This window comes from Oryctolagus cuniculus, chromosome 7, assembly GCF_051225735.1.
Source record: "Oryctolagus cuniculus isolate XC-2025 breed Fujian yellow rabbit chromosome 7, ASM5122573v1, whole genome shotgun sequence".
Classification (NCBI taxonomy): Eukaryota; Metazoa; Chordata; class Mammalia; order Lagomorpha; family Leporidae; genus Oryctolagus; species Oryctolagus cuniculus.
Window position 1 is genome coordinate 158,341,729 of NC_142873.1, and position 280,894 is coordinate 158,622,622.

General features: G+C 55.2%; 5 protein-coding genes and 1 long non-coding RNA gene across 18 annotated transcripts in view; 3 read left to right on the forward strand and 3 right to left on the reverse strand.

Moving 5' to 3' along the window:
• The first annotated feature begins 30,503 nt into the window (after window positions 1-30,503).
• On the forward strand, window positions 30,504-73,062 carry CASZ1 (castor zinc finger 1). Its single transcript, XM_089301481.1, has 14 exons — window positions 30,504-30,733; window positions 31,233-31,271; window positions 56,994-57,482; window positions 60,606-61,440; window positions 62,533-62,601; window positions 64,080-64,170; window positions 64,661-64,825; window positions 65,672-65,844; window positions 66,108-66,940; window positions 69,105-69,240; window positions 69,440-69,503; window positions 70,718-70,872; window positions 70,986-71,108; window positions 72,193-73,062. The coding sequence occupies exons 1-14, from the start codon at window positions 30,685-30,687 to the stop codon at window positions 72,533-72,535; spliced, it is 3,564 nt and encodes a 1,187-aa protein (XP_089157607.1). The 5' UTR covers window positions 30,504-30,684; the 3' UTR covers window positions 72,536-73,062.
• Window positions 73,063-89,264: 16,202 nt separating this feature from the next.
• On the reverse strand, window positions 89,265-242,802 carry PEX14 (peroxisomal biogenesis factor 14). Of its 8 annotated transcripts, none has more exons than XM_051856878.2 (9): window positions 242,654-242,800; window positions 218,906-218,953; window positions 181,516-181,600; window positions 113,525-113,653; window positions 98,261-98,346; window positions 95,545-95,644; window positions 94,357-94,454; window positions 91,726-91,817; window positions 89,265-90,385 (listed from the first exon to the last, which is right to left on the reverse strand). In XM_051856878.2, the coding sequence occupies exons 1-9, from the start codon at window positions 242,687-242,689 to the stop codon at window positions 89,965-89,967; spliced, it is 1,095 nt and encodes a 364-aa protein (XP_051712838.1). In that variant the 5' UTR covers window positions 242,690-242,800; the 3' UTR covers window positions 89,265-89,964. The 8 variants fall into 8 exon arrangements, with proteins under 8 accessions (XP_051712838.1, XP_008264154.3, XP_089157609.1 ...); XM_008265932.4 differs by having other exon boundaries at window positions 95,545-95,647; XM_089301483.1 differs by lacking the exon at window positions 242,654-242,800 and adding an exon at window positions 222,499-222,609 and having other exon boundaries at window positions 95,545-95,647.
• Window positions 165,402-170,299, forward strand: LOC149125843 (uncharacterized). Its single transcript, XR_016211288.1, has 3 exons — window positions 165,402-167,971; window positions 168,197-168,467; window positions 170,176-170,299. It is a non-coding gene; the product is annotated as an uncharacterized LOC149125843 (long non-coding RNA).
• Window positions 242,803-247,611: 4,809 nt separating the features above from the next.
• On the forward strand, window positions 247,612-258,214 carry DFFA (DNA fragmentation factor subunit alpha). Of its 2 annotated transcripts, XR_007924115.3 has the most exons (7): window positions 247,612-247,749; window positions 249,657-249,818; window positions 251,309-251,451; window positions 256,242-256,431; window positions 256,588-256,739; window positions 257,372-257,634; window positions 257,710-258,214. XR_007924115.3 is itself a non-coding variant. In XM_051858104.3 (6 exons), exons 1-6 carry the CDS (start codon window positions 247,638-247,640, stop codon window positions 257,582-257,584), a joined length of 972 nt encoding a protein of 323 aa, XP_051714064.3. In that variant the 5' UTR covers window positions 247,612-247,637; the 3' UTR covers window positions 257,585-258,214. The 2 variants fall into 2 exon arrangements, 1 of the variants encoding a protein (XP_051714064.3); XM_051858104.3 differs by having other exon boundaries at window positions 257,372-258,214.
• Window positions 258,215-269,027: 10,813 nt separating this feature from the next.
• Window positions 269,028-270,191, reverse strand: CORT (cortistatin). The gene is given in 2 exon segments (NM_001204934.1): window positions 269,028-269,228; window positions 270,039-270,191. Coding segments are annotated over 2 exon segments (354 nt in total).
• Window positions 270,192-274,395: 4,204 nt separating this feature from the next.
• CENPS (centromere protein S) overlaps window positions 274,396-280,894 on the reverse strand; it is a 10,477-nt gene continuing 3,978 nt past the window's right edge. For 2 of the 5 annotated variants that reach the window (XR_016236720.1, XM_089336755.1), the window contains exons 4-5: window positions 277,096-277,162; window positions 274,396-274,996 (exon numbers count right to left, since the gene is read on the reverse strand). Coding sequence is in view for 2 of the 5 variants with exons in the window: in XM_089336755.1 (XP_089192881.1) it covers window positions 277,125-277,162 (38 nt within the window). In the remaining 3 variants the exon portion in view is untranslated. Of the gene's footprint in view, window positions 274,997-277,091; window positions 277,163-280,894 lie in introns of those variants that run through there. The other 3 variants (NM_001204933.1, XM_089336754.1, XM_089336753.1) reach the window with 3 other exon arrangements.

Genomic DNA, 280,894 nt, shown 5'->3' on the forward strand with positions numbered 1-280,894 from the left:
CCCCAAGGTCGCCCATCTGGGTGAGTGTGCGCAAGTCCTGGGCAGGGGGCAGCTCTGAGGCTCGTGCTGGGGGCTGGCGGGTTCTCTCTCTCAACTTCCGGCGCGCTCTCTGCCCCATTGCCTGAGCCCCCACCCCTGAAGGGTGCGTTGTTCCTGGGCTCCAGGGCCGATCTGTTGAGTTTCTGGACCCATTTTCGGGGGACTCTCTCCTCGTGCTGTTCTAGCTCCCAGCGTGCCTGGGACAGCTGACAGCTGGTAGGTGCCACCTGGCCCCCCTCAGTTTAATAGCTCAGGTTGCCTTATTTTGCTTTCTACCCTTTAAAACAGCCTTGTAAATAAGCAAACACTCGGTGCCAAGCACCTTCGGCACTTCGCCAGGCTGGTAAATATTTTAGTAGTGACTTGGTAACAGTTCTGTTCACTTTGATTTCCTCGGAAAGGTTCTTGGTGTGGGGAGGGGGCCGGGGCTCTGGGCAATGATTTGCTGGTTATTTATAGCGGGGCTCTGACCACGCGGCCTTTGCTCTGACCCCGTGGGTTGTACGCTGGGGTATTTTTAAAGCTGGAGTGGCGATAGCCTTACGCCCTGCTGGCAAAGGTGGGCAGCGCTCTGCCACCTTCTCCAACAGTGTCCCATGGAGAAAGGACGCAGAGGCCCTGGGTCACGGAAGCTAGTCTCGGCCCCTCCAAGACCCAGAAGGGAGCTGGGAGACCCCGGGCAGGTGCCAAGGGCTGGGTGTGAATGGAGTTGACCCCTGCGGATGTGGTTTGAACTTGGGAAGAACCTTTCCAGGTCAGGGCAGGAGGGCACCAGGGCTGGGTGTGTGAAGCCGGGCGGTGCTGAACTGGCTGAGAGCTGGCTGACGGTAGCCGGGATGCCGAGTCGGGGTGAGGGAGAAGCACAGGGATCGGAGGAGTTTCCTAAGCATCTGGTCCTGGAAGTCCATGCCATGGGAAAAGGAAGTGGGAGACAGGGCCAGGAGAGATTTGAGGGGAGAAGGGTCTTCCAGCCAGGGCTGCGGCTTTGGTGCCCTAGGATCGAGGCCTTCTCTCTAAATCACTGACGAGGGCACCTGCAGAGCATAGGGCCAAGAAAGCTGGTCCAGCCAGACCCAGCTTTGCTGTGTCCAGCAAGACACATATGCCCGAGGCGGGGCACCAGGGGACGGGGCGAGGCCGTGGGTGGGGGGAGGCGTCTGGCTTTAATTGTCTGCTCAGAGCACAGCCCTCACTCCTCTGTTTTATGGGTGGTTTTAATGTACAGGTGGGCTAGTTTTAAGGAGCCCTAAATCATGGCACAGTGAGAACAGATCCTTGCTCCCCGCCCCCAGTGCCCCCTAGGCTATGCGTGTGAGTGTCCACAGGGTAGGTGCCAGCAAAGCAGAAACAAGACCCTGATGGTCACTCAGCTAAGGATGGCTAAGTGGCCACCTCTTGGGCTGGGTGATACGGGCTCGGTGTTGCAATGAAGACCCTTCCTCTTGTCCCCCCTGGTGGGTGGGGCTTTCTCACCTGCAGCCTGGAGCCAGGGCACCCTCAGCTGACCAGCAACCTGGTGCCACGCCCAGCCGCCTGCCCTTCCTCCTCAGGGCTCCTGGCGCCATGATGCGCGCCTCCCGTCTGCACCCACGCACACCCCATTGGTGCTCAGCCGCCGTGGGCGCGAGTCAGGTGAGCGGCAGACAGAGCGGCGGACCCAGCTCATCTCCTTCCCGGCAGGCCTGGTGCCAGGGCCATGCTCTTCCCGGAAGGCTTCCAAGCTCCCCAGCGAGCCATCCTGTTGAGCCTGTTCTCGGGGTGCGGGGGCAGGCCGTTTTTGGGGGGAGAGTGTCTGCCCGATGCTGCCCTGGCGCCAGCTCTTCCTGGAGGCCCGTGGCGGGGTTGCCAGAGGGAGACAACTGGGCCGGGGCAGGAGATGGGAGTCGAGTGGGACGTGGCCATCGCCCACCATCACTGAGGCCTGCAGGAGCAGTCGGGGGCCCCTGGGCCAATCTGCATCGGTGCCCACCAGATGCGTGTTGCTTAGTGCCCCCTGTGTCCGGATTCCTCCGTGACTTCCTGCAAGATGGGGAGCCCTTCACTGTCCCCAGCACCGGGCTGGGGACCCTGTGGCTTCTCAGCCTTGTCCTGTTTGCCTCCTCAAGCCAGTTTTCAATGTCCTTGGGGTCTTGGGGGAGTCCCAGGATGAGGTCAGAAGGTAGAAGAGGTCTTTAAGTGCTCTGAGTGCTGGATCGTGCTGGCAGGGGCTCAGCCTAGGGTCCCAGTGCTGGGAAGGCTGAGCCCCGTGGGATCCTGTTATGCCCAGCCCCTGTGTGGGAGGGGAGGATGCTGGAGAGAGTCCTCGCCCACCCCTGGCCTTGAGTTTGGGACCACGTGACACCCAGAACCCTCGTGTGCTTCTCTCCTCTCTCAAACAAAATGCCCCTTCTCCTTCCGGCTTTTCCTTGGATCTTTGGGACGAGGGATGCCCATGAGTGCTTGCTCCTCCCTGCTCTCCTTAACACAGGGGTAAAGGAAGCGCTGTGGTTCTTTGCAGCTGGCCTCCTGGAGCTGCGGGGCCACTCAGGAGAGATGGTGGCCCTGACCACTGCCCCGCCCACTTCCGCGGGCCCCGTGTGCAGGGCTCTGCCCAGCTGCAGGACATGCCTGGGGGTCTTCCAAGATTTCTGGTGGTTAGGACGTGGTTTGGGACACTGGGTTTGAGTCTCAGTTCTGCTGTAGATTCCAGCGTCCTGCCAGTGTGCCCCTGGGGAGGCAGCAGGCTGATGGCTGAAGTAGTGGGGGCCTTGCCACACAGCTGGGGTCCTGGATTGAGTTCCCAGCTCCCTACTTTGGTCTGGCTCGGCCGCAGCCATCACAGGCATTTGGGGGTGAACTAGTAGATGGAGGCGCGCTCTCTCTCTCGCTCTCTCTCTCTTGCTTTGCCCTTCAAATAAATAGAAAAACATAAATAAATTTTAAGACATACAGAGCTAAGTGGAAAACCAATTTAAAATTGTTTCCATGGACTCCTATGTCATCTTAAGGACCGAATGACAGGCCGTGCCTCAGTTTCCCTCAGGGGAGCCTTCTTGACAGGCTCTGTGCAACCTTAAGGTAAAAGAGACAGTGTGAGGAGCAGGACGAGACACGGGGCGTGGCATCCGAGAGGACCCATAGGCCACCTGGGGCCGTCTGCTTGCCCACACCTGCTTCTGCTGCCCAACAGGTAGGGTCTGGCCGCAGAAAAGCAGCCGGCCACGGCCAGAAGGTTTGCTGGGCCTCAGGCCTCCCAGATCCTGCAGAGCAGGCCTTACTCTTCCTGGCTTCTAGGTCGGCCCCTAAGTGAGCAAGGGGGGCCTAGGAAGGGTGCTGACTGGCCAAGCGCCTGGAAGGTCACAGCGGACCGCTGTGGGACGAGCGCCGGGCGGGCCTGGGGCCTGGCGGCGAGGGGGACACGCTGGCAGGTAGCCCGCTGCCCTGTTTCTCCTTGATGCCTGCGTGGAGTGAGTCCTGGTTTCAGGCTCCCTACGAGCCAGGAGTCGAGGAGATCCTATGAAAATGATGATATGTGACAATCAGTCACAGCAATTAGTGTTTTGGTTAACAGGCCTTTTTTGTTTTCTCTCACCCAGACAGAATGTCACAAATAAATCCTCTCCTGCATTTGCATATTAATTGGATCGGAGACGTCAAGCATCTTTCATTAAAGAAAATGATCTGCATATTTGGAGACATAAAATAGTTATTTTGATGGGTTTTTTTTCCTAAGATCAGGGGGTGGGGGAGGAAGGTGATCGGAGCAGTAGAAATTGAGGTAGAGCGAAGGCAGAGCCGCTCAGCCCTGCTGTCGCGTTAACCCTGTGCAGCCTGCAGAGGGTGGGCCACGCTCAGGCAGAAAGATAATTAAGACGTAAATAAATCAAGGAGCCAGCCGAGGGGCCCCCGGGTGCTGGGCGGTCGCCCAGGACCCAGGAGTCCAGCTCGGCTCCTGTGTGCAAGGGACCCACACCAGAGTCAGGGTGAGGGGGCGGGCTGCCGGCCCCGCCCTTTGGAGCCAGCCACTGTCCTGCCCTGGCATAGCGCCCCGGGGCCGTGGGTAGCAGGCAGAGGTCTGGGAGCGCTTGGCTTGTCCTGCCCTGCCCTCCCTGTCCCCCGTCGCCATGCCCACTCTCTCCATCCTCTCTGACCTTGGGCTTCCCTGCGCCTTTCTCGTCCTTTGCCAGCCATCCTCTCTCTCCCCAGATGGAAAGTTTTCTGGGGGCAGCAGGAGCAGAGCCTACAGTCATTATCACATGCACTCGAAATAACCCAGAAAGCTGCAGGGCCCATATTAGGGCATGAGTCCCCGTGGAAAGCTGAGGGAATGTATGGTTTTTGATAGGCAAATGTGACCGCCCAGGTCATCCTGGTCCCCCCTCCTGCCTTATGCTCTAAGGCCTTGTCAGCTGCTTTAGCCACTTTGCTGGGCAGGCAGCAGGGACGGCCACTGGGAGACACTTCTGGGCTCCCCCAGGCAACGTACAGCTGGCTCCCCAGACTCTGCCTTCGCTCACCCCAAAGCCACCCTCCCTAGTACAGTGTCCCAGGTATAAAGGTGAGGACCAGGATGACTGCTGCCGCTTATTTCTTTTGTAAAGATGTATTTATTTATTTGAAAGTCAGAGTTACGAAGTGGGAGATATGGAGAGAGAGAGAGAGAGGCATCTTCCATCCGCTGGGTCACTCCCCAGATGGCCACAACAGTGGGGGCGGGGCCAGGCCGAAGTCAAGAGCAGCTTCATCCAGGTCTCCCATATGGGCTGCAGGGGCACAAGCACTTGGGCCATCTTCTGCTGCTTTTCCTAGGCCATTAGCAGGAGCAGGATCAGAAGTGGAGCAGCCAGGACTTGAACCAGAGCCCATATGGGATGCCAGCATAGCAGGCAGCAGCTTTACCCACTGTGCCACAATGCCAGCCTTTGCCGCTACTTTTTGCATACAGAAAATGTGTAGACACTTTGCCAAGAGCTTTGCACTCCTGGTCTCCCCAAATGCACACCATAACCCTTTTTGTTTTGTTTTGTTTTGTTTTTGTTTTTGTTTTTTTTTTTTGACAGGCAGACTGGACAGTGAGAGAGAGAGAGAGAGAAAGGTCTTCCTTTGCCGTTGGTTCACCCTCCAATGGCCGCCGTGGCTGGCGCGCTGTGGCCGGCACACTGCGCTGATCCGAAGGCAGGAGCCAGGTGCTTCTCCTGGTCTCCCATGGGGTGCAGGGCCCAAGCACTTGGGCCATCCTCCACTGCACTCCCTGGCCACAGCAGAGAGCTGGCCTGGAAGAGGGGCAACCGGGACAGAATCCGGCGCCCCGACTGGGACTAGAACCTAGTGTGCCGGCGCCGTAAGGCAGAGGATTAGCCTAGTGAGCCGCGGCGCCGGCCCTTTTTTTTTTTTCTTTGCCATTGGTTCACCCTCCAATGGCCGCGGCTGGCGTGCTGTGGCCAGCACACCGCGACACCACAACCCTCTTAAACAGGCATGTTCTATGCTAAGGGTATCCATGTAGCCGGGCCAGATGGCGTGCTCGAGCTTGCAGCCACAGCCAAGGTCTTTGCCCCCACCGTCTTTGGGTGATGCAGTGAGGACCAGTGGCAGTCTGGCCCCTGGTTTGTAGTAAATTGTCTCTCTGCCCCCAACCAGACAAGCTTTGCTTCGTCCTCCGGGGCTGGGAGCTGCCCCTGGTGGCTGCCATGGGTCTGTGAGTCCCAGAGGCACCTGTTCGAGGCCTGCACGGCTCACCTGTGCTTTTTGCATGCTGTTTGGCTTTGAGTTTTGAACTGCCCGGTTCCTCGGCTCTCCTACTGCTCACCGTGCCAGGCTCCTGGACTCGGGGGCCCTGGGCCTGGGGCAGGACCTGAGGCCTTGCGCCCTGGTTGAGCTGTGAGTCTGCCTGTCTGTACTCCACATTGACCCATGGACAGGCCATGCACGTGCGCCAGCCTGTCCTCATGGCCCTGGGCACACCTGGGCGTCCCAGGGAAACCTGTTGGTTTGGTGCTTCCTCCCAAGGCTCCCCTCTCCTGAGGACTCAGATTCTAAATGCCTGGGGTGTACACTTGGGCCTTCACCCTGGCCTTGGGTCCTTCCCAGCCGCTGTCTTCCACCAGCCACAGTGCGTCACAGCAGGACGTGGCTCCTGGGTCTTGAGGGAAGGCAGTGGGTACAGCTCTTAGCGCCAACCAAATCAGTGTGAACTTTGGCCTTGCTCAAGATCTTATGAGCTGTGCAACTCCGGCTGGGCCCCTCCCTTCTCTGAGCCTGTTTCTTCCTGTGTAAGAAAGGAGAAAGCCCCTGTGTGTGTGTGTGTGTGTGTGTGTGTGTCTCCCTCTCTCTGTAACTCTGCCTTTCAAGTAAAATAAATAAATCTCTTTAAGGAGGGGGGGGTGGATTGACGGCATTGTGGTGTAATGGGCCATATGCCAGCATCCCATGTGGGCACTGGTTCGAGTCCCAGCTGCTCCACTTCCAATCCAGCTCCCTGCTCATGTACCTGGGAAAGCAGTAGAAGATGGCCCAAGTCCTTGGGCCCCTGTTCCCATGTGGGAGACCAGGAAGAAGCTCCTGGCTCCTGGCTTCAGACCAGCCCCAGCCATTGCAGTCCTTTGGGAAGTGAACCAGTGGATGGAAGATTGATCTGTGTGTGTGTGTGTGTGTGTCTCCCTCTGTAACTCTGCCTTTCAAATGAAATAAATAAATTTTAAGAAAGGAAGCAAGAGGAGGAAGGAAGGAAGAGAGGGAGGGAGGGGCAGGCGGTGATTCCTCCTGCGTGCAGGGTCTGTGGGATGTTTGGCTCACCTGGATCAAGTGCCCAGCCACACTCGGGTCTGGGTGGGGTGGGCCAGCAGCTGTGCTGGCCTGCTTGGGTCTGCAGCCCGCTCCCCTGCAGGCCGGCACTCCGGAGGGGTCTCCTGAGCCGGGGGGTGGGGGCGGGGATGCCCAGAGCACCAGGGGTAAGCTTTGCCCGAGAGCTTATTCCTTTCCCGCCCTCGGGCCCTAGGTGACCTCAGCCACGCGTGCTGCTGGGCGGACAGGCACTGAGGGGGGCCTCGAGGCTCTCCAGTTTGGGGTTCTGGGGGAAGGAGCCCGAGGTGCCTTCTTGGGGAGCAGGTGGACAAGCTGAGCGTTTGATGCTGTCTGGGGGGAGTCGTGCGGCAGCCGTATCTGCTAAATGCCAAGAAGCCAAGTAGGTTTAATATGATTCTAGCTGCTGCTTTGATAAATCAAAATAATTAAAAATAATAAATTTGAGTCCTCAACCAACAGGCTGTGTGTGGGCTCAGGGCCTGGGCTGCTGAGCTGGGGCCGGGAAGGTGGGAGGGGGCAGTGGGTCGCGGGAAGAGCTGCCTTGGCGCGATCGGAGCCCAGCCTAGAGGTCAGCGCCGCGGACTGATCAAGGGAGCAGCATCTTTCGCCAGCAGGGCCACGCGCAAGCCTGGACTGAAGCCCCGGCTGGCCTGCCTCTGGCTCTGTGGCCGTGGGCCAGCCTCGGTTTCCTCGCCTGTCAAATGGGGTGACAGCTCTGGCTGTGTGAGGAGTCAGGGCTTGCCGGGTGAGAGGTACATGCTGCACAGCCTCGCCGCCCCGGGTGCAGGGGCCTCTCGGCGGTCCCTCTCGGCCCATCCCTGTCCTCGCTTTGGTGCTGGCCGTGTCCAAGGCAGCCAGACCTGCTCACAGGACTCTCCCTCCGCTGCCTGCTGTTGTCCCGACACTGGGTGGTTCTGTTACGCGGACAGTTTCTATTGATAGCTCCCTCCTGGTCCCAGAGTTGGGTCCGGAAGCAGCGTGCCCCCCAGGCTGGGACCCAGTTCCCTGGTTCAGCCAGGGGGCTGGCAGCCCTGACCCGGGAGGGTAGGAGCGGGCAAGGGTTTGCCACCCTCTGCCCCGCCCCCACCTCCATCCTCAGGAGCCGTATTTGGTGTCTGATCCGAAGTGTCTGAGCAGCTGGAAATCTGAACTGAGCCGAGCAGGGCCCGGTGGAGAGGGAGGGACAGGGCGTCTGTCTCTTTAAATGCACTTTGTGTCAGCGCGATAAGGAATTTGATGGCTTTATCAGAAATACCGAAGCTTTATTTAGCAGGGTGAGGCTCACACCACTCAGCTCCACACAGGCTGCTGATAAATAGCTAAAGAGAAAGGGAGAAACCCCCAACAGCTCACCGACACCCCGGCGTAGCAGGGAGGGAAGAGGGGCACGTGGGAAGCAGAGGCTGCGCTGGGAGTGTGGGCACCGGGGCGCAGATGGGTGCACTGGGAGCTGTAAGCAGAGGTTTTCTGGAAAGTGCTAACAGGCAGGCATAGATTTTTTTTTTCTGTTATTAGGTGAAAATCCGATGATGATTTTAATTCTTTCCATGAACGGGCTTGTTAAAGAGACAGGTCCTGCCCCGTGTCATCCTCGCTGGCCACCTTTGTCTCCTGCTCTCGTGCTCCCACCGACCCGCCCCTCCCAGTCTCTCTAGGGGACTCCTGAGGCCCAGCCTCCTCCATCCACCCTGCAGGTCCCCGTGACCTGTGGCTGCTGAGGTCAGGGCCGACCTGGAACTGCCCCTCATTGCAACTCCAGCGAAGAGCGGGGGCCACTCAGTGCAGCGTGGCCTGGGAAGCTGCAGGAGCAGCTGTGGCCTGGGAAAGCCCCTGAAGGGCCAAGCTCTGAGCTCTGAGCTCGGGACGAGGTCCCGGGCCAGGTCACGTGGGCAGGCGGCCGGAGCTGTGGCACGGCCCTGCCTACCTGCGGCATCCCAGGACTTTCCGTGCAACCTGCCCACTGGGCAGCTCTTGGAGAGCAGCCCCACCCCGTCTTGATTTCTCGTGCTTCTGGAAGGTCAGCACAGCAGCCAAACAGCATTTCCATGTGCCTCTTCCTCTTCCAGCCTCCTCGTCCACCCTCCCCGGGGAGCCCCTTCGCTGGCTCTGGCTTCCTGGGGAGCGCCCAAGCCAAGTGCAGCAGCCCTGGGGGTGCCTCTTGTCCACGCTTCTGCCTGGGGCCTCTGCTCCCCACGGGCCCTGGGATGCGAGCACTCGAGATCCCAGCCTCCGCCCTCATCCACACCTCTGTCCAGCTTGTTTGCATGACTTCCTCCAGAATCGGAGGCAGGTGTTGGCGCTCTGGGCTCACCCCAGAGCCACGTGCGTGGGGCACGGCTTGTGGGTCGTGGTGATGGAGAAGCGGGAGTTCCTGCCTCCTCTTCTGCCAGGCTGCACTTCTGCTGGCCCAGCTGTCAGTCACAGGTTCAGGACTGTGTCTGCTCTCGCAGACAGCAGCCACCTTTTGGTGACTGGCAGAGTTAGTTAAGGAGAGGTCTCTGCCCACGTAGGTGTCACCCAGGGTGGCCGAGGGGCCGTGAGCTGACCCCTCAAATAGGATGGACGTGGGGAAGCTGACAGATGCTTCAGGGGAGCCCAGGGTGAGGGTCAGTGGCTCTGCCTAGAGCAGCTGCCCTTGGAGCCGAGGAGGGGCCGAGGCAGAAGGGAGCGAGACCCACAGCCAGGCCGGCAGGCCACGGGCTAGCATGGCCAGTCTAGGAATTCCGTGGCTTTCCTTCGTGGAGCAGACGGAGGATTAGCCCACTGCTTGGGGAGGGGCAGGGCTGGGCTGGGCAGAGAACCAGGGCAGCGAGGAGGAGCACGTGGGGGGCTGGGCTGGCCAGGGCAGGGGCAGAGGGTGGAGGAAGCCGCAGAAAGGCTGAGCTCGGAGACAGACAGGAGGGATAAATGGAAGTGACAGGGTCAGGCCAGACCTTTGTCCTACAGCCTGATTAGAGAGTCTGCCCTGGATTTCTGAAACTTTGGGATGTTGTCGGACAAACTGGAGCTTAATTCTGTCAGAGCGCTGGGGAGATTAGAATTGACATCCTGGGAGCGCATTCCTGGCTGGGCACAAATCCAGCCCCCGCTGGGAAAAACCTGCGAGAGCATGGCCGGCCCGTGGTGGCGGCAGGGGTGCCCGTCAGCACCGGTGGCCGCTCCAGCCTTGTGGGTCGGAGCCAGGAGGAGCCTTCTAGAAGGCAGGCAGCGTCGCTGCAAGGCTCAGCGGCGGCTCAACAGGGCCGCTTCTGAACCCAACCCTGGCTTCAGGCCTTTTCTGAGCCGAGCCACGGCACAGAGCTGACCCTCGGTGTTTGCATCTGTGAAATGCAGCGAGACCCACAGAACTTTCTCCTCTTTTGAAGTCGTTGGCATAGCCGTGGGAGCGGCGCGTTGGACCGTTGTCCGCGCTCGGGGGCAGCCGAGCCAGGCTTGCGGGGGACGGTGGAAGCTGTTCTTGCGGAGTTCGGAGAAGCAGTGTAGGCAGGGAAGCCCGGGCAAGGGCGTGCTGCAGCTCAGCCTGTGGGGGGCCCTGTCCTGGATCACGTGGGCCATCCCATTGGCCAGCGCCTTGAGGAGCCTTGCGGTGTCCTTAGAATCAGATGGGCTTGTCGCTCGCTCGGGGTTCCCAGGAACGCCCCCCACCACGCCGCATTGAAGCAGGCCACCGGTGGCAGACACGGGCCCCGTCTTCTGCATCCTCCATGCGCAATAGCCGCCCTCGAACAGAGAGCTAGGGTCGGAGGCTGAGACTGACGGCCGCCGTCCCAAAGCAGGCTGTTCCCAGAAGAATGGAGCACCCCTCCCCGCTCCCCTCCTGATTCTAATGACTTCTAAATATTGGTAAATATTTTGGCTAACGCAGGCTCTCATGGTAGAGAGCAGAGCTGTCTGCAGTTCAGGACCTACAAATTATTTATTAAAGATCTGAGATGCGGCGCAATTATGTGGAAAGAACCCCAAAAATTAAATAAATAAGTAACAAAATAAATAAATAACAGCCCCACTGGCCTCTCGAAGGCTTGGGGAGCTGCACACATGATTGCCGGCTTGATGAAATCCCCCCGGATGTAATGAGCTGATTTTCTGCTGTTAATATTGCATCTGCTGATGAGGATTCGTTAGGATAATGGAACGAAGCTAAAATATAAATGACTCCCTGTCAAGAAGCAGCTTTTGTTTGTTGATCTCCTGACAGTTCCTGGGCCAAGGCAGGGGTTTCTGTGTGCACACGCATTCGGGAGCAGGCAGCGGGGCGGGGGTGAGAGCTCGGAGAACAGCCCCCCCCCCGCCGAGGGTCCGGCCCCCTGATGGCCCAGGCTCCCTGATGGCCCAGGCTTGCCCTCCCGGGAGCCCTGTGCCCCGGCACGGGATTGACACGGTCCCACCTGGACAAGGGCCGGTTGTATCAAGATGCTGGGCGGGGGCGGAGTTACGGGGGAGCACGGCAGAGGGGCGTGGCGGCTGGGCCTGTGCGTGGGGAGCCACATGGGAGAAAGAACTTTCTCTGTGCACTGGAGCTGGGGTGTGTGGGGATCTGGAGCCACAGGCCTCGAGCGCAGGTTCCCTAAGGGAGGCCCCATCGCCCAAGCCACGCTAGCCTTTCCCGAGGGTCTCTTCCCTCTGCGGTCACCAAGCACAGTTTTCGGCGGCCTGGGAACGCCCCCAGGCAGTAGTCCACCTCATCCTGGGTGACCAGAGGGAAAGAGGATCGTTTGAAGGACAAGGTTTCGCCTTCCCACCCCCGAGCGTGGCCTCTGAGGTTCATGCTGAGCTGCCACTTGGGCGCTTCTTCTCCCCAGCTGTTTATTTCTTCTTTTTTCTAAAATCACATCATTTTATTCTTTTTTAAATATTTATTTATTTGAAAAGCAGAGTTACAGAGAGGCAGAAGCAGAGGCAGAGAGAGAGTGGTCTCCCGTCTGCTGGTTCATTCCAAATGGCCGCAACAGCCGGAGCTGAGCCAATCCAGAGCCAGGAGCTTCTTCCAGGTCTCCCACGCAGGTGCAGGGCCCAAGGACTTGGGCCATCTTCCACTGCTTTTCCAGGCCATAGCAGAGAGCCGGATCGAAGTGGAGCAGCCAGGACAAACCGGAGTCCATATGGGATACCAGCACTGGGCGGCAGCTTTACCCGCTACACCACAGTGCTGGCCCCCTACGTAACCATTTTTAAAATTAGTTATTTGTTTTCACTTTATTTTTGTATTTTCACTGTGTTGAGATAGATACAGAGAGAGAGAGCGAGATCTTCTGCCCACTGGGTCACTCCCCAGATACCCATATCAGCCATGGCTGGGCCAAACTGTAGCCGGGGTCCTGGAGCTCAATAAAGGTTTCCCACGTGGGTGGCAGGGACCCAAGTCATTGGGCCATCACTGCTGCCTCCCAGGGTACTCATTAGCAGGAAGCTGGATTGGAAGCAAAGCTGGGACTTGAGCCCAGTCGCTCTGATATGGGACGTGGCCTCCCAAGCAGCGTGTTAGCCGCTAGGCCAAACTCCTGCCCCATAACCCCTGGAAAGTGTACAATGCAATGGCCCTAAGTCCGCTCACAGCATTGTGCAGCCATCACCAATACCCTGTTCCGGAATTTTTTATGACCCCAAACAGAAACCCTGTACCCATTAGCAGTCCCTCCCCACTGCCCCTGCCCCCGCACCCCCGGGCTCCTGACCGCCACCAGTCTGCTTTCTGTCTCCACGGATTCACCTGCTCCGGCTATTTCCTATAAATGGAATCATGCAATCCATAGCCTGTTGCGTCTGGCTTCTTTCACTCGGCATAATGTTTTCTAGGTGCATCCATGCCGTGGTGTGTAGCAGAACGTCATTCCTTTTGTAGCTGGATAATATTCCCAGGTCTGCATAGACCACAGGCTCATCCCTCCATCCGCGATGGGCAGTCGGGGTGTGTCCACCTGTGACCATCCCACACAAGTTTCTGTCTGGTTCCTGTTTTCCCTCTTTGCATTATATCCCTAGGAGTAGGAAAGACGGGGACCCTGGAAGCTGATCACAGCTTACCCCATGCCCATCATGGATCCTCACAATGGCCGCAGGAGTGGACGCTTCATGAAGGTTGGCAACACTGTCCCCTGGGTGTAGGGCAAATATCTAGCACACAGTAGGTGCTCAACAAATATTTGCTGAGGGACGTGCCTTTGAGGTAGAACTTCTTATCCCTGCACTTTGGAGGTGAGCAAGCCGACGCCCAGCAAGGCTCAGACCACACAGCACCATCTCTGCCCTGTGTTGTCTTCCCTGGGCCTGGCACTGTGGCCTGCACACAGTATGTGCTCAGTAAATACCTAAGGATCACTGTGGAGCAAGGATTTACCTGCAGAGGGGCTGGGGACGGGCCCGGAGCCAGTGTCGTCTCTCTGTGTGTCCACCTGTTCCGAGGAGGCGTGGCTCCTGCCCCTTTGAGTCCTGAGCTGACAGGCATCGGATTGGACACTGCCAAGCAACCCTGTAGCTCCTGGAAAAAAATCTTCGTGCTGACTCCCCTCGTGCAGCTGTCCAGCACCACTTCTCACCTTGACCTTGAGGGTCTCAGAGTTAATAAATAAATAATAATAACAATGAAACCAGGCCACAGGCTGGGTCTCAGGGGGACAGGGGAGGCCAGCTCTTCTCCTAGAGCCCTGAGACAATAAGGCAATGTCTTCCCTAAAAGTTGAAGTCCCTGGCCAGGCTTGGGGACCTCACAGGACAGCATCTGGCAAAGGGCGTGTAGGCCTGAGTGGGGAAGGTTCCAGATGGACAGGCAGTTGAGGGGCTCCGAAGCCAGCAACGAACCAGCCAAGGATGAAGGCGCCAAGCCAGGCACCTCCCTGCTTCTTGTGACAATTAAAAGTGTGTCTCGAGCCAGGGCCGGAGGGAGCAAGCTGGTAAACCCTATTCCTGCCCCCAAACCACCAGGTCCACCCTTTTGACCCTGCACAAAGGTTTCAGGATTCTGGCCGAATTCCAACCAAGACCATTTAGAGAAAGCCCAGCGCCAATCCAGAGTCCCATTCGGATGCCTGGTGCTGGACAGCACCGCTGTCCTTCCCCATCCCCCTCCCCACCCTGGGGTCTCGGGCTCCTTTCCCTAGGCCAAGACAAGCAGCCTGGGCTGCCTCCCTGTCTGGATCCGGCACCTGCTGGACTGGGCAAGCCCTGAGGCCCCCGCATTGTCCTGCTAACCACTGTGTAAAAGTTTCAGGCTCCCTTTGACCTTTCTGTGTTGCCTGGTTATGCCGGGGTGTCCCGCGGGCACACATCCCCCACGGCACAGCCACTGCCGGCAGACTGCTCGGCCCCTGCCTGCGGCCTGCCTCTCTCAGCCTCCTCCCCAGCAGAACTGTCTAGTCTCTTTCTTTCTTCCCCCTCTCTGTTTTCCTCTCTCTTCTCCTCTCTCTCCTCCCTCCCTCCCTCCCTCCCTCTCTCTCTCTCTCTCTCTTTTTTCATTCTTTTAACATGGTTTTCCTAAAAAGTTTTTTAATCAATCAAATTTGAGGCAGAAAATAGGTTTTGTCACGCCTGGTCCCGGGGTACTGTGACTCTCACTCGGGCTCCTGACAGCTCCTCACTGCAGGCAGGAGGCCAAACAGAAGAGTTCCCGGGGAAGGTGCCGGTTTCCATGACACTGCCCCTTGTTGTCTGTGCTGCCCCTCCTCAAGCTGCTGTGGACACGGCCCCAGCCCCTGTGAAAGGGCCCGGCCAGGGAGAGGGTGTGTGTGGGGACGGGGCTGGGGGCTGGGGGCAGGGGGAAGGAGACAGCATCGGGGCGGGGGGCGGGGGGCGGGTGAGTGGGCAGCCCTGACAGCTGCCCTGGGCCTCTATGGCCTGAGACGGGTGGGGAGCAGCAGGTAGGAGCTTCGGGGACAGGAGCCTGGCCTGGTGCTGCACCCTCAGCGGAGCCTCCCAGATAGGAAGCTGGGTAGCCGTGGGTGAGAGGTTCCAAGGCCAAGTCCCTGCCAGGCCGTGACTCCAGCCAAGGGGCCCCACAGACGGATGAAGTCTCTTCAGGTCCTGGTACGCCAGTCCCTGTGCCCCCCACCCTTTCCCTGGCCTCCCTCCCCGCACCGTGCCCATGGCAGCCCCTCCATCACCCTTAGCTTCCTTCCTGCCCCCCAACTTCAGCCCCCAGCCCCCCACCCGTGTTCCCCGCAGGCCCTTGGGGTCTTCCCTCTCTAGGCCACTTCCCTCTTCCTCCTTCCCCTCTCCGACTTTCACCCTCTCCTCTCTCCTACTCTTCTCACTCTCTTTTATAATTAATGATTAGTTTTAATTGGTTTGCTTAGGCAGCCTGACAGCAAATTAACGGAAGCCAGCCCAGGGCTGCCAGGCTGGGCGGTGGGGGGCACTGTGCTTCAGAACCAGGGCTGGGCGAGACTGACCGGCAGACTCACCTCTTGGCCAGTGAGCTCTGGGAGGGAGGGCCAGGCCCTACCTGTTCAGGTGCAGCAGCCAGTGGGAAGGAGGGAACCGGCCCTTGTCCACACGAGGGTCCAGGCCGGTCCACTTGCTCCTGGGATCTTGTCTTTGCAGAGTGAGGTCAGAGAGAAGGTGGTCAGAACTGCTGCCTTGAGTCTGGGCAGGGTTTGCTCCTGATACCCCATCCTCACTGTGCCATGGGCGATGGAGTTGGCAACTTGACACCTCCGGGGCCAAGATCCTGCCCTTTCACGTGGTCAGGAGGGAGGAGGCCACAGGGCTGATTGTCACTGTGATTTCGACTGCCTGCCAGCAGTCAGCCGCCGCAGCGCCGGCTCTGTTTCTGATTTGCCAGGCACTTCTGCACAGGACCGTCAACCTTTGTGTCCTGTGGCCTCAGTTGTCTGGTCAGAGTACTAAGGATTAAGAGCACTGGATGGACAGATGGGTGGATGTGTGGGTGGCTGGGTGGGCGGAGCATGGATGGGCAGGTGCAGGAGTGGATGGGGGGTGGGCAGATGGGCAGGTGGCATAGAGTGGGCGCACTGACATTTCTCAAGCACTTTCTGCCATGAACCACGAACACGCTCCTTTCTTAGCCTATAAGGGTTTCGCTTAATGGGTTTCACTGCAGAGGGCCTGCGGAGTGTGGGGCCCCTGTTCTTCTCTGGGGTTTCCAGCTCCTGTACCTCTTCCCTGGCCTTGCAGAATCCCCCCTCCAGCCTTAACTGCATAAGCTCTGATTCTGTCCCAGGCCCTGGGCATGCCAGCCACTCACTCGCACCCGCCAGGGATCAGGGACAGAGAGGGACAGAGACAGGGGCGGGGGGGCATGATGCCCAGGCAAGGAGAGACAAAGATGAACCATCGAGTAGTTTTAGGCCTCTACTGGGCTCCCAATGTCCCACATCCCAGCCAGAGACAACCTCCCTGCTCTCATCGGCCGGGCCACCTGCTCCGGCAGGCGAGGGACAGGACCCCGTCTGCACGCATGTCTGCCCCTCCCCCTCCGCACTCCAGCCCCGGCCAACTCCTGGAAAGTTTCCTCCCCGATTGTTGTGTGCGATCAGATCTGCAAGTTGCTCTCTAAGCTTCTTGTCACATTTTGACTTAATGAAGTGCAACTGCTGAGGGATTTGGGTTCAGCGCTCCGGTCTCCCGCGCTCCCTTGTTGTCAGAAAACAGGGGTGGTTGGGGACGGCAACACCGCGCTGCAAGTCGTTATCATTCCGGTCAGTCTGTTTAACACAAAATTAAACAAAGAACTAATTAGTGCCTCATGAATTAATAAATGCACAGTTGCCGGGGAGGAGGGAAGGGGAGGAAAAGGTGGTGGAAGGGAGATACTGGAGTTGTGGGGTTGGGGGGCTTTGGGGGGTGCAGGGGAAGCTGGCCGGGGCACCTTGAGAGAGCTCAGGCCGGAGAGCTTGGGGCGGACGGGACAGTGATGGTACCCCACCCTGTGACCGGGGCTGACCGTCTGGGACACAGGTTCTGCCAGCCGAGCCCACTCGGTGCTTCACGGGGGAGACCTGGGGCTCTGTGTGTCTGCCCCCTGTGGCCTGGCCCTGCTGCTGGCCCTACTTCATTGGCTCCTGTCTTTCTCCTTCCCTCTTCCACTCCCCTCTGCCCCCTAGGTGCCTGCCCCTTCCTCTCTGCTGCCCCCTATCTCCGTTGTCCACCTTGCTCTCAGCAAACCCACCCCAGCCTGCCATGGTCAGGATCCGATGGGGGCCCTCCCTCTAACCACCCGATGCCCTTCCAGAGCCCTGTGTCCTGCAGAGTGGGCTCCGACCTGGTGGGCACCTGCTGCCCCAGCAGCCCAGCACAGGTGTCCAACACTGGCAGAGGACTCAGCCCTCCTTAGGAGGGCACGTCAAGTGCAATTAGCGTTATCTGTCTAAATGTCCTGGGAACGGGAGAACGGGCACCGGGACTGGGTGGCGTTCCGAGAGCCCTGTGCAAGGTCACCTCATCTCCTGCAATCCCCCCAATCTGATTTGGGGATTACACAGCCTAAGGAAATTGCTGTTATTCCTCTTGCATCATTGATAAGCCACAAGTGAGGGAGAGGGGGGAAAAAAGCAAAGAGAAAACTCTCCCCGAGAAAGGGTGGGGTGGATTCCGAGGTGTGTGGGGTGGGGGCGGAGGGGCCAGGTCAGCAGGCAGAGAGCTCCTGGGGCCTCCTCTCTACCTATGGGGGCTGTTGCGTTGGAACCTGGCCCCCAGAACTCCCTCTCTGAGCTGGAAGGCCTGAACTGGCGAGCCGGGCTGAGTTGAGTGTTGGTTAAAGACCTCCTTGAGCCATTTTCCTTCCTCTTGTAGAGTCCAGGCAGGGGCTGCTCGGCTCATCCATGGGACCCCAGGGTGCAAGGTGCTGTCTGCAGCCTGTTCCTGTGGACCTGGGGCTTCCCATGCCTGGCCCTGGTCCACCCTCGCCCCTCTGCTGCCCACATGCTACAGTGAACAGCTTAGCAGCTATCATTTTTGTTTTCAGGGGGCAGGGGAAGAGAGCCGAGGAGCAGTAGCTGCTGTATTCTGTCCTTGTCCCCAGGGGTGCCACTGCAGCTCTGCGGGGAACATGTGCCCCCCCATGCCAGACCCCATCTCTGCCTCCCCAGAGCAGGGAGCGCAGTGAGCTTTGGCTGGGGTTGACTGAGAGCCATCCGTTTCCCCTGCAATCATCCTCTGCCACTTTCTGGATCTTTCCCAACTTTGGTTGTCATCAGAGCCCACTCAGCAAGTCTAGATTTCTGTCCCTGTGGCTGTCCCCGGAGCATCAGCCCCTCGGCCCCTAGGATGGTGAGAGCCCTTGGGGGCACAGGCAGGACAGAGGGCATACACACACCGTGGGGTCGGGAACTTCCTGCGTGGAAAGACTAACCGAGCTCCCTCTCTGTCTCCCCAGGATGAAGTGACGCCCCCCGCTGCTATTGAGACACCTCTAGGACCCCCTATAAAGGTAAGGCCCGCCTGAGTCATATCCACTGTTGGGGACCCCTCACCTGACACAGGGGTCACTTTGCTCTGATTCAGCCCTGCCGCAGGAGACATGGGGAGGTGGAGACAGCGAGTGGGGGCCACACTGCCCGCTGGGGGCCTGGCAGGAGACGCTGGATCTCCTTGGGAGCTTCCCTGCTTGGCCCTTCAGCTGGGAGTGCTGGGGCCACGTGGACCGCGGTCTGCGGGCAAGGGATGTGCTCGAGCCGCGAGGGCCATCGAAGCCTCCAGTCAACGCCGTCTGCCCGCCGTGGCAGCTGCTGCTGGCTCTTGCCACAGACGCCCTGTCTCGGGGTCTGCGTGGAGAGCCGTGAGGACTGGAAAGCCCTAGAACCTCAGGTCTGCCTGCCGTCCTCAGAGCTGCACCGCTCCAGTGGCCACCTCCTTCCTCCTGGAGAGGCCGGCTGGCACGCCCGGCTTTCCCCCAGGCCCGGGGCTCCCCTGGAGGCTGGGCTGCCCCGGCCTTCACAAGCTGTCTCAGTCCCCTGGTGGCACGAGGAACCACAGGGCCACCGGGCCTCGGGCCCCAGGCGGTGCCGTGTCAGAGGTGACCGGTGGAACGCCAGTGTTATGTAAATAGCGGGGCTGCCCGGCGGGCGAGCTGGCTGGCTGCAGCCATCCATCATCCCGCTCGGCAGGGCGGGGACAGACACGGCACCGTGCGCTTGGCTCCAAACCTGTTTGTTTTCCCTTTGTCTCTGGCGTTGCGGGCCCGGCTGCGGCCGGCTCCGGGTTTTGTCCTGCAGGCCCCCTCCCCCCCAACCCCGACCCCGGGAGGACGGGGGAAAGGGAGGAGGGTCGCCGGCTCCCACCGCGGCATCCCTTTCCGACTTCAAAGGCTCCCCAGCATTGTCTGCGCCGGCGGGCAGTGGCCCTGAAAACGTGATCAGAGGCGGCCCGGTGTAGGGCAGGCCCGGCCCGCGCCCTGCGCTCTTGCTGGGGCCCGTGGATTCCTCGCTTTGCAGCCAGCACCACCCTGGTTACAGCCTGCTCCGGGTCCTCTCCTTTGCCTTTCTGTCCCCCGGCGACGCCCCCGCGTGCTCCCTTCTGGCCACTCCTCTCTTCGGGGCGCTGAGAATCCTGGAGCCTCCTCGTATCCAGCACCTGGAAGGCTCCTTGGGGTGTTGGGATGCCGGGAGCTGGCACCCGTTCCCGGACAGCAGCTCCCCTCGTGGCGCTCCCTCTCTTGTCTTTTTCTCTGCCCTGTGTTGGGGATGAGGCGCTCTCTCTGCTTTCGTCCAGGTCCAGAGCCGATGCCTTCCCTCCCAGGCTTCCCAGTCCTGAAAGTCAGCCCAGGCTGCTTCTGTCTCCTCGGGTACGGCTGGGCAAACAGCAGCCCGCTTTTGTCAATAAAGTTTTATTGGAACACAGCCATGCTCATTCACTGGCATGTAGTCTGTGGCCGCTTTCGCCCTACAGTGGCAGGCTTGGGTGCCTACAAAGAAAAAGCCTCAAATATTTCCTACGTGGCCCTTTACAGAACAACGCCCTGGCCCCTGTCTTGAGGTTCTGGCTTCTGTGGGTTTGTCTCTCCCGCTCTCTCTCTCTTTCTCCCTCGTGATGAAACGTGCCTAACATGAAACCTACCTCTGCAACCTGCTTGTGCACTCCCCTGGCACTAAGCACATTTCCAGTGCTGTGCGGCCACCATCCTGCCCGGGGCTCCTGTCTGCAGTGGGATGGCTCTGAGGGCCCAGGCGTTTGTCAGGGCGCCCTGTGCTGGGGGCTGCTGGGGGGCTTGTCATCCCGGTCAGTTCGGGGACGGCCACCCCTCTTCTAGGGCCTCTGCCTCTGCTCAGCCCCAACTACCAGAAGTCCTAGCTCTTCTTCCTCTGCATCCCAGCATGCCGCTCCGCAAGCTCCCAGCACCCAGGAGCTTGGTTCCTCTCTCCTGTAGTCCACAGCAAAGCTCTTTAACCTCAGTGCCTCAGTTCCGTCTCTTATAAGCTGCATAGAATATCTACTTGAGGGGCGGCTGGGAGAAGTGAGTGAGCTGTTGGGGCTGAAGGTGGCTCGCCCAGGGCTTGGCAGGCAGGAAGTGCCCGGGTCTCCACGGTCGCTGAAGGAGGCAGCGGCCGCCCCTGGGTAGGTTCCGTGAAGGTCCACGCCTTCTGCTCAGGGGCCGGTGTGAGTCTGAGAAGGCGAGGCTCCTGGATTCCAGTGAGCACCATGGAATGAGTCGCAGGCTACGCCGTGAAGGCCCTGGGAAGAGGCACAGCCCCTCTCCTTGTCAGTTTCTCCATGTGCAAAACAAGAAAGAATCTTTCACTGAGCCTGGGCCCATTACAGGGCAAGGGTGGGAACAGGCTACAGTTCTGGCTGAGAAGACCCTGGAGGTCCACGCGGTGGACACTGACTGCTCTGTGTCAGGGACCAAGGCTGCTGTGCACGGCCCCACTGCTGTGGGTTAGCAGGAGCCAGGCTCCGAGGAAAGGCGGGAGGGAGGGGCGAGGAGAAGGGAGCCATGCAGAGGTCTGGGATGGGAGCTGTAGGCAGGGCTAAGGGCCACCCTCTCCTGCCGCTGCTGCTTTTTTCTTTCTTTTCTTAAGATTTATTTACACCGGGTTCTAGTCCTGTCGGGGGGCCAGATTCTGTCCCGGTTGCCCCTCTTCCAGTCCAGCTCTCTGCTGTGGCCCAGGAGTGCAGTGGAGGATGGCCCAAGTGCTTGGGCCCTGCACCCACATGGGAGACCAGGAGGAAGCACCTGGCTCCTGGCTGCAGATCAGTGTGGTGCGCCGGCTGCAGTGCGCTGGCCACAGCGGCCATTGGAGGGTGAACCAACGGTAAAGGAAGACCTTTCTCTCTGTCTTGCTCTCTCTCTCACTGTCCACTCTGCCTGTCAAAAAAAAAATTTTATTTACTTGTAGCAGAGTTACAGAGAGAGAAGGACACACACACACACACACATACACACACACACACACACACACAGATCTTCCATCCAGTGGTTCACTCCACAAATGCCCGCAATGACCAGGGCCTGCGCCAGGCCAAAGCCAGGAGGAGCCTGAGCTCCATCCGGGTCTTCCACGTAGGTAGCAGGGGCCCAGGTACGTGGATCTTCTGCTGATTTCCCAGGTGCATTAGTAAAGGGAGCTGGATAGGAAGTGGAGCAGCGCGAGCATGAACCAGGGCTCATACGGGATGCTGGCAGCGCAGGCTTAACCTACTTCGCCACGACGCCGGCCCCTGCCACGGCTTCAGCCGTAGTCTCTTGCACGGGCACCCCAGCCTTCTTCCCTCCAGCCTGCTCTCTGCATCCGCTAGCTTCTCCTGCTCTTTGCCTTTCCATCACCCAGACGCTGCCCCCCGCAATTCAGGGCTTGTGCGCTCTCTCCCTCTCCCTCGCTCTCTCTCCTTTTCATCTACTCGGAAGGCTTTACTTTACTTCCTTGTCACCCTAATTGATTGCATTAACCTTTCAGCGTATTGGATTTCCCCGGCATCGTGCAGAGAGCCCTGTGCAATATGCTTATAATCTGAGCCATAATGGACAGTTTGCAGTCAACAAGCCCCTTCTCCCATCGGCCCCGTTGACATCTCTCTTGCCCAGGCCACGGCCACTTCCCTGGCAGCCAGGGTGGGGCAGTGGAATGGTGCTGGCAGGAAGCAGGCACAAGCCAGCGATGGATTTCCCTGTGTCTCCTGTCCTGGCTCTGCCCGGGGCCCTGCATCCCCTTCTCCGAGCTCCCTGGCCCAGGTGCTTGCCCAGGGCTAGGGTTTCCTTTCTTTCTCTTTTCCTTCCTCCTTCCTTCCTCCTTTCTCCTTCCTTCCTTCCTTCCTTCCTTCCTTCCTTCCTTCCTTCCTTCCTTCCTTCCTTCCTTCCTTCCTTCCTTTTCTCTCTCTCTCTCTCTTTCTTTCTCTTTCTCTTCCTTCCTTTTCTTTTTAAGATTTACTTATTTATTTATTTGAAAGTCAGAGTTGTGGTGGGGGAGAAAGAGAGAAAGAGAGAGAGAGAGAGAGATCTTCCATCTGCTGCTTCACTCCCCAGATGGCCAACAGCCAGGGCTAGGCCAAGCCAAAGCCGGGAGCCAGGAGCTTCTTCCGGGTCTCCCACATGGGTGGCAGGGGCCCAGGCACTTGGGTCATCTTCTGCTCTCCCAGGCTCCTGAGCAGGGAGCTGGAGCAGCCGGAACCCGGCCCATAGGGGATACCGGTGTCACAGGTGGCGGCTTTACCCACTACGCCACAGCACCGCCTCCCACCCCAGCCTGGGTTTTATGAAGACGAGTGTGCCTTGTTCTTTTCATGGTTCTCCCTTGCTTGGGAGAAGGGAGGCGGCTGCTTCAAGGGGCACAGGGTGGCTAAGAGAGGTGTCGTCCGTCTCTGTCCTCAACTGCTCCTGAGCCAACGGGAGGCCTCCATAGCCCGCCTGGAGGCCAGGCCCACTGCCGGGAAGGCCAGGCTGTGTGATCCCAGGGGAGGGGTAAAGGGCATGTGCTGGAGAAAGGGGAGGGAAAAGGTGAAGACCCCGCCAGGGCTGGCCACGGGTGAGCAGGACAGCGGCGGTGGCCCCACACCTGCATCTGCTACCCTGCCCGGCACTAGTCTCAGGGCAGTGTGATCAGGGGCTTGCTAAGAGATATCTCAGAGTCTTGATTTCAGACCCCCTTCCCCGCATCACAGGAAGGGAGACATGACACGGGCCATACGGCCGTAAGCTGGGGGTGACCGACACGGAGACTGGTGGGACTGTGGGAGAAAACGAGATCTGGCTTCCGGGGTGAGCAGGCGTGGGCACCCTCGGGTCATGCTGCTGGATGGGCACCTGCTAGTTCAGCATCAGGCCACGGAGCCTGCCACGTGCCAACTGCCTGGTCCTGAGCTCAGCCCCAGGCCCGAGTCCTGGCCCCCGTGGGTCCTGGCCGAGCTGCCAGCCCTCGGCCCAGCAGCCTGATCAGCCGCATCTTCGCTCGGGACGGGATGGGCTGTCAGGTTGAATACATTAGTGTCAGGCTGGAAGAGCCGGACGGAAGCTCCCATTAGCCCAGTGGTCCTCTCCCTCTCCCCCGCCCTTTGCACGCTGTCTTCTCCTCCTGACCGCCCCCACCTCCTCCCATCACTCCATCACTCCGAAGGGCAAACTTTGGCAAGAGGGGGCCGGACCTAGGTCCTTCCCATCCTCTCCCAAGGATTTTGGGGGTGGGCAGAGGGCACAGCAGGGAGAAACCAAGCAGCGAATTAAAGTTTGTGATTGTCAGTGTCAGGAGAAGCTAAATAACCCTGTAACTAGTATGAAGGTGAATTCACGGTCTGCTGCACACGGAGAATATGAGTGTCTGGGAGACGGGAGGGTGTGCAGCCTGGGAGCCCGCCCGCCACGACGGGCAGCCTCCTCCCCAGGGACCCTGGGCGGGCAGGGGGCGGGAGGAGGGCCGGGAGCTCTCCATCCCTGCCAGGGAGAAGCCGCCCAGGAGCCCCGACCAGGCACTGGGGGCAGCTCAGCCGCCTGACCACCTGCGGACCTGCACCAGGGACCCAGGGGGGCGTTTGTAAGCACCAGCAGTGTGTGTTCCCAAACACCAGCTCAGGCCCCAGGGTGCCGAGCCACCAGCCCAGATCAGCACCGCTCCCTGCCAGGCTTGTGCGGTGCCCTCACAACAAATCTGTGTTCTCCCCCTACTTCTTCATAACCACGCCATCGAGATGAAATTCACCCTCTTAAGATGTACAGTCCCATGGCTTTGAGTCCATTAAAAGGTGTGCAACTCATGGCCGGCGCCGCGGCTCACTAGGCTAATCCTCTGCCTTGCGGCACCGGCACACCGGGTTCTAGTCCCGGTTGGGGTGCCGGATTCTGTCCTGGTTGCCTCTCTTCCAGGCCAGCTCTCTGCTGTGGCCCGGGAGTGCAGTGGAGGATGGCCCAAGTGCTTGGGCCCTGCACCCCATGGGAGACCAGGATAAGTACCTGGCTCCTGCCATCGGATCAGCGCGGTGCGCCGGCCGCAGCGGCCATTGGAGGGTGAACCAACGGCAAAGGAAGACCTTTCTCTCTGTCTCTCTCTCTCAATGTCCACTCTGCCTGTCAAAAAAAAATAATAAAGTGAAAAAAAAAAGGTGTGCAACTCTCGCCACTCTCTAATTTTACAGCTTTTTTTTTTTTATTTGAAAGACAGAGTTACAGAGGGAGGTAGAGACACACACAGAGAGAGGTCTTCCATCCACTGTTTCACTCCCCAAATGGCCACAATGGCTGGAGCTGAGACAATTCAAAGCCAAGAGCCAGGAGCTTCTTCTGTGTCTCCCACGTGGGTGCAGGGGCCCAAGCCCTTGGGCTATCCTCCGCTGCTTTCCCAGGCCATTAGCAGGGATCTGGATCAGTAGTGGAGTAGCCGGGACTCAAACTGGCATCCATATGGGATGCCAGTGCTACATGCTGGGGCTTTAATCTTCTGTGCCATGACACCGGCCCCCACAGCTTTTTCAGTCCCCTAGAAAGAAACCCCAGACTCATCACTCACTCTCCATGCCTGTACCCAGCCATTGGCGTAGGCAACCTTTGGAGGCTGAGAAGTGGAAGCCCAGAGAGGCTCAGTGACTCGGTGAGGGCTGCACAGCAGGCAGATGAGGCTAGAGCTGGAACCCACGTGGTGAGACTCCAGTGATCCGCCAGGCACTGCTCGGGGTCCTGCCCCCAAACCCCGCCATACACATGTGCAGGGTCACGTTTCTGACAGCTAGGGCCCAGGCGTGGATCCGCACCAGACAACATTCACCTCTGTTCTCTCCAGGTGTGCTTACATGCGCAAAACCCTCTAAGGACAGCCAAACTCCCCTCCCCTCAACTGGGCTCCCAGAGGGAAGCGTGGGAAGGAACTGGCAGCAACAGGCCAGCTGAAGTGGCCCATGAAAGCAAGGTGGTTTAGGGGCTTTAAGTGAGAGACCTCCCCCCGCCCCGCCCGTGGCACCTGTCCCTGATGGTGGAACTGAAGTCATGTGCCCAGAATATTCCAGAACAGCTCCCTTCCGCAGCTGGGCTGCAGGCTGGGCCAAGGCCACAGGGCCACAGGGGCGATCCCCACTAGCTCTGTGTCCTCTGCACACTTTTTGGGCCCCTTTCTCTCTCTCTCTCTCTCTCTTTTTTTTTTTTTTTTTTTTTTTTTTTTTTTTTTTTTTTTTTTTTTGACAGGCAGAATGGAAGTGAGAGAGAGAGACAGAGAGAAAGGTCTTCCTTTTGCCGTTGGTTCACCCTCCAATGGCCGCTGTGGCCAGCGCACCGCGTTGATCCGACAGCAGGAGCCAGGTGCTTCTCCTGGTCTCCCATGGGGTGCAGGGCCCAAGCACTTGGGCCATCCTCCACTGCACTCCTGGGCCACAGCAGAGAGCTGGACTGGAAGAGGAGCAACCGGGACAGAATCCAGCACCCTTACCAGGACTAGAACCCGGGGTGCCAGCGCCACAGGCGGAGGTTTAGCCTAGTGAGCCGAGGCGCCGGCCTCCCTTTCTCTTACCTTTGCTTCTGTCCTGCGTCTTCTCACCTTTTGTCCCTCCCCCCCACCTGCCTCTCTCTCCTCTCACACCCCACTTTCCCACCTCAAAACTTTTAAGAAGCAAAAGAGGCTTATGCGACCACACTCTGGAATTTACAAAATTTGAGAATTCACGTGAAGCTTTCTCCGCTCCTGGTAAGAGATAAATCCGGGGACAGAGACAAAGAGAGAGGTAGACAGAAGGCAGCATGAGTCTGTTGGATTTGGTTTGGGGTTTTTTTCCTCCTTCTCTCTCCCTACAAAGTGGAGGATCCGGCCGGGCCAGTTTGGATATTTATTAAGAAAAAGCCAAAGATAATTAACTTTTTTGTTTTTGTTTTGTTTGCGGGTGCCTCCCCTGCTGGCACTCCTGACTGCCTGGCAAATTAAACTGCTCCCTGCTCCCGGGCTCTGAGCTGCCGGCAAGTCTGCCGCTGGCTGCCCCGAATCGGCCGGGAGCCATCAGCTGCCCACCCAGCACCCCGCCTTGGGTTTCAGACCCCGGCTCACTTTATGCCACCACCGATGCCACCTCCCCAGGCCCTGCTGATCCCAAGAGCGCCCTTTAGAGCAGGGTAAGTCTAAGGCGGGGAGGTGGGAGAGGAGGGGCTGCTCTTTGGGGTTGTGGCCAGCGTTTCCCTAAAAGGAGATGGTGAAGGGATAGTGAGCCTCTCCCATGGGCAAGGGTCTTCTTTCTGGCCACTTCAGCGCTGTCGACGTCCTGGGAGAGTAAACAGAGCTGGAAGTGCAGGCAGAGGCCGGATTTGGGCCAAGTCGATCCTCAGCTCTTCTCCCAGGCAGCTGGCTGGTACACCGCCAGGACCCAGGGCCCCTGGGAAGGCCCCGGAGAACACCCTGGGCCACAGAACCAGCCCTTGGCGCCTGACTACCCTGAACTCCGTCAGTCCCGCTTCCACCTCCCACCCAGTGGAGTGGCTGGAGAGCCGGGGCTGGGGCGACACTGGCTCTCCTCAGGTCAGCTGCCCCAGAACTACAGAGCCCTGAGGCCACACTGTGACCTGAGCCCGAGCCAGTCTGCAGGTCAAGAGGGTGGCACCGAGTTAGAGACCTCCTGGTGGGATCCAGCCCAGCCAAAGTGAACAAGGCCAGGGTGGCCAGAGCTGCCCGGGCTTGGGGGTGTGGTCCGCCCCTCGCGTGCCAGGGCCCTCCCCTCTGTCCCCCAGCTTTGTCCCAGCCGGGCAGGTAGGCAGCGATTGCCAGGCCCTTCCAGGTGGGGCACCTGCTCCGGAGCTGGACACTCAGAAGAGGGCGTTTTTCAAGGATTTGCTGGCCCCCTTTTTTTTTCTCTGAAATATAAGGATGTGCAATTTTTTTGGTTTCAATTTAGCATTGGAGAATTTTATAATTTAGTAATTAAAATCTCTGATAGGCTTTAGAAATTGCGGCTAATTGAATTTAATGGGAAGATGATTTTCAATTTTATTTGATTACCGGGACCCCTGGCATCGGTATTTATGGGAAAAAAATGGGAAATGTGCTGTGTGGGCTAAGATGGCATAATTGAATTAGGGATAATCGGATTTCTCCGTCATGAATTTCACTATAATTTTCCTATAATTTTCCATTAGATATCTAGTTTACAAATATTCACAAAGAAATGAAGCTCTTTCGGAATGGAGATTGCTGGCTAACAGGATTACGGGGCCGAGCGTGCGGCTGTGCCAGCCCCTACACTGCCATAATGCAATCCCTGGGTCTGCCTTACACTTAGCCTGGCCTCAGCCCCTCGCCGCGCCACCCACTCTGCCGCGCCTTTCTGCCCTTTGTCTGCATCATCCTTGTTTGGCCCCTGCCCCGATACCCACTGGTCGGCGGCCCACGACCTCTCGGACCCTAACTGGCCGACGTGTCCATGCCCAGGCCACGGAGGGCCCTGCCCTCCTGCGCCCCCCATGGTTTCTGTCCACACTTGGTTCCTGCCCGGATCTCCCCGACACCCTCCCTCCATCGGCCTGGGAGCGCGCTCACACGCAAACACACGGACTCCCTCGCAGGTGCGAACATGCAGGTTCACATGCACACGCAGTCCTTTGGCCGAGGCTCCTGTGCCCTGGCCCAGTCGCCTCCGAGGGAACCAGTTTATTGGGATCCTGGGGTGGGGTGCAGGAACAAAAGGAGCTTTGTTCAAGTTTATGTGAAAGTTACAAATTCAAAATGAGAGCAGATAAAGCAGGAGATACCTGGTGTGTAAACAGGCTGGTGAGTGAGAAGGCCCCAGGCTCGGGAGGAGAGAGAATGAGAGGGCACGCTGGGGGTGCCAGGGGACGGGAGCCAGCCGTGCAGCTTAAACCCGCGGCGGGGGAGTGGGCACCTTCCTCCATGCTGCTGCAGGGTGCCTGGGTGGGTGGGATGGCTCCGGAGGTTTCTGTTCTGCTTTCTGCCTTGGGGGTGGGGTGTCTAGGAGGAGCTGGGCAAGGTGTGTCCATCTGCTGAGTCTCAGGCACGGATGTCCTCACTGAGCCTGGCCTCTGGGTCTCAGAGGCGTCACCGTATCAGGGTTGCCAAGGCAGAGAATGGGCCAAGAAACACCCGAGTTCTAGGCTGCTGATATGGGCATATACCCTGGGGGGGGGAGGGAGACCTCCACACTCAGCCTCTGGCACCTGCCCCCCGCCCACCAGGCCTCAGTTTCCTCCAGCCTGACACGCCAGTGGGCCTCAGGTTCTGAGCTTCTCCAACCTGTTCTCCACCACAGGCCCCTTGTTCTGGGGCAGAGCAGAGGCCTCCGGGCAGCCCCTCTTCCTCCCACGCTCCCTGTGCCTCCCCTCAGCTGTTCCTCACCTGCTTCGCCCCAGCGTCCTCCACGGCCCAGCCGGCTGGCTCTGCCCAGGGGACTGGGCCGGGGGACACGTTCCGGTTCCCCTCCCAGGCCCTGCACAGGGCTCGGGCCCTGACAACATCAGTAGAACCCAAAAGGACGTTCAGTGAGAGGCTCCCCAAAGATCACCTCTCCACCCCACATCTTCCTTCTACATCTTCTGCCCAGGTGGGGAGCAGAGGCTTCGGATGAAGTGTGGGATTGACAGCTACATCCGCAAGAGACAGAACCCTTGCTCCGGGCGGTCATGGGTGGCAGCACCCAGAGATCCCGAGTGGGGAGCAGAGCACGAGGCCCTGCCGGCTGCTCCCCTGGGCGGGCAGCTGTACTCCCAGGTGCAGCCTTTGGGCCACACGTGGCGCGGTTTGCTCACGGGGCTCTATTCCCGGATTCCGGGTTTAAGGGCTGAAGCTTTGCGGCTGCTGCTCCCACGGAAGGATGGGGATGGGCCTGAGGGGGGAGAGTTGTGTGACAGCGATGAGCGGGGGTCACCGTGGGCATCGGGGAAAGTGGCCAGATAGGACAGGGATGCGCCACTAAACCTGAGGCCACTTGGGGCTAAAGAGCCATCAGAAGAAAAAAACAGAAAGAAAAATAAAAGGAAAGTAGGAGAAAGAGTAGATTGTTAACTCCCTGACGTCTTTGCCCCAAGGCCTCCCTGGGCCCCTCCCTTTGCAAAATAGAAATATTGCAAAAATAGGCCACCGCCATTTTGCTGACTGCTGCCCAAAAGACCAAGGGGAGCCCGGGCCCTGGTCCCTGCCCTCATCATGGGGCCCCTCCTGAAACAGGAGTGCCGGTGGTAGGGACAGGGAGGGGGACAGCGGGGTGGGTCAAGAAGGGACAGAGGGAGCTGGGGACAGTGGGGAGCCAGGTCCTCCCTGAGCAAACGTGCCCGGGGCACTGCGTGCGCGGCCAGCCGTCTCCTTCCTTGAGCTTCTCCGAGCCCAGTGGGCAGCTCGGGCCACCAGCATTTCAGGAATATCTGCATACACGGCCGTCACGGGGCGTGTGGGACTGTGGGGGGGCCGTGGCCGGGACACCTGCCGCTTTCTCTGGGAGAAAAGGAGGAGCGCGGCGGGGACAGCGTGAGGGGTCCGGCCACGGGCTGGCCACGACCGGGGGTGTGGGGGGAGCAGGTGACCAGACCTTGGAGGGGGCGGTGTTCAGGGAGGGGGATGGCCCGAGCGACGGGCAGAGCCGGGGTGGTGGGCTCCGAGGAGAGGCTGCGTCCGGCCGCGGGGCGGGTGCGCGGCTGCGAGGCAGGGGCCGGGGCCCTGTGCCGCCGGGAGGCGCGCGGAGGGTGCGCAGAGCGCCGGGGCCCAGGTGCGGGGCGGACACCCCAGCGAGTGTCCCCGCGGGCCGGCGGCCCGACACCCCCGCCCCGCCCCGCCGCCTGCGACGCCTTTCTCCCTCGAGCTCAGAACAAAACGAGAGGATCCGGGTGTGGGGGGAGAACAAAACCCTCCTTCGGCTGCCCCAGGAGCCCCGAGTCGCGCGGACGGGCGCACGGGCACGCGCGGCCCCGAGACGCCTCGCACCTGCGCCCGCGCCCGCGCGCGGAAAAGTTTGCGCGGCCGCGCGGGGCGGCGGGTGTGGGGCGGGCGCGCGCGGCGGCGGCTGTCGGACCGCACGGCCGAGTGGAGCGTGCGAGCGCGCGTGCACGCGCCCCGCCCGCCTCCCCTCTCCGGTCCGCGCGCGCCCCTCTCCCGCCCGCCTCCCTCCTCTCCAAGTCCGAGGTCTGGGGAATCGCGGAGCCAATACGGCCGGCCGGCAGCCGGAGCCGGAGCGCTGAGGGCGCGCGCGTGCGCGCCGGCGCGGCCGAGCGCGAGCCCATTCACCTCAGCACCTCAGCGAGGCGGCGGCGGCGGCGCGCGGGCGGGCGGGCGGGCGGGCCGAGCTCTGATCTTTCACCTGCCGGGAGCCGGCGCGGGCCCGGCCGAGGAGGCGGCGCCGCGGCCGCCCTGCCAATCACCGCGGCGCCTGGCAGCGCCCGGGCCGCTCCCGCCCGCCCCGCTGCCTCCTGCCAAACTGTTAGCCTGAGTGTTACCGTCAGGAGCAATGACATCAGGGTTTTAAAACAACTTGTTATTCGGGGAGTAATCAGTTGCAATTAGGCATTAATTAAGTATTATGAAAGTTGATTATTTAAGTGAATTCGGCTTTCGACTCTCCGACTATGGTGAGTACCGGCGGCGGGGCGGGGGAGGGCCGGGGGGCCGCGGGGCGCTCGCGCGGCGACCCCGGCGGGGGCGCGGGGCGGGCCGGGGGCGCCCCTGGAGGCCTCCCGCGGGCCCCCCGGCCCGGTGCGCCCCCCGTCCCCCAGGCCGGGCCGGGGGGCGGCCGCGGCCGCCAAGAGTTTCTGTTTGAGTTGAATAAAGTCGGGAGCGGCGAGGAGCGTGAGAACGAGCGAGCGAGCGAGCGAGCGAGCGAGCGAGGCGCCCCGGGAAACTTTCGCCCGGCCGCCCTCGCCCTCGCCCTCGCCCGCCGCCCGCCGCCTCCGGGCCCTGCGCGGCCTCGCAGCCCCGGGCCGGGTCCGTCCTGCCGGGGCGGGGGTGGGGGGCGGCGGGGTGGGGGCCGGGGGCCCGCGAGAGACTAAACAGATTGTTGTTGTCTCCTCTCTCTCTCTCTCTCTCTCCCCCCCTCGCTCGCTCGCTCTCTTCCTGCGGCGTTCCTCGAAGAGTTTGGGACCAAGGAGAGGAGAATGGATCTTGGAACAGGTACGGGCCGGTGGGAACCCCGGGGAGGCTCTTTCACTTTTCTTTCGGTTCTTTTACGGAAGTTCTTATTTTTAGCCCAATGAGGTAGCGGCCGGGGCCGGGGCCGGGTCGGGGCCGGGGCGGCGGCGGCGGGGGTCGGGGTCGGGGCCGCGCGGGCCCGGGCCGCGGTGGCGTGTTCCCGGCTCGGGCCGGTGACTAACCCAGGCCTGTCATTGTGAGAGGGCCGGGGCCGGGGGCGCCCGCCGAGAGCGCCCAGGGGGTTTTTGAGGGTTTTTTTGTTGTCATTCTCCGTGTTTTGGGGCATGGCTCCGTGTGTTTTCTGGTGTGTGTGTGTGTGTGTGTGTGTGTGTGTGTGTCTCGGCCAGGATCTCCCTGTGTCTGGCTGTAGGGTGTGTGTTTTTATTTTTTTAGTGGGGGGTGGTTTAGTTTTTGAAAGCAGCGTCCTGTTGGGAAAGGTGGTTAGTCTGGTTTCGGGGCGACTGTCTCAAGGTAAAGGAATTTAATTTATTTGGGACAAGGCTGTGTCGGATGATCAAGCTGCTTATTACAGCTAATGAGTGTTTTTCACCTGAGAGCTGTGGGCTGAGGCGCTGTTATCAGTTCAAAGTGAGGGGCCCAGGACTCGTCTCCTCGTCTCCCCACGCTGGCGGTGGGGATGGGCCGCACTACTGAAAGTTAGGCAGGTGGGCCCGGGGCCTGCCTCGTGGTAGGACCAGGCCGGGCGCCCCACAGCTCGGTGCCGGCCGGGGGTGGTTTATCCTGGATTTGGGTGTTCCATTGGTTCTCGTCTAATCCTACTGTTCCTCTCCCCTTCCCGTGTGGGCTCCCAGCCTGAGTGAGGTTTGCCCCCCAAGTTCTCGGGGCTCTCGGTCGGCCTTCTCCACTGACCCCAGTCCCGGCAGGACCCCCATGTCCTACGTGGATAAAAGCAGCTGTCTCCTCCCTACATGTTTGAAAAGAATAAACAAGTTGATCTTTGATTGAGCCTGCTCTCGGAACCTTTCTGTTTCGTTTATAGGAGAGGTGGCAAGGGTGCTGTTAGGGCTGTTGTTTAGAGTAGGGCCAAGTTCACAGCATCGCCCCTGGGGACCCGGGAGCTGGCATTTGACCTTCTGAGTGCAGAGGGGAGTAGGCAGGAAGGCGGGGGACGGCTCTGGGGGACCCAAGGTGGGTGGCATGGAGGCCAGCTTCAAGCAGAGGCTGCGTGTTGCGGAGGAGGGGTCGTGGACCGGGGTCGTGGACCGTGTTTCACACTGTCCCACCAGGTGTGATCTTGACTGATGGGTGGTCTGGAGGGCCTCAGGACCTGTGTCCAGGAAGGGGGTGACGCCCCCTGCTGGGCAAAGTGTCGAAGGCATCTAAGGCCACCGCTGCCACCCTGCCCCTCCCTGCCTTGAACTCCCACAGAGAACCAGCCCGCCCCCACCTCCCATCAGGTGTCTCATCACCTCCCTTTCAGGCCCCACCCCCTTTCTTCAGAAACAGGGCCCCCACCCATCCCAGCCTAGGAGCAGGCCTTAGAGCTCCGGCACCGCCCCCTCTACCTGGCGCTGGCAGCCTCTGCTTGTGGGCGGGCACTTGGGCCCAGGCATTACTCAGCTGGCCGGCGGGCCCTCCTCATCTTCCTCCTGCTAGCCTGGTGCCAGCTGGAGGTGACGCCCATCCTCCTGCCGTCCCCCAGCCGGGCACTCCCTGTCGGCAGTGGGGGTACCACTCCAGAGCCCTTCTTCGGTGGGGGTCCCCTCTGGAGCAAGGGCCTCTGGGGCCTGCAGGAGATGGGTGACAGAGCCCCGTGTGGCCTTCCTCCTGAGTGTGAGGGACGCTTGCTTCGCCTAGCTCTCCAGGGACAGGCTCTGGAAACTTTTCCTAGAAGCCAGAAGGGCCCGTGAGGTCAGCCGGTCCCTCCTGCCGCTGGAGCTGGGCGCTCCCGCCGGGACCCAGGCCTGTGGCCGCTCTGGGAGAGGAGGCCCAAGGTGTCCTCGTTCAGTTTCCCGGAGGAGTCATCCGGTGATACTATCTCCACCTCTTCTTTGAACTTGGAAGTTTCACTTAATTAGTCTCAGAACTTCAGAAGAAAAGCACTTTTCCCCCACTTCACACAAAAAGGGAAGCAGATGGGGACTCGGATTCGCTCTGAGCCTGACTCTGCGCCTGCGCGCACTCATCTTCAGGACGCAGGTGCATCTCCTTTGGCCGTACAGGGGTCACTCCAGGGCCAAGCCAGGCCAGGCCAGGCCTCTGGCCTGCGAGGGTCTCTCTTCCTTTGGAGCCAGCACGGTTAGCTTCAGCTGAGGGCCTCTGTGGCACAGCACAAGGCTGGAGATGCAGGCCCCAAAGGGTTGCCAGCACCAGAAGCCCAACAGGCACCGGATCACGGGTTAACATCCTGCTGGCCCCAGTGCGCTGAGGTCCTGAGATGCTCCAGTCATAAGTAATTCAGCGGCTTCTCAGGAGGGGACAGCAGGACCTTGAGACCCTCAGGGGCCACGTGGACCCCTTTCCCCCCACCATAGTTCAGCCAAGGGCTGGATCAATCTGGACGTCTTTAGCAATAAAAAATGCCGATGTCGTCCTAATTCACCAGGCCCCGAGATGACAGCAAATTTACATTTTTTAATTAAACTAGCAGCCAGTTTTTATGAGAGGGGGTTGGGTTATGCAAATCAAATGGTTGTGTACGGAAGATTAGGAGAGTTTGGGAATAAATTCCACAAATGCTAATAAAAAAAAAAAAGGAGAGAGAGAGAGGGAGGGAGGGAAGGAAGAGAGGAGGACATAGTTCCATTAGGCCCTTTTAGAGTGATTTCCCTAGGGGAGGGAGCGGGGGCGGGGGAGGGGAGGAGGGAGGAGGCTTCAGAGCAGGTAAATCCATCCCGCAGTTGGGAAGCTCCCCAGGATTAGCCCGCCCCCCAAAGGCTGACTGCTAGGCCCCGAACATGACTGGAAGCGGGTGTGGAAATGGCTGGGACGACAGGAGAGCTTTGAGGAAGAACTTGTCCTTGATCGTGGGGATCTGGTTGTAATTGCCCCTTCTCCCCAGGGGGAGCTTGCGAGGAAGGGGAGGGGCCGTCCCAGGCTAGAGCGGCCCAGCTGATGATCCAGGGTAGACTGGGCCAGGTACGGGGCCAAAGGAGTAAGTGGGCAGGCTCAGAGGGACGCTCAGAGACCCCAGGGGCCGGGGCTGAGTGGCAGCAGCCATGCTGTGGAGAAATCGGTGCCCCGCAGAAACCTCACACCCCAGGTTTCTGTGGGGAGACCAGGAAGCTGAGCTGCGGAGCCGTGTTAGCCGGGTTCTCGGGGCGGAGCCTCCCAACAAGCACGCACTTTGAGGGTGCGCAAGAGAAACAAGGCTGCCGACTTCTTCCAGGTGGTGGTATTTGACCCAGGGCTTCCCCCTCTCCACCCCAGGGTCCTCTGTGTCAGGCCACCTCCAGACTCCCAGAACTACTTTGAGCCGCTGGTTCAAGGCCAGTGCTTTGCCGAGAGCAGAGGTTTCTAGGAACCTTGCTAGCTCTGGTTTCGCCCTCGACCCAGCATGCACTGGGAATTGAGAAGGGTCTTGAGCTGTTTCTGGAGGAAGTGGTCCCCTGCCGGGTTTGGGGTAGAGCAGCTTGCCCTCAATTTTCCTTCCTCCAGCCTATACTTGGCCAGATACACCCACTCAACCAGTCTAAGCCGGGGCCAGCCCCTGCAGTCAGGTTGGGCACCGGTTTTGCCAGTCTGCTGCTGTGGGGGTTAGGTGCACTGGTGCCATCTTGGCAGGAAGGAGCTGTCAGAGCTAAGGACAGAATGGGCCGTCTCGGAAACTGTGAGTTTCCTGGTACCATTCAAACAGAGGTTGGCTGGCCACCCGGCAGGGACATTTGGAGAGGCCTGGGCATCAGATGACCTTTAAGGTCTTTGACTCGCTGGCTCCCAACTTGATTTTGTTCCGTGCGGCCGTCTTGGAGGGAAGTGAACAAGGTGAAAAGTACACATGTGTGCTCCTCTGTGATAGAAGTGTTTGAGACAGGCAGCGCTGGGCTGTGAAGTGGCCCCCGAGCCGCTGGCTGTCAGATGTCAGAGCAAAACCCGGTGTGAGAGGCCCGGTGTAACCACCGTCTCTAACAGGAGGCAGGGCCAGCAAGGGCAGGCCTGGGCCCTGTGCCCCTGGTGGGGACCAGCCAGGGGACCCATCCACTCTCCTCTCCAAGAGGGACACGGGGCAGGGGGTGGGCAGGGTGAGACGTCTCTCTTGCCTTCCTCAGGGGTAATCCCCATCCCCCACAGCCAGGGCATTGGCCGAGTTGCAGCTTGCGTTTTTACGATGGAAAAATAAAATAAATGGAGGCACCTTTGGAGGGCTGAGTCACGGCAGCAGCATCTCCTCATTAAAGCCGCTGCCCCTGGCTCGAGTCCCTGCCCACTGCCCGGGCAGGGGATGGGGTGGGGCCGGGGAAGGCTCTTGGCCCAGCCTCCTCTCCTCCCTGGCCCCTGCCAGGTTAGCGGTGCGTTCCCAGCCTGCTCTGGCTGGCCCACCATTCTGAGAGGGCGCAGGCCAGTTCTCCACGCCGTCCCAGGCCTCCAGGCTTGTCCTTTCGCACTGTCCTCCCTGAGCTGGCTTTAAACCTTGACCACTCTGGCCGCCGTGCCCTCCATTGCCTCTTCCTCCTCCTCCCAGAAGGAAGGAGTGGCCCTATGCAGATGACCGCCGGGTGGTCGCTGGGGCAAGCAGCACCTGGCCGGGGTCGCTGGGCCGGGAGGAGCAGGAAGATCCTAGGGATGACGAGCAGGAAGAGGGTCGGTGGCCTGGGTACAGAGTCGCAGACGCTTCCCTGGGATGGCTTGTGAAAGGCTGCAACCTGGTGGCCCAGTGCCCAGCGCTCCGGCTCCCGGCCACCTCTGACCATCAGCAGGAAGGGCCCCGGGCAGGTGCTGAGGCTGCCGATCCAAGGGCAGCTCGCAGTGGCGCTGGGTAGAGAGCCTGCTCAGTGTCCCCAGGGTGGCAGGGTGTGCGCTCCTCTCTCTGGCCAGGGAGCTTTGGAAAGGAGTGGCCCTCTCCTCCACCTCCCACGCCTTCTAGACGACACCTGCCCTGTCCTCCTTCACCTTGTCCTCCTTACGCCTCTGAGAACAGAGCTCTGACCATTGTACAACCGCATTTTTCTGCCTTTTTCGCCCAGGCTACCCAGCTCCTGGAGCAGGCCCTTTCTGCTTACCTGTCTTGCCCTCCCCCTCCGCCCTCCTTCCAGCCTCACACCCAGTTGGCCCTGGAAAGAGATAAGAGATAAGAGGCTGGCCGGGGGCCTGCAGCTCTGAGGCTCTGGTTCTGCCCATGACTTTGGAGTACAGGGCAGCACTCGGGCTCGTGCGTCCTGGTCCCCAGGAAGCCATGGCCAGGGACTTTGTTTTCTTCTGCTGCCACTGCTCCTAATGGTGACCATTAGACATGACCATTAGCTGCTGTGTGGCATCTCCTCCCTGGGCTTGGAATAGGGCTGGGGCTCAGGCCTTCCCACTGTAAGTGCTGGTGGAATTGATTGATTGATGTGCTTCTTCTGAGTGGGGGCAGGAGAAAGGCAGGAAATGTTGGCCGGTTCTCTTGGGACCTGGGTTTTAGCTCCTGGAGAGCTTTCTAGAGGAGGAGAGCTTTCCAGGAAGGAGAGGGGCTGAGATGAGGCCTGACGTGACGGGGCAAAGGGACCCACGGATACAGACAGGAGCGGTGTGGCTGCATGGAGGTCCCACATGGCCATGGTTGGGGGCTGGGAGAGCCTGGAGTGTGAGGGCAGCCTGCTGCCAGGAGGGGGCTGGAGGGCAGTGGCCAGTGGGTGGTGTGGGCCTCTCAGGGCAGTGTGTCCATCCTCTCTGGCCCAGGACCCTTCCAGCTGGCAGACCCTGTATAGGGAGCCAGGCCAGAAAGAGCCCAAGTTGCAGGCTTTGGACCTCTGACTGTGGCGTGGTATTGGGCTGCTTCTGAGCTGGCTGTGGGACCTGTTGCTGGAACATCCCACACGCCTGCCCTCGGTCCCTCTGGCAGTTCTGGCCCCGTAGGCTCCGTCAGTGCCACACACGCTTGGCTGCTGAGACCACTTCCTAAAGCCAAGAGGGCCCTCCCTCGTCTCCTGGGCGGAGGCCAGGGTGCAGCCTGGCTTTGCAGGGAGGGGATGGAGGGAAATGGACAAATTCTGTGGCTCCAGATTCCCAGAGGGAACCTCCAGAGTTGGGCGTTAGCCTGTGCTGGCCTTTTCTTATCGAGCTTTCTCTGCAAATTAAGGGAGCACGTGTTGGCCGAGGACAGGAGGCTGGAGGAACCAGGCAGTGAGAAGCACGAGGCTAGCAGGGATGGACTCCTGGAAGTAGGGCTGCTCTCTGTGGCTGTGACCCTTACCTCCTTCCAGACTACTGACACCCCTGCAGCCCAGGCTTCATGGAAAGATGGACTAGACGCTCCACCGCCAGTAGGGGGCGCCGTGCAGCATCTGCCCCAGTCCTTGCAGGGACAGACAAGTGTAGTCCTGACCTGGTCCAGGCCTTCTGGCCATGGATGGGGGAGGGAAAGCCTACCCTCCCCAGCCCAGAGGTTCCTTGCCTGAGTTTGTTTTGCCAGGGTGACCTGTTTAATCATCTCATTTTCTGGTGGCCGTTTATTCCTCGTTTCCACGGTTACGGCCCCATTAAGGGGAGAAGCAATAAGGCAGCGAGTCAAACAGGTAATAAAAACATTAAAGCCCATGTGCGCAGAGGGAGGCTGGGCGGGGGAGGGGGCCCAATGAGGTGAGACGGTCCAGGGAGCGGCCGAGGTAAGAGGTGGCCCGCCTTGTCCTCTCAGGCCACAAGGGGACTGCTCCCCAAGTCCCAGCACTCCGCTTAGGCCGTCAGGGCCCTTGGTCCCCTGGGCAACAGGCTGTATGTTGGGAAGTAAGACAGGAAGGTGCAAGGTGAGCCGCAGAGTGACAAGAGCTCCTCCAGGGCCGGTCGTGGGCCCTCACCGGGTGGGGGTGGGAGATGGTTTCCGACATTGTTTTGAGCTCTAGAATTTTTTCTGCCAACTTTATCAGAAAGCATATTTGTGGTGAGTGCTGCTAACAGGGCCAGTCTGGTGAGTAAATATTCCTGATGCAGGCGGCCGGCGACCTTGAGAGGGAAGAGCACAGCCTGGGGGCCAAGGACAGGAGGGAGCGGAGGGCTAAGGCCACCCGGCCCCTGGGCGGGGTGGGGACCCTTTCCTGGGAAGGCCTCAGGGTTCTCAGGCTCCAGTGAGGAGGCGCTCAGGCTGGGTTGTGCGGCCAGCCCACTGGTGGACCGGCTGAGAGCCCTGGGTGTTGCCCACAGGGGAGGTGCCGGCCCTGTCTCCTACGGGCGCCTTTTCCTCTTGGCAACAAAGACGCTGAAACCCAAGGGTGAACGCCAACCTCCTTGTGACCCCCCTTGCCCTTCCTGGGGGTCCCCTGTCCTCTGCTCTGCCCTTGAGGTCGGCGAGCGGGGAGAGTAGGTGGGAGGGGCCAGCAGAATCGTGAGATGTCCCTGCACACGGCAAAAGTGGGGTCAGGTGGGAGTGGCAGGGCCTGGGCCGGAGAGACAGAGGCCGAGGCCAGCCCCGGGGCCTGCGCCAGATACTCTTTTACTCCCGTGCTATGATCCCTGCGAGCTCACAGAGGTCTCCATCTCCAGTTATTAATTTCAAAGTTCGTTTCTGACTTGAGAGGGGGGGCGAGAAAGAGAAGGCCTGGGAAATGGGGAAACCCTTTGGCTGGGAAATGTGTCTGGGGAACGGGCCTAGATGAGTTAATATTCCGATCAAACAATTAAAAATAGAAAATGCTCCCGCGGCACCAGCTGCGAAGGCTTTTCAGCAACTGTCACCAGCGGGTTCACGGGGCAGGTGGTGCTGGAGAGAAGTTTTTCCACAAACAGCAAATATCAGAGATTACCGGGTGCCCCCCACTTCCCTCCCAGGACCCAGGACAGGTGCTTAGGGGCTCCCAGTTCTCCCCAGGCGCCCCTCGGGCCCAGAGCCAGGGGCCTGTGCAGCCTCAGGGCTGCCCTTCGCCCCTCCAGGGCCCGGGCACAGCGGTGAAGTCATCGCCAGATGCCTTGGTAATTGTTTTAAGAATCTAACTTAAAATAAGATGAAAACTTACATTCCTGGGTGAGGAGTAATTTCCCATCTAATAGTAAATTAATGAACAGATTATACCGGGGGCCTGGCTGGGAGGCCGTGCTCATCCGATAAATCCAGGGGTCTCAGGCAACACAGCGCTAGACCTGGAGGCTCCGGAACCTAGCCCTCGAGCCAGGTCTGCTGCTGGGTTCCTCTTGGGCTCCAGCATGGCCCACTGGCTGGAGTGGGGAGGACATGTTCCCTGTCTGATGGGACCAGGGTTTCAAACCCCAGGTGGGAGAGCCCGGGCCTGACCTCCTGTGAGGTTGCGCCGCTTCACCTGAGACAGAGGGACCTCCAGAGCAGGTCCAGTTAAGAGTCCGGGCAGAGCCTCCAACAGTCCAGACTGTGCCTTCAGAAGCACATGACCCCGCCACAGGGAGACTGACTGCTGCACTCTGCCCAGGGCTGGGAAGACCCACATCCTGTGAATCCCACCAGTGCCAGGCAGATCAGACCGCTGGTCAGTCCCCTTTGGAGGCTGGAGGGTGGGTGCTCCACAGGGTCCCTCCCTCAGGCCCTGGAGAGTGTAGGTGCCTACTGAACCGCATGCGTCTCTATCCAGCGTGGGTGACAGAGCCGGCTCCACCTAGCGCCGCCCCACACTCACCAGGGCACTCAGAGCTGCGTTCAGCCGGGTGCCTGTGTGCTCCAGAGGGTGTGCCCACGCCTCCCTAGGCACAGCAGGGCACTGCCTGGAGACTGAGGGGGCTGCGGAGGGGCTTGCAGCTGTGACCCCACCCCTTTATTACTCAGCCCTCTGTGGGGGGAGGGTCACCGCAGGGGTGGGGCCTCCTGACAAGAGCCCCCCTCCAGGATTTTGCCCGGCACCCTCCTTCTAAAAGTCAGCAACCAGCACACCTAACATTCCTCCCCCCCCATCAGTCCCCTCGGAGAAAGACAAGGGCTGGTCCCCCCAGACGTGGGCATGCGGGAGGCCCAGAGGCGCTGCCCAGGTTGCTCCCAGATGCAGACGGACGTGGAGTGAGACCTGCCTCGCAGGAGAGCGGGCTTCCCTGAGGACGGTTCTCAATGGCCGGGCTGAGTGCTTCCTCACTGCCCACGTGCCCTTTGCACCCATGCACGTCCCGCCCGTGACCACTAGCGCATCCTCGGCCTTCTGTCCAGGAGCAAGTGTGCCCGCTGATGCCAAGGCCTCCTCTAAAGCGCCCATTACGGTTCATCTCCTGAGGAAGGGGTGCTCCCTGTGGCCTGCAGGGAAGGGTTGCCGGGGCTGGGTGTGGTCAGATGGATGCAGGCAGAGTGGACGCAAGGCACTTCCGGAAGCACGTCTAAATGAGCAGGCACGCTCCTGGGAGACAGGCTCGCCTATGCCTGTTTGTTGGATGTGTTCCTGTGAGCGGAGAATTTGCTGGAAGGGGAGGTGGGGACATTCCTCCCCCCCCACTGGGAGACCAATTCAGCTCAGCCCAGACACCAGGACCCCTCCTGCCCCCATTGATACCAGCGCCTCTCTTGGGAATGGCACAGGATGTAAAACTTGGCGCCTTGCAGATGGCTGCCCCAAGTGCGTGTCAGCCCGGGGGCTATACCGCTCCTGCCTGGGTCTCGGCTGGGGAGAAATCCAACAGAGGGCACAGCTTCTCAGTGTAGACCATGTCGTGGCATCAGAGATGGGGGACAGCCGCGTGTTCTCAGGAGGACTTGGGCTGCTGAGTGGCCTGCTGCAGCTCTCCAGGCTGGGGGAAGGAGTTATGGGGCACTAGGGCTGTGAGTTCCTAGTCTAAACAACCAGGGAAGCACGCTTAGAGAGAGAGCCAAGCCAGAGCCACAGACAGGGACGGGAAGGCGAGGTTCCACTGCTGGATGTCGGGTGGCGGCTGCAGTTCAAGCAGGCAGGTTGGTGAATTCCAGGCTGCGGGGATCCACACAGACCCTCCTGTGTTCTTCTCTTCCCGGGAGGGGAATGGACAGAGTGGACAGACAGGCCTGGAAAGCCCAGCCACTCCAAGCACGCCTTCGTGAGGTGTCCGCCCTGGTAGGACCACGAGGGGTTGCTGTCCCTGGCCTGCCGACAGGAAGGGTCACTTTGGGGCTCCTCAGGCCTTCCGATGGTACAAGAATGGAGCCTGTCCCTCATGGGCCCTCCGCGGGGCCGAGAGCCCAGAGAAGGAGACGGGGATGTTTTCTGTTTCCGGGTCCCTTGGGGGCCCAGGGGCAGATTGAGACAGGCTCCTTGCAGGGAAGGTGTTAACAAACAGCAGGTGATTAAACATGACAAGCGGTGACATTTCTGTTCAGGGTTCTCAGTCCCAGCAAAGCCAAGAATGAAGCTATAAACCCTGACATTTTGTGTTATGCACTGAGAGGTTTTTAATAGACCTCGCTCCTCTTCCCCAGTCAACTTCTCTCTCCCCGCCCGTGACTCCCCACTCCCCACTGTCCATACCCACGGCCCCACACCAACCTCCTGCCTCCCCTTGAGCCTGGCTTCCACGAGTTTGGAGGGTTCGCTCTTCCCCTCAGCCGCAGGCCCTCTGCACCCGCACTCCCAGGTGGGCGCTGGCCCCTACTTCTCTCCCTCTTTGATCTGACTGTTGCCCCCCAACCTTCCACCCCCACCTCCCCTCCGTCCCTTACTCTCACTTCCTTTTTTTGGGTTCTGATCTCACAGCCTCTCCCCGAGCTGCGGCTGTCCCAGTTGTCTGGGACAGCAGGTGGCTGTCCCTGTGTCCTCTTTGTGTCCGTAACATTTCCAGACAGACTTGGGAGCGGGTGTAGGGAGATCGTGGGACTTGGTGTGGGATTTTTTTCCCCCATCTTTTTTTTTTTTTCCAATCCCCTTTTCTCCTTTTTGGGATGGGGACAGGGGGTGGAGGGCGAGAGTAACACTTCAGCACAAACAGTTGCTGGGTTTGTTCAGAAAGGGATTGGCTGGTAACAGTTGTTCCTCTCACTGGGACAACTGGGCACTCTTTTGTTCTCTGGGCAGAGCCTTGTGAAGGGCATTTGGAGGTGAGCCTGGGGCTCAAGAGGGCAAGAGTCCTGGGGAGGGGCCCCCAGCCAGGGAGCCCTTGCCCTAGAACACTCAGGGTTCCCAGTGCTCGGGGGCGGGGCGGGGAGCAGGTATGGGTGCGGAAGTCAGGCACACCCCTGCATCCCAGCTCTAGTCCAATGAACTTGAGAGGCACTTCGTTTTTTGTAGCCGTTCTGTAAATATTTACTGGACACTGAGCAGCAGCGGTGGTCCCATCCGTCCCATGGATCTTGCAAGTCCGGTGAGGTAGAGGGGTCGTGAAACAAGTTACTACAGAAAGTACCAGGGCGTAGAGGAGCAGAGTGCATGAGAGGACAGAGCAAGCAGACAGCAGCCCCAGGGGGCTCTCCAAAGAAGCGTCATTGCCCGCCGGGCCGCTGCGGGATGTGTAGGAGGCGGGTGAGCCGAGCCCTGAGTCGGAGGAACAGCGAGTCCAGCACGGGAGCAGGAAGGGGGAGGCTGCAGCGGGCTAGCCTCTGTGCCGTGGCAGCTCTGCCCTGTGGTCTCTTGCTCTCCCACCCGCCCTTCTACCTTGACCCAGCTGGGCCACGCGTGGCCATGAGGCACACACTGGGACAGGCTCGGCCCTGCTCTAGTTCAGGGAGGGTGCGTCCCCACCCCTAGGCCCCCTCTGCTGGTGAGGGGCAGAAGAGAAGACGCGCGGTGGCTGGAGGAGCCTGGCGGGGCCTCTCACCTCCCGCCTGGCCTCCCCTCCTCTCCCTCTTGACCAGGGCCTCAGGGCTCAGCAGACCCGCAGCTGCCTGCCCTCTGCTCTCAGTGCTGTGTGAAACCCTTGCTGGCTCTCCCCGTTAGACTCTCAGCTCCCGGAGAGGGCCAGAGGGGCAGAGCCAGTGGTGTTCAGGACACAGCCGAGAAACCCAGCCAGACCAGGGGGACTTGAGTTAACCTACAGACCAAGACCAGCAAGAGTTGGCAGACTGACCCAGGAGTCCCTGGTGCCCATGAAGACAGGCCCCAGAGGGCCAGCCTCAGGTCCTCACCACCCTGAACTCCACTCGTACCCCAGCCTTGACCAGCCGTGGCCACGGGGCAGCCCTAGGCCCTCCCGGGCTTTCAAGAGCTGCTCTCCGCCTGCTCGGCCTTTGCCGACTGGCAGGCCTGGGCCACCCCGCCTCTGGCGGAGGTCAGGTTGCCTTCCTGTACCAAGAGTACCACGAAGGGTCCGGGACAGACTTCAGCCCTGGACTTCATAGGGGACCCTAACCCCCCTTTCCCTCCACTTCCACCCCAGCCCAGCCTTTCTGCCAGACGTGGACGGGCAGGGAGGTGCGCACACAGGAGAGGTATGGGGAGTCCCGGCGCCAGGGCTTGGCCTGCTGCCCCTGGAGATCCGGAGCCAGGTTTTACTGTAATCCCTACATCCTGTTGCGGATCCTTAATCAGCTGGAGCCCAGGTTGGGCTGGACCCTGTGGTGGCACTCGGGGCTGTAGCGTGGAAAATCTGAAGTGGAGCTTCCGGAGTTGGGGTTGGGGGTTGTGAGGGTGAGGCAGGTGGAGAGCCAGTGCAGGCACAGGATGTGGACAGAGCCAGGACTCCCCACCCACCCAACCCACACTGCGGGTGGAGAAGCAGCTGCTGCAGGCTGGGAACCAGGGCTCTGGGGCGGGGGTTGGGGGCCCACGTGGGGTCCCCAGAACGCCAGAGTCTGTGGGGGCTGCTTCATTGCTCCAGCAGGACTATCAGAGGGAAGCCTGGGTGACACTGGGGGCAGAGCTCTGTTTGACTGAGACCTGACAGTATTCCTGCCCTGCTGGGAGCTGTGCTCTGCAGAGGGCCCAGGGCACCTCTCTGACCTGGCGCTGGACGGCCAGAGGACTAGGCTGTGTCCAGAAAGCAGCAGGAACCCCTCAGGGGGAGGGGGGTCCCAGGGTCAGCCATTCCTTTCAGCAGCAGCTGCTGGCCCTGGTCCAGAGTACCACATCCCCCCTTGCCCCTTGACTCAGCTGGTGAATCTCAGGGAAGAGCTGAGGGGCCGAGGGGTGGACCCCACCTGGACCCCAGCTCCTCTCAGCCCAGGGAGCTGCGGTAGAGGAGGCTGAGGGGACACGCGCAGGCCGAAGATGGCCAGCAAGCAGAAGCCGGAGTGGGCTGGCTGGCAGCGGGTGGGCAGACGGGCGGCTGTCCTGCCAGGGGCCCGGGTTGGCTCTGCAGACAGCCTCTTTTCTATATGGAAATGAAGAATTTAGGCTAATGGAGCTCAACCATCTCTAATTTTGCGATGGCAGGAGGATTTTGATTGAAAGTAATTAAGCAAGCTAGCTGTAAAATTAATTAAAGCAAAAGGGGGGGATTTTTTATTGGATTGGATAGCGATATAGCGTCTGTCAGGCGGGGGACGGATGGGGGTGACCTGAATCCTCTGCCCTCCCCCTCCCACTCGGGACGTTTATGTCACTTTAATCTCCTTACAGCGGCTGCTGTGCATTTGTTTGAAATAATCAAGGAAATATGGTCAGAAATTGTCAGCTTTCAGATCTAATTTACCTGACGGCCCCTGCGCGAGCCGGCGCGGCCCAGGGAGTGCGTGTGCGTGAGCGGGTGGGGGAGCTGAGTGGGCACCGAGGACGCTGGCTCTCCTGCCCCTGGCCTGGCCCCAGGCGCCCTCCGGGGGGGAGGGGCATGGGCGCCTCCCTAGGCTTTGTCCCTTTCTGGAGCAGACCCCCCACCCCACCCACCTGCTGCCTCTTCCTCACACTGTAACCAGCTTTAGGGTTTAGGGAATATAGGATTAGGGAGGTGACTGTAATTCCTTATTCCAGATGGCTGACAAATGCTAAACCCCTCCGCCAGGGCCACAGTTTTAAAAATACTCCTAAATTAGTCCCCTCATGTCGTCGTTGGCCTTAGCAAGGGGATTGTGGAGATGGGCTATAGAGAGGGCGGGTGGCGTGTCGTCCACAGCGCCCTCTGCCACCTGCCGCCCTCTCCACCACCTCTCCTGGGCTCTTCTTCACCCGGGGCCCCCACGTCCTAGGCCCTTCCTCTAATCCCAGAACAGTTCTTGCCCTGGTTCCCCTTCGTCACGTGCTCACAAGGTTGGGGGAGGGGGTCTCTTGCCCACAATGTCCCATCCATGTTTGGTGGCTGACCGGGCCACAGAGCCAGCCTCCACTTGCCCTCCCGTCCTCCAGACCCTGTAGCAGGGGGTGCTGATCAGGGCTCTGTGGGGTCCTTGCCCAGGAAGACCAGCATGTGGCTCAAGCACTCCCCAGCAGGGAACCCGTGGTATCTGGGGCCTCGGGGCCCTGGAGCCATCTCCAAGACTCTGGGAAGTTCCCCTTGAACGTGGAATGTGCAGCCACGTGAGCTCCCGGGCCGTGCGTGAGCGACTGTGGCCCTCCCCAAAGCTCCAGAGCTCTCAGGCCTCGGGCCTTCTTTTCCAGCGCTGAAGTTCCGCGCAGATCTGCGACAGCCTCCATCCGCCCTGGTAGCTGTCCCTTCATCCCGAGGCTGCGTGGTCCCTGAGCGTGAGACCTGGCTCTCTGCTCACCCACCTTAGAGCATATGCGTTAGAAGGGCTGTGTCCCCACCCGCCCTCCTTAGTGCCACCTAGACTCTCCCTGCCTTGCTTCCAGCCCCTGAGGGCACCCCTGCCAACCTGGCTTTGGAGCCGGTGACTCAGTCCGCCTCCTTCAGCCCAGCTCCCCCGCCCACCTCTGAGGAGAGCAGCTGGAGGCTGGCGCAGCGTCGCCTGCCCCTTCTGAGTTCCCACTGCCCTGACCTTCCACTCTTCCCTCACCATGGTCAGTTTGTCTGTGGGGGTTGGAGCCCCAAGCAGCTGTGCCCAGGAGAGATGGGAAGAGATGCTACTGGCCTTAATGCAGGGCTCAGGACAAGCACCTCTGTCTTTGGGGCCCTGCACTCCCCTGCTGGCTGTGTCCACAGGGGCCTTGATGAGAGGCAGTGAGGTGACTGGGCACCAGGGGGACCTAACCAGAGCCAAAGTCCCTGCCCTTTGTGCCCATCTGCTGCCCAGGATCCAGTCCTCAGCCACAGGAGGTGAGAGTGGGCCTCCAGCCCAGCCCAGCCTTTCACCTCCACATGTGAATCCCACTGGCCCATGCCTCTAGAATGTGGAAGACCAGCCTGGGAGCCTGTGCCAGGGCCCAGGAGGGCTGCTCACCCGGGGCCAGGGGCTTGTTTCCCAGCTTGCTGCTGGCTCGAGGCTGCTGATGGCAGGCGCCCCGACAGAGGCAGGCCTGGGCAGGTTGGCACACTGAGGCACAGGGGCAGGTGGAGAGGCCTACTCACGGTTCTCCTGGTGTCTCTGAATTGGCCCTGTATCCTGGTAGGAGGAACCTGCGTGGTCCAGAGTGGGTAGGGCTGTGCTCTGCTGAGAAATCAGTTTTTGGAGCTAATCCTAGGTGGTGAGGAGAGACTTCTGGCCTACAGTGGTTCCCCTTGGAGAGGCAGGACAAGCAAGGCGGCTCGGCGGCCCGCAGGTCAACGCCAGCCCTGCAGAGCCCTGGTGTCCTAGGTTCGCCTTCCGCTGAGATACACGTGGTGGCTGCTGGGGGTTCCTGCTCTGCCTTCACCCTCAGCCTCCAAGGCTTTGAGGAAGAAGCACCAAGCGCTCTGACCTGTGTCTCTCTGCCCTCGCCTGAGGACAGCTGGCTTAACTGGCTTTGACCCACAGGCCCACCTCCTGTGGACCTCAGCCCCTGCAAGAGGAGGACCTCCCCTCTTGCCCACAATGTCCCATCCATGTTTGGTGGCTGACCGGGCCACAGACCAGCCTCCACTTGCCCTCCCTTGCCGCCCTCCACTGGGACCTGCCTGGCCCAGCCAATGGGTGCGTCCATTAGCCTCTGGTGCCCCTCTGCCCAGAGCCAAAGAGGAAGGCCTTTCCTCAAGTCCTTACTTATGCCTAAGAGATACCAGTGCTTCCAGAGAGTTATCGGGGCACCCTGGCCCCAGGAGCTGGGGGAGGAGGGAGAGAAGCCCACAGTGGCTAGGGGGTAGAGGGCAGCCCTAGGCATCATTCTACATGGTCTTACAATGCCCTCGGGGCTGGAGGAACCGAGACCTCCCCCAGCCAGATCTGTGCTGGAGTTGGCTGGCTGTGACCGAGGCAGGGCTCCCGGAAGTGCCCGGGGCCAAGCTGGGCTCCACCACGGCCCCTCCCAGCCTCAGGAGGCCTCGCCACCCCGGGCCCAGTGCGTTCCTGCCTGTAGGACCTTTTCGCCTGCCCACAGCATGCCCACCCTGCTGCCCTGGGCCCTTCATCCCTTCTCTGCAGCCTGGCCTCTTGGCTTCTCACCCTCAGGCCTGAAGTCTCCCTGGCCCAGCCCTGGCCCCATGCTCCGTCCCCCTGGCTTCATAGTCACATTTTGCTGCCAGCGCAGGGCACTGAAAAACTGCTGGCACTGCCAAAAACCCTGTGTGCGCTATGACTCCCCAAACATCCCTTTATTTTTATTGTTCTGTTAATTACTGTTTAAACTTTAATAAGTCACTTCGTCAGGAGGGGGGACCTGCCGTGAGCTTTTCTGTGCAAACACGGGCCGGGAGTGACTCGGGTGTAATATAACCCTTTATGCGATGTGGGAATGTTTAGATTGTAACAGAAACTTGTTATTTTAATGACAGTTGGGGGGGGATCTGCGCAGAGAAAAGGCGGAAGGGTGGGCGCTCTCCTCACATCCCCACAAGGGTTTGGGGGTAGCCTGGCCAAAACAGAGGGTCCAAGGACTGGGTGGCCCAGTGGTCAGGTGGAAGGGCCTGGACCTGGAGGCCTGGCAGGTGAGGACCCAAGAAGAAAGTTGGGCTTTGAGGGACTGAGCAGGCAGCAGGCACAGGACAGGCCTCTGTTTCCTGGCAGAGGCAGGCAGTGTGGCGCTGGCCTCTGTGCCAAAGTGCACGGCGACTCTGCCTATAGCCACCGCCGAGCAGCGTGGCAGGCTCCACGTGCCAGCCACGTCACCACGTCATCCCTTCAGCGTGCTGCGTGACAGATGAGGACATCGAGGCCTAGGGCAGAAGACTCCTGCGGCTCCTGAGAGGGGCCAGTCTCTAGTGTTGCTTTGTCCCACTCGGAAGTGGCTGAAGCCCAGTGCCCTGGTGTGAGCTCAGAGAGCTGGACGCTGTCCCACGGCAGCAGGGCAGGGAGGGGCTCAGGCAGGGCCCACCCTCGGGTGAGAGGAGCTAGAAGGTGAGGTCAGGGTCACCCAGGGTCTGGAGACTGGACCGTTTGCCGCCTTCCTCACAGGCCCACCTTCATCTCCAAGAAATTCCAGGGCTCAGCCCAGGTGGGGGTGATGGTGGCTGACGCCACTGGCCCTGCACCCAGAGGTGTTTCTGCCCCAGACCTGTTTCCAGAGTAGAGATCCTGGGGAGGGCGTCTTGCCCCCAGTGTCTGGGACTCCTGTCGAACCCTCAGGTCACCTTAGGGCCTTTTTCCCTTCTTGATCTTTGCTCCGTCCATCTTCTGTCCGTCCATCCACACAGGGGACTTGTGCTGGGTTCTGGTGACTGGGATGCAAAAATGAAGGAGCTCTGTGCTTGCCCTCTGGGACCCTCACCTGGTTAGGGTTATGGAAGGGGCATCAGGAGAGGGCCAGTCCCTGTCCAGGGCCAGCCTGGTCCAGCGTAGCCAAGGAGGGAGACCCTTGCTATCTGTCTGGGCTCCTGTCCCACTTCAGGCTGCTTCCCACTGAGGGCACAACCCGGAAGCTGCCCCGCTCTACCTCCCCCCACCGCCTCCTGCTGGCCAGGGCTGGAGGGCCAGGGCCCAGGTGTCCCAGGGCTGGAGGAAGAGCCCCCAGATGGTGGTGGCGGTGTGGGCCACGAATCGCTGAGGTTTTCCTTTTCCGAGCAGCGCGTTTCCCTAAATTGTCTTTGACTGCGTGCATGGGTAATGAAAGTTTATGCCCTTGTTAGAAGGACAGGCGGCCGGTTCCAGTTAGAACTGGGGCTGTCTCCTTGCCAGCCCCTCGGCCCCCTCCCCAGCAGGGGAGAGCGCGTGAGTGCAAATGTGTGTGTGTGTGTGTGTGTGTACGCACACCCCCCTCCCTGGTGAATAAGAAGGCTGTTAGGGGAAGGGAGAGGGGACGGAAAAAAAAAAAAAAAGAAAAAATTTCCATATTTGTGTAAGTTGCTTTAAAAGCATTTTATCATGTCATAAAAAAGGGAAAGTACTCTCAGAAATTGATCCTCTCCGCCAGCCCATTGGACAGAAGGACGTTGCGATGTTAATGGCCATCCTGCTCCAGGGTGGCTTATTAAAAAATTTATACATAAATGCTTAAAATTGCATAAATTATTTAAAAAAAACCAACAAAGTAAGCAATTTGAATTCCCTCTTTTCCTCCCCTTCGCTTGGTCCCCCCTTTTCCAGCCTGTCCGCAGGGCCCTCCCGGTCCCCAGACTCCCATCCCCTCCTCGCCGCTTCCCCCCCAGCCCCGTCCTCCACTTCCCGCCGCACCCCCGATGCCGTCTGCCCTGCCCTCCTCCGGGGTTTCCCTGCCTCACCCACAAATTAATGAAATGGCCAGCCCACCACCAAACACTCACGGGCACACGCACTAATAAAAACACCACTAATAATGCCCCAAATCGCGAAATTAAATATTAAGGCCAAAGGAGGCGGACGCGGAGCGGAGCGGCCGCCGCCGTAGCTGAAGTTGGAGCTGATGAGTGTGTCTCTCGCAGGCGTGGAATGTCACCCACACATCCTGGAGACCGGAGTGGGGAGTTTTATGATGGTTTCTCATTGATTTGTTTCCCCAGCGCAGCTGCCGACCTCTATTGAGGGACAAACATAATCAGCTCTGACGCAAATTAGATGGTTATTCGTTCTGAAAATTGACAGAAAAACAATAAAAAAGATGAAATGCTCCCAAATCAATAGATATAATGAAATTCAAATAATCCGAGAGATGAGGTCTCCATGGCAACTGATAATGTGGAAAAGAAAACAATTTAATAAAGGACAGACACACTTTGAAAACAGATTGGGCCCGGGGAGGGGGGCGGGCTGGCGGGCGGAGGGCTGGCGCGCGGGCTGGCGAGTGAAGGATCACTGTCCGTCCCAAGGACACCCGCCATAATTAAGCGAGGCTTTCGGCCCCAGAAAGTGCAGATTCAGGTTTTAATACACAAAATTATTTCAGGAGCAGTGAATCGGAAAGTCGTTTGTAATGACCTTCCTGAGAGGCCCGGGCGCGGGGCATGTTGGAGGCTGGGCGGCCGGGCCGGCTGAGTTATGGCATATTTGTGTTTTTATAGTGCGGAGGGGAGGGGGTGTTGGGAGGGGAGGGGGGGAGAAGGTTAAACAGTATTTACAGCTCAGTTGTTTTCAGAGAGGAAAGAGAAATAGAGTTCATGGGGAGATGCAGCGGGCAGGCGAGCGGGTGAGCACAGGCAAGCCGGGAGGGGAGGTGGGCCTGGGCAGGTCTCCACCCCCCACCCCCACCCCAGCCCTGCACCCAGCCGGCCGCCTCACCTGCGTCCACCCCGTGGACCTGGGGGAGGCCAGGAGCAGCTTCCTCTGTTCCCGTCCGTGGTGTGGCTCAGCTAGTGGGGCCTTCTAGGGCTGGGGGGGGGGGGGTGTCCAGGCCATGTGGATACCCAGCTGCACCCACTGGGGGAAAATGCTGGGGCAGTTCTGCGGCCACTTGGAGAAGGACACCCCGGACACCCGCCCTAGCGTCACAGCCTCTGCTTCTCTGCAGGGCGGCAGATCGCCCGTCTCGGGGGGGCCGCCCTTCTCCAGCCGGGCGCTGTGTCTGGGTGTGCTCAGCCTGGGGTGCAGCAGGGAGGACCTGAGAGGAGGACATGCCCAGCGCCGTGGCCTGCGACTCAGCCTCCCGGTCGTCTCTGGCCCCAGTTCCCGTGTAGAAGGGAGAAAAGCTCCGTCCCTTTTGGTTTCGGAGCCGGGGCCACCAAGAGGGACAGGAACCCAAGAGACCCCTTCCAAAGCCACCTGCCAAGCACGGCTGCTTAGGCAGTAAGAGCCGGCTGTGGGGGCCCTGGTCTCCCGCGGAGGCTCCCCCGCTCAGGACCTGCCTCCGTTTCTGGCTGTGTTGTGTTCTGTTACCACGGCCACACGCGGCATTGCAAGTTTGTGGTCCGCTCCACCTGTGCACGTGTGAATGCGCTATGACTGTACAGATGCAGCAGCACCCGAGTGTGTGCACGGACAGGCACGCAGTCTGCGTGCGTGTGCTCACTGTGTGTGTGTGTGTGTGTGTTTTAAATCTCCCCTGGGTGGTAACTCTCTCTCTTCTCCCCTTCCTGTTTGGCTGTGACCTGGGGGAGATTGATAGCCCGCCTGTGTGGTGGATGCTAACAGTTCCCCTGATTTATAGAGTTACTTACGCTAAGTGAGGCCACTTAGACGCGTCTGGATAGTAAACCTTTTAACTGGACTAAAAAATCATAATAAATAAATAAACAAGGGGGGCAGGCCAGGCCCCAGAGGCTGAGCCCCTCCTACTCCCCAGCTTGGAGCTGTTGAGGACCCCCAGTGAGCCACGACCATTCCTCCCCCCGCCTCCAGCACCCCACAAAAGCTCAGAGACCCTTCTGTTCTCACGTGGGGTGGGCCCTGGAGAGCAGGCTCTGTGGGGGGAAGGATCAGAGCTGCAGGAGCTGGGAGAAGCTGTTCAGAGGGGGCTGACTGTGTGGGCTGTGTAGGGCTGGGGGGGGCGTGTCCAGGAGGGGAGCAGAGGGGTGGAGGGTGGCTGAACACGTCCCTGATCACAGACCTGCTGCTCCTGCGGCACCTGCTTTTTACCACGGTGACGGCTCTTGTAATGACTTTTTAACGCCTGTTCCCTCGTCTGAGCCGAACAGGCTGCGACATAGGCATTGGGACTGCCTGTCTCGATAACATGGCAGCCTCAGGATTCTGGCTTGCAGAGGGTGCACAGAGTGTTGAATGGGCACAAGACAACACCCCCAACCTGGGGCCCAGAGCCCATCGAAGTCAAGTTCTTACAGGGTAGCACAGCCACCTCCCGAGACTCCAGGACAGCTGGCTCTAAGGCTGTGGGAGGCATGAGTGGGTTTAAGACTGTGACCTTGGACATCTGAGTCTGATGGGAGTTGGGCTCCAGCACTGACTACCAGTCTCGCTACCTCTGCTTTCTCATCTGGAAGTGGGATCGGGACAGTTGTTATGGGGCCGCTGGGCATTACCAAAGTGATACTGCAAGCTACACAGCCTGCTCCCCGGCACAGGAGGTACTCAGAGGGGCCGACGGCCATGGGCTGTGGACGCCATGAGCCAGGGCAACCGCCGGAGTGGCTTGGCAGTGCCCCGTGTTCCCCGAGCTGCCTGGCATCAGGCAAGCCAGGGCCCTGGCCTCCTATACTCCCACCCCAGGGGACTGGCTCCTGGCCCCTGCCTCCCCACCTCCTGATATACAGCGGGCATTAGGCCGCCCAAAGGGGATACTGCATCCTTAGGAAGAAATATGCCCTCATTTTTCTTAAACACCGTTTCCACTGAGTGAAATGTTTAGAAGGGACGCGCAGGGAGAACTTTATTTCCTACCAGGGAGTTCAGAGCCACCAGGCAGAGCCCATAAAGCACCCGGAGCCTGGTAGCTGACAGGCAGCCCGGCCCCGACACACATTACTCACGGCTGGGAGGGGCTGCCAGGCCTGCCCAGCCCCCTGGGACTGCCCCCCCCACCAGCCACCAGACAAGCAACGCCAAGACCCAGGGCCACGGGCAGTGGGCACCATGCCTCTCCTCCTCTTGAGCCCAGGCTGCCTCGGGAGAGGGCCCTGACCAGGTGAAGAAGGAGTGGTCCTTCCAGCCACCTCGCCCTTCCCCGCGCCGGAGCTCGGGGAGCTGAGGAGCCCAGGGGCCCAGCTGCAGCACCGGGAGCCCCCCCCCCCCCATACAGAACTGGCAGGAGCTCTGGCCTTCCCAGCCCTCAGAGCACTGATGAGATCCATGCCGTAACGGGCCCCTCTCCCGAGGCCCTCCCTTCATTCGATTTCTGAAGCTGGCTGATTTGAATATTTATAAATATCAGTAAATTATTTATTGTAGCAATCTGCTGCACCATTTTACCCATCGCAGTTAACACTTTAGGGGGCTTCGTGTTATGGGAACAGGAAGTGGGAGTGAGGAGGAAATCAGGCAGAGGTAGAGGGAGGCTCTGGTCAGGGAGGCCTAGGACCTTCTGGAATTCCCTCAGGACCATCACTGGGGACAGTGCGGAGCCCCGGCCCTCAGGGTAAGCTCAGGCCAGTGTGTGTGCAGCTCCAGGCTAAGTCTCCTTCCCTATCAAATGGGATGATGATAGACCATGCGCCCCTGGGTCGTTGTAAGCCATCCGTGAGATCATGGCCTAAAAAAGTGGAGAGTCCAACTGTGGCCTCGCCCCAACCTGAACAGATCCTGTGGGGGCATTATTGAGTCTGGAGCCCTGGTAGGAAAGGTTCAGTCTGGAGCAGGGGAAGGCTCAGGACCCCTCCTCAAGTGTCTTGCCTTTCCTTCCCCACTGCCTCTGCTGGGCTAGGTGGGGTTTCCTGGGCCTAGGATCGTGGGCCAGATGTGGCACCACATCCAACTCCTGTCCGCTCCCAGGGCTCCACTACCTTTTCCTCAGTCCTTGCTCACCAGGCCCTGCAGCCCTTCTGTGAGGAGGGCACTTGCCCAGGGCCAGAGCCAGGCGTGAGCTCATGACTCCCTGACCCCAGAGGCCAGGCCATAACCTGGTCCTATGCCACCTCCCAAGGTTCACCCTGGCCAGTGCAGAGCCACTGGGGCCAGAGGCTGGAGGCTGGGAGAGCCGCCAGCAGCAGAGTGGGCTCTCTGCCCATATCCAGGTCCCAGGCCTGGCCTGGCCCTCCTCGCCTGCCCCTCCCCTCCCTTTCACTCCTCTCCCCTCCCCTGCCTCAGCCCCACGTCTGCCTGTCCCTCCGTGAACAGAACGGGAGTCCCCTTGCCTTCCCACCCTCCAGCCCAAGCTCGCCTCCTGGGCAGTATTGTTCCCAGAGGAAGTGTCCAGTGTAAATAGAGCAGCGGGCAGGCTGGTGGCGGGAAGGAGATGAAAGGGGCAGTGACAGGGCCGGGGACGGATGGCTTCCTTCCATTGAGGGCTGGCCACAGCGTTTATATTTTAGGGAAGAAAGTCAGAGGAATGTTTACATGGATAGGAGTCTGGGGTCAGCCCATGGAGGGGTGGGGGGTGAGTGGGGGGCGTCTATAGGTCTCAGGGCTCTGATGGAGTAGCAAAGAGCAAGACCCCACAGACTGGGCCGGAAGGCGGGCAGGCAGGCAGCTCAGCCCTCAGCCTGTGTTTGCCCCCCTTCCTAGCCTCGCACGCGTTGGCACTTAGGAGCATGGTCCTGCCTCGGCTCCTGCCCGAGTCCCGGGCCCACGCGCCTCCTCCACTCCGCCCCTGGGACCAGCAGGCGAGTCAGAGGGAGGGCAACATCTGGAAGGCAGGTGGGCTGGGGCAGAGCAGCAGCTGGAGGGCAGGTGTAGGGGGAGTCAGCAGGAGCAAAGGGGCCTGGGGATGGGGGGGCCCTGGGTGCACAGCTGCATCACAGCTGGTGGGGGCCCAGGCAGGGACCAAGCCAGGCACACAGCCTGGATGGGGAGAGGGTGGACTGGGCTGGGAGGGCCTAAGTGCGGGGAGGCTCCAGGATGGGTGGGGGCAGGGGGGTCGGTTGTCACCACAGCAAGTGCAGCCCTGGAGCTTTGCTTCCCTCTTCCTTAGGATAAATATTTATAGATTCATTTGCCGTCTGCCATACACACTTGGCTGCTTACCTCCTGGTAAAAATAGTGCAGGCTCCCCCACTCCCGCCCTTCCCTTCCCCATCCAGGGTAGAGGACAAAGGGGACCAGGTGAGGCCTCCCCGGCTGCAGGCCTGTTGGAGGAAGCCTGGTGTCGTGGAGCCTGCTGGCCAACCTGAAGTCAAGTGAGGCAGTTGATGGTCAGGGCCCCGGGCCCCACTGGTGCCTGTGGACTCGGGTGTGGGCAACACAGACTTGGAGATGGGGACCAACAGGGCAGAGTGGACATCTAGCTTGGGCAAAGGTCCAGGGCCCTGAAATCAGGGCTGCAAGACTGAGAGAAGTGGGAGCGCTGAGCAGACCCTTCTCTGGCACTCGGCTGGGCTGGGCTGGAATCCTCTCGGATACATGAGCTGAGCACGGCTGTGTATACTGGCCGCTGGCTACAAGGTTGAGGCTCTGGTGGGAGCCCCTGGCCTGTTATCTGTGTACACAAGTGAAGTTCACTTGTGGGATGACCCCTGGGCACACAGGCTGTTTCTGCTGAGTCGGCCTCTCAGTGGGCTCCAGCTGTGTGGGTTTTCATGGTGTTGGTCTGTACGCCGAAGCCCTTGTGACTGTGGAGCTAGGGAGCAGAGCTGCTACCTCCACTTAGCCTTCTGACCTTTGTGGAACACAGAAGTTCAAGCAGCCCTCGCCCTGCTCTCTGGCACAGGGAGGCACAGAGTGCATGTGAGCGTAGACCCTGTCTGCCAAGGCCACCACCTGGCTCCGCTACAGGGTCTGCATTCAGTCGGAGCTCCTTAAAGGGGTGGATGAACAGGTCTGTACACAAGTATGGGCACTCTACGTGTTTGCCCAGCCTTTCTGGCCTTAATGCAGGTCCCAGGCTGACCACATGCCCCCCAGGACCCCCCAGGACCCTCGGGGCCCCAATCATTGACAGAGGCAGGCTAGGCAGCCACGGGGAAGGTGGCCCTCACTCAAGTAGCCGAATTAGGTTTCCGGCTGTTTGTGGCAGGCCATCATGTCCAGGGATTAAGGCGCTGTAACTGTAGCTTCTAGCTTTGCCCATACGGATCTGAGGACTCCCAACCTGTGCCAGCTGGGGCTCCACAGGGCTGGGAAGTGGGTTTCCCAGGAACAGCCAGGCCTTCCAGGACTGCAGGGGCCAGCTGAGGCCAAGGGCGAGAAGGAGAAGCAAAGTCCTCGCTCACACGTGGCCAGGGAGGGGCCGTGAAGGGCCAGGAATGGCTGAAGCAGCAGAGGGGGGGCTGGAAGCAAAGGAGACCTCTGCTGTCCCCACAGGCAGAGGGTGGAGTCACACCTGGCCTGGAGGGGGAGGACTGCCAGGGGATAAGATGTTCTGGTGGGGAAGGTGCCCCCAGTGCAGCCGTGATGGTCGAGCCAGAGGTTGGCACAGGCTGGCCCCAACTCTTGGCTGGCTCCTCCCCAGGGATGTGCAGGGAGACAGCATGTGCACAGCACTGTCACCTGTCACCTTTGCCCACAGCCCCCTCCCTTGCTGGTACTTCAGTTCCCCGTGTGTTGACGGGCCTAACACCCTTCAGAGCAGCCATTAGGGCCAAAACCAGCCTGGCAGGTGCTTCCAAGAACCCGGTGGTGGGAAGGAGACCGCCCCTCGTGTCCTAGCGTCCTCCCTTCCTTCCTTCACTCTGAAGCGTCACTGTGTGCCGCGCTCTGAGGACTGAGTGATTTGTGAGCTGGGCCCAGGCACTCACAGCCCCCTGGGGGAGGTCTCAGGGCAGCTGGATGGAGTCGGGAGGGGTCGGGGCTGCGGGGCTATGCAGGTGGGCATGCAGGCATCTGACCTCTGTGTCCCTCCACCCCTACAGCTGAAGGCACCCGGTGCACTGACCCGCCTGCAGGCAAGCCCGCAATGGCGGCCAAGCGCAAAGGCGGCTTGAAGCTCAACGCCATCTGCGCCAAGCTGAGCCGCCAGGTGGTGGTGGAGAAGGGAGCGGAGGCCAGCTCCCAGGCTGAGGGCAGCCCTCTGCGGCCCCGGGACAAAGAGCGCAGCGGCCCTGAGGCTGGGGTGGCCCGCGCGCCCCGCAGTGAAGAAGACAAGAGGCGGGCGGTGATTGAGAAGTGGGTCAACGGGGAGTACAGCGAAGAGCCAGCGCCCACCCCCCTGCTGGGGCGGATGGCCCGCGAGGGCCTGGAGCTGCCGCCCGAGGGTGTCTACATGGTCCAGCCCCGGGGCTGCAGTGACGAGGAAGACCACGCAGAAGAGGCCCCGAAGGACGGTGGCGTCCTGGAGGAGAAGGACGCGGAGGGGGCAGTCTCCAAGGATGATAGCGGCCCCAGCACCAAGCAGCCTTCAGGTGGGTGTCTGGCCAATGAGGGGAAGTGAGGGGCACAGCAGGACACAGACCTGAGGGGCAGGGGGAGACCCAGTAGCAAAGCAGTAGTGTGTCCAGGGAGCACGCCCACTTCCTCACCTGTTCCCAAATGCCGGCTCCTCATCCAAGTCCAGGGTAAGAAAGGAAGGGATGGAGGAGGCAGCTGCCCAAGAATGGAGCTGCCCAGCACACAGTGGGTCTTCAAGAAATAACGGATGGAGGGACAGGTGGTTGAATGGATAGACAGGGCTGGCTGGCTGGCTGGATGGATGGAGGGACAGACAATGAACACACAACCAGACAGGAGATACGGATAGAGAGGTGGGGGTGGGAGGGAGGCGCTTCACTTTGCACACACCCACAGAGAGGTGAGCCTCTAGGGGGCTGCAGTACCTGGCTGTGTCGGGGATGGGGTGGGGCACAGCAACAGGACACCCTGAGCTACAGAGCTCCTTCTCAGCAAGTACCGGGAGGTTTCTTGAGAGATCCGGAAGAGTCTCTGTTCTCCATTGCTCCACTTGATCTTTCCTGTGTCTCTGTCCTCCTGGGCCGTGAGGGTGGCCTGGCCCACCGCCCTGGCCGGGGCCCTCTGGCTGACCTCTCTCCCACAGGAGGGCTGAGGCCTGGCTCCTCGGGCATCTCCTTGTCCTTTGGACCCAGCAGCCTCTAGCCACTCCCCAGAGGAGGGTGGCCTGGGTTTCAGGCAGACGGGGGACGTCCTGGCGAGCACTGGCGCCCAGGCTCTGGGCCCTTGCGGCAGCCTCCACCTCCCTCCCAGGCTCGTGCCGGTGGCCCGCACCTCCCCTGCCCACTCCCCTATCCCCTTCCCCCTGCAGTGAGGGGCGCATCTCCTCCCTGTGCGGGGAGCCCTGCGCAGCCACATAATTATGCATATAAGATATAAACAGAGCTGTTTAATTATCCTTCGCCACATCAGTGACAGAGTAATTAACAAACATTGCAAGATCAATGAGGAAAAGTGTGACCTTCAGTTTCCTCTGATAGGAAAAGCCCTTGCCGCTGCCAGACACAAGGTGATCGTGCCGGGCCTGAGGAGAGGAGAGGGACAGGGACTAGGGCCACGCTGCTGTCCCTTCCACACCCGTCCACATCCGCACCCAGCCCCACTAGTGTTGAGGAGGTGGAGTGGGCCTCGCCTGCAGCCTCCTTCCCTGGGCTGGGGGGAGTGGAGGAGGCAAGGCTTGAACTGGCCATGGTCCCCTGGCCCAGGCCGTGGCCCTGGGCCCTAGGACAGCCTGGTGAGCATTACTGCCTATCTGCCCTGCTACCCTGGGGCTTCAGGAGTGCGGGGCCCCGAGCTGCCTCTGGGACCCCCACTTGGCCCCTTAGCTGCTTGAGACTGCCTGCCCTTCAGAGCCTCCGTTTCTCTGCCATATATAGTGAGACGCAGCTGCCTCCAGCTATTTTTAGCCCCTTTCCCGGCCCCTGAGCCACTGCATCCAGCAGCCACAGCCCACCACTCCCAGGCTGCCCCCCACCCTCCGGAGCTTGAGGTCAGGACAGCACCTGACCACTGGCCTCCCCGGGGAAACAGCTGTCTGTCGGTGCCTGGAGTTGCTCTGCTCAGCCCGGGTGCCAGGGGCTGCCTGTGGCAGTCCTCTCCTCACCCAGGGCCCCCCTCGCTCCCAGGAGCTTGGAGTTGTGCCTCCTACATGCTGTTGGGTTTGTTGTCCTGCTCAGGACCCACTGCAGATGTGCTGTGCGAAGCCCATACCTGGGGGCTTGGGTGGGACCTGGAGGAAACCCCTTTAACTCCTTCCCTTGCTGTTAATAGTCCCCAGCCTGAGGGCCTGGCGCTGAGTGTGCCCACACAGGCTGGCTTACACAGGTGGGGAGAGGGCGTGGAAACCCCGGGAGCCACGTGGGTCTCACTGTCCTATGTGTGCTCAGCCCTGAGCCAGTGTGGCGCACGGTAGGTGGTTAGCATGTGTTAGTGAAGGAGTGCACTCCTGTGCACGGGGAGTCACACGGTGGCGGTGGGGAGAGCTTGTATGTGGGAGAGGCACCGTAATGGCACTGCCTTCTGCCACGGTCCTGAGGCTCGTCTTGGGGAGCAGGGTGTGGGGTTTGCGGGGCTTGTGTGCGAGTATGTGTCTGTATAGTTAGGAACAGTATCTGGGGCCATGAGCCTGTGAAAATGTGTGTGTGTATGTAGCAATGTGTGAATGTGTGAGTATGAACATGTATGTTGAGGGTAAGGGTGTGTGTGCGTGTATGTGTGAGAGTGAGAAAAAAGAGCGAGAGAGAGACTGCAGGGAGGCTGGGTTCTCACTACACCTTGGATGGAGATGGGGGCAGGATGGGTGAGCCAGACTCGGGGGCACTGCCCTAGGCTTTAGGCCCAACCAGGGCTGGCCTCTCCCACTCTTCCCAGGTGACCCACTCTTGTGTGTGAGCCCAAGGGCTGGAAGATGACAGGGGAGTGTGAAGGATGATTAAATCGCTACTAGACTTGGGGCCCTACATGAGTCTTGGGGACCCTCTCCTGCAGAGTCTGGCCCACTCAGCTGCATTACTGGGGCCGTCAGCAGCCCAAGGAGGGCTTTCCCCTCACCCGCCAGGGCTCCGTGTGAGGGGCCAGGGAGAGTTCTCCAGCCAGGCCCACCCCGATCCCACCCGAGCATCTCCCTCAGCCCCTGGCTCCCTCCTGACTGCCCAGCCACTGCCCCTCATGGCTTCCTGTCCCCAGCCCTTCTCACTGCCCCCACCCCAGGATGCAGGTTGGGGTCTGACCTTACTTCCAGTAAGATGACTTCTCTTTCATATTAGGCCAAGGCGAGAGAGCGGAGACATTTATGAAACTTTGTTTAATGTACTGAAAAGCCATCGGCCAGAACATTTAGGAAATTGATTTTCCTGGCATTGATGAACTCGTTTTATTTTACCCCAGTATTAATTACTTTTTTTTAAAACAAATTAATTTAAGAGTCGTAAAACCTAACAAGTGAGCCAAATGTCCATAGATCATGTCCTGCTCCGCCCCTCCTGGAGCTAGCCCCCTCCACCTATGGGTGGGGGCCCGGTCCCTTCCTCCCCTGCTCCCTCCATGAGGTGACTCACCCCTCTCCTCACCACCCCCGACAGGAGAGGCCTCTTCACTGCGAGACTACGCGGCCTCCACCATGACCGAGTTCCTGGGCATGTTTGGCTATGACGACCAGAACACAAGGGACGAGCTGGCCAGGAAGATCAGCTTCGAGAAGCTGCACGCGGGCTCCACCCCTGAGGCCGCCACCTCCTCCATGCTGCCCACCTCCGAGGAGACCCTCAGCAAGCGGGCACGTTTCTCCAAGTACGAGGAGTACATTCGCAAGCTCAAGGCCGGCGAGCAACTCTCGTGGCCAGCCCACGGCGCCAAGGCTGAGGAACGGGCGGGCAAGGAGGTGGTGGGCCCACTGCCCGGCCTGCGGCTGCCCAGCAACACCGCACACCTGGAGACCAAGGCCACCATCCTGCCCCTGCCATCCCACAGCAGTGTCCAGATGCAGAGCCTGGTGGCCCGGGCCTCTAAGTACGACTTCTTCATCCAAAAACTGAAGACAGGCGAGAACCTGCGGCCCCAGAACGGGAGCACTTACAAGAAGCCATCCAAGTACGACCTGGAGAACGTCAAGTACCTGCACCTGTTCAAACCAGGAGAGGGCAGCCCTGACATGGGCGGGGCCATCGCCTTCAAGACAGGCAAGGTGGGGCGCCCTTCCAAGTACGACGTCCGGGGCATCCAGAAGCCGGGCCCCGCCAAGGTCCCGCCTACCCCCAGCCTGGCTCCTGCACCCCTGGCCAGTGGGCCCAGCACTCCCAGTGCCCCTGGCCCGGGGCCTGAGCCACCTGCCTCCCTGTCCTTCAACACTCCTGAGTACCTGAAGTCAACCTTCTCCAAAACAGACTCCATCACCACGGGGACCGTCTCCACTGTCAAGTAAGGTGCTCCCCACCCCCGCGGCCACCCAGATCCTGGGGTGGGCTAGGCGGGAGGCCCACTTCCCTACTGTGACACTGTCACTGGTGGGCATACACGCTGCTCACGCCCCATGCACACCTCTTGTGCACCCACCCGGGCGCATGCACACTCCCATTCATGCAGGTGCTTACATGTGCACACACCTACGTAACCACGAGGTGCCCTCACCTGGGGCTCACATGCACGCCAGGGGTGCTCACGTACCGTCCATGGCCCTACACAAGCCGCATCACGTGCTCACCATCCAGGGACTCGTGTGCGCACTCACCTGGCAGCAAGCCCATGCCGGCAGGCTTCCTGCACCGGGGCTGCAAGAGCCAAGTGCAGCCTTGTGGTGGGCTGAGAGAAGCCTGCCTTGGGGCGGGGCTTCTAGGGTCTGTGCTGGTGGCCTTTGCTCCCGGGCTCAAGGCCTAGACTCGGAGGGAGGCAAGAAGGGAAGATAGAGGGCTGGGTTGGGGGCACAGACAGCCTTTTTGCCTTGCCAGGGCCAGGGGAGTGCCTGGACGGTGTGCAGCTGACCACGTGGGACTGGGCATTACCCGAACCCTTCTCTTCACAGCACGTGTACAGGGCCTCTAGACCCTGGCGGCGGCTGTCAGCCTGAGGCAGATCCGGGCAGCCCCCTCTGGCAGGAGGCTGGAGGGGCCTTTTCCCATCTGCCCAGCTGCACTTGCTGGCCCCGCCCCTCCTCCCCTGCATTCCTCCTCCGGGGGTCTGGTACCTGCTGTCCAGCCAGCAGCCTCCTGATGTCCCTGCGTGCTGACAGCCCTTGCTGCCGAGGCGCTAAGCCAGGTGGACTCGAGGCCAGGCTGGGCCTGAGGTGGAGCCCGCGAGTCCCCCTCTGCGCTTGGGGCTGCCCTGGCCTTTGCAGAGCTGGGCCCATTGAACGCTGCCCGGTGCCGGCCACGGGGCTCCCTCTGTTCCACCCTGAGAGCCTTGGACACCACAGAGCCAGAGACCCAGGCAGGGCAGGGAGCTGCCCCAGCCACTCCTGGGGCACGAGGCCACCCCCGTCCGCTAATCGGCTGTGCCCTGTGTGTCTCTCACCAGGAACGGACTGCCCACAGATAAACCAGCTGTCACTGAAGATGTAAACATTTACCAGAAATATATTGCCAGGTAGGCCCCTCGGAGGACAGCGCCATGGAGGAAAGTTGGGGGATCCAGGGATGCACAGGAACAGTGAGACCATCACCAGCCCTCTGAGCGCCAGGGCCAGGGTGTCTGCCTCCGCCCCACCCCCACTCACTGTCCCTGACTCTCCCAAGGGTCTGCCCCATGTGCCTTCTCACGGGTGTGGTCCAAGCCACATAGTCCTTAAGCACCGTATACCCCAGGTAGGGCCAGGAGAGGGACTAGGCGGCAGGGTCTAGCCATAGGTGAGTGCAGGGCCCCCTCTCAACTGACCTGGGTCCCACCTCCACTTGGAGCCTTGGGTAGGGTGCAGGTTTCCCTGGAGCCTTCGGGGTGGAGAAGGGGTGTGAGCAGTTGTCCTTTTGACTGTGTGGCAGCCCAGTGGCTCCCCCAGAGAAGCCCTGACACCCCCTGGCCCCCAAGCCACCCCTTTCCAACCCAAAGGTAGCAGGATTGGCAGGTAAATAACCTTCGCCTCAACAAACTGCCCAGGCCAGGCCTCGTGCCAGTTCCTGGTGGGGCAGCACCACACCGGCGCTGACCTTCCAAGTTCCTCCTGTCCCTCCCAGCCCTCTCCTCCCTCATCCCTGTCTGCCTTTTCAGCTTTGCTCTGTTCCGTCTTCTCTTCATTATTATTATCGTCGTTATTAGTGCATCAGCAGATGGCCCCTTTGGCAGCTTTAGCTCAAATATTTATTTGCAAGCGGTTTCCCCCTTACGGGAGGGGTTTCTCTCCCTGCTGCGCTGTGTCGTCATCCTTGGTGGGGCTGGCCACCCGCACAAACCACGTTCTCCGCCGTCATCCCAGTGTGCTCTCCCCAGTTTGGCCGCCCAGGGCTGGTCATCACCAAGGCTGAGAACCACGTCCCGAGCAGCACGGGCCTGCAAATGGACTGGGGTTTTCTGGGAGGTGGGCAGAGACCGGGCAGTGCGGGCTCCTGGCTGCGGAGTTGGCTGGAGACTGAGCTCCCCGCTGCAGGAAGCCAAACAGATGCTAGGCTTTAAAAATTCATAACTCTGGACTGTTTCAAGTGTCGGGAAAAGCCCGGGACAGAGAGAGCCCTTTAACACCTCTCAGGAGCAGAGCCCTGGCTGGCCATGCCACAATCACCAGCACCTGGCCAGAGCTGGGTGGGCTGTGGGCCACATTTGGACTCTGGATCTCCTCGGCTGTCCCTGGCATGGCACAGGGCCCACCCCCCATGACTTCCTCCCCACCTGGCACTCATTCCCAGGTGGCGGCTGGCAGGTGTGGAGCCTACAGGCTAGGCCTGGACTGCCAGTGGGCCCAGTCACTTCCCAGGTCTCTGCACCCCTCCCCCAGCCCCACAGAGCCCTGCAAACCCAGCGGCACTTCTCTGGGGCATGGGCATGAAGAGGTGACTGCTCAGACCTGAGACCCTGGATGAGTGCCCCCTGGGGGACCCTGAGAAGGGCTTGACTGCACTCCTCCCTCCCTCCAGGTTCTCGGGCAGTCAGCACTGTGGCCACATCCACTGCGCCTACCAGTACCGCGAGCACTACCACTGCCTTGACCCCGAGTGCAACTACCAGGTAGAGGCCGCCCGGCCAGCTCTGCTTCCCCACCGTGCACGGCGTGCTGCAGGCCGTTTCTGGAAGTAGGGTGGGGGGGTGCTTGATCAAATTGAGGCTCAGAGAGATTGTCACTTATGTCTGAAGCCACCTGTGGCAAGCGTGGCACCCGTAGAGAGGTGGCACTCGGGCAGTCTACACCAGGCAGAGCTGCCACCCCTCGGAGCCCCTGCCTTCAGCATCTGGCCGGGGTCATCTTCTGCGCTCCTGGCCATGGCTGCTGGGAGCCTCAGGGAAGGGTTTGTGGTTCTCGAACCCTGGAAACTGCTCGCTCCAAGGGCCAGTGTGCTGGGAACTGGCCTTGGGCAGCCTCTGCTGCCACAACCCCCAGCAGGTTATTTATAGAGTGACCTGAGGGCACAGGGGCCACCACCCGGCCCAGGCGCACTTGGCACGGCGGGCGGGAGGGGCGGGGGCAGGCTCCTGCCAACTCGGCGTTGTCTCCTGGCAGAGGTTCACGAGCAAGCAGGACGTGATCCGGCACTACAACATGCACAAGAAGCGGGACAACTCCCTGCAGCACGGCTTCATGCGCTTCAGCCCGCTGGACGACTGCAGCGTCTACTACCACGGCTGCCACCTGAACGGAAAGAGCACCCACTACCACTGCATGCAGGTGCCTCTGCCCCCGGCAGCCGGCCAGCCGGCGGAGCGGCGGGGGCTCGCACGTGGGCCGTGTCTGGGGGGCCCAGGGCGGGGCCTTCCCCATGGCCATACTTGGTGTGGGTGAAATTCAGCGAGCTGTTTATACAGACCGACATTTTTCAGGCTTTACCACCAAGAGCAGCATTGCAGATGACTCCTGAGGAGGTTTTTGTTTAATTCTTTGTTTTAATGCCACACTGAGTCTGGGCTTTTTCAAGGTGTCAGGCCTAGGAGGAGCGACTTTGGGTTGCAGTAGCAGCCGCCGTGCCTCCCCCCGGTATTTGGCAGGGGTTGTTATGGCCTCTCTGAAACAACCTGGGCCACGGGGAGGGGGGCCCGCCCTCCGGGCTCTGAGATGGTGCAGGCGCTGGCACAGGCCGGCCTTCACGAGGGTTCAGATTCCACCGCTTTTTACTCAATATGGCAACATTGCCTGCCTGGCCCAGCGGCGGTGGGGTGGGAGGGCCCCGGGCCAAGGAATCATCCACTAAGGAAGTCCCCAGGCTAAAGGTGACCTCCAGGGTCCAGCCCCTGTCCAGCTGGAGGGTTTGGAGGTCGGGCCGCACTCTAGGACACCAAACCAGCTCATGCAGAGCACAGCTCCCTCGGCTGGGCTGCGCGTTCAGGGTCTGTGAGCAAAGCCCAGCCCTCAGCAGGCCTCTCCTGGGGAGCCCGGGTGGTGCTCTGAGTGGCCAGCCCCCAAGACCCCCAGGCTGAGGTGTGAAGCTCTCCCTTGGCCCCAGCTGCGTCCGATAGCTCTGACCTTGGCCCGGCGTGCCCGGCGTCCATTGCACTGACTGCGTTCTGGCCCCTGCAGGTGGGCTGTAACAAGGTGTACACCAGCACCTCAGACGTGATGACCCACGAGAACTTCCACAAGAAGAACACCCAGCTCATCAACGACGGCTTCCAGCGCTTCCGAGCCACCGAGGACTGTGGCTCAGCCGACTGCCAGTTCTACGGGCAGAAGACCACACACTTCCACTGCAGGTGAGCAGGGCCTGGCCGGCGCTGGGGGCTGGGGGCACCTCCTGGGCTGGAGGAGGAACAGAGGCAGGAAGCACGCTCACGGGACGGCTCAGGGCCCTGCCTCCTCCACAGGAGTAGGGACGAGGGGAGGGGGCTGCCCAGAGACCAGCCTGGGTCTTCCATCCCGGACACCGTCCCTCCCAGGGCCGTGGCGGGGGGACACAGGGCGGAGCCTCCGCTGGGTGCCCGGAGGCCCCGTGACAGGCTCACGATGTCCTGCCCAGGCGCCCCGGCTGTACTTTCACCTTCAAGAACAAGTGTGACATCGAGAAGCACAAGAGCTACCACATCAAGGACGATGCCTACGCTAAGGACGGCTTCAAGAAGTTCTACAAGTACGAGGAGTGCAAGTACGAGGGCTGCATGTACAGCAAGGCCACCAACCACTTCCACTGCATCCGCGCCGGCTGCGGCTTCACCTTCACCTCCACCAGCCAGATGACCTCGCACAAGCGCAAGCATGAGCGCCGGCACATCCGCTCCTCGGGCGTGCTGGGGCTGCCGCCCTCGCTGCTGGGCGCCAAGGACACGGAGCACGAGGAGTCCAGCAACGACGACCTGGTCGACTTTTCTGCCCTGAGCAGCAAGAACTCCAGCCTCAGCGCCTCCCCCACCAGCCAGCAGCCCGCCGCGCCCCTGGCCTCCGCGGCCGAGGCTGCGCCCGGCGCCACCAAGCCTCCCAACAGCAAGATCTCGGGGCTGCTGCCCCAGGGCTTGCCTGGCTCCATCCCCCTGGCCCTGGCCCTCTCCAACTCTGGCCTGCCCTCCGCAGCGCCCTACTTCCCTCTCCTGCCTGGCCGTGGCAGTGCCTCCCTGCCCGCCGGTGCTCCTGGCCTCCTGGGTGCCATGTCGTCGGGGGCCGCAGCCTCGGCCGCCCCTGACACACCTGCTCTGGTGGCCTCCGGAGCTGCAGACTCGGCCCCGGGGGCTGCCAGCTCTGTCCCAGTGCCCCCGGCCTCCATCATGGAGAGGATCTCTGCGAGCAAGGGCCTCATCTCACCCATGATGGCCAGACTGGCTGCGGCCGCCCTCAAGCCCTCTGCCACCTTTGACCCAGGTGAGCAGGCTGGGCCCCGCCCAGGAAGCACGTGCCTTCTGAACCCCAGTGGCCCCGGGGAGCAGAGCAGAGCAGGGGGCTGTTGGCAAAGGGTGTCTGTCTGGTCCCCACACCCAAGTCTCCTGTCCACCAGCACCCCCTCTTGGCTGGTCTCTGCCTCCATCCTGTTTGTTTTTCCTTTGGGGCCCCTTGTTCTGGTCTGCCTGCCCCCCAGGCAGCTCTCGCCTCTGTTCCCCATCGGTGAAGTGGGGGCAGTAAGGGGTGCCTGTGCATCCGGGGACAACTGCAGATCCCTCCCCGTCCTCCCACCTTCACATCACTGGTGAGGGCCTCCCAAGCCCCTGCTCGCCCTTCCCTAGGGCCTCTTCGGCTGACCCGGCAGGGCCAGGAGTCCAGCCCACGGCAGGGTGGCTGTGCCTTCCACCTGGACGCCTGTCGAGACCAAAGGCTGCTCCACGCTGTCCCCCCATAGAAGTGATACAAACCTGGTCTGCACAGTGCAGCCTGGCAGCCGCTAGCCACACACAGCTACTGAACACTTAAAGCCAGCCGGGTGCGACAGGGAAACTGGATCTTAGCTGTCATTAATTTGGTTTTAAATAGGAACACCTGGCCAGCAGTTGTGGGGGGGTGGGGGGAGCCAGTCACATCTCTGTATTCACCTGGGCTCCCGGGGTGGGGTGGGGGCAGTTCCTTCTCTCCCTCCCTCCTTCCTTTCCTGTATTTATTTATTTATTTATATTTTTATTTATTTATATTTTTATTTATTTATTTGGTGGCGGGGACTTTTTCTTTCCCCTCCCTCCCGTCTCTTTTTCCTGGACTGGGTAATCAGTATTGGTCAGATCATTGTGAGGAGGTCAGGTCCTGTCTGGGATGTGGCTTGTTTCATTCATTCACTCAACAACCACCGATGGGAGCAGCCTGCTGGGTCTCACTGGGAGCCAGGCACGAGCCAGCGGGACCACAGACAGAAGCTTGTGCTGTGGTGCTGACGGAGCTGCGGGGACGTCTGTCCCCAGGCACCCAGCTAGGAAGTGATGGAGATGTGGCCCAGAGTCTGGCCCCTGGGCCTGGATGCTCTGCCTGCTTGGAGACTGGGAACCAGCCAAGACCGAGGTCTCTGCAGCCCAGCCTGGCCTCTGCTGAGACCTCCCCGAGGGCAGCCAGTGCGGGGCAAGGGGACCTCGGCAGGTGACTTCTGGGAGCTGCTGGGGGTGGACCCCGGGGGCTACCAACTCTCAGGTCCCCAGTGGTCCCAGTGGGAGCAACCGGCCTGCATTCCCAGTAGGGGAGGGGTCCTGCCCAGGCCGCGGCTGGCCAGCAGGGCAGGGGCCCATTCCAGGCCACACTGGGCGCGACGGCCAGACTGTCAAGCGCTATCTTTTCCTCAGAAAACTCTCCTTCCCCCAAAAGAAAGGTCAAGGGGAGGGGGCCTTTTTCCTTTACTTTTTAATAAAATGCCACTTGCTGTCTGTGAAGCAGCGCTCTGTCAGCTGTAGCGCCTTGGGGCAAATTAATATTTCAGTCACTTGGGGATTGTGGGGGAAGGCTCGGCGGACACGTTCCTGTCAGCAACTTCTCTGCCCCTGCTCTGCTCTCCCTCGGACCCAGCCCGGCTGGCCGGCTGGCCTCTCGGCCCTGCCCTGGACAGCTTGACGGCCGAGGTCACACAGTTTGAACCGCCCTGATTGGCCGTCAGCTCCGATAGCCCTGACACAGCAGATGCCCTTCCCGGGCATGCTCAGTGCGGCGGGGCCGTCGCCCCGGCAACAGTGGGCCGGGGACCACGGAGGGGCCGCTCCCAGTCCAGAGCTGCCACTTTGCCTCAGCATTAACAGAGTCTTTAATAAAAGCCTAAGCGGCAGCCCCACAAATTGACTGTGACAGTTGGTGGAGAAAATGAAGGGCCCCCGCCCCCGCCCCAACCCCCTCCCCAGCCTCCCCCCCTTCTCCTCCAGGAGGCCCTGAGCCAGGACAACTTTGACATAATTTTGCAATAATTATCACTTGAAGAATCGCCACACAGGGGTACGCGTCGCAGGCAATCACGTCAGCGGGGGGATTCGCTGACCGCCAGTCAGGCCTCCCCGGCCCTGCTGCCGGGAGGGGGGACCGCGGTCTGTGCCCCTCTGACCCCCTCTCCCCTCCCCTCCCCCTGTAGGAAGCGGGCAGCAGGCCGCCCCCGCCAGGTTCCCCCCAGCCCAGGTGAAGCAGGAGCCCGGTGAGAACCCCGGCGCCCTGGGCCCCCACGAGGCCTCCCAGGACCGCAGTCGAGACCTGGCTGTGAAGGAGCCCAGGTGAGGCGAGGCCTGGCCCCCAGGAGGAGGCTCCCTGCACGACACCCTCTGAGCTGGACCCCGGAGGGGCGGCCAGGGCCCAGCCCGCCCAGCGAGGCAGGATGGGCGCCCGGGGCGGGCTGGGAGGGCCGGGCCCTCGGGGGGCTGTCCCATCCGCCGCCCATGGCTGAGCTAGAGCCCCCTGGTTTGTGTGTTCCAGTAATGAATCAAATGGCCACGCAGTCCCGGCAAATTCATCTCTTTTATCCTCGCTTATGAATAAGGTAAGAACATCCATCACTCGCCTCCCATTCCCCACCCAGAGAAATTAAAGCTGTGCTGGGGGCTTGGGGGGGAGGTGTTTGTTTTTTAATGTTTTCCCTCTAATAAGATGAGTTTGTACCATTTAAATTTTGAGGCCATTTTTCATCGGATATAATTTCAGAGCCACTGCTTACAAATTAATTTAATGAACTGGCTGCAGAAATATATCCCAGCCTCTGACACCTTTTTTTTCCCTTCAGATGGAGGGCTCCAGAAGCTTTTCCTGAGCCCTCTAACTTCTTCTCGCTCTTAGTTATTAATTTTATTTATTTATTTTATCTATTTTTTGTTTGTTTAAGGAGGGGTGGGGGCAGGGGAGCTAAAGTGGGAGCGGGTTGAGTAATGGTGTCGGACGCCTTCCGGAGAGGTCGCACTGGAATATTTATTTTAAATAATGCAGGGTCTCTGTAAATTATACATCATCTCAAATATATTTTTCCCCTTCACATGATAAATTTGACTACAGCAAGATTAATTTGGTTACCCTACACAAGTGACGGTTGTACAGGGAGCCAGGCCTGGGCCCGACCTCACGGGGCGGGGGTCCTGCCTGGGCACTTGGCGGGACAGCAGCCTCCGGCTGCCCCTGGCTGCCCTGCCGCCTCCGCTCCTGCCTGCTCTCTCGCTCTCAGCCCCTGCCCCCTGCCCCCTGCCCCCTGCACCCCCCACCCATGCCCGGGGCTCCCCTCCCACCCCGCTGCAGCCAGCCTGTCTTGATCTTCCCCGGGAGCCTCCCGCCCTGCTCCTCCTTTGTGTGTCTTCTCTTGTTCTCAAGGAGTTCCTGGGGTCCCCCCAGCCCTCCCCCTCCTCCTCCTTTTGAAAACCTTCTGGCAGGGAAGTAACCAGGGAGCCGCGAAGTCTGGGGCAAGAGGGCTGCAGCGCACCCCGAGTCGCGGCCCCGGCCTGAGTGATGGACCCCGGCAGCGCGGGTTTGTGTGCAGGAGCCCGAGGAGGCCTTGCACCCCCACCCCCAGGCCACGGCCGCGGCCACTCAGAGATGCCCTTCTGGAGCCACAGCCAAGGGCCGTGGGGCCGCATTCTCGGCTCCCAGCACCACAGGGCTGAGGTCGGTCCCAAGAGGACTGAGTGGCCCAGCGCTGCCGCGCCTCCCCAGGCAGGCGTGCGCGTGGCCCCAGCCCCCGGCCCTGCCCCACATCAGCTCCTGTCCCCGCAGATGTCTCAGGGCAACCCCGGCCTCGGCAGCCTGTTGAACATCAAGACGGAAGCGGAGGGCAGCCCCGCGGCGGAGCCCTCGCCCTTCCTGGGCAAGGCCGTGAAGGCCCTGGCGCAGGAGAAGCTGTCAGAGCCCTGGAAGGTGTACCTGCGCAGGTGAGGGGCCGGCCTGGGGGTCGGGCGGGGAGAGCCCCGCGGCCCACGGTGCCCGCCCCTCCTGGTGGCCAGCGCCCCCGGCTGCGTTCTCACCGACCGGCTGCTCTGGCTAGGTTTGGTACCAAGGACTTCTGCGACGCCCAGTGCGACTTCCTCCACAAGGCTCACTTCCACTGCGTGGTGGAGGAGTGCGGCGCTCTCTTCAGCACCCTGGACGGGGCTATCAAGCATGCGAAGTGAGTAGTGAGTGGGGGTCCTCAGGGACCCGTCTGCCGCCCAGGCTGCCCTGGGGCTGGGTGTGGTGGGAGCTGGGGCTGCCCAGGCCCCTAGTGCCCTGCCAGGCAGGGCCCAGGGACGCCTCCCCGTGAGTGGACAAAGGGCGGGTCTCGCAGCCTCCCACCATGCCCTCAAGCCGGCGTCTCAGGCCCCTGCCCAGGTCCCACCCGGCTGCGGGTCCAGGTGGAGCCGTGAGCCAGAGCAGGCTGGGGGTGGGCGCCCTAGGTGAAGGCCTTTCCAAGCTGCGCTGTCACATCTTTGGCTTCTCTTTCACCTGAAAAGAGTGCGGTTAACTTGTAAGCCCCCCCTTGGCAGTAAAAAACGCAAGCCCAACCGCCTGCTGACACTTGAACTCAGAACTTTACTCTCACGAGTGCTGAGAGTCCTTCCCAGCCTCAGAGCAGGTTCTAGCAGGAAGGGCCTCCATGCGGCAGGGCTTGCCGCTACACACAGACACACACAGAGATACAGACAGGGATACAGACATGCACAGACACACACGCAGAGACACAAACACACACAGACATATACACAGACACACAAACACACACAGACATATACACAGACACACACAGAGATACAGAGATACAGAGACACAAACACACACAGACATAGAGATACACAGACACATATACACAGACACACACAGAGATACACAGACACACACAGACACAAACACACACAGACACACAGTAGAAGGCCCAGCCAGCAGCCCACGTTCACACCCAGAGGCAGAGTAGCGTGCCCTCAAGTGATTCCCGTGAGGCCCGCCCCTGGGCCCCTGGGCTTGTGCTGGGGCATGGGAGGCGTGGCCAGGGCAGGGCCGGCCTGCTCAGGGTCCCCTTGGCTTGCACCTGGGCCCCTGGGCTTGTGCTGGGGCGTGGGAGGCGCAGCCAGGGCAGGGCCGGCCTGCTCAGGGTCCCCTTGGGTTGCACCTGGGCCCCTGGGCTTGTGCTGGGGCGTGGGAGGTGTGGCCAGGGCAGGGCCAGCCTGCTCAGGGTCCCCTTGGCTTGCACCTGAGACGCCGTCTTCTGCCCCTCACAGCTTCCACTTCCGGACAGAGGGAGGAGCAGCAAAGGGCAACGCGGAGGCCCCCTTCCCGGCCTCAGCTGCTGAGACCAAACCTCCCTTGGCCCCTTCGCCCCCTCCGGCACCTCCGGTCAGCACGGCCCCGGTGTCCTCCCTGGAGGGGCCCGCTCCCAGCCCGGCCTCGGTGCCCTCCACCCCCACCCTGCTTGCCTGGAAGCAGCTGGCTTCCACCATACCCCAGATGCCTCAGATTCCAGCGTCAGTGCCTCACCTGCCCGCGTCGCCCTTGGCAACGACTTCTCTAGAGAACGCCAAGCCCCAGGTCAAACCCGGATTCCTCCAGTTCCAGGAGAAGTGAGTCCCTTGATGAGCCGGGAGCCCGCGTCCCCCGTGCGTGTCGGGAGTAGGTGCTAGTGAGGGCAGCCAAGGGCCTGCTGCTCACCCCGCAGTTAGCGCGGCTGCCACAAGCTTCCCAGGGACACAGCCGTTGGGTGATGTCCTTCTAGCCAAAGATGCTGCCGCTCACAGCTCACTGCCGGTTCCCCGAGCAGGCCGGCGGGGTCCAGGCAGCGGCGGCGGTAGCCGCTGTTCCCACTGGGCTGGTGGTGATCCTGCAAGGACCGGCGTGGGTGGTCCTCAGGGCCCTGGCTCCCTGTAGGCCTCCTGTTGGCCTCCTTCTGTGGCCGAGTCTGCAGAGCACGAAAGTCACAGGTGGGGACGCGGGGGCCAGGCGCCCCCCAGGCCCGCGCCCACGGCACAGGGCTCTGCGCTCTGAGGGCTGGAAGAGACCTTCCTCACTGGATGGTGGTGGCTCCTTGCGGCGAGAACGGTGACTCTGTATGTGTGCGGCTTCCTGTTCTCAATAAAAGTAATAAATTGGATTATTTATACCGCCTGAGTGGCAGCTGTCCTCCTCTCTGAGCACCTGGGGCCGGGCCCACAGCGGGAAGGGGACCAGCGCACCTCTCGGTCCCTCCCCCACGTCCCTCCCTCCTTCTCCACCCCCACATGGTAGCCCCCTTAGTGTCCTGGCCCTCACTGTACTTCCGCTGGGGGGAGGGGTGGGGCTGGTCTGCAGTGCTGCCAAAGGCTGGAGCCCCGAGTTCCCCCCGCACCCCTCGGCGGCCTTGGGAGGGGCTGCGGGCCCTGCCAGCATCCCAGGCGGGCCGGCCGTAAGGGGTTGGCCCAGCACTGCTCCCCACGCCTCGGGTCTGGTTCTCTGCGGGGGTGAGTGCCACAGGCCCCAGCCGACCCTGAGAGCAGCAGCAGGAGCTGATACCAGGCACATATTCCCACCTGCTAAGCCTCCCGATAGGGCCCACCCATCTGCAGTGTGCCAGTCAGCCCCATCCAAGGCAGTGCTGTGCCGTGCCAGCCAGGCCCTCCCTGGCACCCTGCCAGGACTGGCAGCACCATCTCTTACTTTCATATCCAAGAAGTTATTGCAGCCATCCTTATCTGTAATCCTGAGGTGTGGCCGTGGAAACTACATGTCCCAGCATGCAATGCTCTGTGCACCTGGGATGCCGCAATCTCTGGGCACCATGCGGAGCACCTGAAAGAGGCCAGAAGGCATGCTGGGATGTGTAGTGTCCTCTGACTGAATCGTCCTGTTGAGCAGGAGAGCAGCCTCTTGATTGCACCACTGGGGCCGGGGAGTGACCCCAGCACGAGCAGAGTCAGGGCCCCGGGGGGCGGGCCTGGGAAAGCCAATGACCTTCTGGGCTGTGGTTTCCTTCCAGCGATCCGTGCCTTGCCACCGACTGCAAGTACGCCAACAAGTTCCACTTCCACTGTCTCTTTGGGAACTGCAAGTACGTGTGTAAGACCTCCGGCAAGGCCGAATCCCACTGCCTCGACCACATCAACCCCAACAACAACCTAGTGAACGTGCGAGACCAGTTTGCTTACTACTCCCTGCAGTGTCTCTGCCCCAACCAGGTCAGTAGGACGGGGGGCTGGGCTGGGAGCGAGGGGTGGCGCGGGGCCCAGGGCGAGCTCCCCGGCAGAGCCTCCACCGTTGACACCTTTTTAAGTTAGTCGCCACCCAGTCTGGAAAGGATGCTATCTGCCCCTGGACCCCGGAGGCCCCCAGGTAGCGTTCTGATGGTGCCGCAGTGGTGAGGTCTGTCATTTCATTCCCAGCCCCCTGTGGCAGCTGAGTGCCGGGCAGCCACTGTGCACTTGGTGGCATCTTCTCCCATTCTGAAACTAGCCATGTTCCCCTTCCCCCAGAGGTCTAGAATTTTAAAATAGGACCATTGAACAGAATCACAGCCAGGACTGACCACGCCCAGGCAAGAGGAGTAGATGGGGTTCACCCTTGATGGCCTACTGGCAGAGCTAACCGGGGCTGCCTGAGATGGAACTGGAGCTTGATGGGGGCAGAGAGAGGAGTGCTGGGATAGATGAGTGATGTCTGCCCAGGTCTGTCTGGGTGTATTACAGAGAGGAGTGCTGGGATAGATCAGTGATGTCTACCCAGGTCTGTCTGGGCCTATTACAGAGAGGAGTGCTGGGATAGATGAGTGATGTCTGCCCAGGTCTGTCTGGGTGTATTACAGAGAGGAGTGCTGGGATAGATGAGTGATGTCTGCCCCAGTCTGTCTGGGCATATTACAGAGAGGAGTGCTGGGATAGATGAGTGATGTCTGCCCAGGTCTGTCTGGGTGTATTACAGAGAGGAGTGCTGGGATAGATGAGTGATGTCTGCCCAGGTCTGTCTGGGTGTATTACAGAGAGGAGTGCTGGGATAGATCAGTGATGTCTACCCAGGTCTGTCTGGGCCTATTACAGAGAGGAGTGCTGGGATAGATGAGTGATGTCTGCCCCAGTCTGTCTGGGCATATTACAGAGAGGAGTGCTGGGACAGATCAGTGATGTCTGCCCAGGTCTGTCTGGGCATATTACAGAGAGGAGTGCTGGGATAGATGAGTGATGTCTGCCCAGGTCTGTCTGGGTGTATTACAGAGAGGAGTGCTGGGATAGATGAGTGACGTCTGCCCAGGTCTGTCTGGGTGTATTACAGAGAGGAGTGCTGGGATAGATCAGTGATGTCTACCCAGGTCTGTCTGGGCCTATTACAGAGAGGAGTGCTGGGATAGATGAGTGATGTCTGCCCAGGTCTGTCTGGGCCTATTACAGAGAGGAGTGCTGGGATAGATGAGTGATGTCTGCCCCAGTCTGTCTGGGCATATTACAGAGAGGAGTGCTGGGATAGATGAGTGATGTCTGCCCAGGTCTGTCTGGGCGTATTACAGAGAGGAGTGCTGGGATAGATGAGTGATGTCTGCCCAGGTCTGTCTGGGTGTATTACAGAGAGGAGTGCTGGGACAGATCAGTGATGTCTGCCCAGGTCTGTCTGGGCTTATTACAGAGAGGAGTGCTGGGATAGATGAGTGATGTCTGCCCAGGTCTGTCTGGGCATATTACAGAGAGGAGTGCTGGGACAGATCAGTGATGTCTGCCCAGGTCTGTCTGGGCCTATTACAGAGAGGAGTGCTGGGATAGATGAGTGATGTCTGCCCCAGTCTGTCTGGGTGTATTACAGAGAGGAGTGCTGGGATAGATGAGTGATGTCTGCCCAGGTCTGTCTGGGCATATTACAGAGAGGAGTGCTGGGATAGATCAGTGATGTCTACCCAGGTCTGTCTGGGTGTATTACAGAGAGGAGTGCTGGGATAGATGAGTGATGTCTGCCCAGGTCTGTCTGGGTGTATTACAGAGAGGAGTGCTGGGATAGATGAGTGATGTCTGCCCAGGTCTGTCTGGGTGTATTACAGAGAGGAGTGCTGGGATAGATCAGTGATGTCTGCCCAGGTCTGGGCATATTACAGAGAGGAGTGCTGGGATAGATCAGTGATGTCTACCCAGGTCTGTCTGGGCCTATTACAGAGAGGAGTGCTGGGATAGATGAGTGATGTCTGCCCAGGTCTGTCTGGGTGTATTACAGAGAGGAGTGCTGGGATAGATGAGTGATGTCTGCCTAGGTACTAAAAGGGATCAGTGATTTCTGGTCTGGGTGTGGGATTAGAGAGGGATTGCCAGGGTACCAGGTAAGATGTTTTGATAAAGGAAGAAGGGGACATGGTGCACGTGAGCGTGTGCAAGATCTTTCTTGACACAATTTTGATTCCTGATTCTGAGCTTGGGAGAACACATGTGCAGGGTCTGGGGCAGCCCTGAGGCCTGGGTGCCAGGAGCTCTCAGCGGCCGCCCCGTCCTAACGAGGGCACCCCCCCCCGGCCTCCCCCCAGCACTGCGAGTTCCGGATGCGCGGGCACTACCACTGCCTGCGGACGGGCTGCTACTTTGTGACCAACATCACCACCAAGCTGCCCTGGCACATCAAGAAGCACGAGAAAGCCGAGCGGCGGGCAGCCAACGGGTTCAAATACTTCACCAAGCGGGAGGAGTGCGGCCGGCTAGGTAGGAAGGCGGGCGGGCGGCAGGACCTGGCGCTGGCGCCTGAGGCCCTCCTGTCCCGGTACCCACCCCCTGCCTCCCACATCAGGCTCCATAGCTTGTTAACGATGTCACAGGCCAGGCATTGTCCAGCTTGTCCAAGTCCAAACCCAAACAGCCCAGGAGGAAGGGCGAGGGCGACCTGGGGGAGTCCCCCACCCCCGCGTGACCCAGGGCCTCGTCCTCAGTGTGGGCTGAGTGCCGTCCCCTTCCTTTTCGGGAGACTTGCGGCCGGGTCTTCACGCTTGATCTTAGCCGAAAGGCCGAGGAGCGGTTACAGCCCGGGTCCTTGCCCTGGGCTCTCTGGGACTTGAATTCTGAGGTGTTGGTTCATCCATTCAGTCAACACGTCTGTGTCCTGGGCTCTGTTCTACTGCAGGGGGTGACAGCGGCAGTGACGGCTAAGATTTTGCGGCGTTTCGAGCTCCTGTCTATGCTGGGGTCTGGTGGGCTCGGCTACGCCTTCTGCGCGTGGGCTGGAGGTTGCTAGGGACGCTTGCAGGGAGGGGACTGCAGAACCAGCCACGTGCTTATGGGCCAGAGGCAAAGAAGCCCCCTAGGAACAGGCCGGAAGCAGGAGGGCGGCTGAGAGCCCGCAGGCCCTCCTCGGCGCCTGGGTTGCAGGAAGAGCCTGGGGTGGCCTGGTGCTCGCGCGGCAGGGCCGTGGGGGAGCTGGGTAGGGGCCACTGGCTGCTGCGGTCTGGCTCTTTCCCGGGGAAGGCAGAGACTCTCCAAGTCAGCTGCCAGACAAGGAGGGAAACTTTCCCTTCACGTTTTAATCCAAAGAGGACTCACGGCCAGGGAGAGCTGGTGACCGTGACAACAGGTGTCCACACTCGGGGCCTCTGCTGTTCCTGGCTCGGTTTACAGATGTCAGGGTGTTCTGCAGTCGCTCCTATTTACTCAAACTTTGGGTGTTTTGGTAGTAGCTGAGGCCAAACAAAGCTGGGGGGCTGAGGGATGCTAGGAGACACCTGGCCAACTCAGGTGCCATGGCAACGGGCAGGCCTTCACCTGCCCTTGGCCGATCCTGTTTCAGTCCCCCCTCCCCGCTCTGTTTGTGCTCAGCCCAGAGCAAGAGAGCAAGGCAGAGGGGGTTGGGAGGCAGGCGGAAGGCCGGCAGGCCTGCTGCCAGCCATCACAACAGGGTCTGCCAGAGGAGGTGGCTGACCTGGTGGACTGGGAGCTGTGGGCCCCTCCATGTCCAGGGCAGAGACAGGACCAGCCCACCTGCCACTCCCCCCCGCCCATGTGAGGAGCCAGGGTGGAGCCCAGGGCTTGCACAGCCTGGAAGAGGGCTGCTCTAGGAACCCTCCTCCCTCCCACGGGAAGGCCGCCTCGCCTCGGGGTTCTGGAAGGGCCCTGTCCCGGCTGCCGTCTGCCCCGCTGGCCACAGGTCCCCCACGCCCAGGAGGGGGCCCGACACACAGTGGGGCCGTGAGACTCAGGCTGGCCGGGCTGTGTCCAGCTGGCCACAGGTCCCCCACGCCCAGGAGGGGCCGACACACAGTGGGGCCGGGAGACTCAGGCTGGCCGGGCTGTGTCCACAGGCTGCAAGTACAACCAGGTCAACAGTCACTTCCACTGCATCCGGGAGGGCTGCCAGTTCTCCTTCCTCCTCAAGCACCAGATGACCTCGCACGCCCGGAAGCACATGCGCAGGATGCTGGGGAAGAACTTCGACCGCGTGCCCCCCTCGCAGGTGGGCGGCCTCCCCCGCTCGCCCGTGCCCTGCCCCCCCGTATCCAGGCAGCTCCCGTAGCAACCCCCGTTTCTTTCCAGGGCCCCCCAAGCCTGCTGGACACTGAGACGGATGAGTACATGGAGTACACCGGCTGCAGCCCGGGCGCCATGTCCTCCGAGTCGTCCACCATGGATCGGAGCTGCTCCAGTACCCCCGTGGGCAACGAGAGTACCGCGGCAGGTGAGCAGCGGGCAGCGCCGGGCCCGGCCAGCCCTGAGCCCCAGGCCAGCCCTGCCGGCTCTGTCTGGGACAGGGCTCATGGCCCAGGCCGCTGCCAAGGAGGACAGGCTGGTGTGCAGTGGACCAGCAGGTCGGTGGGTCTCCAGTCCTTGAGGCCACCTCCCCGGCACTCTGCCCTCCGCTTCAGGTTCCAGGACAGGCCCTGGCCTTGTCCCCACTGACAGCTACAGGGCAAAGCAGCGCAGCCCCCAGCCAGGGGGCAGGCGAGTGGGGGCCCAGCCTTGCTCAGGCCCCCGCTCCTGGCCTCCAGCTCGGTCCCGGGGCCCCGGAGCGGCTCGTGCCCACCGGGCGCTGCTGCAGGCACTGCCCAGCACACCTGGCCGCCCCCCTGAGCTCCCCCACCCTGCCTCCGAGGCCTCTCTCTCCTCCCGCCCCTCCTGCCCCCACTTCTTATCACATTCTGTCTGCTCATCTGTCCACATATGTTCATGTCATACTTGCTTCTGCCATTGGGTTTCTCATTTTGGTTCTTTTTGTTTGTTCTTTTTTTTGGTTTTCTTTTTTTTTTTTTTTTTTTCTGCTTTTTCCACCCTCTCCAGGCTGCGCGGCTCCTCCTCCTCCTCCTCTTCCTCCTCCTGCTGCCGCTGGTGACGAGGCTGCCCGCGGGGCTCCATCCTCAGCGGCTGTGCTCCGGCCGCCCCCTCCCTCCCTCCCCTGCCTCTTCTCTCCGTCCTGTCTCTCATACTCTCTGCTCAGTGCCACTCTCGGAGCCAGCCGGGGCCTGGCCCACCCCGTCAGCAGCCCGCCCAGCTTCCCGCCCGTCACTGCCACTCCAACTCCAACTCCAGTCAAAAGCGATGTCCCCCTAGTGCAGGACGCTGCAGGTAATTCACACACGCCCTTCCTTCCACCGTGCCTGTCACCCCCGACCGACCCTTGCTGTCGGGCGGGGCTCCCTGCACCCACCAAGCGTCCCTGAGACCAGAGAGCCAGGTCCTTGTCCAGAGGACAGGTCCTGGCGGCTCCCGCTCAGCCCCGGCCAGAGATCTGCCCCGGCTCCGCGACGCTGCCGAGCCCAGAGTGGCCACGCCGTGCCCTCCAGACTTCTGCTGGCTGCCCGGCACTGGTCGCGGGGAAGTCCCTCCCTCCTCGGCCTGGGCAGGGCACAGCCTATCCCTTCTGCTCCCAGGAGCTCACCTGGGACCTGGCACCAGGGGGAGACATGTTCTTGGGAAGGTTTGCTGGTGCCAGGGCCTGAACCCCGCCCCCCAGGAGCTGAGCCCGGAGAGGAACCCGCTGCCGTCTCAAGCCCCAGAGGGCTCCAGGCCTCTCCCTTCTGGGCACAGCCTGCACTGCGGCTCTGTCCCTCTGGGTTCACTCTGAGCACAGGCGCTGTGCCAGGCCCGGGGTTAAGCGGTGAGCAGGGCAGAAGGTCCCCGCCCCGGGACCTCAGCCGGACACAGCCCCGTGACCTCTGACCCAAGCACTTGCTCACGGCCCTGGATGTCTGGGCCCCTGCCCCTTGCCTGGGCACCCACACCCCATCGCAGTCCTGGGTTCTCTTCCTGTGCCGAGGGTGGGTGACTGGGCCCGTTGCCCCCATGGGAGTGCAGCCATTGTGGGGGCAGAGGGGCAGCTCTGTGGGCATCGGTGCCTGGAGGAGGTGCCCCACCCACTCCAGGTGCAGCTGGGCCTGAGACTCTTTTGGGTGGGGGGGAGGCAGGAGCAGCTGTCCCTTTCCCACCCCCAGCCCGTGCAGCTGTAGTCCTGCCAGGGCATGCAGAAGGGGGGAAAGACCCCTGGCAGCTGAGTCCAGGAACGTGGCCTGGGGCCGTGGTGGGCACGGGTGGGCGCCACCCCTCCGCCGAGCCGCCGGGGTCCCTGCCAGGCAGGAGGCTCAGAGCGGAGCGGGCGCAGCGCCTTCCTGCTGCCCAGCTCCCAGAGGTACCTCAGGCAGACCCCCAAGGAGACCTGAGAGGACCCCTGGTATCAGACGGGCCCTGCCCGCCCGGGGCGCTGGCACCTCTGTGCCGCGGCGCAGGTCCCGGGCGGATGCCAGCCTTCGTTTTCGTTAGAAGTCGGTTTGATGGGTCCTGGCCTGGGGCCAACTCGGGTAATTACACCCGGCCCAGCCGACAGTCCCCCCGCTGCTCCAATTAGCGCGGCCGCGGCCTCGCTGCCCCCCCAGACTGGCCCGGAAGCAGCCGGCGTGCCCCCAGAGCCTGGGGAGGCAGGGACGCCTGGCCGAGCCTCCGTGGCTGTTGGCGGGAAGCGGAGGCCCTGGGCGGCGCCCCGCACTGACCTCGCCGCCCTCCCCAGGGAACACCATCTCCATGCCGGCCGCCTCGGGCGCCAAGAAGCGGTTCTGGATCATCGAGGACATGTCGCCCTTCGGCAAGCGGCGGAAGACGGCGGCCTCGCGCAAGATGCTGGACGAGGGCATGATGCTGGACGGCTTCCGGCGCTTCGACCTGTACGAGGACTGCAAGGACGCGGCCTGCCAGTTCTCGCTCAAGGTCACCCACTACCACTGCACGCGCGAGAACTGCGGCTACAAGTTCTGCGGGCGCACGCACATGTACAAGCACGCGCAGCACCACGACCGCGTGGACAACCTGGTGCTGGACGACTTCAAGCGCTTCAAGGCGTCGCTGCGCTGCCACTTCGCCGACTGCCCGTTCTCGGGCAGCAGCACGCACTTCCACTGCCTGCGCTGCCGCTTCCGCTGCACCGACAGCACCAAGGTCACGGCGCACCGCAAGCACCACGGCAAGCAGGACGTGATCAGCGCCGCCGGCTTCCGCCAGTTCAGCTCGAGCGCCGACTGCGCCGCGGCCGAGTGCAAGTACAAGCTCAAGTGCTCGCACTTCCACTGCACCTTCCCCGGCTGCCGCCACACCGTGGTGGGCATGTCGCAGATGGACTCGCACAAGCGCCGGCACGACAAGCAGGAGCGCGGCGAGCCCGGCGCCGACGGCCCCGCGCCCGGCGCGCCCGGCGGCCTGGACGGCGCGCTCTCGCTGGCCGCCGAGCCGGGCTCGCTGCTCTTCCTGCAGACGGCGGCCGCCGGCCTGGGGCTGGCGCTGGGCGACGCGGGCGACCCCGGCCCGGCCGCCGCGGCCCCCGGCCCCGCCGCCCCCGGCCCCGCCGCCGCCCCGGGCCCCGCCGCCGCCCCCGGCCCCGCCGCCGGCCCCGGCCCCGGGGAGTCCTCGCAGGAGGACGAGGAGGAGGAGCTGGCGCTGCCCGAGGAGGAGGCCGAGGACGACGACGACGACGACGAGGACGACGACGACGACGACGAGGACGACGACGATGAGGACGAGGACGACGAGGAGCTGCGCACCGACTCGGAGGAGTCGCTGCCGGAGGCGGGGGCCGGGCCGGGGGCCGGGGCCGGGGCCGGGGCGGGCGCGCGGACCCCGGCGCTCGCGGCCCTGGGCGGCCCCGGCCCCGCGCCCCCCGCCGCCGCCGCCGCCGCCGCCTCCTCGCCCTAGCGGCGCCCCCCGCCCCGGCCGGGCCGCGCGTGCCCCCAGGCCCGGCTCGGGCTCCTGCCTCCTGCTCCTCCCGTTGTCACTGATTTTTTAGAGAAATGCTATTTATACGGAAGCTTCCTCTGTGCAGATCCGCGTGCGCCCGGCCGCCCCGCCGGTGCTTCCGGACCCCGAGTCCGCTCAGGACAGAGGCGGGGACGCTCCGGTGCTGCGGGGGGACGCGGGCTGCCCGCCGGCCCCGCCCTGGCTGGAGCCCGGGGGTCTTCTTCAGGGAAACAGAAGGTGCTCTCGTCCGGGGAGGGCTGGGGGCGCGCCCGCGGGGTCCTCCTCGCTCAGGGCTGGGACGGCGCGTGGCGGGCGGGCACCTGCAGCCCCCTCCCCGCACCCCGTGCGGCCTCCCCTCCCCCGCCCGGGGCGCGGACCCCCGGGATCTCTCCTGGACGCAGCGGCGAGCCCAGCTCGGCGCCGCCAGGCCCCGGCCTCCGCCCCAGGGACCCGCGCGGGGCCGCGTGCGGCCGGACAGGACGCGCCTGCTGGGCGTCAGCGCCGCGGGGGGACACACACACCCCAGAAAGCTGTACAGTATTTTTCCTGCAAAGGTTATTATTCTACGTAGAACAAAAAGGAAAAATCTCTGTGACGAGCAGAGGGGCGAGCGCGGCCGGCCAGGCCTGCGGCCGGAGGGCGCCGAGGCCCCGCCCCCAGGCCTTAGCCCCGGGCGGCGTCCACGCCCGCGGATCGGCTGCGGGGCCGCCTTCTCACTTGAATTTTCTAGACGAGACAAGGACTTCTGCTGATGCAAGCGCGTAGCTCATTTACCAGGGCGCTTTCTCTTGGTTATGCGTGTGGCTTTATAGGGCTTTTTTTTCCTCTCCCAGTTTGTTTTATTATTGTTTTGGGGACGCTTCTCCGTTCCCGCAGCCCCTCCGCCGGGGGTCCCTTCCCTGGACACGCCCCCTCGCCGGAGGCCCACCAGCCAATCAGGCTAGGCCTGGGTGGGGGTCCCCGGCACAGGCCCACCCGGGCGGGGTGGGGCGTTCACTTTCTTTTCTTTCTGTTTGTCCTCGGCTGCCCAAGGCCAGAGAGCCAGGACCCGGCGCGGGCGGGGCGGCCAGACCAGGGCGCCCGCTCCACGCGGCCCCACGCCGCGCCCTGCGGGGCCCTGGAGCTGGCCGCCCCGCGCGCGCGGACCCTGCCTCTGCGGAAGGAGCTCTGTCAAGGAAAAAAAAAAACCCACCAACATCTTTCAATGTAGCAAAATCAGAGGCAAAGCGCGGCGGCGAGCCCGGCCTTTCGTGTTGCACATAGGACTACAAGCCATTGCTAGCTCATCTTGAATTTTAACGTGTAGGTTTGTTTCCTTTCCGTGGGAAAACGATGCTTGATCCACCGACGCTCTTTTTAATGTTTTATAACTATGTATGTGTATATGTATAAATATAAAGTACCATGTCTGCACAGCCGTGTGTATATATCTATATGTATATACATATATAGAGATGTGCAGAGGGGCTGAGACAGCGCGGGCGTGGAAGCGGGCAGCGTGCTCTGATTACTTGAATCTGGTCTCCTCGGCACCTGGTTATTAAGAACTGAATATTTTTCCACTTGAATTTAGTGCTATTAGAAATTTAATATATGTGTTTTATTTATTTGATTTTTTTTTGCATGACTGATGCAAGGTTTGACATTTTCACTCAATAAAAACTGGAAAAAAAATCTATCAAGGTATCTTATTTTTAAAATCACCCCCAAGCTGCTGGCTGGCACCCAGCTGGGTGGGGGCGGCACAGACCCCGACCCGACCCGACCGGACCCGGGGCAGGTGGGCTCCCTGTGCCAGCAGGGGAGCGGGGACCGGCCAGCTTTGCTCTGGCCACCGGGTCGGGTTCTGCCAGGCTTCGGGGACAGAGGGCGGGGGCTCAGGCCCTGCCCTGCGGAGCAGTGGTCTCTCCTCCAGACCAGCCTGAAGCGAGCCACCCAGAGCCGTGCAGCCCCCCAGGCAGGGCCTCTGCAGGACCCCCAGGCGGCCCCCCCAGCCGTGGCTTCTGGGCTGGCACTTGGCGGGCCATCTTCTGCCCCCTCCCGCGGCTCCTTCCTCCTTCCTGCAGGGGCCTGCCTGGACGGGGACGGCGCGTACCCGGATCCCACCCGGATGCTGGCGTGGCTCCTGCCTGCAGCGTTCGGTGGCAGAGCCGGAGGAGGCTACTTCCTGTGTCTGTAGCCACGGAGCCAAAGCCTGGGCTACGAGGCCCTGTGGCACCGCGCAGGGTCCCCCTCGGGAGTGTGACGGGGCTGAGCAGAGCGCTGGCCGCTGCCTGGGGACCGAGGGGCCGCCCAGCTGCCCCGCCTGCAGCTACAGCCCAGGGAGTCCCTCCGCACGCACTGGCCAGGCCCGCTCCAGCCATGGGGGGCGTCACGCCCACCTGCCAGGTGAGCAGATGGCTGGACGGAGGGTCCAGGGGCAGGCGGGCGCTGGTCAGGACAGCGCCGCGGCAGGAGCGGTTCCCGCCCAGGCTCCCGGCTCCCAGAGGCTCCTGGAACGCGGCCCACGAGCTATTTACATAAATATGTTTGTAACAGACGCGAAGATACAGGCTTTTTTCTGTCTTATTAAAAATGTTCAAGTTGGAACTTGCTTATTGTCGGTGGATATCTCGATTCTGTTAAATAAAACAGTGACTAATTTATGGGATAAAACACAAGTTCAACAAATGAAAACCATTACTGGGGCTTCGCAGGCACTGGTGGGCCGAGCGGCCTTCCCGGGGGGCCTGGGGGAGGCAGGCAGCCAAGTCCCAGGCTCAGCCTGCGGCCGGGCGGGGCGGCCACAGGGCTCCCCCTGGGTGCGAGTGTGGCGGCCAGGGCCGCAGGAGGGGCAGCTTCTGGACGCCTGGGGCTGGAGAGGGAGCACGGGGCCTGGGGGGAGTCTGCGGACCGCCCCGTGTCTTCTGGGCTGGAGTGACCACGTGCCAGCCTCTGACCCAGAGCACCCGACCCTGAGCCCAGCCTTGGGCAGCGGCGGGCGCTGCGTCTCAGAAGTGCCCCGGGGAAGAGGCTGCTGGGCCCAGAGGGCAGGAAAGCGCCCACCCGAGACCACAGTCCACACGCGTACTAGGGACAGGGCCGGGGACTGGGGAAGTGCGGCTGCCCCAAGTCCTCCACAGGGCCCGAATGCTGGCCTAGGCCACCCTTGCTGGGAGGCGCTGCGGGACAGGAAGCAGCTCCCAGGAGCCCAGAGCCGGCCCAGCAGATGGCGGCCGGGCAGCCGACCCCAGCCGCGTGGGCTCCCAAGGCCGGATGTGGCGCCGTGGGGGGGAGACGCGGCTGTGCCTCACTTCGCCACAGTGCACGGAGCCCGACGCGGCTCTTCCCAGGACCACGGCTCCCCAGGCCGATCCCCTCCCACTGCGCTGGGCCCTGTTAGCAGCCACAGCTCCTACTCGCACCCGTGGGCACAGGGGCTGCGCTGAGGTGGGCCGTGGGTTGGCAGGGGGATCCCTGCATCTCCGACTTAACTGGATTTTTTTTAAGATTTTATTTATTTGAGAGGCAGAGTTACAGAGAGAGAAGAAGAAACAGAGAGAGAGATCTTCCATCCACCGGGTCACTCCCCAAATGGTCACAACAGCCGGAGCTGAGCTGATCCAAAGCCAGGAGCCAGGAGCTGCTTCTGGGTCTCCCACGTGGGCGCAGGGGTCCTAGCACTTGGGCCGTCTCCACTGCTTTCCCAGGCGCATTGGCAGGGAGCTGGATCAGAAGAGGAGCAGCCGGGACACGAACCAGCAGCCATGCAGGATGCTGGCACCCCAGGTGGAGGCTTAACCTATTACGCCACAGCACCAGCCCCATTAACCAGATTTTCCGTTTCGGGTGCTTCTATCAATCAAGGGGAAGAGACACAGCCCCATCAGGCCTAGCTGAGGAGCCCCTCACCAGACACCACTGCCCGTTGTTGTTGTTGTTGTTGTTGTTGTTGTTGACAGGCAGAGTGGACAGTGAGAGAGAGACAGAGAGAAAGGTCTTCCTTTGCTGTTGGTTCACCCTCCAATGGCCGCCGCGGCCGGCGCGCTGCAGCCGGCGCACCGCACTGATCCGATGGCAGGAGCCAGGAGCCAGGTGCTTTTCCTGGTCTCCCATGGGGTGCAGGGCCCAAGCACTTGGGCCATCCTCCACTGCACTCCCTGGCCACAGCAGAGAGCTGGCCTGGAAGAGGGGCAACCGGGACAGAATCCGGCACCCCGACCGGGACTAGAACCCGGTGTGCCGGCGCCGCAAGGCGGAGGACTAGCCTAGTGAGCCGCGGCGCCGGCCGTGCCCGTTGTTTTTTAAAACGATTTATTTGAAAGGCAAAGTGAGAGACAGAGAACCCTCCAGCCATTGGTCAACTCCCCCAGGGCTGGGACAGGCTGCTCCAGGAGTCAGGATCGCCATCATCTCGCACGTGGGTGGCAGGACGTGGGTGGCAGGACGCGGCCGTCCCCACCCTCTGCTGCCTCCCGCGCATGTCAGCAGCCTCCCAGGCAGCGGCCCAGCCTGCCGGCCCAGCCCCCGTCACTCGTCACGAGGAGGAGGCCTCCGCCTCTGGACACTAACCACCATCTCCAGCGGAAGGGGACTTCAGGCTCCTCCGCGGAAGGACTCTGAAGGCTTGTCCAGCCTCGGGGAGCCGCCGTCGCTCGCTGGCCGCGACGTCAGACTCGCCTGTGGGCTGCTGTGGAGCCAGGGGCGGGCGGGGCCGCGGGGGCAGCGCGAGTGTGCTAGTGTGGCGGGTGGGTACGGGCCCCTGGGAGAAGCAGGCCAGGCGGGGCCGTGTGGCAGGCCCGGTCACCGCTGGGGGCGCCGGCGCCCCACCTCGAGTGCGCTGCTTCAGGCCCGGCTGCTCCGCTTCCGATCCAGCTCCCTGTTGGTTCGTCCGGGAGGGCAGCAGAAGACAGCCCAGGTGCGTGAGCCCGGCACCCACGTGAAGACCGGGAGGAAGCTCCTGGCTCCGGCGCTGGCTCTGCGGGGGCCACTTGGGGAGTGAACCCGCGGGTGGAAGCTGTCTCCCCCTCAGTCCGCCTTTCAAGCAAACAAGTGAGCAAGAAATCAGGAAAGCAGGCCACACCCACACGCACTCGGCAGGCCTCAGCTGCCGCTCCCAGGGGCTCCTGCCTGGCCCGGGAGGAGGGCTAGGACCCCGGAGGCTGGGCCCACCCCAGCCCCCATCAGCCGCGTCTGCCCCGTGCAGGGCTCCAACCCCGTTCCAGGCGTGCCTTGCAGACAGCAGTGTAGACAGGCGGAGGAGCAAACCCCGAGGGGGTCAGAGCTGGGCCTCGGCTCCTGCCTCAGAGTGGGGTGGGGGCCGGGCAGTCACGGGGGGGAGGGGTCTGGAGCCAGGGCCTCGGCTCCCTCGGCCTTCCGGGAAACCCCGTGTCCACATGGGCGCAAAAGCCAGCGGGCGGCTCAGCACAGCCCTGCGCAGGAGCGCACGAGGAGAGGGGAGCGGGCGAGGCGGGCCTGCGTCCTCCCGAACGTGCGGCGCGGACTCCCACCACGGGAAAAGAGAAAACCAACACTTCTGGACACACACGCGGCAGCCCTTCCCCTGACCCGGAATGCGCCCCTTCCTCGGCCGGGTGTGTGTGTGCATGTGTGTGTGTGCCGGGTGTGTGTGTGCCAGGTGTGTGTGCGTGTCCAGGTGTGCATGTGTGCGCGTATGTGTGTATCCCAGTAAGGCGCCCGGGCCACCTGGCCTGCTCCAGGGGCACCACGAAGGCCCAGGGCGGGCCCCCCGCCCCAGCCCCAGCCCGGGAACCAGCGGGTCACGTGGGCCAGCCCTGCAGGGAGAGGTCGGGACAGCCAGCCCGGGGCCTCCGAGCCCTGGGCTGGCTCCTTCCTGAGACACTTTATAAAAATACATTGTAATTGAGTTTAATAATCTACTCCCTTCCAGAGAGGCCTGACAGGCGCTGCCTGCTGCTCACTTCTGCCCCATTCCAAATATTTTTACCTTATTTGGATGAAATGCATTATTTTCCTAATGAAAGCCTTTTTTCAAAGGCTGCCTGCCCTCGGCCAGCAGCTGACTTTATTAGGCAGCGCGCACGCCGTTTTGGGGAGGGGTTTTCTCTCCCTGAAATCGCGCCAGGCTCTCGGTCCGCAAAAGCCCGACTCGGCGCACAGAACCCGCGGGGGCGCAAGGCCTGGGTCCCGGGGTCCCGTGCCCTCTCTGCGCCTGAGCCCCAGGCACCTGTGCGTCTACTCCCCGCTCCCCGGCCCCCACCCAGGGCTCCCTCCTGCTGGCACCAGCTCTGGAGGGAGGGGCGGGGAGGCCGCGCCCTGCCGGTGGTCGGGGTGGGGGGCAGTCCCTCCGACCCAGGGCGCCTGCCCTCTGGGGTCTCTCCGGCCCCACAGAGGAAGGTCCTGTGACAAGCTGCAGATGACGCCAGTCCCCAGCGCGGCCATGGCTGCCCAGTCCCGAGTGCTCGGATCCAGGGAGCTCTCGGTCACCGGCCTCCTAGCAGGGACAAGGCTCAGTCGCCTGCGGCCCGTGCTGGCCCATCTCGGGCCTGTCCCCTGGGAACTGACACCCCTGGCTTCCCCAGGACGGCAGCAGGCAGGGGACAAGGGGAGGCACGTGCAGCCTCTGCTTCCCCAGAACACGTGGGCGGAAAGCGCAAGAGGCCGGTGCCGAGAGGGAGCCGCAGCCGGAAGCCGCACCCCTCCCCCGCTGGCCAAACGGGGCACACGGTGGGAGGGCGCCCGCGGCCGCGGCCACGGCCATGGCAGGGCTCCTGGGAAGGGGCTTCTGGCTCCGGTTTGCTGGTTTTAGCTGAGGGCTCTGTGAAGGTTAGAGGGAAAGAGCGAGGGCGAGGAGCCGGGGGCAGAGAGGAGACACGGGCTCTCCCGGGGAACGCTCATCCATTTAAGGCAGGCAGCTCGTCCCCGGCTGCAGGTCTATATACAGTAACAGGAGGTCCCCGCTCCTGCAGGCACACACCCAGGCCCGGCCAAGGACCACTCTGGCTCTGGGTGAGCAGCCGGCGGCAGCTGGCTGGGGGCAGGGCATGGAGCCGCCCAGCAGGCCGTCCTGCAGGGGCTGCCAGGGGCTCTGCCCTCCCCACGCCCCCAGGCCCCTGCCCAGGGTTAACCTGGAGGAGCCTCAGTTGTCACCCAGTCGGGCAGGGGTGGGGAAGGGCGAGCAGACAGGGAGCAACAGGCGGCGGTTAAATAGCGGTGGCTCATTTATTACAGTTACGCACAGTCGTGCCTTAGATCCTGAAATCCATACATGATCACAGATGAACATGTGTTCTGGCAGGGGGCAGGCGAGGCTGGTGGTCAGGAGGGGCCTGTGCCTGGCCCCGCGGGGGTACAGATGCACACCCCAGGGCAGGAGCGGCCGGGAATTCCACTCGTCTGGAAGGAGAGCGGGCATGGCCGGCGGGCTGGGGACAGGTGCCCGAAGACGGCAGGCCTCGGTGGGGTCTGGAGCCCTGGCAGGCCCCCACCCAGCAAGGGAGCTAGGGAGCGGCCTCTGGGCAACAGCGAGAAGCAGCCACGGCCAGGCCCAGGGGACAGAGGGCGCAGAGGCCGCAGGGGCCGTGGTGCCCCGCTGGAGAGGCAGGGAGGAGACGAGCTCTTGCCATGCAGGTGTCTCGTTAGCCAGGGCGCTCGGCAGACGCGTCCTGGACAAGGACAAGGTCAAGGCGTGCGTCCGGGAGGGGCTGGGCAGGGGCTGGGGTTCGGGCGGGGAGGTGCCGGGGGACGAACACGACCGCCCACCGCCACAGCTCGGGACAGCTCTGCCCCTACCTCGGCTCAAGGCCGCCTCCCCGAGCCAGGGAAGGCGGGGCAGGAGCCACGCGCCCGCCGCCGGACGCCGGCCCGCAGGGGCCACGAGGGCCACGGGGCGGCCGGCGGAGCCTAGTCGCGCTCGTGCTCGTTGCTGGCGCCCTCGGGCCGCCGCAGCTTCTCCACCTGCTCGGTGATCTGCCCGTCGCCGCCCCGGCGGTCCTCCCTCTGCACCCCCAGGCAGTCCTCCTCGTCCGCGTGGCCCACGTCGTCCTGCTCGTCCTCCTCGCCCTGCACCTCCATCCTCACCTGGCCCTTCACGTCCACCCGCTCGCCGTCCTCCTGCGGGCCCAGCAGGCGGTAGGCGGCCGTGGAGCCCTCGGGGCTGTGGCTCTCCTTCCCTGGGGAGGGCGACGTGGACTCGTTGCTGACGGGCGAGATGTCGCTGCTGCTGTGGTGGTTCACGGCCGCGGGGCTGGACGGGGCCGGCGACTGGACCGGGATCTGCCAGGACGGGATCTTCGGGGCCGACGGGGAGGGCGGGAACTGTCTCCTGGCGGAGGGCGGACCAGGGGAGCAGAGATTGGTGACGGCGTCCAGGGCCTGTGGGCTCAGGGATGGTGGGTGGCCACACCACGGCCACCTGACAGGCGCCCTGCGCAGAGCCCTCCCCGTCCTCCTCGCTGGCTGGGGTTCCTTCAGGAACCAGAGGGGCCCGTGCCGGCCACAGGCAGCCCCGCTATATCCAGGCAGCCTCCTGGCCACCCTGCCCCAGGTGAGGCCCCCTGTGTTGGAAGCCGCGGGACAGCAGGGCCAAGGGAGGGAGCACACAGGAGCCCCCAGAGGCTGGGGTGGGAAGCTGGGACTCATGGCCTCGGCTCTAACTTGCCTATGGCCTGAGCAAAACATGGCAGTGGGGACCCCGGCCACTGGCCGGGGCGTCAGAGACGTCAGAATCAGAAAGGTGACGTCAGTGTAGTTTGCTAGAAAACCTCGGGGCCCAGCACTGACCACAGGGAGGGGCCAGCCCTCCCTCCCACGGCCGTGTTCCCTTCCTGGGCCCTGGGCCAGCCCAGAGCAAAGCCAACTCCAGGAGTGCCCTGGGAGGTCAGGTGTGCTTGGCCAGGGCCCAGTGATGAGGCTGTACGACAGGGAGGCCCGGCCCGCCTGAGCTCAGACCTGAGGGCCTCAGAACCAGCCTCCTCCCTCAGACCTGCTCCGCGGGCGCGCGCTGAGGCCTTCCCGCCTCAGTGCCATGAACGTGCTCGGTGTGACCGATGGCTGCTCTGTCCCCAGCCGCCAGGCTAGAGATGGCGAGGGCTTCCCTAGACGACACCCTCGACCCCCAGCTCAGCCACACCTCACACGAGAACAAGTTCTTCACCCAGGGAGGCTGGGAAATGGGGTCACCTGGCTGTGGCCACAAGACCCCCCACTCCAATCCATTCCTGATGCCCTCACACAGCTCCCAAGGGTCCCAGGCCCAACAGGGACACGGGGGCGCCCTGAGGACTGCCTTCCCGGGGGGTGGGGGTGCACTCTGGGGACTCTGCACTCAGCTCTCAAACCGTGACGTCCCGGTCACCCCGCGTGCAGGGCTGCACCGGTCACAACGTGCTGTCACTGCGGGGCAGCTGTGGGACACCAAGGACACGGGGGGGAGACAGCGTCTTCACACGCAGTGGGCACAAGACCCGGCCCCGCCCCGGGGACCCTCTCTGTGGCACGGCTGTCCCCAGAGGCGTCGGGGCTCAGGAAGGAGGGGCCTCCGCGAGGGGCCCCCGCTGCAGAAGCGGCCTCACTGGGAGTCCTGCGTCCAAGGCCTCCCTCGGGCAGACGCGCCCGCCCAGCCCTGCCAGGCCAAGCCCAGCCCGAGCCAGCCTTCTCGCCTACCGATTTAAAAGCAGCCCTTTCAAGGAGTTGATTTCCGACTTGAGCTCGTTGATGTTCTGCGACTCCAGGATCCAGTTGGTGGACGTGGTGGCCTGAAAGGCAAGCGCAGGGAGACGCGGGTCAGCACGGCGCCCAGGCGGCCCCGGCAGGAGCAGCGCCGGCTCGCTGCTGAGATGACGCCCTCGGGGCAAACGTCGGTCTCAGTGGTGCCCATCACGCCTGCATCTAGGTGACATTATGGGTGTGTCAATAAGACATCAAAGGTGCCCCGCGGGAGGGGAGGGGCCCAGACTTTGGGATCTGCTCCAGATCCACACACGTGGCTCCCTGTCCATCCACCTCCATGTTTGAAACATGCGGCACGCACCCATTGCCGAGTCAGCTCGGCCTCCCTCCTCAGCGCCTCGGCCCCCAGAAGCCACTGCACCAAGGGGCTACCTCGAGGGTGGGGCGGGGAGCGGCAGCCTCCTTGACCTTGGCACCTGGCACTACCTCGGAGCCTCAGGGTGGCCGAGGCATCCGAGCAGCTGCCCATCCCATCCCTGAAGCCGGGATGCGCGCAGCCACGCATCTTCCAGCTCCGGCTCCCCCATCTGCCCCCGCAAGGGCCACTGCCCGCAGAGCTGCCTGTAGGCTCCGCCCCCGTCACCCAGCTCCTCCTCTGGGCTGACTGGACGCTCAGCAGGGCGGTCGTGCAGGGGGCTTCAGTGGCCGCCGCAGAGGCCGGGCGGCCATCTCTCTCCGACGGCGCCAGCCTCCCCCTCACGCCTCTCCCCTCCCACCCTGCCGCTGGATCCCAAGTGGGCCGCAGAGCACAACACCTGACTTGCGGGGGACAGAGGGAGGCTCCGGTGACTGCTGGCGGGGCCACTGCGGCTGGCAAGTGCACGGCTGGCCGCCAGGGCTCTCGCTCCCCTGGCGCCGCCGCCCCAGGGTCTGCGGCACACCTGATGTGGGGAGCTGCCCCGGCGAGCAGCCGGCCGGGTGCGCCTTTGCACGGAGAAGCCCCTTGCAGGCCCACACAGAAGCCGGGCAGCCGCCGCCCGCACACACGTCCCCTCGGGGTCCCCTCTCCAGACCACCAGACAGCAAGGACCCCGGAGCCGCTGCTCTGGCTTCTCTGGGACAGGGAAGCCGCAGCCCATTAACAAGGGAGCAGTTTCCACTCACCGGCCTGCCGAGGACTCGGATTTCCAAACGCATATGGTGCCAGATGCCGGGATTTAGAAATAAAATCTGACATCTGGGGCTTTTTAGCCAGGCTCTTTAAAAAACAGTTGTAGAAAACTCGCAGCCTTCAGTTTTATGTAGGTTTTTTAATTACTTAAAGCTCTTCTTTTTAAATTTTTTACAGTGCTCCAGTAGAAGTTTGGAAGCCAGATATAAAAACTCACATTACAGCTGAGAAAACACAGCTCTGGCTCCCTGGATTTATGGAGTAACCGAAGTCCTCGCACACATGGGTTTCGACGCCAGGCCAGGGAGCCCCGCTTCAGCACACAGAGGGCTGGGGGAGGGGCAGGAGTCCCCCAGAGCAGAGACCGCGCTCGGCCGCCCTCGGCCACAGGCACAGCACCAGCCCCGCCCCTTCCTACTCCAACATGTGGTCTTAATCTGAAGGCTCGAGGCCTGGAAACGGTTTTCCAATTTCCGGAATGGCTTTTGGCCACAGGCGGGCTGCAGATACAGAAGATAACAGAGGCCTGTGGGCTGCTTTACGGCCTGCGCCCCGCTGGGCGCACCCGGTGGCTGCGGGCCTGCCTCTGTGGAGGGGGGGGGGGGGGCGGGCGGACATCAGGAGGAGACGCCTGGGACCTTCTCCCGAGAGCGCCCCAGCTGCCCCTGGAAGAGCTGCGTGGGGAGGTCCTCTGGAGCGTGGCGTGTGTGGGAGCAGCACCTGCTGGCCACAGAGCCAAGGGAGAAGTGTCCAGGGGAGGGGGAGGCCCTGGGGCATAATGGAGCCATGGACCACTCTCTCCCAGGCCTAGCCCAAGGCAGTGCCGGGGCGGCCCCTGCCACACACCCACAGACCCCAGCACCAGCAACCCTGGGAGCAAGCTGCAGCCAGGTGCCGTGACAAGTTACCAAGCACGGTGAAGCAGGTGCCGCATGGCTCCGTTTTACAGATGAAAACGGCTCAGGAGGCCGAGTCCACCCGTGCTCACAACCCCAGTGGTCCACGCCCAGACTCTCACACTGCCACGACCGCTTCGGGTCTGGGCGGTGAGGCACAGAAGCCGCCCAGGTGGGCCTGGGGCTCGAACTCCTGGAGGCGCTCAACTGCAACACTGGGTTCGGAGAACCTGCCCACAGCAAGGCAGCGAGGCCCAGGGCAAGTCGGAGCACACTTCTCCCCTTGGCCCTCGGCAGGGCTGTGACCTGCAACCAAACTTGGAGGTGGAAGCCACCCCACGTCCACACCGACGGCTGTGGGCATGTGGCTGCCACAAGAGGTCCACGGGCAGGAGGAGACAGAGACAGGCAGGGCGGCCTCAGCGGTCAGCGCGCCACCTGCAGGGGGTGGACAAGCGGACAAGCGGAGGGCAGGGGGCTGGCCGTGGCCGAGCGGGGGGAGGAGCGGTGCAGGCGGCAGGTGGCAGGCGGCAGGGGGACGGGGTCAGGGCCAAGTACCTTGGCGGCGGCCAGTTCGTGCGCGAGCTCCTGGACCTTCTGCTGCTGCTGGATCAGCAGCTCCTGGACGGAGGCGAGTGTCGTCTGCAGCTGGGTCACTGGGAGGAGAGCAGGCGTGCCTGTCACACGGGGCCCTGCAGAGCCCTCCCCGCGCGCCACACACCTCTGAGCTGCCCAGCTTCCTGCCACGTGCGATTCATCTGCAGACGCCCCCACGGCGCGGTGCAGACAATTTATCTGCGCCCTGGGTAATCCACCTGCACTGTCTCTAACCTCCAGTATTTCTACTTTATCTTTCTATTGTGGAGTTGTCCGTGGTCAACAGTATATCCGTCCAGAACCTCTCCCCTCTAATTATATCTGCTCATGATTTGCTCGGCTCCCCCAGCCCCTGGAACAGGGGCATCACTCACGGCAGAGGCCGCACCGTGTCCTTGCGGACCGCGGAGAGCCTCTGACCCTAGACGGAGCGGCGGCCACGGCAAACCCCGCCTCCTCGCTGAGCCCACCCCAGGGCTGCCGCTGAGCTCCCCGTCGCCACGGGAGCCTGCCAGGGGCAAATGCCAGGGATTTCTGAGGGCTTCGCAAAGGTGCCCCAGAGAGACCCAGACTTCTGCCTGGGACGGGCGGCTTCTCTTGCTCGCCTGGGGTTCTCAGATCCAGAGCCTCCGCCTAGTAAACAGGTTTATAAGGGAGAAAAGCCACCTCCGGCGCGACAGGTCCCAGCTAATCTGGGCCATCACGGGGCACTGGGTAATGAAGGCGAGCCCGCTGGAGTCGCTAACAGAGGAGGTGCCCGGGGTCCCGGGAGCCACAGTAATTACAGACTCTCTTGACCCTGTGCTGGATTCTTCGAGGGAAGGGGGAAAGTCGCCGAAAACCCCCCTGAAAACCTCATAGAAGCAGAAATTAAAAATGAACTTTACAGCCCTTAGAAAGGCTGTCATTTTATTCCCCTTATTAATATTCTGAGGTTGGGAGCCTTTCCGTAAAAACATAATTAATTGAGGCCGCGCCGACAGTAAACAAGCAATTTCAAATTAAACCGAAATGACGGCGGCTTCATTTGCAAATGTGAACAGATTCTCAGAGCAGATAAATGAAGTCACCACATAAAGTGGAGACGGAGGGAGAGGGGCCGTGCGGAGGAGCTCTGAGGGGTGACTTGATGGAGTCATTAATCTTTACCTGTCTGGGCCACGCTGCCACTCAGCTCCGAGAGACTCGCCTCCATCCTGCCCAGCTGCTTCCGGTCCTCCCGGCCGCCCAGGATGAGGGGGAGCAGGTACTGCTGCGAGAGGCGGCCCGGTGAGTCCTCGCCCCTCCCGCCCGCTCGCCGTCCGCCCGGCTTCGGAGCCCTCAGCCAGCGCGCGGCGCGCAGGATAACGTCAGGAGCTCCGTCCGCAAAGGGCCACGGAGCAGGGGACGTCGCCTCTGCCCAGGGACACCAGACCTGCCTGGCTCCGGCTTGCGTTTGCTTTACGCCGGCTCTAACACTTTGGTAACAGAAACAGCGTCAATCCTGCTCTAGAGGCGTACGGTGAACATGTGGCAGGAGCACCAGAAGCCGGCACTGCCGCCGGCCCCCAGGGAGGAAGCTGCAGCCTGTCAGGGCATCTTCGACACTTTGAACACTGTGAGTGACTCACTCACTCAGGGGGAAAAAATGAATGAAATTAAGTAAACCAAATTCCTTGAGAACCGAGCGCTCCATCAGCCAGAGACACCGGCCCGGGGCTCTTCCGCCGGGCGATGGCTTCAGGCGGGGAGTCCAGGGCGGCTGGGAGACGTCGCCCAAGTCTTTCCGAAGTCTCCAAACAACCTCCTCCCAGGCAGTCAAAAGCAGCCCAGTTCCTCCAGCGCTGAAATTCAGGCCACAGGGGAGAGGGCTGCGCAGGCCCCAAAGAAACTGGAACTGGGGAGAAGCGAGCCGAGACTGCAGGGCCACCCCCGCCCCGGCCCTGCCTGTCCCGGGACATTTAGGAAGCAGTCAGGCTGCCCTGCTGGGAGGTAAGGTGTGAAGGGTGGAGCCTAGAGACCACGCCGGGTTCACCTGCAACAGGTGGCGCCAGGTGAGCACAGGGCAGCCGGGCTGGTGCTCATGGGAGGTGTGGGGGGGAGGCTGTTACCCATCAGGTGCACAGAGCACTTCCCACTGAGCCCGGCGTGAGTTCCCACCCAGAACTCATCTGACACCAGCCTGAGCCGCGCGCCTCAGGCAGAAAATCTCCCCAACATGATCTTCACCACATTCTCATCCGTGGAGCCAGAAATGACAAGGGAGGCGCCGGATACTGCCCCAGCCTCACCCTTTATGTATTTACAGAACAAGACAACAGCTTCTTACTGCCCCCACCCTTTTTTTAAAATTTAAAGAAACTCTTAGCCCGTGTTTTAGAAACGTTCTCACCGGCGCCGCAGCTCACTAGGCTAATCCTCTGCCTTGCGGCGCCGGCACACCAGGTTCTAGTCCCGGTCGGGGCACCGGATTCTGTCCCGGTTGCCCCTCTTCCAGGCCAGCTCTCTGCTGTGGCCCGGGAGTGCAGTGGAGGATGGCCCAAGTGCAGTGCTTGGGCCCTGCACCCCATGGGAGACCAGGAGAAGCACCTGGCTCCTGCCATCGGATCAGCGCGGTGCACCAGCCACAGTGCGCCGGCCACGGTGGCCATTGGAGGGTGAACCAACGGCAAAGGAAGACCTTTCTCTCTTTCTCTCTCTCACTGTGCACTCTGCCTGTCAAAAAAAAAAAAAAAAAAAAAAAAAAAACTATCTCGTACTCTCGGACCGTATTTCAGTGTCTCTTTCCTAAAGCGGGCAGGGTGCAGGCTGGGTGCAAACAGCCCGCTCAGGGCCCACACCTAGGGAAGCGCCGCCCCCGACTCCGCGGCAGCAGCACGCTGACCACGTGCGGCACCCGTGGGGCGTTCCACGTCACGTCCTGCCCTTCCCGGGGCTTTGCAGAGGCCGAGCACGCACAAGGCAGGGAGGCATCGATGCAGAGGGAAAAGTCCCGGGCCCCGGGACATTTTGCTTCTGGATTTCTGACTGGAAATTTCCAACTCCAAGAATAGATGAAAAAGTTACATTGTGCTATAATTCTGTCATTAACTTTTGTATTAGGTCAAAAATTAAGAATCCCAGAGGGCACTGTGTAAACCTGTTCCCCGTGCTCCAAGTCACAGCGGCCGTCTGTGTGCTCACTCAGGCCCAAATAAGGGGTGAAGGAGTCGGAGCCGGCGGCCTCGGACGGCAGAGGGACTCTCCAGGTCAGAGGACGGCCAGACGGCCCTGCCCTCCAGGAAAGACCTGTTTCTGCAGGTCACCGTCGGACCTTGTACCCCGGCCTCGGGGAAGGGCACCCTCACTTGGGGCCTGCAGTTCTGTGCTACGCACTGAAGCCTGGGGTGCTGAGGGCTGACTCACAAAGGCTGGGGAACCTAGTGTACAAAGACACAACACGACCTACAGCAGACGGAGGGAGGTCTCATCAACCAATCACCGGGGCTCCTCCAACACGGCTCCAAACACGCATCGGCAGACACAGTGCTTCCCCTGGGCCCGGGGCAGCAGAGGAGCTGGGCTCCGTGTGTGCCCCGGACCCTCTGCTGGCCACGTGCGGGGCATCATTCTAAGGACCTGCCGTGGGCTCCTGATGGACATGCCTTGTGATCACCTGGGAGGAGAGGGTCTGCAACCGCCAGGCTCCCCTACTGGAAGGGAGGGGGCCGAGAGCTGGGGCCTGACGGCTGCCCCCCAAGTGCACAGACATCAGCAGTCCCCACCTCCACCACAGCCTGCCGTCCACCGCGGAGCTCCAGAGCGAGCGTCAGGTCCGCGCCTCCGCACAGGTGAACCAAGGACTGGGAGGAGCACGGCACCTGCCGCCGCCAGGAGGACGACTTACCTTGTAGAGCTGGTGAAAGCCAAACGCGATTCCCGCCATGATGATGGCCAAGGCACCGTAATCTCGCCATCGGGAGCCCACGGGGCCTAGGGTGGGAAAACGCAGTTAGGAGAGGCACATGGCGACCGTCCCCCAGGGGACAGGCAAGCACGTGCCCCAGCAGGACACTCCCCCCACCAAGGGATGGGCAGGAGGGACACAGAGCTGCAGGAAGACAGCACGCAGCCGTCAGGGACATCCGTTCAGCTCTGTCCTCGCCTCACTCCAGGCCTTTGAACAGGTGCTCCGCTGGACACAAGCGCCAGCCAGCACCTGGCGCCGGCTGTGTGCTGCTGGGTGCAGGTGTCCAGCAGTGTGTGAGGCCCCCGGGCATGGGGAGGGAACCCTTACCCCTGCAGCATGGTGTCTACACCCAAGGAACAAAAGGCCTACCAAGGATGCCATGAGCACGTTCAGGTGTGCGCACGGGCACAGGCCCCGTTCAGACGGGGACAAACACGTTCAGGTGTGCACACGGGCACGGGCCCTGTACAGACGGGGACAAACACGTTCAGGTGTGCGCACGGGCACAGGCCCCGTACAGACGGGGACAAACACGTTCAGGTGTGCACACGGGCACGGGCCCCGTACAGATGGGGACAAACACGTTCAGGTGTGTGCACGGCATGGGCCCCGTTCAGACGGGGAGAAACACGAGCCACACAGACCAGGAGCAGGGGCGGTGGGAGACCAGATCTCCCTGCCCTGCTCACCTGGAGCCAGGGGAAGGTGACACAGCCTACAGGGAGCTGAGCAAGGCAACTTGGGAGAGTGAGAAAGCCACCAGAAGGAGACACGAGAGAGGTGGGTGACAGGAGAGCAGTGGGGTCAGCAGGGCCTTGGCGGAGGTGGGGGTCAAGCTGCAGTCCCAGAGCAGGGGAGGAGCGAGTCCCAGAGAGCGGGCGGCCAGTGTGGGCCTTGCTAGAGAGCCACAGGACAGGGCGCCCAGGAGGATGCAGGGGCCTCACACGCTGTGCAGGGCTACAGGGAGGCGTGGAGCCATGGATATCATCTCACAAGCAGTGGGGACTCGCTGGAGGAGCTGAACCAAGGAGGGCCACAGACACTAATTCAGGTGAGCAACCTCAGGTGGCCCCGGGGCAAGCCAGAAGTGGGAGAGGCGGAGCTTCCTGCAAGGGCCCACCAAGCACAAAGTGGGGCTGGGGTGGGAGGGGAGTTAGGGGCTATCTCAGAACAGCGTCTGCTGCTGCATGGAGGACCTGAAGCGGGGCGCTCCCTTACTGTGCCCGACTCATCGATCAGAGCTGATCACAGGCGTGTACCTATGGGAGAAAACACGGTGCGCACTGGGACCAGTACGATCTGTGGCTTCAGGCATCTGCTGGGGGCCTTGCGAGGTGTCCCCTGAGGATAAGGGGAGGCCGCTGTCCACAGGCGCTGCCAGTCCTGGATGGAATTCCAGCCACACAGGGGACAGGAGAGCTTCCTACTTCACACTCTCTGCCACGTTTAGTTCACAAAATGCTTCAGTGTCCATAATCCAATCCCATCTGGGGGGGGGGGGGGGCATTCTCTCCACTGTGTCCCCATGGAGCTGCAACCTCCAAGCCAGCCCTCGAGGGATCTGCTGTTGGGAGGAGCATGGGCCACCATTCCCAGAATGTGTGGGACACAGAGGCTGGCCATGGAGGGAGACCACAGTGCCAACGGGAGGTTGCCGCGGCTGTGAGCAGACGCTGGGCTCTGGGGCGAATCCGGCAGATGGGCGAAGGAGCGGCAGCCAGCCGGCAGCTTTCAGGAGATTCACAACGTGGCTGGGCAAAGCTTACGGACACCTGCCCGGTCCTGCCTACACCTTGCACCTGTGCCTGTGAGCTCTCAGAGGGATCTGTCACCTCGTGGGGTCTCAGGACCCCAGGACAGGGCAGGAGTTGCTCTGCAGCCTCAGTGGCAAGACCTGGACACACAGGAGGAGGCCTCGCCCAGCCCAGGGGCTCCACCACGGATCTGTTATCAACACAGGCCTCTCCCTCAGCCCAATGCCCATGTCTGGTGCATGTTGTTTTTTTAAGATTTTTTTATTTAGTTAGTTATTTGAAAGGCAGAGATACAGAGAAAGAAAGAGGGAAAGAGAACCCACTGGTTCACCCCCAAAATGGTCACAATTGGGGGGCCGGGCCAGGCTCAAGTCAGGAGAATGGAACACCATCTGGGTCTCCCACATGGGTGGTGGGGACCCAAGCACTTGGGCCATATTCTGCTGCTTCCCCAGGCACATTGCACATTAGCAGGAAGCTAGATTGGAAGTGGAGCAGCCACATGGGATGCCAGTGTTGCAGGCAGTGGTCTAACCCACTGTGCCACAACGCCGGCCCCTGGTGTACACTTCTGAACAGGTGATACACACACAGTTAAAACAGTGAGTCCCCTCAACAAGGATTCCTCCAGCCCCGAGAGCCGCGTGTCTCCCAGGGAGCCGTGTGCATGCGTAAGGGAAGCCGGGTGTGCCTCACTTCTCTGCTCCGTTCCCTCTTCCACCTCTGACCCACAGCTGGACACGCAGCTCGCTCCCAGCACCCTGGTCCACGGCAGTGCACGGGTCACCTCCCATCCGGTACAAGGATGTCTGTGGGGGGTCAGAGGTGCGTGGGCCCTGCTGAGAGGCCCACCAGTCTGTCCCCAGCACCCCTCCACCACGCCCGCAGTGCGCAGAGGCGCCAGCTCTCAGCCGAGCCGCCGTCCGGAGACGGTGCTGCACTGTAGTTCCTATCTGGCCGGGTCTCCCTCTGAGCGAGGCCTGGGCGCCTTTTCATCCACACCCCCTCGGGGTACTGTGTGTTCTCCACTTTGCCACTTGCTTTCTTTTCCCTGGCACTTCAGAGAGACGCTTCATATGGCAGGGATACTGCAGCTTTGGTCTGGGATACAAATCACAAACAGCTCCTCCAGCAGATCCTGCTTTGAGGCGTGCAGCCGTCCTGTGTTCATACGAGTGCACCACTCCCCTCTCGTGGGTTCTGAGGTCTGTACGGCGGTGAGCAGACATCCCCCCGCCCTTCCCGGGCTGTGCAGTGACAGGTGGCATCCCCATTTCGGGGAGCGAGCTGCCCCCACACAGCGCCTCTCGGGGGCCCTGAGACCACTGAGGAAGATGCTCTTGCACCCTGATCCTCGAGACCTGGGGCCCCTCAGTCCTGGGCAGGCCTCTGTCTCCCCTCTGAGTCAGATGCGCAGGTTCACTCGCCAGGAGGAAAAGGAGAAGGAACGAAGTCCTCCTGGGAGGTGGTCATGCTGGGGGGCTGGGATCCACAGAGGGCGCCTTCAAAACCAGGCATGCCACACGACATGCTCTCACTGTTGCTTCTCGAATACACACTAGACACGGTGCAAGCAAGCAGCTGTAGTGGCCTAGAGACCTGACCACAAGCCCAGGTCTGCTGGACTCTCTGAAGCTTCAGGGCGCAATGTCTGCCTGGGGTCCTCGGAGCTGCCGGGGCTCGGCGGGGGCTGGCAGTTTGGGGTCCAGGAACCACGGCCCTCCTGCAGGTGCCCCCCTCTCCAGGGCGCTGCCCTCAAGACCGAGAAACACCTGTGGTTCCTGCCAGCTCACCCTTCACCCCTCACGGCTCCTCCATTCCTGCCAGGCTCCCGTTAAGAACATTTTATTGCCCCTGGTTTTCATTATTAATGAAAAGGGACCAGAATGATCTTTCCTAAAGTTCAGAGAGTCTATAAAGACAAGAAGCTGAAATGCCATTTTACTCGTTGAGGAGCTGTGCGGTGCGAGCCTGTCTTGTGGCAAAATGAAAAAGGAAGAGAACGCAGATGGAGAAACTCCCGTCCCTGCGAGGCTGGCAGAGGCAGGGCCAGGGCTACTGTGAGGCGCCTGGCACGATCCAGGCCCGCTCAGCCCGGACCACCCTGCATTCAGACCCTGCCCGTCAAGCCCAGCACAGGACCCACAGGGGACGGAAGGCAGGGCCTCAGGAACAGCAGCCGCTCCCCGCCCCCCGCCCCCCTAATTACAAACACGCGAGCAGAGCGCCAGGCCAGTCTCTGCTGCTCCAGCTGAGGGGAAGAAATGGAAGGAGTGAGCTTTTAAAAGCTGCAGAGCCAAGAGTCTGCGAGTGCAGTCTGCGAGTGGGTGCTGCCCTGCCCTGCCCTGCGGAGGAGGCAGGCGCGGGGCGAGCAGGCGTGGCCCAGGGTCGAGCCCCGCCCAAGGCCACCCCACCAGCCACGTGGCTCCAGGGTCATTTTCTCTGCCTGTCCAGCAAGGACCACCAGGTCGGCAGTGGCAGCTCTCACACTGGATCTCCTCCAGGAGCCCCCCACACTGCCCCGCCGGCCGCCAGTGTGCTCTGCAACCCCACATCCCTGGTGTCTGCAGCACGAGGTGACCCCGGCGATGACCACCCCACAGCACCCGGCATTTCTGCAGCCAACCCCTCCCTGGCCACGGCTAAGTTCAGAGGACACACTGTGGTCAGGAGGGGGCACAGAGCTCTCTGGAACTCCCCAGCTTCCTGCACCTTGCAAGGACTCCAGGAACCACCAGATGCTGACGGTCCAAAGCCCAGGCCGCAGGGGAATCCAGGGTGGACAGAGGCTGTGTCAGCAGCAGGAGGGCTGCATCCCACAGCCCCTCGACTCTTCACTGGACACCAACCAAAGCAACACGGCCAATCTCTAACTATGTCTGTTCGACCGAGAGCTGTTCACCCAGCAGGTGACCACCGACCCCACCGAGCATGGGAGCCCGGTGCACATCACAGCCCCGCGGGCTTGAGACCACCCAGTCAGGGACTCGTGGCCGTGGGAATCCCACGCTGCAGTGACGGCCCCTCTGCAGAACAGGGCGGACGGGCCGCAGGGGATCACCCTGCTGGGACAACGTGCACTCCAGTGACGTGCTGGCTGACAAGAGGGACATGATAATCATGTCCCTGGGGACACTGGCAGCCCAGGCACAGCGCGAGACACTGCAGAAACGGGGCAAGCAGTTGTGGCCGCCTCCACCTTTGTTGAGGTTGGAGCCAGGACTCCACACGGCGGCGTATCCAGCCACTCAAATCCGTCCGTCAGCTTTGCTCAGAAGCCACCCTGGAAACTCAATGACAGACAGGCCCACTCACAGGGAGGCCCTGGAATAATCCCAGTCCACCAAATCAGTGCTTGCAACAGCCTGCAGTTGCTGGGACAAAGGCACAGAGAGACTGGTGACCAGCTGAAGGGACACAGCTGAGGGACTGGCCACGATGTGGATGGCTGGCAGCGGTCAGAGAGACAAACAACCCAGACGGCAGCATCTAGGAACAGAAGCACCTGGGTAGGCTGTCCAGCAAAGGCACCACGGCAGTCTGGGCAGCCATGTCCATCTGTCCATGTGTACCGTGTAAAAGACAATCTCTCCACTCCCTGTGGCTGCAATGCTGTCAGCTGTGTCGCCTGTAGGCAGGCAGGCACTGAGAGGCCTACCTATAGTCCCCGTGCACAGACTAAGACAATGGGCTCTCATCAAGCTGTGAGGAAGAGTCCAGAAGTAGACCCATGCTTATATGGTCAACTGCTTTTTGCCAAAGAGGCCAAAGAACTCTATGGGGAAAGGGTAATCTTTGCAGCAATGGCACTGCAACAACTGGGTATCTACGGGGGAAATAAAATCAATCTTGAACCTCACCTTCACTGTACCAGAAATTCACTCAAAACGGATCAAACACCCAAATAAAAACCACAAACTATAAATTTCCATAATAAAACACAGAGTCAAATTTTTGGGGTAGGTAAAACAATCTTAAAATACAAAAATCACGAACCACAAAAAGAAAAAATTGATCGAATGGACGTTACCATAATTTATAATTTTTGCTTTTCCAAAAGCACTGTCAAGAACATGAAAAGGCAAGCTGAAGGCTGGGAGAAAATATCCACCACAAATCTGAGAAAGGACTTCTAGCTAGAATATATAAAGAGTTCTGACAACGCAAAAAGAAAATTCACAAAGATACATGAATGGCCAAGGAGCATATGACAATCAGGCTTCACAGCATTAGTCATTAGGGAAAGGCCAATTAAAATGACAAGACGGTTCCAGTACACGCACAATAGAGTGGCTTATCTTAAAAACCAAGAAGTTAGTGAGGATATGGAGTGACTGAACCCACACACTGCTGGCCAACCATTTCTGCAACACCTAGACGTGACTGAGCCATTCCAGCCTAGGTATTTACCCGAGAGAACTGAAAGCAGATGTGCACACAAAGGCTGCGACGGGACGTTCATAGCAGCTTGACTCAGAACAGCCCCAAACTGGAAACAACCCAAACTCCTGTCAACCCAACAGCAGGTCAAACTGTGATGCAGGCACTCCTCTCCTTGCAATGGGTGAAATCCTCTGATAAACCCACCTCAGCTGAAAGTATCGGCAAGTTGAAACCGCAGTTAACACCCCAACCTCCCCCACACAATAGCCTCGCCTTGTCTGCCTTAAGCGGGCTCAGCCACACTGGCCTACGGCTGGGCAGAGTCTTCTAATACGCAGCCCATTTTATAACAAAGTGTGGAATATCTCCTGCACACACACAGAGGGGCATTGTGTAAGCACAGCAGGATAAGGAAACTAAACACAAAATCCACACGAAGCTGGCAGCACAGCACACCGCACAGCATCCACTGTCTCCCAAGACCGCGGGCTGCCTGGGCGCTGGCCTCGGTGCCACCACACGCCATCACCAGAGATGATGGAACACACCCTCCTAGCCCAGGAAGAACCAAGTTCAAAGTCTGAGGCATGGTTCCTACTGACTGCAGCACTTCTGCAGTACTGTAGTCAAACATCCGTTGAGCCATCGTTAGTCAGGGGCCGTCTGTGGGTTCACACATGGAGCGACAGAGTTAGCCAGCTACAGCAAGCTGGCCAACACCCAGCCTGTTTTTATACAGCCATGAGCTAAGAACGCTCATTACATTTTAAAGGATACAGTGAGGGAAAGGGAGAGAGCAGGAGAAGGTGACAGACATGCAGTTAGCAAAGTCTAAACTATGTCCTACCTAGCCTTCAAAGACAAAGTCTGCAGGCTCCTGGAATACAATTCAGTAATAAAAAACACTGAAACACACCTCCGTGCACAGTGGATGGTGGCTCAGCACTTGGGCCTGCCACCCATGACCTGGATGGAATTCCTGGCTCCTGGCTTCCACCTGACCTAGACCTAGCTTTCTGCGGCCATCTGGGGAGTGAACCAGTGGGTAAGAGGTCTTTCTCTGAGATCTCTCTCTGTTACTCTGCCTTTTAAATACAAAATAACTCTTCTGGCCAGCGCCATGACTCAATAGGCTAATCCTCTGCCTGTGGCGCCGGCACCCTGGGGTTCTAGTCCCGGTCGGGGCGCTGGATTCTGTCCCGGTTGCTCCTCTTCCAGGCCAGCTCTCTGCTGTGGCCCGGGAAGGCAGTGGAGGATGGCCCAAGTCCTTGGGCCCTGCACCCGCATGGGAGACCAGGAGAAGCACCTGCTCCTGCCATCGGATCAGCGCGGTGCGCCGGCCGCAGCGCGCTGGCCGCGGTGGCCATTGGAGGGTGAACCAACGGCAAAGGAAGACCTTTCTCTCTGTCTCTCTCTCACTGTCCACTCTGCCTGTCAAAAAAAAAAAAAAAAAAAAAAAAAAAAAGTTCGGAAAAGCACTCTCTGAACTGTGCATTTGAAGTGGGCAAATTTTACAATCTGTAAGATATGGCCGGCGCCGTGGCTCAATAGGCTAATCCTCCACCTTGCGGCGCTGGCACACCGGGTTCTAGTCCCGGTTGGGGCGCCGGATTCTGTCCCGGTCGCCCCTCTTCCAGGCCAGCTCTCTGCTATGGCCAGGGAGTGCAGTGGAGGATGGCCCAGGTGCTTGGGCCCTGCACCCCATGGGAGACCAGGAAAAGCACCTGGCTCCTGGCTCCTGCCAGGATCAGCGCGGTGCGCCGGCTGCAGCGGCGGCCATTGGAGGGTGAACCAACGGCAAAAGGAAGACCTTTCTCTCTGTCTCTCTCTCTCACTGTCCACTCTGCCTGTCAAAAAAAAAAAAAAAAAAAAAAAAAAACAATATGTAAGATACACTTCAGTAGCTTTGTGTTAAGTGATTTTTTAAGAGGAGGAGTCTACAAACAGACTAATCGTATGTGGCTAAGTGATTTTTCATAGACAAGTAACTCAATGTGGATAGTGTCGACAGGACAACCTTCTGCCAGCATAACTGGACACCCACGTGGAGAAAGGTCAACTTTCACTGTCCCCTCACACCACACAGAGACTCAACCAAACATAAAACCAGCGCGGCACAGCTTCCTTCTAGAAGAAAACATGGGGTACAGGCCTCCCACACAGGTGGCAGGGACCCAAACTTGAGCCATCACTGTGCCTCCCAGGGTGCACAGCAGAGGAAGCTGGAACTGGAAGTGGAGCCCGGACTTGAACCCAGACACTGACAACATCTGCGACATCGGCAACAACTGCCCACCTGGATTTAAAATTTTTGCACCAAAATACATTTACTTTTTATTCCATTTTCCATAAACTTTTTGAAATATCATTGTGTTTGCTAATATAAAAAATATAACATTTATGTTATAAAGAATAATAAAATTAGCAACCTTAAACTGGCCTAATTTAGCGACTGAAGCTGGCCCAGTGTTCCTCCCCAACCTGGAGGTGACCAATCCTGACTCAGAGTTACTCCAACTTGAGATGTCCATGCGACAGGAAAAGCGGGGAGCAGCCCGCCTAGAACAAGGACTGCGTGTCGCAGCCTCCCTCGCCAACACGGAGCTCTGGCAATGGGCACAGATGGAGGTGACGCAGGCAATTTCCAGGAGGTGTTCTCTGAAGGCGGCCTGCCCTCCCCCCTTTCCCTCTCCCCCTCCCACTTGCTGGACAGCAGGTAGGACCACCCACGGGCAGCACAGTCAGACTCCCACCTAACACCGACAAACAGCCCCTGGCTGGCTTGAGCAGCCGGAGGAACGGGTGGCTTCCCTCACTTCCCGGACTACTTGCTTTCACCGAAAGCCCCAGATGGCGTGGCCTCGGCACACAGCAGGCATACCACAAAGCAACCGAGTGGCAGGACACTCGCCCCTCAGAGGCTGATGCAGCTGAACCAGTGGCAAGGACCAAAGAACACCCTCAGAACTGGAGAAGTGCTTCCTTCAGCTACAAATCAGTAAGGTTTGGGGAGCACAAGGTGAGATGTGTGCACTAAACTGGCACAGAGAGACAGCAGTGGGTGGGGAAAGTGGGGGCGAGTCTCCTGCCGGCGTCCACACACGCTTCTGGTGAGCCACCTCCAGGCCACTCCCACGCAGGCCATCCCTGGCCCCAGGCCCTGGCCCGCCCCAGCTCGCAGCACTGTCCTTTCCTGCCCTGGTGCAGCCATGGCTTACTGATCCTGACAGCTCCAGGTCTGCCCCTCTGGAAAACCTGGCCCCACACTAGCATTTGGGGAGCTTCCTTTGTTCCAAATTCTGAAAGCTCTCAGCATGCCCCCAAGCGAGAGGGCACGGGTCCACTTCCATGTGCTTCCCCAAGCCCGGGGCCTTCCTCTCTGTGAACAGCAGCCTCCTGCTGGCAAAGCCTGTCCCCCGGGCCTTCTGCAGCTGCCCAGCGGCCCCGCCTCCTGACTCAGGGCAGCTCTCCCAAGAAAAGGCCTATCAACAAGCAGTTTCAGAACACGTGCTCCGTCCGCGCCTCGGGCCCTGAGATTAAAGACGAGAAAAGGGGCCGGTGCGGTGGCGCAGCAGGTTAAGCCACAGCCTGCAGCGCCAGCATCCCACATGGATGCCAGTTCAAGGCCCAGCTGCTCCACTTCCAATTCAGCTCCCCGCTAATGTGCCTGGGGAAGCAGTGGAGGGTGTCCAAGTGCTTGGATCCCTGCACCCATGTGGGAGATCCAGAAGAAGCTCCTGGCTCCTGGCTTCCGCCTGGTCCAGCCTTGGCTGTTGCAGCCATTTGGAGAGTGAACTACTGGATGGAAGGCCTCCCCCCTCTCCAACTCTGCCTTTCAAATAAATAAAATAAATCTTTAAAAAAAAGTAGCCTCAGGACTCAGTTTAACAGGGAAGACACTGAACACTTAAGCACAGAGTGGGATGGAGTGGAGAAGCCTCCATCCTGTTAGAACAGGCGGCCTGGGGGAGGCGACGGCTGACTCCTAACTCGAAGAACAGCGAAGAGCTGCAGAGAAGAGGGGGAGGGCACCACCAGCTGAGCACAGGGACAACTGCCGAGGCGGCACGCTCCAGGTGTGATCCCACTTCTCCATGCAGCACCTGCCCACATGATACAAACGACTTTATTATCGGTCTAAGAGAAATAAGGTCAAATAGGTAAAACGGTCTCAAAGACAACCAGATGGCACATTTCAGAGTCAGGTGTCACTGTGCTGTCCCACGCTGGAGGGCACCCGACTCCCTCCTGGCCCTCACTCTGACACTGGGCTCCGTGCCCCTGTCTCTCAGGACAAGCCCATCAGAGTTTCACGTGCATAAGCTTTGACCATAGCCTGGATGCTCCCATCCACCCGGTGTGATCACTGAACCAATCGCCCCCAGACACAGCTGAACTAACCCTGCACCCCTCGGGGCCACCATCCTCCCCGAGGGGGCCCACTGGCACCGCTGAGCTTGCTGAGCTGCCCTTCCAACAAGATGGGGGCAGAGGGACAGCCCCCAGGCCTCATCAGCCCTTCCAGCCCAGGGCCTCGCACAGAGCCTGGCACTCAGTAGGCGGTTCCTATAAATGCCTGGCAGGAAGACACCTGGGGCCAAGGACACGTTACTAAACAGAGCTGCAAAGCAACAAAGCTCTCCAGAACACCGGTGGATTCTCACGCCAGGCGACACCAAGCTTCCCTGGGTGCCACCTCCCACTGCTTGCACAAAGACTCCCTGGCTTCTGGAGCCCACACTGATTTTTCTCTTTTCTGCATTCCTGTGGGATTTTTCTGTGTAATTAATTTTGGCATTAAATCACAACGTCTTTTATTATTGTCTTCTTCTAAAGAATTTATCTTACCTTCCCAAAGAACTTGTCAGATTCTTAAAGCTCATCTACTGAATCCCTCACATGACACAGCACTGAGCATACAGTAGGTGCTTAATAAACACTGAGGGACTGAGCTGCCATTCTGGCTGGTCCGCACGTTCTCTTTGCCAACACCGGCATTGACTATCGCCCCAAGGTCAACCACATTCAGCAAAGAACAGAGCTGCCGGGAGAGCACCAGGCTCGCGGAGTGGTCTTGGAAAAACCACTCCATGCCGGGACGTGAGCATCTGCGGCTGGGCCCTGGAACCCCGATGTCTGGGAGAGGGCGCAGGGCTGGAACGTCCTGACAGAGCCCAGCAATAGGAGGCCGAGGCTGCTGGAGATGGAGGTGTAAACGCAGCAGCAGAGACACCCGTGAACGGAGGCTATAAATCCCTCGCAGACGCAGACAATGCCTTGGTGATAAGCATGCAGGTTGCACACCCAGTTCAGAAACTCCCCTGAGTTTGCTTGTAATTAAGGGGGTTAGAAAGGTAAAAAAAATATATAAACCCAATTAATCATTTAAATATTTAAAGTCAGGTTTTTTCCTCACTCCAGGATTAGTATATTTCATAACGCCAGCAGCCGACAGCCCTGGTTTTGACTGGGGTTCATTTTAGAGCGTGTTTAAACTAGTCAGATTGAGTGATGCTTCCAGCAACTAATCGCATGTCAAATAAAAGATATTTTATGTAATAAATTACCGCTACAAGTAATTCAAATGTCATTTATCAGTTTTATTATCAGTCAGGCAAAGTCTTGTTTCTCTATATTAATCAAAATCAAGCTTTTTTTTTTTTTTTTTTTTGAGCAGTTTTGACACCTCTTGGCAAAAGTACAGAAGTGAAAAGTAGCGTCAACCCCAGAGCAGAAAAGCAGCGAAGGTAACAGTGCGAGAAGAACGAAGCTCAGGGGTGACAATCAGAACCCCAGGGACTTCCAATGACCCTAGTCACCACTTTTATGCAGGTGGCAACGCAGGAAAAAGCCCGTCTCGGAGGCCTATTTGATTTTTAGGGCTAGGAGACCGAGGATGCAGCCCTCCCGGAGTGCTCTGGACTTGAGGATGATGTAAATGACTGCCCTGCCCCTTCCACCTCATCCTGATGACTCTCCCCAAGTCTAAGGAAGCAGGCAGACGCACGACGCTTTAGGCCTACACTGTGACCAACCAGGACAATTTGTTCTGAGCGAGAAGTTTCCAAGTAGCCGAGAGACCTGCTTGGTATTAAGCATGGGAGGAAACAGCTGGAACAGAACAGATGTGCATCTTAGGAAATTCTGCACCCCAGCTGCCACTGCCTATCCTCAACAAATCCCATTAAACGGTTGGGCCCAGGGATACAACTGGAGAAAAAGAGTGGTGCCTTGGCCGAGCACACAGGAAAAGAAAACATGTGAGGCACGGTCGGAGCCCAAAGCAAGCAGAGGATTGAGAGACGGCTGGCCAGAGAGAAAGGTGTGTCACACTATCCCGACCCAGGAGCCCCAACCCAAGGTCGGCCACTGCAGCTGCGCTCACGGGTCTCAATGGCCATGGTGCCAGCAGTTCAGGCAGACGGGGCCCTGCAGCGCATGCTCCCTAGCTGCACCCGTTGGCTTTTTCCAGAAAGCCCAGAGAAGGAGATCCCTAAAGGAGATCTGCATACACGAAGCAGATCCCTGGTTACCAGCAGCAATGGGGAAGGGAAGGCTGGCTCTGCCTGCCATCATGGCCATCCGCCTACAAATGGAAATGATGGTGGAGCCAGAGAGAGGAGGCGCTCCAGACCCTGGGTTTAGATCACGTCATTTTACACACACCTTCAAGGGCAGGTGCTGGAGCACAGTGAAAGCCACACAGTTTGTGATGCCAGGGCCAGCATCCCATTTTGGAGTGCCAGTGTTAGTCCCAGCTCCTCTGCTTCCAATCCAGCTCCCTGCTAAGGTACTTGGGAAGGCAGCGGATGATGGCCAACTACTTGAGCTCCTGTCACCCATGTGGGAGACTTTTTAAAAAAAAAAAAAAAAAAAAAAAAAGATTTATTTATTTATTTGAAAAGCAGAGTTACAGAGAGGGAGGGAGAGAGAGAGAAAGAAGTCTCCATCCACTGGTTCACTCCACAAATGGCCCCAACAGCCGGGGCTGGGCCAGGCCAAAGTCAGGAGCCAGGAGCTTCTTCCGGGTCTGATGTGGGAGTCTTTGATGGAGCTCCAGGCTCCTGGCTTTGGCCTGGCCCAGCCCTGGCTGTTGTGAGCACTTGGGAAGCCAACCAGCAGATGGAAGATCTTTCTCTCAGTCTCTCCCTCGCTGTCACTCTGCCTTTCAAATAAATAAATAAATCTTAAAAGAAAAAAAAATTCTGAGATAATTAAAATGAAGAAAACTATAGGAAAGGTATTTTGAAAAACAACATATGTGATGCTGAGTTTCATTAAAGAAATGAAATTGGGGGGCTGGAGTTGTGGCACAAGAGGCTAAGCTATCACCAGCATCTCAGGCACAGGTTCCTGTCCCGACTGCTCCACTTCCCATTCAGCTTCCTGCTGATGAGCCAGGGAAGCAGTGGAAGACGGCCCAAGTGCCTGGGCCTCTGCTACCCACGTGGGAGACTCAGATGGAGGCCCAGGCTCCTGGTTTCCATCTGGCCCAGCCCTGGCTGTTGCGGCCATCTGGGGAGTGAGCCAGCGGAGGGAAACTTTCTCTCACTCTCTTGTTCTCCCTCTCTCACTGTTGTCTCTGCCTTTCAAGTAAGAAAATAAATAAATATTTAATTTTTTTAAAAAAGGAAAAGAAATAAAGCTATTTTCCAAAGCTTTTGAGTTGATTTTAACTAATCTTTTTATACTTTGTCAAAGAGATTTAAAGGGGTTCTGGCTTTATTTTGGAGGTACACATTTATTACCAGCTTGAAGAAACTTTTTTTTAAAACATTTATATGTTTATTTTAAAGTCAGTTACAGAGAGAGAGAGAGAGAGAGAGAGAGAGGGAGGGAGTGCGTGCTTCCATCTGCTGTTTCATTCTTGAGATGGCCACAATAGCTAGGACTGGGCCAGGCTGAAGCCAGGAGCCAGGAGCTTCAGCCAGGTCTCTCACGTGGGTGCAGCACTTGTGCCATCCTCTGCTGCTTTCTCAGGCCATTGGCAGGGAGCTGGATCAGAAGTGGAGCAGCCGGGACAAGAGGAACTGGCGCCCATGTGGGATGCTGGTGTCGCAGTCGGCAGCTTGCCACAACGCCGCCCCCGGAAGAACCTTCACTCCTACAGTAACTTTCACTCACAAACAACAAAACCCCTTGCAGCCGTGATGTCACGTAACGGGTGAGAGCAGCACTCACAAAGGATCTTTACATTTTCATCTGAACTCTAACACACCGCCTCTATGTGAGTGCACACACGGCACAGCCAGGCCGAGGGAGGGAGGGCTGCCCTCAATCTACAGACATTAACTTTACAAAGTGAAATTAGGAGACAAATTATTTCAGTGAGCAAATGAGACCACCACACCCAGGACCCACGGTGAAACTGGTGAGACAGCAGCATTCAAAAGCGCTGGTACGGCTGGCGCCGCAGCTCACTGGGCTAATCCTCCGCCTGTGGCACCAGCACCCCGGGTTCTAGTCCCAGACGGGGTGCCGGATTCTGTCCCGGTTGCTCCTCTTCCAGTCCAGCTCTCTGCTGTGGCCTGGGAAGGCAGTGGAGGATGGCCCAGGTCCTTGGGCCCTGCACCCACATGGGAGACCAGGAGGCAGCACCTGGCTCCTGGCTTCGGATCGGCGCAGCGTGCTGGCTGCAATGCGCTGGCCGTAGCAGCCACTTGGAGGGTGAACCAACAGAAAAAGGAAGACCTTTCTCTCTGTCTCTCTCTCTCTCACTGTCTAACTCTGCCTGTCAAAAAATAAATAAATAAAAAGTGCTGGTACAAGAAAAATGGAAACAGAACCAATAAACAGTCCTACAGTTTCTTGTATACAACCCAAAACACTTGAAACGACAAATAAACTTATTTTTCTCCGTCCCTTTTCTTAATCCTGCGTCACATACTTCAAAGTTCATCCAGAAAAGGCTTTGGGTATGTCACATCCTTTTGGAAAAAGCCAAGAACCTTCCATGACTCCCAATGTGTCCAGCCTGCGGAGTCGGGGAGAGGTAAACCGGAGCCCTCTGGCCAGGGTGCTGACCGCGGTCACGGCCGAAGCAGGGGCCGCGGCGGCGACTTACTGTATGGCTGCGCAGCGAGCGGAGGGGGCTGCACCGGAACCACATGTGTGGCTGGCCCCAAGGACGAAGGCTCTTCGGCAGCAGTGCCGGACTGCTGGAAAGCCAAATTGATCTCTTCATCCGTCAGCCCTGGGGAGAAGAACAGGTAGTCGCAGGTGAGCATCTCTGGCCAGTGTGCACGGCGGCACGCAACGCTTCTTGGAGGAAGGACCCTTCCTGCCACACGGCGCCTGGCATCTAGCAAGCCGCCTCCCCGATTTTGGATTCTCCGGAACCTCTCTCAGTTGCAATTTAACCTTAAGCGACAGAATATTAGCCTCAACACTGCTTCCAAATGTGGCTCATTCAATTTCCTTAATTTATCCTTGAGTTTATTGCTGCCTTTGAAGTCGCTCCGTACTGCAATTCTCCATTCTTCCCCCGAAAACAGATACCATCAACTGCAAATGTGGCTCATTTTAATCTGTAATGGTGTTAAAAAAAGAGGGGGAAAAACTAACAATAATGCATGAAAACAGACAGGGAAACAAAAAACTAATTATTGGGTGAGACGACTAATTAGTCTAGATCGTTTCCGAAGACGGGAATAATTTGCTTTATTTTATGACAAATGCAGAAATAAAAAGAAAAATCAGGACTGACTGTGATTAGTATGAATGGGATACAGAATGTAAAGAAGAAAATAAAACGAGAAAACAGATCAAAACAAGGCCAGGCCCAAACTTTCAGATGATTAGTACTCTAGCCTATCACAGCCCGCCGACATCGCCCTCGGCTGGTTTTGCTCCCCCTCCCTTTCTTTAACCCTCCCGACACACAAACCACACCAGGCAATAGCGTGGAGGAATGCAAGGCGAGCGACACACCCGTGAAGACCGCATTCCCAGCACGCACACGGGGGACAGTGACTCTCGGCCAAGGGTGAGGGCACCGACCCACCCGAAGAACAGGCACCCAGTGAGGGCCAGGCCATGAGAAAAACTTGCCCAAGGACCACCTGGGGGCTACAGGGAAAGCTGTAAAACAGGGAAGCGCTGCCGCTGCTGAGAGTGGGAGAGGCCGGGGGGAGGTCACTTAGTTTGCAAAAGACCACTTGGGCAGCCCACGCCGTTCCAGGAAGCCCAATATCCAGTCGATCCGCAGCACGGAGCTTTTAAACTAGAGCCGAGGGCTCTTCCACATCTGGTCGGCGGCCTCCATTAGAGGCCCGCAGCCTGGTATACTGCCCCTGGGGGTGGATGAAGCACGAGGAGGTTCCGAGGATCAGCATCTTCCGAAGCCCGGGGCCTCGCGCTCTGCGCCGAGAGGCTAATAGATGGTGCGCATTAGTGCTTCCCGGCGCAGCTCTGCCCTGCACCGGACCGGCGCGCGGGCGGACGGCAGCCATCCCTCAAATCTTCACACCCCACCGCAACTGGGCAAGGGAGAGTGCCTGAACTGTTCAGTGGCCCTGGCCCCTTGGCTCTGAGCCGAGCTGAGCAGCTGAGGTCTGTCCATTTGAAGCTGCAGCTCTTCCCCTCCTCATACCGCGGGGCGAGCCAGTGGACGGCCAGGCCACACGCCGGGAAGTCTGAGCGCACTGGGCGCTCAGCAGGCTGGTGTGTGTGGGCGGGGGGAGGTGGACAGATGAGAAAGCTTCTAAGGTTCCAAGAATACTGCTTACTGGCACTTACTGCCTCCGGACACACAAGCTGAAGTTTAGCAGAGTGGGGCTGGACAGGGCACACTCCTGCAAAGGACCGCTTTTCCCATCATTTCTCCTCCCAAGGAGAACAGGCACAGGACAGACGGACAAGCCGGGGGGAAGCCGTGGACACCGCTCTCTGGAGTCTGTGCCCGAGTGGTGGCTGCCGGTCACTTTCCTACTAAATGGGAAGAGCACCCTTCCGGAGTGCCAGCAGGGAAGACAGTGTCTCAACCAGTTCCTGGTCAGCCGCGGGAGGGGACAGCAGCATCTGCGACATCAGCACAGCCTGATGGTCACTGGCACACTGCGGAATTCTAGAAACCTGGTGGTTCGTGTGCCTTGTCAGCCGCTGGCTGCAAATGAGGATAATTTTCCCAAAAGGAGCGTTCAGTTGCATTCTCATTTTCCCTTTTGGCTCTTTCAAATATAAACAAGTACGATAATGTTTAACGCTGGGGAAATATACAGTAAGTTACAGGCTGTGCCGCAGCCCTGCGAGCTGGCGCTGGTTAAAGGGACAGGACTCCCTGCCCGTTGTTCTGCCCTCTGGCCCTGAGCTTTCACGAAGCCTGCTTTCCTAATAAAACATGTTCCTTGCATCGCCGCAGCAGCCACCAGCGAGGACACAGCCTAAAGAGCATCGGCACTTCCTTCCGAGTCTGGTTTTTCTGCAACCTTATCATCGGATGCTTCACATTTACACCAGCTGGAATGCTGACATCCCTGTTCTCTGGGAGTCGGGAGGATTTTGATTCAGTTACAATAAGTGAATCATTTTTCTTTGTTTAAAAAAAAAGTAAGCATTGTAACAATCTCACTGGGCAATATAATTTCAGAGCTGGACCATTATCCCAGTCATTGCCCTCATTTAACATGTAAAAAACCAAGATCCAAGGAGGGTGAAACCAGGGCCCAAATCACAGCTTGAGAGAAGGGCAGCCAGTGATTCCCTTCTCTGGCCTAGTGACATTCCACCACCCCACAGCATTATGTGACATCGAGTGGCAGATTCAGAATCACGTCTTGGCCGGTGCCGCAGCTCACTAGGTTAATCCTCCGCCTTGCGGCGCCGGCACACCGGGTTCTAGTCCCGGTCAGGGCGCCGGATTCTGTCCTGGTTGCCCCTCTTCCAGGCCAGCTCTCTGCTGTGGCCAGGGAGTGCAGTGGAGGATGGCCCAAGTGCTTGGGCTCTGCACCCCATGGGAGACCAGGAGAAGTACCTGGCTCCTGCCATCGGATCAGTGCGGTACGCTGGCCGCAGTGCACCGGCCACAGTGCACCAGCCGCGGCGGCCATTGGAGGATGAACCAACGGCAAAGGAAGACCTTTCTCTCTGTCTCTCACTGTCCACTCTGCCTGTCAAAAAAAAAAAGAAAAAAAAAAAAAAGAATCACGTCTTACGTCTTCAGCCTTGCAAAAGAGCCGCAGAGAAGGACTGAACGTTCCTCTCCCATCTCCCACCTGCACCTGTAGGAGCTGAGGAACAGGACCCAGCGGCTACATTGAAATGACACACAAACTCAACCCTGAGCTCCTATCAGACAACCTTTTGAACAATCCCAGGGTGACAAAGGTAGAGTGTCCCCACTTGCAGCTCATTCTATTATCCTAACCCCAATCAAATCTGAACACCTCCTAGGACTGGTGCCGGCACTTTCCTGAGCGTCCCCAGGTCAGGACTCAACCGACACATCCGGGCCTCAGGGAGCCGGGGTAGAGTCACCACCCACCGCCCCCCAGTTGAGAGCTGGCGATCTCACCTACACAGTCATTGGCTCCTGGTGCTGAGGATTCCCTGCCATGGGCCCCACGCATAAGACATCCAAGGGCCCTGGTCCACCCACCCCCACAGAGATAAACAGAGTAGATCTCAGCTTGAGACCTTGCAGAATCTAAAAGGTTAAGAGGAATAATAAAGGAAACTGCCAATTGTAAGTGAATTATATTTGGCTCTGAAAGCTGAGGCCAGGCTATATTATAAAAGGCATCTCTTTGCGTTGTTTACCATCACCCTGACTAATGCAGACCCTTTTTTTTTTGTTTTAAATAATCTCATGCAAATTAGACACACACACTTCCTTCCAGTTGATTGCTATCTGTGAGGAATAATCTAACCGCAGAGGGACTGACAGTGGCTGTGCAGAGCAAGAGATGGGAGTGAAGGGCTTCCCGTCCGGTGGCCTGCAAACCTCCTCCCTCCCCGTAGGCTTCAGGCTACACTTGGAAGGACCAGTCCGTGCTATGAAGCTGGGGCATCAATCGGCATCCACGACACCACCAGCACTTAGCGTGCGGATGTTTTCTTTCAGGAACTGCCCCTCCGCCACTGGCGATTTTCAAGTCCCCAGCTCTCCCACCCCCACCCTCAGTCTACAGCACTGATGATTAAAATATATTATTGATAAAGAATAGCACTAAGAAAGTCCTGCTCAGTTATCCCATCCACTCACTAGCTTTAGTCAAGAGGAGGCAGAGAAAGAGCCTTGTCCAAGGAAACTTGTCCGAGGTGGCAGCGGGCCGTGGACCGACAGAGGCAGAGGCCACCCCACCTGTTAGTACCGCTGCTGCTGGAAGCTCTTGGCTCACACTTCCAGTTCCCTAGAATCTACCGGCAAAGCCTCGGAACACACCCCTTCCCAGGAGGGCTGCGCTGCCCCTCTAAAGAGGCCGCCAGCGTTTCTTTTCCCACACTTTCTGCAGGGAGGGTCTCCAGCCTCCTACTGATGAACAAAGCCGGGCTTTATGGCTGCAGCGCTGGAACTCAGTGGCTTCAGGATGGCCACACTTTTATCCCCCAGGAGATAAACAGGCTTGTTTTCTTTTTCTAAAGGTTTCTGTTAAAAACACAAACAAAACCAAACCTATTGACTCTAGGAGCCGCACCTACCTAACTGGCCTCGAGCACGGAGTCCCAGGGCCATTCCCATGACTCACCGTCTTTTGGTGAGATTGGCTGTGCACGGGCTTCTCAGAATAAGTGACCTCAACCCTGCCCCACCCCCCCCCTCCCCGTGACCACTGGGCACTGCTGTGGGTCCGGCCCTACGCAGGTGAAGCAGAAAGACGCATGGCGGAAGACAGCAGTGCCCTTCTTTGCATTGTTCATGTCAAACCACAACCAGGACACAGGGTTAGGAACAGTCTGAAAACGCACAGGGTAACGCATGCCCCAGGGTACCTTCCAACAGAGGCTGAGTTTTATAATAAAAATGCAGAGCCTGGTGGGGCTGAAGGGCACAGGGCCAGAGGCTGGCGGCAAAGGGCAGGGGCTAAGGGGCCAGGAACCTGGACCCTCTTCTTCCCCAGCCACACGCGGTCCTATTTCTGGGACCTGGACAATTCACCTGGGACTCTCGGAGACTGAGCGGGGGTCACCTCTCTCAGAACACAAGTAGTTATCTGGCCCAGCACACTCTGGGAGGAGATGAGGCAGAGAAGACAGCTGGCTAAAAATACTTCCCAAAGTACAAGAAAAATCAGCTCTCTCAGAAGAGGCTCCGGGAGGGGAAGGGGAAAAAGTATTTTTATTTTATTTTATTAACATTTTGTTGGAAGAGTAGAGTACAATAAGGACTCTCAGAGCCTCTAAAAGTCGTTGGATGACCTGTAGACCCCTATTTCCCAGTGCCTTGTATAAAATTGAATTTTTTAAACATAAATTACACGTAATGACGACACTGTAAAAACTAACAGTAATGGAAAGCTGTGCTGTATTTCATTAGCCTGTATTATTCCGTGCCACCTGATCCAGCCGGGCCTTGTTTATGAGTTAGTGTGTTAGCAGATGCCGATGGAAGCATTTGCTTCGACCTTGCTCTTCTCATTGGGGCATGAAATTACGACGGCAGCACCTTGATATTACAGCCATAAATACAGTAAACTGCAAATTTAAGCCAACGGCTCCTATTGTCTCTGAACATAAAGCTGATCGGTATTTATTTAAAAGGAGAACAAAAAAAATATTATATATCACCTTGTTTATGGGGCCTCCCCCACCCACTTTCTCATCCCCTCCCCCAGCCCCCCAACCTGTCCAATTCACTTGGTTAAAATATTAAGCAAATAAGCCAAATGCCCTCTTCTCCACTGATTAACTATTCCCAAGCAGAAAAACAGTATTTGATAAAACTAGTTCCAAATACCATTACCCTGAATGAAAGAGTTTTTATAAAAACTGATCTGATGGTCAGGAGGGGGCTGGCTCCCACCATCTTACTATTGATATGTAAATTCAAGAGCAGGGCAGAGACCCTCCCTTCTCCGGAAGAGAGGAGAGGAAAGTTCCAACAACAGGAGAGAAAGTTGCTGATGTGTCCTCTCCATATCCTTCTAAAATCGTTAGTAGAAATGCTATTTCACAAAGCAGCAAAACACAGCCTCCTGCCACCTAAGGGAAGAGAAAGAAAGATACCTGACCAAGAGTGTAATTCTCACCTCAACACCTGAAAACGCGCCAACCCCTCCTTCATCCCAGTGAACCACAGAGACATATATCCTTTAAATGTGGAAGAAAAATAAACACAAGGACTAAAGGACACAGGATATCACCCAGCCATGTCGCCTCGCGTAAGTCACCAAGCAAAAAGCCGGTGCAAAATGCGCTTCACGGCTGCTCTGACCGCGGAACCCGGCAGGCCTGCTGCGCGTGAAGTCCGGGAGAGAAGGCAGCTCTGTCTTCCCAAAGTCAGCGGAGGAGGGCTCGCCTCTCAGGGAGGCGGAAGGGGGTGCAAAACCTCGGCCGCGTCGAAGTTTGGGGTGTCAGGGAGGTGGTGGTGGAACCAGGACAGCAGCAGGCAAGCTCTGAAGTCTACCGGCAACGCATGCAGGAGAATCACCTCGGTGGTGAAGTTGATGCAAGTTTTGGGAGTTTTATTCCAAAGCAGACAGGCTGGGGTCCTAGGGGCTGGTGCCCAACAGTACTGAAGACATGGCCAGACTGACCAAGATCAAAAGTCTCTGCACATTCACTTCCAACAGGGCATTCCACCAGGCACACGGGCTCCCTCGGAGCCCTAAATTACATCAGCCCCACCAGGCAGTGAGCTTAGCTCCTTCCGCGTAAGGAGCAAACTTTCCTGTAAGATTTATCGAGCTTCTCTGGGGAGCAGTATAACTGGTGAACAAGACCGAAGCGAGCTGCCCCTCTGTGTAGCACAAATTGAGATCTCTTATATGAAAGACTGGGAGGTTTCCAATCAGCATCCACGCCTATTTTTAGATCTATATAGCCTAAACGTTTTCTTTTACTTCCTCTCTGCTAAATTAGACGCACAAACAAAGAGGAGTTATTTTGGATATCTGATCATCAATTCCACAGGAACAGATGCTGCGGCCACTGTCACCGCCAGCAGTCTCAACTCAGCAGGTCTTTGGCAACACACCGAGAGGTCAGCCCTCTCACAGCACACGGAGCAAGTCCATGGAAGCGTGACTGTGTCCTATAGACTTCGGGATGGCAATCAGGAACCGCTGCTACGTACAAGCCAAAGGCCAGCTAAGTCCAATGCGTGCCTGTACGTGTGGAGACGCCAGACAGACAGGCACACGTCTAATAATACTTAAATCTTGCTTCTGTTTCAGCAGAGGCAGCAAAGGTTGCTTGTTTAAACACACACCACACGCGCGCGCACACACACGTCTCTGATAATCAAAGAAATTCAGAACTAGAGGAAAAGTTGTAGTTTATCTAGTATATCCCCCGATCTTTTCCTCTCATTTTTTAGAAGATTTATTTTTATTTATTTGAAAGACAGAGTTACAGAAAGAGGTAGAGACAGAGAGACAGGTCTTCCATCTGCTGGTTCACTCCCCAAATGGTCACAACAGCCAGAGTGGTGCTGACCTGAAGCCAGGAGCTTCCTCCAGGTCTCCCACATGAGTGCAGGGGCCCAAGGACTTGGGCCATCTTCCACTGCTTTCCCAGGCCATAGCAGAGAGCTGGATCAGAAGTGGAGCAGCCGGGACTAGAACTGGTGCCCATATGGGATTCCAGCGCTTCAGACCAGGGTGTTAACCCACTGTACCACAGCGCCAGACCCATCCTTTCATTTTATAGATCAAGAAAAATGGACAGAACGAGGGCCAGATTTGCCTCCTGCCCAGGCAAGACCCAGAGGCAGCAGCGTTGCACTCTGGGGCTCCCGGTGTCCTGCCAGGGGTGCACCTGCTCCCCTGGGCCACCTGACACAGCCAGCGCAATTTCAATCGCCCCAGCCTCCAGCAAAAAAAGAAAAGCAAGGATACACACGTGGAACATGGCAGGGAACTAGGTGCCAGGGACACGGAACGTGCTACACACACCTCTGTAGACACACATATACACGGAGTTGTGTGCAAAGGCATGAAACAGGTGACACAGGTTCTAAATGGATGGGGAACCAGTAGCTGTGCAGGCAGACGTCTCACTGCACATCCTCCTTAGGGATTTTGCTCCACGTGAATCCCTTTCTGATTCAAAAGGAAAAAATTAAATTTATCTTTAACAAGAAAATATTTGCAGGGAGGAAAAAAAAAAAAAAACCTTGAATCTGGCAAAATCACTTCAAGGGTTATCCCCAATTTCCAGAACAGAAAAAGCAGAGCAGAAAGAGATGAGGAGGCACACGCAGGCGCTAGCGTTTGACCGCATCCACGATTTCTGATTTTTGCTTAACTCATTGTAGTGGCAACCACAGCAGCCAAATACAAGGTAGGTTCTCTCTCTCTCTCTCTTTTTTTTTTTAATGTGTTTTTAAAAGGCAGACACCTGTTCTACTTTGACACATCCTGGCTGCCCAAATGTTTCTTTCGGCTCCAAATATTGACTTCACCCATGGAAATGTTTCCGTCACTGCAACAAAACAAACATTTGCTCTGGGCTGAGAGGGATGGCCGCCATCTCCTGTGTGCCTCCAGACAGCCTGATGTGAGAAACACGAACTCCACAGCCGGACCCGGTGAGGAGGACACCCGGTCACCAGAGTGCAGGCAGCAGGCACATCCCTGCTCGCTCAGTCGAGCACTGGGCTCTTTCACGTTGTAAACGCGTGATCAGAAGGGTTATTTCACATTCAACTTGCTCTCTAAATTGCTATCAAGCTATCAGATTCTTTTTTAAGTCCTCATATTAGTTTGATTATAACACATACAAAATGCTGTCTTATAGGTCAATACATAAAATCATGCCCTCACCATCAATCTGTGTAGCTCAAGTGCATCCGGTAATAGATGCTTTTGTCAACATGATGTAATTATACAGTACTCAACCAAATCCGAAAATAGGTGCTTATTTTGCTTGGCAATGTGGGACAGCTAGGATCTCAGCTTCCCTACCTGTTAAATGGGAGTCTCCCTAAAATTTCTTATCCCCTACACAGCAGACTCATAGAATGGCAGATGTTCTAAACAGCACTCTGGCCTCAGAATCAGCCCTTAAGGCATTCGGATCTGGCTAAAAAGCCCATTAAGAGCATTTCAGGCATGGAAAGCCAAGACACTCTGGCAAAAAAAAAAAAAAAAAAAAAAAAACCTAAATGAAAGATCCCTGTGAGTGAGATCCCAGCAAAAAGAACGGGCCATCAAAGAAGGAGGTACCTTTCTCTGAAGGGAGGAGAGAACTTACACTTTGACTATGGCCTTGTCTAAATAAGATGGGGTTGGTGAACTCAAGAGGCTTCCAGAGCCTTGGCAGCTCATGACAAGAGCCTCGGGTGATTGCTGACATCATAAATAAGAGTGTCAATTGTTAAATCAACAACAGGAGTCACTGTGCACTTACTCCCCATGTAGGATCTCTGTCCTTAATGTGTTGTACTATGTGAATTAACGGTAAAACTAGTCTTCAAGCAGACTTTATACTTTGTGTTTCTGTGTGGGTGCAAACTGTTGAAATCTTTACTTAGTATATACTAAATTGATCTTCTGTATATAAAGATAATTGAAAATTAATCTTGATGAAGAATGGGATGGGAGAGGGAGTGGGAGATGGGATGGTTGCGGGTGGGAGGGTGGTTATCAGGGGGAAAAGCTGCTATAATCCAAAAGTTGTACTTTGGAAATTTATATTTATTAAATAAAAGTTAAAAAAATTTCTTATCCTCGATTTCTCATGTTGGATAGGTATTTCATTTATTCCTCTGCCTCTCTCCCTCTCTACAAACACACACACACACACACACACACACACACACACACAATTTGTACATACATGGGTACTTCAAAATTCTGCGGAAAAATTCATGCTATGAACAAACTATGCATCAGTTATGGTCACATGACTATCCCTACGCCTTCCCCTAGCCTCATCGGGTACCTAAACCAACGGAGCCACCCAATCTTGGGCTGTGAACTCCCAAAATCGTAACCCAAAACAATCCTCCTTCCTTCTAAGAAGCTCCTCTCAGGTATCTTAGCTCAAGTGACAGAAAGATGACTGACGTTCCTCATACTATCAAAACAAAATACACATGGCCATCTCTTGGTATTTATGGGAAATTCACTCCAGGACCCTCGCAGACACCAAAATCCACAGGCACTCAAGTTTCTTACACAAAAGGATATAGTATTTGCATATAATCTAAAGCACAGCCCCCTGTATGCTTTAAATCTTCTTTAAATTACTTATAACTCCCAATACAATGCAAATTCTACATAGGGAGTTGTTCCAGAATAACATTTAGGGAATAGTGACAAGGAAAAAAGTCTGTACACATTCACAGATGTATTTTTCAAAAAATGTTTCCTGGACAGAGTGGTTAGTTGACTCCATGGATCCGGCATGCGCCGACGCAGGGGCCAGCTGTGTATGTATCTACTTCATAATACGAACAGCTCATCAGGGAGCAGCGCTGCGGCATGGCAGGTAAGGCTGCTGTCTGCAACACCTGCACCCGCTATGAGCATCAGTTTCTGTCTTTGCTGCTCTGCTTCCAATCCAGCTCCTTGCAGATGTGCCTGGGAGGGCAGGGGAGGATGGTCCAAGTGCTCAGGCCCCTGCACCCATGTGGGAGACCTGGAGGAAGCTCCTGGCTTCTGGCTTCAGCCTGGTTCAGCCCCAGCCACTGCAGCCACTTGGGGAGTGAACCACCTGATGGAAGATCTCCCTGTCTCTTTCTTTCTTCCAATCTCTTTCTCTCTCTCTCTCTCTCTCTCTCTCTGGAATTCTGCCATTCAGAATAATAAAGAAATAAATCTTTTTTTAAAAAGACTTATGTAGAAAGATGGTTCATCACCATATTTTTAACAGCAAAGAGATTAAACAATGTAAATATCTAAAGAGTAATGATTAGGCAAATTATGATATATTTCAAAAATGTGATATTCAAATGTTCACATTCATAGGAACAATTTCTGATGATATAGGAAAATGCTTTTGATAAGACATAAAAGACAGATGCTGTATTCATAGCATGATCTCAATTACATTTTTTAAAAAGACAAAAGGAAGCAACAGAGTTGCAGCATTTTTAACTTGATCTGAATTCAACTCATGTATGAGCTGAAGGAGAAGGAACCACACTGCAGTGGGGCAGGGCCCACCGCCTCACTCCACAAGGGCCGCGTCTTCCTGGGGCAGGAAGGGCCCACCGCCTCACTCCACAAGGGCCGCGTCTTCCTGGGGCAGGAAGGGCCCACCGCCTCACTCCACAAGGGCCGCGTCTTTCTGGGGCAGGAAAGGCCCACAGCCTCACTCCACGAGGGCCGCGTCTTCCTGGGGCAGGAAGGGCCCACCGCCTCACTCCACACGTGCCGCGTCTTTCTGGGGCAGGAAAGGCCCACAGCCTCACTCCACACGTACTGCATCTTCATGGGGAAGGGCCCACCGCCTCACTCCACGAGGGCCGCGTCTTTCTGGGGAAGGGCCCACCACCTCACTCCACACGTGCCGCGTCTTCATGGGGCAGGAAGGGCCCACCGCCTCACTCCACATGTACTGCATCTTCATGGGGAAGGGCCCACAGCCTCACTCCTACAGGGCCTTGTACTCTGAGCGCCTGGCCCAGGTGATCTTCTCTGTGCAGCCTGGCACCCATGTGCAAAGATGACCATACTGTCCAGTGTTAAACCAAAGATTGGTTTCAATGTGAAGGAAATGTGATCATATTAAACTTACTAAGATTCATGAGGTATCTTTCTAAGGGCTTTTCATAAACTTTTTTTAAATAATATATATTTTTAAATTTTATTTATTTAAAAGGCAGAGTTAGAGAGGGAGGGAGGGACAGAGAGAGAGGTCTTCCAACTGCTAGTTTACTCCCCAAGTGGCCACAATGGCCAGGTCCAAGCCAGGAACTTAATCTGGGTCTCCTAAGTGGGTATCAGGAGCCCAAACACTTGGGCCACTCTCTGTTGCTTTTCCCAGGCCATTAGCAGGGAGCTGGATCAGAAGTGGAGCAGCTGGGACTCGAACTGGCCCCCATATGGGATGTCAGCATCGCCACTTCACCTGCTACACTATGACAGCCCCGGAAATACTATTTTTATAAAAGGTATTTTTGGGGAAAGCACTGTGGCACAGCAGGTTAAGCCACCAACTGCAGCACCAGCATCCCATATGGGCACCAGTTCGAGTCCTGACTGCTCCACTTCTGATCCAGCTCCCTGCTAATGCATCTGGACAAAGAGCAGAAGATGGCCCCAGTACGTGGGCTCCTGCCACCCATGTAGGAGACCAAGATGAAGCTCCCAGCTCCTGGCTTTGGCCTGGCCTAGCCTTGGCTGTTGTGGTCATCTGGGAAGTGAACCAGTAGATAGAAGATCTTTTTCTTTCTCTGTAACTTTGTCTTTCAAATAAAATAAATCTTTAAAATAGTCTAATCTTGACAAACTGATTTTAGTGCATTATTTAGCCCACTTACATTTAATATAAACACTGAAACGCTGAGGTTTATATACCTCATCTTACAATTTGTTTACTTTTTGACCCATTTAATCCACTCTTTTCTTTCTTTTTAACTCAGTTTTTCCTTCTATTTGCTTGTAGTCAAGGTGGCTTCTGAAAGGTTTCTCCATGGCAACGTCACTCTTTTTGTAATTATTAAGCAGCTTGCAGGAGATACTATGTTACTTGTCTTCAAACTCTCACCCTCTAATTCCAGCCCACATCAGATCTTGTCTGCAACAATAATTACCAGGCATCTGCCTAATGGGGGATCTCAAACTGCTAAGGGTAAAAGGGGTCCTAGCCTAAAAAGTCTGAGAATCATTGATCTAGCTATCACAGTATAGCCTTGGCTTACCACAGCTTCACATCAGTGAGAAACCACCATTTCCCCAACGAGCTCTAGCGCTTAGAACTTTCTCTCCAACTCTCCTACTGCGTAAGAGCAAGCATTTTCATTCCAACGCATGTCAAAACCCATAAGAGAAACCTTATTTCTTTTACAGCCAGCATTCACTTGTATGTGTCCTTTCTTCATTCTTCCTTACACTTCTGTGTCTCCACGTAGGATCATCTTCTTTCTGCTTGAAAACTCCTTTAGTGGGGCCAGTGCTGTGCTGTGGCGGGCAAAGCCTCCACCTGCAGTGCCCACATCCCATATGAGCACCAGTTCCAGTCTCGCCTGCTCCACTTCCAATCCAGCTCTCTGCGATGGCCTAGGAAAGCAGTGGAAGATGGTCCAAGTCCTTGGGCCCCTGCACCTGTGTGGGAGACCTGGAAGAAGCTCCTGGCTTTGGACTGGTACAGCTCTGGCCATTGTGGCCAAATGGGGAGTGAACCAGCGGATGGAAGACCTCTCAATTACGTACTCTCTCTCTCTGTCTGTCTGTCTGTCTCTCTCTCCTTCTCTGTGTAACTCTTTTAAATAATTGTTTTTTTTAAATTTAAAAAACCACATTCTATTGTGAAATAACCTCAGACTTACAGGAAAGTTATAAGAATAATAAAAATATTCCCCTTTCACTTAGAGTCTTTAAATATTAAACTCATCACATTTATTATTCCCTATCCATCTGCATAATTATTTTCTATGAACTAAGACTAAGCTACAGACACGCTGCCTCTTTCCTCCTAAGTATTTCAGTACACCTGAGGTGTGTTGTGGGGTGAATGAGTGGGAGGAGTGCATGTTCACACACAGCTCAGCTGAGCCTATTGAGTCTGTATCTGTAGCTCACACCTCTCTGAACTTGCCTCCTAGTGTCCATCTGCCCCAAGCACGTCTATGTCAAACTCAGCACGCCTACACACTGGCTCCCACTCTTGCTCCTCCAAGCTGTTCCAATCCCAGTTACTGGCAACTCCAAACCTCCCAGTTATACAAGGCCCTAAACCTTGGACGTTTCCTTAATTTCCAGTTCTCCTTCATATCCCAGATCTGACACATCAGGATATTCTCTTGGAGTCACTTTAAAAAACATCCAGTGCTCTGAGAACACAACACCACTTCCTGTCTCTCACTTCTACCCTTGCTCTCCTCACTGTTCACTCTTAACACAGCAGCCAGGCTGCTCCTACCAAAGCTTAAATTAGTCTCTGATGACCTCTCAATTTAGCCAAAGTAAAACTAAAGTCTTCACTGGGATCAACACACCCTATTCGACCTCACTTCCTGTGAATGCTGTGACCCTGCCTCTCACTACCATCCTTGCCTACACACTGGCCTCCCTTCTGTTCCTAGAATTTGCCACCCATGCTGCCGCTTCAGGCACAAGTTGTTCCCTTTTCCTAGAACTCTTTCTCCCCAGAAATCTTGTATGGCTTGCTTCCTCATTTTCTTGAAGTTTTTGCTCAAAATGTCACCTTACGGGGGCCTTTCCAGAACATTCTGTTTAAAACTGCAAGCTCCCAAGAACTTTCTGTTGCTCTTACTCTACTTACATTATGTTTGCATCTCACTCTATTGTTGTCACCCTCCTTCTCTGCCATTTGAGGACAAGCTCATTAAAAACAGGAATTCTGGAGGTAGGCATCCCATTTGGGCACTGATTTGAGTCCTGGCTGTTCTACTTCTGATCCAGCTTCCTGCTAACATGTCCGGGAAAGCAGCGGAAGATGGCCCAAGTGCTTGGGCCCCTGCGCCCATGTGGGAGACCCGGAAGAAGCTCCTGGCTCCTGGCTTCAGCCTGGCCCAGTCCTGGTCATTGTGGCCATTTGGCGATTGAGCCAGCAGATGAAGACTTCTCTCTTTTTTGTCTCTTCCTCTCTTGCTGTAACTCTTTCAAATGAATAAATAAATGTTTTCAAAAAAGCAGACAGGAACTTTGGCCATTTTAGTCACTGTTCTTTTCCCTATGGCTAGAACACTCTGGTTCTATTTGTACCTAGTAGGTGTTGAATAAAAACATGTGGAAACAATAAATAAATAGAAACTGAACATATATTAGCAGATAAAGTACTGCTGTTCAGGTTTAGAGAAAGCCAGTGGGGTCGCAGAAAGAATCCAGATCCCACCTTCATCTCCTCCTTGCCCCGAAAACACTGCTTTAGAATCTTCAGGGCTCCCCAGAGATAGGAGTAAAAACTGTACTGAAGCAAACCACTTTGTTCCTCAGCCCCTGCCATATCTTGTACTCTGAGACACACATGTCTTCTGCCCATGGTGCTCCACTCACCAGAGTAGCCTTCTCCTGGCCCCACGCAGCACTGTCCATTGTCCTGGGCTAGCCTGTCCACCAGCTTCCTCCTGGCCCCACGCAGCACTGTCCATTGTCCTGGGCTAGCCTGTCCACCAGCTTCCTCCTGGCCCCACGCAGCACTGTCCATTGTCCTGGGCTAGCCTGTCCACCAGCTTCCTCCTGGCCCCACGCAGCACTGTCCGTTGTCCTGGGCTAGCCTGTCCACCAGCTTCCTCCTGGCCCCACGCAGCACTGTCCATTGTCCTGAGCTAGCCTGTCCACCAGCTTCCTCCTGGCCCCACGCAGCACTGTCCGTTGTCCTGGGCTAGCCTGTCCACCAGCTTCCTCCGACTCCCCCCAGATACAGGCACTTTTCAACAGCGACTGACACCCATGGGACAATCCTCTGGCCACCAGACTGTTTGTAGCTTTCATTTTGTTTGGTTTTTCCAGGATTTTTACTGCTGTTAAACTTCTACTGGCTGTCTGATTCATCACTATATCCCTAAAACACTGATAAGTTCCTAGTGGACCTTCACTGAATACTCATTCAGTGTGCAAACAAATGCACTCGATGGACTGTAAGACTTTCTTTCGTTTTGTAAGATTTATTTATTTATTTGAAAGTCAGAATTACACAGAGAGAGAAGGAGAGGCAGAGAGACAGAGAAACAGAGAGAAAGAGAAGTCTTCCATCTGATGGTTCACTCCCTAGTTGGCTGCAATGGCTGGAGCTGCGCTGATCTGAAGCCAGAAGCCAGGAGCTTTTTTTGGGTCTCCCACGTGGGTGCAGGGGCCCAAGGACTTGGGCCATCTTTTACTGTTTTCCCAGGGCACAGCAGAGAGCTGGATCAGAAGAGCAGCAGCAAGAATATGAACTGGCACCCTTATGGGATGCCAGCACTGCAGGCGGCAGCTTTACCTACTATGCCACAGTGCCAGCCCCTGGAAGACTTTTAATAACTGTAGGATATACTTGCATCATTCAGTGACAATTCCTCTTCTCTTAAAAAAAATATCTATCATAAGACATAACCATTGTCGCCATTAACATTTAAAAAAATTTTTTAAACTTCTAGCCCATGTAATAAGGCAGGAAATATGTATTTTAATAAACTGGGGCCAGCGCTGTGGCATAGCAGGTAAAGCCGCTGCCTGAAGTGCATGCATCCCATACGGGTGACAGTTTGAGACCCAGTTACTCCACTTCTGACCCAGCTCTCTGCTATGGCCTGGAAAAGCAGGGGTAGATGGCCCAAGTGCTTGGACGCCTCCACCTGCATGAGAGACCTGGAAGAAGCTCCAGGCTCCTGCCTTTGGATCAGCCCAGCTTCAGCTATTGTGGCCATTTGGAGAGTGAACCAGTGGATGGAAGCTCTCTCTCTCTCTCTCTCTCTCTCTCTCTGCCTCTCTGTAACTCTGCTTTTAAAATAAATAAATAGTCCAGGGGAAAAAAATAACCAATGTTTAAAAAAAAAAAAAAAAGAAAGGAAGCCTAGCTCCCCTCCAGACCTCTCTGGCTAGAGGTCTCTGACTTAAATAAATCTTGCTTTAAAAATAAAAATCAGTAATTTCCTATGCACCAGCAGTTAGTAACTAAAAAAAAAAAAAAAAAAAAAAAAAAAAAAAAAAAAAATTCCTTTCACAGTAGTCATCAGAAATACAAAATTACTATGATAATCATTCTTTAAGTTTAATTTTTAAATTTTTATTCAAAAGGCAGAGACACAGCGATCTTCCATCTGTGGTCTGCTCCTTACGTATGGGTTTCTTCTGAATCTCTAGGAATTGGTGACTGAATGGGTGCAAAGAGTGAAGAAAGGGAGGGTGCGGGCTTGTGGCTCAGGAGTGGTGTGGAGGCTGACAGGTAAGAGTAGAGGGGCTGGGGATGGCTCCGTGGCGCAGTGGGTAAAGCTGCCGCCTGCGACGCCGGCATCCTCTAGGAGTGGCCCGTTCAAGACCTGGCTGCTCCACTTCCTATCCAGTTCCCTGCTGATGCACCAGGAAAGAAGCAGAAGTTGGCCCGAGCACCTGGGCCCCTGCATCCACACGGGAAACCCAGAAGAATCTCCTGGCTCCTGTCAGAAGGCAGAGAGACAGATGGAGAGAGAGCGTCCAACTGCTGGCTCACTCCTCACCTGCCTGTAACAGCCACGTGCCTGTAACAGCTGGAACTCCATCTGGGTTTCTCACGTGGGTAGCCACGTACTCGAGCCATCATCTCCTGCCTCCCACGGTCTGCATTAGCAGGAAGCTGGGTTGGAAACAGAGTTACCGGGGACTCAAACCAGGCACTCCAATATGGGATGCAGGCCCCTCAAGTGGAGACTTACCTGCTGTGCCAAACACCCACCCCATGATAACCTTAGAGAAAGTCAGATAAAGAAGCTTTGCAAAGAGAAAGGAGACTAAAATTTATGGGGAAGATTTTCTACATTAATTTCTAGGTTTCCAAAAAGTCCCCATTAGTTTTAATTTTCTCAAATGTTCTTTGAGCTTATCTGGAAGAATAGGCATGAAAGAATAACTAGGGATGGGGGCCAGCACTGGGGCGCAGTGAGTGAAGCCACTGCCTGTGACACCAGCACCTCAATGTGCAGTTCGTGCTCCAGCTGCTCTGCTTCCAATCCAGCTCCTTGCTAATGCGTCCAGGAAAAGCAGCAGAGCACCGAGCACCCCTGACACCCACAGGAGACTGGACAAAGCTCCTGGCTTTGGTCTGGCCTCGTCCAGGCTGTTGAGGTCATCTGGGTGAGTGAACCAGCAGATTGCAAGAGCTCTCTGTCTCTCCCTCTTTCTGTAACTCTTTCAAATAAATAAATAAATCTGGAAAAAAAAAAAAAAAAACAGTAACTCTAGATACTTGGTAGTCCACTCCTGAATATTTATACAAACTGCTTTATAGTTTTAAAAAGTGGTTCCTCGAGGCCAGCATTGTGACGTGTAGGTTAAGCAGCTGGCTGCAGTGTCAGCATCCCATATGGGCGCTGGTTCAAGTTCTGGCTGCTCCACTTCCGATCCAACTCCCTGCTGATGGCCTGGGAAAAGCAGCACAGTGTGGCCCAAAGGTTTGGGCCTCTGCATTCATGTGGGAGACCTGGATGGAGCTCCTGGCTGCTGGTTTCAGCCTGGCCCAGCCCCTGCCGATGCAGTCATCTGGGGAGTGAACCAGGGGATGAACGATCTCTCTCTCCCCCACGAACTCCAACTTTCAAATAAATAAAATAAACGTTAAAAAAAAAAGTGGTTCCTCTAGGGATTACAATATGCATCCTTAACTTATCAGAGTCTACTCTGAATTAATATTATAACCATATTACATATTAAGAACCTTAACATATTATATGCGTAACATTACATGTATTAATACACTAATAAATTTCATTAGCAACCTTAATAATTCTACTTACATTCCCTTCTTATTGTAATACGTTTGTTATATATAAACATATACAAGCTTACTTCAAAGGTTCATGGAAAATGTAATTTTAAAGATTTATTTATTTACTTTGAAAAAGTTAGAGGAAGAGAGAGAGAGGGAGGGGGAGGGGAGAGGGAAGGGAGAGGAAGGGGGAGGGGAAGGGGGTGAGGGAGAGGGAGAGGGAGAGGGAATCTTCCATCTGCTGGTTCACTCCCCAGATAGCCGCAATGGCCAGCAATGGCCAGCAATGGCCCAGGCCAAATACAGAAGCCAAGAGCTTCATCCAGGCCTTCCACATAGGTAGCCAGAACCCAAACATGTGGGCCATCTTCTGCTGCTGCTCCAGGCCATTAGCAGGGAGCTGGGCTGGATGTGTGGCAGCTGGGACATGAACCAGAGCCCATGTGGGATGCCAGCATCACAAGCAGACGCTCTACCTTCCAAGCCACAACCCTGGCCCTGAAAGTGGAATTAAAGAATATAGGAACAGTGCTTGGTACAGGCTGGGACACCCACGTCCCACATCAGAACGCCTGGGTGTAAGACCCAGCTCTGCCCCTACTTACACCTTTCTGTAAGCACCCTGGGGAACAGCAGGCGATGCATGAAATACTTGGGTCCCGGCCACCCAGACGAGAGGTCTGGATTGATTTCCAGGCTCCTGGCTTCAGCCTGGCCCAGCCCTGGCTGTTGTAGACATTTGGGGACTGAGCCAGCAGATGGAAGATCTCTCTCTTTCAAATATAAATAGAGAGAGAGAGAGAGACTGACTGCATTGTAATGATTTGTGAAAAAAAATTTTAAAAATAAAAAACTTTATTTCTGAACTTAATTTCCATCAAGTTCAGGATACTTTTTTAAGCAATGCTATCAGTCATTTAGTTTGTCTCTGAAGTATTGAGGGTCTAGGAATTTAATCAAGTCAACACAGTCTTTTTATATGATAAAAGTGAAGTAAAACAGGTGCCCTTTAAGGATTTTTTAAGATTAGGAAACGAACAGAAGTCAGAAGGAGCCTAGTCAGGACCACACGACCAATGTCTAATGATTCCTCTTTGGAAATTCTCACATAATTTTTTTTTTTTTTTTGACAGGCAGAGTTAGACAGTAAGAGAGAGAGACAGAGAGAAAGGTTTTCCTTCAGTTGGTTCACCCCCCAAATGGCCACTACGGCCGGTGCGCTGCGCCGATCCAAAGCCACGAACCAGGTGTTTCTCCTGGTCTCCCATGGGGTGCAGGGCCCAAGCACCTGGGCCATCCTCGACTGCACTCCCTGGCCACAGCACAGAGCTGGCCTGGAAGAGGGGCAACCGGGACAGAATCCGGAGCCCCAACCGGGACTAGAACCCGGGGTGCTGGCGCCACAGGCAGAGGATTAGCCTAGTGAGCCTCGGCGCCGGCCGACATAATTGCTTTTTAGAAAAAGATTTATTTACTTATTGGAAATTCAGAGCTACCGAGAGAGACAGAGACAGGCAGAGAGAAGGAGTGTCTTCCATCTGCTGGTTCACTCCCTGGATATCCCTTCCAGGAGCCAGGAGATTCCTCCATGTCTCCCACAGGGTGGCAGGGACTCAAGCACGGAGGCCATCTTCCGCTGCCTTCCGCAGGTACATCAGCAGGACACAGGGGACACCGGCACTGCAGGCAGCAGCTGTACCGCCATACCACGACGCCAGCCCTGCCGGCCCCGTCGCATAACTGCTCTTGCTGGATGGAAGGAAGGAGCCAGCAACACCGTCCTGCTGAAGCTTCCTGGACATCCATCCTCTAAAGCTTTGTCTAACTTTCTCAGCACGCTCTCACAGTAAGCAGATGATTATCATTCTTTGGCCTTCCAGAAAGCCTAGAAGCAAAATGCCCAGACTACGCCCCCACCACCCAAAAAAACAAAACAAAACAAAAAACAAAAAAAACCACGTTGCCGTGACATTTGCTCTTGACCGTTGCTTGTGCTGTCTTCAGGATAGTGCGTGTAAAGCCGTGTCTCGTCTCCTGTTAGGATTCTCCAAAGAAATGCTTCGTAATCTTAATCCCATGTACTTACAATTTCCATTGAGAGCTCTGCTCTTGTCATCAGCTGATCTGGACACCACAGTTTTGGCAACCACAGAACAGAAAACCTGCTCAACTTCTAATTTTTCTGTCAGAATTATGGAAGCAGAACCAATTGAGCTGCCTATGCTGTTGGCTACTATTTCTGCTGTTACTTGTTGGTTCTCTCCAGTTAGGGCGTGAACAAGATTAATATTTTTTCCACAAATTAATATGAACAATCTGCCACTGTAGGCTTTGCCCTCAACATTTCTCATTCCTTCTTAAAACAGGTTATTCATTTGCAAATTGAATGATTTATTTGGAATACTGTCCCCATAATCTTTTCTTTTTTCTTTCTTTTTTTCCCCCCCAAAGAAATTGTTTATTTAATAAGTACAAATTTTATAAGTACAACTTTCAGAATATAGTAATTCTTCCCATCATATCTTCCCTCCCACCCCATCCCTTCCTCCCTCTCCCATTCCTAGTCCTATTTTCCATTATGATTCATTTTCAATTAACGTTATACACAGAAGACCAATTCTATATACATAAAGATTTCAACAATTTGCATATATACACACACAAAAAACTGTTTGAGAACTAGTTTTACCATTAATTCTCATAATACAACTTACTGAGGACAGAAGTCCTGCATAGGAAGTGCACACTGACTCCTGTTGTTAATTTAACAATTAACACTCTTATGTATGATGTCAGTGATCACCCGAGGCTCTCAATATGAGCTGCCAAGGCGATGGAAGCCTTTTGAATCCACAATCCTCATCAGTATTTAGACAAGGTCATAAGCAAATTGGAAGTTCTCTCCCCCTTCAGAGAAAAGTGCAACCTTCTTTGATGGCCACTTCTTTCCACTGGGGTCTCTCTCAGAGAGATCCTTCATGTAGGATTTTTTTTTTTTTTTTTTTTTTTTTTTTTTTTGGCCACAGTGTCCTAGCTTTACATGTCTGAAATGCTCTCGTGGGCTTTTCAGCCAGATCAGAATGCCTTAAGGGCTGATTCTGAGGTCAGAGTGCTGTTTAACTCAATTGTCATTCTATGAGTCTGCTGTGTGGACTGCTTCTCATGTTGAAACATTCTCTACTTTTTAATTCTATTATTATTACCAGAGATTTGATCTTATTTACAGGATCCTTTTAACACTTAATCCTATCTATATGATCACTTCAACACTTAATACGGTCAGTCTAACAAGATGGCATTTTTACCACCCAGCTTAATGGGATTTGGGGTCCCATGGCAAGTTTTTAAACTGTACCCTAGAAGAAGGTCTGCAGGAATGTATGCAGCACTGTTACAAACTTCCTCCTCCCTCTCTTATTCCCACTCTTATTTTTTACTGAGATCTATTTTCAATTGACTTTATACATATATGACTAACTCTATGTTGAGTTCAACAAATAGTATGAAGGAGAAAAAAAAAACTATTCCTCGACAGTCAAAACGAGCGCTGTTCAAGTTATTGCTTCTCCAAGTGTCTACTTCACTTCTACAGATTTCCTTTTAAGTACTCTTAGTTGTCACAGATCAGGGCGAACATATTGTATTTGTCCCTTTAGGACTGGCTTATTTTACTAAGTATGATGTTTTCCAGATTCATCCATTTTGTTGTAAATGACTGGATTTCATTTTTTTTACTGCTGTATAGTATTCCATGGTGTACATATCCCATAATTTCTTTATCCAGTCTTCAGTTGATGAGCATTTAGATTTAGTATCTTAGCTATTGTGAATTGAGCTGCAATAAACATGGGAGTGCAGATAACTCTTTTATTTGCTGATTTCATTTCCCTTGAGTAAATTCCCAAGAGTGGGATGGCTGGGTCATATGGTAGGTCTATATCTCCAAACTGTCTTCCATAGTGGTTTTACATCTTACATCCCCAGCAACAGTGGATTAGGGTACCTTTTTCCCCACATCCTCATCAACATTTGTTGCTTGTTGATTTCTGTACAAAAGCCATTCTAACTGGGGTAACATGAAACCTCATTGTGGTTTTGATTTGCATTTCTCTGATGGCTAGTGATCCTGAACATTTTTTCATGTGTCTGTTGGCCATCTGAATTTCCTCTTTTGAAAAATATCTGTTTAAGTCCTTTGCCCATTTCTTAACTGGGTTGTTTGTTTTGTTGTTGTGGAGTTTCTTGATCTCTTTATATATTCTGGTTATTAATCCTTTATCAGTTGCATAGTTTGCAAATAATTTCTCCCGTTCTGTCGGTTGCCTCTTCACTTCCCTGAGTGTTTTCTTTTCCAGCACAGAAGCGTCTCAATTTGATGTAATCCCATTTGTTAATTTTGGCTTTGATTCTCTGTATATTTGGGGTCTTTTCCAAGCATTCTTTGCCTCTGTCGAGATCTTGCAGGGTTTCCCTAATGTTCTCTAATAAAGTCATAGATTTAGGTCTTTAATCCATTTTGAATAGATTTTTGTGTAAGGTGTGAGGTAGGGGTCTTGCTTCATACTTCTGCATGTGGAAATCCAATTTTCCCAGCACCACTTGTTGAAGAGACTGCCCTTGTTTCAGGGATTGGTTTTAGCTCCTTGATCAAATTTAAGTTGGTTGTAGATGCTTGGATTGATTTTTGGTGTTTCTGTTCTGTTCCACTAGTCTATCCATCTGTTTTTGTACCATTACCAGGCTGTTCTGAATACAACTGCCTTGTAGTATGTCTTGAAATCTGGTATTATGATGCCCCAGCATTATTTTTGTTGTATAAGATTGCTTTAGCTATTCGAGGTCGCCTCTGTTTCCATATGAATTTCAGCATTTTTCATAGATCTGAGAACAATGTCATTGGTATTTTGATTGGCATCACGTTGAATCTATAAATTGCTTTCAGAAAAAATGGACATTTTGATTATATTGATTCTTCCAATCCATGAACATGGAAGATTTTTCCATTTTTTGGTATCTTCTTCTATTTCTTTCTTTAATGTTTTGTAATTCCCATTGTGGATATCTTTGACATCCTTGATTAAATTTCTTCCAAGGTATTTGATTTTTTTTGTAGTTATTGTGAGTGGAACTGATCTTAGACATTCTTTCTCAGCCATGGCATTGTCTGTGTATACAAAGGCTGTTGTTTTTTGTGTATTGATTTTGTATTATTTCATTAAAAAGGCCTTCTAATCCTTTCTCTTTCCACGCCTTCAGGAACTCCTAGAACCTGTATGTTGGGTCATTTGATAGTATTCTGTAGATTACCAACAGTGTTTTTTAGTTTTCTAATTTCTTCTCCTTGTGTTTGGTCTGACTATAATTTCCCAGTCTGTTCTCCCCACCAGACTCAGGAGTCTCCGCTTGGCTGGTTGCTGGGCGTGGACACGAGCGGGCACAGCTGTTACATATGTCCAAAATGGTGCCTGCTCTCTATCAGCCTGTTACAGGATGCGCTGCAGGGTTCTCAGGGGAGAGATGACATGCCCACCTTTGCTTTTCTCCCTAGTTGGGTGGGCACGCTCTCCCATGGAGCTCCAGGCCAGGCTCCCTCTAGGCTCTTCCTGCACTTCTCACCAGTGGCTTGTGCTGCTTCCGTCTGGCCTCCCCTCACTCGCCAATGCTGGTGCAGAGGCTCTCGGTTGCTGGGGTCCTGAGTTGTGTATGTCCTCGCCCTGCACGTAGGCCCACTGTGTCCCTCCAATTTGCGTAGCGTTTCCTCTGCTGTTGTCTCCCTAACTCTTCCCTGAGACTGCACTGTTTCCACTTTTTTAAGCGATCTTCTCCTGAACTGGAGCAGCACGCTCCCTCCCTACTCTGCCATCTTGATCCCCAAACCCTCCATCAGGCATCAACAGCTTCACCATTCTTCCACCTAAGAACCACCATCAATCTGATGTTTGTTCCTGCTTCAACTTTAGCAGAATTCATCTTTCTCTGATGGGGCTCTCTTCAAACTAGATCCTGTTCAAACAACGTCATAACAAGTTTGAGTTTATTTGGGTGCAAAAATTTTTGAAATCCATTAATAGTTTTTCCATAATATGCATTTTTCATAAACACTGTGAAGACCTCCTGTATATGTGTGTATTATAAATATAGCAGCATATTGCTCTTGCTTTAGTCAACTAACTTTTAAGAACAGAAAACAGTATTTTATATTTACTCACTTTTCAGACCCAATGCTTTTTATTTCTGAGGGTCCACATTTCCATCTGCTATTATTGTTCCCTTCCATATGAAGACCTTATGTTGACAGTTATTAACGAATGCCTGCTGTGACAACTTCTCTCAGCTTTTACCTTGGAGTGTCTTTATTTCTTCATCTTCTCTGTATGCAGGATTCTAGGTTGAGTCTTTTCTTGCAGCATCTTGAAGACGTCCTTCCAATGTCTAGTGGGCTATAATGGTGTCTGAGAATAGTCAGGCTTAATTCTTATTTATTTATTTATTTATTTTGACAGGCTGAGTGGACAATGAGAGAGACAGAGAGAAAGGTCTTCCTTTTCTGTTGGTTCACCCTCCAATGGCTGCCGCTGCTGGCACACTGTGGCTGGCGCACCGCGCTGATCCAAAAGCAGGATCCAGGTGCTTCTCCTGGTCTCCCATTGGGTGCAGGGCCCAAGCACTTGGGCCATCCTCCACTGCCTTCCTGGGCCACAGCAGAGAGCTGGACTGGAAGAGGGGCAACCAGGACAGAATCTGGCGCCCCGACTGGGACTAGAACCCAGGGTACCGGCGCCGCAAAGCGGAGGATTAGCCTATTGAGCCACAGCGCCGGCCGTCAGAATTAATTCTGATCATTGTTCCTTTTTTCTTTATCTTTGGTACTCATCAGTTTGACTAAGATTGTGGAGGCTTTGGTTCAATTTTTAAAAATATTTTCCCTCCTCTATGTACTTCCATTTGATGATTTCTACTGACCTATCTTCAAGTTCATGGGTTCTTTCTTCTCTTATACCCATCTGCCGCTAATCCTATCCAGTAAAATTCCAGAGTCAGGTTTTGTTTTCAGTTCTAAGATATCCACTTAGTTCTTTTTTTACAACATCTGTATCTCCACTGTAACTTTCCTTCTCTTCATTCTTTTATCCATTTCTCTCACAAATTATTTTAAAGTTCTTGTTTGTATGAATTTTTTTCTATTGATTCACTTTTCACACTGGTAGGGGTGAGAGGTTCCTGTTTTTTCTCCTTTCTAGCAATTTATTTCATACTGGACATTGTGGAAGATAATTTGTAGAAACTCTAGATTCTGTTTATCTGAAGAACGTTTAGTCTAGTAGGCAGTTAAATCACGGGCAGATCACTTTGATTTGGTACAGGTTTGGTCTTAGTTACTTCTTTTTTGCCCTTAATCTCAGCAAAAAATGTCATAGCCCTGGGAAATGGTATTTGGCCCTAAGAAGTGGCCTTTTAGGGGTTTCAAAGGAAGTCAAAGGTATTTTATCAAGCTCCCTCTAACTTAAAAAAAATTTCACACTCCAAATTCTGGCTCCCATCCGGTACAGCAGGTAGCTCAGCAGGAGATCGTTGCTGGAATCCACAGCACTTTCCCACACGAGGCACGTCAGGAGCTAGCCTGGCATGTAAGGAGCGGGCCTGCGCAGTCTGGATTACCCTCTGCATCGCCCTTTCCTCTCTTGAATTTCCATCCTCGAGGTCCAGCCAACCTCAAACCAGCACCACATGGCTTTCCGCCCAAGTTCCATTGCTAGCACCTGACAGCTGGGGAATGCCTCAGAGAAAAGCCATATAAAGGTGCTCTCCCAGGTTGGCTCTTTAGTTCAGGACTCAAATCCATTCCAGCTTCTGCTTGCCTTTGGTGGCTCTCCAGTGCCTTCGGACGATGTTTTTAAAATATTCTGTCTGAAATTTATATTTGTTATTGGTGGGAATGTTCTTCTGATGCAAGGTGCTCCGTCATCACTGAAAGCCAGAACTCCCAACTCAGAATGTCTGTGAAAAAGAAGGGTGAAGCGAGCCTTGTTCTTGCACGCATTTAAACTGATAACAAAGACACAGCAACTAAAACACTGTGGCTCTTGTGTGGGTGGTAAAGGTCAAAGACAGAACAGCTATCCCTGGAAGAGACCTTGCAACATGAAGACCTAACGTCACAAAGGAAGTGCAGCAAACCAGTGCGCAAAGAAATGATTTACTTATCGAAGAACCGTCTTGGAAAAAGTAACGTTTGAAAGAATTTTCACTTTATACTCTTCATAAATTTGAGGATTAAAAAGTTAAATATAAAAACACAAACCATAAAAACTAAAATAAAATATGAATGAATAACTTATCATTAGTTCAGTGTTTATGGACAGATATTTAATCTTTCTCCTGAGTTTCTTCCTCAACTGCAAAAAAGATAATAAAAAAATCTACCTCATAGGGTTTTTGTGATTAAATAAAATAAGGGCACTTAGCTTGTTGCCTGACACATAATCGGCCCTCAATAAATGTTAGCTGGTATTGTAATTATTATTATTTAATAATTACGGGGAAGAAATCTCTTGCCATAAACATAATAGAGGAAATATCTGAAGATTGATAGATATGATTATGTGGAAATAATCAGTTTTATATATTAAAAATATAAAAGGCAAAGAACAATGGGGAAAATGTTTGCAAACATGACAAAGAATTAATATTCTTAATATATAAAGGGCATTTAAAAATCAATAAGCACTAATATCCCAGTAAAAATAAAGAGGAAAAAGAACTGAACAAATATATCTAAGAAATAAACATATTTTTTAAAAGTCCGGTTGTGTTACTAATCAAAGTAATGCAGATGAAAACAATCTGAGAATGCTGCTCTTTGGTGACCACACACAGGCTGTACACTGAGACAGGGACTCAGGCCGGCTCCATGTTGTCGCAGGTCACACCACCGCCTGTGACGCCCACATCCCAGCTCCCTGCTAATGGCCTCAGAAAAACAGCAGAAGACGGCCCAATGCTTCGGCCCCTGCCACCCAAGTGGGAGACCTGGATGAAGCTCCTGGCTTCTGGCTCCAGCCTGGCCCAATCCTAGCCATTGTGGCCATTTGGGGAGTGAACCAGCAGATGGAAGATCTGTCTCTCTCCATGTAACTCTTTCAAATACATAAATCTTTTAAAAAAAGAATAATAATAAATAAATGAAACCTCAGTCCAGGAGCAGGAACTGGAATGCCTTGTTTGGAAAGTCAACGCTACGAACCCAGTCTTAAACAATCGCGCTTTCCGAGTCAATACACCCTCACTTCTGGAATCTGTTTTGAGGGAGTGTCGGACAGTGCTAGTCATCATTTGTTCTAATTCCTTTAAATAAAAAACAAGAAAGAAAGAAAAGATATAAAGCACTCATCTCAAGAAGCTAGAAGAACATCAGAAAAATCCAAACAAAGTAGACAGAAGGAATTCTGCAGAAGAGTGTTTTAAATTTTCCAAGTGGCCAATTTTTCTTGCAAGCGTCTCATTGTAAATTTTAGTTTTATTGCTTCATGGTCAGAGAAGGGGGGCTGTAAGATTTCCACTGTTAGGACTTTTGAAAATTTTCTTGGTAGTTAATTTACATAACTTTTAATAAATAGACCATGTATTGAAAACCTGAGTACTACCTGTGTTATATTACAAAATTCTATTTATATGTAAAACCAGGGTTTTTTAAAAAAAGGATTTATGTATGCATCTGAACGTCAGAGGTACAGAGAGAGAGACAGAGGACAGAGAGATCTTCCATCTGCGGGTTCTCCCCCTGGGGATGGGTTGATCCGAAGCCAGAAGCTTCCTCCCGGTCTCCCACACAGGTGCAGGGGCCCAAGGAGTTGGGCCATAATCTGCTGCTTTCCCAGGCGCATTAGCAGGGAGCTGGATCAGAAGTGGAGCAGCCAGGACTCAAACCAGAGCTCAGATGGGATGCCGGCACTGTAGACAGCGGCCTAACCCACTGCGCTACAGTGCCGGCCCCTAACACTAGCTTATTATACAAGTCAATTATCTCACAGTATTTATTTTACTGCTGACTTTTAAATTCTGAAGTGTATTCATACCTTCAACTGGGTGATTTTAAATTCTTCTTTATTTCTAATAGCTTTCACTTTACATACTTTGATATAACTTTATTTATTTATTTTTAATTTATCTGAAAGGCAAAGAGACAGATCTTCCATCGCTGATTAACTTTCCAAATGCCCCCACCAGCCAGGGTTGGGCCAGGCCAAGGTCAGGACTCTCAGCCTCCACCTGGGTCTCCCTGCAGGCGGCAAAGACTCGAGCACTTGGGCTGTCATCCGTTGCCCCCCAGGGTGCACATTAGGACACTGGATAGGAACTGCAAAAGCTGGGTGCAAAAGTATGGGTGCAGGGGTCCCTAGCAGGCTTCAGCCACTGTGACAAATGGTTCAAAATCTAAGTCTTTAAGTTGTGGTGAAATAAACATAACATAAAATGTACCATCTTAACCATCTTTGAGCACACAGTTCAGGGGTAGTAAGCACATTCACACCGTGGGGCGACCGTCAGCATCACCCATCTCCAGAACTCTGCTCCCCTGGCCAAACCGAATTCTGTACCCATTGAACAATTAATTGTCCCCCTGCTCCCACGCCTTGGCAAACGCCATTCTACTTTCTTTGAAAGCACCTTTTCATCAACACAGAAAAGTTTAGACATACTGGGAGAGAAAAATCACCAGAGCAGAAAGCTACATTCTGAAGTTGAAAACAACATACGGTCCACAATGATTTTTGAAATTTCTTCTAAACAGTTGTCCACTTAGATATGGCAGCTCAGATACACACACATCTGATTTGCTTGCTTTCAGATTTATTTATCTGAAAGGCAGAATTACAGAGGGAGGGAGATACAGGGAGAGACAGAGACAGATCCTCCGTCTGCTGGTCCGCTCCCCAGATGGCCGCAACGACAGGGCTGAGCCCTACAGAAGCAGAGCCTCCTCCAGGTCTCCTGGCCCCTTCTGATGGATTTTCCTCATCCTATATTTACGTGTTACAAAGGAATCATACCCACGAACTTTCCCAGTAATGTCTTAGGGTCACTGTTTTAAATAATGGACATGAAAGGATTGCCAGACATTGAGGGAAGCCTCGAAGATGGATAACAGAGTATCCCTGAAAGCACAACAAAGAGAAACTTAGAAGAAACAGAAATTACATCAGGAACACAAGAAAAATCAAAATAACAATAATCCCAGAGAAATAAGGTGGTGCATCCATGAAACAAGAACACGGTGTTGGGAAAATGGGAACACACATAAAAACTAAACACTCCTGCAAATCAAAAATCAGCAGACAATTTTTAGACTATCAGAAGAAGCCATAAAGTAGGGCAAACACGGGAAAAAGGAAAGCAAAGATTTCTCCTTAAATTCTGGAGGGTCAACAGAGGACATCATCACCGACTCACAGGGGTTCCAGGAAAACAGAACACGGAACACAAAGGAGAGGAAATTGTTAAGGAAATAATTCAAGAACATACCCCCCCCCCAACAATCTGCAACACATGGTCAATGAAAACGCAAACAAAAACAAACCCCTGTGATGCACATCACTGTGTACTGAGGAGGAGAAGCAAGGCTTCCAGAACGAACACACACCAGGGGTCAGGACTCAGATCGGCCTGACTTCACGGCACATCACTGGAAGGTACAAGACAATGGACCACGCTCGCATTTCCAATAAAAAGATCATTTCCAGTCCAGAGTCTAAACCCAGCTAACCAAAGGAAAATAGACAGTTTTAGGTGTGCTATATATAAATTACTTTACTTCCCACCAACCCCTTCCTAGGAAGCTACTGGGGATTCCGTTCCACCATCTTAAGAGATGCAATCCAAGAAAGAACCCGAGGAAACCCAAAACAGGAATGGGCCCCAAGACAGAGACGAAAGGGCTCCCAGGGTCCCGGCGGGAGGCTGGCAGCTCTGCAGCAGCTCTGCAGAGCACAGAGTCTGGATGGGAGCCAGAGGGCAGAGGGCCCCAGGAATCACACCAAGAAAACAGAGGCTCCTGATGAGGGGAACCTCAGAGCTTTCCAGAGCTCCAGGCTCAGTTGATGACAAGTAAACAGCTAAGCAGTCGGCCTCTACCCCCACAATACAGCCCATCATAAATGCTATGAAAAAAAGATTTTACAAAAAAAAGTACAACTACCACACGCCTCCTTTATTATAAACAGTATTTATGGTCTTAGTAAAGATGCATAGTTTTAGTACTATAGTGCTGAGAGTCTGATATGGTGTTTAGTATTTAATGCATTGGCTACTAGTAAAATAAACTAGTTCTCTACACTCTACTTCAATTTTTCCAAATACCATCAAATCCATGGTGACTGAGCACATGAACACAAAACCTCACTAATGGCTCTTTCTGCTACCTGCCACATGTAAGAACGGCTCACAGAATCTAGCCTAATACACACAGCTGACTGAAGTCATACTAATAACACAATGATTCAGTATTATTTACTGCATTTTACCAGATTAAGGGATCACAGGACAATTATATAGCTATTTCCACAGCAATGAAGGGCATTTGATATAACTGTATCTATTTTAATGAAAAACTCTTAATAAGAAGACACATATACTTCCTGAATATGACTTACGACTTGGAGTGTGTGAGAGAAAGAATGGGTAGATAGAATACCCATACCAGTGTGTTACTGTCACTCTCCAAAATCAGCCCCATTTTTTGTTATTAAAAGTCTATTAAAGTGTATTATTTAAAGCCAAGAACAGAGCAAGTATGTTCACAAACACCAGCTTTATTTGTCACTGTTCTGGACGTAATACCAGCTAAAGCAACTGGCAAGGAATAGAAGTCATAAACAACAGAAAAGAAGAGGTAAAAATATTACTGCCAGACAGTGCCCAGAAAACTGGAAGAGTTAACTGACAGTAAGCAATAGAAACATCTCGCTAAGTGCCTACATTCAAAAGCAGTATGTAAAAACTGCCCTCAGAGTGGGGGCAGGTGTTTGGCACAGCAGTTAAGACGCCACTTTGGGGACCGGCGCTGTGGTGTAGCAGGTTATGCGGCCACCTGCAGTGCCGGCATCCCAGATGGGTGCCCAGTTCAAGACCCGGGTGCTCGACTTCCGATCCAGCTCAGTTCGATGGCCTGGGAAAGCAGCAGACGATGGCCCAAGTCCTTGGGCCCCTCCACCCACGTGGGAGACCTGGGAGAAGCTCCTGGCTCCTGGCTTCTGATCAGCGCAGCTCCAGCCGATGTGGCCAACTGGGAAGTAAACCAGCGGATGGAAGACCTCTCTCTTTCTCCCTCTCTCCCTCTCTCTCTCCCTCTCTGTAACTCTTTCAAATAAATAAATAAATCTTTTAAAAATGATGCCATTTGTGGCCAGCGCCGCGGCTCACTAGGCTAATCCTCCACCTTGCGGCGCCAGCACACCAGGTTCTAGTCCCGCTCAGGGCGCTGGATTCTGTCCTGGTTGCCCCTCTTCCAGGCCAGCTCTCTGCTATGGCCCAGAAGTGCAGTGGAGGATGGCCCAAGTGCTTGGGCCCTGCACCCCATGGGAGACCAGGAGAAGCACCTGGCTCCTGCCTTCAGATCAGCGCAGTGTGCCGGCCACAGCGGCCATTGGAGTGTGAACCAACGGTAAAGGAAGACCTTTCTCTCTGTCTCTCTCTCTCACTGTCCACTCTGCCTGTCAAAAAAAAAAAAAGATGCCATTTGGGATGCTGGCAACCCTGGCTCCCACATCAGAGTGCATGGCTCTGCTCCTGACTCCAGCCTCCTGCTAATGCGTACTCTGGGAGGCAGCAGTAGTGGCTCAAGTACTTAAGTCTCTGCCACACACAGGGAAACCTGGATGGAGTTCCCAGCCCCAGCTATTGTTGGGCATCTGGGGGATGAACCAGTGGATGGAAGATCTTGCTCTTCTGTTTCTTTTTGCCTGTCAAATAAATAAATAAAAATAAAAATAAAAATAACTGGTTGGAAGACATAATGAAAGAACAGAGTTCATTAAAATTAGTAAAAACAGGCGCCAGCGCCATGGCTCACTTGGCTAATCCTCCGCCTGCAGCGCCGGCATCCCGTAAGGGCGCCGGGTTCTAGTCCTGGTTGCCCCTCTTCCAGTCCAGCTCTCTGCTGTGGCCTGTGAAGGCAATGGAGGATGGCCCAAGTGCTTGGGCCCTGCACCCCATGGGAGACCAGGAGAAGCACCTGGCTCCTGGCTTCGGATCAGTGCAGCATGCCGGCCACAGCGGCCATTTGGGGGTGAACCAACAGAAAAGGAAGACCTTTCTCTCTGTCTCTCTCTCTCACTGTCCACTCTGCCTGTCAAAAAAAAAAAAAAAAAAAAAAAAAAAAGAGAGAGAGTAGTAAAAATGAATGTGCAAGGTCCAAAGATACTGAGGGACGTGAAAAAAAATGAAGCTAAGGGACAGATATTTGGAACAGCAGTTAAGCTGCCACTCCGGACACCCGAATCCTGTATCGGAGTCCGTGGGTTCAACTCCCAGCTGGGCTTCCAATCCCGCTTCCTGCTGGCATGTGCCCTGGGAAGAGCAGGTGGTGGCTCGAGTATTTGGGTCAATGCCACACACATGGGAAACCTCGACTGAATTCCCGTCTCCCAGCTTCAGCCCGGCAGGTGTTGTGGGCATTTGGGGAGTGAATTAGCAGACAGGAGATTCCTATCTGTCTGTGTTTCTCTGCCTTTCAAATAAACAAAAATAAGTAAAATTTTAAAGGTTCTCTTTTTTAAAAAGTTGAAGGCAGGGGCTGGTGCTGTGGTGCAATGGGTTAATCCTCCGCCTGCGGCGCCAGCATCCCATATGGGCGCCAGTTCTAGTCCCAGCTGCCCCTCTTTCACTCCAGCTCTCTGCTGTGGCCTGGGAAAGTAGTGGAGGACGGCCCAAGTGCTTGGGCCCCTGCACCTGCATGGGAGACTGGAAGGAAGCACCTGGCTCCTGGCTTCGGATTGGCGCAGCTCCGGCTGTTGGGGCCATCTGGGGAGTGAACCAACGGAAGGAAGACCTTTTTCTCTGTCTCTCCCTCTCACTGTCTATAGCTCCACCTCTCAAATAAATAAAATCTTTAAAAAAAGAAAAAGTTGTGGCTAATCCTCTGCCTGTGGCAACGGCACCCCGGGTCCTAGTCCCGGTTGGGGCACCAGGTACTAGTCTCGGTTGCTCCTCTTCCAGTCCAGCTCTCTGCTGTGGCCCGGGAGGGCAGCGGAGGATGGGCCAGGTGCTTAGGTCCCTGCACCCGCATGGGAGACGGGGAGGAAGTACCCGGCTCCTGGCTTTGGCCTGGGAAAGCAGTAGAAGATGGCCCAAGTCCTCCACTGCCTTCCTGGGCCACAGCAGAGAGCTGTACTGGAAGAGGAGTAGCTGGGACTAGAACCCTGTGCCCATATGGGATGCCGGCACCGCAGGCGCAGGATTAAACAAGTGAGCCACGGCGCCGGCCCCAATAAAAATTTTTTAAAAATTGTTTTTAGTAGAGACAAATCTCAAACTGATAGAATTTATTTGTATCACATATTCCAGACATGAAATGTGGCATATAAAATTATAAATCAACTTTAAAGCATTAATCATCTAATCCTAAGAAGTTGTAAAATATATAAATAGTCAATTTACAGAACTGGAAATTAAAATGGCGCTTAAGTTCAAAAGAGAAATTCAAATTAAAACAAGACTAACAGGATTTCTGCTTCCAACTAAGATGAAGTAGCTTGTAAAAACCCAACAGTACTGCTGAAAACCACGAGAACAAGACTCAACCGAGCAAACTGAAGGCGCAAACTGGGGAGCTGCCAAAGTAACCAGACTTCAAAGTCCCAGGTCTAAGGAGGGAACTGCTGGGAAGTGAGTGACGCCCTGCGTGGCGCTCAGAGGCACAGCTCCCACCCTTCTCCACAAGGACCACAGCAACGCACAGGCCAAACATCCTGACCCCAACGCAGGGTGCCCCAAACATCCTGACCCCAACGCAGGGTGCCCCAAACATCCTTACCCCAACGCAGGGTGCCCCAAACATCCTAACCCCAACGCAGGGTGCTCCAAACATCCTGACCCCAACGCAGGGTGCCCCAAACATCCTTATCCCAACGCAGGGTGCCCCAAACATCCTGACCCCAACGCAGGGTGCTCCAAACATCCTGACCCCAACGCAGGGTGCTCCAAACATCCTGACCCCAACGCAGGGAGCCCCAAACATCCTGACCCCAACGCAGGGTGCCCCAAACATCCTTATCCCAACGCAGGGTGCCCCAAACATCCTTACCCCAACGCAGGGTGCCCCAAACATCCTTACCCCAACGCAGGGTGCTCCAAACATCCTGACCCCAACGCAGGGTGCCCCAAACATCCTGACCCCAACGCAGGGTGCCCCAAACATCCTTATCCCAACGCAGGGTGCCCCAAACATCCTTACCCCAACGCAGGGTGCTCCAAACATCCTTACCCCAACGCAGGGTGCTCCAAACATCCTGACCCCAACGCAGGGTGCCCCAAACATCCTTATCCCAACGCAGGGTGCTCCAAACATCCTTACCCCAACGCAGGGTGCCCCAAACATCCTTATCCCAACGCAGGGTGCCCCAAACATCCTGACCCCAACGCAGGGTGCCCCAAACATCCTTATCCCAACGCAGGGTGCCCCAAACATCCTGACCCCAACGCAGGGTGCTCCAAACATCCTGACCCCAACGCAGGGAGCCCCAAACATCCTGACCCCAACGCAGGGTGCCCCAAACATCCTTATCCCAACGCAGGGTGCCCCAAACATCCTAACCCCAACGCAGGGTGCCCCAAACATCCTGACCCCAACGCAGGGTGCCCCAAACATCCTTATCCCAACGCAGGGTGCCCCAACATCCTGACCCCAACGCAGGGTGCCCCAAACATCCTGACCCCAACGCAGGGTGCTCCAAAGTCCTGCCTTGTTGAGCTCCCCAGGGATGCTACAAGCAGAAACATCCAACCCTGACCCAGGCAATGGGTCACGTTCAAAACGCAGGAGCACTGAGGGCACTGTGTGGAATTCCTCCAGGCAAACGTGTACACAGGTGTATACGAAACGTAAATAAATGCCACATTTACATATCATTATGTATATGAAAATGCTCCGAAATTTTAAAAAAATCTGAAACACTTCTTACCCCATTTTGGATAAGGGATACTTAGCCTGTACAAACAGACAGACATCTAAATAAACAAATGGAGTTCACAGAGCAGACGGAACTTGAAGGAGTGAAGGTCCTTGGGAAAAGGAGGTGGAGAGAGAGGAGTATAGATCTGTGTTTTCCACTAGAAGCAACAGCAAAATTCTGAAACTGAATAAAGCAAGAATCTAGGAGCAAAGCAGCCAGTAACTTAAGAGAGATTTTGTTCACCTCACAGCACCAGGTGGACGAAAAGCATGGCTCACCCACCAAGGAGAAGGGGGCTTAGTTAACACTTTTAAGTTTTCAGCTGGGATTCTGGGAGGGCTACCCCTGGGGTCAACCAGAGGGAGGACAAGACTTAACAAAACAACTCTGCAACCTGACTGGCTCCGACCTTGTTGGTTAAGGTCATATGGTCCTACCCTACCCAAGCACAAAGTAAATTTCAAAACAAAAGACTATCTTTTGGGGCCAGTGCTGTGGCTCAGCGGGTTAAAGTCCCAGTCTGCAGTACCAGCATCCCATATGGGTGCCCGTTCAAGTCCCAGCTGCTCCAATTCCAATCCAGCTCCCTGCTAATAGCCTGGGAAAAGCAGCAGAAGATGGCCCGATGCTTGGGCCCCACCACCCACAAGAAGATCTGGATGAAGCTCCTTGCTTCAGCCTGGCCCAGCCCTAGTCACTGTGACCTGGGACTGAATCAGTGGATAGAGATCCCTCTGGCCTCCCTCTCTTTGTATAACTCTGACTTTTAAATAAATAAATAAGTCTTAAAAAAAAAAAAAAAAGAATAAATTAGTATGTTCAAGAAAAGAGGTGCTGTGGTATAGTGGGTAAAGTCGCTGCCTGCAATGCCAGCATCCCATATGGGCACCGGTTCAAGTCCTGCCTACTCCATTTCCAATCCAGCTCTCTGCTATGGCCTGGGAAAGCAGTAGAAGATGGCCCAAGTCCTTGGTCCCCTGCACCCACATGGGAGACCCAGAGGAAGTTCCTGGCTCCTGGCTTCAGATCAGTGTAGCTCCGGCCATTGAGGCCATCTGGGGAGTGAACCAGTGGTTGGAAGACCTCTCTCTCTCTCTCTCTCTCTCTGCCTCTGCCTCTGCTTCTCTGTGGCAGTACCTTTCAAATATGTAAATAAATCTTAAAAAAAGAAGAAAAGAGGTGGCAAACATAAGTTTATTAGAAAACTAAATTTAAAGGGGAAATAAATGCTAATTCTGTAATTATAAAATGCAGTAACTGGGATAAACAGTTTAACAGCAAACTGGACATAGAAGAAAGGATGAGTGAACTAGAAGGTATGTCAGTAGAGAAATGAGGGGGACAATGCAAACCAGAGCGCAGAAGACATGAGGGACCCGCATGGTGGTTCAGCAGGTGAGCACGTTAAAGTTCGAGTGCTGGCTGACCCACTTCCAATCCAGCTCCCTGTTAATGCTCCTAGGAAAGCAGAGGAATATGATTTCAGTCTTGGGCCCCTGTCACACACACATATGGGAGATCAGAATGGGGTTCCTGGCTCCTGGCTCCAGCCTGGCCCACGTCTGGCTGTTGCAGCCATTTGAGGAGTGAACCAGCAGATGGAAGATGGATCATTTGATCAACCTACCTCTCTCTGACTCTGCCTTTCAAATAAACCTTTTTTTTTTTTTTTTTTTTTTTTGACAGTCAGAGTGGACAGTGAAAGAGAGAGACAGAGAGAAAGGTCTTCCTTTTCTGTTGGTTCACCCCCAAATGGCCGCTGCGGCCGGCATGCTGCGCTGATCCAAAGCCAGGAGCCAGGTGCTTCTCCTGGTCTCCCATGGGGTGCAGGGCCCAAGCACTTGGGCCATCCTCCACTGCACTCCCTGGCCACAGCAGAGAGCTGGCCTGGAAGAGGGGCAACCGGGACAGAATCCGGCGCCCCGACCGGGACTAGAACCTGGTGTGCCGGCGCCGCTAGGCGGAGGATTAGCCTAGTGAGCCGCGGCGCCGGCCTCCTTTCAAATAAATTTTATAAATCAATCTTTAAGGGGCCGGCGCTGTGGCTTAGCAAATGAAGCCACTGCCTGCAGTGCCAGCATCCCATATGGGCGCCGGTTTGAGTCCCAGCTGCTCCACTTCCAATCCAGCTCTCTGCCATGGCCTGGGAAAGCAGGAGAAAATGGCCCAAGTCCTCGGGCCCCTGCACCCGCATGGGAGACCCAGAGAAGGCTCCTGGCTCCTGGCTTCGGATCGGCGCAGCTCCAGCCGTTGCGGCCAACTGGGGAGTGAACCAGAGGATGGAAGACTTCTCTCTCTCTGCCTCTCCTTCTCTCTCTCTGTGTAACTCTGACTTTCAAGTAAATAAATAAATCTTTAAAAAAAAAAAAAAAGTTGAGAGACTAACCTTAAAAGCAGCCAGAAAGGATAAAGAAGTATTCCCTTTCAATGATCGATAACCAGACCAACAGACGACAAAGGAAGCCAGAAAATAATGAAATGACATCTCTAAAATGTTGGAAGAAAGTAACTGTCAATCTAGGATACTGCACTAGCAGGATTAGAAAGTCATCATTTGGTAATCCTCACAATAATTATTATGAATATTCAGCAACTGTCGTAATGATTCAGTTAAAAATCATTAACAGATGCTCAAAATAATGGGTAAAAAGTTGATGAAAATGGGACACTTACACAGTCTTACAGTACCTGCTCAAAAGGAATTAATTACAAAGGAAGAAAAATAACACTTTACAGTGCAGAAACCTAGAAAACTCCACCTCAACCAACAAATCAAAATGAAAACAACCAGCAGTGGAACAAATCGATGTCCTGTGCCTACTGATGCGATGCGGAGGAAGACAGCACGGGAACAGGGCTGACATGACTAAAGCAGGGCTCCGAGACGCACGGAGTGAATCTGATCATGAGGAAACAACAAAATCAGTACAAAATGAGGTGCCGTGTACAAAGCTGGCGACAGCCTACAAAAATGTCAAGGCCACAAAAGACACAGAAAGACTGAGGTACAGCGTCCCACGTCAAGGGAGGCTAAAGAGATATGACAACCACACACAACTCGGGATCACACATTGTGTAGAAAAAATCTTTCTTTTTTTTTTTTTTTTGCCATAAAGTACATTATTTGAGTAGCTTTGTATCCATTTCACAAATAAATTTTGTGTGAAATTTTCATTTTCAGAAAAATAAAACCAGAGAAATCATGACGAGCAGTTTCCACTACATGGCATCCTAGGAAAACTCGTCAGACAAAAGGAAAATGATCCCAGATGGAAAGACAGAAATTCAGGAAGGTGTGAGAGTGAGGGATGGGACCAGGGCTGTGGCACAGTCAGTAAAGCCACCACCTGCCACGCCAGCATCACATGTGGGCACTGGTTCCTATCCCAGCTGTTCCACTTCCCATCCAGCTCCCTGCTAATGGTCTGGGAAAGCAATGGAAGATGATCCAAGTGCGTGGGCCCCTACCACTCACATGGAAGACCCAGTTGAAGGTCCTGGCTCCTGGCTTCAGCCTGGCCCAGCCCCAGCTGTTGTGGCCATCTGGGGAGTGAACCAGCAAATAGAAGATCTCTCTCTATCTTTCTCTCTCTCTCTCTCTCTCTGTAACTCATTTAAATAAATAAGTAAATCTTTAAAAAAAATTAGGGAAAAATAAGCATAAATGAATAGTGGCCATATAAAGTAATCACAATGTTTTTCTGGGCTTAGAACCTATGCGCTACTAGTAACCTGCAGAAATCCCACTATGACACACGAGGCTGAAGAGGGTGCAGGGAACTACCACGTTCTAGCTAGTGCTCATCACAGAGGCAACAGCAAACCAGAGACGTGTGCTGTGTTCCCTAAGCAGTGCTTCCCAAGCATGGCAGAACCCTTTTCACTCTTGGAAAGTAGTAAGAATTCTGAAGAACGTTTAAGAAATATTTACTTATTCAAAAGGCAGAGTTACAGAGAGAAGGAGAGACAGGACGGAATCACCCATCTGCTGGTTCACTCGCCAGTGGCCACACAGCAGGGACTGGGCCAGGCCGAAGCCAGGAGCCAGGGGCTTCTCCTGGATCTTCCATGTGGGTGCAGGGGCCCAAGCACCTTAGACATCACCCACTGATTTTCCAAGCACATTAGTAGGGAGCTGTGGGGAGCAACTGGGAGCAACTCGGACTAGACTAAGTTACTGGAATTAAGACTTATTCTATGCATCTGCTTTCCCACAATATGGCGCTGAGAAGGGAAACAGCTTCTACACAGCTGCCTCCAGTTCAACCAATAAACTGTAGGACCTGCTCCTGATTGGAGGAGAGCAGTGTACTCGGCGTGTGGGTAGCAGAGTTGGGATTGGTGGAAGAGGACTATAAAGGAGGAGAGAGACAACATGCTCGAGGAACATCTAAGGGGAACATCTGAGGGAACACCTGTGCAGCCCCCGAGAGAGCCGGCCGGCGGTGTGCCGCTCCCCTGTGGAAGTGGGGAAAGTGGCAGGGGGAACCGCCCTTCCACGGAGGTGGAAGGGTCGGTAGCCAACCCGGGAAGAACCAGCAGCAAACCCGGGGAGGGCCGAGCAGACGAAAGAACAGCGCAGGGTCCTGTGTCGTTCCTCCACGAAGAGGGGGAGCGACATAATGGTGCCGTGACTCGGATATGAAGCCTAGGCAGGGTCTTGTGTCGTTCCTCCACGAAGAGGGGGAGCGACAGGGAGCTGGGTCAGAAGTGGGGCAGTCAGGATACGAGCTGGCATCCCTGAAGATCTTTTGATAGTGAGGATTGCATATACTGACACTCCGCATATCAGAAATCAACTAAGAACTAAAAATGCTAGCTCACGGGGCTGGTGTTGTGCTCTAGTGGGTTAGGTGGCTGACTGCAACACCAGCATCTCATATGGGCTCCAGTTTGTGTCCTGGTTGCTCCACTACAATTCCACGCCATGATGGTGGATTAGGAAGGTGGCAGAAGATGGCCCTAGTGCTTGGATCCCTGCCATCCACTTGGGAGACCAGGAGGAAGTTCCTGGCTTCAGCCTGGCCCAGGCATGGCCATTGTGGCCATTTGGGAAATAGACCAGAGGATGGAAGATCCCCCCTCCCTCCCTCCCTCTCTCTCTTCCCCTTCCTTCCATCCTCCCTCCCTCCCCACCCCACCTCTATAAGTCTGACTTTCAAAAATAAATAAATATTTTTAAAAATAAAGAGGGGCAGCACTGTGGCGTAGCAGGTAAAGCTGCCGCCTGCAGTGCTGGCATCCCATATGGGCACTACTGGTTTGAGTCCCGGCTGCTATACTTCCAATCCAGCTCCCTGCCATGGCCTGGGAAAGCAGCAGCGGATGGCCCAAGTGCTGGGGCCCTGCACCCACGTGGGAGACCCGGAAGAAGCTCCAGCTCCTTGCTCCCGATCAGCTCAGCTCTGGCCACTGACTCTGGGGAGTGAACCAGTGGATGGAAGATCTCTTTCCCTCTCTCTCTCTGCCTCTCTGTAACTCTTTCAAATGAATAAATAAATCAAAATAAACAAATAAAGCACAGCCAATAATCTCAGCACTGATTTCATCAGTCCTCAGAGATTGGGGGGTGTGCTGGGGGAGTGACCGGTGAGTGAGCAGTGCTCACAAGAAGTCTACACAGCAGGAAGCTGTCCGCCTCACACTGTTGGACACAGACTCTCCAAAATTTCACTTTCATTTGAAAGCTCAATGTTCATTGTTGACAAAAGCACCAGCAGCTGTTCTTGAAATGCCAGCTTCCTCCGCTCATTTCCAAGAAAACGTAGCACACTGCAGCCCGGGCGGCCAGCGTCTCAGGCGTCCGTCCCTGTAGCACACTGCAGCCCGGGCGGCCAGCGTCTCAGGCGTCCGTCCCTGTAGCACACTGCAGCCCGGGCGGCCAGCGTCTCAGGCGTCCGTCCCTGTAACACACTGCAGCCCGAGGGGACCAGGGTCTCAGGCGTCCGTCCCTGTAGCACACTGCAGCCCGGGCGGCCAGCGTCTCAGGCGTCCGTCCCTGTAGCACCGCAGCCCGGGGGGACCAGGGTCTCAGGCGTCCGTCCCTGTAACACTGCAGCCCGGGGGACCAGGGTCTCAGGCGTCCGTCCCTGTAGCACACTGCAGCCCGGGGGACCAGGGTCTCAGGCGTCCGTCCCTGTAACACACTGCAGCCCAGGCGGCCAGCGTCTCAGGCGTCCGTCCTGTGAAGATGGCGCCGTGAGGGAAGCGCAGCTCGTTCCACTGTCCCTCGCGCCCACCCTGCTCTGGCCTGCGGCGCGCTTGTTCCGTCACGGAGAATATTAAAGACGTATACTCAAGTCACAAGAATTAATAAAGTTAATAATTTTTACTTTTCATCAAGGACAATCTGAAGCGAAACGGGCTTTTACTGTTTTCCCAGCAAGTCCTCAGCAGGGAGGAAGACGGCGAGGGGCCGGCTGCACGGCTCGCCTGCTCCTGCACCATCACTGCAAATGTCACCGCCGTGCGGAGCGCAGATAATCTGCCTCCTGAGTATGAGAATTATTGTGATCTTACAGAACCCTGAAAGGGCCCTGGTAGCCCCCAAGGCTCCACAGACCTCACTTGGGTAGCTACTCATCTAGTCCATGACAAAAAGTACTGATTCAGTAAGATAAATGTCTATAATAATATTAGCTTATAATTTTACAACTATTTATATCCCAGGACACAATAAATAACAACCATATCAAACAAATGAACCAAGTTTTTCACTGTGAGAAAAAAGAGATACAAATGTAAAAATGAGACAGAAGTAAGGAAAACGGTCATGTTGAAGCAGACTGGATGTATACTGAGTATGCACACATCCGTCAGTGGGTGAACATAAACAAAACTGTGTGTGGTCCTGTGTGCCGCTCATCTTGTCCACGTCCTGGCTTCCAAGTCATTCCCACTAAAGAAGCCTTGAGAAAATGTCTGATTCCAGGGCTGGGACACAAACAACACAAGGTGCATCAGACATTTTTACCAGAAAGCAAGGGACCTAGGAGTCAACCTGAACACACACCCGCAGACCACGTCTGGAACAATGTGGCATTAGAGAGAGACAGGATAGGGGCAACACTGTGGAACAGTACGTAAAGCCGCCGCCTGCAATGCTAGCATCCCATCTGGGCACCAGTTGGCGTCCGAGCTGCTCCACTTCTGATCCAGCTCCCTACTAGCGGTCTGTGAAAGGCAGCAGAGGATGGCCCACATGCTTGGGTCCCTGCTACCCACCTGCAAGACCTGGAAGAGGCTCCTGGCTCCTGGCTTCAGCCTGGCCCAGCCCCAGCTGTTGTGGCCATCTGGGAAGTGAACCAGTAGATGGAAGACCTCTCTGTCTCTCCCTCTCTCTCTGTAACTCTGCCTTTCAAATAAATAAATAAATCTTTTAAAAAGAGAGAGGGAGGATAATAATGAACACCACCACTCTGAATTAAAAGGTATTTAATTATTCTCAAAGTGAGAAAGAAGAGGAGGCATGAGAAAGCTCTTCACAGAAGACTACTGGATAATCAACATAAGAGAAATAATCAGAAAACCACAATTTTTAAATTTCTGAATACTCAATTCAAGGAAAGATCTCCTTGGATACTAAAATCTTGTCTGAAAGGTTGTTAAGCAAGGTATCTCAGGGCCGGTGCCATGTGGCACAGTAGATTAATCCTCTGTCTGTGGCACCGGCATCCCATATGGGTACTGCTTTGAGTCCCAGCTGCTCCTCTTCCAATCCAGCTCTCTGCTATGGCTGGGAAGGCAGTACAAGATGGCCTAAGTCCTTGGGCCCCTGCACCCGCATGGGAGACTGGGAAGAAGCTCCTGGCTCCTGGCTTCAGATCGGCGCAGCTCCAGCCATTGCAGCCATCTGGGGAGTGAAACAATGGAAGGAATACCTTTGTCTCTGTCTCTCCCTCCATCTGTAACTCTGCCTCACAAATAAATAAATACAATCTTAAAAAAAAAAAAAAAGAAAGGAAGAAAAACTTATCAGATTACTTATTAATTCAGTGGGACAAATGTACCTTTGCAAAGATCTGGTGGTCACCTTATTAACCAAGTGATCAAGTTAATATCAGAACTAGGAAGACTCTGCCACTCCTCCCATCTAATGTGATGCCTTAAGCAAGCATGCATTACTTATCAAGCATTCCCACTTAATCTCATCAAGCAGCACCAATGAGTCAAACCCAGGATTAAGACAGTCAATGAAACAACTGATCTTGGCCGGCACCGCGACTCACTAGGCTAATCCTCCACCTTGCGGCGCCAGCACACCAGGTTCTAGTCCCTGTCGGGGCGCCAGATTCTGTCCCGGTTGCCCCTCTTCCAGGCCAGCTCTCTGCTGTGGCCAGGGAGTGCAGTGGAGGATGGCCCAAGTCCTTGGGCCCTGCACCCCATGGGAGACCAGGAGAAGTACCTGGCTCCTGGCTTCGGATCAGCGCGGTGCGCCGGCCGCAGCGGCCATTGGAGGGTGAACCAATGGCAAAGGAAGACCTTTCTCTCTGTCTCTCTCTCTCACTGTCCACTCTGCCTGTCAAAAAAAAGAAAAGAAAAAGAAACAACGGATTTGAGCTCTTCAAAGAAAAGGAGAAAGAAATGTCAAGAGGATGGCTCTAGGTTAAACACACAGCTGTGGGGCCTGCATGGTGATGCAGCAAATTAAGCCCTGCGTGCAATGCAGGCATCCTTCACCAAGCACAGGTTCAAGTCCCAGCTGCTCTACTTCCAATCCAGCTCCCTGCTAATATGCCTGGGGAAGTACAGAAGCCACCCAGGAGAGACCTGGAGAGAGCCCCAGGCTAGTGGCTGAAGCCCTGATCAGTCCTGGTCACTGCAGCCCTCTGGGGAGTAAACAATCAGACAGACAGATCACCGATAGAAGTCTTTGTCCATCTGCCTTTCAAATAAATAAATAAGCAAACCTTTTAAAAATGGGGAGTGGGAAACAGAGTTGTGAAATGAATGGCATGAGCCCTGTCCACTGGATACCAGTCACAAAAGAAATTTGGGGACAACTGGAAAAATTTGAATATGAACTATATACCAGATGATTTTAACGAAATTAGTGTTTGTTGTCTTCAGTGTGAAAATGTGGTATGGTTATGTGGGAGAATGCCCTTAACTAAAAAGACTCCAGTGTACGCTGAAGTAATCGGAGCTGAAGGGTCAGAGTACCTCCACGTTCTTTTTAAATGGCCAGAAAGAGACCATGTGTGTGCATTTATGCATGCGTGTGCGTTTATGCACATGTGTGCGCAGAGCTGAGAAACAGATACAGCAAACATGGAAAAAACATTAACCCTAAGAAACTGGATAAAGGGGAGTGTTCATGTGATAGTCAGTTTTTCTAGACCGATCAGTGCCAACAAACGGAGGAAAACACCAGGTTAGAAAGACTGAAGCAAGTGGGGTCGATTCAACAGTTCACAACAAGAGACAGCTTCCAGCCAGAGCAGGGGCGAGCTGAAGCAGAGCTGGGCCCCCCACCTGGTGGCAACACAGTAAGCCAGAGGAGGTGAGGCTGCGGCCCCGACCCACCCCGGCCTGTCTGTGCAGGCCCGAGGCTGCTGCTGGCGGAGCGCCTCCGAGAGGACTCTAGTTGTACAGAACGATCACATCTCATGCCTCATGGGGTTCATGCTTTATCACTTCTGTGGCCAACAAGCTGTCTTCTACTCCAGCATTAGCACCGTGTGTGAGGAGGGCGGAGAGGTGCTGGCACAGGGCAGCGCCTGACTGCGGAGCCCCAGCCACTGCTCAGCCCTCCTGGGAGCCAGGGCTTGGCTTCACACAGGGGTCGGTCACTGCCCTCTGTGCCAAGTGACTGGGGGGTGTTCCCGCTGCCTTCCAGCTCTTCCACTTGAAAAAGTAAAAATAATGTTGGCTTTCTCCTCTAAGATTAGACAGTTAGGAGCATGTCAAACAATTCTTTCCAAAGAACAAACACTGGCCAAACAGGTGAGAAAGAGTGGTCTGGCGAGCAACGGCCTCCAACAGCGCAGCGACAGGAGAGCTGTCTTACCTCCCAGGCCCTTCAGGTCTAAACCACGGCTTTGCCAAGAAGGAACAAGTAGGACTACACCCATTTGGCCTCCTTGAGCACTCTTTTTTTTCCCCTAAAGATTTATTTATTTATTTGAAAGGTAGAGTTACAGAGAGAGAGAGAGAGAGATCTTTCAACTACTGGTTCACTCCACAGATGGCCCCACCTGCTGGGGCTGGGCCAGGCCAAAGCTGGGAGCTAGGAGTCTCCTCCAGGTCTCCCATGTGCCTGCAGGGGCCCAAGAACTTGTGCCATCCTCCGTTGCCTTCCCAGGCGCATCAGCAGGGAGCTGGAACAAAGCGGAGCAGCTGGGACTCGAACCAGGGCCCACACGGGATTCTGGCAATGCAGACAGCAGCTTTACCTACTACGCCACAGCATCAGCTCCTGGGCACTCATTTTTAATAAATGCTATTCTGGAAGGCCTAGTGGAAACAGCAACAAAGTCACATAACATTGGAAAGGGAAAATGTTATTTCCACATAATATGCTACCAAGAACACCTGAGAGAAGCAATAAAAACAATTAGGACTATTAAAAGAATACAATAAGGTAATTTTAAAAGCACAGAAATCAATAGCTTTCCTAAATATTAGTAAAGATCAGTTAGAAAATATAATGGAAATAAAGATCACAAAGCAACAACGGTAAGTTTAAAAATACTTAGAATTAAAGGAAATGTTTAGGAACTATGCAAGAACTATGTAAAGTCATCATTGAGGAATATATTTTACTTGAACGATACACCACATTCATGAGTAGAAAGATTGCATGCTGCAAAGATGTCAATTCTTTCCCAAGCAATTTCTACGCTGAATGTAATTATAATCAAAATTCCAAGGAGATTTTATGTTTTGATTGGCAGTGGGGGGGGGGGGGGATCAAGAATGAGAAGAGGAGACGGATAAAGTGACTCTGAACAGCCTTCAGAAGTACACAAGGGCCAGAAAAGCCAGGAATGTTCTAAGAAAGAACAATAACAAAAGAATACAATTTATGATAACAAATAAAAGCAGCAACAAATCTATAATAATATAAACATGGCAGCATAGGCATACACAACAGACAAGTGTATCAATGAATGAGAACAGATTGTCCCTGGTCACCCATCGGTATATTTAAGAATTAAGTAAATAAAAAAGGTGACATGCCAAGTGAGTGGGTGGAGAAATAAAATGGAACGAATCAGGCTGGTTGCCAGGAAAACCTCAAGTTAGATTCCCTGCTGCTCAACTAACAACAAAACAAACCCAGAAAAGATGACCAAAAATCGTAAAAGAAAAAAGAAGGCAAATCTTTCCAGCTCTTAAAGCGGGGAAAGGGCTTTCTATGCTAAGCTGGCAGAAGAAACTGTAAACTCAACAGGGGAAGCTTCAAACCGTGACCCGGGATGACCTTTCTGAAGGACAATGGAAACAAGTCCATTTTCCTTAACCCGGGATTAGCAACTCGAAGGTTTGCACCCTAAAAAGGTAATCACCAAAGTAATACCTGTTTCTCAAGAATACCGATATAAATTCTCAGCAGAGCACTAAGCGGTTATTAAAAGTGATGACAGAAATCTGTATTTATGGATGCAAGTTATGTCCAAGACACAGTATTAAGTGAGAGGCAGAGAGAAAAAAAAAAAAAAACAGAAGCAGCAAAACCCAGGGTGCTCTACCAGATGACTTCCAAGCAAGATGCAGCCGTCACAGGCCGAGAGGTGGAGGGGCTCGCTCCCACCAAGTCACAGATGCTTCCCAATACCTCAGTCTCCCAGTCTATAAAATGGGGATAAAACACGCCAGTGCCATGATCACCCCATCACCCCCTCTGCTGTCCCGAGGGTGCCCTGAGGACTAATTAGCTTGTATTTATGAAGTTGCTGTACGGTTGTTACAGAAAATTTTCCATCAGGCTCATCAGCTCTTTAAGTTCTTAAGCAAAACTAAAGAAGTTTTGATGAAATGCCCCAAAGACACGCAGGCCTGATAATAACGCAGCTGTAGAAGAAACACCCTGGCAACCTTCTCCCTAACCCCCCATCAGGCGCAGGGCTCGGCGGCAAGGCCGAGTGAGAGTTTCATCAGCGCTCCCCCAGGATGAGGTCAGCGCACAGACGGCCCTGGCCCTCCCAGGGGATGATCATCACTGTCACAGGGTCCCCAGGGCTCCCTATTAGTACAATAGAAACCCTTCATGCTCTCAGACCCACGGGGGCTGTGCGCCTAAAAAGAACACGCGTGTGTAGACAACCCCTGCCCCAAGTCCCTGATGAGGGGTACAGGGACAGATGTGCAGCTCCCCCGGCCACATGTCAGCCTATCCTGTGGAATTCTGATCCCGGGATCCACGGCCAGGAATCTCCAGGATGAAAAGGGGCGCGCACCAGCAAAATCGTAAGCTCCAGCCCAGAACACAGAAAGATAAGGGGCAGATAGGACACTGTGAACCCCTCCTGATCCACTGAAGTCCAAACACTATGTCAGGGCAGAGAAGGGACCCTACCAAGGGTGGCGAGCGCTGGCAGGAGACGCTGCCCAGGGAAGGCTGTGGCAGCAGCCTCAAAGCTGCCCCCTTGCCAGGGAGAGCGTGGATTGTGGACTCCGGCTCCTGGGGGCCAGCCCCGCAAAGCCGAGCCACACACATGCTGCAGAATTCCAGCTTCCTCCTCCCCATGTCTCGTCCTGTCTCTCAAATCTATTTCTGCGGGTCCCAGAGGGCCAGAATGAAGCAAGTTCTCCCAGTATGATGCAACCCGGCCACAGGTGAGGCCCGGACTCTTCGGAAAACCTAATGAACGGGCAGCAGCAGCTCGTGTGCTTCTTGACAGCACACAGGTGCTGATAAATAGCGACCTCCAGGGTATTCTGGGTAAACACAGCACGACAGCCCCTCACCCTCGCAGGCGCGCACACGGCACACACTCACACCCACACCCACACCTTGCCGAGTCTGCTCTCGCACCTCGAAAACAAATTATTTAACCCTTCTCTTCCCCGAGGATTACAGCCCTGATTCCAAACACATAGCTCCCTGGCTGTCTCTCACATGTGCAGAACGTTCTGATAGGTTAAATGCTGCCATTTAATTACCGTAATGAGAGGTGCTTTTTTTGGGTTTCTGCAAACACTAATTTTTCCCTCTCGTTTTACTGAAAAGCATTCACACGTTCTTCTCCCTCGTTTCCCTCGCCCTTCCCCCACGACCAGTGTGGGGAAGGAGGAGGGATCCTGGGGTCAACACGCTAAAGAGCTACCAGAGGCTAACGGACAACACCACTATCCAAGCCATTCAGTTTAAATGTTTCAATTTCAGATTTTAATTAATAATAAACAGAAAGGAGAGGTAAAGTCCACTCAAGTAGAAGACAGTGACTATACCAGAAAGAAATGGTTTGTAAGAGACATGGGGGAGGGGAGCAGGCACTGTAGTGTAAGGGGACAAGTCGCAGCCCGGGACACCTGCGTCCCACAGTGGAGTGCCTGGTTTGGACCGCAGTGCTCTGCTCCTGACCCAGGTTTCTGCTGCTGCGCTGGGGAAGGAGTGGATGGTGCTGACTCAAGTACTTGAGCTCCTGCCACCCGCGTGGGAGATTCAGGTGAAGTTCCTGGCTCCTGGCTTCAGCCAGCAGATGGGAGATATTCTCTCTCTCTCTCTCTCTCTCTCTCTCTGCCTTTCAAATAAATAAATGAATTAATCTTTAAGAGAGCGAACGAACGAGAGACACAGCAGGTGCTTGGATGAGGTGTGAGTGTCCCCAGGGCTTCAGTGTTGAAATGCAATGCCCCGTAAGGCCTGAATGAGCGTGGACAGTCAGCCCGGCTGTGGTGTTCAGGTGCAGGGCCTCCAGGTGATCGGGATGAGACACGACCGAATCCTGGTGCCTTTATAAGGAGAGGGAGAGAGGACAGGCAGGCAGGCAGACACACACACACACACACACACAAAGACACACACCCGCCCGCACGCACACCCGCCCGCCCACGCGCTCCCCTTCTCCTGCCAAGTGACATTTCAGGCCACCTCAGGACTCTTGTAGCAAGAAGGCCATCACCAGATGTGGCCCTAGACCCTGCACGCTAGCATGAGCCAAAACAAACCTATTTATAAAGTAGCCTGCCTCTGAGGCCAGCGGGCAGGTGCAATGGGCTAAGCCATCTGTGGCATCAGTCATCCCACGTGGGCACTGGTTTGGGTCCTGGCTGCTCCACCTAATGACCCAGCTCCTTGCTAATGTGCCTGGGAGAGCAGTGGAAAATGGTCCAAGTCCCTGGACCCCAGCCACCCATGTGGGAGACCTGGAGGCAGCTCCTGGCTTCGGCCTGGCCCAGTCCAGGTTGTTGTGGCTATTTGGGGAGTTGAACCAGCAGATGGAGGATCTCTCTCTCTCTCTCTCCCTCTCTCCCCTCTGCCTTTAATTTAAAAAAAAAAAATTTAAAAACAAATAAATAAAGTGGCCTGCCTCAGGTATTTGGTCAGAGTAACCAAAGAAACAGGTTAACATAGTAGGGCTACTGTGAATTGTGGCTAAAACCACCTTTCCCCAGAGAAGGTGGACAAAAGTGGACTGACAGGATGGCCACGGAGAAGAAACATGTGTAGACACACTTTACACAGAGTGTATGTAGGGTAAGCTTTCAAAACTGCAGATCTCAGCTCTCCACCAAAGCAAGTCCACCCTCTGCCCCAGGCACTGGGTCTGGACTGAGCTGTGTGAGCTGAACAAGAGCCGTGCCCTCAGACCTCCAAACTCTGGCTGGACCAGCAGCAGAGGAGCGAAGAGGCGACAGCCGCTCCTCTGCGCACCGCTGCGAGTGGCCTGGCGCTAGCAGCATGAAGCTCACGGATCACGTTGAGCTCTGGAACCCCCCAGGAAGTCAGTTAATGGACTGATCATCGTTTTCATCCTAATTCTTCTTGGAGCTCTGATCTTTCAGGCTTTTCCTCAGCTCCACACATCGTCTACACTTCGAACTCCGTCAATTTAAGAGTAAAGGTACCAGGAAGCCTCCCTACTACCAGGAAACCAAGGCAAAACCAAGGCAAAACCAAACAAGGTACTAACACCACTGTGCCATGAACAAACTGTTCGGGTCAGATGGGGAATCCGATGAATTATTGCAAGTTCAGCAAAACACACAGACATCGCACAGGACAGCTAGGGAGGAACAAGCAAACGGCGGATGACACGGCGGGGGACACCCTCTGGAGGCCAAGGTTTCAAGGGCAGGCCGAGTGGCAGCCCCCCAGGACCATGGTCGGAGTCAGTGGGACCCGCTCTTCCTGGCAGGAGGGGGGACCTCGCCTGGAAGCAGAAAGACTTGGCTTATCACTGCGAAATCATCTCCGGATAAAATGACACTTGCTTCACGAAGGCCATCTTCTCTCTTCAGAGAGACTCAAGTTTCAGTGAATCCACTTCACAGCATCAGTGAGAAGACAGCAAGCCGCACAGTCACCTGGGGAGGGAGCAGCTCTGGAAGCCAGATGCCAGAGACCCCACATCTCTGCAGCGCCTCCGCCCCTGCACGCCCGCAGCGCCTCCGCCCCTGCACGCCCGCAGCGCCTCCACCCCTGCACGCCCGCAGCGCCTCCGCCCCTGCACGCCCGCAGCGCCTCCGTCCCTGCATGTCTTCAGCGCCTCCACCCCTGCATGTCCGCAGCGCCTCCGCCCCTGCATGCCTGCAGCACCTCCGTCCCTGCACGCCCGCAGCGCCTCCGCCCCTGCATGCCCGCAGCACCTCCGCCCCTGCATGTCCGCAGCGCCTCCACTCCTGCATGCCCGCAGCGCCTCCGCCCCTGCGTGTCCGCAGCGCCTCCGCCCCTGCCCGCAGCGCCTCCACCCCTGCATGTCTGCAGTGCCTCCACCCCTGGGTGCCCACAATGCCTCCACCCCTGTGTGTCCACAGCACCTCCACCCTGTATGCCCGGAGCGCCTCCACCCCTGCATGTCCGCAGCGCCTCCACCCCTGCGTGCCCGCAGCGCCTCCACCCCTGCATGCCCACCCACCACAGGGCTGGGTGCCCAGGACTTCCTCCCTCCCACTGCCTCGGGCCCTGCAGGCTAGAGCCCTTTCCTTTTCCTTTTTTTTTTTTTTTTTTTTTTAAGATCTATTTTATCCACTTGAAAGGCAGAGTTACAGAGAGGGGAGGGGAGAGAGAGAGCGCGCACGTGAGCGATCTCCATGTGTTGGTTCACTTCTCAAATGGCCGCCAACAGTCAGGGCTGGGCCACACGGAAGCCAGAAGCCAGGAGGAGCTTCCTCTAGGTCTCCCGAGTGGGTGCAGGGCCCAAGCACTTGCACCATCCTCTGCTGCTTTTCCCAGACCCATTAGCAGGGAGTCGGATGGGAAGTAGAGCAGTCAGAACACAAACTGCCAATCTGAAATGCTGGTGTCGCAGCCAGGGGCTTTACCTACTGCACCCCAATGCCGGCGCCCATCCCTAGTTATTCTTTCTCATGTATTCTCCCAGATACGCTTGAGGAACATCTGAGAAAATTAAAACTAATTGGTTTAAGACTTTTTTATTTGAAAAGTAGAGTACAGAGAGGCAAAGGTAGGGCGAGAGACAGGTCTTTCATCCACTGGTTCACTCCCCAAATGGCCCCAACAGCCAAACTAGGCCGATACGAAGCCAGGAGCCAGGAGCATCTTTTGAGTCTCCCACATGGGTGCAGGGCCCAGGAACTTGGGTCATCTTCTACTGCTATCCCAGGCCATTAGCAGAGAGCTGAATCAGAAGTCCAGCAGCCAGGACTCGAACCGGCACCCATATGGGATGCCAGCACAGCAGGCGGTGGCTTTACCCACTTCGCCACAGGGCTGGCCCCTAATTGAGGCTTTTATTGGAATTGTTAAACCTAGAAATTAATGTAGAAAATCTTCCCCATAAATTTCAGTCTCCTTTCTCTTTGCAAAGCTTCTTTATCTGACTTTCTCTAAGGTTATCATGGGGTGGGTGTTTGGCACAGCAGGTAAGTCTCCACTTGAGGGGCCTGCATCCCATATTGGAGTGCCTGGTTTGAGTCCCCGGTAACTCTGTTTCCAACCCAGCTTCCTGCTAATGCAGACCGTGGGAGGCAGGAGATGATGGCTCAAGTACGAGGCCACCCACGTGAGAAACCCAGATGGAGTTCCAGCTGTTACAGGCACGTGGCTGTTACAGGCACGTGAGGAGTGAGCCAGCAGTTGGACGCTTGCTCTCCATCTGTCTCTGCCTTCTGACAGGAGCCAGGAGATTCTTCTGGGTTTCCCGTGAGGATGCAGGGGCCCAGGCGCTCGGGCCAAACTTCTGCTTCTTTCCTGGTGCATCAGCAGGGAACTGGATAGGAAGTGGAGCAGCCAGGTCTTGAACAGGCACTCCTAGAGGATGCCGGCGTCGCAGGCGGCAGCTTTACCCACTCTGCCACGGAGCCATCCCCAGCCCCTCTACTCTTACCTGTCAGCCTCCACACCACTCCTGAGCCACAGGCCCGCACCCTCCCTTTCTCCACACCATTCAGACACCAATTCTAGAGACTGGATTTCCTCCTCCCTCTCCCCAAGCCTCTTCTCCATTCCCACAGCAACTGCCCTAGTCCATCAAGCAGTTCCTAGTGCTAACCACCGCCCACTGCCTTCAGAGGGGGCATTCTGACGAGGACAGGGTACTACTGCACGGCACCTAAAATGCCTCAGTGGTCTCTCCCTGACCACACAACGAAATCCTAACCCTTGAGTTAGGACCTTAGCCTGAGTCTCCTGCCTCCCAGACTAGCTTCCCACCACCACCTCTGCAGCGACTGGATCGCCACTCCACCTGAAACCCTGCAGACAACTGACGCCCCCGGAGGGCTCCTATCAGGGCGGCCTCCCCCGGACACACTGGCCTCCACACGTACACCTAGGGCAGCACAGCAGTGTTTTATTATCCACACCTGTGTTTACATATCAAAATCTTATTCTTGTATTTGTTGTGCTTAGCACAAACACTGGGGCATGGAGGAAATGGGTATTTAATAAATGATTAGTCAATGAATGGATGGTTTCTCCACTGAATCACACTGCTTCTAAGTGCAAAAGAGTCTGGGAAGTGGCAATTTACAGTCAGATATCTACAGACACATAGACCATGCTCAGAGCCACATGAAAAGCAGAATCAAATCAGAGCAAACGATTCTGGAAAGCAGGTAACTGTAAAGCGTGTGTCTCACTTAAATACGCTCTATGGCTTTCTGGTCGTTAGACTAACATTACATTGTTAGACCAACATTAAAATCAGTTTGCATCATTGATACCACAATGGTTAGAAAGGAAGCGCAGCTATAGAGAATTAAAGAAAAACTGGTTTAGGAAGAAACTTTTGCGATGAGTCATTCACAAATGAATAGCTGAGGACTAGCTACACCTGTAGACTCTTGGTTCACCAAGAAATCCCTTTAAACAAATAACTACCTTTCCCCCAAACAAACAGAGTAATTATGGGGAAGGCTTGTTAGTGTTCAGGCAGTGAACAAGACACCCACTCCTGTCCTAGCACGGCCTCTGGGCAGTCTCCGCGCTGGCCGGCCGAGTGCCGGGGCAGGGCTCCCTCACGCACCCGCCTCCGGCGCTCTACTAGCTAATGGACGTGAGCGCCGCGTCCTGCAGGTTCAGCTCCTGAGAACAGATCTTAAAGGTGAGGCACAGCAGCGCCGGAGAAAGTCGATTTAATTTGTTTAGCATCATAAAAGGGACATTTCCACATGGACAGCAAGGACATGAATATCATGTGTGTATGGCAGAATTATAAACGCATTTTTGGCAAAATTCAATAAAGCTGATTCTACTGCATAAGGTCAGCAATTTGCTATAAAAAATGATATGATTGCAATTTTTAATATAACCCATGCATTTGCTGCAGGATGCTCTCGGAGACTGTGTAATGTCACCATCGACCTCTCCACAGGCGCAGGGATCGCCCTGTCTACCCTTCATGTCCTGATAAAAGCGTCCTGCAGAACACCACTCAACAGAGCCAAGCGCTCCGAGCCCAACACGCCCTCTTCACAAGCCCAGGGACGAGCTCTGCCTTGGAGCCCCAGCAAGGCCACACGAAGACTCGGCAACGACGGCCAGCTGACATCAAATGAGTCCTCCACTGCGATGGTCAGTGCAATCCACGCACATGAAAGGTATGGACGAAATAAGTGACCTCAGCGGTCAGTCTAGATTTCATTGCTAAAATGTGGTGCATCAAGCAGAGGGCCCTGGTCCACGCGAGCCGTCTACACGCTGAAATCCAACCCAGTGATGACAGAGGCACGCGGCCTCCTTCCCTAAGCCTCCGTGCTGATGTGTTCACTTTTTGGGGAAAGAGTTTACCACGAAGATTAAATGACCAAATGTATGTGAGAATGCTTTTAAACCATAAAGTAAAATACATATGCCAGTGGTTATTATGCAGCGTGTACTGTATCAGCTCAGGTCTGCTTATAAATCACAATAACTGTGTTACCAGTGGCTTCTACCATCTCATCACGAAGTTCTCCGAGGCCGTGGACCATTTATAATCTCTGGTGCATTTAGCACGGCACACGGCTGACACCAGACCATGCCTGGTGAATACAGCTGAACTCGGTCAGGGATCACACGAGAAAACTCAGACTGGGAAATAGGAAACTCCTACGGATGTCTTTCATTCCTCTTAATCAACTTATTTCATTATCGGAGAGAGAGAAAGAGAAAGGTGAGAGACAGAGACAAAGTATCTCCCATCTGACGGCTCACTCCCCACATGTGTACAACAGCCAGGGCTGGGCCAGGCCAAAGCCAGGAGCCGAGAAATCAATACGGTCTCTCCTGTGGGTGGCAGAGACCAAAGTACGAGGGCCTATCCTGCTACCTCCCAGGGTGCACATTAGTGAGAAACTTGGAGAAAGGCTGGGACTTGAACCCAAGGATTCCCACATGGGATGCAGGCACCCCAAAGAGGGTCTTTGCTGCTGGGCCAAATGCCCGTCCCCGGCGTTTTCTCTTCCACAGCATCTTCAGATGGAAGCTGTAAAATACCACTCATTTTCCACCACAACCACAGTCCCACCATGGGTTCCTGAATCAAATCAAACTCCTTTCCTGCCTTAGAGTCTCGGAGCCTGCCATCCCCACTGGCCAAGCGCTCTTGTTCTTCACAGAACCGTTGGCATTGTGGTATCAGCAACCCTCCCAGTGCAGGCCTGCCCCCCCCCCCCGCATGCTCCTGCAGCTCGCCTCTCCGTCATCAGTTTTCTTATTTGTTCACATATCGGGGGGGGGGGGGGGGGGTGTCGGTCCTGTCTCCACCCCAGACCTCTATCTGTTCTACTCACTACTATATCCATGGTGCCAGTAAAATACATGTACTCAATAAATACTTGTGGGGCTGGCGCTGTGGTATAGTGGGTAAAGCCACTGCCTGCAGTGCCGGCATCCCATATGGGCACCGGCTTGAGTCCCGGCTGCCCCACTTCCAATCCAGCTCTCTGCCATGGCCTGGAAAAGCAGTAGAAGATGGCCCAACTCCTTGGGCCCCTACACCTGCGTGGGAGATCCAGAAGAAGCTCCTGGCTCCTGGCTTCAGATCAGCTCAGCTCCGGCCATTGCAGCCAGTTGGGGAGTGAACCAGCGGATGGAAGACCTTTCTCTCTCCCTCCCTCCTTCCCTCCCTCTCTCTCTCTCTCTCTCCTCTCTCTGTTTAACTCCAACTTTCACATAGATAAATAAATCTTTTAAAGTAAATAAATACATACTTGTAGGATTGTATGGATGCTAGAAGTCTTTCAAAATTAGCTGCTAAGATCTTCAAAAGCACAGTGCGCGTTTCTGTTGCTCCCGTTATTCCTGCTTCTCTCATTTCTATTTCAGGCTTTGTCTCCTCGTTTCAAGGCTATTTAAAAGAGGGCCTTTGATTGGGAAAAAAATGTAAGTAAATATCACAAATGGAGAATATCGTGGAGCTCCATATTTGTTCTCTTCCAATTACACCCTGTGCAAATTATCTCTGCTTGTAAGTTAAACCGATTTTCTAACTGCCTCTTCTTCAAATTCAACCTGTGCTCTTTCGGCCAAGACCCCAAATTTTGCAATTAGAATATTTAATTCACAATTCCGTTTGTGACTCACAAAACTGGAAAGGTTGACTTTGTTCTTTAGCGTCCATGTTTACCACTGTCAGGGGTAGAACGCTTTTCTTATCGGTTAAGAGTACAGATACAGCTTGAAGCCAAAAACAGAGTGGAAAAGGGTCCCATTCCTACACACTTTAGGTTTCACTGAAAAGATGACATTTACGTGGTTGTGATATTTAATTTATCATGGAAGGTCATGTTTTTTTTTCTGCTGAAATACCATGATATGGTAAACTTCAACTTTATGAACGAAAGCCTTTGCGATCACTTAACAAATCGAAAATCTACACAAAATTTAAAGACCACCATATTACCAGAGACAATCTACTCAGCAATCTAATTACAGAAAGATTACTTTAAAGGGCTTTAAAACTAAAAAGAATAATTAACAGTAAGAGACTAAAGCCTTCCCACGTCCTCCTGTCTGGTACAGGGCAGCGCTCTGAGAAGACCCGCTCCTGACAGCATGATTTAGAAACCAAACACAGGTCTGCTCAAAGACAGAGGGAAGTTACTAGAGGTGCTTGTTCTCAACACGACTGAAATGCAAGCCCACCTCCTCCTCATTCTAATACTGGAGACCGCCAGTGAATGGCCTAGACTTATTTCAAAAATGCAAAGAAGATAAAGCTGTTGACTAGCAAACCTAATAGGCCTATACCGTCTTATATTCAGATATATCATCCATATGCATATATATAATGCAGATACTGGAATACACACTTGCATACCAGCAAATGCTTTTTCTTTTTTTAATAAGGCATGGGCTCAAAATGTTGACTCTAACAATGGATTGGTAAATTAATGATATCATCCAAAGTCATTTTTAAATCTTTCTAATTACAGTCCAATCAACATAAAATATTTTTTCATTAGAGACTGCCTTATGTTATACCTTCTGTTGTTTCAAAAATCCCTGCTTCCAATATTTTCCAACAGTTCTGATAAACCCATGTATCATGCAGTACCTTTTGTGAAAACTTGTCTATCCTTAGCATATAAACTTCCTTAAAGAAACTCCCACCCTACAACCAATAAGAAGAACAAGTTTCCTTAAAAGCATCTTAGAGGGGCTGGCACTGTGGTGTAGCAGGTGAAGCCACCTCCTGTGGTGCCAGCATCGCATCCCATATGGCCGCTGGTTCGAGTCCTGGCTGCTCCTCTTCCGATCCAGCTCTCTGCTGTGGCCTGGGAAAGCAGCAGAAGATGGCCCAAGTGCTTGGGCCCCTGAAACTGTGTGGGAGACCAGGAAGAAGCTCCTGGCTTTGGATCGGCTCAGCTTCAGCCGTTCACGGCCATTTGGGGAGTAAACCAGTGAATGGAAAATCTCAATCTCTCTCTCTCTCTCTGCATCTGCCTCTTTGTAACTTTGCCTATCAAATAAATAAATCTTAAAAAGAGAAAAGTCACCTTAGAAAGCTAGTGGTGATACAGAATATATCCATATTTGCCTCTTACACAATCTGGAGCTCTAGTACCATAGCTTTTGCTAACCATTAAGGTCTAGCTCATCTCAAAAAACAAAGCTGGTTAACCGTACAGTACCTTTCCCTCATATATACACATAATTTGCTCTTTTTTTTTTTTGATAGGCAGAGTTAGACAGTGAGAGAGACAGAGACAGAGAGAAAGGTCTTTTTTCGTTGGTTCACCCCCGAAGTGGTCGCTACGGCCAGCACTGTGCTGATCTGAAGGCAGGAGCCAGGCGCTTCCTCCTGGTCTCCCATGTGGGTGCAGGGCCCAAGGACCTGGGCCATCCTCCACTGCACTCCCAGGCCGCAGCAGAGAGCTGGACTGGAAGAGGAGCAACCAGGACAGAATCTGGTGCCCCAACTGGGACTAGAACCTGGGGTGCTGGCTGCGCAGTCAGAGGATTAGCCTAGTGAGCCCCAGCGCTGGCCCATAATTTGCTCTTTGTGAAATGAAATGCATCTCCCATTCTGTGGGCTGTCTAAACAGCTCTGAAAATCCTTAGTTTAAGGCTTCAGAAGAAAGAGGCTAGTCAGCGGGCACAACAGTTCAAAGTCACCACTTGGGATGCCTGGATCCCATATCAGAGAGCCCGAGCTCAAGTCCTGGCTCCACTTTCAGTTCCAGCTTCCTGCTAACGGCATACCCTGGAGGCAGCAGGTGATGGCCTCAAGTACTTGGGTTCTTGCCACCCATATGGGAGACCTGGACGTAGTGCCAGGCTCCTGGCCCAGCCCTAGCTGTTACAGGCATTTGAGGAGTGAATCAATACATGGAAGGTGTCTCTTCTCCATCCCTGCCTTTCAAAAGATAAAAATGGAGGCTGGCGCTGTGGCATATCGGGCTAAGCCTCCACCTGCAGCACCAGTATCCCACATGGGTGCTGGTTCATGTCCCAGCTGCTCCTCTTCCACCAGCTCTCTGCTATGGCCTGGGAAAGCAGAAGATGGCCACATCCTTGGTCCCCTGCACCTGCGCGGGAGACCCGGAAGAAGCTCCTGGCTCCAGATTGGCCCAGCCAGCAGCTGCAGCCATTTGGGGAGTGAACCAATGGATGGAAGACCTTTCTTTCTCTCCCCCCACCCCCAAATAAATAAAATCTTTAAAAATACAAAATAATTTTTAAGAGACTTGTCGTATAAACGTGCCTATACTCTGCTTTGGGACAAACGTGCTGTATTATTCATGCATCTTCTTCCTCTATGGTTCCAGCACCCACTCCCACTTCTACCCCGTGTGTCTTCCTCCAGTGCAGGGACTGGAGTGCTAGAAGTTCCATTTCCCAGACTCCTTGGCAGCTAGAGCTCTGGACAGCAAGTGAGTCCCCCTCTTTAGGGGTACTCACAGGTGGCTTACAAAGTAAAAAGGGGGCAAAGAGCTGTCCTTTGCTGCTTTTGGTCACTGCACACATAGCAGATATTGGAAACACTCGGGTTTCTGACTGCAGTGTCCAGAGTCCACCCTCACGGCAGTTTTAACAGAGGTGGAAGCCAAGTTCATACTCCAACGTCCTGTGATTGACTTTGTGAACACAGAAGACACCAGCAGCGGTGGCAGCAGTGGCAACTTCCTGGTCCCTGTGTCAGAGCTAACGGGAAGTGCTCTGGGACTCACCAGCTCCAGTGGCAGCCTCCCCACACCCCGCCCCACCCCCCAAGTGCCTGATCCAGGCTGAGGCAGCAGCCCCTGGCAAGTTAGCTTCCCAGAGTTCTGGAACTCACTCCTGGAGGCCTGGTCATGGTTACTCCTCTAGCCCTTTCGAGTATGCTGTAACCTCCTTAACCACCCGTATTAAATCCTTCTTCTACTCAAAATTCCTAGAAGTTTCTGTTGCGTGGATTTCTGCGACACCATCAGGTTTATCTTTGTAACATGACATCGCAGTGCACTGACTGCCACAGAGCCCCATCACTGCAAGAGCCCCAGCGGACACTGCAGATCTCCACGTACACATCTTCCCTGTGTCGGCTCGCCACGATCTAAAGTGTGCGGGACTCACTCTTCTCACTGTGAGGGTGTGAGCTGATACAGGGCCTGTGTGAGGACACGAAGTGATGATGCAGGCCTTGGGATGTGTGTGCGGCAACTTTGACAGTCGGTCTGATAACCAACACCTCGGGCTAAAGGGTCACTCCGCCCTGAGGGAAGCAGAGCGAGAGACTCCGGCACGCTCTTCACAGCGGCGTGAATGCGAGACCACGGGCAAAAGGGCACTTCTTCTTGTTCCCTGAAAAGCCTCCCCTCTAGAGGACGCACCTGATCAGCACTGCTGTCGACCAAGCTCGGATTGTAGTGCAAGGCTCTCTGCTACACACTTCCAACTATTTTCACGTAATTCCTACAAGACTCTTTCACAGTCAATACTACCATTGACTCCATTTTACAGTTAAAGAAACCAAGATGTGTGAGGCCAAGTATTTTCTGCGGGACTGCACAACTCAAAAGTGGTGAGGCTGGGTCTGGGACCCCAAAATCTGTGCTCCAGGGTCTTCCAGGCGCTTGTATTCCAATATGACCCATTCTTTGGTCACTCTGAAGACTGTTTCTAAAGCTATGTGGGGTCAGTACTGGGAAACCTCGCCCCTTCCCATTCCATGGACCCAAAGCGCAGTGCTCACACGTGACTGCCAGTGACATCAAATGGCACAACCACTTTCAAAACAGAACACAACTTTCCTTAGAAGTTAAATACACATGGGGCCGGCGCCGTGGCGCAGTGGGTTCATCCTCCGCCTGCGGCGCCAGCATCCCATATGGGCGCCAGTTTGAGGCCTGGCTGCCCCTCTTCCAATCCAGCTCTCTGCTGTGGCCTGGGAAAGCAGTAGAGGATGGCCCGTGTCCTTGGGTCCCTGTACCCACATGGGAGACCGGGAAGAAGCACCTGGCTCCTGGCTTTGGATCAGCACAGCTCCGGCTGTTGCAGCCATCTGAGGAATGAACCAGCAGAGGAAAGACCTTTCTATCTCTCCCTCTCACTGTCTGTAACTCTACCTCTCAAATAAATAAATAAAATCTTTAAAAAAAAAAAAAGTTAAAACACACCTCCCATAGGACCCAGCCATTCGCCCACGAGGTATCTGCCTTGAGGGAAGGGATTACACACACAGACTTACACAGGCAGCTTTGTCTTTAATATCCCCAAAGCGGAGCCACCCAAGTGTCCAGCAGCGGGCGAGTAGTAACCTGCTACCACTGGACTCGGGAGTCACAGGAACACATCTGACGCACAGCAATGCTCTCTGCAACGACCCACAGCAAACTGCTCGGAGCGGCATCCTCGGGGAAGGAAGTCGGAGCAGGGACGGGACGGGACGGGACGGGACGGGGTGGGAGGCGCGTTCCTCACTGTGCACCCTCTTGACGAACTTTTAAAACGATGGGGATACCCTACCTTGTCAAAAAGTTTTAAAGGTCATTTCAGTAAGACTGAGATACATGAAATGTCACTTTTGTCACTTTGCTTTTCTTCGTAGTGTCGCTGCAGGCGCACAAGTTTATGAAAAGAATCACTCTTCATTTTCAGGAAAAACATCAACGTTACCAGGTGAATCCCGAAGAGCTGCCCTCCCCCAGGCTCCTCCGCTGCGTCACCCCATCGTAGGGTGCAGGGCAGGAAATGAGTTAGCTCGGGTTTCTTGGGGGAGCAAGTGCTGTGGGCTTCCCCCCGAATGAGGAAGCCGTGGTTGTCCACGCCACGGCACTCAGCTCCCTAGCCGAGGGTGTCCACGCCACAGCACTTGGCAGCCCTAGCCGAGTGTGTCCAAGCCACAGCACCCAGCTCCCTAGCCGAGTATGTCCAAGCCACAGCACCCAGCTCCCTAGCCAAGTGTGTCTATACCACAGCAATCAGCTCCCTAGCCGAGTGTGTCTACGCCACGGCACTTGGCTGCCCTAGCCGAGTGTGTCTAGGCCATGGCACTGGCGGCCTTAGCCGAGTGTGTCTACGCCACGGCACTTGGCTGCCCTAGCCGAGTGTGTCTACGCCACGGCACTCAGCTCCCTAGCCAAGTGTGTCTAGGCCATGGCATTGGCGGCCTTAGCTGAGTGTGTCTACGCCATGGCATTGGCGGCCTTAGCTGAGTGTGTCTACGCTACGGCACTTGGCTCCCTAGCTGAGTGTGTCTACGCCACGGCACTTGGCTGCCCTAGCCGAGTGTGTCTACGCCATGGCACTTGGCTGCCCTAGCCGAGTGTGTCTACGCCACGGCACTTGGCTGCCCTAGCTGCTGAGGTCTCGCTGGATGCTGAGAGAAATCTGTGGAGTTCAAGACAAGTTTGGATAACAAGGGGAGCAGGAAACTTGATGGGGGGGAACCAGTCAGCGTGATGAATGGGCTGGTCCGGAACAGCAGGTGACGGATATGCAGATGCAAGACTGGCAGGGAGGGAAGACGGTCCGCGCACAACAGATGGATGGAGATACTCAATCATCCTCAGGCACGAGCCTGCGGCTGCCACACGGCCCTGTCTGTTCCGGCCGCGGCTCCTTGCTCACCTGCAGGGTGCCTCCCCTACCCGACCCTGCCCCAGACCCACGCCAGGGCGTGGCTGCGCGTGGGAGGAGCAGGAAGTGGGGAGATCGATGCCACAGTGCCACAGGCTGGACTCCCGGGACTACTGCTAGTGGACACCGCTCCCTGTGCCTTCTGCGTCTCTCTCCTGAGGAAGGCTCGTACTGCCAGGAGGCTTGTTTGCTCAGGACAGAGGGACACGTCCACAACACGGGATCTTCCTGCTCACCCGACCTGCTGCCCACTGTCCTCCCTTTTCCTCTCCCTCTCCACGCCCAATGCGAGAGAACCTAGATCAAGCCAGTGGCTCAAGCTCGTGACCCACGTGGAACTCCTCAGGCAGGACCTGTTCCCTCCACGCCTAACAAAGAGGTAAGAAGCAAGAAGAGAAATCCTTCCACTTCTGGCCTTTCTCAGAATGGCCACGGCTTTTAAAACGTCTATGTTGCGCCAGGTTCAGTTGCTCTGGCAGACAGAGGCATGCATCTAAGTCTCGAGCCCATAATCCATGTCTCATTAACGAAGACTCAGAAGGGCTAGGAGCCCCTCGCGGAGCCACCAGCAGTCCTGCCAGCTCCGCCGCGGGAGCTGCCGCCGCCGAGGAAACCGGCCGCAGTCACGCAGGGCCGGGAGCTGGCACCAACTCTGCCCCCTGCCCCCAGGCTATCGGCTGGACCCCAGCTCCAGGAACAAAAGCTTTGGAAAAAGACTTCTGGCATCACTAAGACATACTCAGGAATTAATTATAAAGTAAAGCTGAAGGAGAAAATTAATTTTAGAAACACAAGAGGTTACATTTTTTTTTCCTGGAGATGGGGGAGGAAACACAGTTATTTTGGTTTGCATCCTGGGGGCACAAGCTGGGAGCTGTCCAGTCGATAACCTGGCTATCAGAACAAGGTTTGTAATTAAAAGGTCAGTGACCTGGAAAGTCAGGGCCCCACTCCCAGAGCTTCTCAGTAATGATGGAGCTATTAAATTAAGACTGTTATGAAATCAATGCTAAAAAAGCTTTCATGGTAACGAGATTCCATTCAAGGACATGCAAACTACCTCATGAAATGGACGTAAATGATAAAAAAAAAAAAAAAAAAAAAAAGAAGGTAATGAAAGAGAGCTCAGTTGAAGTCTGTGCAGGATTCACTCCCCCTGGAAGCACCGCAGCGAGAGGAGCCCTTCACCTCCACCCACTGCCAAGGCTGAGGCTGGCAGGTCCCTTCCTCACGGTCACCGCCAGCAAGCAGGCAGCTCTGCTGCCAGGGCTTCCGCTTCCAGGAACAGAAGAGGGTGAGATCTGGTGTCACCTTTTAGAACGAGAAAGTCGTTCCCAAAGTGTGCTTCATTTGTTTAGTTTCCCTGCCCACCTCCACCCCCCGGGACTATTTATTCCATGAGAAAAAGGCCCTTTGCTTGACGTACGTGAGAAGGGCAAAGTGGGCCGAAGTGCCAGGCAACGCCAACCCTCCCTCTGTGCAGGAGTCTACAGAAAAGCTTGGGATGCGCCCCTGCTTCCCACGCGCTTGCTTCTCGACAGGTGTGTCGGAGAAGTGCACGGCCGACACCGTCCCCTCCCCGGCCTCCGGTGAGCCGGGGTCACTTTGACGCATCGCACTCAGCCTGCCGAACATGCTAGGAAGCAGACGGCCTCCTGCGTTTCGTGGCTGACGGTGTCAAATCAACAACACTAGTGACAACGGCGTCCAAGCCTCTAACTTCCAGACTGATTCTGTCGCTGTTTCTAAGTTCCTCTCAAGCCCTGGACTGCAGCCTGTGTGAAGCCCAGTCATGATGCCTGCCTGGCAAGAACTGCGTCTATATATAGACCAGTTCCGTGAGGCTCACGCCCCACACACAGTCCAATTACCGTCATGTGTGGCTGACTCCGCAGTTGACCTGTCATCTGCAGAACCCAGTGGTTGAAGGAAAACAAAAGCATTTATTCTGGGACTCTGAAGGTGAACAGCTGCTTTCTCTTTCATCCAAAAAATTCCCGATTAAAGGAAGAAATGTTGTAAATTACACAAAACGGCAGTACAAACTTCAAAGAAAATGATAAATGATTCTAATAACTTCATGTTTCTCATTAATGACTCCATCTTCAGACTTTAAAGCATCCAAGAGATCTCCAAACAAAAAATAAAAAGCCCAAGCAGGGGAAAACTTGCAACCCAGCGCTATCCCATCCCTGTCCCGTTCACTCCCTCTTGCCTTCCGTGGTTCCAAGGCCCCCTACCCTTTATCTGCACCCCCCATCAGAGAGCACCATGCTTAACCTGTCAGCCAAAGAGGCAGGATGCAGCCCAGCCCCCAGGCTGTGGTTTCACAACAAAACAAACTCAGCTGATGAGTCTGAAGTCACCCTCATTTTCCACTGAGCTGACATGCACTACAGGGACCTCAATTTCTATATTAAATATTAAATAATATTAAAAGAAAAACAAAATTGGATTTGCCTTCTCAGGAAAGAGATGTTTATTAAAAAAAAGAAGAAGAAGAAGAAGAAGAAGAAGAAGAAGAAGAAAAGTTGAGATTATAATTCAAGTCGGTGCTCTGCTGTAATTCCCTAAAGTGACATCTGCTAGGAAGCCAAGACTACAGGGGCTGAGTGCCCTCCCAGAGCCAGTCCTGCAAACCCAGTGCCACAACACGCCTGCAGGAACGGCAGGCTGGGGACGCCAGAGCCCTGGTCCCTCCCACCCGACGGCCAGTGAGCCAACTCTCTTTCCTTCCCAACCACTGTCAGGAACAGGGTAGACGCTCCTCTCCTCCCCACCAGAGACCGTGCCAAGCTCTGCTGATCGTGTAAGCCTGACCCAAGGAACAGCCGGAAATTAAAAAAGTGAAGTTTAAATCCGCGAAGGGGCTTTTCTTCCCCAGACACCGATCAAACCTTGGAATTCTCTGCCCAGAAAAGGTCCTGCCAGAACTTCCCCTACTGGGATTCAACTCGGAAATGGATAATTACTGACTGAAGCAGCATTTCAGAGGATAATGGAGACGGGTGATTAACTTTAGTGATTCTGGGTTTAAGTACAGGGGTAAACTCCGCGGGTCTCCTTAGAGGAAGAGGTTAGGGCAGCCTCTCGGGGATCTGGACGCCTGAACTCCAGCCCAGATCAGAGGTGAGAGGAACTACAGCCACGTGGCCAACACACACTCCTCTTCAGGTCCCCGCTCACACGCCTTCTCTTAGAGACCTCCGACACTCCCTCTTTCACACTGCGTCCCCCACACTCTCTGCTTTTCTCCACCATGGCCTTTGCCCTTGGCAAACTACATACTTCACCTCCCCATCTGTTCCCTGCCTGCCTCCCCACAGCGGAAGTGAAGCACTTTGAGGGCAGGGATTTTGTCTGTTCTCCTCCTGGCTAAATCACCAGTGTGGGGAACGGGGGCATGGCATGGGGTGGACACTCGCTCTTGGATGAATCAATTAATCCACCGATTGGTGATTTTTTTTTTTAAGAACAAATAATAATTGGACAAAACAGTTTCCTCTCTAAAGTAATTATGAGCCAAGTAACTCAAAAGAAGTATTATTGGGTCCGGAGTTTCTCTCGCTCTTTTTTTCCTTCCCTCTCCCAGTCAGGGATTTATTAAAATTAAACAGATTAGATGGAGCTCCTGATACTAAACTGCTCAGCAAAGCCTGCGGTGGGGAAGTGCCGAGCAAACACCAGAGACATTTGTCTCTAAATTGCTCTAAATACCTTCTGCAAATGAAATTCTAACCCAGCTGTGTTTGAGAGAAGATGAGGACTAACTGGTCATTGTCGGTAGAGGAGGCGATCAGGCAGTTCTAACACTGCACAATATACTGGGGCTGAGGATCTCTCGGCAACCATAGATTTTGTCTCAGGTTACCCCGGGTAATCAGCTCGGCTTTTAGGCTCAGCTTTCCCCTGCTTCAATGCTTTGATGAGAGAGCTGAAATCCCTAAGCTTTTATGATTAATTACTCCCCATAGGTACACATATTTCAAGGAAAAACTCTTTTATGGCATAATGCTTGCAGAGTGGAGAAGCCAGCCAACACACTCCAAATTTTAATAATCTCCTAATGATGGGGGGGGGGGCTGATGAGAACAGTGCAGTAGCACAGGCTCAGCACCCCTCACCAGCTCTGTCACAGGGACCAGCCTTGGGGCTGCAGCCCAGCAGCTGCCCATCAATGAAATGTTTGCGCTTATTCTGCCCAAACCTGTGAGTGTGGCCCTGGGACACGTTAGGTAAAGTGACCAACCCGACTGCTGGCTTCCCTTCAGTGGCCGTCTGCGCTGAGCAGCCCACCAATCATTCCGACTGAACACAACTAGGAGCTCAAAACCAAGAGCTATGAGGCCCACGTTCCAGCTCCTAAAGGAAAGACTTTTGTTTTTGGGGCAAGAAAACTCACCCCCATCCCACTCCTCTGCCACGTAAGGGCCTTTATTCAACTTGGTAGATTTCTAGAAAATTAAATGTACACAGAATGGAAAGTAAGCCTTCTTTTTTGGTTACTTGCTTGTTTTCATTTTACAAAAAAGAAAAATACCCTAAATTCCAACAGAACCAGAATAGATTCTGTCTGCTTCAGACAATATTGAATTTGTCAGGATCCAATTTTATCCCTGCTTACAGAAATACCATGAACTCCGTAATTTACCACTTCAATCCGTGGATCGACTGACCCCAGGCTTGACCTTAGGCTGACCTTGTTGGGCCATCTCGCTTCCCCCTCCGTTTCCCTCTTCCTCATTCTTCACTGTAGCAGCTGCCCACCCACTGGAGAGCCAGCCACTCCGCAGCCAGGTCCTCAACAGGAGCACAAGCCCTCTGGAGATGCAGCCAACGGGCTGACTCTGCGCCGAACACTGCCTGTGCCGCATGCCGGCCAGGCCCTCGGCCTTCTAGAGGGCACTTTACACAGGCCCTGTAGTACCTCTGCTCCACTGTGGCGAGAGAACCTGCCTTCCTCACTGGGTGGCTGCCCCGCACAGAGGACAGCTATGAGGACGCTGGGCGCCCTCAGCGCCTGCCTTCTACACCACGGGTGTCCACCTAGCCCGCCCCCGTCCCTTTCCGCAGACCACTCCGCGTGGCCGCAGGAACCCGTACCTTTCTTCTTAAGGAACGCTCTCCTGGTGGCGAGTGGGCTCTGGCGGACCCGGGAATTCTGCAGGAACTTCACTGCTGTGGCGATCTGGTGGGGAAGGAAAAGCAGAGAAAGGTAATTTTCCATCAAAGTCCTCTAAGGGTCTCTGTTCAGGTCAACCTTTCTTTCTGAAACGTCGAGGTCTCCGTACTAGGAGACACGTGGCTTCCTGGGGGCCTTGCTGGGGGAGTCTGCCCACCCAGTCCCTTGGCCAGCCTCTCAGACCTGCACCGGCCCACACCGGCCCTCCTGTGCAGGCTGAGTCTTCACAGCCCTCGGCAGCTCAGCCGAGCTCACCCACATCACTCCAGGTGCACGAGGGCCTGTTTCCCGCCTCCACCTGTCTAAACACTCCCTCTCCACGCCCCCACACCAGCACGGCCCTTTCACGGCCTACTCCGATGGAGAAGCGTGCAGCACAGACTGGAGACATAATGATGCTATCTTCTGATATTCAGGCTGCCTGCACAGAGCCCGGCAAAGCACCGTGCGGGTGCCAGTGGAGGGTTGGAGAGCGACAGACCACACAGCCGTTCTCACAGCCCTCTCCGGCAGGAGAGCCGAATTCCTTAGTCTTCCAAGGGGCAAAATTCTGGGTTTCCACGGCTAAAAGCTGATGGATTACCTACCTACCTGTGATAGTGAGTCTTACTTAATGAAATCTGATTTACTAACGACCCAAGCAAAGGGTGGCAGGAAAACCGGGCACCCCCGGCACCCCGTTCACACATGCTCCATCCCAGACACAGAGCCCACGCGAGGCCAACGCCAACCTGCTCCCAGGTAGGAAGAGGGGCCTTTCCGAAGGACTGGCACTTTCCACCTCAGGGAAAGTCAACAGGTACTTCGATTCACTCCTAAGTTGGTGAAAGAAAAAAATCTCTAAGGGGCCAGACGTAAGGAAGTTTTCTCAGATCCTTCAAACTAAAGGTAACAGCTGTGCAGAGATTCAAACAGAAAGTACTGCGACCAGAAATAAAATTCAAGTTGCAAAGTGCCTCCTTCCCCACATTTCACATGAATTCAATCCTGAGACCAGACAGACTTCTCTGGAACAGAAACAAACAGCTAGAGAAACTCCCTGATGCGCTTCCCTGTAACCCCTCCGTGGGAGGCTGAGCCCGGCACGCTCCTTAAAGGAGGAGCTCGTGTCCCCACTTTTCAGAGCTGGGCCCGTCACCCTCAGACCCACCAGTATTCCTGGAGAGCCAAGCACAGCCCACCCGGCCCCCGCCCTGGGTTATAATCTACGCTCCAACACTGCAAGCAGCACCCACCACGACCAGGAAAACACTTGAGGGTCTAGAAGCCCAAAACTGCACACTCACCCCTTCCGCCCCACCCAGATCTCCTCAGGTTGGCACCCAAAATCCAGCAAACATCTACAACACTGGTGTGTTTTACTGAAGGGATGGGACAGGGAAAAAGAGGGGGAAAAAAAGGAAAGGAAAGGGAGTTGGGAAAAGGAGGAAAAGGAGGGAGATGAAGGCAATAGGACAAGAGGAGGTATAACGGAAGTGGGGGCATTAAAAAAAGAAAGGAAGAAGTGGGTGAGAAGGGAAGAGAAAAACGAAAGGAGAGGCCCATGCCCTACAAAGAGAGCGGTGGACAGGCACGCACCACAGGGCCACAGGTAGCGTGGGGTCAACGCCAAGCTGCACGGCTCAGATGGCTCGGGGATAACTGCTCCTCACCTGGAGGAACATGCACCTCCAACACACAGGAAAATGAAAATTACGGTATTCCTGTCATGCAGCACGGGTACCAGGTGTCAGGGCAGTGTGGATGAACAGGTCTTGGGCAGAAGGTGCTAACAGCACAGCTCCTAGCACTTACTTACAGAAACAGAAACCTGTCCTTCCTCCTTCCAAAATTTTCCATGCAGAGAAAGAAAACAGAATCCTACCACTAAAACGCACAGGTTTCACCTTGTGTTTTTAATATAGTCCTTGGTATATGCATTTCTGGTCAGAGAGCAAAGTTCTGATGGGTTTAATGGTGCACTCAATGCAGTGCTTGGCGCATTCCATCAATTTTTTTTTTTTAAAAATTGCATCTCTTATTTCTTTAAATACATTAATCAGCCTAGTGTAGGCAAAACGGATCCATCGGACAATGCAATAAACATGAATTATCATCTATCCAACACGCATAATGGCTTAAAAATACATAATAGCAGGTGTAGTTTAAATGATTAGTTATTACACCTGTGGTGGGTCTGATTCAATTGGGAAAAATCATCTTTAATAGGTTAAAAGGTTTAGATCACCATGCTTTCCTTAAAGTGGCTGCAGAGAGGGGATGATGGAGTGCTCTGTCATTAGTAATTCATTTAAGGAAAACGTGGGGGATATAGCAAAGAACAGCACAAACGAGCGAATCCAATTTAAACATCAGGTAAAGTAGAAAACACCTTTTAAAAAAGCAAGATAAATGAATTTGGAAGGGAGATGAAATTGACGTATTTATTTTAACGGGAATTTGACAAAGTCCCGGCACACTACAAACTTGGAAAAATATGAACAATTTCTTTTAAAGTTTCCATTCACTAATTTCAAGTCATAAAAAATAATACTACCAAACATCTACATAAAGCATTTTTGGGGCTTGTTTATGCTCCTCTTGATCTTTGTCTGAAAACGCAGGCGACAGGCAAATCACATATTTAACAGCACCGACAGCAAAAATATAAAGCACCCGAACTAACAGCCTCCACGGAAGGCGCCAGATAAGATGCCAAGAAGCAGCTCCGAGCAGGCGTGACCACAGCACCTCCCCCCACCCCCATGACGACTCCGGCTACTTTTACTCCTCCCCTCCCGCCCCCTTGAGGACTGGCGCTGCCTGTGGCAGGGGGGATAGCGGCTGTCCAATCCAGAGTTTCGTAGCCTTACGATTCACACATCGATGAGAAAAGGTTCCCCCAAACTCCTCAGCCACAGTGCAAAGATCTTCACACACTAAGCAGCTGGCGGGGTGCTCCGTCTGTGCCTCCCCGGCCTCCGTTGGACACTTTGCATTCAACTGACTTTCCTCTGCAGAGGCCCGACACACACAACACGCTTTTGTTGGACTCGATGATGGGGTGCCTGCGGCCTGTCCTGTGTTATCGTTTGATTTTCTAATTAGAAGATGAATGTGGCTATTCATGGATTATATTTAGTGCCCAACTAAATTACATAAATTCAGGCCAAATCTTCCGCCTCAATGTCAAAGATGTAAAACGGAGGCAGGAACTTTATTGCACATGTTGTGGGAGTGCAGCAAGCCAGGGAAAATTCTGGCACGGAGCTCCCGACGCCGCTGTCGAAGCCATTTGCTATTGAGTCCATGGCAAACACGGAACCGGCCTTCCTCTCCCTCCTCTCGCGCTGAGTCCTTAACAAGTGCACCTGGAGTCACCAGCAGCTAAAGAAGAACTCAGAGGAAAACGGAGGCCAAGTTTCTCACCTCCCCCAGTGCCTCTGACCCTACCTCCCAGTCCCCTACCCCCAAAGAAAAATAAAAGAACTCTCCCACCGCCAGCGCCACAGTTTCAGGGTAAAAATTCCGTCACTTTCACTGCTCATCACTTGAGGCCAGAGGTAAAGCTGAGGCGCAGCGGAGCGAACGCTTGCCTCTGCAACCTTGGGACAATGGTTACACTGGAGTCAGGGCCAGCAACTTGGAGAAAAGGAGGTTTGAGACTAACCTAGATGATTGGCCAACTGAGAGAGATCTGTGTTGAGACCAGGATGTGTAACCGTATAAATCACCAGCATACGGTACTCAGGGGTTACCCGCTAGGAGGCACGTGCTGTGCGATGCGTCATGCAGGGGGAGTGATCCTGGTGAGAACGGGGGTTCCTGCAGCCGGCACTGAGGAGGCGCCTCCTCTGTGCTCTCCGCCGTCCTACAAAGACCTGCGCGTTGTCATCTGCAGAACGCACACCTTCTTCTCTGCACGAGGGGGACGACAGAACGGAGGCTGCCTAACGACGACCCTGGGGCTTGAGGGAGCCGTGGCACTTCACACCTGGCATGTAAACCTGCTGCACTGTCTCCAGCGACACTTACCTGGAACGCCACCAATTCCAGTACTCCTGTGTACTACACACATCTATCTCCTAAAATGTGAGCATTCATTAGCCATTTTAAAATATTAAAAATATTCAAAAATTAATGACATTAACAACCACAGCCAAGTCCTTCTTAACCTAGAGAGATCACAACTAAAAAGCGAAGGAAAGTGACCAATACGCGGCCTGAAACCGCTCCCAGCACCTCCCTGCTCACGTGCACTGCTCAGAAGATTAAACTGCCTGTGAAAGGTTCCTGTGCTCGTACTTTAAAGTGGATACCCAGAATCCTGTTAACACGCGCTAGACCAAAGCCAACCGGAGTTTTAACAAGGACTGGCTTTAAAAGCCAGGCCCTGCTGAGATTGAGAGAGCCCTCTTCAAACAGAAATGCAGCATTTTAGTAAGAAATCAGTACTCTGTCAGGAGTTCCTTGACAAATACGGTCATTGGTGGCACAAGGAAATAGTTGCAAAGCAGCTGTTAATCAGAGAAACACATCGTAGAACGCTGATGCTAGCACTCGTGAAAAAAATGCAAGGGGCTAATTATGAAGCTATATATCTCACTAAAGAGGCCGCGCTCCCTCAGATTCCAGGCAGAGCGCTCTCAGATCCAGGGTCCTAGGACAGCATAATTTTGAATCCTGGCTTTCTGCATCCAGACTCCTATCTGAACTCCCGTTCGGAGCCCTGGGTTCTCCCTTCCTTCTCAATTCTGTCTGCAATCCTGCTAGCTAGGGCACAGGCTGCGGGGCGGGAAGAAAGCAGAGGGAACCACAGCCACGTTCCAGGATGCTGCCAAACGCATCCACAAGGTGACAGATCCCAAAAGCCAGGACAGAAGAGGAGTCTGTGAGCATGCGAGAGAAAGGGCACATCAGAAGCAGCACCCCAAGTCTGTCGGGCGCACACACGTGTGTGCGCCTCAGCGGGGGAGAGCTGCCTCCGGCTGCCAGGACGGAAAGAAAGAACAAAAAGCAGCAGTAGTCGCAGAAGACAGAGAGCACTGTGGGAAACCTCGGGGGAGAAAAGGCGCTTCCAGGCCGCTGCCTGTGCTTGTGAGGTGCGGCTCAGGGAGCCCAGGGGTCTCCAGCCAGGTAAGAGGGGAAAGTGAACACGCAGAGGAAACAGCATCCTCCACAAGGACGAGGAGGAGGAGGCGCCCCGAAACCAGACTGGCGGGAGCGGGGGGAGGGGTGCCACTGCACACTCGCAGCGAAACCACTGGAATGGCAAGAGGGGAATAACCTTGAGGTGGACAAGCCACTCTGGAGCCCACACGCAGAGCCAAAGCGCCCCCTAGCCGGAGCCCGCGGAGGCGCAGGCCGGAGGCGGCCGCTCCGCTAACTCGCACAGCCCAAATTAAGTGTTTTCACTCAGGGAAAATGAAATGTTTTGCAAGATGAAACAGAATGAAAATTGAGGTTTTAGGTAATTACTAGTTGGCATTTACATATCACGGGCTGGTTCAACACCTATTCATTTTCCTCTTTTATTTTCAATTTTTTAAAATTGCTCATTAAAAATGAACAGATGACAGTGACAGGATTTTTTTTGTACTTTCTCCCCTCTCTGAGGGTTACAAAATCAAGAAGTACTTTTACCCCATTTATCTACAATTAACACCACACACACACACACACACACACACACAGAGTATGTTTCATTTACATTAACAGGGGGGGGGGGGGTCAACAAAAGCCAGGAAGTTCAAAAATAAAGACAGGGACTTGCACTTCAGCTGGCCTCCACACCTGGGTACGCTGTGTCCTAGCAAGTGTCCGGCACCCAGGGAGTTAAAGGAAGGAGCCTCTCGCAACTTGGAATTTCCTGGTTTTGCCATTGTGTCCTTCCCATTGTTAATCTGGGTTACAACCCTCCACTCATTAAGCTGTGGGCCCTAATTTCCTTTGTTTTACTTTCCTCTGTCCTTTTGTTTTTCACATTAAAGAAACAAAATACCCTGGTAGAAGTGCACAAGAGTTGACATGATAGAACACAATATATTTTTTAAGGTCTATTGTGTAAATCCGTATTTAGGGAATTTTTAAAGCATACATTATTGACCCCAATCTCTCTTAAAACACTTGATATATGTAGTAAAAAACCTTTATGAAAGTGGTAACTTCACAAACGCAGAATCTACCTATCAAAGTGAATGTCTGCCGTTTAGAATGTTTTCCTTAGCCTTACTTAAAAACACTGCACGAACTGCCCACCAGAATGCCACTGTTTTGCTATTTTATTTCTTCCAGAAACGTCTGTGGAAGTAAAAGGCGCCTTGAAACACCGCTGTACTGTTTCATATCACGCGGCAGTGGTCTAGGGACGTGAGGGTGACTTCCGGGAGGCTCTCAAGTCCGGCTCTCAGTACTTGGGTGCCAGCTCCCAGCCCAGAGAAGCAGAGTCGCGGATGCTGCGGGCGGGCAGCCGCCTGTAACTGCGCCACCGAACGCCGTGGCGAGCACGCGCCGCGGAGGAAATGAAAACCCTGCTCTGGGTTGGGGAGATCAAAGCTGCTTTTCAGGAAAGGTTGAGAAGGAAAAGGATTTTGCTCCTTCGGGGAGAAAGAAAGCAAATTTAAATGCCTTGTCCCCATGCACCCCCACCTGAATTTAGATAGCAGCCCCTCTAATTTTTGATGCAGCCAACAAAGCAGTTACCCAAAGAGGGGAGAAAAAAAGGATGACATTTGCCTTTTCCTTGGCTTTGAAATGGAACTGGCAGCAAACTGTTTGAAGTCCTGTTTAGAGAAGCAGCTGTAATAGCCTCCGTACTGAAAAGAGGAGGAAAATGCCATTATACACGGATCACGGTAGCAGTGACCTCGGCAGAGAAGGCAAACGAGCCGGCTGCAAGGCAGAGAGGGCCGGCTGGCATGCCAGGGACAGAAGTCAACGGCGTCGGTGCCAGAGTCGAGTGGCGAGACTGGGTGCTTGGTCCCAGGGGGCAGCAAGGAAAGGCAAGCAGCTTGATTTCTTAACACGGTCTCTTAACAGAGAGCCCCTGACTGCTCCTCCTTCCAGGTTCCCTTGATTTTATATTTTCAATATTTCTCTAATTTCTCTGCACTGTTAGAGAGGAAGCAGAGAGCACCCGCGCTTCGTGTTGTAAAATTAATGAAGGTGTCAAGCTGTTGAGTTGAATCACTCCAAAGGAATGTAATGACTCAGTGTCCAAGACGCTCCCCAGGAGAAGTGTGAGCTCACCCAGTGACGGTGACGGTGACTCCAGCACACGGGCCCCAGGACCTTCCCGATGGCACACAGCCTGTATTTCCTAGGGTCTTTCTCTCCTCCACTGGCTGAATTTCATGCCTCCTGACAATTACTCCTCGACTCCAGCACCTTCAGACGTTCAGCAGATGTGTCCGGGCCAGATGGGGACTGGGGAAGCTCTTCCCAGTTTTGCACCATTGAGCCAGGCAGCGATTAGGAAGAGCATGAAGAAGGCGTGTTTTGTGGAGTTGCAACCTCAAGCGTCAAGGTCATCACTGGGGTCAGATACCCATTGGTGTCCACCAGGTAGTACAGGGCAGGGTCTCCTCATGAGGGCCTGCACCTTCGACTCTGAGGCAAGAGGAGGGTAAGCTTTGGCCCCCCATCGCCCCACGGGAAGCACAAACAACCCTGTGGGGAGTCATTAAGAACATTCCATAGGAACATGGGACAAAGCCTAAATGTTAACAAACACATTTCAAAACAAAAAGAGAACCAGTCATGGCTTTGAATAGTTCAAATCAAAAGACAGCAAGAAAAGAATTTGTAATGACAAATGTGGACAGCAAAAGGTCACCTTCAGATCCACTGGGAAGCAGAAGAAAGTAAGCAACTGAGACCTGCTAACACCTGAAGGCCAAGTCCCAGCTGCTGCTGCTGGCCTGGGTTACCTCAGGGCCTAAGGGGAAGAATCAAAGTGTAAGTTCCAAAAGTACGATTCATAACAGAGTAAGCGGAGAGGCTTAAAAATCTTAATTTTGGGGCCGGCACTGTGGCTCAGAGGGTTAACACCCTGACCTGAAGCCCCAGCATCCCATATGGGCGCCGGTTCTAGCCCCGGCTGCTCCTCTTCCAATCCAGCTCTCTGCTGTGACCTGGGAGAGCAATAGAGGATGGCCCAAGTCCTTGGGTCCCTGCACCCATGTGGGAGACCCGGAAGAAGCTCCTGGCTTCTGGCTTCAGATCTGAACAGTTCCAGCCGTTGCAGCCAATTGGAGAGTGGACCATCGGATGGAAGACCTCTCTCTTTCTCTCTCTCTGTGTAACTCTCTCAAGTAAAAAATTTAAAAAAAATTTTTTTTTAAATCTTAAAATTTACAGTGAGATAATAGGGACTGGAAGCTACTATTATTATTCAAAGGGCCAAATACAATCAGCTCCTCTCAGAGGAGTCACCCACCTCCCCAAGCCCACAAGGCCCGGCGTGGACGGGAACCGGCCCTCCACTGGGACAGTATGGTCGGTGGCAGTGAGTGGAGTAGCACACGTCTGCCGCACCAGGTTCCGTTTTCTAAGTACAGGTTACCTACACAGGCCACCTCTGCTGCTGGCTTCAGGAGTAACTTGTCCACACAAAGTGTGCGACGCAGAGAAGCAGACAAGCCATGTCTCTGCTGCTCACGAGGAAAGCATCCTAGGTTTTTCAACATCTTCAGAGTAAATGACTATGCCCACTGTCAGATCTGTACCCACAAACCATGGCTTCAGATGCTAGGTGCAAATCTGAAAAAGAAATTCAGTCAAGAGGTTCTCAGCCCTGCAACTCCTCTGAGAAATCTCAACACGGACATTTTCGGCTCAGCAAGGGAGTTCACTGCACACAGATGGACTCCAATGGCAGGCAGCTCTCATGACTCCGAACCATTCTCGGACTTCTCACTGGACACCATAAACGTCCTCCCAAGTAACAACAGCAGCTCCCAATAAGCAAGCAGGTAAAGCTGCCACCTGCAGTGCCTGCATCCCACATGGGCGCTGGTTCTAGTCCCGGCTGCTCCATTTCCGATCCAGCTCTCTGCTATGGCCTGGGAAGACAGCAGAAGATGGCCCATGTCCTTGGGTCCCTGCACCACATGGGAGACCTAAAAGCAGCTCCTGGCTCCCAGCTTTGGATAGGCCTAGCTCTGGCCATTTTGGCCATTTGGGGAGTGAACCAGCAGATGGAAGACTGATCTCTCTCTCTCTCTCTGTCTCCACCTCTGCCTCTCTGTAACTCTGCCTTTCAAATAAATAAATAAATATTAAAAAAAGAAAAGAAAAAGCAAAGGATCCAATAAAGGTGCACTATGTTCCAGTGCCATCTTGGACATGAGCCACTGCGTCTCCCATGGCACGAACTAGGGGAGGAGGGACCCGATGCCATCCACCTGATGCTCTCTCCAACCCTGGCAACCCAGGAGATGCCACATGAGTGTGCAAATTGTCTACAATTAAAATTTACACATTCTCACTATTAAGCAAAATCAGTCGTATTGAGCATCTCTCTTTTTCTCTAAATCAGTGGTAACTCATTTCAAAAGCCAGCTGTCGGGGAGTCAGAGAGAAGCTTCCTTCCTGTCACCTGAAACATATGGGCTACCAGCTCGCTCTGCAGCCTTCCCGGTTCTCCACACCCTGCTCAGAGGGTGCGAGACCTGGAGACCACAGAACCCCTCACCCCAGCGCAGCCTGAGCACCCCTGCTTTCTGCTCATTTTCCTTTCTCTCTGTCTTCCTGCCTGTTTAAACACATGGACACGGAGTTATTAACTTTTACAGGAAAGACAAATAAAATAATGTTGAAGCAAAAACGCAGTGATGTCAGGCTGCGGCTAGCACCATTCATCTGTGGGAATCTGATTAGCGCTGGAGTGGCAGAGCTACCTGGAAAAGTGCTCACAATCAAATAAAAAAATGATACCAAAACATTAACCTGATGGCTAAAAACTCCACATTTAAACAGTTAAAGTAATAAAGGAGCTTTTATTGAGTATTTTTTATATTTCATTATGCCCCAAATTGACGAGGACTCCCGGATACATTTTCTAGACTTTTGGTTCCTCAAATCAAATGCTCTCTTAGACTTTTTTTTTTTTTTAACTAAAAGGAAACAGCATTTCTTGTAAATTTGAATGAAGGGATTAAAGCTGCTTCTGCAATATCAATAGCAGCCCTGAGCGCAAACATGAACAAACACAGCCACAAACAGAAGGCGTTTTTGGTTTATGCACTTTTATTCTGAACCTGCTCAAAAGCCAGCAGGGAAGTTTTCTCTGTTTTGTTTTTAATCTTACACAAACACCAGTATTTCCTCTTATACACATTCTGCTCAAAGCTGGCAGGGAACAGAACTGACAGTGAGGCAGGACTGCGAGGGGGCTGGGACACAAGAAACCGGTGAACCAGACAACGGCAACAGGCACCCCCACGTGCCCGCCCTGTAGAGTAAGGGGCTGCCTGACGGTCTTCAGGAGACCCCAGCCATGCCATCTTATAACTTCCAAGTGATTCCAAGAAGCAGCCTGTGATAACTGGGCTGGGGATAGGGGCTTGGGTCAAGGAGGACCAAGGACAAGATCAAGGACAAGACTCAATTTTTCCAGAGTTCAGCTCTACAAGCTCATACTCAATTTAAAAAAAAAAGGGGGGGGAGAAAACCAACAGCAATCGGTGTTGCCAAGAAATATATTACCAATTCCACATATCGTACACACAGCAGAGTTTCACTCACACTGCTTACCACATATTTTATATACAAGCTTAGTTAGCTAGTGTCCAGATCATAAAGACTCAAAGCTGCAAATGAGAGAGACGAGCTAGCTAAGACAGGGACACTGACAGAACAGAGAGGTGAAAGCAAAAAAACCTACTGGCGAATGTCAAGAGAGGAAAACACGTTATGAAAAGCAAACAAAAAATTCAAAAAGCTTGTTAGTGTGGGGACATTTAGCGTCATTGGAATCATTCAGAGTAGGAGTAAATATACAACACGGCTACATCTCAACAGGCTTTGAAGACAGGGCTACACTTAGCACGCAACATAAACATTTACATCTAGAATGATGACACTGAGTCATCAGGATGAAATTATATTCCAGAGACTTTGCCTAATAAAGCAAGAAAGTATATAATCCATTTTTTATAATCCTCAAAAAGTTTAAAGTGTCTGTTTTGTCTGTTTTCGTACAGCTCTCGATGGCCATCCAGAAAATGTGGCTATCCAGAATGACTCCAGGAGGGTGCCAGAGATGGTGGCTTCCGGAACTGAACAAAAATAGCTTTGATTCAGGTTGGATTAAGAAGCAGGAAGCCGAAGATTAAATAATGAATAGTTGCTGAGTATTCACAGGGTCCTCACAGTACACTAGGCACTTATAAAATCACACAGACCAAGTGAAGACATTGCTTTTGTTGTCACAATCTAAAACAAGGAAAGAGGCCAAGAGCAACCTTGGGTCGCCTAGTCCCACCCATGACCGAGGACTCGCCTCTTCACAACCTTGTGAGGATCCGGAGGCTCCACACGAACGCTTACAGCAAACAGGGACCTCACTCCCTTCAGGGCGCCATCAACTCATTTTCAGGAGTCATTCTTTAAACCAACTTGAAATCCACTTTCTTGGGCCAGCACTGTGGTACAGCAGGTAAAGCCATCACCTGCAGTGCCAGCAGCCCATATGGGCATGGTTCGAGTCCCGGCTGTTCTACTTCCGATCCAGCTCTCTGCTATGGCCTGGGAAAGCAGTGGAAGACAGCTCCTGCATCTGTGTGGCAGATGGGGGAAAAGCTCCTGGTTCCTGGCTTTGGATCAGCCCAGCTCCCGCTACCGTAGCCACTTGGAAAGCGAACCAGCGGATGAAGATCTCTCTCTCTGCCTCTGCCTCTCTGTAACTCGGCCTTTCAAATAAAAAAATAAATCTATTTAAAAAGAAGAAGAAGAAGAGAAAAGAAAAAAGGACATTCATTTTCCTGACCCTTCTATCCATTGGCCCTAGTTCTCGGTAGAAGAACAATACTTACTCATCTGTTTTTTGAAACAAAGCTGGGTGAGGAATTAGGATAGACCTCTGTCACTCGGCCATGGTTGCTACAAATGCATTTCCCTTGCTCTGCCCAGTAACTCAATGAAAACTCTGGTCTCGCTATGTAAGTTTCATGAATTCTCTCTTCGCTTGGGAAGGGCAGCCTTGCCCTTTCTAGGAGAGCCAAGGCTACACCTGTAATGTCAGAACGCATTAGCAATAATAAAGGCCACAGTAATGCAAGAGACGACTTCATACACACGTCATTCCAGGATGGCTAAATTCAATCAAATATGGCAGCGCTTCCTACAACGCTTTGATCACTGGGGCCAGTGTATGTGACGTGGGCCCACTTACTGGAAGCCGCTGGAAACAGAAAGTGAGCGCTCTGCTTTGAGATTGTAATGGACAGGGTTTTTACTATCCCATAAGTGGTTTGGCATCCTTCTTTCCCAGGAATTAGCTAGAAATTCATTTAACATCTAAAGACTACAAATGAAACTTCAGAAGGTTTAAAGTACATAAAGAGAAGAGGAAAGGGGGATGGGACCCTCTTACCTGCGGCTTAAATATGTGATTCTCGTGGACAGAGAAACTCCCATAGGTGGTAACCACGAATCAAAGCCAAAGGTGGCCCAGCCTTAATTCAGCGCAGCTACCGATTTCTTAGTAACTTTCAGAGTCACTTACCTTTCCTGTTTCTACTTCCTCGTCTGTAAAATGGCACTAAGACTGCTTAGAGACTCAACAAAGTGTTACAAGGAATAATTAGTTAGCATTTATACAATACTTTTCATCTTCAAAGTGGGATTATTAGACCATAAAGTAGAGTAGATGTGGTTTGAAAATCTTTTAAAACTCGAAAATAAAGCATGCAAGCAAATTCTGCGGAGCAAAATGGCTACACATCATCTCACAGCAGCCAGAGAGCTTCGGCTGCCACAACCCCCTCTCTGTCCCACGCTGTACTCGCACGTGGAAAAGTGGGAGGAGGTGCAGAGAGAAAAAGGACAAAGAAACAGAGGAAACAGATGCCAGAAAAACGTGAAAAAGAAAGGAGATGCAAAGGGAGAAGGGGCAAGGGGAAGCAGCAAGAATGAAGGGAGAAAAGGCAAACCTTCCCCACTAGAAAAGGAGAGAGGAAGAGAGGGAGATGCAAAACACGTCACGAAGGGAGCAATTTTCCCAATTTCAAAGAAAAAAGGTTAAAAGTAAGAGAAGTTAATTTAGAGAGAGAGAGAGAGAGAGGAAGACAAAGAACAGAGGATAGAAAAAGAGAACACAAAGCTTTCAAGAGTATGTCTGCAAGCCAGAGAGGGGAAGAGATCATTAGCAAGTCCGTAGCGCGTCTATGGTGCTACTGTGTGGATCAATTCATTTAAGGCAGCCCTGTACATTTACAGAAGAGTACCTCTGATATAATAAAGGCTCATAAACACGCAGAAATTGGGTTAGACCCGTTTCGAATTCCTGCCAAACAATGGTTCAGAAAAATGAAGCTCTATTTTAATTAGCTGGGTTCATGAGTGATTCGATAACAGCAGATGCCGTCTGGACGCTTTCAGCTTGATGGGCCCCACATCCATGAACTTAGAGTGGTTTTGATGCGATTAGGTTCTTTCTTTCTGCTCCAACATGCCAGGCCCAAAGACCGGAGCCTACGTGCAGCCCTCATACACTGCTGTATTTATCTACACGTTAATATTTCAGATCATGAAGAGGAGGAAAATGACCCGGTAAGACAGAGAAGTAGTTTTTAGAAGTCATTTGGTAGGTAGCAGAGGATATGCTTACAATGAATTTTTTTTTTCCACTACAGAAAGAAAGTTGGGTGCCTGAAGGAGAAAGCCCTGTAGGAGGCCACCGGTAGAAACGTTTGAAACACAACAGAGCGCACATTTCCAGGCCAGTGTAGCCGCAAAGGATTACTGCGCCTAATGCATCGCCTGACCTGGGACTAAGTGGCCTTCGAAATGTTCTTTGTAATCAGGCATCCTATTCTAAGCCAGATCACCATTCCCGGAGAAGGGCGGGGTGTTTGGGACGGCAACCCTGAAAGTCCAAGCATCCTCACCAGGTGCTTTCAAGCCAGGCACCTGCTGCCCCTCTCCCTTTTAAGCACTCTCTCTTCCAGAGTGTTCTGTTTGCTTTTCCCAAAGCACTCACTGCCCTCTGCTATGACCACTTAGCGCACCACCACCCAGATGCAACAGAGCTGCTAAGGCAAAGCAGCTCCCGGCAGCAGGACGCCCTAACAGGAGGGCCTGATCTGTTAATTATCTGTCAGTGTGTCGCGGCTGGGCTGAGGAGGGAGATTATGCAGAGGGCGTGTTGGGGGGAACTCCGACTAGGTGTGCGTTGCTCTTACTGAAATTCTGCATCAGGCGTCTGGAATTGCTCCCCCTTGTTGGAAGACGCAGACAGAGGGTGGGGACGAGAGGAGAGGGGGTTCAGCCGACTCCTGACAGAAGGGGGGCACCTGAACCCCACCCGTGGTGAGACAGGCACACAGGAACAAACACGCACACCCTCACTTTCTCCTGGAGAGGACAAAAGGGACGTAACGACCTTCACACCATCTCCCCTTCGCGGCCGGCGCTAACAAGCTGAGCACGTAAATCAAGGATGAGGTCCCTGTGCCAGAGCAAGGGATGAGCTCTTCTGTACAGAGCCCAGAGCTGCCGATGGTGGCGCGGGAATCAGCATTTCAGGGCGAGGCTCGGGACGTGGGAATCAGCATTTCAGGGCGAGGCTCGGGACGCGGGAATCATCATTTCAGGGCGAGGCTCGGGACGGCAGGGAGCTCCGTGGCATCAGCTGAAGGCGAAATATGTATGTATCTATTACACACACTGAGGCCTTCTTCTTCCAAAGTTATTTATTTCACAAAACCACTCTGCTAAATGGCAGCTTCAGTCTAATTGGGACTGCCATCTGCATATTGCAAATGTACCAGTGAGAGTCCTGCACTTGCTTCTACTCCACAGTTCACGGCCTCCAGATCTCACCGTTATATGAATACTGCAGGCCGTCCTACATGTAAGGACCAGGGTTCCAACAGGCCCTTCTTTCCTTCCTGGGTCGGGGAAGCAGACCCCTACTCATCCAGCTCTTAACTCTTCCTGCTCCACTCCTGTCCACATCCCAAATTAGCCACGGTGAATTAACAGAGATGCAAACGGCCGTGGACCGAAATAAAGGCTTCTGACAAGAAGCAAAAAGGGCTATCATAAATCAAATAGGAAATTTTGTAAAGAAGTGGGGAGGGGAGGCGGGGGTGAGAGAAAAGGCACCCAGAGCAAAAGGTCAACCTACGAATAATTGAGGAAATGAGAGAGAAAAGGGACAGGTCAGGACTTCCCACAAAGGTCTGAAAATGGCCTGCAACACGGTTCACCCAGAAGTGATTTACGACGGAGGCGGTGCTGGCGCTGGGGGAGAGAAGTCGGGACAAAGATTTTGGAGGCGACACTTGTCCGGGACTTATCTCCCCAGACTGCACCTGAATTAAGTTTCTGCTCCCGGTCCTTTGCTGTTTCAGGAAAGAAGTTGTCTGTTTTTAACACTGCACTCCCCAGGCCCAGAGTCCTCCTTCGAGCTCGCCACGCCACGCCACGCCACGCCATGCCACGCCACGCCCGCCACGGCAGCTCCTTTCTGCCCCCACACACACTGACGGTCTGGGGCTCTCCGCTTAGAGGGTGTGACCTCCACCCAAACAACAAGAAACTCCACAGGTTCAGCTTCCCGGTTAGGAAAAAAAAAAAAAGATAGATAGATAGAATAAATATGAATTTGCAGGGGAATTCTGCCAAAACCTGACCTCCCAAATCTGGCTCAGCCACATTCCTGCCCACAGCCTGTGCTTCTCAGTGCCTCCCTACAGCCCTCAGAATGCAGCTGCACAGACCTCTTAAAATGCAGATTTCCAGCACCTCTAATTACAGGGCTCTCGAGCCAGGATCCTCTAATTAATGAACCTGACTCCTCTCTCTTCAAAGGAAATCTGCATTCGGGATGCATCACAGGCAGGGACTGACCCCACCAGTGCTATCTGCTCTCTCCGTCTGCTCACAACGCACCCCAAGCAGGAGACTGACTGTGGGTGCTCCCCTCCCCTGCTGCCACTGCCCAGTCCAGTGCGTCCCAACCCAGCAGACCCAACTGTGCGGGAAAGGCTGTACAATATGTCCTGAATCTCAGGGGAAGAGAAAGAAGCTTCTCTGAGTGTGAACAGCAAAATCCAAAAAGAATTCAGTTCTCTCTGGTCACAGGCTCCCCAACCTCACGTTCTTCCCTCTGTGGGCACCAGGTAGGAGACGGCCACTGGTCCAGGCTGGACAAGACACAGGGGGAGCAGGCCTGGGCCACGAAAACTCTGGAAAAGAAACCAACACAACAGTCCTGGGAGCAACAGTCATCACAGGCGAAAAATAGAAACGGTAAGAAAGGCCCGGCCGCCGCAGGCAGCACAGGTGGAGAAGAGCTGCGAGGCAAGGCTGCGCGGACAAGGTCGAGAGAAGCCGCGCTCGTGCCAGGGACAACACGCGGACCCCTCGCCCACGTCCATGCCCGTCCTCCCTAAACCAGTCCCTGGCTACTGACTTGCAAAGAACCGGTTTCTCTTCCAGCTGACGTGGGCAGCACAGCCCATGCCTACAACCACTCTCCAGAAGGGGTTATAAACTGGTCTGTAACCATGTCAGCTGAGAGAGCAGGCTGTCTTTGGCCACAAAAAAGACTGGAAATGATCTTGAAATACAGATCAAACGAGGCCTGGGTCAAATCGAGGTGATCCCAGGTAAAGTCAGAGGTAGAAAACTGGAAATCCGGTAAAAGGCTCAGAGATATCTGACAGTAATAAAAACACATTCCATTCCATCGTTCCCACCTCTCTCTCCCTCAAGGGTCCCACAGGAAACTCAGTGGGGCAACAGGTGCATTACTGACCAAATAAGCACACGTCTACAGGGAGAGAAAAGCATCTCAGAATGCGTCCCCAGCAACACACTTTTTGGAGTTTTTCCAGTTTCTCATCTACAATCTGAACCATAAAACAAGGCTGGGGAACAAGCAAAGAGCAAAACTGGGGTCCACAGATGGAGACGAGATGCACACAAATGGCTTCTGAGTCCTCCTAGGGAAGTTTGCAGTGCAGATGTTAAACTTAAATGAGGGCCGGCGCCGCGGCTCACTAGGCTAATCCTCCGCCTTACAGCGCCGGCACACCGGGTTCTAGTCCCGGTCGGGGTGCCGGATTCTGTCCCGGTTGCCCCTCTTCCAGGCCAGCTCTCTGCTGTGGCCCGGGAGTGCAGTGGAGGATGGCCCAGGTGCTTGGGCCCTGCACCCCATGGGAGACCAGGAGAAGCACCTGGCTCCTGCCTTCGGATCAGTGTGGTGCGCCGGCCACGGCCATTGGAGGGTGAACCAACAGAAAAGGAAGACCTTTCTCTCTGTCTCTCTCACTGTCCACTCTGCCTGTCAAAAATAAATAAATAAATAAACAAACAAACAAACAAACAAACTTAAATGAGACCAACTCCATGTTCTGTCAGCAGAGGGGTTTCAACACTCCAGCGAGCTCCTGCTGTTAATGAACACAATTCTGGAAGCATGCAGGGGTGGGGGGAGGTTTTTAACATCAGTCTATCCAATGGTTAAACTCTCAAATCAAAGAAAGGCATGCTCACTGGCCACAGTCTGACTCCACGGTACCTGTCTTGTTTCCTGCGTGGCTACCTGCCATCTTTCTGCCCAACACCCAGGAGCTCACATAGGCATCAGTTCTGCTCTCCCACAGATCTGTTTCCAGCTTGATCAGCTGTTGCAACCAGGACCCACCGACCATGAGTTCCAGGCTGTGACACACAGCCCCATTAGCAGGGGCAAATCACTTCCTGATTCCCAATCACAAGCAGCCAGAGCCGAGTGAAGGAATTTTAAATTTTGGTTTTTCATCCAAGACATTCTTTTTTTTTTTTTGGACAGGCAGAGTGGACAGTGAGAGAGACAGAGAGAGAGAGATAAAGGTCTTCCTTTGCCGTTGGTTCACCCCCGAAGTGGCCGCTATGGCCAACGCTGCGCTGATCCGAAGGCAGGAGACAGGCGCTTCCTCCTGGTCTCCCATGCGGGTGCAGGGCCCAAGCACCTGGGCCATCCTCCACTGCCCTCCCAGGCCACAGCAGAGAGCTGGACTGGAAGAGGAGCAACCGGGACAGAATCTGGCGCCCTGACCGGGACTAGAACCCAGTGTGCCAGCGCCACAGGCGGAGGATTAGCCTATTGAGCCGCAGCGCCGGCCCACCCAAGACATTCTTGTTCATTGTTCTTTGAGTGAAACCATTTGATTTTCTAACAATTAGAAACACCTGACTAGGTGCCAGCGCAGTGGCATAGTGGGTAAAGCTGCCACCTGCAGCACCAGCATCCCATATGGGCACCAGTTCAAGTCCTGGCTGCTCCACTTCTGATCCATTTCCTGCTAATGCGTCTGGGAAAGCAGGAGAAAATCGCCAAAGTCTTTGGGCGCCTGAACCTATGTGAGAAAGCTGGAAGAAGCTCCTGGCTCCTGGCCAGGACCAGACCATCTTCGGCAGTTGCAGCCATTTGGAGCCATTGGGAAGTGAACCAGAGGATAGAAGATTTCTCTCTGTAACTCTGACTTTCAAATAAATAAATAAATCTTTTAAATAAAAGAGAAGAGAGAAGAGAGAAGAGAGAAGAGAGAAGAGAGAAGAGAGAAGAGAGAAGAGAGAAGAGAGAAGAGAGAAGAGAGAAGAGAGAAGAGAAGAGAAGAGAAGAGAAGAGAAGAGAAGAGAAGAGAAGAGAAGAGAAGAGAAAAACACTGAACGAGAAAAAAGAAGTTGAGGACGAAGGTCAGGCAATGCAAAAACAAGGGCTGGGAGTAGCTGAGATCAGGAATGTCCAGGGATTCTTGGCACCGGAGGCCGAACCTGCCGGCCAGGCACTCTCTTTCCAGGGTGTCTCAAGGGGAAAGCACCCATCGATCCTGGGACACACGCGTTCTAGGACCAGCCCCTTACCTCAGAACAGCCGCTGCCTCGAATTCCTGCCTGTGCTTTAATGTTTAAATTATTAAATGCATTAATGTATTTACATTATTCAAGTCTTATGTGCATTTTTCTAAGATAATTTATGTATAAGAGTTTGAATGTCCATGACTGTTAATGTCTACAACCCTTCCTGTTCATTATTGATTCTGGAAGAAAAAAAAAAGTCAGAGTTTTAATGCCTTATTTTTAATGTATTAAGAGTCTGAATAAGTGCATTCTCTTTTTTCTTTTGTAATTTCATAATTTAAGTAGTGCATTTATTAAACTGACACTGTATGAATTGTGGTGAAGCCTGGCACGGCTCCACACTGCCGAGCAGCCTGCTGGAGGAGCGCGCCTGCTCCTACTCCTGCTCCTGTGCATCCAGGCGGCAGCCTCGCTCTCTCGCTCTCTCTCTCTCTCTCTCTCGCTCTTCCCCCTCCACCCCTCCACGAGAGAGGAGAGGTACAGGGGAGCGGCAAGCACTGGCCCAACTCACACTTATTCTGCAAGGAGATTTTCTTCCTCCTTTTCAAGTTCCGGCCCAAAGCAGCTCTCCCTGTTACCCAGGCTACCAGACGCGCTATTCCCTCTTTTTTTAAAAAGAGGGACAGGTTTCTGCTTATCGAAAGTCTTCATCGGAATTCACTGCAGGTTAGACCCAAACAGAGCTTGCAATCAGCACACAATTTTTGAGAACAATAAACATGCTTGAAGCTTAGCACAGCAGAAACAAGCAAACAGAACAACTACTGTTTAAAAGGATCTCAAAATGCAGCCTAACACCTCAAACACAACACATCCAACTTGAGCAGAAAAACTTCTTTCTTTGGAAATCCAGTTTCCCCAGCAGAAAAAAAAATCTTTCTTCCAACTATAGCCAGCAGAGCGACAGTGACACCCAATGGCCTGTGAGTTCAATCCCAACTGAGGGTTCCCCGGTGGCTTTCCCTGGGGATAAGTCAAGTGTGGAGGCTCAAACAATCATCAGTTATCAGCTACTCATTAAGAAGCTGGATGGCTAACGGGGATGTCTGCTGCCAAAACACAGACCACACACATACCCATACGTGGTTACACGCATGTGCACAAATTGCACAGGGCAGCACACATCAATACCGTCTCCTGCAGGTGACCTGAGCTCATCTATACACAGGCACATGCACACACACACTCAGGTGTACAATACATGGGCCGACCAATAGTGCACAAATCAACTCAGGAGTAGGAAAAAGGACGCCAAGAGTTGTTCTGCACTGTCTGAGACCCTGACTCTGCCACTTCTCATGGCATATGTAAATAAACACACACGTGGATAATGTGGAAATTTTATCTTATACATTTTCTCCCTTTCTTTTTTCTAGCTTTTCTGGTTTCCTTTTCTTTTTTGGCTACTCATTACCATTCTTTAACTGTTACAATTTATATCAGCATATAATGTTAAATAATTACAGGGAGCAGAGCTCACTCTAGTGAGGATATAAAGGCGCTGTGGGAATCTACAGATTTAAACAAATAACACTCACAGCAGGGGGTGAGCGGATGAATTAGCATTAATATCCTTCCTGGGAGATCCCAGTGCACTGGTACTGCTTAAATACAGATCTTTTCTGTAACAGTCAATATGACAGCTCCCGGCAATACGGCCCTTTTCCCTCTCCCAGTCAATATAGCAGCCAGTGAAAATAGAAACGTCCCTATAGCAATCAATATAGCAGCCAGCTAAAATAAACTCTTCCCTTTTAAGGGCTATATAATAGTCAGCTAAATGGAAGAATTGGCACCCCTGCTGGATAGCTCAGCAGAGAAGCCAAGGAATGAACAGGCCACGAGCACTAAACAATCCTGCTCCTCAGAGAGGCCCTGCCCGGGAGGGACCACTGTCCATAGGTAGGAAGTCCAGCAGGGTTTGCAAGGGACACTGGACAACTCGTCTAAGTCTCAGAGTAATTACCCACGTCATAAGCAGACTACTGAGGTTTAATTAAAATGGCCAGAAACTCTGGACTCCTCGTTCAGACTGTCAGCAGTAACAGAGGAACATCTGTCTTCAGTGGGAAGTGAGAATATCTTGATCTGAACCCCCACCCCCAGCTCTACTCCCACCTTAGCCCCAAAAGGTTAGAGGATTAAGTTATCAGCCTGCAATTTTCCGTTTTGCAGCATCAGGATAATGACTGTGACAGAATCAGACATCATCCAAGTGTGTAAAAAAAACCACGGCACTGTGTGCTGAATGCTACCCAGTATATATATTTTTTAAAACTCACAGCCAACTTGTTAACATTCTGATGACACCATATTTTCCCCCACTCACATCATGGAAAATATTCCCCTTCCTTGGAGGCACACTGAAAGGAAGTGGTAGGGGTTTTTGTCATGGCTTAGGCAGTTGAGCTGTCTGTGATGCTGCCATCCCACATGGGCACAAGTTCAAGTCCCAGCTGCTTCACTTTCCATCCAGTTCTCTGTTGATGCACCTGGGACAGCAGCAGCAGATGACCCAAGTGCTTGGGCCCCTGGCCGCCCACGTGGGAGATCTGGATGAAGCTTCTGGCTCTCAGCTTCAGCCTGGCCCAGCCCCAGCCATCACAGCCATTTGAAGAATGAACCAGCAGATGGAAGATATCTGTCTCTCTCTTGCTTTGTAACTCTGCCTTTTAGATAAATAAACAAATCTTTAACAAACATAAATGGCCGGCGCCGCGGCTCACTAGGCTAATCCTCCGCCTAGCGGCACCAGCACACCAGGTTCTAGTCCCGGTCGGGGCGCCAGATTCTGTCCCGGTTGCCCCTCTTCCAGGCCAGCTCTCTGCTGTGGCCAGGGAGTGCAGTGGAGGATGGCCCAGGTACTTGGGCTCTACACCCCATGGGAGACCAGGATGGGTACCTGGCTCCTGCCTTTGGATCAGCGCGGTGCGCCGGCCGCAGCGCGCCGGCCGCGGCGGCCATTGGAGGGTGAACCAACGGCAAGGGAAGACCTTTCTCTCTGTCTCTCTCTCTCTCACTGTCCACTCTGCCTGTCAAAAAAAAAAAAAAAAAAACATAAATAATTTTGAAAGTACACAGGGCCAGCGATGTGGTGTAGTGGGCAAAGCTGTAGCCTGCAGTGCCAGCATCCCATATGGATGTCAATTAGAGTCCCAGCTGATCTACTTTCAATCCAGCTCCCTGCTAATGCACCTGTGACGGCAGAAAATAATGAACCAAGTGCTTGGGCCCCTGAACCCATCTGGAAGATCCAAAAGAAGGTCCTGACTTAGGCCTGGCTCAGCTCTTGCTCTTCCAGCCATTTGGGGAGTGAACCAGTGGACAGAAGCTCTCTCTCTGTCTCCCCTTCTCACTCTCTGTAACTCTGCCTTTCAACTAAATAAATAAATCTTTTAAAAAAAAATAGAAAAGAAGTTTTCTTGAAACAGAACCCAGGGAATCACTCACCTTGAAGGCCAAATTAGACCGAAGGCCTTTTTAAAAAGGAGAAAAAGAGCAGGAAACATTTGATTAAAATAAGCTCCTATGTATCTGCAGCTACTGTTCTTTTTCATTTTAACTAACTACTTCTAAAATTAGTTCAGTTGGATCTGAGGAGGTGACAAATGTGTAATGTAACCATCGACACCAGAGCAGGTTTCCAATGAGCATTCCCGAGGTTAACGCTGGGATTCTGCTCTGCTCCGTCAGGGACCCGCCCACCTTCATTAAAATTCGACAATCTGTCTGCCATCCTTTGGGTAAATCCACAGAGGGCCCCCGTTTCCCTGGCCAGGTGTTTAACACCCAATGATGCTCATGTCATCAATCAGGTGACTTAGCCAAGTGGCACAGTATCGGGGACCAGGAAAAAAGATCCTGCGAGTCCTGGGTGAGAACTCCAGCCCTGAACAGGTCCTCCCTACTTCAGGAATTACAGTTAACGAACATCTTAAGGGAGAAAAAGGTTAACAAGATCAAGGTGCTCTCAACAATACACAATTTTGATGTAACCTCACTGTCAATAGGAGACTTGGCAGTCACAGAAGTCACAGGTCCCAGGGCCAGCGCTGTGGCACAGCGGGTTAAAGCCCTGGCCTGAAGTGCCAGCATCCCATACGGGCGCCGGTTCTAGTTCCGGCTTCTCCAATTCCAATCCAGCTCTCTGCTATGGCCTGGGAGAGCAACAGAGGATGGCCCAAGTCTTTGGGCCCCTGCACCCACATGGGAGACCCAGAAGAAACTCCTGGCTCCTGGCTTCGGATCGGCACAGCTCCAGCCGTTGTGGCCAATTGGGGAGTGAACCATCAGATGGAAGACCTCTCTCTCTGTCTCTACCTCTCTAACTCTGTCTTTTAAACAAAAAAAAAAAAAAACTCTTAAAAAAAAAAAAAAAAAGTCGCAGGTCCCACAGTACACAGAGGTCATGGCTCCCCTAGTCCTCAGAAGTCAGAGGAACCTACAGCCCACAGAAGACTTTCCCAGGATATTCAAACACTCTTAGAGCTACTGTGATCCTGGCAGCCATCAATAAAGGAAATGGCTATGTAGAAGAGACTAGGATATACCGTTTTGTAAAATGCAATATAAAAAATGGGGCATTTGTTTGCCATTGTGGGCAAAGCTGGGCCACCTGCATCCCACATTGGAGCGCCTGGGTTCAACTCCCAGCTCCACTCCCAAGTCTAGTTTCCCTGGGGGGAGGGAGCGGGGGCAGGTGATAGCTCAAGTGGTTGGGTTCCTGCCACTATATGGGAAAAAAGGACCGAGTTCCTGGTTCCTGGCTTCAGCCTGTTGCAGTCATCTGAGGAGAAAACCAGCAGATGGGAGCTCTGTCAGTCCATCTGTCTGTCTCACTCTCTTCCTCCCTCTCCCTCTCCCTTTTCATAGCAAATAAATAAATAAGTTTTAAATGCATTATATGGGGATGGCATTTGGCACAGCAGTTAAGTGGCCACATCCCATATCAGTGAGCTGGTTTGAGTCCCAGCTGTCCCACTTCTGATCCAGCCCCCCGGTAATGTGCCTGGGAAAGCAGCAGAAAACATCCCAAGTATTTGGGCTCCTGCCACCCACATGGGAGACACAGATGGAATTTTGGGCTCCTGGCTTCAGGTTAGACCAGCCCTGGCTATTGTGTCCACTTGGGGAGTGAATCAGCTGATGGAAGATCTCTCTTTCTCTGTCTCCCCACCTTTCAAACAAATTTTTTTTAAAGATTTATTTTATTCATTTGAAAGGCAGAGCTGGGGGTTGGGGGGACAGATCTTCCACCCGCTGGTTCACTCCCCAGTTGGCTGCAACGGCCAGGGCTGGGCCAGGCCAAAGCCAAGAGCCAGGAGCTTCATCCAAGTCTCCCACATGAGTGCAAGGACACAAGGACTTGGGTCATCCTCTGCTGCTTTCCCAGGCACATTACCGGGGGGCTGGATCAGAAGTGGGACAGCTGGGACTTGAACCAGCACCCATTTGGCATGCCAGCATTGCAGGCAGCAGTTTAACCTATTACGCCACGATGCCAGCCCCTAAATAAATCTTTTAAAAAAGAAAGAGTTACTGTTATGATGTGACCTGGCACTCAGCTTCTAGAGCTGAGTTCAATGAGCACTTTACAAACTCTGACACGCATGGACATTTTCATTTCTAAACCATACATAAAAATTTCAAGATATACGCTCTCAATCAGTTAGCATTAAAGCAGCACCATGATGTTAGCAAAACTACTTCAACTACAGATTTCATTAGAGTCATCAAAGGTAGGGAGGAGGGGCAGGAAGGAAGGGAGGGACAGAGAAGGAGAAAGTAATGAAAGAGAAAACAATTCTGAAAGGGAAGGGGAGAGGAGAAACATGAAAGATTAGAGATCACAGAAGAGGTAACAAAATACAGAAGAAAGACGGAGACCTGGCTTTGGCATGCACAGTGTGGAGCTTCCCGGGCGTTTCGTGAAACGACAGTTGCAATAAAACAAACAGAATGGTGAGTCATCTGGTTTCCAACTTGAGTCAAAAGCGGCTGTTTCTAGACAAAGTGGAGGGCAGCTCCGTGCCTGCACGCTGCACGCTGCACGCTGCCTGTCAGTGCACACAGCTACAGAGCAGGATGTGGAGAGGAAGAACACCGAGGTGGGAGTGAGCACTGTCTTCTCTGGTCCCAGTGTCACTGCAAATAAAGACTGTCAAGAATTAAACCATAATAACGGAAAGGCTACAAAGGCCTGGGTTGTAATGTTCCCTCTGATGCTGCCTTTGTGGCTCCGAGCCTCTAAACATCAGCGTCTGCGCATCCCAATGGGAACCCTGCACCCTAAGTCCTAGCAGGAAGCCAGCAGCAGCTGTGCAGTCCACCTCTAGGGCTTCTCCTCTCCATCAGCGTAAGCCGCACATACATGCATTCACTCCACAAATGTGTGCCGGGAGCTGAGCCACACAGGGTATGCCCATCCCAAGGAGAGCTTAGCAAAGTGTCGGAAACAAGCATACACAAAATGTGTCTCACTCAGAAACACAGCACGGGGACGCCTTCCCCCTCAGCGCCTAAAAGCCTTCCAATCGGGAGCACCTGGAAGCCTGGCAGGGTAATGGGGGATACTCTCCCTCCACGCCGGATCACAGCAGACAGGGTAGAAGGCAAACCAGATAACCACCCAAAGTGAGGCTCAATCCGACTCTCACAAAGACCTGCCCCCATCTGAACTCTGCAGACACCGACGCAGGGACCATCAACCTCAGGCGGCCACCTAACCACCCTGGGCACCAGAAACCCACGAAGGAGAACAGAAACCTCTGCAAATTCACGCTTCACATACAGGACCAGGAAGCAGGAACTAACAAGAACCATCGGAAGGGGGCAGATTAGGCTACAATCCGTAAATCCCGGTGACCGTGCGAAACAATTAGGCAAGCCAAGGCACAGCGTCAGGACAGGGCTGACCCGGCGAGCCCCGACTCAGGGGCAGACACCGAACGGTGATGCCTCGCATGTGCTGGGTAGGCAGCCCTCCCCGCTAGTCCCTGACTGACTGATGAGACTGCACCAGTTATCACCGAGCCCCCTGCATGCAAGGGAGACCAGTGCGAAGGGAGTCAGCGACGGCCACAAAAACACACTGTACTTTCCAGAGCCACTTCGGCAGGAAGAGCCACTCGGCAAATAAAAAGTGAAAGAATAAAATAAGCCAGAGAAGCCGGCGCCGTGGCTCAATAGGCTAATCCTCCACCTTGCGGCGCCGGCACACCGGGTTCTAGTCCCGGTTGGGGCGCCGGATTCTGTCCCGGTTGCCCCTCTTCCAGGCCAGCTCTCTGCTATGGCCAGGGAGTGCAGTGGAGGATGGCCCAGGTGCTTGGGCCCTGCACCCCATGGGAGACCAGGAAAAGCACCTGGCTCCTGGCTCCTGCCAGGATCAGCGCGGTGCGCCGGCTGCAGCGGCGGCCATTGGAGGGTGAACCAGCGGCAAAGGAAGACCTTTCTCTCTCTGTCTCTCTCTCTCACTGTCCACTCTGCCTGTCAAAAAAAAAAAAAAAAAAAAAAAAAAAAAAAAAAAGCCAGAGAAACTCAATTTTCTTCTCCCTTCCTCCCAAAGCCACACTTAGGATAAAATGAGGTTTGTGCAGGTTAATCCTTATGAGGTAAGAAGAAAATGATTAAATACATTAAAAAAATCAATCGTACATTAAACCAAATCCAGGAGCTGCAAAAACAAACACGGCAGCGTCCCTCTCGCCGCGCGGCACGGCCAGGCTGGCCGGGGGACGCCCTGGCTGACGGGGCCGCCGAGGGGACGGAGCAGAAGCAGAAAGGAAGGGGAGAGAAACGGGCGGGGGCCGGCCGCAGACCCAGGTGTCAGCAGAAATAAGGTTCTTTCTGGACATCACAGAGGAATCAAAACGTCCTCTCAGAAACGGGGCTCTGGAGCCCAGGCTGAGTTCTTCCAAAGTCCAACAGAAATAACAACACGGACGACAACCATTTGGTAAGCGGGAGTCGTAGGCCACTTCACCGTCAGAGATCCGCACCACTTCCAGTCACAACTCCTGTTCATGAATAGACCCTATTAACCGTCATGTTTCAGAGGCAACAGAGGGTGCTGGGGCGGGGGCGGGGGGTGAGAGGCACGCCTTCAGCTGCGAGGAAAACCTCTCCCTGGGCTGGAGCTGGATACAAACTCCTGCCCTTCTCCAGGGCCCTGGGGTCCTCAGAAGAAAACTCCGGAGAACACAAAGCCATCTGGCAAGAAGGCAGCCACAGGTCACCTGTTCCTCCCACGGCAGAGTCAGGACCGGGAATTTTTCGCTCACCCTAAATAATGAATAAACCTCACACGGCTGAAATGTTGTGGCTAATTTGCGTCTCTGCGTGAATGGCAAACATTCAGTTCTGCCTGCAACCAGTCTCGCTCCTTTTCCTCACCAACCAGTGAAAAAGTGAGAGCAGCCAGGAACACCGAGCCAGGGAGAACCAGCCACGCCTGACAAGGCGCAGTGTCCCCCTGTCGGCCTTGGGCCCCGAAAGCCGACACATTGGCAAATCTGAGTGTTCCCCTCAAGGTGCTTCTGAAATAAGTCATTTGGGATGGAAGGGAACCCTCTGTAAGCCTGGCCTGGCTGGGGGGAAGGGAGCGCCAACAAGACGACAGGTAATTAACCATGTGACAGCCGTGTTCCCTACAGAATAAAGACACGTGTCCACGGGGGAGAGTTTCAAAACCTCTAAACATCATTAGAGCAGGCTATCAGTGTCTAGTAGCTGGCAACAAGTGAGATGTGACAAGATTTTACTCTCATAAAGACATCTCTGTTCTCTTATCTTCAAAGCCCGTGAACTTTGCTGCCTTAACTCTGACAATGAGGAACTGGTGGAGTTGATAGGGACACAGATAAAGGGGGAGTGGAGAAAGAAATGAAGGATCCTGTTTACTGTATTTTCGTACGCAGCACCAGTTACAGGGCTAAAGCCCAGAGCAAATCGCCCAACGGACCGCCTCGGCTCTGCGAGCAGAACTAGCAAGCGGCTGCTGCCCCCTAGAAGCCACCAGGGACATAGCACTTCCCTACAGACGGCAGATGAGAAGGTCCTATTATCTCCTCTCGATCCCCACAACCTGTCATTAGTGAGGTACATGGGTGCAGACGCCTCCTCCGAGCCTGAGGAGGCACACATCACCTGTGATAAATTAATAGGTGCCCTTTCAACAGCTAAGATGCATACAAAAGACTCCAACCAGGGCAAGCAATCTAAGGCAACAGCTCTAGAGAAAGCAGGATCAGCAGGCGACGCTGGAGCTTTGTGCAGCCGGGCTGCACAGTGCACACCCTCGGGCCAGCCAGGCGCTCGCCAGGAGGCTGCTCACAGGCGGGGCCGCCGGGTCACCCAGGCGTGCTCTCCCACCCTGCTGGGCTCAGCGGTACGGATTTGGAACTCTGGGTTTCAGTCCGGCCACTTCCCAGCTCCAGGAACTTCCCTGTCCTGGGTTCCAGCTTCCTCACTGTGAAGTGCAGCAAGAGAGGAATCCTCACAGAGCTGCTGGAGCCAAACAGGACGAAAATAAAGAAACCAGCGCCGAGGCCGGCACGGGGCAGAGAAGCAGCCCTGCCCTATGTGATCAGCACTAGTAATTGTTCAGTTAATCAAAAAATCAGTTAAGGCAGGGGATCATTAAAAATGGAGCCTGCTCTACATACCTGAAACATTTTATATTAACCGAAAACCTATAAATGTACAGTCATTTGCTAACCTTTTGATGTAGAGCCAAGACCTTTCTTTGAGTGTGGGCCACAGCCTGACGTTCCCAGCCATCTTCCCTACATAAGCCCCACCCATAACGCACCCTCCATAGTTTCTAAAGCAAAATGAGAAACTTACAGACATCCTCCCCCAGTGTTTACCTGTGTCTCACACCGAATCTGAGAGCACCTTTTTTTTTAGCAATTCATATTTACCACAGCATCTAACTTGGTTTCACAGAACCCACTCTCCATATTTATCTTTATAGAACACATTAGAGCTGCAGAATCCCCTCCTCACATTTATATTTCATTTGTTGACATCCAACCTGATTCAACAACTAATACAATCTGGCACACACAGGTTTAGGAAGGGGCGTGAGGAGCGAGTGTGCAGTTGACGAGCCGGGGAGCAGCCTCGTTCAGGGCACCCGGGCCTGGCGAGTAGGTTCCACTGGCCCCAGCAGCCAACTATTTAAATGAGTGTATCAAATGCAAGTTTGAGCCCTTTAAAACATACTTCCGGGGGCTGACATTCACCTACTGGTTCAGGTACCGGTTAAGGCACTCAGGTCCCACCCTGGAGGGCCTGTGTGAGAGGCCCAGCTCGGCTCTGGATTTCCTGCTAACACACACCCTGGGAAGCAGCCGTGATGGCTCAAGGTTTCGGTCCTATGTGGGAGCCTGGCGTCCTGGCTCTGGCTGCTTCAGGCATTCGGGAAGTAAACCAGTGGCTGGGGGCTTTCTTTCTCTGTCTGCCTCTCAAATAAGTAAATTTTAAAGTAGTAATATATATTTATCTATATTCCCACTTCATTTCATTCAAAACAACTCTCCGAAGTGCACAAGAGACAAAAGGACAAGGCAAAGGCGAGGGCAGGCCAGGAGAAAGACGCTGAAGAGATGTCGTTGACTCCCCTTCCCCATCAGAAGCCATTTTCAGTGAAGTGTGGAAAACTAAATCATTTATACAAATAATCTCCTTGCATGCTTGATTCTGTGAGCAGCTCTTTGCCACCACAAGGCCAGAAGAAGTGGCCCTGTCCCCAGACACGCTCTTGCTGTGGGCCTGCACCCACGGATCTGTCCGGAAGCACTCACTGACCACGGCCAGGGCAGCCGTGCCAGGGTCACGGCTGAGGCCACAAAGGTGGCAGCCTGCCTGCTCGACAGGGCGATTTATCCCACACCCGCCCCACTGGGGCCACGCATTAGCTCCTCTCCGCCTCCAACTGTCAGGAAGGGCCCGGGCAGATTTACCTCGAGAATCACTCAGTGTCGGCCCCATCTCTAGACCGTTCAGACAAACTCACAATGGCAGAGGGAAGATTTGTGGAGCAACAGGCATAAATCTTGGTTATAACTACAAACCATAAAAGAAAGGAGAGCTGGGGGGGAGGGAGGGCGGTGAACACGCCCTTCTAGAGCAGCACTCTGTCTTCCCGCAGCTTCTCACGGCACACAAGGGGGATTCACTACAAGATCGCATTTTTCAAGGCAAAATTGGTCTGCGTGGCTCGACAAAGGGCTGAAATATTTTAAGTTGAAATTACCCGGGAACACATAGGGCACTCGGCTGTCCTGAGTACAGTGGGATGTTCAGAGCTCTGCAAACTAGGGGCTTGCGGGGGACGCAGGATACCTATCCTTCACTACACACTCCAGAGACACCTCTACGTGAAAAGTATCCCAAACAAGAAGAAAGCCCGCTTCAGAACGCGCCTCCACCCAAGTGAGAGTCCTGCAGAGCCCAGCGCCGGCACCAGCAGGGCATCTGCAGGAACTGGAAAGCCAGCACCTCCGGGAGAAGAGGGGGGCGACCCAACTGTTCCTTCTGAAAGAATGATGCTGGCGACAAGATTAAAGACCAGCCCCTCAGTCGCTGTGTGGCTCCGAAGAAAGGCGCACGAGCGCCCACTTCCTCAGTTCCCACACGTCCAAAATCAGGACACCGCTCAGTGCAGGGGCAGGGCCTGTGATTACGGGAAGCCCAGCAAACGTAAAGTATTACTGTGAGCGCCAGGAACCCGCAGTGTAAACAAAGGCGAATAATTATTCCAAATTCCATTTCTTTAATTATCACCCCTAAGAGTTTCGATTCATTTAATAATTACTTGTAAAAGGATACCTTAAAACTGAAAAACAACCTCTTCATTTACCTGAAAGAGGAAACAACTTCAAGGCCACTGCCTCTCCTCTCCAAGCACAGGATGACAGAGCGGGAAGAGGCAGCGGCCTGGAGGGGACACCCCCCAGCACAGACGGCGCTCTCCTCCGGCACTCACTCTGGACCAGTTTTCCTCCCAGAGCAGGTGGGAGTCTCAGGCACCGCCCAACCAGCAAGCAGGGCTTGTGGACATCGGGAAGGAAAAAGCAAACCTTCCCCTTCACTGGAGTGTCTTTACTGTGATGACGCGGAGCAGCGGAGAAGGAGAGCCAACCACCTCTCCTATCTGAAAAGCTACATCCTCGGAACGGCAGGATCAGGACCAGCAAGGGGCAACGAGACCCCCTCTTCCCTGTCTACACTTGATCTTCGTCCCCAGGTTTCTTAGCAGTTGGGGGGCACCCAGAGGAAGACGCTGCTAATAGCAGTTCAAGCATCAAAATCTAGAGAATTTACTTTTTTGACAGGCAGAGTTAGACAGTGAGAGAGAGACACACAGAGAGAGTTATAGACAGAGAGAGACAGAGAGAAAGGTCTTCCTTCCATTGGTTCACTCCCCCTAATGGCCGCCACGGCCGGCCAAAGCCAGAAGCCAGGTGCTTCTCCTGGTCTCCCATGCGGGTGCAGGGACCCAAGCACTTGGGCCATCCTCCACTGCCTTCCCGGGCCACAGCAGAGAGCTGGACTGGAAGAGGGGCAACCGGGACAGAACCGGCGCCCCAACCGGGACTAGAACCCAGGGTGCCAGCACCGCAGGCAGAGGATTAGCCTTGTGAGCCACAGTGCCGGCAGAGAATTTACTTTAAAAAGACATGCTGAGAGGATTTCAGATTCCCCCTGTAATGTCACTCCCACTCCCAGACACCCCCCGAGAGGGCACGGGGGCAGAAACCACAGCTCCAACACACTCAACTGCACAGAAACCAACCACGACAGATTTTTAAACTAACAGTTACTACTTTAAAATGAGGTTTGCCCTAGTTATTTATTGTTCCTGGGAAAAAATGAATTTCTTGAAATGTCTAAATGGATGGTTTCATTACCCGTGTGCCTGTGAAACACTTTCATGAGGAAAGGATCAAAATCAATTTTATTTCCCCACACAAAACTCTTTGAATCTTACACTCATTTATATGAATACTTCAAAGAGTTTGTGGAAAATGGAATTCAAAAGTAAGTTTATTGTGATGTAAAAAAACTGAAATACACACGTACAAAGGTCTTCAAAAAATGTACGAAGGGACGAGCACTGTGGCACGACAGGTTAAACTGCCACTTGGGAGGCCTGCGTCCCACACCGGAGTGCCCAGTTTGAGACCTAAGGTACTCTACTTCCACCCAGCTCCTGCTAACGCGTTCTGGAAGGCTCAGATGCGGGCGATCTGGATGCAGCTCTGGGTTTCTGGCTTTGGCCTGGCCCAGCCCCGGCTGGTGTCAGTATTTGAGGAGCGAACCAACAGATGGAAGATCTCTCTCTCCCTTTCTGTATCATTCTGTCCCTCTTTCTAGTACATGAAAATAGACATTTTAATGTTCATGGAAAATATTATGAAAAACTCCACATGGACTTTTATTTTTTTGCATCAAAATAAACTTGTCTTTTAATTCCATTTTCCCATGGGCTTTCTGAAGCATCTTTATATGCTATCTGCTATCCACATCCTTACAGTACACTTTCACACGCACACAAGTCCACACAAAAAAAATGCACTGAGCATGTGAACATCATCCTTCAGAAACAGTCTGGTGAGAAAAGAATGAGAACCACCCTCCACAGTGAGCCTGCCAACAAGCACCCCTCGGACACACGGGAACCACGGAAGCCGCAGAAGACACGGATACGGGGAGACTGCACCAGGAGTGCAGACGGGAGGCCCTCAGGAGGCGGGCAACTGGCATAGCCTACTTCAAGAGAGGCTCCCAGGACTGGCTTCCTGAACTCATTCAAGATATTAATGGCCCTTTGATTACTAGGCTCTGGTTAATCAGTTCAAAAACCAAACAGGTGAAATTCTAGTTCAGGCAAAACCCAAAAATACTACGTAAAGCAGGTGATCAACAGTACTGCTGAGTATTGAGAAGCTGAGATGAAACACGTGAGTAAACTATAAAGGAAACCGCAGTTACTGCTGACTTCAAATGACCAAAACTCGAAGGACGAAAAGGAAATCCCAGAAGGTTACTTAATCCTAGTTTCGGTATCCAAACAAGATGGGAACCAGGTTTCTCTGTGCAGACGGCCCATTCTCGCCAACCCACAGAAAAGCAGGGACCAACCCTGCCAGGGCAGTGCAGGGAGCCAGAGCCCAGGCCGGGCAGCAGCAGGTCAGCGGCACTGGAGGGCTGCCAGGCGCCCTGGCCGGGAGGCGAGGCCTGGGGAAGAGCAGGAAGAGCAAGACGGCATCGGCAGCTTCTGCTGCAGCAAAGAGGCTTTGTCAGTGACAGGTTTCAGCGCGACTTCCAGGATGCCTCGAGCCCCGTCTGAGCCCAGTCTCCAGTCCTGGTGACACCGGGATACTACAGAGCACGACAGACGCAGTGGTGCCGGGCTGCTTCTATCTGGAGGGTGTGGGAGGAGAGGAACTGAAGGGACAAGGCAGGGTCACCACCTGGCTGAAATCAAGACCAGAGGATCTAAAAACACAAAGGCGTCGCTGCAGACCACACAGCTGTACTTCGAACGGCATCACAGCAAGTTTTATGGCTCAAATGAGACAAAAATGAAAAGCAGGCCTTCCTTCCTTCCCGAGCAAGGAAAGCAAGACAGTAACGCAGACACACGAACACCAACAGAACAGTGCCACCTGCACTGCACTGACTGCCCCACGGAGCGTCTTCCGTAACCACTCACTTCCTTTCTAAAGATTTACTGACTTGGGGCCAGTGCTGTGGTGCAGCGGGTTAACACGCTGGCCTGAAGTGCCAGCCTCCCATATGGGTACCGGTTCTAGTCCCGGCTGCTCCTCTTCCGATCCAACTCTGCTATAGCCTGGGATAGAAGCAGAAGATGGCTCAAGTCCTTGGGACCCTGCGCCTACATAGGAGATCCAGAGGAGGCTCCTGGCTCCTGGCTTCAGGTTGGCGCAGCTCCGGCCACTGCAGCCACTTGGGGAGTGAACCAGCAGAGGGAAGACCTCTCTCTCTGTCTCTACCTTTCTCTGTAACTCTGTCTTTCAAATAAATAAAATAAATCTTAAAAAAAAAAAAAAAAAGATTTACTGACTTATTTATTGAAAGAGTGAAAGACAGAGTTCTTCCACCTGATGATTCACTCCCCAAATGCCCCCAGTAGCTGTAACTGCACCAGGCCAAAGCCAGGAGTCCACAGGTCATCTGGATCTCCTCCATGGGTGGCAGGGGCTCAGGCATCTGAGCCAGCCTCAGCTATTACGGCAAGCACATGAGCAAGAAGCTGGATTGGAAGCAGAGCAGCCGGAACTCAAACCAGGCACTGTGATATGGGACATGGGCAACCCAAGCGGTGGCTTAACCCGCTGTACCACAAACCCCATCCCCATAACTCACTTATTTCAGAGGGAGAAAAATTACTTCAAAGTGGTTATCTAGTTCTGCAACAAAGAAACAGATAAGAAATTTTTTGCCTTCAATATCCCACCTTAACTCTTTTAGGATAGTGACCAGGCAGCTTCCATTAAGAAATGTTGTGGGATGGCTGGCGCCGCGGCTCACTAGGCTAATCCTCCGCCTAGCGGCGCCGGCACACCGGGTTCTAGTCCCAGTCGGGGCGCCGGATTCTGTCCCGGTTGCCCCTCTTCCAGGCCAGCCCTCTGCTGTGGCCAGGGAGTGCAGTGGAGGATGGCCCAGGTGCTTGGGCCCTGCACCCCATGGGAGACCAGGAAAAGCACCTGGATCCTGGCTCCTGCCATCGGATCAGCGCGGTGCGCCGGCCACAGCACGCCGGCCGCGGCGGCCATTGGAGGGTGAACCAACAGCAAAGGAAGACCTTTCTCTCTGTCTCTCTCTCTCTCACTGTCCACTCTGCCTGTCAAAAAAAAAAAAAAAAAAAAAAAGAAAAAAAAATGTTGTGGGAAATATGCACTCAGTTAAAAAGAAAAACAAACGCAACTTGGTAGGGTGTTCTCCCAACACCGGGATGCCCTATTCCTCAAGTCCGGGCTTCAGCCCTCACAGAAACCATGCCTAAGCCCCTCTCCCACCCTCCGCAGAACTGTTCTGAACAACTCGCTTCGCTAGGCTCCACAGCGTTATACTCTGCACACAAATCACAGGTGGTTTGGTGCTGTTTGCTGAGACCACGTGCAGCCTCGTGCTGCTGCCTGTTTCATGTGTGCGAATGCTTTCTCTTGCCCAAATAAAGTATGTTCTCACCTGAGAGCAAGGCTCACCTTGGTCTTCCACTGGTCCCCAGCCTCCAAGCCCAGGCTAGGCGGAGCCCCCAGAAAATGCTCACACACACCCAACAAAGTGCCCCCCGTTGCCGGGCCGCGAGCTGAGTGTGTCCACAAGCCAGAGCTATAGCGTGGCACCGCGCTGGGGCGCTCCCTGCGGGGGACGGCTGCCACGGCACCCCTTCTCCAGCACCCTGCCGGTTCCCAGCAGCCACAGGCTCTCCTCCTGCTCACCCTGGGTCCCCCCCTGCCACCCAAGCCAGGCTCCTCTGCCCGACACCCTCCCACTGCCATTCCCAGGAGGAAGAAGTAGTTCACACAAGACCATAGAACTCAGCTGGTGCCCTCATTTAATCAGGCAGCAGCAAACGGTTGGCCAAAAGCAATAAGGGCATGACTGAGAGACTGTGGGAGTTTAATATAAAAAAATTAATAAAAAAAAGGGAAAGACAAAGGGTCTATCTTTTAATAGGGCCCTAATTACCCAACTCACAGGATCAGCCCAAATGAGATGAGAGTTTATTTCAGGGTTTTTTTTTAATTATTGGTTTTTTTTATATATATATAAATTGCTGCTATGTGTTTTCTTTTCTCTGAGCAATTATGCAGCAAGTACGTAAAGAAGAGAAAAATATTAATTAAATATAAGGTAATTGTAGAGTTGGCCTGGAGAGAATGAGTCTGAACTCGGGACCATCACAGGCTACGAGGGTTTGAAGACTGCTCAGGGCCTCCCAGAAAAGAAAGAAGTAAAAACACAGCCAACCAGCAAGCAGATGCACAGTACACAGGAACAGAGCAGTGGACAGAACCATTAGCAGAGCAAAGGGCCAGAGACCAGAGCGCCTGCCAAGCGCTCGGCGCTCCCAGCCAGTTTCCCCAATCATGCCCAGAGACGGGTGGGCCGCCCTTCTCCTGATCGACAGTTAAATCAGTCAAACGGCATTCACAGAGACAGAGCAAGAAAGCACTGAAGAGGACTACTGGGTTCAATCTGGACTTTAGTCTAAAACCAGCCACAGCTTCGGCCAGAAGGACATGACCCGTGCAGACCCCACGGGAGGTACCAAGTGCCTTATCCAAGAGACCGGCGGAGCAAGGTCTCCTCTGGCTCTCCCACCGCCAGGACCTCAAGAAGAACCCAAGCAAGACAAAAAGAGCGCCGTGAGGCACAGCCACTGGTGACAGCAGGGGCCTGACTCACAGCACTGCTCCCTGACGACGCCCTGGCAGCCTCCAGCCCTCGGCCTCTCCCCAGCTCCCCTCTGCCACAGAAAGGCTTAGCCACGTGAAAACTCAAACTGGCTCCTACCCGCCAGGGACCTTCTCCCACGACTGCCAGGAGGAGAGTGAAGAAAAACGGGTGAGGCCGCAGAACCTTGGCAGCACACCCCAAGCTTGCTGTCACCACTGAGAGTGGACACTCGGGAAGCTGAACCCCTAAAATGCACCTGGTTTGTACAGAACCAGTCTTCCTTCCCGGACGACAGGATTTACAGGAGGCCCAAAGTGCAACACAAATGTGCTGGTGGAGGGCAGGCAGTGCTGGCTCTGACCACCACAGCAACTCCCTTCCAACAGCCTAGGAGGAAAATGCTGGGGAGACTGCATAAGCCTAGTGAGTGACCAGGCAAGCCCAGAAGGCCCTCCTGGCCTGCTGCTGAAGGGCCACCTGAGGTCTGCAGCCCTGAGGGGCAGAGACAGCTATTTCAGACAACCAGGACACAGAAGCAGCCCAGCACCATGCTCCCTCGGGTATGTCGCTCACGACTACTGATCAGCAACACGGTGGTGCATGACCCTCTAGGGTGGGCACTCATGGTTCCAGAAAAGACCAAGCTTCACCAAGGAGACGCACGCAGAGCCAAAGCTGGAAGTCAGAGGCCACGGACAGGCCTCTCCACGCAGCACCTTTTTCAAGGGAAACTGCTCGCTCACGACTGCACACCACAGGGTTTCTTTAAACTCACGTGGGGTTTTCTCCAGCAGAAGCGTCCAACATCGCGGTACTTACCAGCGGCTCTCGAGGCACCACATTTTCACTTCCTGGAGAGGAGCTGGGCTGCAAAGACAAATAGAAACAAAAATAAGATCACAGTGCCACCCAATGGACACCAAAAAACCCAAGACACCTGTTCTCAAGCAGCACAGGCAAGCACTCCTATCCCAACCAGTTTTTCAGAACTCTGGAGTGTCTTGCTGTGGGCTACCTGTAAGTAGTAGCCCAAAGAGCATGACTTCACTGGGGAACAGAGATTGTCTCTGGGCTCACGTCACACACGCACCCCCAAGAACAAGGCTCGGTTACTGCTGGGAAAGGTCCAAGATGGGCACTAGGCAGCAAGGTCTGGGGACCACCACAAAATTCATGGACCAGTGAAAAGCACAGGAAAGGCGTGAAGACGAGAGTACTACCCCTCTCACCGTCTCCCCAACTCCAGTGGACCGAGAAGTCGAGAACAGTGAAGAAGCAGATTTGGGCACAAGGGGGTGCTAGTTTCCCACGCTCAAGATCCTCAGCCAACACCAAAACTGTTCCCTATCACAGGTCACTGAGGACTCCACCCCAAACAACAGTAAAGAAAGCCCGAGGATTAATCCTTTTTTCAAAATAAGCTGCTTGTGACACGCAGACAGATAACCGGAACCTATGGGTGGGCAGGCAGCACTGTGGCCCACCAGCCTGCTTCTCCACTGTTTCCTTCTCCTGGGTACCCCTCCTCACCCTCACAAGAGCCTTCAACCCCTGAGTGACCTGGTCAAAATTCAGAGGAAAGAGGAGAGTTAAAGAGGAACAGCCTCTGAAGAAATGTACAAACCTCCAAAAGACTAAAACAAGCAGCTGGAGCGAGTCAGGGTCAGCTTACAGTTACTGATGTTCAAGTCAATTGCCAATTATCCCCAGATGCTATCCAGACAAGTGCAGCTAATGTGTGTGCGCCTGCAGCCAGGAGCCGGGAGCCAGCCTCCATTCGCCTCCCAGCTAGTTCAGACGGCCAGTGCCAAGCCTCCTAGGAAAGGGGTGGAAGGTGGCAGAGGGAAGAGGCCCCTCCACAGAGGGTTCCCAATGCTTCCCAGCCTCCAGCTGCACCACACAGCTGTCACACAGCACCTCCACCCTTCCACCTGAAGCCGTGTCCCAAGAGCACCACTGGCTCAGGACAGCCGGTGAGAAGCCAGCCAGAAAGAGCGGGTCAGAGCCAGAGCGAGCGCTCCCTGCCGCTGTCCCTCGCAGGGCTCCAGTCACCTCCGAGCTCGCACTGCAGATGGCTGGGCCAGATCCCTCCCCCATCCACTGGGACCTTCATCCCCTCGCAGACACCATCGCCTCCCCCTGCCACGCAGGTCCCCTTCCAGGGCTCCCCGTGGAGTGACCCGCACAAGCTTCACTGAGCTACACAAACTGGAATCCCAAAGGCCTCCTTGCCGCCTCCTTCTCCCTCACCGCCCGGGGCAAGGGCGTTCCTGAATGGCCACGGAGCCAATCTGCCCATTTCTCTCCGTGTCTGTGGCCTTCACGGTGGCCCACGCTACCAAGACCTCTTGCCTGTACCACCACAGTAGCCTCCTGGTCAGCTCACCCACATCCACGCTGGCTCTCTGCCAACCCACCTTCCACAGCGCCAACCATCACTCCCAAAAGGTAATCCTCCACCCCCCAGCACACAACTCAACGGCCTCTCCTTGCTCTCTGAATTCAGCGGGGAAGGTCTCTATGGCTCACAACGCCTCCCATCTTCTCTGGCTATGTGTCAGGTGTCCTCCGGCACCACAACCCAGCGCTGCCGTCCGCACACACTGGCCTTTGCCTCCTCTGCACATGTACTTCCTCCCCTCCCCTTGACGCTTCCACTCATCCTTTAGATCGGCTGAGACACTTCCTCCGGGAAGCCTTCCTTCCTGGACGTCCAAGGCTGTGGGTCCAATCATAAACAACACCAAATAAAAAACACTCATAAACAACACCAAATGCCTCTCCTTCAAGCACTGGGCGGGCCTGCAGTTTTACACTTTGTGACCATCTGCCTAAGGCCTGTCTCCTTCCTCATCTGATAACCCCACAGGGCCAGAACCTGTTTGTCCGCTATCACCACACCCCTGGCCGAGGCCAGCACCAGGCACAAGTCCTTGCTGGATGGATGAATGGGACAAAGGTTCCACTCGCTAATACGTAATGGGTTATGTATTAAAGTTTATTATCTTCCTGAGGGCTTCCTTCACTCCATTTGGTAGATAATAACAGTGAGTGCTAACGCTCATTTAGCTCTTTCTTCATTTAATTCTCCCAATAAATGTATGAAGTTACTGCCGATGAGGAGACTGAGACAAGGTCAAATAACTCACGGCGGGGAACTGAACGCTTAAAATAGTCCAGTTTTGTTTGGGCCAAATTGTAGTAAGCCAACAACCTTGACAACATAAATGACAAGGCAGGTTATCCGAGTATACAAAACAGCCCCACGCAAAGAGTGCTGGTGTTTAGGAAGCCTAAACGTGCTTCCCGTGATACAGGGAATCACTCTGAATCACTGTCTCCACAAAAATGTCCCTTAACATCGGCTCATCTCTTACAGAGCTCATGTTTGTCTAAACACCACCAGAGCCAAGTAAATCTCTTTCATCATTTACCCTTTAGTACTTTTTTAAGTGGTGAGCCATGTAAATGCACTGTACAAACACACACACACACAACTGAAACATTAGAAGTGAAAAAGCGTCCTCTCCTCCTATTCCAGGGACCCTCCACTGACACCCTGCGTGTCCTGCCGGAGGGAGGAAGCTGCCCGCCAAGCAGCTCCCTGTGCGCGTCCCCAGCCAGGGCCTCCGAGAGCAGCACTCTCAGGGCTGCCGACACCCGCAGAGCGCCTAAAGGGGCAGCGCCATCTCCCCGCTGTGTTCCCATAGCCACGCTGTCTCGCCCAGGCAGGTTCCTCAGTGAACTGACACAGGACTTTTCACCAAGCTGAGAACTGCCCAACACTGAGAACATTCTAGATGATTCTCCAGCTCACGATGAAATTCAGCAACATATGGCGCCACAGCTCACTAGGCTAATCCTCCGAATTGCGGCGCCGGCACACCTGGTTCTAGTCCTGGTCGGGGCGCCGGATTCTGTCCCGGTTGCCCCTCTTCCAGGCCAGCCCTCTGCTGTGGCCAGGGAGTGCAGTGGAGGATGGCCCAAGTGCTTGGGCCCTGCACCCCATGGGAGACCAGGAGAAGCACCTGGCTCCTGCCAACGGATCAGCGTGGTGCGCCGGCCGCAGCGGCCATTGGAGGGTGAACCAACGGCAAAGGAAGACCTTTCTCTCTGTCTCTCTCTCTCACTGTCCACTCTGTCTGTCAAAAAAATAAAAAAAAAAGAAAAAAAAAAGAAATTCGGCAACCTAAAAAGGACACTGCCCCATTTCCTGCCTCAGCACCCTATAGAAAACTGTTTCTGATGACCACCAATCTAGCATTCGCCCTCGCTTCTTCCCGCGTTTACTTTCTTGATAATCCCATCACTGGGTAAGCAGTTTGCTCGCTGGCTCGCCACCACCCCACCCCTCAGCCTCGATTTTAAGCCTCTTGCAGACAGGTTCTTGTCCATCCCACGGAAGTCCGTACCTTCAGGACCCAGATGATTACCGATACTCAATGTACACGTGTTCAATCGCATGTCTTTAAGCACTTAAAAGAAACCACTCGGTGTAGCTAAGCCCAGACAAAGCCAGCAGAGGATCAGCCTTCCCCAGGACACTTCCTCTGCACCCTCCGCCTGGCACGCTCTGCCCGTAACACTGTGATCCCGGCTCTGACCCTGCGTGGTACGACTCTCACAGGCGCGTGCAAACAGGGGAGGCGTTTCTGCTGTCATGGGACCAGGGACTCCCACTGGCATTTAGAGTGCAGGGGCCAAGGAGGCCAAAGGACCGGCATTGCAGCCAATGAAGGACTGCTCCATCCAGAACACCAGCAGGACGTGGAGAATCCTGACCACCCCGCTTCCACATGCGGAAGAGGACAGGCTCCCCTCTCAACACGCGGCTGCAGACACTGGAAAGAAGGGAGACTGCAGCCCGGCAGTCAGGACACACTGTCCCTACCTGGGCCCAGTGCCACCTCCAGAGCCTCACTCCAGCTTGCTATAACACAGATCCTGGGCAGCAGTGATGGCTCGAGTCACCGGGTTCCCTCCAGCCACGTGGGAGACCTGGACTGAGCTCCCTGATCCCGGCTCCAGCCCCACTGCAAGCATCTGGGGAGTGAGCCGGAGTGGGAGTGGTCTGTCACTGTGCCTTTCAAATAAATAAATAAACAACAGTTTTAAAAAGAAAGCAGGCGTTTCACATAGAAGTTAAGACACAGCCTGTGACGCCTGCATCCCTTATCAGAGTACTTGGGTTTGAATCCCAGCTCTGCTCCCAATTCCAGCTTCCTGCCAACGCAAACCTGAGAGGCAGCAAATGATGGTTCAAACAGTTGGGTCTCTGCCTGCAGAGACCTGGAGCAAGTTCCCACCTCCTGGGCATTTGAGAAGGGAACCAGTGCATGGGAGCTCACTCGCTCTGTCTGCTTCTGAAACAAATAAACATGACGAAGGGCAAAGGGCCGAGTGCCGACTGGCAGTGGAAGCTGGATCGCCCAGCTCATGCGGCCCATGAGTCTCACCAGTGCAGCCTTGAGAGAAGCCCAACACAGCCTCAGACACCCCACAGTGACTCGCTGAAGCGGTCAACTCTATTATCTGGCTTGAGGAAGAGCCCCACAAATTAAATTCAAACTTGACCCTGGAGATCTTCACACTCCATGATTAAAAAAAGAAAAAGTAAAGCTTCGAAACCCCCAGTTGGGGTCAGCTGCAAAGGTATAAGGAGGCTCTAAGCAACCCACCTTCAGAATCCTTAGGGGCCAGAGCCGGAAGACAGGAAGGGAAGAAAGCAAGGGCTTAAGACTGCTTTAAAGGAATAAATAAATAAAAGACACACACGGAGACCGCAGTGGCAAGAGGCATGTTTTCATTCTGATAGAGACAGGTGCTCTCGCTCCTGCCGCCAAGGTACTGGCCTTCCCCACCTGGAAGGTGGGCCCAGGTGCCAACCCTGCCCCACTGCAAAGGTCCACCTCACACACAGCTCACAAGTCTGAGCAAGGACAGGACCTCCAGGCCTCGGGGGTTCAGCCCACGGACCACTGCCACTCGGGGTACGTCCTACACCGGTCCGGGCAGTCGCTGCTGTGAAGAATAAGATGAGGCTGCACAGGTGTCCCCTGGGAGGCGGCAGCACGTGGGAAGTGACGAGCTTTGGCATCAGAGACTCCGGGCATTCTGTCCACCCTCCCTGGGCCTTCGTCTCTTCATCTGTGAGGCTAATATCCCCACCTCAAACTGAGTCAGAGGAGAAAATACACATTACGCCAGGCTATGCCTCTGCTCAAGATCATCCTAAGCACTTCTGCTTCCGGCCATGATGGACTGACGGAGACCAGAGCCTCCCCCTCTGCAAACTGGACAACTAAGCAAATGAAGGGAAGCACTGTTTGCAGACACTGGACGGCAGGCTCACAGGACTGTGGTCCCTGGCAGAACAAATCTCTTGGGCTTTCTGCCAGGAGGGAGCAGGACCCCGAGGAGAGCGGGCAGTCTCTCGGTGCAGGAGACAGAGGTCAGAGCTCAGGGAAGCTGAGGCAGCTGAAGACCGCAGGACTGAGAGCCAGAGGAAAGGGTCAGGCAGGAGAGGGCCGCGAGTCTCTGCTGAATACAACACACTGCAGCACAGGGAGACTCCAGGAGGGTAAAAGACGAAGGCTGCGGCAGCTGTGCACCACGCAGCCCCCGGACTTCTCAGGCAGAACGGCTCCCAAGCAGCCAGAGTGGGCGTCCGCGCTGCTCATCCAGGGGAGTCCAGCGACCTGGATCCCGGCGGAAGAGAGGGTCCAGTTATCCAGAGTCAAGCTCAGCCCAGATGGACCCCAACAGAGCTTAAAAGCAGGACTTCAAAGAATCACCCTGAACTGCAGATAATTTAACTGCCCCCAAAACAGAGCCTAACATCCTTTCAAGACCCCAAAACCCAAAGCACAATTCACAACATCCAGCACCCAAAAATCGCAACGTAGGTCAAGAGACAATGTAAACAGTAATCTAAAAAAACACATGCTGTAACTAGCAAACAAGATCATTAGACAGATGTTAATAAGTATATTCAAGTATTTAAGGGAAAACACAATCAGAACAAGGAGAGAAATATAAGGTATATAAAGAAAACAGAACTAGAGATGAAAATCCTAAAAACCTAAAATACAAATTTTCAGTGAATGAGATAACAGCCAGCTTATGCAGAAGAAAAGGTAAGTGCACCTGAAGTCACAGCAAGAGAGGTAATCAAAATGAGGAACAGAGCAAAGATTTCAAAAAAAAAAATCAGTGCCGGTTTTATGGTGCAGCAGGTTAAGCCACAGCCTCTGACTACTGGTCCCGGCTGTTCCACTTCCTATCCGGCTGCCTGCTAGTGCCGGGGAGGCAGCAGAAGATGGCCTAAGTGTTTGGGGCGCTACCATCCCTGAGGGAGACCCGGATGGAGTTCTAGGGTCCAGATTTGGGCCTGGCCCAGCCTCAGCCATTGCAGCCATTTGAACAGTGAGCCAGCAGATGGAAGATATCTCTCTCCATCTTCTCTCTGTAACTCTGCTTTTCAAATCAATCAATCAATCAATCAGGGATTAGGGAATTGTTGCTGAAGTAGTCCACGGAGTCTGTGGCCTATCAAGTGGCAACATACATAACTGGGGGCCAAGAAAAAGGGGCGAGGCAGAAAAAATATTTGAAGAAAATGTAGGTGAAAATTTTCAAGTTCAATGAAAACTACAAAGAGAGGTTCAACAATGACAAGTAAAGCACCCCAGGGTAAGTCATAATCAAATTGCTCAGAACTTGTGAAAAGAGAAAATCTTATAAGCAGCCAGAAAATCATTACCTACAATTCACAGAATTAAGAATGACTGCAGACTTCTACAACTATGCGAGTCAAAATGGAATAGTATCTTCAATAGGGCCTAAAAACCCTGTCAGCTGAAAATCCTATGTCCAGCAAAAATACCTTCCAAAACTGAAACAAAATAAACACTTTCAGGAAAAAATAAAAACTGTGCTGACTTATACCACAAGGAATGCTAAAAGAAGTTCTTCAAGCAGAAAGAAAACAATACCAGATGGAATCTGAATATAAATAAAAATGACATAATGGTAAATATTGCAGCATAGAAAATATATTTTAAATATTTTTAATTTCAAGAACAATTAGAGGCTGGCGCCGCGGCTCACTAGGCTAATCCTCCGCCTTGCGGCGCCGGCACACCAGGTTCTAGTCCCGGTCGGGGCGCCGGATTCTGTCCCGGTTGCCCCTCTTCCAGGCCAGCTCTCTGCTGTGGCCAGGGAGTGCAGTGGAGGATGGCCCAGGTGCTTGGGCCCTGCACCCCATGGGAGACCAGGATAAGCACCTGGCTCCTGGCTCCTGCCATCGGATCAGCGCGGTGCGCTGGCCGCAGCGCGCCGGCCGCGGCGGCCATTGGAGGGTGAACCAACGGCAAAGGAAGACCTTTCTCTCTGTCTCTCTCTCTCTCACTGTCCACTCTGCCTGTCAAAAAAAAAAAAAAAAAAAGAAAAAAAAGAAATAAACATTTAAAAAAAAAGAACAATTAGAATGTACTGGGGGGGTGTGACATATGCAGAAGCAAAATCTACGATGCTAATATATAATACATGAGAGACGAGGGACTGTTGTTAGGTTCTTCCATGGTAAGCCAACTGCTATAATATTGAAAGCAAGCTGTGATAAAGTTACATATTGTAAATCTTAGAACAGTCGGTTAGCAGGATAGAGACACACGTCTGGTTCAGCCATTGAGCCCCTGTCCGACTAGGGAATGCCTGGGCTCAATTCCCAGCTCTAGCTTCTGACTCCAGCTTCTTGCCATGCAGACCCTAGGAGGTAGCAGGTGACGACTCAAGGGCTTGGGCCCCAGCCACCCATGTAGGAGACCTGGGCAGAGCTCCTGGCTCTTAGCTTCAGCCTGGTCCAGCCCCACCGGTTCTGACCACCTGGGAAGTGAACCAGCAGATGGAAGATCAATCTCTCTCTCTGTTGCTCTGCCTTTCAAAAAAATAATAAACTTACAAAAAAATACATACTGTCCTGAATAAATATACACCCAATAACAGAATTTTAAAATATATGAAGTGGGGCCAGCACAGCAGGTTAATGCCTGAAGCGCCGGCATCCCATATGGGCGCCGGTTCAAGACCCGGCTGCTCCATTTCCAATCCAGCTCTCTGCTATGGCCTGGGAAAGCAGTAGAAGATGGCCCAAGTCCTTCGACCCCTGCACCCATGTGGGAGACCTGGAAGAAGCTCCTGGCTCCTGGCTCGAATCAGCGCAGCTCCAGCCATTGCTGCCAATTTGGGGAAGTGAATCATTGGATGGAAGACCTCTCTCTCTCTCTCTCTCTCTCTCTCTCTCTCTCTGCCTCTCCTCTCTCTGTGTAACTCTGACTTTCAAATAAATAAATCTATAAAAAAAGAAAATATGAAGTAAACCAAGAAAAGAAATCCAAAGTTGCCAGTAGAGATTTTAACGTTCCTTTGTCCTTAACCAAAAAGTCAATTAGGACATAGAGGACCTGAGTAACTACCAACAAATATGATCCGATGACATTTACAGAATGCCCCACCAGTAACAGAACATACATTATCTACAAGTACATAAGCAAAAGTCACCAAGACAGACCATAGAACAAATCTCAAATTTGAAAATATACACACATCAGGTTCTCTGATCACAATGGGATTAAACTAGATATCAATAAAAATCTGGGGGCCGGCGCCACGGCTCACTAGGCTAATCCTCCACCTTGCGGCGCCGGCACACCAGGTTCTAGTCCCGGTCGGGGCGCCGGATTCTGTCCCGCTTGCCCTTCTTCCAGGCCAGCTCTCTGCTGTGGCCAGGGAGTGCAGTGGAGGATGGCCCAAATCCTTGGGCCCTGCACCCCATGGGAGACCAGGAGAAGTACCTGGCTCCTGGCTTCAGATCGGCGCAGCACGCCAGCCGTAGTGGCCGTTTGGGGGGCGAACCAATGGAAAAAGAAAGACCTTTCTCTCTCTCTCTCTCTAAAAAAATAAAAGAAAATAAAAATAAAAAAAAAAAAGAAAATGAAACAGACTTCTAAACAACCACACTGGTCAACTCAGAAAATATTCTGAGCTGAGTAAAAATGAAAACACAACACATCTAAGTTTGTGGAACAGAATTAAAGCCGTGCCTGGAGGAAAAGTTAAAATACTGACTTTAGAGAGGAAGCTAGAAAAAGAAGAGGAAATGAAACTCAAGATTCAACTTATTTTACAAATAAGTAAAATTAAATTTTTATTTTAACGAACATTAAGATTAACTTCTAGCTAGTCAATAAAAAAGACTTTTTTAAGGATTTATTTATTTAAAAGTCAGAGTTACAGAGAAAGAGGAAGAGAGAAAGACAGAGAGATCCGCTGATTCACTCCCCAAATGGCTGCGATGGCCAGAGCTGAGCCAGGCCAAAGCCAGGCATCAAGGGCCTCCTCCAGATCGCCCACGTGGGTGCAGGGCCATCTTCCACTGCTTTCCCAGGCGCATTAGCAGGGAGCCGGATTGGAAATGAGCAGCCGGGACTCAAACTCATATGGGATGCTGGCGTCATGGGCAGCAGCTTCAACTGCTATACCACAATGCCGGTCCCCAAAACTAACTTTTAATATCAAGGACAAATAAGAGGAAATCACCGCATATTGTATACATCTTTAAAAGATAATACTTTGGGGGCTGGTGCTGTGGCATAGTGGGCAAAGCCGCTGCCTGCAGTGTCGGCATCCCATATGGGCACCAGTTCGAGATGCGGCTGCTCCACTTCTGATCCAACTCACCGCCTGAGAGACCCCAAAGAAGCTCCTGGCTCCTGGCTTCAGACTGGCCCAGCTCTGCCCATTGTGGCCATTTGGGAAGGGAACAAGCAAATGGGAGATATCTCTCTTTCTCTCTATCTCTCTGCCTCTGCCTCTCTGTAATTCCACCTTTCAAATAATTAAATAAATCTTTTTTAAAAAAAAAGAAGATAATGCTTTAACATTTTACAAAAAACTTTTTTTTTTTTTTTTGACAGGCAGAGTGGACAGTGAGAGAGAGAGACAGAGAGAAAGGTCTTCCTTTTTGCCGTTGGTTCACCCTCCAATGGCCGCCGCGGCCGGCGCACCACGGCCGGCGCACCGCGCTGATCCGATGGCAGGAGCCAGGTGCTTATCCTGGTCTCCCATGGGGTGCAGGGCCCAAGTACTTGGGCCATCCTCCACTGCACTCCCTGGCCACAGCAGAGAGCTGGCCTGGAAGAGGGGCAACCGGGACAGAATCCGGCGCCCCAACCAGACTAGAATCCGGTGTGCTGGCGCCGCAAGGGGGAGGATTAGCATAGTGAGCCACAGCACCGGCCACAAAAACTTTTAAAACACGAACTGGACAACTTAAATGATATGAACAAACTCCTTGACACAACATACCAAAACTGATCTTGGAAAAACCAAAAAGGTTTCATAGCTTTTTATTTTTGTTTTTAAAGATCTGTTTTATTTACATGAAAGGCAGAGTTAATGGAGAGAGAGACAGAGAGCGATCTTCCATCCACTGGTTCACTTCTCAAATGGACACAATAGCCAGGGCTGGGCCAGGTCAAAGCAAGGAGCCTAGAACTCTATCCAGGACTCCCACGTGGATGGCAGGGGCCAAGTACTTGGGCCATGCTCCACCTCTTTCACAGGCGCATTAAGCAGGAAGCTAGATTGGAAGTGGAGCAGCCAGGACTCTGCTCCAGGACTCAAAGCTGGCATCAAAGAGGGTGACGTGGCCCATTGTGGCACTATGTCAATCCCTATATTTATTTTTTAAACTAAATACGTAAGAAAAAGACAGAGAGATGAAGTTCATAATTAACTTAAAAAGAAAACTGGTGAAATCTAACAAACATTGGGGCCGGCACCATGGTGCACTGGGTTAATCCTCTGCCTGCGGTGCCAGCATCCCATGTGGGCACCAGTTCTGGTCCTGGTTGCCCCTCTTCCAGTCTAGTTCTCTGGTGTGGCCGGGGAGGGCAGTGGAGGATGGCCCCGGCGCTTGGGCCCCTGTGCCCACGTGGGAGACCAGGAGGAGGCACCTGGCTCCTGGCTTCGGATCAGTGCAGCGCCGGCCGTAGCAGCCATTTGGAGAGTGAAGTGACAGAGGGAAGATCTTTGTCTCTGTCTCTGTCTGTAATTCTATCTGTCTAATAAATAAATAAAAATCTTTCTTTTTTTGACAGGCAGAGTGGACAGTGAGAGAGACAGAGACAGAGAGAAAAGTCTTCCTTTTTCCGTTGGTTCACCACCCAATGGCTGCTGTGGCCAACGCGCCGCGCCGATCCGAAGCCAGGAGCCAGGTGCTTCTCCTGGTCTCCCATGCGGGTGCAGGGCCCAAGCACTTGGGCCATCCTCCACTGCACTCCTGGGCCATAGCAGAGAGCTGGCCTGGAAGAGGGGCAACCGGGACAGTATCCGGCGCCCCGACCGGGACTAGAACCCGGTGTGCTGGCGCTGCAGGAGGAGGATTAGCCTAGTGAGCCGCAGCGCCAGCCAAAACTCTTTAAAAAAAAAATCGGGCCGGCGCCGCGGCTCACTAGGCTAATCCTCCGCCTTGCAGTGCCGGCACACCGGGTTCTAGTCCCGGTCGGGGCTCCGGATTCTGTCCCGGTTGCCCCTCTTCCAGGCCAGCTCTCTGCTGTGGCCAGGGAGTGCAGTGGAGGATGGCCCAGGTGCTTGGGCCCTGCACCCCATGGGAGACCAGGATTAGTACCCGGCTCCTGCCATCGGATCAGCGTGGTGCGCCGGCCACGGCGGCCATTGGAGAGTGAACCAAAGGCAAAAGGAAGACCTTTCTCTCTGTCTCTCTCTCTCACTGTCTACTCTGCCTGTCAAAAAAAAAAAAAATCTATGAAACATTTAACAAATAATGCCCGGCCAGCACTGTGGCGTAGTGGGTAAAGCCACCGCCTGCAGTGCCAGCATCCCACATGGGCACCAGTTCAAGACCCGGCTGCTCCACTTCCGATGCAGCTCTTTGCTATGGCCTGGGAAAGCAGTAGAAGATGGCCCAAGTCCTTGGGCCCCTGTACCCGCATGGGAAGACTGGGAGGAAGCTCCTGGCTCCTGGCTTCAGATCGGCGCAGCTCCAGCCATTGCGACCAACTAGGGAGTGAACCAGCGGATGAAAGCCCTCTCTCTCTTTTCTGCCTCTCCTCTCTCTGTGTAACTCTTTCAAATAAATAAATAAATCTTAAAAAAATAAAAAAGAAATAGTGCCAATCCTACACAAACTATTTCAGAAAGGTAAAGTTTCCCAACTCATTCTGTGAGGCCAGGATTATTTTTTTTTTTTTTAGAGAGAGAGATTTATTTTATTTATTTGAAAGACAGAGTTACAGAGAGAGACAGAGAGAGAGGTCTTCCATCTGCTGGTTCACTCCCCAGATGGCCGTAAGGGCCGGAGCTGTGCATATCCAAAGCCAGGAGCCAGGAGTTTCTTCCAGGTCTCCCACGTGGGTGCAAGAGCCCAAGGACTTGGGCCATCCTCCAGTGCTATCCCAGGCCACAGCAGAGAGCCAGATGGGAAGAGGAGCAGCTGGGACTGGAACCGGCGCCCATGTGGGATGCCGGCGCTTCAGGCCAGGGTTTAACCCGCTGCACCACAGCACCAGCCTCGCCAGGATTACCTTGATACCAAAACCAAAGATTTCACACACATAGTCAAAAGAAAACTACAGCTCAATATCCCTTGCGAATATAAAGGTTAAAAATTCTTAACAAAATCCTGGCAAAATCCAGCAATATATTAAAAAGGTAATACAAGTGGAATTTATCCAATGAACCAAGATCGTTTCAGCATTTGAAAAAGCAATCAACATAATCACCGCATTAACAGAATCAAGGAGGGGAGGAAAGGTGTCAGCTCCAAAAACACCAAAAGGCACCAAACAACATTCAAAAGCATGTATGACTTATTAAAAAAAAAAAAAAAACACTGAGTCAAGTTTCTTAATAAAGAATCCTACAGACAGCCTATGGAGAGCCTACAGATAGCCTACAGACAGCCTATGGACAACCTACGGACAAGCCTATGGACAGCCTACGGACAAGCCCACGGACAGCCTACGGACAAGCCCATAGACAGCCTATAGACAGCCTACAGGCAGCTTACAGACAGTCTACAGACAGCCTACAGGCAGCTTACAGACAGCCTATGGGCAGCCTACGACAGCCTACCGACAGCGTTTGGCCCATCTCAGAAGTGCCCGCGTTGCACGCCTGCCCAGCGACCTGCTGACGCACAAGCTGGCAGGCAGCAGTGCTGACTCCGGCTGGGCCTCAGCCCATGCAGGAGACCCAGACTGAGGAACCAGCGCTGGGCTTCTCGCTGGTCCAGCCTAGCCCCAGCCCAGGCCTCTGTGGGCACATGGGGACTGAACCAACAGACAGGAGCACTCTCGCTCTCTTCCTCCCTCTCCAACCCTTAAATAAATATTATAGGATTAAATCAAAATAAAGGGTACCTACAAGAAGCCTACTGCCAGCATCATACCTAAGTGTGGAAGACTAAAGGTGTTTTCCCCGAAATCACGAAGTAAGGTAGGAGTGTCTACTCTCACCCTTCCAACACTACACCCAAAGTCCCAGACAGTGCAACAGAACAAATCGGAAGGCAAAGCTGTCTTTATTTGCCAATGATACAATCATCTACAGAAAAAACTCCAAAAAAAAAAAAAAAAAAAAAAAAAACTACTACTTGGAGTGGGCATTTGGCTCAGAAGTTAACAAATACTTGGAACGCCCTGGGCTGGCGTCCCTGCCCCACTTCCAATCCAGCTCCCTCCTAACACACACCGGGGAAGCAGCCACTGGTGGCTCAAGTGTCCGGGCCTCCATCACCCGTGCTGAGTTCTGGAATCCTGACTTCGGCCTGGCCCCACCTCCACTCTTGTGGACATCTGGGGAGTGAGCCAGCAGAGGGGAGAGGAGATCTCTGTTCTCTGTTCCTTTCTCTTTCTCTCTCGGCCTTCTAAGCAAGTAAATAAAAATTTTTTAAAGTCAAAATCAAAAAAGTCTTCCAGAATTTAAACTGAGTTTAACAAGGAGGCAGATACACAAGAGATACACAAAACTCAATTTTCTTTTTTTTTTTTTTTTTTTTTTTGACAGGCAGAGTGGACAGTGAGAGAGAGAGAGACAGAGAGAAAGGTCTTCCTTTTCCGTTGGTTCACCCTCCAATAGCCACCGCAGCTGGCACGCTGCGGCCGGCGCACCGCGCTGATCCGAAGCCAGGAGCCAGGTGCCTCTCCTAGTCTCCCATGTGGGTGCAGGGCCCAAGCCCTTGGGCCATCCTCCACTGCCCTCCCTGGCCACAGCAGAGAGCTGGCCTGGAAGAGGAGCGACCGGGACTAGAACCTGGTGCGCCAGCACCACAGGCGGAGGATTAGCCTAGTGAGCCACAGTGCCAGCTAAAACTCAATTTTATTTCTATATATTAGCATCCAATAAGTATAAATAAAATTAAAAAATAAAATATAAAAATACAAATAATTACCAAATTTGAAATATTTAGAGAAATTTAACAGAATATGTCCATGACCCATACATTTAAAACTACAAAAATACTTCTAAGAAAAATCAAAGCAGACCTAAGTAAATGTAGACATACAGCACAGTATTGGATTGAAAGATCAATATTAGGAGTCTATTCTGCCCCAAATTGATCCATAGCTCCCACACATCCCAATAAAAATCCCAGCAAGCTTTTTGGTAAGAATTGATAAAGTGATTCTAAAATTCAAATGATGACACAAAGGACCAAAGCCTGAAACAATTTAAAGATAAAATTAGAAACCTTTCTACTAGTTGATTTCAAGACTTACCATCAAGCTGCAGCAACAGTGGGATATTTACATTAGGCCAGATACAGACAAACGAAGCAGAGGACAGAAGGTAACTCACGTACCCACAATTTGATTTTTCACAAGGGAAACAGGACAATTCTAAGGAGAAAGGGCCATTTTTTCCAACCCAAAATGCCGGAACTGATATCCAAATAGGGAAATAACCTCAACATGATACATACAGGAAAAGATGTTCAACGTGATGCGTCATCACAGACGTCAAATTAAAACCACATGAAATATCACTACGCACTCATTAGAGTGGCCCAATCAAGGGCACACACGGGGCGGGCCACGAGGAGTCTCACACACCACTAGTGGGAAGGAAAGCCAGTACAACTTCGCAAAACACTCCGTTTCTCATCCCGTTAAATACACACCCTGTGCCCAGTCGTTCCACCCACAGGCATTCGCCTAGCAAAGTGACAACCACGCCGCACCAACACCTACGCGCGAGCATTCACAGCAGCCCCCAACCAGAACCGAGCCTGCGGGGCGGACTCGAAGCTGAGCTCCGTGGTCCACTCTCCAGCATTCATACCTCATGCTGCCTCCTTCCAAGAAGGGAGGCTGAGACCTGTGAGCTGCTTCTGGTTAAGAGAGTACAGCAAGGCGACGGGGTGCATGTCACTGTACTAATGTGTATGACACATGACAGTAACGTCCATCTTGGTACAAGACTCTGGCTGGATTTGTCAGGAAGACCATGTGGCAAGAAACAGAGTGGTCTCTGGCTGACAGTCAGTGACACACTGAGACCCCCAGTTCATAAGGAATTGTATGCTCACAACGACCACGTGAGCTGGGAGGCAGAGCCCACCTCAGCAAAGCCCTGGATGGGACCACAGCCTGACAGTCACCTTGATTGTAGCCTGGTGAGGCTCAGCTTAGCTCCTGACTCACAAAACCTGTGAGATAACAAAGAGGGGCCAGGATACTGAGTTTGTGGTGATGCTGTCACACAGCAACCAAAAACTAATACAATCCAAATGTCCAATTGGTGAAGAGATGGACAAACTAGGCTAGAGCCACCCAACAGGATTCTACTCCGCAATAACAAGTGACAAAGTAGGAATACACAATGCTCATTAATTTCACACTTTTCTGAGCAAAAGAAGAAACACATAAAAGAATGTTTACATTTGGGCCAGCACTGTGGCACGGCAAGTTAAACTGCCACCTGCAGTACCAGCATCCCACGTGAGCACTATTTCAACTCCGGGCTGCTCCACTTCTAATCCAGCTCCCTGCTAACGTGCCTGGGAAAGCAGGGGGAGACGGCCCAAGTGCTTAGGCTCCTGCCACCCATGTGGAAGACTAGGATGGAGTTCCAAGCTCCTGGCTTTGGCCTGGCCCAGACCTGGCCGTTGCAGCCATTTCAGGAGTGAACCAGCAGATGGACAATCTCTCCTTCTCTCTGTAATTATGACTTTCAAATAAATAAATGTTTTGAAAAAGAAAGAAAAAAATGTATACATTATAAATTCAGTCCTATGAGATTTTTTTTTTTTTTTTTTTTTTTGACAGGCAGAGTGGACAGTGAGAGAGAGAGAGACAGAGAGAAAGGTCTTCCCTTGCCATTGGTTCACCCTCCAATGGCCGCCGCGGCCGGTGCGCTGCGGCCGGCGCACCGCGCTGATCCGAGGCCAGGAGCCAGGTACTTCTCCTGGTCTCCCATGGGGTGCAGAGCCCAAGCACTTGGGCCACCCTCCACTGCACTCCCGGGCCACAGCAGAGAGCTGGCCTGGAAGAGGGGCAACCGGGACAGAATCCAGCGCCCCGACCGGGACTAGAACCCGGTGTGCCGGCACCGCAAGGTGGATTAGCCTAGTGAGCCGCGGCGCCAGCCAGTCCTATGAGATTCTAAAGAAAACAAATATAATCTACAGTCACAGAGAGCCACTCTGACTCCCGCAGCCCCTAACAGAAGAGAATCAACGGCAAGGAGCCCAAGGGGATACAGAAGGAGAAAAGGGCTGTTTGGTCTCGGCAGTGCTGGCGATGACCCAGGCTGGCCAGAACTCATTAAACTGACCACAGCACACCTACTGGCATGCCACAGCAAAGTTCAGGCCAGAGGACCTTGCCACCCAAGAAGATATTAAATCTAAAGTATTAAAAATACTAGCAAAGCCGCAGAGAAAGTAACCAGAATAGAAAGTTACCTTTGTGAAGGAGAAATCCAAGACACCACTTCAACCAAGCATTCGAATCCATTATGGTCAACAATGGGACAAACTGGCACCACATGCCTGCTGACCACTGAGGATACACTGTCACTTATATAATATTCTCATTAAAAATGAAAGGTGGGGCGGGTGCTGTGGCATAGCAGGTAAAGCCACCACCTGCAGTGCCAGCATCCCACAAGGGCACCGGTTCAAGTCCCAGCTGCTCCACTTCCAATCCAGCTCTCTGCTATGGCCTGGGAAAGCAGTAGAAGATGACCCAAGTCCTTGGGCACCTGCACCTGTATGGGAGACCTGGAAGAAGCTCCTGGCTCCTGGCTTCGGATCACAGCCAATTATAGAGTGAACCAGCGGATGGAAGACCTCTCTGTCTCTCTCTCTCTGCCTCTCCTTCTTTCTCTGTAACTCTGACTTTCAAATAAATAAATAAAGGCAAGGGGCTGGTGCTGTGATATAGCAGGTAAAGCCGCCTGCAATGCTGCCATCCCATATGGGTGCCAGTTCGAGTCCCAGCTGCTCCACTTCCGATCCAGCTCTCTGCTACGGCCTGGGAAAGCAGAAGAAGGTCCAAGTCCTTGGGCCCCTGCACCCATGTGGAAGACCCGGAAGAAGCTCCTGGCTCCTGATTGGCCCAGGTCCCATCACTGGCAGCCATATGGGGGGGAGTAGACCAACAGATGGAAGACCTCCCTCCCTCCCTCTCTCTGCATCTCTGTTACTCTTTCAAATAAATAAATAAATCTAAAAAAAAAAAAAAAAAAAAGAAAGGCAAAGCAACCGAGAGAGAGGGCGCGCTTTTCCATCTGCTGGCTCACTCCCCAGCTGCCTGCAACAGCCAGGGCTGGCCACACAGAAGCCAGGACTCAGGAGCTCCATCTGGGCTGCCACGTGGATGGCAGGAACTCAAGGACTTGAGCCATCATCTGCTGCCTTCCAGGCGATCAGCAGGAAGCTGGATCAGAAGTGGAACAGCTGAGACTTGAACCAGCACCCAGATGTTGGAAGCCAGGCAAAACAGGCCGCAGCCTAATCAATGGACTTCCTAACCTGCATCCGGAGCCACGGTGCGGTAAACTGAGTCTTACCCAGCACGCACGGTGCACCAGGAGCTCCTCACACCGTGACTTCAGCCGACCCTCACTGCACACCTCAGGGCAGCCACAGCTGCTTATTCTCAGCGGCGACTCAGCTGCTGGAAGCTGGTGTGCCAAGCCCCGCACCCTCACTGCGGAGCTGCAGGCCAACCGAACCGTGGGGACACACGCCCGCCCTGCTGTCCTCCATGGCTCTCCTTCCTTCCCTGGCCCTGGAAACAAAATGCACTGCACCCAAAGAACTCCAACAGATCTGAGGTCTATGTTCTGCCATCATCTTCAATACGCAGTAACTGTGAAGCAATCAGATAGAACCAGGCCTCTGCTCTACAGTGGCAACAGAAAAACCAGCGGAAAATAAACAAATTATGGGTCGGGGCCAGTGCTATGGCGTAGCAGCTGGTGCCAGCATTCCAAATTGGCACCAGTTCAAGTCCCGGCTGCTCCACTTCCCATCCAGCTCTCTGCTATGGCCTGGGAAGAGCAGCAGAGGACGGCCCAAGTGTTTCAGCTCCTGCACCCATGTGGGAGACCTGGATAAAGTTTCTGGCTCCTGGTTTTTGGCCTGGCTCAACCCTGGCTGTTGTGGCCATATGGGGAGTAAGCCAGAAAATGGAAGATCTCTCTGTGTGTCTTTCTGTCTCTGCCTCGCTCTGTAACTCTGACTTCCAAATAAACAAAATCTTAAAAACAAAGACACTGCTTAAGGCACCCATATTCCTATCACAGTGCCTGGGTTCCAGCCCCAGATCTGCTGATGCTAGTGCAGGTGGCAACTGACAGCTCCAGGCCTGGGTTCTAGCCAACCACACGGAGACCTGGCTCCTGGCTTCAACATGGCCCAATTCCGGCTGTTGCAGGCATTTGGGGAGTGAACCAGCAGAAGGGAATCTCTAGTTCTGTCTCTGAAATAAATAAAATGAAATAAACGTTTTAAAAAAAGAATCACTGTAATTTTTTTAAAAGACTATAGTTTACCATTACAAAAAGGTTTACCCCTGAAATCCTAAAGTCACAAAGGACAGCCAGCATAAACACCAGCATTTGAGGTGTTCCTTTAAATTATTTTTTTAAAAGATTTATTTTATTTATTTGCAAGACAGATTTACAGAAAGAGGTAGAAAGACAGACAGGTCCTTCATCCACTGGTTGATTCCCCAAACAGCCGCAACAGCCAGAGATGAGCTGATCCGAAGCCAGGAGCCAGGAGCTTCTTCCAGGTCTCCCATACAGGTGCAGGGGCCCAAGGACTTGGGCCATCCTCTGCTGCCTTCCCGGGCGCATGAGCAGGGAGCTGGATTGGAAGAGGAGCAGCTGGGACTTAAACCGGCGTCCATATGGGATGCTGGCACTGTAGGCCAGGGCTTTAACCCACTGCACCACAGTGTCAGCCCATCCTTTAAAATTTAAATTACTTCAGATCAAATAAAAGAACAATTTAACCAGCCTACTTGACTAGACTAGTGGTTAACATATTAAAATATCATGTGCTAGGGGCTGGCATTGTAGCACAGCAGGTCCAGGTGATGCCAGCATCCCGTATTAAAGTGACAGTTTGGGTCCCAGCCACTGCACTTCAGATGCACCTTGGATCGACTTCCTGCTAACATACCTAGAAAGGCAGTGGACGGCCTGGGTACTTGGGCCCCTGCCACCTGGATCGAGACCTGGGACACACAGATCGTGTTTCCAGCTCCTGGCTTCTGCCTGGCCCGATCTGGCTGCTGTGGCCATTTACAGTTTCAAACAAGGGACTAAAAGATCTTCCTTTCTCCTTCTCTGTTGCCCTGCCTTTCAAGTCATTTTTTTAAAAAATCATACCCTGAGAGATGTTGTAATAGAACTTATGGAGGAGCGGCATTGTGGTGCAGCAGGTAAAGCCGCCATCTGGGATGCCCGCAGCCCATATGGGTGCCAGTCCATGTCCCAGCTGCTCCACTTCCAATCCAGCTCCCTGCCAAAGGCCTAGGAAAGCAGCAGAAGATGGCCCAAGCACTGGGCCCTTGCACCCACGTGGGAGATGCAGACGAAGCTCCTGGCTCCTATCTTCAGCCTGGCCTGGCCATTGTGGCCACTTGGGGAGGAAACCAGCCATTGGAAGATCTCTTGTCTCCCTTTCTCCATCCCTCCCTCCCTCTCTCTCTCCAACTCTGACTTTCAAATAAATAATCTTAAAAAAAAAAGGGGGTGGGGGGCGGCACTGTGGCGCAGCAGGTTAACACCCTGGCCTGAAGCGCCGGCATCCCATATGGGTGCCAGTTTGAGACCCGGCTGCTCTACTTCCTGTCCAGCTCTCTGCTGTGGCCTGGGAAAGCAGTAGAGGATGGCCCAAGTCCTTGGGCCCCTGCACCCACATGGGAGACCCGGAGCAAGCTCCTGGCTTCAGATCAGTGCAGCTCCGGCTGTTATGGACAACTGGGAAGTGAACCAGAGGGTGGAAGACCTCTCTGCCTCTCCTCTCTCTGTGCAACTCTTTCAAGTAAAATAAATAGATCTTAGAAAGAAAGACAGAAAAAAAGAAAAAAAGAAAGAAAGAAAGAAAGAAAGAAAGAAAGAAAGACAGACCGAACGAACTTGTGGAAAGGTTTAGGTCCATTTGTTTTGTGAGGGCAAATCTAGAGTTTATTAGGTGGAATAACAGTAACAGACACCATACTTTGTCTGGCATGGTTCTAAGCACTGTTACATACATCAGTTGATTTAATCCTCAGAGCAACCCTACGAGACAGGCTCTAGGACTGTTCTATTCTACGAATGCAGAAACTAAGGCCAAAAACTCCCATCTCCAAGTTCACACAGCTAAGCAGTGGGGTAGGGCTCCAAGCAGAGGCGCTGGCCTCAGAGCCTACACTTGCAACCCCTGACCCTGCCTCTCAACCGAAGAGTCCTTCTCTCGCTCACTCTTAACCTCTAATCTTCTGAGACTGAGACTGTCGCCACATGGGCAACTCTCAAAGTTCCAGTGAGACACACAGCACGGGCTCAGCCCGGCTGGCCCACACCACGGAGCTCCTGAGACATAACCAACTCTGGGGCAAAGACTCCATCTCACACGCCTGGACTGCAGAAATGGGCTGATCAGGACACAAACGACACGCAGCTGCAGAACAGCTCCGGCCACTTCGGCTGGACGGCGACCAACTCTGGTGTGAGGAGCCCAGTCTTTGCGGCTCCCGGCTGGACAGTGACAGACACTGGCATGCGGAGCCCAGTCTTTGCGGCTCCCGGCTGGACGGCGACCGACGCTGGTGTGAAGAGTTCGGTTTCTCCCGGGGCCATCAGCAATTCTGATGCAACCCCGGCTCCACCAGCTTGAGAAAGGAGGGCAAAGGCCGGACAGGGCTGAGAACCGGAGAGTCGGCCATGCCCCACAGGGGCTGCAGATCCGTTTCCAGCCGTTCAGAGAGGGCACTTTCCAGAACCCAGAGGAATCCCTGGGTACAACAGCGGAGCCAAGCGACGGGATTTTCAGTGCCCTTCCCAGCACTGACTCATTTTATGTCCTAAAAGACCAAGGGATGAGGCCGAGGTCGTCACAACACAGAACACTGGGAGGAGCCCCAGGCCGGGAGAAGCCTCAGTATTTCGGGGGGTGGGGGGGGAGGCTGTGGCACAGCGGGTTAAAGCCCTGGCCTGCAGCACCAGCCTCCCATATGGGTGCTGGTTCTCGTCCCAGCTGCTCCACTTCCAATCCAGCTCCCTGCTGATGTGCCTGGGAAAACGGCTGAGGATGGCCCAGGTCCTTGGGCCCCTGCCCCCACGTGGAGACCCAGAAGAAGCTCCTGGCTCTGCCCCGGCTCCAGGCCCTGCGGCCACTTGGGGAGTGAATCAGCAGATGGCATACCTCCCCCTCCCCCTCCCCCTCCCCCTCCCCCTCCCCCTCCCTCTACCTCCACCTCCCCCTCCACCTCTCCCTCCACCTCCACCTCCACCTCCGCCTCTACCTCCCTCTGCCTCCACCTCTCCCTCCGCCTCCACCTCCACCTCCCCCTCCACCTCTGCCTCCCCCTCCCCCTCTGCCTCTACCTCCCTCTGCCTCTACCTCTCCCTCTCTCTCTTCCCCTCTGCCTCTACCTCTACCTCTGCCTCTACCTCTACCTCTCCCTCTCTCTCTTCCCCTCTGCCTCTCCCTCTCCCTCTCCCTCTACCTCTCTCTCTTCCCCTCTGCCTCTACCTCTCTACCTCTACCTGTCAAGTAAATAAGATAAATCTTTAAAAGAGAGAGAGGAAGGCAGACACTCCCCAAACTCCAGCGCTTTGGACAGTGAGAAGGCAAGAGTCAGTCCGAGAAATTCCCCTAATCTCAGGACAGGGCCACCTGCCTGCTGAGTCCTCACGGCGCCGGGGACGCCATCTGGGGACCTCAGCACCGCCTTTACGCAGCTCCTGCACAGACTCACCCCGGAGAGAGAGGGCTGCGAAGCCCTAAGTCCAGGTCTGCTGCCCAGGGAGGAAGCGAAGACTCGGAAAGTGCTGCAGTGCGAGCGGGGACAGGGGGGGGAGGCCCAGGTGGGACCAGTTTCTTCCTCATCGGTCTACTCCTCAGACAGACATCCACGGCCACTCCGCGAAGTTCACGGGACGGGTGCGCTACTGAATTCCATCTTCCGCGGACTCCGGGACCCGGGGCAGTCACGCACACGCGCGGGTTCAAACCCACGCGCGATGGAGCGCAGTTAGCTCCGCGCAGACCTCAGTCCTGACAAAGTCGTGCGCGGAGGGTGCACAAGCACTAAGGGCGATAATGACCGAGATCTGACCCCGGGGTGCCAGGCTGCGTCCGCCCGCTTCTCCCACCTCGGGCCCGGACGCCCCCTCGAGGCTGTGCCCTCCCCACTTCGCGGCGGCAGGTGCACGGCGCCCACGCGGCTCCAAGGCCAGGGGGCAGCCCTCGGCCAAGAAGCCCAAACGCACGCCGGCTGGGACGGCTCCTCCGCGGAGGTCCGGCGGCGTGCGTCGCTCGCGGACGCCGGCGAGGGTCCGACCCTGCAACTAGGAGAGGGACTCGAAGAGGGGCCGCCCCGGAGGCTGAGGCCGTGGGAGAGCGGGACCCCTGCCCCTCGCGGGTTGGGGGACAGCCCGAGCGACCGAACACCCCCCCGCACGCCCTCGCCTCCCGCAGGGCCCCCTCCGCAGCTCGAGGCGGGGGCTGCCCGAGCGGCCCGCCTCCCGCCCGCCACGCATGAACTGGACTGGAGGAACCTGCGAGTGGGAAGCGAGAGCCCGCAGGCGCGCCCGAGCCCCCCAGGCTGCGGCTCCGGACGGTGGTCACTGAGGGGTCGCCGGGGGAGGGGCCGGGCGGGCAGGGCTGGCGGAGGGGCGGGGCTCGCAGGGGGACGCGAAGTCGGGGACGCCGGCTTCGGGGACTCCGGGGGCCCCAGCTGGCTCCCGGCCGCGCCCCGAACGCCCTCTGCAGCCGCGGTCCCCGCCGCCACGGCGAGGGAGTCTCGCTCCCCTTACCTGGCCCGGCTGCTCTGTCTGCTCCGAGGACGCCATCTTTCCGAGGCCTGACTAATCTATCGCCGAGGGGCAAGGTTTCTCCCAAGCACCCTCGCTCCCGCCCAGACTAAAGTAGCCGGAGCCGAGCCTGTCGATGGGGGCCGATTCAAAGTCTGGGTCCTCTTCGTATCGCTGCGTGTGCATTGTTGAATTAAATCGCTACCCGTCCCCACGCGGTGCCAGGATACAATGGGGGACTCGGGACGTATTTAAGAAAGGTGAAAATTAACTTTAAGCGTTCAGTTCAGTACAACTCACTGGCTACTGTTCACCAGAACTTTGGTGGACGCTAGAAATAAAACGGTCCGAGTCCCAACCCCCGCTCCCCAGTCCAGGCCAAACAAGCACCCAGCCTGATACAAGTGCGCCCTGCCCGGTCACAGGGGCACCCGCCCTGGTACAGGTGCGCCCACCCTGCTCACAGGGGCACCCACCATGGTCACAGGTGCACCCACCCAGGTCACGGGGGCACTCACCCTGGTCACAGGGGCACCCACCATGGTCACGGGGGCAACCACCCTGGTACAGGGGCGCCCTGCCCAGCTACAGGGGCACCCACCCTGCTCACAAGGGCACCCACCCTGGTCACAGGTGCAACCACCCTGTTACAGGTGCGCCCACCCTGGTACAGGTGCAACCACCCTGGTACAGGTGCGCCCTGCCCAGTCACAGGTGCGCCCAGCCCAGTCACAGGGGCACTCACCCAGGTCACGGGGGCACCCACCCTGCTCACGGGGTCACCCACCCTGGTCACGGGGGCACCCACCATGGTCACGGGGGCACCCACCCTGCTCACAGGTGCTCCCACCCTGGTCACAGGGGCACCCACCCAGGTCACGGGGGCACCCACCCTGGTCACAGGTGCTCCCACCCTGGTCACAGGGGCACCCACCCCAGGTCAAAGAGGCACCCACCCTGGTCACAGGGGCGCCCACCCCAGGTCAAAGGGGCGCCCAGCCTGGTCACAGGTGGGCTCTGTTTGGAGAACACACAAGAGGGGGCCTTTTGGTGGAGAGAGTCCTCCACTAACACTCATTACTTCACAGTGGTTAGACTATTAGATTTTTTTTTTAAGATTTATTTATTTGAGCCGGCGCCGCAGCTCACTAGGCTAATCCTCCGCCTAGCGGCGCTGGCACACCGGGTTCTAGTCCCGGTTGGGGCACCGGATTCTGTCCCGCTTGCCCCTCTTCCAGGCCAGCTCTCTGCTGTGGCCAGGGAGTGCAGTGGAGGATGGCCCAGGTGCTTGGGCCCTGCACCCCATGGGAGACCAGGAAAAGCACCTGGCTCCTGGCTCCTGCCATCGGATCAGCGCGGTGCGCCGGCCGCAGCGCGCTGGCCACGGCGGCCATTGGAGGGTGAACCAACGGCAAAAGGAAGACCTTTCTCTCTTTCTCTCTCTCACTGTCCACTCTGCCTGTCAAAAAAAAAAAAAAAAAAGATTTATTTATTTGAAAGGCAGAGTTACAGAGTGAAAGAGAATGGAAGAGACAGAGATCTTCCAATGCTGGTTCACTCCCCAGATGGCCGCAAGGGCCAGAGCTGGGCTGGTCAGGAGCCAGGAGCGTCCTCCAAGTCTCTTACATGGGTGCAGGGGCCCAAGGACTTGGGTCATTTTCTGCTGCTTTCCCAGACCATAGCAGAGAGCTGGATGGGAAGAGGAGCAGCCGGGACTCGAACTGGCGCCCATATGGGATGTGGGCGCTGCACACAGCAGCTTTATCTGCTACGCCAGCACAGGCCCCATAGACTGTTAGGTTGTTTTTTTTGTTTTGTTTTGTTTTGTTTTGTTTTGTTTTTGACAGGCAGAGTGGACAGTGACAGTGAGAGAGAGAGACAGAGAGAAAGGTCTTCCTTTGCTGTTGGTTCACCCTCCAATGGCCGCCGTGGCCGGCGCTCTGCGGCCGGCGCACCGCGCTGATCTGATGGCAGGAGCCAGGTGCTTCTCCTGGTCTCCCATGGGGTGCAGGGCCCAAGCACTTGGGCCATCCTCCACTGCACTCCCTGGCCACAGCAGAGAGCTGGCCTGGAAGAGGGGCAACCGGGACAGAATCCAGCGCCCCGACCGGGACTAGAACCTGGTGTGCCGGCGCCGCAGGCAAAGGATTATCCTATTGAGCCATGGTGCTGGCGACTGTTAGATTTTAAACTCGATAGGAAATTATGTGAAAAAGGATGCATAAGCTAGAAGTATCAGTTCATAACTGTAGTGTTTCTAGATGAATATGGAGTACTCAGAAGTTGTCTTCATTAACAATTCCTCCCACCAATATGGCTTAAATGGCTACACCTCGATTAAGATAATGTCTGTCCCCTCACCTGCATTTTTATAAACAAAATAAGAAAGTGAACATGGACAGTTGTTTCCAATTTACATTAAATGGCCCCCCTTTAAGCCAGGAAACTTTGATATTTTTTTAAAAATTATTTGTCATCTTAAGTGTTAGTTTTTCAGGAGGAAGAAACAGAGACTTCTCTGTGTTTTAACAAGCAGCACTGGGGCCAACACTGGCATAGTGGGTAAAGCCTGCTGAGTCACCAGCATCCCACGTGGGCGCTGGTCTCAGTCCCGGCTGCTCCACTTCCGATCCAGCTCCATACTTGTGGCCTGGGAAAAGCAGAGGAAGATGCCCAGGTGTCTGGGCCCCTGCACCCACGTGGAAGACCCAGGAGAAGTTCCCAGCTTCTGTTCAGTCCTGGCTGTTGCGGCCAGCTGGGGAGTGAACCAGTGGGTGGAAGATCTATCTCTTCTCTGTCTGTCTGTCTATCTGTCTCCCCCCACCGCCATCTGTAACTCTGACTTTCAAATAAATTTTTAAAAAAACTATTAAAACAAGGATGAAAGCAGGCATTGTGACGCAGTAGGTTAAGCCACCACTTGGGACCCCACCGTCCCAAATCAGAGAGACTGGTTCTGACCCCACCCACTCTGCTCCTAATCCAGCTTCCTGCTAATGCACTTGGGAGCTGTGGACGATGGCCCAAGTGCTTGGGTCTGTGCCACCCATGTTGGGGACCAGACTGGAGTTCCTGGCTCCTGGCTTCAGACTGGTGCAACCCTGGCCGTTGTGGGCATTCAGGGAGTGAACCAGCAGATGGAAGGTCTCTCACTCTGCCCTTCAAACACACCAATCTTTTAAAGAAAACAAAATTGGCCGGCGCCACGGCTCACTAGGCTAATCCTCCGCCTTGCGGCGCCGGCACACCGGGTTCTAGTCCCAGTCGGGGCACTGGATTTGTCCCGGTTGCCCCTCCTCCAGGCCAGCTCTCTGCTGTGGCCAGGGAGTGCAGTGGAGGATGGCCCAAGTGCTTGGGCCCTGCACCCCATGGGAGACCAGGATAAGCACCCGGCTCCTGCCATCGGATCAGCGCGGTGCGCTGGCGGCAACGCGCCGGCCGCGGTGGCCATTGGAGGGTGAAGCAACGGCAAAGGAAGACCTTTCTCTCTGTCTCTCTCTCTCTCTCACTGTCCACTCTGCCTGTCAAAAAATAAAAATAAAAAATAAATTAAAAAAAAAAAAGAAAGAAAACAAAATCAAGGTAAGTGCTGTGGGGCTGCACCTGAACAACTTCCAAGCATGGATCACTCTTCTTGACTGATTGGAGACCTTACTGTTTATGTGATATAGCCAAAGGAAAAAGTTGTAGCAACTTGTCCAATGACCTTACTTAGCCTGATTTTTGAGTTCAGAATCAGGGGACACTTCATTCCACAATGTTTCAGTGAGCGAAGCAGAGATGTTGGGTCTGTAGACAGAAAAGAGCTGAAAAAAGCAGAAATAAACAAAAAAAGCAGACTGGTCTTTTCAAAGTTACTTTGCTTGCCGTACAGGGACAGGGAGACGGAATAATGAAAAGTGACCAATTGGCTAAAATCAGGTTACTTTCAAATTGCACTTTTTTGGTAAAGATTGAGGCAGAGGAGCTCATCATCATGCCAGATCAAGCTGGGAAATGGGGCTGTCACCGCTAATCCTAATTTCTTTGGAGGTCAGATAAATTAGTTCCAGCTTGGTGTTGTAAAAGTTGAGGTTGAGTGACTCCATTTTGATGTTCTGCTGGTCTGTCGAGGCCTCGTGTAGGAGCTTAGCTCAAAACAGTGGGTTCCTGTAATTGTTATTTACGGGGGCTGGGGCCGTGGCGCAGTAGGTTAATCCTCCACCTGCAGTGCCGCCATCCCACACGGGCGCCGGTTCTAGTCCCAGCTGCTCCACCTCCGATCCAGCTCTCTGCTACAGCCTGGGAAAGCAGTAGAAGATGGCCCAAGTCCTTGGGCCCTGCACCCGCGTGGGAGACCCAGAAGAAGCTCCTGGCTTCTGGCTTCGGATCGGCGCAGCTACAGCTCGGGCTGCTGCGGTCAACCGAGGAGTGAACCAGCGGATGGAAGTCTCTCTCTCTCTCCCTCCCTCTCTCTCTCTCTGCCTCTGCATAACTCTGCCTTTCAAATAATAAATAAGTAAACCTTTAAGAAATTTAAACAAGTAAATTCGGCTTCCTTCACGTCAGCCCAAAGCCGGGCGTCTTACAGATCCTTCGCCTTGGATGTGAAAACCAGCGCTGGGTGACAGCCTCTTTAACCACTACGCATGCGTATGCAGACAGACGCGCTCCACAGCCCCAAGGGAACAGACACGCATGTGCTTCAAAACGCACAGCCCGTCGCTACCGACCCACGCGTGAACGTGCCGTTGAGGCTCCTGAATGGAGTCAGAAGCCAGCGCAGGGACTGTACTGCGCCACCGGACGAAGTCAGCCCTGAACCCAGAGACTACAACTCCCGGCATGCCCCAGGGCCGCACGGCATTAGCAGCCACTGAAACTACATTTCCCGGCGTGCCTTTGGCCTCACGCCTGATTTGCTGCAGAGAACTACATCTCCCGGCAGGCCGCGGGAGGAGAGCCGCCCGAGACTTCTGGGAGTCGCCGAGTCCCGACCTAGGGAAGGATGGAGGTCCAGGGCGAGATGCGGGCGCTGAAGCCTTGCGTGTTGCGCCGCAATCACAGCCGGGAGCAGTACGGCGTGGCGGCCTCCTGCCTGGAGGAGCTTCGGAGCAAGGGTCGGCGCGGGGGCCGGGCCGGGGCGGGGGTCCGGCGGGGCGAGGCGGGGGCCGGCGGGAGACGACCTGGAGGTTCTCGGAGCTCGGGCGCGGTGCGAGCGATCTTGACGCGGCTCGGGCGCGGGAACAGAAAGCTCGGGGTTTAGATTCGGGGCGCAGGCGAGCCTCGGGGTGTGCTCCGGCCGCTCGGCCCGCCCGGCCGGTGCTGTCCCCGGCGGCCCGGAGGCTCGACCGTGGGTGGGAGAGACGCCGAGCCGCACCCCGGGCTGCTGGGCCTCGGCGGCCGCTTTGCCCTTGGCAGAGCGGATGTATTTCCAGCCCTGCTTCAGACGTTGCGGGACTCTAAAATGAAGTGTACGCGGACGGTGTGCAGGTGCTAGCCGAAGGAGCTGTGCCACTCGGGGCTTTGCTGGGTGCGCTTGGCACGGAGGCTTGTGTTCCGAGCCGCTCGGCCTGCCCCAGGCTTGCTGCGCTGTCGGTGGTGGACAGCATGGCCGATGGACATTGGTGGTCTCTTGGCCGCTTGTGCTTACTCCAGCCCGTGAGGCGTCACAGCCCTGTCCTGGACAAAGCCTGCTGCCCGGTGGTGATGAGAATGGTAGGAGCTGGACTTCACGTCCGCTTTTCTGTAGCTTAGAAAAGCTGCAAAGGAAAATGCTACAAAGAACAAAAAATTGTTCTTTTGTGCCCGCCCCCGGTTTTAAGATTGATTGAATAGAAAACTTACACGGGGAGGGGGGCCAGAGCGAGCGAGCGAGCTTCCATCTGCTGCTTCACTCCCCGGATGGCTGCAGCGACCCCGGGCTGGGCCAGCAGCAGGAGCTTCTTCTGGGTCTCCGACGTGGGTGCAGCAGCCCAAGCCCCTGGGCCATCCTCTGCTGCTTTTCCCAGCCCATTTAACAAAGAGCTGAATTGGAAGTGGAGCAACCGGGACTCGAACCGGTGTCCATATAGGATGCCGGAGTCGCAGGCAGCAGCTTTGCCCATTCTGCCACAATGCCTCCCTCCTCCCTTTTTTTTGACATTTAACCAAAATGAGATGATGTATTTAAATAATTTGCAGGTAGTATTTGCTCACAGCAACAAATTCTTTATCTAAAGAAGTTAAACAAGTGAGGATAAATGAGGGTAAGAGCCACACCAGACTCTGGTCGCTCATTTGCAGAAAGACTTGAATGCTTCCTCTGGGTCACGGTCGCTCTGCGAAGCACATTTGCAGCAGCCAGACGGGGTTGAAGTCCCAGGCCTGCCTCTTTCTTTCTTTTTTAAAGGATTTTTTTTTTTTTAATTTATTTGACAGGTAGAGTTACAGACAGTGAGAGAGAGACAGAGAAAAAGGTTTTCCTTCCATTGGTTCACTCCCCAAACGGTTGCTACGGCCAGCGCGCTTGGCCAATCCAAAGCCAGGAGCCAGGTGCTTCCTCCTGGTCTCCCATGGGGGGTGCAGGGCCCAAGCACTTGGGCCATCCTCCACTGCACTCCCGGGCCACAGCAGAGAGCTGGCCTGGAAGAGGAGCAGCCGGGACTAGAACCCGGCACCCATATGGGATGCCGGCGCCGCAGGCGGAGGATTAACCAAGTGAGCCACGGTGCCAGCCCCAAGTCCTGCCTCTTTCAAACCGTGTGATCTCGGACAAGTTACCTAGGCCTCTCTGAGCCTAGGGTTCATCTTTAAAGTGGGAACATAGCAGCGCCCACCTCATGGGGCTGTTGGAAGATCCAGTGCCAGGAGCATATGGAACAGCCCCGGGCACATGGTGCCACATGTAGCTACAGTTACGCCCATAGGTGGGGTTGCTGTCGCCCGTCGGGGATTCTGCCCGGCTCCCTGGGAGCCGCCGGACTGAGGGTGCAAGGAGAGATGGGATTCTCTGGTGCGTATCTGTCAAGTGACCTGTTCTCCTCAGCCTGTGACATCCTGGGCATCGATGAGTCCCTGACACCGGTCACCCTGGTCCTGGCGGAGGACGGCACCATCGTGGACGATGACGACTACTTCCTGTGTCTGCCTTCCAACACTAAATTTGTGGCCTTGGCCAGTAACGAGAAGTGGACATACAGCAGTTCAGGTAAGAAGCGCGGGCCGCCTGCAGTGCGGCATCCGTCACGAGTCACTTGATCACCTCACTGCGCACGCGCGGGCTGCTGCTCTCTGGCTGTCCGAGCACGGGGCAGCAGACATTGACCGAGACCTCTGTGTGCCGGGCGGGGCGGAGTCCTGGGGTAAAGACGGGTGAGGCCTGGGCCCGGTCCCTGGCTCAGCCTGGCAGGGGCTAAGATGCAGTGTGGCGGGGCCATCAGTGCCACGGGATCTGAGCCACCCAGCGACCCTGGGCAAGTCACGTGACCTCTCGGCGCCTCCCCGGCTGCTGTGAGCCCGTGGAAGCAGCCTTCCCGGTGATGCTGCCATCGACTCTGGGGCTGGAGCAGGCTCTGTGGTGCAGGGCTGCCTGTGTCACAGGGTGCGTAGTGACGTCCACTCCCCGCCCGAACTCGGACTACCGAGAGTGTCTCCTGAGCCTGTCACACGTCTCCCGGGGGACAGAGCTGCCTCTGGCTGAGGACCACCGACAGGAAGCGCTCAGCTCTTACCTGCACCCAGGAGGGCTCCGTGTGCTGCCTGGCTTGGTGATCGTCACCTTTGTCACCTCTGGTGACACAGAGGCAGTGGACACTGACGATCGGGGTCACAGCGCTGCAGGCTGCACGGCTGCCCAAGGAGCCAGCGGCTCTTCCGGTCACTCACACCTAACCCCAGGGCCCGCGGGCGGTGCTGCAGCCCCACCAGAGCCTCACCAGAGCCCCACCGCTGAGCTGGGGGCCAGACCTAAGCACCAGAGCCGCGCTGGGTGAGAGTGACTATTTTTTGGATACAAACATACAACACTTCGGCTATCTTTTTTTTTTTTTTTTTTTTTTTTTGACAGGCAGAATTAGACAGTGAGAGAGAGACAGAGAGAAAGATCTTGCTTCCGTTAGTTCACCCCCCAAATGGCTGCTACGGCCGGCGCTGCGCCAATCCGAAGCCAGGAGCCAGGTGCTTCTCCTGGTCTCCCATGCAGGTGCAGGGCCCAAGCACCTGGGCCATCCTCTACTGCCTTCGCGGGCCACAGCAGAGAGCTGGCCTGGAAGAGGGGCAACCGGGACAGAACTGGCACCCCGACCGGGACTAGAACCTGGTGTGCCGGCGCTGCAAGGTAGAGGATTAGCCTAGTGAGCCGCAGCACCAGCCCACTTAGGCTATCAAAACTCAACCGAACAGGAAGTGTGGTGGGATCGTGCGTGCACACGACCCTGCTCCCACACTGGCTTCAGTGGCCTCTTTCCACAGAAGCGTACCGAGCCACGGTCGCACACACGTGGACTGGAGGTGGAGGAGGGACAGTGGGGTCCTGGCGAGCGCTGGCTTGCCTGCGCTCCGTGACCCTCGAGCAGAGGGGCTTCCTTTATCCCTGAAATTCTCCCGCCAGCAGACACGAGCCGACCTCACCAGGCGGGGGAGGGGGCGGAGCAGCGCCCCAGGCCGTCCTGACCGTGACCGGCGTTTTTCCCACTGCAGACGGAGGGACGGCGTGGATTTCCCAAGAGTCCTTTGATGCCGATGAGACCGACAGTGGGGCAGGGCCCACGTGGAAGAACGTGGCCAGGCAGCTGAGAGGAGACCTGGCCAGCATCGTCCTGCTGTCAGAGGAGCACCTCCAGGTCAGCCGCGCCCACACCGCCCTGCCTCCCGCCGGGGTCACTCGCTCCGTGAAGGTTCTTGATTCTCAAACTCCAGTGACGCTGCCGCGCTGTCAGCCTTTCGGTGCGTCGGAGTCGCCCGTGGGCTTTCCGATCCAGGTGCTGAGACCCAGGGCGGAGGCCGTGCCGCTGAGACGTGGAGGGTGGCGAGGGGCTGGGGTCGTCCCAGCCGCAGGGCTGCTGCTCTGCTGTGTACCCTGTCCAGGAAAATGGGCTGAAACCATGCGTTTTCTTCCAGGGCGCTGCCGTGTGCCTGGCGCGGTTCTGTGTATGTACCAGGGCGCCGTGGCACACAGCTGGGCACAGCGTCAGCTCTGAGGGCGCCTGCACCCTGCCCACGGGAGGCAGCAGGACGGCACGTCACGGGCAGGCGTTGGCCTCCTGGTTAAGACACTTGTGTCCCGAATCGGACTGCCTGGCTTTGTCCCTGGCTCTGCTTCTGACTCCAGCTTCCTGTTAGTGCAGACCCTGGGAGGCAGCGGTGGCGGCTCAAGTACTCGGGCCCCTGCCGGTCCCGGCCGCTCACGGGGAGACCTGGATCCAGTTCCCAGCCCCAGCCAGGGAACACGGGGCACTCTGTCTCTCCTTCCATCTCCAATGAGTACGTCACACACACATCATAGGGCTGGCGTACAGAGGGTGACAGGGGTGGGTGGAGGGAGACCTCTTTTTAAACGTGTTTATTTTGAATGAATATTATGAATACATTCACGTAGTTCAAACTCCAGGAGGCGAAGGAGGGTAGATACACAGGTAGGCCGACAGCAGACAGCCCCGGTGTCCGTCAGGGAGTCAGCGATGGGCCCGTGGTGACGCCGTCCAGTGAGCTCAGGCAGCAGCGTGGGTGAGCCCTGGAAACTGCTGGGTGGGAGAAGCCGGACCGCAGGCCGCACCCGGGGATGAGTGACTTGTAGGAAGCGCTCAGCAGTGCGAGTCTGGAGCCAAGTGTGCAGTGGTGGCTGCCCGGGGCGGGGCGGGGCGGGAAGGTGAAGACGAGGGTGGTGACCGCTGACGGCTGCTTTCGGAGGGGTGAACATGCTCTGAGCTCGATATGGCAGTGTCGCACAGCTTGGTGAGTACCCGAAATGGAATCGTATCCTTGATGGATGGGTGGATTGGCGTGTGTTCTGGCTCGGTGGCAGGAGCCCCGCGCAGATGTCCCTTCCTGGAGATACCGCTCTCCCGGTTTCCCATCCCACTGACGGAAAGGCAGAGTGGCAGCATCCTCCATCTGCCGGTCCCCCCAAATGGCCACAGTGGTCCAGGCTGGAGCCAGGAACCTGGAACTCCATCCCGGTCTCCCACGTGGGTGGAAAGGGCCCAAACACCCGGGCCTTCTTCCGTCGCTTTCCCAGGCGTGTTAACAGGGAGCTGGATTGGAAGTGGAGCAGCTGGGACTTGAGCCGGCAGTCACCTGGGATGCTGGTGTCCCAGGCAGCGGCTTAGCGCACTGCGCCACAGCGCTGGCCCCGCCGGAGACAGGTTATATGCGGTTCCTCCTTCCTTTCTCTCCACGTGGGGGCGTGTCTACCGCGTTTGCACAGAAGTATTTGGAAACGTCTTCTAGCTCAGTACAGAAAAGCCATCCACCGTCTGTTTACCACCGCATGGCGTGTCGTGTCGCTCTTCTGGTCAATGCTGTGAAAGCTGTGTTGGTCTCTGCACTCAGGCTCCGCTGTGCAGTGAGTGCGGAGTTCAAGGGCGCCCGCATTTGGTCAGCACCAGCAGGGTTCCAGGAGGGGTCAGTGTAACCGGGGGCTGCAGGCCAAGGTGGAGCTGCACGGAGAGCCTGGGGCCAGTGTCCAGGAGAGGGATGGCTGCCGCAGGGCCAGTGTCCAGGAGAGGGATGGCTGCCGCAGGGCCAGTGTCCAGGAGAGGGATGGCTGCCGCAGGGACAGTGTCCAGGAGAGGGCTGGCTGCCGCAGGGCCAGTGTCCAGGAGAGGGATGGCCGCCGCAGGGCCAGTGTCCAGGAGAGGGATGGCCGCCGCAGGGCCAGTGTCCAGGAGAGGGATGGCTGCCGCAGGGCCAGTGTCCAGGAGAGGGATGGCTGCCGCAGGGCCAGTGTCCAGGAGAGGGATGGCTGCCGCAGGGACAGTGTCCAGGAGAGGGCTGGCTGCCGCAGGGCCAGTGTCCAGGAGAGGGATGGCCGCCGCAGGGCCAGTGTCCAGGCAGAGAGATGGCTGCCGTAGGGCCAGTGTCCAGGCAGAGAGATGGCTGCCGCAGGGCCAGTGTCCAGGCAGAGAGATGGCTGCCGTAGGGCCAGTGTCCAGGCAGAGAGATGGCTGCCGTAGGGCCAGTGTCCAGGCAGAGAGATGGCTGCCGTAGGGCCAGTGTCCAGGAGAGGGATGGCCGCTGCAGGCTCACTGGATTTAAGATTTTTTTTTTTTTTTTTTTTTTTTTTGACAGGCAGAGTGGACAGTGAGAGAGAGAGACAGAGAGAAAGGTCTTCCTTTGCCGTTGGTTCACCCTCCAATGGCCGCCGCTGCAGCCAGCGCACCGTGCTGATCCGATGGCAGGAGCCAGGAGCCAGGTGCTTTTCCTGGTCTCCCATGGGGTGCAGGGCCCAAGCACCTGGGCCACCCTCCACTGCACTCCCTGGCCATAGCAGAGAGCTGGCCTGGAAGAGGGGCAACCGGGACAGAATCCGGCGCCCCAACCGGGACTAGAACCCGGTGTGCCGGCGCCGCAAGGTGGAGGATTAGCCTATTGAGCCACGGCGCCGGCCCTGGATTTAAGATTTTTTTAAGAAACAAGAAGGTGTGCTGAGGTCTCTTCCCGTCCTGACAGACAGTACTTCCTTGGGCTACGGAGCACGTTACGCCCAGACAGGGACGTCAGGACATGAGTGAGCGTGGCCGGGACTCCCCGGGGAAGCTCCGGCCACGCAGAGACCTTATGAGGCTGACCCACCTGCAGGCAAAAGCGCCGCCATTGCAGGGACCGAGGACGGGGTGGGCAGAGGGGAGGGCACGGGGCTGTCAGCCTGTGATGGACCGGGGGTAGGGGGTGGGCACAGGGCTGTCAGCTTGTGGTGGACCGAGGGTGGGGGGGCACAGGGCTGTCAGCTTGTGGTGGACTGAGGGTGGGGGGTGGGCACGGGGCTGTCAGCTTGTGGTGGACCGAGGGTGGGGGGGCACGGGGCTGTCAGCTTGTGGTGGACTGAGGGTGGGGGGCAGGGGGTGGGCACGGGGCTGTCAGCTTGTGGTGGACTGAGGGTGGGGGGTGGGCACGGGGCTGTCAGCTTGTGATGGACCGAGGGTTGGGGGGGGGCACGGGGCTGTCAGCTTGTGATGGACCGAGGGTGGGGGGGGGCACGGGGCTGTCAGCTTGTGGTGGACCGAGGGTTGGGGGGGGCACGGGGCTGTCAGCTTGTGATGGACTGAGGGTGGGGGGGCACGGGGCTGTCAGCTTGTGGTGGACTGAGGGTGGGGGGCAGGGGGAGGGCACGGGGCTGACAGCTTGTGATGGACCGAGGGTGGGGGGCAGGGGGTGGGCACAGGGCTGTCAGCTTGTGGTGGACTGAGGGTGGGAGGGCAGGGGGAGGGCACGGGGCTGTCAGCTTGTGGTGGACTGAGGGTGGGGGGGCAGGGGGTGGGCACGGGGCTGTCAGCTTGTGGTGGATCGAGGGTGGGGGGAGGGGGTGGGCACGGGGCTGTCAGCTTGTGATGGACCGAGGGTGGGGGGCAGAGGGGTGGGCACGGGGCTGTCAGCTTGTGATGGACTGAGGGTGGGGGGGCAGGGGGTGGGCACGGGGCTGTCAGCTTGTGATGGACTGAGGGTGGGGGGAGGGGGTGGGCACGGGGCTGTCAGCTTGTGATGGACCGAGGGTGGGGGGCAGAGGGGTGGGCACGGGGCTGCCAGCTTGTGGTGGACTGAGGGTGGGGGGGCACAGGGCTGTCAGCTTGTGGTGGACTGAGGGTGGGGGGGCAGGGGGTGGGCACGGGGCTGTCAGCTTGTGGTGCACCGAGGGTGGGGGGGCAGAGGGAGGGCACGGGGCTGTCAGCTTGTGATGGACTGAGGGTGGGGGGGCAGGGGGTGGGCACAGGGCTGTCAGCTTGTGATGGACCGAGGGTGGGGGGCAGGGGGTGGGCACGGGGCTGCCAGCTTGTGGTGGACTGAGGGTGGGGGGGCACAGGGCTGTCAGCTTGTGATGGACTGAGGGTGAGGGGGCAGGGGGTGGGCACGGGGCTGTCAGCTTGTGATGGACTGAGGGTGAGGGGGCAGGGGGTGGGCACGGGGCTGTCAGCTTGTGGTGGACTGAGGGTGGGAGGGCAGGGGGAGGGCACGGGGCTGTCAGCTTGTGATTCTTGGAAGTCCGTGCTCCGTCTCGCCTCGTTTTCCTCGTCTGTAAACAAGAGTGATGCTGAGAGCTCTCACGAGGGCCAGGCCTCGCAGATGTTACACCGGGATGTGTCCACGTTACTGCACATCAACTGATGCCGAATGGGGCGGGCGTTCGGCCTGACGGTTAAGGTGCAGGGAGAGGCTCACCCCGCCCAGGAGTGGTGGGTTCGGTGCTCGGCCCCGGCTCCTGACCCCAGCTGCCCTCTCCTTCACGTTCTGTGCTGCTGTGTTTGTAGTGGGCAGCGGGCATCACTTTCCCCACTTTTGTACTAGAAGGAAGTTGGCAAAACCGCCCGCTTCTCTCTTGCCTCCCAGCCTGCGTGGCCGTGACTGGGGCGCTCGCTGGCGCCAGAGCACCGTGTCTGGAGGGGCCTTGCCGGTTTCTGAGTCTGTGTTTGCCCTTCAGGTGCTCATTGACGCTCCGTGCTCGGAGCTGGCGCAGGAGCTCGGCCAGAGCCACGCCACCGTGCAGGGGCTCCGGGACACACTGCAGCAGGTGCTCGACCAGAGGGAGGAGGCCCGCCAGTCCAGGCAGCTCCTGGGGCTTTACCTGCAGGCCCTGGAGAAGGAGGGCACCGTCTTGTCGAAGCAGGAAGGTGGGGCTCTGCGAGGGCGTGCCCGCCCCAGGGGAGGCTGTGCGCCGCCGGGGTGTGGGGCTCCGGTCTCCCGCCTGACGAGTCGCGTGGGTGCGGGTGGCTGTGCGGCCGTGTGACTAGGCCGGGTGCTGATCCCCGTCCCTGTCTGCTTTGCAGAGACCAAAGCTGCCTTCAGCGAGGAGACGGATGCCGTGGACAGGGGCGTCAGCAGAGAGCTCTCCTCCGAGAGGACGCTCGCGAGCCGGGTGCTCACCACGCTGCGGGAGACGCCTGCTCCGGAGCTGAGTTTATCCAGTCGGGACTTGGAGGTGGGCGAGACCCAGGGCCACTGAAGTCGGAGCGGGCCGCGCCCCGCAGCGGCGCGTGTGGGGTCCCTCCGCTCTGCAGACCCTGAAGCGGCCGCTTGCCCGTTCTGGGCCTCTCCCGTGACCGAGGCAGGATGGCTGCAGACAGGCTCCCTTCCTGGGACGGGGAAGCGGGAATGCAGCCCGAGGCAGTCGGACAGGACGAGATCCAACTGGGCAGGAGCAGGGTGCAGGCTTCTGTGGCTGAAGACGACCCACAGAGGCCTGCAGGAGACCCACACGGTGCCGCCATCAGGGCCAGGGAAGCCACCCAGTGGGTGCCGCTGCCCGTGCCGGGGGCCTCCCTGGTGGAGGTGGAGAGGAGGGAGGTGGCTGACTTGAGGCTGGCCCGCGGCTGGCCGGGCCGCCTCTGAGCACAGGACGCGGCAGTCGCTCCCCTGAGCCGCGTTCCAAGACCCTTTGCTGTTGGTGTTGTAAGCGAAGGCGGGGCCGGTTTACCGTGAAAGAAGCCCGGCCTGCACGTGCAGGTGCAGCCCACGCCGACGCCGCCTCGCGTGCTGCCCTACGAGAGCACGAGAGCGCGCTTGTGGCGCAGAGCGTGAGAGCGTGGTCTCAGGTCCTTGTTCCCGCTGCAGCTGGTTACCCAGGAAGACCCCACGGCGCTGGCTGTCGCTTTGAGCTGGGACCTGGCGAAGACGCAAGCCGCGCAGCAGGCCTGTGGCCGAGAGCTCGCCGCGCGCCTGCAGCAGGTGCACAGCCTGCGGTCTCTCAGGACCGCGTCAGCACGCAAGAGCCCCCGGCCCGGGGAAGCCCAGGAGCCCAAGCGAGCCAAGCCAGACCCCACGTAGCGACCGCCGGGAGGATGCGAGGGAAGCCCTGGGCCTCGTCTCTGCTCTCGGTAAATGCCTTCGGCCTGGTTGGTGTCCCTCCGCACAGCCGTGCCCTCGCCTTCCAGCATGTTCTCTTGGCACAGGCTGGAAGACTGGCGTGACACCCGTCCAGAAGAATCTATCCCAGGTCTCCACGTGTGCCCCCCCCCCCCCCCGTATTGAATGAGAGCTGCGCGCAGTTTGCCGCCTCCTGGCCTGCGCTCTCCCCTGTGTTAGCGCTGTTGCCAAGCACAGTGAGGAGAAACCAGTACCTGAGCCGGCGCTGTGGCGTAGCGGGTGAAAGCCGCCGCCTGCAGTGCCGGCATCCCACATGGGCACCAGGTCGAGTCCCGGCTGCTCCACTTCCGCTCCAGCTCCCTACTAATGCACCTGGGAAAGCGGCAGAAGATGGTTCAAGTCCTTGGGCCTCTGCACCCATGTGGGGCCCGAGAGTTAGCTCCCGGCTCCCGGCTCCGGGTCGGCACAGCTCCTGTCATTGCAGCCATCTGGGAAGTGAACCAGCGGATGGAAGACCTCGCTCGCTCGCTCTCTCTCTCTCTGCCTCTCTGTAACTCTGCCTTTCAAATAAATAAATATTTTTAAACATGACTGACTACAGCACTGCAGAAGTTTAAATACAGAGGCTGGGAGAGAAGGTGACGTGACGGTGTGCGCTGTGACCCCAGGTCTCTCTGAGGGTAACGGATCAGTTCAAAGGCAACAGGAAGCTTGCAGACCGTGGGCACCCGGGAGTCCGAGTCACCATTTCTCATCTCCCCCAGCGTCGCAAACCCTCTACTATGTGAGCAGCAGGGGCACCAGGTCGTCAAAGCGACTGCGCCTCCTGCCTGTGCACGCTGCCCTGCCTGTGCACGCTGTCCTTCCTGTCCATCCTGTCCACGCTGTCCTGGTGCTGTCCACGCTGTCCTGCCTGTCCACGCTGTCCTGCCTGTCCACGCTGCCCTGCCTGTCCACACTGTCCTTCCTGTCCACGCTGCCCTTCCTGTCCACGCTGCCCTTCCTGTCCACGCTGCCCTGCCTGTCCACGCTGTCCTGCCTGTCCACGCTGCCCTTCCTGTCCACGCTGCCCTTCCTGTCCACGCTGCCCTGCCTGTCCACGCTGTCCTGCCTGTCCACGCTGCCCTTCCTGTCCACGCTGCCCTTCCTGTCCACGCTGCCCTGCCTGTCCACGCTGCCCTGCCTGTCCACGCTGTCCTGCCTGTCCACGCTGCCCTTCCTGTCCACGCTGCCCTGCCTGTCCACGCTGTCCTTCCTGTCCACGCTGCCCTTCCTGTCCACGCTGCCCTTCCTGTCCACGCTGCCCTGCCTGTCCACGCTGCCCTTCCTGTCCACGCTGCCCTTCCTGTCCACGCTGCCCTGCCTGTCCACGCTGTCCTGCCTGTCCACGCTGCCCTTCCTGTCCACGCTGCCCTTTCTGTCCACGCTGCCCTGCCTGTCCACGCTGTCCTGCCTGTCCACGCTGCCCTTCCTGTCCACGCTGCCCTGCCTGTCCACGCTGTCCTTCCTGTCCACGCTGTCCCTGTCCACGCTGCCCTGCCTGTCCACGCTGCCCTGCCTGTCCACGCTGCCCTGCCTGTCCACGCTGTCCTGGCGCAGTCCTCTGCAGGGGGCGGCACTCCGTCACTGCCGTGCTTGCTTAGAGGGGATAGAGCGCTGCTCCCTCAGCCAGCTCCGGAGTAAAGAAACCAGGAAGGCCTGGCGGGGACGAGCAGCAAGGGGCCCGCCCGGGGGCGGCAGGCAGGGCCGACGCAGCCGGCCGTCTCAGCCCAATGCCTTCCCCCACCGGCTCCCACCTGGCAGTGCCGTTTTCCTTCGGCTGGTATTTTACGACGCCGCCTCCATCCCGAATGCGGGCCGCAGCCGATAACCTGGCTTGTACCTCAGAAACGTTGATCTGGTGCCCCAAGGTGAGATTTCAGAAGCAGAAGCAAAATCACTTCCGGTAAAGTGACACAAACGTCGGTGTCTGGACGCGGCCACAGGCTCCCAGAGGCCCCGGATGCCCAGGGCAGGTGCCCGTCGGCCCTGGGTCTCACTTCCCGGGTTCTCTTTCTGTGCTGGCCGTCCGCAGTGAGCTGTGGTCCAACAGCAACCAATGGGAAACTCCAGCAGTGGAAGGCTCACAAGTTTACATCGTGGAATGGCTGGCAGTCCCCCACCTCCTCCCCTCTGGGACTGGACCCCACCCCGGCTCCACCAGCCACACTGTAGGTGCTGCCCGCTGCTAGTCAGCTGCAGCCATCCCAGTGACCAGATCTGTCCTGGTAGCCTGATGTGTCGTGGCGCCTGTGGCGGGCACCTCACTTCTCGTCACGTAGGCCTCATACTCACATCACCACGAGAAGCGTAGGTACAGCACAGCAAGATTAAGAGTGGGGAGGGCGTTGAGGTGTAGCGGATAAAACCGCCACCTGCAGCGCCGGCATCCCACGTGGGCGCTGGTTCAAGTCCCCCGGCTGCTGTGCTTCCGATCCAGCTCCCCGCTAACGTGCCTCAGACAGCAGCCGAATACGGCCCAGTGCTGGGGCCCTGCACCCACGTGGGAGACCCGGAGGAAGCTCCTGGCCCCTGGTTTTCGCCTGGCCAGCCCTGGCTGTTGTGACCATCTGGGGAGTGAACTCATGGATGGAAGATTCTCTGTCTCTCCCTCATTCTCTAACTCTGACTTTCAAAATAACTCTTCAGGGGCTGGTGTTGTGGCGTAGAGGGTTAGATACCACTGGTAACACCATGGCTCATGTGGGCGCCAGTTCGTGTCCCTGCTGCTCCATGTCCAATCTAGCTCCCTGCTAAGGCTTGAGAAAAGCAGTGGAGGATGGCCTAAGTGCCCAGGCCCCTGCACCCACATGGGAGACTTGGCTGAAGCTCCTGGCTCCTGGCTTTGGCCTGACCCAGTGCTGACCATTGCCTCCATTTGGGGAGTGAAGCAGCAGATGGAAGATCAATCTCTAACTCATTCAAAATAAATAAATCTTTTAAAAAACCATTCATGTAACTATTATCATTATTTTATTGCTATTGTTAATCTTTTTAATCTTTGAAAACAATGTTTTGGGGGCCAGCACCATGGCGCAGTAGGTTAATCCTCTGCCTGGGGCGCCGGCATCCCATATGGGTGCCTGGTTCTAGTCCCAGTTGCTCCACTTCCAGTCCAGCTCTCTGCTATGGCCTGGGAAAGCAGTGGAAGACGTCCCAGGTCCTTGGGCCCCTGCACCCACGTGGGAGAACCAGGAGGAGGCTCCTGGCTCCTGGCTTCGGATTGGCACAGCTCTGACCGGTTGGGGAGTGGACCATCGGATGGAAGATTGATCCATCTCTCTCTCTCTCTGCCTCTCTCTGTGCAACTCTGACTTTCAAATAAAGAAATGAATCTTCTCACATTAGTGAGAAGCTGGGAGTGGAGCAGGCATTCCACCACGCGATGTGGGCGTCTCGAGTGGCGTGTTTAGTGTGCTAACACCTGCTCCATTGTCAATGTCTTACTGTGCCTAATTTGTACATTAGACTTGTTCATGCTTATATACGTATAGGAAAAAGGTAGGGTTTGACACAAGCCACTGAGGGCCTTGGATTAACAGACGCAGACCAGCACGGGTGTGCGGTGATCACCAGCCCGAGTACCATAGCATCATCAGTGAAGTTCTGAACAAAACTGCCCACCTCGGCTTGACTTACAGCCTAGCTACAGCCCTAGGAAATCCAGGGTCCATTAAAGCTGCAGGAAAATACTCTGAGTTTATATAAAGTAGGTTTCAGGCTGAGATCATTTAAACGGGTTCTCACACTTAACGCCCAGTGCGATGCAGACGCCACGCAGGATATGGGCGGGCCTTTCTTGGGTATTGCAGGAGCACTAGCGCCTCGCTCCCTACTCTCCCCGCCCCAAGGCCAGCGGCAGCCCCCAGTCACACCCCCAGCCTCCCACGGCACCCCTGGAGGGCAGCGATGGCCGTCGGCATTTGCTAGCCCTTCACCCTGGAGCCTCCGGGACCCAGGTGAGCTCGGCAGGGCCCGGGACGTCGCCTCTCGTTTCACACTTGAGCAGGCCTGGGCTCTGCAGGGGTAGGGCCTGGGCTCTGCAGGGGTAGGGCCTGGGCTCTTCACCAAGACTCTGATCTGATCCGAGTGCTCTCAGCTTTCCTTTTCAACATCCAGCTCGCGGGTGGTGCACGATGTGAGGCGTTTGCCGGAACCTGGCTCCCCTGCCCCCGTCACTGCGCTGGTGGCGTGGAGCAGCCGTCACGCCTCGGCCCACTCCTGCGGCAAAAGACGTCCAGAAAGGGTGGTGTCTGTCTTCACCAGGCTTTAACATTTATTTGGAAGGCAGAGTTAGATCTTCCATCTGCTGGCGCACTCCCCAAATGGCCACAACAGCCTGGGCTGGGCCAGGCCAAAGCCAGGTCTCCCACGGGGTGGCAGGGGCCCCAGTACTCGGGCCGTCTTCCGCTGCACTCCCAGGCACGTCGGTGGGGAGCTGGATCGGAAGTGGAGCAGCCGGTCTCGATGCAGTGCTCACATGGGATGCTGGCACCACAGTCGGCAGCTTCACAGTGACACACCAGCCCCAACCGTCATTTCACACCTGCACCTTGGCCCACAAATTACAAATATTTTATTTCCGTCAAATACACAGTGGACCTTTCATTCAGTTGACTTGTCTGGGTGCTGGTATTTTTTCTTCTTTAACATTTAAAAACATTTTTTTTTTTTTTTGACAGGCAGAGTTAGAGAGAGAGAAACAGAGAGAAAGGTTTTCCTTCCTTCCTTCCTTTCGTTCACCTCTCAAATGGCCGCACTGCCCAGATCTGAAGCCAGGAGCCAGGTGCCTCTCCTGGTCTCCCATGGGTGCAGGGCCCAAGCACCTGGGCCATCCTCCACTGCACTCCCGGGCCACAGCAGAGAGCTAGACTGGAAGAGGAGCAACCGGGACAGAATCCGGCGCCCCAACCAGGACTAGAAGGTAGAGAGAGACAGACACAGATCCTCCATGCTCTGTGCACTCCCTCCTCAAATGCCCACAACACCTGGGGCTGAGCCAGGCCAAAGCTGGGGGCATGGGATTCAATCTAGGCCTCATACACGGGTGGCAGGAACCCAAGTCCTTGGGCCATCACTGCTGCCTCCCGGGTGCACATCAGCAGGAAGATGGATTGGAAGAGGAGCCATGCCCATGCCCAGTCGTGCCGTTCTGCACTTGAAACAAGCCCACCAGGCACCTCAGCTGGACAGGATAATGGAAAAAGGACCGCAGGCCGGAGGAAGACAAACCTTTGGAACCCTAAGCTAGCCGAGGCCCCCCAGACAAAGGGGTTAAACGAAGTAGCGTGAGGAGGTGCACAGTCCTTGCCCACTGCAGCTGGGGCCCGGGCCGGGGGCAGGGGGCCCCTATCCGTGGGTATGGAGGGCGAGGGCTGCAGTGTGGAATCGGCCCAGGTGTGCAGCAAGAGGCCACCAGGACGCCCCCGAGCTCCGGGGCCACTCACCTTGCCCAGGCCACTGCACCTCCAGAGCAGACAGCGCTGTGCCTAAAAATAGGAGCGCAAGCGGGCACGCCGGCTCTGCTGGCTTCCGCAGAATGTGAGAGCGCGGCGGGGACCAACACACGCCATTAGCCGCATTCCGCTCTCTGAGCCTGAGTCAGATGTCGGTTCCCATTAGGCAATTGGCTTTGACACGAGCTATGCTAATTGCCACTTACCAACCTTTAATTTCTGGGTAAAAGCAAAAGGAAGAAACTAATGGATTTTTCATTTTCCAGAGAGAAGGGAATAAAATAATAGTAGTCTGTAAAAGAAAAAAAAACCCATTGCATTAATTACCAGGCTTATTAATGTGCCTTTACTAACCAAATTGTTTAGCTGTTTAATTTTCTAATTATCTTTTTTTTTTTCCTTTCAAGGTTTTTCTCCATTTTATCTGAAGAGTTTTGGGTTGAATTATTTTGGCCATAACTTACACTACTGAGTTTTGGGGTCTGTTCAAATCGACACATAACTACATATTTCTGAGGCAGTGTGATAACTCAACCCACGGTACGAGTGTAACTTCAAGTCAGGGTGGCTGGCATTGCCGTCTCCTTAAACGTTCATCATCGCTCTGTGCTCGGAAGCGACCTCAGGTCCTTAATGACCTTGGAAGTGGTCTGGTCGAGCCCCTGCACGCTCCACAGGGAGTCCTCCACCCAGTTTGGAAACGCCCATCTTGGGGGGCCAGCATCATGGCTCAGGAGTTAAGCTGCCACTTTCTGGAGCAGCGGCTCGAGCCGTGGCTGGCTTGGCTTCCTATCTAGCGCCCGCGAATGCACCTGGAGGAGCAGCAGCAGCTGACCCAAGTGCTCGGGCCCTGCACCCACACGGGAGACCAGGATGCAGCTCCTGGCTCCCGGCTTTGACCCTGGGGCCGGCGCGGGAGGCAGCAGGGGGAGACTACCCCCAGATGACAGATCTCTCTCTCTGTCACTCTTTCAAATAAATAATAAAAGAGAAGAAAAGCCACATTTTCAGATTGCGGAACGCCCTCTGCTTGAATGAGATCTGACACGTGGCAGTCGGAAGGAAGTGAAGCAACAGGTTAATGCACAGGTTCGGGGTTTCCGTCACCAGGTTCAAGAACTCTGATCAAGACAAAATGACGCTTTTTCTCCAGCTTGTAATTTTTTTTTTTTTGGACAGGCATAGTTAGAGAGAGACAGAGAGACAGGTCTTCCTTCCGTTGGTTCACCCCCCAAATGGCTGCTACAGCCGGTGTGCTGCGCCGATCCAAAGCCAGGAGCCAGATGCTTCCTCCTGGTCTCCCGTGGGGTGCAGGGCCCAAGCACCTGGGCCATCCTCCACTGTACTCCCTGGCCATAGCAGAGGGCTGGCCTGGAAGAGGGGCAACCGGGACAGAATCCAGCGCCCCGACCGGGACTAGAACCCGGAGTACCGGCGCCGCAGGGCGGAGGATTAGCCTAGTAAGCCGCGGCGCCGGCCTGGAATTGTCTTACTAAGACAAACACATGTATTTTTAATCACTGAACTGTTTAATTAAAGTGCGGGATGGAAAGGGTAAACGACTGTGCTTATCAGCCGTAGGAGGTTAGAGACAGCAGGCTGCCAGGCCAGCCAGCCCCTTCCGTTCCAGTCTGGAAACAGCGGCTCTTTCTCGTGCATCTCGGCCTGGTTTTTCCTCTTCTGGTTTGTGCAGGATGGAGTCCCCATCTCAACGGAGCCAGCTGCCGAGACATGGCCATTGCCCAGGCGGGTGCTGTGTCAGTGGAGCCGACGCCCACTGAGCTCACTGGCTTGCGTGTCTCCCGCCAGGGCTGCTTTGCTGTCAGCCCTGACCCAAATCGCAAGCACTCCTCGGGGCTACAAGTGACCTCAAGTGAAACTGAAAAATAATGAACATACTTTTCTTCCAGGAAAAAAAATCTTTGGGGCTGGTGTGGCATAGCAGGTTGAACCGCCACATTCCACAGGGGCACCAGTTCAAGTCCCAGCTGCTCCACTTCTGATCCAGCTCCCTGCTAATGAGCCTGGGAAAGCAGCAGAAGATGGCCCAAGTGCTGGGGCCCTGCACCCACGTGGAAGACCCGGATGAAGCTCCTGGCTCCTGGCTTTGACCTGGCCCAGCCCAGCCATAGTGGCCATTTGGGAGTGAACCAGTGGTTGGAAGCTCTTTCTGTGTGTGCCAGTCTCTCTCTCTGTAACTCTGTCTTGCAAATCAGAAAGAATAAATCTTTTTAATAAATTTATTTGTTGATTTATTTTGAGAGCCAGAGATTTCCCACCTGCTGGTTCACTCCCCAAATACCTACAACATTCAGGCCTGTTCCAGGCCCAAGCCAGAGCCAGGAACCCAACCACTCAGTCCTCACCCCTGCCTCCCAGGGTGCACCCGGCCGGGAATCTGGACTTGGGAGTGGACTTGGGACCCAAACCCAGGCGCTCTGAAGTGGGATGTGGACATCCCAGGCCGCCTCCCAACCTCTGTGCCAAGAGCCGCACACACCTCCCCCCGGAAAGGAGCCTTCAGGCGTCTCCCACCAGCGCACTGACCCAGTTCCGGGTCCGCTAACGCTGCCGTGCTTGGACGTGAGCCTGCTGTGAAGTGTCTTCCGTCACGCCGGCCCTCACGCAGCAGTAATTAGGCGTGAGCCCAGCTCTGCGGAAAGCAGAACAGAAAGTCAGCAGTCACACTCAGCAGTCGGCTTCCCTGGCGTCCAGGGAACGGAGGGGGAGTAGCGGACCCTCCCCAGAACGAGGCCTCACCCAGGAATGGACCCTGGGTGTAATCAGGTATGGACCACTAAGGCCAGCCTCGCCTGTAAAACTCCACGCTCGAGTTCATAACCCAACAGTCACTGAACAGGCTAATCAGGCAGATTTTGATGCTCGAGGGGAGAAGTAAGATTTTTTTTTAAATATTCATTTATTTATTCGAAAGTCAAAGTTACACAGAGAAGGAGAGGTAGAGAGAGAGAGGTCTTCCATCCGCTGGTTCACCCCCCAGTTGGCTGCAATGGCCTGAGCTGCGCCAATCCAATGCCAGAAGCCAGGAGCTTCCTCCGGGTCTCTCACGTGGGTGCAGGGGCCCAAGGATTTGGGCCATCCTCTATTGCTATCCCAGGCCATAACAGGGAGCTGGATGGGAAGTGGAGCAGCCAGGACTTGAACCGGCGCCCACATGGGATGCTGGCACTGCAGGCGGTGGCTCCACACGCCACAGCGCCGGCCCCTAGAATTAAGATTTGATTAGGGTCCTGCAGTGGAGTGATGCGTTTACTCCAAACTTCCTCTGAGCACATGGAAGTCCTGGCCCACGTGGGGCTTATATCACAGGAAGTGAGGCCTCCCTGGTTTAACCATTATTCCCTGGAAACTACTGAGGAATGAGGCAGTCAATATGAATGTCATAAACATAACACATAGCCACTTGTCCCTGGACAGAGTCTGGCGCCTGAGATTTTGAGGGTCCTTGTGCTGAAAGTCGGGGGCGGGGCCGTGCTGTGGCATAGCAGTTTAAGCCGGCATCTGTAATGCTGGGCATCCCATATGCGGTTCGAGTCCCAGCTGCTCCACTTCCAATCCAGCTCCCTGCTAATGGGCCTGGGAAAGCAGCAGAGGATGTCCTAAGTGCTTGGTCCGCTGCACCCATGTGGGAGACCCGGAGGAACCTCCTGGCTCCTGGCTTTGGCCTGGCCCAGCCCCAGCCATTGCGGCCATTTGGGGAGTGAGCCAGCAGATGGAAGGTTGCTCATTCTCTGTCTCTCCACGGCCCCCTCTCCAAGCTCTGCCTTTCAAATAAATAAAAAATAAAAAAAGGAGTTGAGGTGGGGCAGGCGCTGGCGCAGCAGTCAAGATGCCACTTAGCACGTGCACGTCCCACGCCAGAGCGCCCAAGCCGGAGTCCCAGCACCCGTCCTGCCAGCGTTGTGCTTTGCGCGTGCGCCCTGCAGGCAGCAGGTGCCGGCTCCAGGACCTGCACCGCAGACCCGGACTGAGCCCAGGCTCCTGGCGGCTTCTGCCTGGCTCAGCCCCGGCCGCTGCAGGCTTTCGGGCAGTGAACCAGCAGTAGATGGGAGGTAGTCTCTGTCTGTCTGCCTTTCAAAATCAATACAGTTTTAAAATAAATACATACACTTCAGAAGGAAGTGGAGGCAAGGTACAGGCTAGGCAGCAGTGCTGCCCCCGTATCTGGTTTGAAATTATAAACGCCAGGGCGGCGCTGTGGCACAGAAGGTTAAGCACCCCCTGCAGCGCCGACATCCCATGTGGGCTGCGCCACTTCCGATCCAGTTCCCTGCTCATGCACCTGGGAAAGCAAAGATGGCCCCCGTGGGAGACCCGGAAGAAGCTCCTGGTTCCTGGCTTCGGATCAGCTCAGCTCTGCCAGTGTGGCCATGTGGGGAGTGAACCAGTGGATGGAAGACCTGTCTGTCTCTCCCTCTCTCTGTTACTTTGCCTGCCAAGTAAATAAATCTTGGAAAAAGAAAGAATGAACGAAATAATAAACTTCAGGGCAAATCTAAGCTACAACCTGTGAAAATCACTAACAAATGAAGTCACTGATTAAAACCAGCACCTAACAGCAAGTTCAGGGGTCACTTTTATAATCAAGTCAGCACGGTGCTGTTTAATGGCACAGTTTCAAAATTAATTAGAGGGGCCAGCGCTGTGGCATAGTGGGTAAAGCCCTCACCTGGGGTGCTGGCATCCCATATGGGCACTGGTTCCAGTCCTGGCTGCTCCTCTTCCAGTCCAGCTCTCCGCTATGGCCTGGGAAAGCAATGGAAGATGCCCCAAGTCCTTGGGCCCCTGCACCTGTGTGGGAAACTGGGAAGAAGCTCCTGGCTCCTGGCTTCAGGTCGGCACAGCTCTGGCCATTGTGGCCATCTGGGGAGTGAACCAGTGATGGAAGACCTCTCTCTCTGCCTCTGCCTCTACCTCTGCCTCCCTGTAACTCTGCCTTTCAAATAAATAAATAAAATCCTTTAAAAATTTAATTAGAGGGGTGGACGTTTGACCTAGTGGCTAAGATGCCAGCACCCCACATGAGAGTGTGTGGGTTCGATTCCCGGCTCTGGCTCCTGGGCCCAGCTTCCTGTCACTGCACACCCTGGGAGGCAGCAGGTGGTGGCTGCAGCAGTTGGGTCCCTGGGGGAGACCTGGGTGAGCTCCTGGCTGCCAGCTTTGGACCAGCCCAGCCCTGCTCACCGCGACCATCGGGGAAGTGGACCAGTGGATGGGACTCTGTCTCTCCGTCCGAATATCTCTCAAATATTTTTAAGGTTAATTTTGGCTACAACATGAATATTTTGCTCTTTGAACACAATGTTGAAAAGCTGCTTTGAATGCGAGGGAAGTATTTTTCAGAGAATCTGTATCAAAACCAACTGAAACGTTATTCTGACCTTTTATTAGACAGGTGGCCTTGGGGCCGGCATTGTGGCCAGCGTTCTATACGGGCACAGGGTCCAGTCCCAGCTGCCCCACTTCCTCTCCAGCTCTCTGCTGTGGCCTGGGAAAGCAGCAGAGGATGGCCCACGTCCCTGGGCCCCTGCACCTGCATGGGAGACCTGGAAGAGGCTCCCAGCTTTGGCCTGGCCCAGCCCAGCCTTTCTGGCCATTTGGAAAGTGAACCAGTAGATGGAAGAGCTCGCGCTGTCACTCTGTAAGGGGGGGGGGGTGGCCTTTGGCTATTGTAAACCACAGGAAGACGGGAGGTTGGGGGGGGGGGGCACTGAGCACGCCCTGCTCGCCACCAGAAAGCAGCATTTCCTTCGGATCCCAAACTGCTCCAGCTGCGGTGAGCCCGGCGCGCCAAGGCCCCGGGGCAGCGGGGAAAGAACACCGCTCACGCCCACTCTGCTGATCACATTTTATTCGGTTTCCAGGGGTCCCCACGGGCCGAGGGAGAGCTACTTGCAGGAGGAGAAGGTCTTCCAGAAGAAATTCCGGCAGGGCGGGACCGGCGGAGGGGGCGGACCCTGCTGCCGCCTGGACATGGCCCCCGTGTCCCCTCGGCTGGGCGTGCCCCGGGCCTGGGCGGTCCACGCGTGCCACCGAGCCAGGAAGGTCAGGAGCCCGCTCTGCTCCGCCGCCGCCCCTTCCTGCGTGGGCTTTCAGAGAGAGGCAGACGACAAAGGAGAGAGAGGTCAGGAATCTGGCCCCCAGACTCGCAGGCCCTTCAACATGGAGAGGCGCTCCCCGCCCCAGGCTGGGAAGGCTGAGGGAGCCCCTTAGACGGAGGGCAAAGCCGGCAAGCCTGAGGCAAGTGCAGACTTCGTCCACTCTGCCTCGGGCCTGGGGCAGGAGGGTTGGGACACCTGTCACTCCCCGTGCCAGAGGCAAGCAGGCAAGTGCAGACAGCGCCTGCTCCGCCCCGGGCCTGGGGCAGGAAGGTCGGGACACCTGTCACTCCCCGTGCACCGTGAGTGGCAGCTCCGAGACACGGGTGGAGACACTGCTCCGAGCAGCCTGCTGACGGATGGCCCATCTCAAACTCATCCGGCAATTTCAGAGAAAAATCCATTTTTAATGGTCCACTTTATGTAGTCTTTCTTGGAACTTTTTCAAAACGGACAAGAGAGAAATAAATCACCACAGGAAGTCACGGATCCTCACAACGGACACCGTGGTGATGGTTCATGTGCACCGGCGAGAGCGCGTGCCGTGTGCAAGTTAAGGCTGACCACGCGCCACCGCGGCCGGGGAGGCCACTTCAGGCTCCCCGGTGCCCCGTGTGTCACAGAGGTTTTCTGATGTCACTAGTGGTCCCCAGTAAGCCGAGTGTCCATCAGTTGTCTGCAGGGGACAGCCCAGTACCACAGGGCAGCCCAGTCCAGTCTGGTGTCCTTCAACCCCCCACCACACATGCCCGGCCATGCAGATGCTGGGGGTCGCACAGGGGAGTGGGCGGCTGGACTCACCTGGCTGTCCTGGCCGGTGCCGCTGTCCAGGGCGAGGGTGGCCGTGGCCGCAGCCCCCGAGAGCAGCAGCAGCAGCAGCAGCAGCGGCAGGCCGGGGGACAGCAGCACTCCGAGGGCCGGCGGGCACCGCGCTCTGGCTCTGCGGCGGCCCATGCTTCTCACGGCGCTGGCACCGACGTCTCCTGGATTTGGGTCTCTTTGCAGACTGGGGGTGTTTTAAGTCCGGGCGCCAGCTGTTTTTTGTCTACGCGTCTCCCACCTGTATCCTGTTTCCTCACGCCGGTATCGTGACGCACGAGCCAGAGCAATCAGGGCGCAGAACACCCTGGGACTGGATTTAGCCCCTTAATTGGCGACCTCAGGTTGTGCCGGTGCCGGGAGTGAAGCTGCCCCTATTTTGGAAAGCACGTGCGTGTTTCTGAAGACGCTTCCCGTCTCCTAATTGTGCCCGTGCGTAAGCAGGAAGCTGAGCACAAAGCAAGTGATTTAACGTAACACAAAATTAGTCTTGGACAAGGAGCTGCAAATGGTAAAGACGGTGCCCATACCAAGTGTGACAGAATCTGCTGTGCACACACAAAAAAAACGAGGAGGCAGTGAGGGCCCAGGCACCGCGACAGCACCCACACCTTCACCCAACGGCGGGCCGGGACGCCACGCAATGGTGTCCAGCCCGGCCCTCAGCCCGGCCCCGCTCTGGGCCAAGGCTTCTCAAGCTGTACAGTGTACCTGAACCACTAAGTGCAGATTCAGATGCGAGCGGGGGCAGTGACGGGCTCCCAGGTGACGCTGGCCCTGGAGCGCCGGGCTCTCGTGCCTTCCATGCTGCCACCAAGCAGCCTCTCGCGGTCACGGCGCTGCACTTCGCTTCTCGGATGAGACAGAAACCCACGTACGGGGCCGGCTTTGTGGCCAGGGGGTAAAGCTGCTCCTTTGCAGTGCCGGCATCCCATATGGGCGCAGGTTCAAGTCCCTGTTGCTCCACTTCCGATCCAGCTCCCTGCTAGTGCCCTAGGAAGGCAGTGGATGACGGTCCAAGCGCCTGGGCCGCTGCACCAATGTGGGAGACCAGGAAGAAGCTCCTGGCTCCTAGCTTGGGTCTGGCCCAGCCCTGGCCATTGTGGTCATTTGAGGAGTGAATCAGTGGATGGAAGACCTCTCTCTCTCTCTCTCTCTGTAACTCTGCCTTTCAAATGAAGAGTACTTTTTATTTTAAAGCAGATGTTTCACATATAGTGACCAGGCTGGTAGGACACCGTCCACCTGTCACCATCTGAGAAAGTATCTCCCTGAGCCTTCCTTGGCCAGCTCCCAGGACCCTCTCCTCCCACACGCAGTGCCACCTCTGGGAGGTGAGAATGTGCAGTCCTGACCCACCTCCTGGCCTCCCCACAGGGCTTGGTTTCAGATTCACCAAGACAAACACAGAGCCCTTCCCGGAAGCGAGACGGCCAGGAGGGTCTGAATCACCCACTCCCCTTCCCGAGGGAGACCCGTCTTGAACGTCACTCCCCTCGGCCTTTGCTTATTTTAAGATTCAAGGTAAAGTCAGCATGGCCTGAATAGCCATGACGTCTACACTGCACGTGCCTCAGTCCTTTATTTCTATACCAAAATGAGTAACTAGTGTTTATTTATTTGAAAGAGTTACACAGAGAGAGGAGAGGCAGAGAGAGGTCTCCCATCCAAGGTTTACTCCCCAGTTGGCCACAATGGCAGGAGCTGCACCGATCCGAAGCCAGGAGCTTACTCCAGGTCCCCCACGTGGATGCAGGGGCCCAAGGACTTGGGCCATCTTCCACTGCTTTCCCAGGCCACAGCAGAGAGCTGGATTGGAAGTGGAGCAGCAGGGACTTGAACCAGCGCCCATATGGGATGCCAGCGCTTCAGGCCAGGGCGTTAACCCGCTGTGCCACAGCACCGGCCCCAACACTGACATTTGGGGAATTCTTGCCATTGAGAACGTCAGGGCAGCTCAGCCAGCTTCTCAGACCCTCGGTGCGATGCGCAGGTCTGACTGGGTGGACTCGGTAAACACCTGGGTATCCAGCAGGTACACAGAACTCGCGCACCACAAAGCACCCACGCCACCCACACCCTGACAGCTGCCACAGCCTACGTGCTAGGCCATCCTCACTACACATGAGAGGCAAGTGAACTTCCAGTATAGGAATGTGCCAAGGAGGGCTCTGGCTGCAGCTTGGGCAGAGCTTCATTACAAGGTGGGAGGCTCTAGGCTCAAGTCCTGGGGAGGCACAGTGACACAGGTTAAACCCCTAGGGATGCCCACTTCCCACGCCAGAGGCCCGGGATCAGATCCTCCACTTCCAATGCTGCTTCCTGCAGAGGTGCACCCTGGGAAACAGCAGATGATGGCTCAAGTATTTGGCTCCCAGCCACCCTCACGGGAAGCCCATACAGGGTTCTCCCTGGCTTCCCCCAGGTGCGACAGCCTGGCTTCAGCCTGGCCCAGCTCTGGCTATTGTGGGTATCTGAGGAGCAAACCAGCGGAAGATCTCTGTAGCTCTGCCTTTCAAACAAAGCAAGAAAATAAACTTTTTTTTTTTTTTTAAAGACTTATTTATTTGAAAGAGTTAGAGAGAGAAGGGAGAGAAGAATGAATACGAGTCTTCCGCCTGCTGGTTCACACCCCAGATGGCCGCAATGCCAGTGCTGGGCCTGGCTGAAGACAGGAGCCAGGAGCTTCTTCCAGCTCTCCCACGTGGGTGGCAGGGACCCAGGGACTTGGGCCATTTTCTGAGGCTTCCCCAGGCTCCTTAGCAGGGAGCTAGATCAGAAGAGGAGCAGCCAAGGCTAGAACCAGTGCCCATGTGGGATGCCGGTGTTGGAGGCAGTGGCTTAACCTGCTATGCCACAGAGTTCACCCCAAGAAAATAAACTTTTTAAAATATGAGGGGGCCGGTGCTGTGGCCTAGTAGGCTGAGCCTCTGCCTGTGGCGCTGGCGTCCCATTTGGATGCCAGTTTATGTCCTGGGAAAGCAGTGGGAGATGGCCCAAGTGCTCGGGCCCCTGCACTCACGTGGGAGACCTGGAAGATGCCCCTGACTTCAGATCATCCCAGCTCTGGCCATCGCAATCATCTGGGGAGTGAACCAGTATGTGGAAGCCCTCTGTCTCTCTCTCTCTCCCTCTCTCTGTAACTCTGCCTCAAATAAATGAATAAAAGCCTCTTAAAAATAAAATGTGTAAGTAGGTAACAAATAAACGTCAAACCAAGATATTACATGAATGACAACACAAGTCAGATTTCTTACTAGCTAGGAAAAATAAAATCCCATCAAAATACCCATACCAGGGCAGCCACTGTGGCACAGCAGCTGCAAGTCCTGGCTCCTCCACTTCCAATCCCGCCTGCCTGCTACTGTGCCTGGGGAAGACAGCACAAAGATGGCCCCAACACTTGGGCCCTGCTACCCAGGTGGCCCCTGGCTTCAGCCTGGCCTAACCCTGGCTGTTGTGGCCATTTAGGTAGCAAACCAGAGGGCAGAAGAAACCCTCTCCTGCCTCATCATTCTACCTTTCAAATAAATCAGCAAATCTTAAACTCACGGCACCTGGGAGACGCCCTCTGTGACATGCTAATGAGACACGCCGGCACACTCAGGCTCACCGTTTCTAGCCTCACGGAGACAAGAAACATAAAAGGCAGGATGTGTTCCAATGCCGAGTATTTTCAGCCCTGCTTCTCCAGTGAACACAGCTGCCAGAGCTGCCGGACCTGGGTGCCCGTCTGGATCTGCCAGCCCCCGGGGAGCCCGGGGCCCAATTCCCTGAGCTCCTCCTGACGCGGAGCTGGAAGAGACACCACTGCCAACACGAGGGGCCTTGCTGGGGGCACCAAGAGGACGGGACTTTGTGACCCACGTTTCCCACGCAGGTGCCACACCCGGGATCCCACGGCGTCTGTGTCCACGGCTTTGAGGGTATCCTGCTGAGCAGACTGGGCAGATGGTATAAATTCGCCCAGAACACACGCCCTTCCCTCTCTTGCAGTCAGCACCGCTGAGTGTGAATTCCGTCCCTGCTCATCAATCCAGCCTGGTGATCCTGGCAGCTGGTCAACCTCATCAAGGCTCAGTGCTCACCAGGAAGATGCCCGGTAAAACTGCAGACTGCACGAGGTGACCGATGGAGACGGGCACTCAGAGCAGGGCCTGGCTCTGCAACGCCAGCCCTCCTCTTCACCCTCACGGCCCCCAAAGGCAAAGGCCGCCCTGGGCTTCCAAGAAACCCCAAAGACATGAGAAGGCAGAAGGGGGGGGCCTTGGGGACCTCGTCTCACAAACAGGAGACAGCACGTTCGGGGATCTGGGGCAGTAAAATCCAAAGCCAGACGTTGCCTGAGAAAAGCAGTTTAATTACAAAATAACCAGAGAAAAGCCATATAAACTGTTTCTGGAGAAAATTACCTTTAACTAGTACAAGGGACCAGTCCCGGACACCCAGCTTCCTCCCCGTGATCGCAGGCTGGGCTTAGAGACACTGCCGACGAGACACTGCACACCGCTTCATCCATCCGCAGGCCATCATGCAGCCTGGAAAACTGTGTCAGAGACCAGGAAGTCACCGATTCTCCCTCGAGAAAGCCGCTGTCCAGAGGCTAACACAACTCCCTCAACGGCAACAGAAGCGGCTTCTGGCGCACGCGGCCTTGTCTCTGGAGTACGACCTGGGAGGGCTCGCCCGGGGCCTGCAGCCCTCCTGTGAACCGGCTTCCACACGCGGGACCTCGGGCACGGCAGGAAGCGCCCGGCCGCGTGTCCTTGCACCCCGGCGGCTCTGCCCGGCCCTCGCGGCGCTCGGCTCTAGCTCTCACTCTCCACCACCTCGGCCGCCTCCAGCGTCTTGTTTCCCTCCTCTAACTTCTTTTTCTTCTTTGCCTTTTGCTCCGTGTTAAACTGGGCAATCTCTTCACTTTTCTCTGTGATGTATTTCAGCTACAAAACAAAACAAAAAACACACACACACAAAAAACACACACACCAGATAAAGAAAACCGAGAATAACTACAACCCCCAAACACTCCCTCCCACCCAAAGAACCTGCGTGCAAAAGCCTGGTTTGTATTTCCTAGAATCCAATGCAGTTTCAAAATTTTTTTTTTCTGGAAAAAGGAATCAACTACAAAAATCAACTCGCTGCTACTACGTAGAGGTCAGAGCTCCCTGGAAATCCAAAGAATTTAAAGTGTGAAGCTTGTGGAAGGCCTGCTAATCACAGACACACTCTACAAAAACAAATGTAACTGGGGCCGGTGCTGTGGCATAATCGGTAAAGCCCCCACCTGCCGTGCCGGCATCCCATACGGGTGCCAGTTCAAGTCCCGGCTGCTCCACTTCTGATCCGGCTCTCTGCTGTGGCCTGGGAAAACTGTACGAGACAGCCCAAGTCCTTGAGCCCCTGCACCTGTGTGGGAGACTTGGAGGAAGCTCTTGGCTCCTGATCAGCGCCAGGTCTGGCCACTGTGGCCATCTGGGGAGTGAACCAGCAGATGAAAGACCTTTCTCTCCCTCTCTCTCTGCCTCTCTTCTCTGTATGTAACTCTTTCAAATAAATAAATCTTTTTTTTTAAAGAAAGTAACCAATATCCCCCTAAATTTACTCAATGAAAAAATACTGACTACTATGTAGCAGGCACCAAAACTACAAGACCAGACCAGGCCCCAGCCCTCATAGGGGACAGATGTCCAATGCACAAACTGAGCTGCACTCTTTGGTAATAATTTGGAAAAAAACCAAACCAAACAAAAAACACAACTTTTTAGGAGTCCAAAATAGAAGCACTGTTCTGAAGTACAGGGCTACACAGAGTAGGTGATTTCCCTCAACCACTCCTCCAGTGGCGTGGGCCAAGTGTGCAGGATCCGAGCAAGGCCTCCCACTGACAGAATCCAGGCGCCGTAGCTGTTCTCCCTGGGAACCGCAGCTTCCTTGCGCGCCGCCACAGTCTCGGGAGAGGAGGGAGAGACAGCAGGAGGCACACGGCACTGGATCCAGGGCGAGCGCGTGACGTTTGGGGGCAGGCGTTTGGCACAGCAGGTAAAATGCCATGGCCTGGGTCTGAGTCCTCGCTCCAATTCGGATCCAGCTTTCCGTCAATGTGCACCCTGGGACACAGCAAGGAACGGCGAAAGCGCTGTTGTCCATCCGGGGGACCTGGATCGAGTTATCAGCTCCCGACTTCAGTCTGGCGCAGCCCGGGCTATCGTGGGCATTCGGGAAATGAACCAGAACATGGGAGATGTCTCTCTGCCATTCAAATAATAATAATAAAAATGGGAGGGAAGAGGAGGAAGGGGAGAGGTGGAGGCGGTGGTCAGGTCCACCTGGCACCCAGAAAGCTTAGCTGTCAACTTTGTCTCTACCCTCGGCTGCCGAGTCTGTAAACAGGGCTCACAAGCTGAATCTGCAGCACCCGCAGCGCGCGGCAGTGAGCACTCAGCTACGACATGCAGTGCCAGGCAAACTCAACGGCTTTTTGCAGAGCTCCTCCTGCGTCCCCGGACCAGAGAGACACGGAGCGCATACTGAGCAAGGGCCACCCAGTGTCAGAGGCGGGCACACGCTGCCCAGCGTCCCAGACACGCCACGGGGATGATCACGGAATCAGGGTGCCAGTGTCTCCCCAGAGAAGGAAGGTGTGGTCAAAACTGTTCTGCTCTGCACGTCCAGACATACGGATCTGTCCCCGGGGACAGCTGTGGGCCCATAATGGAACGATCCCCACTGACTCGAGTCTGTGACCGGTCTCTGACATCATGTTGTGCATGAAACATGGGACCAAAGTTTTGAGACATTACAAAAAAGGCGAATTATGAAATCCAGAGAGTGCTGATTAGAAAATTTCAAATTGGCTTAGCAAGATCCATCATCATGAAAGAGAGACCATAAATTACGGGCAGGTCTGAAACGGTTCAGCCATCTCTACTTCTTAATGCAAGGTGCCCCGGGGAATAACTTCGTGGCTGCAAGTGATTAATTGGGAATAATGTATTCTGATGGCAAAGGGGAGTGAGGGAAGAAATCCATCTCTCACCAGTGAATTACTCCTCCTGGCTAAGAGCTTCACGTCTTCAGTGTTAATTGTGCTCCTTCTCGCATGTCTGTGGGAAGGGCAGAGCAAGTCACCAAAATGTTTGCTGTTATTGAAAGTTCCGATGAAACTACAAGTTCACGGTCAGACTTCCAGCTAACGAGGGTCTCTAAGTAGCCCCTCTTTTTAGATTACGGTCATTAAGCAAAGTAACTCCAGAATGAGAGAAGTTACCAGCCAAGAAACCAATTAAAGAGACGGAGACCACAGAAGCCCATCTCTCCGCCGCGGGTGACGAAGCACAGGGCGGGGCCCTTCCAAGGTGACGTCTGGGTCACCGGGATCCCAGCAAACAGCACAGAAGAGCAAGGTCAGGGTGCAAGTTCACGCGGAGGAGCTAAGAGAACGTCCCAAAGCACGACTCTGCTCACGTGGAGGCCCAGAAGCTCTCCGCAAGGGCCTGCAGGAAGCAGCAGACGCAGATGCCTCCGAATGCGCCTGCTCCCTCCCCTCATCCTGGCTCCTTTAAACTGCAGCCTGGGCTGGCGCTGTGGTGCAGCGGGTAAAGCCGCCACCTGTGGTGCCGGCATCCCACTGGGAGCAGTTCAAGTCCTGGCCGCTCCACTTCCGATCCAGCTCTCTGCTATGGCCTGGGAAAGCAGGAGATGGCCCAAGTGCTTGGGCCCCTGCACAGGTGTGGGAGACCCGGAAGAGGCTCCTGGCTTCTGTCAGCCCAGCTCTGGCCGTTGCGACCATCTGGGGAGTGAGCCAGAGGATGGAAGACCTCTCTCTCTGCCTCTCCGTAACTCTGCCTTTTAAATAAATAAACCTTTAAAAAAAAAAAAAAGGAAAATAGACTGCAGCCTGTTTCTTATCACAACTCAAACTCCTCAAACTCTCATTTCAGTCCTCTCACCCTCAATTTGAAGGGTTTGAGAGAGTAAGCACCACGCGATGATTTACGGCTGAGCACACCCTTTCTCGCCACTGCCAACTTCCACCCAGACACTGAGCACTTGTAGATGAGAACAAGCAGGAGTCTGGCTATCTTTTTTTTTTTTTAAGATTTAATTTGAAAGGCAGAATAATGGAGACATACAGAGACAGAGACAGAAGAGAGACCTTCCACCCACAGAGACAGAAGAAGAGAGACCTTCCACCCACAGTGCACTCCCCGAGTAACTGCAACAGCCAAGGCTGGCCGGGCTGAAGCCACACGAGACTGGCAGGGCCCGAGCATCCGAAACACCACCACTGCCCCGCCCCCCGGGGGCCTGTCAGCAAGAGGGGGGTCAGAGTGGGGAAGGGCCCCAAACCCAGGCACTCTGACTTGGGATCAGGTGTGCCAAGCTGGGGCTTAACCTGTTGAACCACAACACCAGCCCTTCTGTGTCCTCAATAACTAGTAAAGTGGTCAGGACAGATTGAACCCTGAGTATCTGCTGAGTTAAAGAAAAAAAAAATCACACAGAAATTACATCATTTGGCCAAATTAATCCTTTGCATCCTGCTAAATGTACAAATAACACGTCATCTCGTCCTGACAGTATCTGCATGTCATGAAATACTATCCATTTCTAGAGATCACTTCTCATTACCACCTTGCAAGACCCGGGGGAGAGGACGGAGATGGGGGCAGGGCGGCCAGCACTGTGGTGCAGAGCGTTAGGTCACCACTTGTGACGCCAGCATCCCACACTGGAGTGCGGGTTCAAGTCTTGGCTGATCCACCCTCATGCTAACGCACCTGGGAAGGCCGCAGAGCATGGCCCAAGTGCCTGGGCCCCTGCACCCACGTGGAGACCAGGACGGAGCTGCTGGCTCCCGGCTTCAGTCTGGCACAGACCTGGCTACTGTGCACATTTGGAGTGAACCAGCAGTTGCAAGATGGACTTCTGTTTCTTCCTGTCACTCTGCCCTTTGAAGAAATCAATCTTTTTGTTTGTTTTTAAAGAAAAGGTAACAGGATAGCAGCTACAAAGTACCAGAGCCACAGAGGTCCTGGGTATCAACTCCTGTGCCCTGGGAACCGCGTCGCCGCTCAGCCTGTGTGAAGTGCTTCATGGAGAAAGCCTGAAGCACCCCTTAGTACACGTCCCACGAAATTTATTTATTTATTCTCTTCTTGTAGCAAAAGGAATGAGTAGAGTGAGCTGTGTACACAGGAAGTCTTGGGAAACAACACTCACCCTGTCCTCCACTCCGCTCAACATGGGGGTTTTGTCTGATTTGAGGTAAAGACAGAGCAAGCACCCCCATCCACTGGTTCACTCTCCAAATTCCCAAATGCCTGCAACAGCTCGGGCTGGACTGCGGCCGGGGCCTGGAGCTGGAACACAGCCCAGGTCTCTTACATGGGCGGCAGGATCTGATTACTAGGGGGCTGGCACTGAGGCGTGGCAGGGAGAGCTGCCACTTCCTACGCCAGCCTACCATACAGGCTCCGGTTCAAGTCCCGGGTGTTCCATTTCAGATCCAGCTCTGGGCTAATGACCTGGGAAAGTGGTAGAACATGGCCCAAGTTTGGGCCCTGGCCAGCCACATAGGAGACCTGGAAGAAGCTCCTGGCTTCAGCCCAGCCCAGCCTTGGCTGTGTGGCCATCTGAGAAGTGAATCAGTGGATGCAGGCGCGTGTGCTCGCGCTCGCTCATTCTAACTCTTTCAAATAAATAAATCGTCGGCGCCGCGACTCACTAGGCTAATCCTCCAGCTGTGGCACTGGCACCCCGGGTTCTAGTCCTGGTCGGGGCGCCGGATTCTGTCCCGGTTGCTCCTCTTCCAGTCCAGCTCTCTGCTGTGGCCCGGGAGTACAGTGGAGGATGGCCCAAGTGCTTGGGCCCTGCACCCGCATGGGAGACCAGGAGAAAGCACCTGGCTCCTGGCTTCAGATCAGCGCAGTGCGCCGGCTGTGGCGGCCACTTGGGGGGTGAACCAATGGAAAAAGGAAGATCTTTCTCTCTGTCTCTAACTCTGCCTGTCCAAAAAATAATAATAAAATAAAAAAAAATTTTAAATCGATATTTATTTATTTATTTATTTATTTTTAAAGTGGAGGTAGGACTTGATCCCAGTCATCAAATAAGGGAGCCGGTGCCCTAAGTGGCAGCTTAACTCACTGTACCACACTCCTCCCCCCCCAACAATAACCTACTTTCTTGTATAAAAGCAACCTGGAATATCATGAAAACAAATGTGAAGCTCAGACAGAAGAGGAGCCGTCACGACCATCTACACTTGTGGACTGTGTCAAGTCAAAGGGTGCACAGCCTGCCTCTGGGCACCCAGAACTGGGTCTGCACCTGCTCAGCTTCTCAGGACGGGTCTGAGGAGTGAACTGGCCCAAGCAGTCGGGCCCCTGCCACCCACGTGGGAAAGCAGGATGGAGTTACTGGCTCCTGGCTTCTGCCGGCCTAGGCGGCTGCTGTGGCCTTTTGAGAGGGAAGCAGATGGAAGATGAATCGATCCCTCTCTCTCTCAATCTCTGACACAGTACCCTTTTTTAAATTTTTCAGAGTCTTTTCCCACAGCTAACACAATGGCAAGTGATAAATGATTTCCTGGGGGTGGGGCACACGTGGGGGTGACTGCCTGGATTAACAGCGAATGAGAGCTCGCAGCATCCCATAATACTTGTGAGCCCCTCTGGTCAAGTTGCAGATGCTAAGCGGTTTTCAGGGACTAATATATAGAGGAATAGGGAAGATTCAGAGCTTGCCCCGGAGAGCCCACTGCTTTAATTCATTCAAAATATTCATCCAGGAAACAGGGCGGACAGGAGCAGGGTGAAGGCAGGGGTCTGGGA

Excerpts from the sequence above, each read along its gene's own strand:
- CASZ1 (XM_089301481.1), top strand. The coding sequence starts at position 30,685 with ATGAAAGTTGATTATTTAAGTGAATTCGGCTTTCGACTCTCCGACTAT. Across the intron at positions 31,272-56,993 it reads GAGAATGGATCTTGGAACAG|CTGAAGGCACCCGGTGCACT; the intron begins GTACGGGCCGGT and ends CCACCCCTACAG. Across the intron at positions 65,845-66,107 it reads ACCACACACTTCCACTGCAG|GCGCCCCGGCTGTACTTTCA; the intron begins GTGAGCAGGGCC and ends TGTCCTGCCCAG.
- PEX14 (XM_008265932.4), bottom strand. The coding sequence starts at position 242,689 with ATGGCGTCCTCGGAGCAGACAGAGCAGCCGGGCCAG. Across the intron at positions 181,601-218,905 it reads TGGTGCCTCGAGAGCCGCTG|ATCGCCACAGCAGTGAAGTT; the intron begins GTAAGTACCGCG and ends CTTCCCCACCAG. Across the intron at positions 91,818-94,356 it reads ACGAACTGGCCGCCGCCAAG|GCCACCACGTCCACCAACTG; the intron begins GTACTTGGCCCT and ends CTTGCCTTTCAG.
- DFFA (XM_051858104.3), top strand. The coding sequence starts at position 247,638 with ATGGAGGTCCAGGGCGAGATGCGGGCGCTGAAGCCTTGCGTGTTGCGC. Across the intron at positions 251,452-256,241 it reads TGTCAGAGGAGCACCTCCAG|GTGCTCATTGACGCTCCGTG; the intron begins GTCAGCCGCGCC and ends TTTGCCCTTCAG. Across the intron at positions 256,740-257,371 it reads TATCCAGTCGGGACTTGGAG|CTGGTTACCCAGGAAGACCC; the intron begins GTGGGCGAGACC and ends TTCCCGCTGCAG.